We start from the raw sequence: 279,431 nt of genomic DNA, 5'->3' as shown, positions 1-279,431 counted from the left end.
ACAAGTGGATATACCACTCAAGCAGGAAGTCAACAATCCAGAGGAGGATTTCAGCAATTCCAAGGAAGAGGATCTTGGAATACAAGCTTTAGAGAAAGAGGTGGTAGAAACACCACCAGAGGAGGTAGAGGACAACAAGCATTCACTCCTAGAGGAAGAGGAGGCGGTTACAATAACCGTGACAAGAGGAATATCCAATGTTATAGTTGCAATCAATTTGGGCACTATAGCACTGAATGCAGAAGGAAAGCTCCGTTGGAGATACGTGAGCAAGCCAACTATGCAGAGAAGGATGACAGAGAAGAAGCTACATTTCTTGTCCAACAAGAACTTGGCGAGAAACAGGAGAATATGTGGTATCTAGATACTGGAGCCAGCAATCACATGTGCGGCTACCGAGAGTTATTTAGTGATCTAGATGAGACCAAGCAAGGTCTAGTTACTTTTGGAGATACCACAAAGGTTCCATTCAAAGGTAAAGGCAGCATCCCAATCAAGTTGAAGAACGGCGATTCCAGCTACATCGCCAATGTCTATTATGTCCCAGCCATAAAGCAGAACCTGATCAGCTTAGGTCAACTTTTGGAGAGAGGATATACTTTTTACTCGAAGAATTGTCATCTGACAATTAGAGACAACAATTGGAGATTAATGACCTATGTGAAAATGTCCAAGAATAGGATGTTTCCTTTGAACATCCAGTATGATGCAACAAGGTGTTTGAGTGCCATCACCAACAGTGAAGAATGGCTTTGGCACTTAAGGCTTGGACATCTGAATTTCACGAGCTTGAAGATGCTAGCAAGCAAGAAGATGGTCAGAGGTTTGCCTCACATTGATCATCCAGATGAAGTCTGTGAAAGTTGTGTCCTCAGCAAACATCATGGATCCAGTTTTGCCAAAGAAGTCAACTGGAAAGCAAAGAGGCCACTGGAGTTAGTACACACAGATGTGTGTGGCCCAATAACGCCTATGTCGACTGGACAAAATAGGTACTTCCTCACTTTTATTGATGATTTTAGTAGAAAGACGTGGATATACTTTCTGAAGAGGAAGTCAGAAGTATTCAATTGTTTTAAAGATTTTAAAGCAATTGTGGAGAAGCAAAGTGGCTACATGATCAGAACAGTGAGATCTGATCAAGGTGGAGAATATACAACAAATGACTTTGAAGCCTATTGTACACAACAAGGCATCAGACATCAGACAACACCAGCTTATACACCACAGCTGAATGGTGTAGCTGAAAGGAAGAATCGCACGATTCTTGACATGGCAAGAAGTCTGCTCAAAGCAAAGAAGTTGCCCAAGCAATACTGGGCTGAAGCTGTATCATGTGCAGTGTATCTACTGAATCGCTGCCCAACCAGAAGTTTGCAAGGAGTCATTCCAGAAGAAGCATGGAGTGGTCACAAACCAAGTGTTACTCATCTACGAGTATTTGGTTGTGTGGCATATGCAAAGATCCCAGATGCAAGAAGGAGAAAGCTCGATGATAAAAGCGAGAAATGCATCTTTGTCGGATATGGTGAAAGAAGGATGGGATACAAGCTGTATAATCCCATCACGAAGAAGGTGATTATGAGTAGAGATGTTATCTTTGAAGAAGATAAATCTTGGGAATGGAATGATGATCAAGAAGCAGTCAAATGGATCAACATTGATTTGATCCTTGAAGGTGAAGAAGTACCAACAGTACTTGTCGAAGAACCGATTGTGCCAGCAGCTGAACCACAAAGTCCGGTGATTATACCAGCAGCTGAACCACAAAGTCCGGTACACAGATTCCCTGTATTCAACAGGAGGAACACACCAGGAGCATCATCATCAACACCAGCAGCAGCATCCTCGTCAGAAGGACCAAGAAGGATGAGAAATCTTGACGAGTTGTACGATGCCACGCAAGTCATCGAAGATACAACTCTATTTTGTTTCTTTGCAGATAATGACCCACTTAGCTTCAACAAAGCTATCACAGAAGAGAAGATAGAAGCAATGGATAAAGAAATGCATGCCATTGAGAAGAATGATACCTGGAAGCTGACTTATCCACCAGAAAGCAAGAAAGCAATAGGTGTCAAATGGGTCTATAAGACAAAGAAGAATGCAAAAGAAGAAGTGCAAAAATACAAAGCCATTGAAGAGGGAAACATTTATCAGAATGAAGTTCATGCTTGGCATGACATCCCTCGATTGAGTTTAAAGGGGAGATTTGTTGTATTAAACTCAATCCATCTAGAAGGTCAAGGAAGGCAACCACCGGCCAGCCAGCCACCAGCTGTGACCGACCAGCCACCAGCCGCCTTCACACCATTGGCCGCCAGCCGTCTTCACACTTGAAGGTTGAATTATCTTGTTTTGAATTTGTGTATAAATAGCAAGCTGAGCTTATGCTATTATGTGTGGAGAGAATAGAGAGAAACACTAGAGAGAAAGAGAAAGGGTGTGTATTAAGCTTTTTGTGTTAATTAATTGTAAGCTTTTGTTCTTGAAATAAAACAGTGTGTTTTATCCCCTCTGAGTGTTTCAAAGCCACCACCAGTGGTTTCTCCCACCAACACGGTGAGGACTCTTTTAATGAACAAAATAGCTGGCCTTTCAGCTTTGATCCTCCCAGACGTGTACACAAGGTGTACCAAATACTGCAGGGAGTGGACTGGTGGTATTAGGTTTGGGCACTATCTCGTTCTTTAGAGGAGTAAATGGAAATGTTGGCTGCGTAGAAGGGGGAGCCAAACTGAGAAAAACCCAGGAAATCATTCTTTGCAACTACTACTGCTCTCTTGTGCTCAAACCATGTAATTTCACTATCTTGCCGGGAAAAAAATTCTCTCCACCAAAGAATTATTATGCAACCGAATATTATATACAGACAGCATTTTATAGCAAACTTAGCTACATTGATTTTTTAATGATTCATGTACTATAACCCAAGATATGATCATCATCACAAACTATAGAATAGTTTCAAAGAAAAGAAAGCACTCATATTGATGTCCAGACGTTACCAGATTTTGAATTTAGAGCTCTGCATAACGTTCAATAAAGAAATCATGAAAAGTAGGGAAGAATGCGATAGTGAAATTATACCTCCTGGCCAGCACTTCGGAGTGCCTGGAGTGGCTCCACACAATCTTGAACAGTAACCACCAATTTCTTTTTTTTGTTATCTCCCAAATCTAAATTTTGGCTGCTAATTCTCCAAACTGATGCTGCAGGAGATGTGAAGTTCTAGCCTGTGGGAAAAGTTGCAGTCAGTAGTTAAAATCCTTACACTTGAAAATTCATTTTATTTACTGTAGGATACCATGACACAGCATGGGGGGTGATCTATTCAAGCATAATCTGAAATATGGATACCAGCCAAACTAGATTGCCAGTTGCCGCTAATGCTCCTGCTGCCCCCTAAGAGTTGCATGTCACATACAAAGCACCCATGCACTATCAATAGCCAACATCAAAATTATTACAACCTGCAGCTGAATAAATCAGTCATTCAGGTTTTATTCAACCGACCGAGATTCTAACACTACACAGAATTTAGCATAAGCTGCGAACTCCTAGTAAATACTGCAGCAAAGCTCTGGTAGCATGTGTATCAACAATTACCAGGCAGACTTCATCATTCAAACATGTATTAATAGGGAATATAAAAACAAAAATGTCAGTATATAGGTTACTTATTTTATTACCAGGCAGAGTGTTAAGCTCCCGCAAGTTAAATCCAAAAGAAATTACTGTAATTGCCTGTTCAATGAAAAAGGAATGGCCAAACTCTCAAATTTCACAGAACAAAACGAGAATAAGAAACCTTTCATAGTAAACAAAACCTGTTGTAAATTTTTCAATTGCATGGAGTTTCACTCTTTCCTTCTCACTGTCATCATTCTCCACCATTAACTCAACTGAGTCTGCATTTCGCTCAAACCAGGTTTTATTTGCCTTCTCCTAGAAAAGCACATGCACACGCACCAGTTACAGAATGAAGCAGAAGTAGTGTTTTAGTGAACTGAAATTTTAATTTCCATTACAAATTATGTAGACAAAAATAAGGAGATTCCCTGATTCACATTGTCCAAGCAAACGATTTATATACCTGGGAATCCTTTCTTGTAATCTTGTCTATTTGACGTGCAAGAGCCAGCCGTCTCATCACCTCTGGCAAGTACGATTCTTCAAAAGGAAATCTCTGAAAACTTTCCTGCATAAACAGAGGAGATAATCCAAAAATTATTTGAGGCAATCCTTAAATACTGACCCTTTGTTAATAAAAACAAAGAGAGACAACCCTTCGGGCAATAATTCAATACTACAATCTAGGGCTTGCCGTGAAAAAAAGCAAGAATACTGAGTGCTGCCTTGATATAATTGATGCCAAATGGAAAAAATCTAATGTTTAACTTTCCAAAACCCTCAATCATAACTCTAAACCTTTCTATAAAGAATAGTTCAATATAAACTAAAGCATAATCTCTTACAATAATGTACTCAGAGTTGAAAAGATTGAAACTTTGCAAGAGCCACTACCCTTGAAAATGATTTGCACAAAGAAGCAAATTTTGATGTATCATTTGACGAGATAAGGGCAATGGTGCATCCATCAGTAAAAGCTCTCGCAGTCCTTCCACTTCGGTGAACATAAACCTAACAAAAAGATAAAATGAAATTTTAAACTGAGAAAGAAAAGAAAACAACAACTTTTTAAAAATGTAAATTAAAGCATCCCATTTTTTTTATTTTTTATTTTTTTAAAGCATCCCAATTTTTACCTCTGCTGAATGTGGAAGCTGATAGTGAACAACAGTTCGGACACCAGGAATGTCGAGGCCACTTGCAGCAACATCCGTGGCAACAAGAATAGCATGTTCATTTGAACGAAAATGGTCACCTGCCTGCATTAAACACAAGGGAGAAAGTGGTTGGTGTTGAAGAAAACACAAAACAATGCATGCTCCTGCCATACAAAATCACATATTTACTTATTCAATTATTTAGTTGACAACTGCACTCGTGCATAGCTATAAGCTCAGCACCAGATGCAAAATTCAAATCACAAAATGAATTATCACATTTTGAATAAAATAATTAAAAGGAAAAAAAATAAATCACTAACCTTCAAACGAGCTCGCTGCTGCATCTGAACATGAAGTTTCCACACATGGATGCTTAGAATTCGCAAAAGGGCAGAAATATGGCGCAAAGCTGCAATCGATGTGCAGACAACAATTGTGCGACCTTGTCCATGAACAGTCAATATATAATAGGTAAGCATCTTTATCTTCTTCCCTACATCTGCAGTCATTATACTAACATTTAGAAAGCAACTGCTGAAAAATGATAAAATTAAATTTTGGTAAAAACAAAAACATGAACATAACATATAATGTGAAAAACCAAAGGCAAAAGGTGCAATTGATACTTTCATTGACAGCTCTTGAAAGAATTACACAAGTTAATCAAGGTGAAGATCTACAGGTCAGAGTGAGCAAGAAGAGATCCAAACAATCTTATATAAAATCTGTTCCGTGTGCGCAATAAGGAAAAAAAGAATGCAAACAAATAAAGGATGCAGCCATTGAACTACAGCCCATGCTATTTCTCAGGACAAGCCAGATGACCGTGGAATAACATTTTGGCCATGCAAACCAGTCTACAGACATGAATTTGCAGACGTGCATGTATGTATGTTGGGAAGTTAGAGCATATATATCTATCAACATGGCCCACTCAATTGTAAAATATTTAGCGGTAAAATACATTTAGAAATCCGGAGAACAACCCCCCAAGTACATTGTCAGCTACTTAGGAATGATTCCTCGAGCTTATTTGCGACAATCGACACATTTGTCAGATCAATGATGGCAGAGTTAACACTCATTCCTGCTCGTTCAGAGAGCATTTCTATAGAATTCAGTCCATCAGCAGTTGATTGCTTTGATTTTAGTGAGCCACGCTTTAGCTTCTTGCGAAAATCAGCAGATAATGCTTTAGTTGCAGAAAAAACAGAAGTCTGTCTTTTCTTTCTTTGCATGTAGAAAGTGTCTCACAATTTTCTAAACTTTTAGACTGTCCTCCAATTGAATCACCGGCCTCGGGCAACATGTTAATAATAGACTGCAACTCACGAAAATGTTCATTTTTAATCATTCGATCCGCCTCATCTAGCACAAAGAAAGATAATGAAGGCAACTGCAAGAAGCAAAGAAAAGAGTCCAATAATGCTTTGAACAAGACAGTATGTCATATGAATGGGGTGCTCAAATGGAGGATTTGAGCTAGAGTACTTTTTGATGAAGTCACAAATACACATTGATAAGAAATGGATTAGGAATCTTGTATGTTCAGGTAAAAAAATTAATAAATTTACTTCATGAACATCATGCTGCTTTCTGGGGAATTAGCTGAGACAGGAGTCGGCACATTTAATTAACTTCATTAACAGAACTTCCTAAAATTCAATCCTGAGCAGAGCTAACTGGTGAATAAGATGGTGCTAGATATGGTGGTAGGCAATGGTGGCTGCAGTGGCAACAGTTTTTTAAGGTAGTTACAGAAGTGGCAAGCTGGAGGATGTCTTCAATATATATGCATGCCATTATGAGGCAATGGTGTCAGCATGAATATCAAGAGCAACGACAACGACAGTTGGGAAGCAATAGAGTTACAATGCTAGAAAGTTGATGTAGCTATGATGGTCAGTGCAATGCGGCTAGCAGCAAGTGAGAACTGGGGATGGTTGGGCATAACAGTGTAGCTGATCATAGCAGGGGTGAGTAGTGGTATGGAGTGTGTGGTCTCATCTAACTATCATTTGAGGTATCAGTGCAGGCAGCTCTGGATCAAGTCGATCACGTTATTGGCACTAGGAATGAAGAAGCTAACTAAATTTGCAGATTTGATTGAAATTCCACGTTAATTTAGAGGGTACAGGATGGTTGATATGAGCTAAACCACCATCCATGAGCTGAATTAGTAGTAAAGAATTAATTCAATCTCAAAATAAATTTAAATTATTAAATAAAAATTAAGATATTATTTATATTATTTTTTAAAAAAATTTATTTAGTTTGAAATTTATATAAGTTTATATTATTTTATATTTAATTTTTATCAAACAAATAAAAATGATAATATTTAAACTTATGATCGTTTAGTTATCAAGACTATGATATCGTATCAAAGAACTAATTCAATTCAAAAACTTTAGTTATTAGTTAAAATTTTAAAATATAATTTATGTTATTCTCTCACATCAATTCAAAAACCAATTCTTTATTTAAAATAATATATTTTATTTCAGTATATCAAAACAGTAAAAATATTAATTTAAAATAAAATAATTTTTTTTAATCTTTACAAAAGATTAATTTGAAGCGAAAACAAACAACCACTTGAAACAAATTAAATGTGATTGTGCCAATTTTGAGTTTTATTTCCTTGTTTTATCTAAATTTGGAAGATCCAAGTTTTAGACATTTAGCAATTATTTGGACAAAGACTAAAGAAGCACGAAGTGACGCCCTTTCTAACATCACGTCATATCTGTGATGTCTCCATTTTTGACCTATCAAACCCTACCATCACCCCTCCAATCTCATTGATACTTGTTGGTAGGACCCTCCAAATCCCCCCTTTAAAATTAAAAACTACAGCACTAATACAAGGTGTCATCGTCTGCCTGGAACCCTCCAAGGCTCCCACCCTCTCTGTCGGTCTCCTGCAGTATACAAAACCCCTTCCTGTTTCCTGCAGTCTTCTAGTTTTTTCTCCTTCCTCGAAAACTTCACTCTCTTTCTTCTCTCAGCAAACCTTAAGCCTTAAACTGTGGATCTTAATGTCGCACCTCCTGTTTCCAACTCACAAACTGAGTCAATCTAAACTGCACCGACAATCCTAGTAACTTCTTAACCTCCTGATATTCAAGAACCATGATTCCTTTATCAATTGCCAGTCGAAGTCCAGTTACGAAATTGTCTCCAGATAACCCAAAAATACAAATATCCTCTTCTACTAAGCTATCTCACTTGAAAGCAGTTCCATGCTCTTTTCACAGGAAAAACCCCAACACTATTTGCAACCCTGCAAAGTCCAAGACTCATCCTTTTGGCTCTGTATTAATAACCCCAGATCACGTTTCTCATAAGAAAGGCAAGATAAACCGGGGATACGAGGAAAGAAGAGATTCTGGCCATGTGGGTAGCCAACAGATGCTGGGTTTGTGTGGGTTTGGGTATTGGATGCAGGGGTTTAGGAGTTTTCCTTGGCTTGCTCTCAACTTCCATATGGCTCACAATCTCAACTTGCATCCATCACAATTGCAGCTTTTGCAAATCTCTGGTAACCTTCCCATGGTGGCCAAACCTCTTTATGGACTCCTCTCTGATGCTTTTTACATTGGAGGTGCTCATAGAGTACCTTATATTCTCATGGGAGGTTTGTTATCTTATATCTCCTCTGCTTTATCTAGTTTATGTTTTTCAGCGTTCATTGCTTCTGTTCAAATTGTTCTTAATTAATCATCTTGACTGGCATTCTTCAATTTTATGTTTTAAGCTTATTGTTGGATCCTATATATGTTTCTAAATCAGGCTGGATATGTGGTTAAATTTTCTTGGGCATGGATTCTGGCATTCTGTCCTTTGCTTGAAATCCCCACCTTTCCTTTTCCCCATGTAGCTATGCCTCAAGCTTCTTTTTGTCAATTTCCATTTCCATACCTCCTGTGCATGGACAATAAAAAGATGTGGAACCTTTAATTTATCAGACTAGTTATAATAGTTGCTGACTTTGGCCAGATCCTATCCTTTTGCTATCACCTGTAGTCTTTAATGAATACTAGAATTTGAAGGTGCATAGTATATGGTTTGTTTTTCTTAGATGTCTATTGTAAGTCATTGTAGGGAATTTCTTGAAGAACAAAAATAGGTAAAGATATGGCCATCACCAGAGATAAGGGAAAATTGAAAATTTGAAAACTCAATTCTAAATCTATTGTGATAGTGAGAGTAAGCTCGTCGTATCCTAAATAATTCTTACGAACTAATATATCTGGTTGATTGATCAAGTTTACAAAGGATGCTGACGGAAGTGAAATTCTCAGTCTTTTTGCAGGTGCTGGGTTGGGGGCCGCTGGCATTGATCCCTGTTGCACGGGAAGCCCTTCCGATTCTTATTTCATGCATTCTTATCAGTAATCTTGGCGCTTCAATCACAGAAGTAGCAAATGATGCTCTTGTCACAGAGTATGGCCAAAAAAACAGAATTGGAGGCCTCCAGTCTTATGCATTTATGGCTTTAGCTGTTGGTGGAATCCTAGGCAACTTGCTAGGTGGTTGTTTCTTACAAAAAACACCACCCCAAACCATGTTTCTTGTATTTTCAGTTCTTCTCTCTCTTCAACTAGCAACTTCATCAATAGTAAGAGAGAAATCGCTTGGTTTATTAGAACCATCAAATCACAACCTTGTGAAGACATCAATTTGGGAGAATACCAGAAAACAGCTAAGTGATCTTAAAACTGCATTAAACGAGGACAGCATCTCCCACCCTCTCACTTGGATCGTAGCTTCTATTGCTACAGTTCCGGTTCTCTCAGGTTCCATCTTTTGCTATCAAACACAGTGTCTGCATCTTGATCCTTCAATTATTGGAATGTCACGTGTAATTGGCCAGATTATGCTTCTTTCCATGACTGTACTCTATGACCGTTATTGGAAAGAAGTGCCTATGAGGAAATTAGTTGGTGCCGTTCAGTTTTTATATGCTTCTTCTCTTCTTCTGGACTTTGTTCTAGTGAGACAGATAAATCTTAAACTGGGAATTTCCAACGAGGTATTTGCTTGTTGTTTTTCGGGTTTATCTGAAATACTTGCTCAATTTAAGCTCCTTCCTTTTTCATTGCTATTGGCTAGTTTATGTCCTCAGGGTTGTGAAGGATCTCTTACCTCTTTCTTGGCATCTTCGTTGTGTTTATCATCAATTGTCAGTGGGTTCTTGGGTGTTGGGTTAGCTTCTCTGATTGGAATAACATCTGGTGATTACTCAAGCCTGCCAATGGGAATTTTGATACAGTTCTTTGCAGCATTATTGCCTTTAGGATGGATTCATCGTGTACCCATGTCCGAACCCATTGTTGAGAAAGAAAGAAAGCAAGGTATGAGTAAAAGAACACGGAAAAATAGAAGGGTTGGAAGAGTGTTGTTAGGCTCTATTTATGTTTACCGCCGGGAAAGAGAATCTGATTCACAGAGATAAACCAGCTAGCATAACGATAACATTTTCGTGGACAAAGAGGAGTCTAAGATCGGGACATTTGAATTGTCCAAGTCTCATGTCTTCGCACCCAAATTAAGCCCATTTCAGCCGCAGCTAAGATTAGAATGATCCTTTAATTGGTGCAAGTCCTCTGGCAAAGGTGATCCTTTGTTTAATTTCAAATGGATTATTGTTTCACAAATGTACACGCATCAGTTACCAGCTCCATTCAAGCAGGAAGTTTTCTTGATCATGGGATTTTGATATTCGATATGAAGATTTGCTTCTGATGTTTGTTGAAGTGTGTAGTTTAATTTCCAGAGGACTATTTCTGCTGCACATCAAGTTCAACTGGCAGCTTGAGGAATGGAGAACAAGCAGGAAGGCATTTAGATGATGTTTGTGACTGTTCCGTTCTATTTGTGGAAGCCTATATACCCAATGTTTAACTTTTGGTAGTGAACTAATGCTATGGCAACTATGGTTTGGGTTCTGCTTCGTGGTGCCGTTAATAAATTCCTGAATTAAGAAAGAAAAAAAAAATAGTTCGGGTGGAGGCTAGAGGGTTGAGTGTGCAGAGCAGAGGGGACAGTTGAGTAGAGAAACCAAAATTATGAACAAGAACTGGAATCATGAATTTACCTTGTATTATTCCATACATAGTTTTGTTGACTAATCCACGCTTCCGTAACATTTGGCAAAGTGAAGAAGTTTGAACATCAAGCATTGATATCACATGGTTACAATGGAAGCCACATGTAAGAACCATATGGAACGCTTGCAACCCTGTTTCCTGTTTCAGCTTATTGGCAAGTGTTTTGCGCTCCAACAATCTTGTTGCTAGATATTCAATTTTTTTATCTACAAAGATTAAAAAAAAAAAAAAAAAAAAAGTTGTAAATCCCAGCACTGTCAAACGATGCTTGCATGTATTGCTCCTGATAGTTATAGAATGTGACTCACTGCCCCGCCAATCAGTTCGGCAAGTCTTCAGATCTTGTCAATTATCTTCAAGGTTGGCTGCACTCCTTTTGTTTCAATTATTTAAATAAAATAAAAAAAGGCGAGCCGAAGCGGAACTAGAATGCTCTGTGTCCATACTATCAATCCACACAGCTTAACATGAAACAACTTGGCTAGTTTGAGAATACAAGCAAAATTCGCCTGCAAGAAAAAAATAATTAAGATTTGAGTAAATACCTAGAATTCATTCATCAGCAATGGTACGTCAAACTAAGACAATAAAAACTCTAGAAAGAAATACACAAACCTGAATGACAAATTTTTAGCAAACATGTCCAGAGGTATAGACAGCAGTCGAGTCTCAATCATTTGGTTAACGAATGCATATCTGTGCATATGGTTATGGCTTGCATAAGATATCCTCAATTGTCAAGGGAGACAGAAAACAGCATATCAATATTCAAGATATCAAATTTTCAAAATTATGAGGAACAGCAGCTCCATTCATCAACAATACGAGGTCATCCAGCAGTTGATGTATTGACTTGGAACAAGGATGCAGTTTATCAGCAGCATAGAAAGAATGAGTGGGCGTTATTAATGCTTATCCAACTGCACCCAGTAGTTTTTGTTAAGCACCTTTCTTTCATCATTGTTCTCACCTCAGATACTACATCCCATCTCCTGGAAGACGCATGTAAGTTTGAAAGTGAGACATAAGTCGGAGGGCTTTCAGGTTCGAACTGAATAAGGAACCTACAAGCCAGATCCTGCATCTCAGCTTTTCCATGGATTATGGAAGCACTAACAAGCACCCCCCAAACTCTTGGACTAGGTTCCATTGGCATGGATTTAATAAAATCTAAAGCTCAGCCAAGCTGGCCTGATCGGCCTATCATATTCACAACACAAGCACAAATCTCAACCGTTGGCTTAATCCTATATTCATTTATTGTAGATTTATAGATACGCAGGCCTTCATCTACCAATCCTGACCGGCCACAAGCAGAAAGAACCCCTACTATTGTTATCATGTCTGATTTATTCCCAAGATGAAGCATCTTGTTGTATACAAAGATAGCTTCCTCTCCCTTCCCCTGCAATCCATAGCCAGAAATCATTGAACTCCAAGATATTGGATCCCTGTGAAAAGAACCATGCTCAAAGACTTGTTTTGCATGATCCAAGCTCCCGCACTTGGAATAAGTGCCGATCAAAGCATTGCATAAGGAAACATCATCATTAAATTCCTTCTTGATGGCATATCCATGAATTTGTTTCACACCAATTAAACCAGAAACTGCGCTACAAGCAGGAAGAACACTCACAAGCGAAACCTTAATAAGTTCTACTTCATCCCTCACCTGAATTTCTTGAAAAAGAACCAGTCCTTCCTCTAGAGATCCATTCTTCACATAACCATTGATCATTGCTGTCCAAGTATAAACATTCCCACCCTTCATGCTATCAAATACCCTTCTACCTACATCAACTTTATTACACCTAGAATACATATCTATCAAGCAAGATCCCAAATGAAACTCCTAACCCAAAGCCAACTCGTTTCTCACTATAAACCCACGAAGCTCTCTCCCATAGTTCCTTTTCACCATATCCCCGTCACGCAAACTCAAAAGAGAAGAGACTGTGATTACATCAGGTTTTAACCCCTCGATTTGCATATCTTTAACAAAATCTGACATATCCTTATCAAAATTAAGGTCCCCTGAATCCGCATATCCCGATATAATTAACATTCCAAGCACCCACATTTCTTTCAGGCATTTCATCAAACAGTTTCAAACATTCGCCAAATTCCCCACATTTGCTATACATTGACATAAGAGAATTGGCGACTATAAAATCCAAAACAAACCCAATTTTAAAAATTTTCCCATGAATCAATTTCCCTGAATTCAAGTCACCAATCTCACCAAAAACCTTTGACATCGTTGCAAGTGTATAATCATCAAGCAAAACACCACGGCAACTTGATAAAACCAAGCAAAAGCTTCATTATAAACATGATTTTTCACACACCCATTAATCAATGAGGTCCATAGGTAAACACTCTTGATTTGGAGCGAGTTAAAAACGAGTTGGGACACCATATACAGCGCATGCAGAGACGAGTTCTGTGGCCAAAAAGGGGTGTTGAGTGAGACCAAGAGAGAGAACTCGAGCATGGCATTGTTGGGTGAGTTTGAGAGATTTGTGGGTAAGTGAGAGATGAAGTAAATCAAGGAGATCTTTAGCTGAAGAGACCAGAGTGACGAAATGGTCATAACGGGAGCTTCTGAGGCTAATTGCCTCCAATAATTCATTACAAAAACGTTTTCAAATTACAAAAACTAACGACTTAGAGAGTTTTCAACTTCTTGCATTACAATAACAACAAATCCAGCAGCTTATTTCTTGAAGGGTCTGTGATGGATTCCGAAACTAACTTCTCTCATATCTCAACTCCAATCTTCAATGGAGAAAATTACCAACTTTGGGCAGTACGAATGGAAACATATTTAGAAGCTATGGATTTATGGGAAGCTGTTGAAGAGGATTGCGAGATCCTACCACTGCCAAATAATCCAACCATGACTCAAATCAAGAGTCATAAGGAGAGAAAGACCAAGAAATCAAAAGCAAAAGCCACTCTTTTTGCTGCTGTTTCAACAACGATCTTCACCAGGATCATGTCCCTGAAGTCAGCTAAGGATGTCTGGGAATATTTGAAGGAAGAGTATGCAGGAGATGAGAAAATTCGTGGGATGCAAAGTCTCAATTTAATACGTGAATTTGAGCTGCAGAGGATGAAGGATTCTGAGACTATCAAGGAGTACTCAGACAGATTGTTGGGAATTGCAAACAGGGTGAAATTGCTGGGAACTTCATTCTTAGACTCAAGAATTGTTGAGAAAATTCTGGTCACAGTACCAGAAAAATATGAAGCTTCAATCACCACTCTGGAGAACACAAAAGATCTGTCAAGTATTACCTTGACAGAACTTTTGAATGCCTTACAAGCCCAAGAACAAAAAAGGCTTATGAGGCAAGATCATGTCATTGAAGGTGCTTGCAAGCCAAATTTCCAGATTCTGAAAGAAGGAAATTTGGCAGAAAACACCAAGTTGCAGCCAAACCCACCAGTCAAGGTCACGGTAAAGGAAAATTCATTAAAAGAAATTTTCCACCATGTCAACATTGCAACAAGATGGATCATCCACCATTCAAGTGCTGGAAGAGGCCTGATGCAAGGTGCAGCAAATGCAACCAGCTTGGGCACGAGGCAATCATCTGCAGAGTAAAAAATCAGAAACAAGAAGAGGATGCTCAAGTTGCAAATCAGGATGATGAAGACCAGATGTTTGTGGCAACATGCTTCTCAGTACAAACTACCTCAGATCATTGGCTAATCGACAGTGGTTGTACAAACCACATGACTTTTAATAAAAGTCTCTTCAGAAATCTGCAGCCAACAGATGTTGCAAAAGTCAGAATTGGAAATGGTGAATGCATTGAAGCTAAGGGAAAGGGAACAATTGCCATTACAACAAACTCAGGTACAAAAACAATAGCAGATGTTCTTTATGTACCTGATATTGATCAAAATTGGTGAGTGTGGGGCAATTGATTGAGAAAGGAATGAAGGTGATTTTTGAGAATCACACTTGCTGTATTTTTGATGCTGCTGGGCACAAAATACTTCAAGCTAAAATGAGAGGCAAAAGCTTCTCATTTGTTCCATTTGAAGGAAAGCATACTGCATTTCCAGTCACTCTTAGTGACACTGAACTATGGCACAAACGGTTGGCACACTGTCATCAAAAGAGGATGCTCACCATGAAGGTTCATGAAGCTGTTAGAGGTATACGATCATTCACTGATCTCAAATTAAACTGTAATGCTTGTCAATTTGGGAAGCAAAATAGAATGCCATTTCCACGATCAACTTGGCGAGCAACACACAAGCTCCAGTTAATTCATACGGATGTAGCTGGTCCCTTAAGCACACCATCACTGAATGGCAGCAGATACTATCTGCTATTTATTGATGATTACTCCCGTATGTGCTGGATATATTTCATGAAGTTCAAGTCAGAGGTGGCTGGCATCTTCTGGAAATTCAAGAAAAACGTGGAGAACCAAAGTGGCAGCAGCATTCAAGCCATACGGTCTGACAATGGCAAAGAGTATACCTCAGCCGAATTCAACCGTTACTGTGAATATGCTGGTATTGAACACCAGCTAACAACCCCCTATACTCCAGAACAGAATAGGGTAAGTGAAAGGCGTAATCGATATGTCATGGAGATGGTGAGAAGCATGATGCATGAGAAGAATCTACCCAAAATGCTGTGGGCAGAAGCTGCTAACACAGCAGTGTTCATCCAGAATCGACTTCCAACATCAGTGTTGACAGAAATGACACCCTTTGAGATGTGGTATAATTATAAGCCTTCCTTGCGTTTCCTCAAAATTTTTGGTTGTGTATGTTTTGTACATGTTCTATAGATTAAGAGGGATAAGCTTGACAAGAAAGCCATCAAAGGAATTTTTGTTGGCTATAGCACAATTTCTAAAGCCTACAAGGTTTATCATCCTCAAAATCAGAAAATTGCTATTACAAGGGATGTCACATTTCATGAAGATGCACAGTGGGAGTGGGTTGATTCACAGGAGAGCATGCTGATTAATAAACAAATTCAGCCCTTGCAAGATAAATTGATTGACTCCGAATCAATTGATGATGAACCAGTCAGGGGTACTCGATCAATTGAAGAAATTTATCAAAGGAGCAATGTTGCTGTGTGCGAACCTGACAACTATGAAGAAGCTCAACAAAATCCATCATGGCAGAAGGCAATGGAAGAAGAAATCTTCATGATCGAGAAGAACAAGACGTGGGAACTTGTTGACAGACCTGGAGACAAAAACATCATTGGCGTAAAATGGATTTTCAGAACCAAATTGAACGCTGACAGTTCAATCAACAAATTCAAAGCCAGGCTCGTTGTCAAGGGATATGCTCAAGTGTATGGGGTTGATTATTCAGACATATTTGCCCCAGTAGCAAGGATGGACACTATCCGATTGCTACTTGCTGTTGCAGCACACAGAAACTGGAAGGTGTTCCAGTTGGACGTCAAATCTGCCTTCTTGAATGGTGTTCTTCAAGAAGAAATTTATGTTGAACAACCTGCTGGATTTGTTGTTCAAGGCAAAGCTGACAAGGTGTATTTGTTGAAGAAGGCACTTTATGGATTAAAACAGGCACCAAGGGCCTAGTATGGAAGAATTGATGAGTACTTGACAGGTTTTGGTTTCCAGAGAAGCCCCTCTGAATCAACTCTCTATGTGAAAAAAATTGAAGGTGATGTTCTAATTGTGTCACTGTATGTTGATGACCTTCTTGTGACTGGGAGTAATTTGCAGCAAATCGAAAGGTTCAAGCAGGATATGATGCAAGCTTTCGAGATGAGTGATCTTGGGCTCATGAGTTTCTTTCTCGGTATGGAGATCAAGCAAGACAGAGGAGAAATTTTCATTGGACAAGAAAAATATGCAAAGGAAATTTTGAAGAAATTTCAAATGGAAAATTGCAAGCCAACTGCAACTCCAATGAATCAGAAGGACAAGTTCAGCAAGGATGATGGTACTGCCAAGGTAGATGAAGAGAGGTTCAGAAGCTTAATTGGTTGCTTGCTGTATTTAACAGCAACCAGACCTGACATATTATATGCAACCAATCTTCTTGCTCGTTTCATGCACTGTCCAAGCGAGTTGCACATGAGGGCAGCCAAAAGAGTTTTGAGATACATCAAAGGAACATGCAATTTTGGAGTCAAATTTTCACAGTGTCAAAAGCTGAAGTTGCATGGTTTCTCTGACAGTTCATTGGGGTGGATTTGTTGATGACATGAAAAGTACTTCGGGGTTTTGTTTCAATTTAGGATCAGCTGTGTTTTCATGGTCATCTAAGAAGCAAAGCATTGTCGCTCAATCAACTGCGGAGGCTGAGTTCATAGCTGCAACAGCAGTAGTCAATCAAGCACTATGAATTAAAAAATTGCTATGTGATTTACAGATGGAGGAGCAAGAAGCAACTGAAATTTCAGTTGACAATCAAGCAGCCATAGCAATTTCTCACAATCCAGTGTTCCACGGGAAAACCAAGCATTTCAACATCAAGCTATACTTTGTTCGTGATGTGCAGAAAAATGGTGATGTTGAATTGATTTATTGCAGAACCGAAGATCAATTGGCAGACTTGTTTACCAAAGCACTCCCTGCAAATCGGTTTGAATTTCTAACCAGGATGATTGGGGTTTGCAGCCCTTAATGCAAGGAGGAGTGTTGAAATTTATTGCCTTAAGTTGCTGACGTGTTGCTTGAAGACCAGTTCAGCTCACGTGTTGTTTTTATTTCTGCTAGAATAAAGGATTGAACAAGTCCTTAGGTGAATTGTTAGTAGTGGCGAAATGTAAGCCAAACGTGGCAGTAGTATTGCTTAATTTTAGTTTTTCTGTTTATTTTTTCTTCTATAAATCAGTGTAATTGATTGCTGTAAAAATATGCAATTATCCTTATCATTATCCAGTTTTCATGCAATAAACATCCCCTGTTCAAATTCAAATTTCTGGTGTTGATCTATAGTAACAAACAGTTACTGTAGAGATCAAAGTCTTTTATTTTTCTGCTTCTCGGTTCTTCACTTATTCTGCAAAAGTATTTTCACATTCCAAGTTGCTTCATGGATTAGAACCTTTCTGATTTAATAGATTGGAGCTAATCGAGATTGATTCTCACACAGTACCATATGCAAGACAGCCCTGTCCTTTTCTCTTCCTCGTCTAAATTAATTCTACGTTTCATCGAATCTTGGTCTAATATGGTCTAATAATCCATGTGATAAGTGGATTTAGATTTAGAAGGAGCTCGGGAAAATCATTTCCCATGAATATAAAAATTAAAGGTTAGAAAAAAAAGAATATAAAATATGATTAGAAAAAAAAAAAAGCAATCTCAATAAAAAAAACATTGAATCGAAAACTCCATGAACATTAAAATTAAAATGAAACAACAGTACCAGGTTCCAAAGCATAATTTTATGTTAGAAACATAGAAGACAAGGGAATGAGATAGCAAATCAGAAAGATGACATGTGGAATAAGTGTCACTGAGAGAGAATCTAGTTCCCATCTTGAAATGGAATGTGCATAAATTGATTAAATAAGATAAAACAATTGCATATATTATTAGAATCTCATGCTATTTGTCTTTATAGTTCTATCGTGTTTTTTTTATATTTTTTATTTAACCATTAAATTTAATCAAATAGATAGAAACAAAGAAAGCTTAATAAAATCATCATAAAAAGTGTAGGAGATTTGGTATCTTTGATAAGGGAGTGTAAAATGTATTTTAAAAATATTTTTTAATTAAAAATATATTAAAATAATATTTTTTTTAGATTTTATTATTATTGTTGTTGATAATAATAATAAAAAACATCTTAAAAAAACATTAATTTTATTATTTCTGGTGTAAAAATACTTTAAAAAATACATCTACACACAGAAACAAAGACTTCCTTTTGTGTAATCCTTAGATCCCATTTGGAAATACGGGTTAACCCATGTTTTTAAAAAATTCAAATTTTTTTTGCTAAAAATTAATTTTTTATATATTTTTTGGATAGTTTTAATGTGTTGATTTCAAAAATAATTTTTAAAAAATAAAAAAATATTATTTTAATATATTTTAATATAAAAAATATTTTAAAAAATTGTATCCTTGCCAAAATCAATTAGACATGGTGACTTAAACAGTAAAAGCAAAAACTTTAGAGGCTCTACAATAGGCATTGAGTCTTCTATTTGCTCTAATACGAAGTATATACCAGGATGTCACAAGGTGCTCTGAGAAGCACCCATTTTCTCCTCGTTTCAATGTAGATATATAGTCTCTTTTTAATGGGATAGGAAAGGAGGATTGAACTGTACGAAAACTAATCCAATAGCATGTGTGCGGTTCTAAAACCCAAAAAAAAAAATCATGATAATGATAATAATAGTGATTAATGAAGAAGTGAAGGTTGTATTTAAAGGAATTGTTCAGATAATTAAAGAGACTCCCTCTTTAATCAATAGGGTTCAAAAACTTTGGATTATACGATGAGGAATTATGTTAATTTCCATGTTCTTGAATTACCTGGTTCTGATATAGATGGTTTATCTTTGATCGAATGAAAGAGTTGATCAGCTAATTAATTTCCATACAAGAAAACTGGTCTACGGGTACCATCTTGTCACAGGATAAAGAAGAAGAAAGAAAAGGAGGGGGAGGGGGAGGCGGGGGAGGGGGAGAGTGAAAAGGTGAAGGATGGATAATTTGCGTTATCAAGGTTCCATATTCTTGTGAGAAGGTAATCGTACAGAGTAGTAATGAGCTCCAGATTAAGAGCCTTCTCATTTGATGATGGCTAGCTAAATACATAGTAACAGTTAAAATTAACACCAAGAGAAATGTAACAGTGCTTAGTGATCAGTTAACAAAAAGGTGCCACTAAATTTTGCATGCTAGCTTTGCTTGTTGCACATGCCACACCAAGATTGCCATGGAGATCATCCAAGTTCCACAAGCCATCCCAGAGTATATCCTCGTTCGAGGCCTCAGGCACTGATGCATTATTGACATTGAACATATTATATAGCAAGACATGCTCCTCAATTGTGTTGGGGTATATGGCATGAGGGGCCATTTCCTGCCTCATTTGAGGTGTACATGGCGCTTTATCTTCGTTTTCATCAAGTAAGGACACGATCTTTCTCATGTCCAATTGATTTATCTGCAGTGGTTGTTGATGTTGAGTTTGTTGCTGTTGTCGCTGCAGCTGCTGCTGCTGCTGTTGAAATTGCTGCCTCTTCAAGTGACGAGTTCTTGCCTTGTCAGAGTTATCTGGAGAGAGCTTGGCCTTCTTCTTGAAATGAGTCCTCCAGTAATTCTTGATCTCATTATCAGTTCTTCCTGGCAAGCTTCTCGCAATTGTGGACCACCTGAGTTTTTTTAAGAAATTGAATTAGCTATATATAAAGCTTTATTTAAAAATCTCAACGAAGACTATCGAAAAAATAAAAAATCAGCAAGGATGATGGGAGTTCAAGTTCTTACCTGTTCCCCCACCTAGCATGCAGCTCCACAATAATGCTCTCTTCATGGGGAGTTATCTGCCCCCTCTTCAGGTCTGGCCTCAAGTAATTCACCCACCTCAATCTGCAGCTCTTTCCATTCCTTTTCAGCCCTGCACAGCCAGCAAAAGACAGGGACATAAAATATCAGTCCTGACCAGGAGGAATACTATAGTCTACGGCAGCATTAGCAATAACAAGGTTGTAGGGAAACTCCATAAACGAATACTAATATTGACTAGGATAATTAATTAAGAAAATCCACATGCGACATTAATCAAGTAAAAACTGGGTTCCTTGCCACAGGGCGCGTGCACCATTTCAATCGTAACAATCTAACCGAGCTTAGCAATTTCCATGTATATCCAGATAAATCTCTAGCATGGTTAAATAGGCTAAGACACTGAGCCAGAGCTCAGTAGCTGAAGAAAAGGTTGTATGTAGAGATGAGTTAGATATACACCTGCAAGCCTGGCTACAGAGCTCCATCTTCCATCACCATGCAACCTGACATATTCAATAAGCAACCTGTCTTCTTCAGCAGTCCAAGGTCCTTTCCTCCAGCCCTCTTCGATCAGACCACCCCAGGCCAACTGCCCTGCCATCACTCCCCAAGACATGTATAAAGGGAGGAATTAAGGAAAAGACTTGTGTTTGTTAACGTGCAGGTAAAGTTTGTCTTCCAAATTCTGTGCATATGGGGCTAGTGTTTGTTGCGTATTTATATCTGATATTCCATCAGTCAGTTTAGGGTCACTGTCATATCATCCCTGTCCTTCTCCTCTCCTATAGTAAGTGTAGAGTTTGATTGCTATATCAGAATAAAAAATATCTGATATTTTTATATTTCTGCAACGAATTCATTTCCATAGCTTTTTATCCATTGTTCTGAAACATTAGTTAAAGTTAATGGGATCATGATTTGCTAAATCGATTCCATACCCTCTGATTGATGAGTGTTCGCAGAAGTGACATGCCAATCAAGTGGTTGTGATGTAAGGATCAAATCTTTCTATAGATTGGGAAATGCCTATGCCACTCATACCACTACTTGCGACACGCAAGGGCATCTGGGAAATCTAATTCAAAGAATGTCAAGACCTTGGGTGACATGTCCTAATAAGGATAGAATCCAATCAGATTAGGGTTCATTTTATGCTAAAGTGAGACAGAGAACTAGTAATCTCATGGACGTACGCCACGTATAGAATAGGGCCCATGCATTAAGACACTATACACATGTTTTACAGTACTGTCTTCCAACCATATTTAAATAAAAAATAAAAAAAAATAGCATTAAATTAATTTTTTTATTATATTAATGTTTCGTGTCAAAAATAAATTTTAAGAATATCAAATAGTCGGTATGATCAATAGCCCTTAAAGCATAATCTAGAAGTAGCAAATATTTAAAAATACATGGGTGGTGGGTTTTTTAACATGAAAATTACTCGTGCGCCAATAAGCTTTTACCAGCTGTTTGATTAGCATACTTATTAAGGAGATCGACACGATTAATCTTCATTAAAATGTTAATTAAATAGAATTGATGGATTCCATTTTGGGTGCTGGAGCCATTATAATATTGAAGCCATTGATGGTCTCGGTCACCTTGCGGACAGGTGTGTGTTTTGGAGAAGATGTTGGAAAGAAAATGTTCGGGGGTGGGTGGATGCATATTTTCAGTCTAGCAAAGAGACGAGAAGAGAGGGCACAAAACATGCTTGCGAGGCAACAAGTGCTAAACACGAGGAAACGCTCGAGCATTATATGTACAAAGAGACAGTAACAAAGATAGGGAGCAAATCTTGGACCAATCAAATTTCTAAATGCTAACATGGCTTCTTGCTCGTGTTAGGGAGAGAAGCATGGAGGTCGCTGAAAATCATATATAGAGACCGTGATAAGTAAAAGGAATTGATTAATTTTTGTTAAAAATATTTTTAAAAAATATATATTTTTTTAATTTTTTATGTACTTCAAAATAATTTTTTGTGTTTTCGGATCATTTAATATGCTAATATCAAAAATAATTTTTTAAAAATAAAAAATATTATTTTGATGCATTCCGAGTGAATAGAACTTTGAAAAGTAACTCTTACCGCATTTTCAATCATTAAGGTTGCGTTTATTTAATGAAAAATATTTTTTTAGAAAGTGGTTTTTATGAAAAATAAATTACTGAAAAATAAATTATTTTTGGATATTTGGTAGTGTCATGAAAAATAAGTTAAAAAATATTTTCCAGTATTAATTTGCCTATGTCATGGAAAATAAATTAAAAAATATTTTTTTAATGTTTTAATTGTTTTCCCAGGTTTATTAAGAGAAGATGACCAAATCTTATAGATAAAAAAGTTGAAGGGGGATAAAATTGAAAAAAAAAACCTAATTTTATAAATTATTTCAAATAAAATAAATAATAATCAAAATAATGAAGATCAAGTCTGACAAATAAAAAAGTTAAAAGATGATGAAATTATATAAGAGTTAAAAATTAAATCAAATTATAAGAGAAAAAATTCAAAAAAAAATATATAGCAATTAAAAATTAAAAACCAAGATTGATATAATCAATAATTAATAAGATATTTTTTATTTTTTCATAACTTTTAAAAAATATTTTTCGTCCAAAATAAAAAAATACATTCTTAAAAACCAAGTTAAATTTTTATTTGATCAACAAATATTTTATATTGATGAATTTTTGGAATATAAGTAAATATATTGAATCCACTTTTAATAAAAATAAAATAAACCGGAAAGTTATTTGCCATTCGCCATTAACCCATTACACAAGCTCATCATAAATGACGAACCATAGAGCAACGTGTGACTTCACCATTCCACTATTTTGGCAACTTCAAACTCGAATGAACCAGAAAATTAAACAACATTAAAATCGGGAAAAGACTACACGTGGCCATTTGCCTCTTATCTTGTTGCAGGCAACTCTATCGGCATCAAAACCCTTTTACACTTAATTAATCCAATAATTAGACACCGCTAATCCGTGTCCTGCACCGATTTTTTTAACTCAAAAGAGCTGTTCCCTCAGCATGCTTGTACTGCTTCAACTTTGTTTTACAGCTGAGCATTATTTATAAAATAAATAATATAAATTATATTTTATTATATTCTAGAATCTTATTTAATAATTTAAAATTTTAGATGACATAATTTTTTTAATATGATATTGAAATCTTAATTATTAATAGTATTAGAGTCTTAGTTATTAAAAAATTATGAGTTTAAATCTCACTATTAATATTTATTTAATAAAAATTTTGCTTCAAAAAATATATTAAAAATATATAAAAATTATATTCTTTAAATTTTAAATTAAAATAATTCTTTAAAAATTACAGATGTCAAACTACAACGATCTCTTGTGTTTCCTTGTTTTACACCTTCGGTGGGTGTCTTTTCAGAGTGATTAGGATGATAGAGTTTAGACTTTAGAGGATGCTGTGGGGTTTCAAGTACAAATTCCCTTTTGTCTTTACTTTCTTGGAAGGGAATTAACGTTGTCTCGTGCCCGTTACTTTCTAGAAGCTTATTAACGTTGTCTCGTGCCCGTTACTTTCTAGAAGCTTGATAAAGCATGGGATCACATTAAACAAGCTGGGCCAGATCAGGATATATATGGGAATTAGGGTGTGTTTTTTTAAAATATTAAGATAATGATTTTTATAATGTTTTTTTTAATAATTTTTATGTGATAATATCAAAAACAAATCTAAAAAAAATTAATATATTTTTTATGTGATAATATATTTTTTTTAGTGCAAGTATCACTCTCTACACACTCTACACACACGCACGCACACAGCATGAGATTGCCTGGTTCTATCTTGCAACAGTGGAGATCATAAATCTCAAGACAACTTTTATGTAATTTTGCTTCTGAATACAGAAACATGAAATTTATTTTAAGAAAAAGAAATAAAAAAAAACAATTAATTGTCATTTTTCCATATTGTTAATGATTTTACATTTTTATCAACAAATTAAGAAATTCCTAAATTACAAGTTCTTTTTTATGTTTCCAAATTAAATTTGAAAACAAAACCACAAATAAACATAATTGGCACGCACCAGTTTCTCTGACCGTCCAAGAAATGAATTGCAACCCACTTGCCTTTTGAGGACTCAACTCATTAATCTTTGCAAATTGGTATAGGAAACAAAGTAATAAACAGTGCCGAACAGATTACATCTCTTACCGGTCAAAACTCAAAAGTTAGAGAGTGTTTGAGAGCACGGTTTAATTATTTTTTTTTTAAATCTTGATTTATTTATTTTTTAAAATTAATTTTTTATATATATTTTTAAATTATTTTGATATTAAAATTGAATTAAAAATATTATTTTAATATATTTTTAAACAAAAAACACTATTTATCACTTTTTCAAACACCCACTTAATAGCTTACCATTGAATTTGATTGAATCAAGTAAATAGATGTATTTTTCCATTATTATTTTTATATGTTTTTAAATTATTTTGATGTTCTGATTTTAAAATTAAATTTTTAAAAAATAAATAAATTATTTTAATATATTTTTAAATAAAAAATAATATTTACTACTCTCTCAAACACCCGCTTAACAGCTTAGTATTGAATTTGATTGAATCAAGTAAAGTAAACAGATGTCTTTTTTTATTATTTTTTTTTCGAGTTTTCAATGTTTTGATAAGTTCTTGAAAGCCGAAGGCAAAGATCAGGTAGGTAAATTAGGATTTTTAGAACTATTTTGAACTGAAACTTGCTTAAAATCTTTCTCGGTGGCGTTGACTGTATCAATCAGGGAAGGTAAAAAGGAACAGATAAATTTAATAGACAATAAATATAAAACAAAGAGAGCTTTAATGGTGGCGGACAGAAACCAATCCAAATTTGAGTCAGATTAATTCTTAATCAAATTTGACCATACCTGTAAATGGCCACAAAAACATGGACGTAAAATGTTCTCCTCTTCTCCTCCGTCCTCTCCTTAGCATGGACTGTGGTGAAGAAGTCGTAGTCTCCTGGACAGATCTCTGTCCACTTGAAGGCATGCGTGATGACATAAGCTAATTGTGCACGAATGCTTGAGTTTTTTATAATGAATAATCTGCCTGATTGCCTCCCATAAAACGTTTGCACGATTGGGCTATGATTCTTAATTTTCTTTGCACCTTCGTAGAGGTAGGACTCACTCTCGAACTGCAGATCTTGCTTGTTTTCCTTGGCAATCCAGACATTTTCCACTCTTTTTTCTTTTATTTGATCTCTCGATAAAAATAAATAAATAAAATTCTTAACATGATCACTCATTATATTGTGATTTTCTGTTTTATCATATTGAAAATTAATTATAATTATTTTGTAGCTGTGCTAATTGTGAATGCTAAAGTATAATTATCAGTGACTAAAACTTCGTTTAAAAACACGATGTAAATCGTGTTTTTTAAAAATTCAAAAGAATTTTTTTAACTAAAAATTAATTTTTTATATGTTTTAAATCATTTTAATACGCTGATCTCAAAAATAATTTTTAAAAATAAAAAAAATATATCATTTTAATATATCTCAATAAAAATAAACACCCCATAATAACGTAAGACATCCCTTATTTTGTTATTTATTTTGTTATTTTAAAACATCAATCATACCCATAATAACGTAAGACATCACTAATTGTTTTTCATTTACGTTAATCACTTAAAAAACAGAAGTCCTCTATATTAATTATGAACTTCTTGTCAAACTACCTAGGAGGTCCTGGTGGAGCGGTTAGGCGCGCTCTCGTCGCTTACGAGGTCTGGGGTTCGACTCCTCTCTTTGTCTGCAGCTGGTCTCTTGGGGAGCCCTTGCCACCCGGGACGGGGATTAGTCTGGGCGAAGCCTGGGATACCCTGGTTCACCCCAAAAAAAAAACTTCTTGTCAAACACTCTCAGATCTCTCTAATCCTTGATCTCCTGGACAGTACTGCCGACTAATTTTAGCTGATGCCTCTTTTTACTTGAACAAGAATTATATCCTATCGCTGATCGCTGGCAAAGCACTAAAAAGCCTAAAAAAATCGTAAAGTCGGAATAATGAAGTGTTCTTTTTTCATGTCTATCCTCCCCTTCCCTAATTATGATTTAATTAATTGAATCCCTCTTTTATCTTTTCCTTTTAACATTAATTAATTTCTCAGCTCGATGCCCTACGGCCTTTCCAGGCGTGCTTTTTGACCCAGCTGGAGCATGAATGCCATGCTTGTCCACTGTTGGTCAACGGGTCAACTCCCTTATACAAGGCCAAGCTTGAAACACGATTTGGGTAGGCATACATATCTGTCTTCTTCTCTAGCTCTTATCCACCTTCATCTTCACCACCCTACCAAACATATATTGTCATTGAACAAGTCTCACATTGCTAAGGATTCTTTTCCTATGAATCACTCCTGTCATGTTTTAATCATCACGACCAGACCACGAATTACATATCAATGGAAAAACATTTACAAATATCTGTTTGTTTTCGTCTACTTTTTGTTTACTGAATTGGGAAAACAAAGAATCATCTTAAATAGAATTGTACGAGTAAGAGAGAATTTTAAGCATAATTTGTACAAAAAAAAACAATGAATATTACTGTGACAAAGTATAATTTCAATATTATCTTACCACCCCGTCAAATCATCTAAAACACCATCAAACAAGTATCAGATTATGATAATCCTAAGGGTGTAGCTCAACTGATTATATTCTAAATTTGCTCTATAGAGATCACTGGTTCGAGTTTCATAAACCTCATGATCACTAGAGGTTTACATAGTCGTTAACTTCAGGGCCCATGAAATTAGTCGAGATGCATGCAAACTGACCCGGACATCCACGTTAAAAAAAAAAAAGTATCAAATGATGATCACTATGGATTCTTTTGCTACGAATCACTTCTGCCATGAAAACATTTACAAATATCTGTTTGTTTTCGTATACTTTTTGTTTACTTGGGAAAACAAAGGATCAGCTTAAATAGAATTATACTATATAGCTACAGGAAATAGTAATTATAATACATTAAATGTGACGCAAATTCAAGAACACTAGCTGGATATTGAAGTCCAAACCCTAGGAACACGATTACTTAGACCTTTCCTTTTCACAACCTTTAGCTAGCTTCTGGTAAACAATGCTTTCAAACACTTTATTGTTATATAAAATATTGGAGAATTGATCCAACTTATATTGTGGTGTTTGATTCCAGAGTAGACTCGTGATTCCGACTTCAGCTCATGATTCTTCCGCAAGAAAATTGATTGTCTTGCAGGACCAGATCGCTAGACTGGATTATTAGAGTGATTAGGCAAGCAATAAAAGGGATTAAGCATGTCATCCTCTGGATGAACTCAACACCGGCCAATTGCTAGGTTGAGTTGTCTGCCAACAACCCTAGCTAGTCGTGAGTTTTTCTTTTTGATAATATATAGCCATTATAGTAATTTGAAAGCGGAAAGGGTTATAGTTGATCAAGTATTCAATGACATGGACAATTCTTGAAAAAGAGTGAGAGATTTAATTATGGATTTCTACTTATAAAGAGAATGACAAAGCGTGGGTGTTTTTTAAATTGTTTTTTCTATAAAAAATAAAAAATATATATTATTTTAATGTATTTTTAATCGAAAAATATTTTTTTAAAAAAATCTACACTACTAAATACACACTAAAATATATTCAAAAGAAGAAATGAAGTGATAAAGGATGGCTGATGTTTGACATGTAACCGACTTAAGATGAATTGTGATCTTAAATGAAACTATAAATACAATATTTTAAAATATTCAATAAATATTTTTTTATTTATGTCGACAAGCTTCATCTTCATTTTCATTTTGTACATAGAATTTTTTATTAAATAAAAATAATTTTCCTTCTATAAAGTATAATTAACAAATATATTTTATTAAGTTGTGATATTACACCATTGCTAAGTAATCTTCAGCTTAAACCGGCTCTGATTCGACAAAGAAAACACTTCAGAGTTGATGCCCAGATGGATTTAGCAGCTATGGACCCGGCATGAAAATTAGCATAATGATGCCAAAGGCCACCAAAACAAACAGGGATGGTAGCAAATGGAAAACGTAGGGATAAAGAGAATACAGTTGTTGAAATAGTTGTCAAAACCAGCTAATTTAAAGAAATATATCTTGATTTAATTGGATGAAACTAAAAATTTTGACTTTTTTAGTTTTTTTTATTATACTGAAGAAGAATAAACTCCTTATTTTTAGGTTGATTTTATAACTAATGATTTAGATATTTAATTGATTTAAATTTTAGATTAAATTCAAAAATTATAGCAACGCGTGTTATGTTTATTAAGGGTGTTTGGCCTCGAGTTTTGAAAAATTTTAATTTTTTTTCAAATTATTTTTTTGGTTTTTAGACTTGTTTTAATATGCTGATATTAAAAATAAATTTTATAAAATAATAAGAAAAAAATATTAATTTAATATACTTTTAAGTAAAAAATACTTCAAAAAGTAATTGTTATTAATATTCTAAACACCCCCTAAATGAATAATATGACAAACATGTTAAATAATATTTATTTAGCCTTATTTATTAAGGGTAGAATAATATTTTCAATTTTATCTATATATAATTCCTTTGTATTTAGGTTAACTTAAGCACTCATAATAAACAGATTATTAAAAATTCTAACCTCCTTCTATGTTTGATCTAAATTACTTTAACAAAACCAACTCACATTTTATAATTAAATTGCCAAAAATATATATATTAAAAATGAGCTATTAATTTATTTATTTTTTGAAAAAAAAAGGTGGAACTTTCTTCCAACAACATGATACCAAAAACATTGTGTTGGTTTCCAACTACACTCATAAATAAATTAGTGAGATATTTGGGTGATTATTATTCTTAAGAGTTCTTATGACACACACGTGTGCTGACTACTAGGCTACTAGCTATTAAATATTAAAATATAATCCAATTTCATGTCCCTATTTTTTATTTTACTTTAGTTGAATTTTTATATGTTTTAAAACTAGATAAATTATAAAAAATGTATGTGAATTATTCAAGATTTTACAATCGCATGATTTAATTTAATAAATATTCAAATTTATTCATTTATAAATAATTTAATAAAATATATTAAGGATTAAACAAGAAAAGCCGAAAACACTTGCGTTCTCTAATACCATAATTACAAGCCCAATCGAGAGAGAGCAGCCCAAATAATGAAATTGAGAGCGAGTTGGGCTCAAGTCTAGTTGTTTCATGGACTTGACCTGACCCGTTTAGCCCCATTTCGAAACCATGTGATCCGACCCGCTATTGCTTTGGCGTCGGCGGTGGTGGTAGCAGGGAAAGCTGCGTCCCCTTTGCATTCTCAATTTAAGCTTCTTGAATAATATCATATAGGCCTGCTCCTCCTCCGTCTACTACTGACAGGTAATCTTCTTTCTGCTTTCTCTCATTCATCCAGGGTTTCCTTTTTATTCACTGTTCGAGAAAAAACTTTGACAGTTGAGATATAGTTTTCAGTGTTAATCTTCAATATTTCATGTAACATGGACTGGCGTTTGGTGATTCTTGATTTTAGGGTTTCTATACTTGATTCTGTTTAGTTCTCTTTGTTTATGAATGTTTATTATTTATGAAGTATATTTGTTAAGATTTGTCGTGTCGTGAATGTGTTCTCCGTTTTTTGCTGGTGTCACTGAAGGAATAAAAATTATTAATCACTGCACTGATAAGGTTTCTGATGTGAACAATGTTAAGGTTGCTGGTTGTTGATGATATGGAACTAGATTGTCTGATTTTTCTTGAGTTCCTTGTTCTGAAATAGTGCATTTAGAATGTAGTTGTTAGCTACTGCCTATTTTCTTTGGTGTCAGGCCAGACTGATTATTATTTGTTCTTTGTGTTGTTTTAAATTTGATTCCAGGAGGAAATGGGCAAGAAAAAGCAAATTCTTTTCGGTGAATCAGATCCTGATATTGATCTTAAGTATCTTATTCATCAGCATTCTTTGTTGTTTGACAAGTTGATTAAACTCATCCCTGCTAAGTTCTATCTACCCACTGACGAGAAAGAGAAGCCATGGTTTCATGGCCTTAGTAAGGGTGCAAAAGCTTCAGCAAAGAAGGAGGCAAGGGAAAATATTAAGAAAGCAAGGAGGGAACGTCTTGATCCTGAGAAGTCTTCTACAACAACCCTTGATTTGTTGATGCAAAACTTGGAGAAGGAAAAATCAAACAGCGAGAGTGATGGTGAAGAAGTGGAGATTAATCCAATGGTGTCTGGTTTAGAAAATGATGACCAATCAGTCACGTATGAAGAACTCCGGCAACGACTTCATCGTAAAATTGAAGAGCTTCGAGGAGGTAGAGATTGTGGTAGCTCAGAGAGATCAAAGAAGAGGAGGGAGATGAAAGTGACTCTGCAAAAGAAACGCAAGAGGGAATCTGGGTCTGTAGAAAAGAGGCCTGGCATGAGTACTTCATTGGAAAGGGTGGAGAAGGATGCAGAAGAAGCTACAAAGGAGCTCAAGTTCAGTCATGTTAAAATGGGGAATGAAGAGGAACACGGGAAGAAGAAGAAGAGGAAGGTTTCAAAGTTAAAGGAGCTTGAAAAAGCAAAAGAATTGGAAGAAGCAAAGAAAGACCCAGATAAAGGGGGCCCAGTCTCAAAGAAGCATTCATGGAAAGCAGCAACAAGTAGAGCTGCAGGAATTAAAGTTCATGATGATCCAAAGCTTCTGAAACAGAGCTTAAAGAAGGATAGCAAGAAGCATCAAAAGAATACTGAGAAGTGGAAGGAAAGGGTTGAAACCCAGCTGAAAATGAAAGCTGAGAAACAGCAAAAAAGATCAAGGAATATAGCTGACAGAATTGAACAGAAGAAGATGCGGCGGATTGAGAAGAGAGAGAGAAAGCTCACGAGGCCAGGGTTTGAAGGTCGCAAGGAAGGTTATATCAATGAAGGCTTAACTTGAGGTGCCTCAACTCAAAAGTTTCTAATGTTGTGCTAGTCTCCTGCTCTTTTTCTGCCCCATTTTTTCCTTTTTTCTCTCATACTTTTTGTAGCATTGTTTCAAGCATGATTTCGTATCAAAATGAGCATTATTTTTCAAGGAATTTCTGTTCATAGAGTGCCCCCTGATCTCTGTCCCATTTTTCATGTGCTTCTGTGGTTCCTTCATTGAATATTGTTGGTATTGTAATGCCGAACGAAATCAACACAGAACCAAATTCACTAATTTTGATTCCAGTAGAAAAGATAACCAAAGAAAGAATTGACAAAGGGAAAGAAAACTGATATTTTATTACAGAAAATTAAATATTACAAAGAAAAGAAAACAAGTAGCCTCACACCACTCAAAAGAACCACTCTCATTTTGGAATCACACCAAAGACTATGAACTTCATTACCATCTACCCAATTCAGACATACATTCCACATTAAATAGAAATATATAATACAATTATTTACTAGATAATAACCAACTAAGATAAGAATAATGACAGTTACAATTAACTTTTCCTGCCACTTGGAATTATAAGATTATCTTTATTTATTCTTCAGTTATGGTTTGTAACTTCTTCCTTCTTGCCAACGTGTTCCATTGGAATTGTAGCTCTATAAAATATACTCCTTTACGAACTAGCTTGATTGCTGTCAAATATTCTGGACTGCTGTTTGCCTTGGTAGAGTGCTGCCACTTTGGTCTCCACAATTTGCATTAACTTTCTCACTCCCCAAGCAACTTGCCAAGGCAAGTAATGTTGAATATAATCGTGAAGTAATTTGAGGATTCAAACGTTAGACTTCTGGGGAAAATCCATGATAGGGAGCGGTTCCAAAATCAACTTTTTATTCTTGAATATCAACGAATAAGTGTTGTTAAATCCATCGTAACTCACCCTTCTGTCATACATCCATGGTCGACCTAGAAGCACATGACATACTGTCATGGGAAGTATATCACACCAAACCTCATCTTGAAAATGACCTCCCAAAGAAAATGATAATAAGCAACGATTTTGGACCATAACAGGATGTTTATCATGGATCCAACTAACGTTGTATTGACTAGGATGTTTTTCTTTCTGTAGGTTTAATTTCTCCACAGCTTCGGTGGAAATTACATTAAGGCCACTTCCGTTGTCAAGAATCATATTTAGTGCTTTGCCCTTGCATGCTACCTTGGTATGAAAAATATTTGTCCTTCTTCATTCCTCCTCTAATTGTGCTGTAGGAGTCGCCTGATTGGATAACATTCGGTGGACTACACACAAAGACAGTTCAGAAGCTTACAACCTTTCTTCTTCAAACTCTTCAATTTCTGCTTCCCCAATTTCTTGATCTCCAGTTGAGGACTCATGAATTGTTTTAGAATTCATTTCAGAAGCAAACATCACCTTTTTTTCTTTTGTAGGGCACACTGCTGCAAAGTGTCCAAAACCCTTACATTTGTAGCATTGTGGTCCGGATGTATAGGTACTGGTCGTACTCTGATCTCCATATGAAGGTGTATTTCTGACAACATTCTTGTTTCCCCCATCAGTGTTCTGTAAGGATATTGATTTGGAAGTTCCAGGCCACTCTCTTGACAATTTGCCTTTATCGATTGCTTGTTGTTTCTCCAATTGCAGAGCCAACTGGTACGCCTCATTTACAGAAAATAATTTGGCAATGAACATATTTCTTCTGATATCACTACGCAGACCTCTTAAATATCTAGCAAGAGTTTGTTGATCAGTTTCCATGACTTGACTTCTCACAGATAAATCATGGAACTTTTCGGTGTAATGGTCTACTGACATAGTCAGTCCTTGCATCCAACGAAGCATATCCTCATACACCAATTGCTCATAATTGGCCGGAAGGTATTTAGTCTCTAGACGAGCCTTCATCTCTACCCAATCTTGAATAGGAGGTTGGTGTGTGCGGCTCAGTTGTTCTTCAATATTTCCCCACCATGCACGTGCAGCCCCTTTTAATTTTAGTTTAACAAATCTGACCTTCCTATTTTCAGGTACTGAAAACCACTCAAAATAGTCTTATAAAGACACCAACCAATCCTGAAAAACATCAGGATCTTGTCTCCCAGTAAAATCAAACACGTCTACTCTTATTCCTCTAGAAAGTTCATCAAAGACCCTGCCATCTCTGTTTCTATAATCGCCCACATGTTCTCCTACTTCTTCCGCATCTATTGCTACATTGCCTCCTTGATTAACTCTGCCCCTTCTGTGATCAACATTATTACTCCTCTCTTCAATATGCTCCAGACGTCCAACAATAGTTCCCAAGGTACTGGTAACTAACTCCATTTGATGTTGCAACTGGTGTAACAAGGCTCATTTTGTAAAGGTGTTGGATGGGGGGGTTCTGTGGGGCTGTCTGGGGAATATTTTGTGGAAAAGGTATTGGTTGAGGAGAGTTCAACGGGTTCTGTGGGGTTGTTTGTTGTAAGGGATCAGTGTGTGGAAGTGTTTGTTGAGAGGGATGAGATTGGGAAGGACCAGGATCCCGTAATCCCTAATTGGGATTATATGAATTACCACTACGGGTTCCAGGTATGAGAGAACATAAATCGAAACCAGGCTCTGATATCAATTAATGCCAAACGAAATCAACACAGAACCAAATTCACTAATTTTGGTTCCAGTAGAAAAGATAACCAAAGAAAGAATTGACAAAGGGAAAGAAAACTGATATTTTATTGCAGAAAATTAAAGATTACAAAGAAAAGAAAACAAGTAGCCTCACACCACTCAAAAGAATCACTCTCATTTTGGAATCACACCAAAGACTATGAACTTCATTACCATCTACCCAATTCAGACATACATTCCACATTAAATAGAAATATATAATACAGTTATTTACTAGATAATAACCAACTAAGATAAGAACAATGATAGTTACAATTAACTTTTCCTGCCACTTGGAATTATAAGATTATCTTCATTTATTCTTCAGTTATGGTTTGTAACTTCTTCCTTCTTGCCAACGTGTTCCATTGGAATTGTAGATCCATAAAATATACTCCTTTACGAACTAGCTTAATTGCTGTTAAATATTCTGGACTTCTGTTTGCCTTGACTAGAGTGCTGCCACTTTGGTCTCCAGAATTTGCATCATATTGCTAGTATTTAGTCATAGCTTATATAACAAACACAGAAGGTTTGCCCCTGGAACAGAATGGAATGCGCAGAACAGAATGTAAAAAGAGGGTTAATTTAGCTAACCCAAATTATTTTGAGACTGAAGCTTGAATAAGTTGGCCAGTTTTGAGACCGAATGTTTAATTGCCATACTGGAAATCTGCCTTGCTGATACCTGATGACCGTCCTAGATAGAATGTTCTTTCAGCTGCGTATGTTCTTGTGTGTTCAATTGCTATGTACTTAGACTGTAATGCTGATGAGGAGAGGTAATTAAAATTAAAACTTGGGAGAGATTAGGGGAGAGGTAGACCAAAACCATTACAACAGTTAATAATGTTGGTTCAAAGTGGATTTAGTGGGGGTGGCTAATCTACAGAACCAACTGCAGTTGGTTTGTGATGGAGAGGCATTCATGGAGTTCTTTTCTTCTGATTAAGAGTCCCTGCTGTGGAAATGAAAACCAGAGACTATGCTACACACACCCGTTTAGTTAGTTCAAATTAAACCATAGTGCTGGCTGCCGGAACAGCACTGCCCTTATGTATAGGTTCACCAGTCCAGCCCCCACACCATAGCCAGTGTCACGATATCCCGGGCCATTCTGGCTGCTAAACATCCCGGCGTGAAGCATACTACCCTCAGTCTCCAACCTCTAGCCTCCTACGTTTATCTCCTTGCATGCAAACCTTTAAGCAAGAAATTGAAGAAAAAATATCAGTTGACTAATTTATTGGTCTCTACAAAGTAGATTTGTGTTAGGATGTCAAGTTAATTTACCCAAAAGCTAGGGCAGTGATGCCCCAAGCAACCAGCTGATCCTGCAGCAGCTAGACTATCATTCCTCCGTGGCCTGATGTGGGCGCCTCCTGACAATTTTGATACTATGCCAACAACAGAAGCTAATATTGCAAAGGTCAGAAAGAATCCTGTTGCTGCATTCCCTCCAAAACCTGGCAATTATTTTTTTGTTTAGCCAAAAAGATTTAATAACTACAACTAAGTACTAAGGAGCCTAGATTAAATTAACAGATGGTCAGGCTGATCAGAGATTAATAATGAAAAGAAAAGGTGAGAACAGCTGCCAACATGCTAACATGTTAAAAGAATAATATATAATCTTATCTAATAATTTAAATTTTAAAATTAGAATAATTTTTTAATATAATATCAAAATCTTAATAATCAAATAATTACAGATTTAATCTCACCACCACCCTCATTTTAAATAAAATTAATTACAAGTTAACATAAACACAAAATAAACAGAAGATGCACCTAAAAAATAGTAGAGAATTTCAATGATTTGAAGTATAGTTATTAAACCCGGCTCAGGGGTTGACCCGGCCAAGGAGTCGGGTCCCGGGTTTCATGGGTCAACCCGGATCAACCTGGAAAAATTTTAAAAAAAATTAAAATTTTAATATTTCATATGAAAAAATTAATGTAAATATAGGTTATACATATTGTAAATAATGAAATTTAAAAGAATATTTTAAAATGTTTTTTATCCCACATTAAAAAGATATTATGTTGAGCTTTTAAGTTGAAGTATTTAAACCAAAAAAGTTTTTTATCCCACATCGAAAAAACATAACTTTTTTCTTGAAAACATAGAGTATATATACTAATAGGTTTCAAATCCCACATTGAAAAAACATAACTTCTTTCATGGGAACATAGAGTATATGTACGAAAGAGCTTCAAATCCCATATTAAAAAGATATTTGTTATCCTTTTAAGTTGAAATATTTAAACCAAAATTTTTTTTATCCCACATTGAAAAAACATGATTTTTTTCAAGGGAACATAGAGTATATATACTAATGGGTTTCAAATCCCACATTGAAAAAACATAATTTTTTTCATGGAAACATAAAGTATATATACGAAAGGGCTTCAAATCCCACATTTAAAAGATATTATGTTATTCTTTTAAGTTGAAATATTTAAACCAAAAGGTTTTTTATCCCACATTAAAAAAAAACATGATTTTTTTCTTGGGAACATAGAGTATATATACTAAAGGGCTTCAAATCTCACATTGAAAATATATTATGTTATCCTTTTAAGTTGAAGTATTTAAACCAAAAGGTTTTTTATCTCATATTGAAAAAACATGATTTTTTTCTTGGGAACATAGAGTATATATAGTTATATACTAATGGGTTTCAAATCCCACATTTGAAAAAAAACAAAAACAAAAAAACAAAACTGGGTCTCGTCTAGGTTCGCCCGGGTCGCCTAGGTCATGGGTCGACCCGCCGGATCACCCGGGTTTGACCGAGCTGTTGCCCCAGCTGGTCTTTTAGTAAACCCGGACCGGTCCAGTCACTAGGTCGATCGAGTCCCGGGTCGACCCGCCGGGTGGGGCCGGGTTTAATAACACAGATTTGAAGAGTGCGTGCGCGCGTGTGAGAGAGAGACTTCTTGTCCAAAACAGTGAATATCCTTCACTTTTTGACAATGTTTGTCTAAGAAGTTGCGTCTGCGTTTTACTTAAAACGCACATGCAACAATGTTTGGTAACAAAAAAAATGTAGGTACTGTTCATGGGTCCCATGAAATTTTGCGTTTGAAACGCATGGAAAAGGAAAGCAGGTAGGAGCTGCTTCTTGCGGCTGCACCATGCTGCACTGTTCAATGAATAGTGCAGCATGACTCCACTATCGCACTATTCACTTTAGTGAACAGTTTTTTTTTTTTGAAAAACCAGTGCAGCTAATTGATTTCACTCGCATTGTTCACGTGGATATACGTGAACATTAATTTTTTTTTGTTTTTTTAAAAAATTAGTTTGAGGTGAATTAAATTTATTCGTACTGTAATCTTAATTTTATTCCTAATAATATTTTACCTAATTTTATTGCACGCTCAAAAAATCATGGAAACTGTAGTTCTTGTCGGATGAATTTTGTATGTAATGGAATTGTAGATAGTTTAATGGAACAATAAAAAAAATATTTATATAAAGTATGATTTATTTTATGATGTAATAGCAATAATTAAATCTACAATATTTAAATTAAAAACCATAAATATTAATATGTATTTTTTTAAAATTATTTTATGACCGCAATTTCAAAAACATTCTTAACCAAACACAATAAACTACTTTTTGTTCAATCTCAATTTCAACCAAAGTTTTAACAAAATATATATTTTTCCAAACCAACTTCAATTAAAAGTACTTTTTATAAAACAATTTTTTTCAAACCACAACCACAATGTTTTTCGGTATTTGACATTGTGGTTAGATCAAAATACTGTTTATCTAAAAATTTAATTTTTTAATGTTTTTAAATTATTTTAATATACTAATGTTAATAATAAATTTAAAAAAATATATATATTATTTTAATATATTTATAAATAAAAATATTTTCAAACTCAATTTCTATATGTATTCTCATTCAGTCATAAAATATTTTTTTCAATATTGTTTTCAATAACCTCCCAAAAACATTGATAAAATAATAAATAAGAGCTTGTTATTTATAATAAGTAGTTCGATCCAGTGACATATTATATGGATTCATCTATTTTTATGATTAAAATTTATTTTATATTTTAAAAAATAGTATATATAAAATAAAAAAATAAAAAATCTCAAGTTCAAAACTCATATTTATATAAAAAAATATCATAATAAAAATTGAAAAAGAATAAAATAAAATGAGTTATATTTTTCATTAATTTGATCATAGTAATAAATCTATTGAACTTTTATACATGGCTTTCGTAATTCATCAAAACCAGTATAATAAATTCATTTAATATAATAAATTTAACTGGGTTAATTATGTCTATGAGACATCGATGGGATTGATTGATAAAAAAGTACAATGATGATAAAAAAAACAAAAGTAATATATAACCACTTGATTATTGCCAAATATTGAAATAGTTAAATGATAAAGAATCAAGGTGCGCTTGTTTATTTCTTGAGAAATTACTTTTTAAATTTTTTTATTTATTTATTATTAGAAAAATAAATTAATAAAAAATATTTTCCAGTTAATGAACAATTCTTTTTAGTAAAAAAAAATTTAGCTTGGTTTCTAGAAAAGTGTTTTCCTTTTATTTTAGACGGAAAATACTTTCTAGAAGTTATGAAAAATTTAGAAATATCATATTATTTACTGATTATATCAAATTTGATATTCAAACTTTTGATTGCTATATATATTTTGTTTTGAATATTTATTTTTTAATTTCATCCCTTAGAATTTAATTTTTATATTAACTTTAGTCCTCATTTTTATTTTGCTTTTCCCTTATTATTTTTTAATTGAAATTTTTTATTTATCAAATTTGATTCTCATTCTTTTGATTGTTACTTATTTTATTTAAAATAATTTATAAAATATTAATTATTATTATTTTAATTTCTTCATCTTTCAATTTTTTATTTTTGAGATTTGATCTCTATTATTTTGATTATTATTTATTTTATTTTAGATAATTTATGAAATTATATTTTTTTTCAATTTCATTCTCGTTTAACTTTTTAATTTGTAAGATTTGTTCATCGTTATTTTAATAAACTTGAAAAAAAAATAAAATATTAACAAGTTATTTTACAGCTCATTTTTCATGACATAACCAAATACTGAAAAATATTTTCCAACTTATTTTTCATTACACTACCAAACATCGGAAAATAATTCACTTTTCTGGAATTCATTTAAAAAAATAAAATCCTTTCCGGTAAACAGATAAGAGATATATTATATTTCTAATTTTAATTTTATCACTTTATTTTCTAACTCAAATATAAATATATGATTGACTGAAAATTTCCAATTAATAGATTTTTTTATATAAATCTTGAGTTAACAAATTTTTTTAATATAATTTAGTTTTTGAAAATGATTACCTACCTGTCGGTCACATCTAGAAACATGTTATTGATATAAAATAAAATAAAATAAAACTTTTAAACACAATATAAAGAGTACATAGAATTTGAACTTTGTACAACACAAGCACTCTTAAGCCACTTCACATCACTGTATAATCATTTTTAATTACAAGATGTAAGTATTCATTTACTGAAATACATTTACCAGGTGCGATTTTTCAGTATTTATAAATTTGGTCACAGTAAACCTCTCTCTCTCTCTCTGTTTTTTTTTTACATATTTTCTTATAATCTCTTAACGTGGTAAAATAACCAATTTTATTTTTTCTATATTTCTCAATTTACTTTTATAAAATACAAACATCATCTTTCACAATACTAAAAATACATATTTAATGATCCAACATCTTGTTTTATAATTATAAATTAACATAAAATATTACCTAACATGATGTATTTATCTCAATCTAAATAATAACAAAATTATAAGAAAAAATACGATTAAAAATACAATTTAGAAGAACTCCAAGAAGTGTAGCTTAACTGGTCAGGAATTGAGTTTGCTCTTTAAAGATCATCAATTCGGGTATCATAAATCCAGAGTCACTAAAAATTTATATAATTATTAATTTTAAAAATTTAAAAAGTTAATTCTGTAAATTAAAATATATATCCACGATTAAAAATAAAAAATTAAGCTTGGCAAGAGTACAAGACTGCCAATTTCTAAATAAAAAATATTGTTTTTGGGGCCACAACCCCAACATGCACAGAAGCTGGAGAGTTTGTGGGAGCCAAGACCTCCACTTGCACCTCCCTTGTCTCCACGCTCCACTCATGCCAGTACGATTAACTTTTTTTTTTTTAATATAACTCGAGAGATGGTCTACTTTAGTGTCTTGATATCGAGATTGTTTTTTTTTAAAATGTATTAAAATAAAATATTTTTTATTTTAAAATTTATTTTTATATTAAAACATCATATTTAAAATAATAAAAAAATAAACAAAATTTCAAAAATCTTTAAAAGATTTGATTTTTTTTACTTCAAATTAAATATTTTTTATGTTTTTATATCGTTTTAATATTTTAATATTAAAAAATATATTTTTAAAAATAAAAATATTATTTTAATATAAAATAGTTTAAAAAATAACAGGAACTACAATAAATATGATCTTTATAAATAATAATAAAATAATTAATCATGATACTTTTATAAATTTCAACCTTTAATAGTTTTTGAAATCAATTATAATAGAATTTTTATAATATTTTCGAACCTTTTTACAGACTAAATTTGTTTATAAAAAAATGGTGACAAAATGTTGCTGTGCTCAAATGTCGGGAGTATCATGATACTTTTCTCTCAACATGTCTCTTCTAAAATAACTATGTAGTATGATTTTTAATTTATTTTTAAATAATTAATTAAAATATATATTTGTGTTTAATAAATTAATATTTATATTTTATTAGATAAAATATTCTGAGAAGAAATTCGGAGTACAAAAGAGTGAATAATATTTTGAATTATAGGAGATGGACATGGGTAATTTAAAAATAAACGGTTAAATATATTTTATTGGACAATATAGATATAAATTATCTCAGTATAAGTAGTGGGAAACTTTTTATTCGAGATGTAACAAAAATAGTGTATACATGTATTTGGTAATATGATACATGATATTTTTTAATTAAAATAATATATATTTTTTATTTTTTAATTAATCTTAATATAATCATATTAAAATTAAAATAGTTCATGTGAAAAATATTAATTTAATATTTTTATGTAAAAAATAATTTTAAAAGCATGTTCTAATAAAAAAACAAATATTCCTTACTTATTATATTTTAATTTTATACCATCAATTTGAATGGTTTTTCTTGTTTATAAAAAATACATAACTTGTAAAAAAAAATTAGTCTATTAAAAATAAAGTATGTTTAGTTGATCAATCTTTCAAAAGCATTTTAGTATGGGTTGTCAGAAATACGATAGAAATTATTTTTTAAGGTATCTTTTTATATGTAATTATATTAAAATAATATATATTTTTTAAAATTTATTTTTAGTACTAAAAATATTTTAAAACTAATTTTTTTAAAAAATTAAATTACTGCAATTTCAAACTGAGCAATTGATAGTTTGTTTGTCACTTTTTTTTTTTTTAAGATTAATGTTGGTGTTAGAGTTAGTTTGTGTATATCTCAATTAATTTTATGAATACTAAAATTAATAATTATATAAATTTTTAATAATTTTAAAGTTTAATTTTTAAAAAATAAATTTAAAATGTAACAATAAATTACATCTCACATGTTTTTGTGGGTTTTGTCTGTCACCTTTAATAATGACACGTTGGTCACCGTACCTATCTTATAATCAGATCTCACCATACACGTGTGCACGGAACTCAAACGAAATAAGAGAGAGCAAACGTCCGGCAAAACGTTGAGTTGTAACCCAAGCGCATCGAGGACAATTTTTGTCTGTACTGTCTAAACCAAGTCTAATTTTTTCGTTGCTCATTTCCTCCTTGCCACTGCCATGGCAGCAACTCCTTCAACTTGAAGCGCTTTCAACTCCCTCACTTGAATCCATGAAAAAACCCTAACGAAACCCCACTTTCCATGCTTTTAGACCCCCACTTTCTCTCTAAATATGGGTTCTTTGCTCCAAGACCTCAACCTTGTCCCCCCATCTCCATCCTCATCCTTAACCGCCGCCGCCGCCGCCGCCGCCGCATCCACCAGCTCCACCATCATAGCCACCGATGGGTCCACGACGGAGGCAGCCGCAGCTTTGTTAGTCCCAAAAGTCGAACCTAAACTTGAACCATTTGATGTTGAAACCCCAATTTACCAACCACAACAACCGCAAGACCCCACCAGCAGCTCCCAGGATCTCTTCTTTAGCAGTTCTACCCCAAATTGTTTCTCGAATTCCCAATTAACGCCTCCCCTCTCCCAGTCCACCTCCTCCGAGGACGACAATTCCAATAATCTCTATTCCGAATACAACCGAATCTCCGAGCTCTTTCGCACAGCTTTTGCCAAACGCCTGCAGGATCAATATGGCGACGTTTCAGTAGTTTCGGACCCCGATTCCCGCGCTATCGTCCCTGTTAAAGAAGGTGATAACAATGCCCTCTCATCTGTCGTGGTTTCCCAGCGGCCGAAGTACCAGAAGCGGTCTTCTGAGCTCGTGCGTGTAACAGACCTCGGACTCGAGGACCAGAGGTATTTTCGTGACTTGGTCCGCCGGACACGAATGATCTATGATTCCCTTCGGATTTTATCTGTCTTGGAGGAGGAGAAGCGACGGGGAGAACGCCTAGGACGGCGCGCGCGCGGAGATCTCCGTGCTGCCGCTACAATGAGGGATTGTGGGCTTTGGCTCAATCGGGACAAGCGGATTGTGGGGTCCATTCCTGGTGTTCAAATCGGGGATGTTTTCTTTTTTAGAATGGAACTGTGTGTTGTTGGATTGCACGGACAACCTCAGGCTGGAATTGATTATCTTCCTGCTAGCCAGAGCTCGAATAGGGAGCCTATTGCTACTAGCATTATTGTTTCAGGTGGTTATGAGGACGATGAGGATTCTGGAGATGTGATTATTTACACCGGACATGGCGGGCAGGACAGCTTGAACAAGCAATGTGAGCACCAGAAGCTGGAAGGTGGGAATTTGGCGATGGAGAGGAGTATGCATTATGGGATTGAGGTAAGAGTGATTAGAGGGATTAAACATGTAGGCAGTGTTAGTAGTAAGGTTTATGTCTATGATGGGTTGTATAAGATTCTTGATTGCTGGTTTGATGTTGGGAAATCAGGGTTTGGTGTTTATAAGTATAAGCTACTGAGGATAGATGGCCAACCAGAAATGGGTAGTTCGATCTTGAAGTTTGCGGAGACTTTGAGGACTAAGCCATTGAGTGTGAGGCCTAGAGGGTATTTAAGTCTTGATATTTCAAATAAGAAGGAGAACATGCCGGTTTTTTTGTTCAATGATATTGATAATGATCATGATCCTATGTGTTATCAGTATCTTGAACGCACCGTGTTTCCAGTCTTTGTTATTACTAATGGAAGCAATGGAACTGGATGTGATTGTGTTTCAGGATGCAGTGATGGTTGTTTTTGTGAGAGGAAGAACGGAGGTGAGTTTGCATATGATGATAATGGGTTTTTGTTGAGGGGGAAGCCAGTGGTATTTGAATGTGGGGTTTCTTGCAAGTGTCCGCCAACCTGTCGAAATAGGGTGACTCAAAGGGGACTGAGAAACAGATTGGAAGTGTTTAGGTCAATGGAAACTGGCTGGGGAGTTAGGTCGTTGGATTTGATCCATGCTGGTGCTTTTATATGCGAGTATGCAGGGGTTGTCATCACTAGAGAGCAAGCCCAGATTTTCACCATGAACGGTGGTGGGTTGGTTTATCCAAATAGGTTTTCTGCTAAATGGTCTGAATGGGGGGATTTGTCTCAGATCTATCCAAATTACATCCGTCCATCATATCCTGAGATTCCACCATTGGATTTTGCAATGGATGTGTCAAAAATGAGGAATGTTGCTTGTTATATGAGCCATAGTTCAACTCCAAACGTGCTGGTGCAGTTTGTGTTGTATGATCACAATAATTTGATGTTCCCTCACATCATGCTTTTTGCAATGGAGAATATCCCACCTTTAAGGGAGCTAAGCCTTGATTATGGGGTGGCTGATGAGTGGACGGGGAAGCTTGCTATCTGCAACTGATTAAACTTAAAGAGGATGTGCAACTTTTTTGTGTGTTATATCACCGTGTTCCGAGGACATGATGTGCTAAGGTAAATTTAATTATCTACTGTTTGCAGCTCTAGATCTACCCTGAACACATATTAGTGCATCTAATTTTGTTTGTGCATTGTTATAACAGGATATATTTTGTAGTTCTGGTAGTTTGCAGTATCAACTGTGTCAGCTGTTGGGTTAGTTTTTTTGTTCCTTTTGCAATTTGCTGATTCAAACGAGTTTGTGTTTATTGCGTGTCGTATTCCTTGCCTTACCACGCCATATTCTCGCGGATCTTTTGTTATGCATTTTCGTGTCTTTTCTTGCAGTTAGAACAACTCAAATCCTGTTCTTTTTTTTTCCCTCTCTTTCATTTAAAAGTTGTGTCAGCAATGATTAAATTAGTATCTCACTATTGCTATAAATAATCATACTGGCTTTTCTTTTATTAGGGTAAGCCTTCTTTGACGTTCATTCTAGGATGTCTTCATCTCATCAACTTTTGGTTTCTTGGAACCGAACATTGTTTCTTTTGCCCTTAATGTGTTTTTTTCCGGCAAAGCTAAGCTTACATACCACGTTTTCTATGTTTGGAGTAGTCTGCAGCATGGTCTCTGGATTCCATTTTTGTCAGTTGGGTATCTAAGTTCTAGATTTCATGTTCACTTTGGCACTTCAATGCATGTACATTAGAACCAATTCAACAGTGTCTTGCTACTTCAAAGATTATGCATGATGCTTTTCTCATACATCTTAATAGTTTGATTTTGATTTGTCTGGTGTTTCTCAATTGTTTCTGAGACCTGGTCTTAACCCTCCTTATCTTTTTGATACTGTTTCTTTGTGATTAATCTGTTTTCTTCTAAAACAGATACCATCAAGAAAACCTTAATGCCTTTTTAAACTTGTAGCTCTACTACTATATGCTTATGCCATATTCGCAATCGAAATTCTAGATAATGTTGGCTGAAATTCCACTCTTTCTTGTCAATAAGAAGAGTCTCAATTTCATTCAAATGCAATGATACTTCCTCTGAGCCATCTTGTCAACATGCTTCCTTGATCTTATGACAGGTTTAGTTAAACAAAACCTTATTAAAGCTTATCATCCCATATGTACTAATGGCTACATATGGGAATTTGCCATTTGTATGACTGATAACAATTGGACAAAACTTGATTGCTGTCAATGAAAAGTTGGACCATTGGAGGGCTGTGTAAATAATGAAAATTGAATGTTTGCAGCCTATTCAAAATTGACCAATCATTCAGTTTCTCTATAGCTTATTATTTTTTAGGCATCCCCTTTCCCTTTTAAGCATCTCTGCTTGCAATCCATTAAAGTTTAAATATACACGTACATCTCAGGGCCCATTTCTTATTTTGGCTTTCCATGTGTCCCTTAAAATAGTTATTAGCAAATGATAGTTATTGCTGCAGTATAGAATTTAGTATAATAGGACTTCTAAGCAACTTCCTATTCCATTTCTGTACAGCATCAAGATTTTATGGTTACAATAGCTTGTAACCTAACCAATGTGCAGAATCACGACTAAAAAATATGGAAAGAAGAAAATGATTGAGAAACACCAGAGAAGAAAATTCTGAAAGGATAGAATTAAATAAGATAACCATTCAGCTATGCATCTAAAGCAAGAAAAGGCAAAAAACATCCAACTAAATTGTTGCAGGGCTCAAAATGAAATCTTGTAGAAGAACTTGTGCTCTAACTCTATTAAATGAACACCCAAATACCTGTACAAGGAATTATGATGTATCAGTGCCGTTGTAGGTCATCAGTGACTGGTTTATTTATAAAATTATTACTAAAAAATAATAAAACTTATTAATGTGATTAGTGATGTCACTGATCTAAATTTTTGTGACAAGTGCTTTGCTGTCCTACTAATTATTTTACTAACTTCCATCTACTTATTTGTCATGTAATACATTTTTAATCTCTTAAATTGATAGCGGGAGCTATCAATTTTTGGGTTTGGGGGGCTTGTCAAGCATTGATTTCTATACATAAATACCTATATGCATGCTGCCTGGAGTGGCTGATGGAAATTCATTTCTTGAAGACATGTTGAGATATTTCCCCCGAGCTCTTAAATTTAATATTATTTTTGTCTAGAAAGTTTCAAATGGAAGAATATGGATTGGTGATCTTAGGTCACATTTCATTTAAGCGCAGCAACTTCTAAACTTTTATGAGTGTTCATGTGAGCAGTGTAAATACTGGCTGGCAACCTGCTTAACAGACTTAACACTGTTTTTTGCAATTTTAAGGGTTCATGTCAAATAATATCTAATGGGGAAATTATCTTGTCAGCTAAAAAAGATGAGCACTTGAGTTTTCAGAATAGTGCTGTTTTGTGAACATAATCTTGCAAGCATAATGGAGAAATTATATGTTGGCTTTGTTTTCGTCCTTTTATTTATTTATTTGGGGGGGGGGGTTGATTTATGATTATTCCTTTTCGAGGAATCTTTTGTAACTTTATGCTGTTTGGTGCTTGACTAGTCTGATAACATTGAGCTTGATTTTTCTATTTTTCCTTTTGGGGGCGAATATGGAACCTTAAGCTGCACAATGGGGTGGTTGTCCTGGTTATTGAAACACCTCAACCTCTATCCCAATGTGATGTAGTTTTCAGGTAATCTGGGATTTCAACCATTGGATGCAAACAGGGCTGAAAATGGTTTGGTTTTGAAGTTATTAGTGGCTTGGTTTATATAATAGCAGTGATGTCATGTTTCTGCAAAAGAATTAAATTGAATAGCATGCTCGGAAATGTGAGTGTTAATTTCTTATCAAATGCTAACTTTGTGCGATGCAGTTTAATTCTTTTGCAGCCTTCTTTTCTTCTTCTTTCTCATATCTCCCAATATGTATCATAAAAAAAGAAATATATGCTCATTTTCATTACCTTCCTGCAGGTGGGAGTCTGAAAATGGATCCTCCACGGTTTTGACAAACCAATGTCTTCAATTTTCTGGTTGTCATCTTTTTTTTCCTTGAGAGTTGATGTTACAGAGTACTGGATTACAAGTAACATCCACCTATCACCTGTGCTGGCATGGCCTTTCTGTGTTTTCCCCTTGATTTCATATTATTATGGCTTCGCAGGTGGTAAAAAGGTGAAACAAGATGTTGGAACTGACAATTTTCTCAGCTAAAATGTGGAGATGCTGCCATTACTGGCATTTTGACTCTGGTTGACTGGATCTCTAGGATGAAGTCTTGTACACTAATTCCTCGAGGCAAGTTGCATAGGATTTTGTAAGCTTGTTGCTTGTATGATGACTGAATGAACTTATTGTACCTTGTATATACAAAGTTCTAACTGTACAAGCTTGTAAAGAAAATCTTGTTGCATCAAAGATAGCCAACTAATTTATTCTTAATACCTTAGATTGTATTTCTTAGGGAAATTAGGAGTTGGATTTAAGTGCTGATTGGTAGCTAAGCACTAGATATTTCTGCACGTTGTGCTTGGTTGGCATTCCGCAGATACTCCCCTCAGGTGAAGAGTATATATACTGTTGTTTTGGGGTGAATTAGTTGAAATTCGTATTGGCACAGCACTGCAGCATGGAGTAGGTTCATATGTGCACATCTTTTGCACTGGGACAGCAATGGGGTAGGTTCGTATGTGCATATATTTGGAGCTTTGAAATGAACGTTGAAAACATGTTGTGCATTAGTTTATGTTTCCTGTGCCAGAGCTGTCTTGAAAGTAAACCAATACATATTACATGGTGGCAAAAAGCTGCCAAGGTATAGATACAACCTCACTGTCAACTGAAAGGTCTGTTGAAACTTTTTCGCATCCAGAATCACCTTCCACAGCATCACCTCATCTGTTATTTACGTAAATGAGAGAGCTGACATGTATCCCATCTCGCAGACAGAAACAGTAATTATAAAAAACATTGGTGAGAAAACTTATTGAAATTCACGTAATTCTAATATTATGTGCTTCCAGTTTTAAGTTGTTCTTTGGAAAGGTTAAATCCTTTCGCAGGACTTGATGATCTTCACCTCTACACACTATCACTAAAACAATGTTGTTCGTTGATAGCTGTTACCATTAGCGAGCAACTAACTTCGCCATCACAGAAGTGCTCGAGATTTGTGTAACATTCAGTTTTCTATATGTACATGTATGCAATTTTAAAGAGAGTTCATAGTAGAGTATGATTGATGCTTCGCAAATCCCCTTGAACACGCATTTCTTGAGGGGCGTCAAGCTTGGGAGTTCCCTATTCCATTTTTTCCCACAGCCCGCTGTCTGGCTCGTTCCATCTTCCGTTTACGCCATTCCTCTAAAGCTGAGTTAATATTCAACGTCATCAGGATCAACATGATAATTTAACCAACAACATTTACCTTAAGAACAAACGTACATGTGTCAAAACATAAAAGTTCCGAGGCACTGTATAAACAAACATATTATCTATCAATACTGTAAAAATTATGAACCCAGGGACATCAGGTGTCCTAGACCTAAAATTACAGAAATCATGTTACCTGAATATGTTTTGGAGAGAAGCATTTAAGTCATCAACTGACCAAACCATAACCAATGATACTGGGATAGTAGATTTTTTTTTTTTTTTTTTTTGGTGCAGCGAAGTGACCATTTCCATCTCACAGATATAAAGCTTTTTTGTATGGACTACTAAAAGCGGCTCCACAAAACATAAAGCTAAAAAAAGAAGCAGCGATTACCTTTAAAACTGGAAACATCATTAACTGAACGGATATCCTGTAATCTTTTAGAAAGATCAACTGCAGCAGTCTGCTTCATATCTTTGTGTTGGACTGTTTCAGGTTCTGCATAGGCTTCTTGTTCAATTTCTTTAATCTGCAAACACTGAAAGAATCAACTTCTATAGAGAACATATTCCAAACCATGAGTTCTCACAATTTCCCTCCTCATGCTTGTTTGATACACGATGACAACTGACAAGAGAGAGAGAGAGAGAATCCAATCTTGATGGGGAAAAAATGCATGCCAAATTTCAGACATATAATCTAATAGCCAAAATGGAAGTAAGAAAACATAAGTACAGGTAAAGCTTCATTTCCAAAATGTTCTTCAAGTGGTTCTGTGGGATTTTAATCGCTCATATAACAAGCATATTAAAATTTAAGAGTGAACACCATACTCTTTTTATAAGCTTCCATGGTTGCAAGGCAAGGCGCATCTCTTCAGACTCCTTGATGTAGCTGAGCTCAACTGCATTTTGAATTTTTGGACATTAGAAAGTCAAATAGAGTTTTCCGTTGCTCCATCAATGATGTAGAAAAAGTACAAGAATATATAGAATTCAGTGGCAATCAAGAAATACAACCATCAAGCTCAGAATTCATTCAAAACATTAACTTCCTAGACAATACAGACAGCGAGCTTAATACCTATCTCTTTATGCATGTTTTAAGAACTGTGACTTGAAACAAGTACATCTTTAAGTTATGTGGATATAATTTAATGCTAACTAACTTCCTTAAATATAGCAAAGCATTGACATTCACCGAAATAACACTGAAGAGTTTGTTTCCAATCTTAAAACAATATCATATAACTAAAAAAAATGTTGAAAGCATGCTGCGATAATCTTGTTTATATTGTGAGTCAGACTCTAGTCATTTACAAAATACTTTACAGTTGTTTCAAGCAAACAAAAAAAAGAAAAGAAAAGAAAATTTTTAACTTCAGATTCAATAGTAAAAACTAGAAAAAGGCAAGAATGGTAGCACGTTAAAGATCTAGAAGAAGACCAGAAAGAATGATAGAATGTAGTGGAAAATTTTGGGTTAATTTTACATTCCTATGGGTAGCAATCATGATTTTCTGAAACATTCTGCACTCAAACCATTATTTAATCAAAAGAAAAGGCCATCAGTGCAAGCAATATTCAAAGAATATTTTGTTGATTAGTTCAAGGTGCTAGGCAATACAGAAAGAGGATATAGTGGCAAAAATATTGAAAACATTCAAATCTCTGGGTTGTGTGGGGAGGAAAACTTTAAGTCCAAAATGAAATTATTGATAGACAATAATTCTGATCCTTCAAGATAAAAATAGGAAAAAGAAATATCAAAGATACCTCAAGCGAGTTGGTTGATTGAAAGCAACAGCTTCATTTCAAGATGTGCAACTTAAAGTCAGCTTCAACTTTTATTATATCCATGCCCTATTGGTGTAAAATATTGTACTTGCCTAGGAAACTACATGCAGGTTCATCTTAAAATATTCAAACTAGCTATAACATTCACAAAGCATCATGAAATAGAGAGTAATCGTGGTGTAGTTTTGTAATGGTTTACTTCTTCTGTTTATTTTATTTTTACATATAAACAACAAATTTTCCGCAAGAAGAGTGTTACGGGGCATCCTGAGGCTCAGTTTTCCAAAGAAATATGAAGCATATGAACTACTTGGTTGGTGAAAAATGGTGAAATTTCAGATAATAGCAGTCCATGTAACCCTGCAACAAAGTAGCAAGTCTTCATTATCACACTTCCCCCTCAGAATGGAGAAAAGTTGACAATTAACATCCAACATAGGAAAATTCAATTTGATACAGAAAGATGCCATAATAGAGTCTGTTTGATCAATATGTCATTATCACCTAATAATGCACTTAGAAAATATCCTTAGGGTCAATTCTCAACCAAAATGAGCAATGAACTGCATGTTACACCCTTTTTTCCGATACAAATTAAAAAAATTAGAAAACATCCTGAGCCTCAATTCTCAACTAAAATGATCATTGAACTGTTTATAACACCATCTTATCTAATACAGATTCTAAAAATTGTAATTTATGATAATATTCCTTAGACAGATAAAGCTAAAAGGGATCTATCCAAAAAGGGGAAGCAAAATAACCCGAGGCAATAAATCCTATTCCTACCATGGCACACAATTTTGAAAAGTGCTGGAACCTTAGGGTGCATTCAAACAGGAAGGATTCATCCAACATCCAAACTTCATCATATCAATTTTGAAGGAAAAGATTGGTTCTGGCAAAACCATCAGCTAAACTCATGCATATGCACGGGACTGGCAAGTTTGTCCGAAGTCTTGCTTGAACTACTGGATGTCAAAAGCAGATGCAAAGCTTCAATTGCAAGATGCAAATTGATGTATTACAAAAGAATCTTGGAAAATAGAAAATTCATGGATGGATCTAAACACTATCTCAGAATTTTTAAAAAAAAAACATCAAAGGATGAGTCCTGTCCCAGTGAAACAAGAGGGGATAAGGCATTCATATACTTGAAAGATTTCCCATTCAATTCGAAAGTCCTTGGCCATAAAATCCAAGACCCCACCCATGCTCTTAACAACCAACAAATAAGCCTATCCTCAACATACTAGCCATGCAATGGCACCAAACGGGTAGCATCGTAGCCACTTGTATACAACATAGCACAAAAGGGCCAACATTTTTTTCATCTGTAATTCAACCAAAACCCCTAAACAATTTTCCTTTGTACATTCACAAAATCCACGAGTTCCACATTTAAAACCCGAAATCTAACCCTTGACAAAATTGTGATACTGAATTCATCAATGAAATGAAGCATCAAAACACAGAGAGCACACGACTAAATGATTCTGTTTATTTGACTACAGATAAAAAAATAAAAAAAACCCCAACAATATAGAGCAGAATGGTAAGAATCCGCCAAGCTAATAACTTTCTACTCAATTTAAACATATACCGATTGTTTAAATAAACCAAAACATGAAAAAGCAACTACTATCGCAACAGAATCTTCAATTTTTTTTAGAGAGGGAGGGGAGGGGAGAGAGAGAGAGAGTTGCATGCCTGAATTGAAGCTGTCAGGTGCGAGTTTGTTGTTGCGGGTAGAGGGAGAAGAAAGAAAGCCCTTGAGCAAGAAAAGGACTGTGATTATATTCAACACCGTCATGACTATTGTTGCGTTCTTGAAGGACAGTCTGAGTCTCCATGAATGCTGTGTCTCCATCTTCTTCTTCTTCTTGACAATTGAGTGGTGAATGATCGATCGATGATGTTTTTTCTTTTCACAAGGAAAGTAGCAGGGCTTCTTCTCTTCCCTTTTCTTCTTCTTCTTCTTCTTCTTCTTCGGACAGGGCATTTGGGGCTCCTCCTTTGGACTCAAAATGGTAAAATAACTATCCCACCAGTTGACCGAATGTGACAGGTATTTTTACTTCGTCCACCTGTTATATTGGATAGGCTTTCAATTAGGCCCCTCCTCTATATCTTTTTTATGAAAGTTATTAAACTAGACTAACTTATTATTTTTTAAAATATTTTTTATTTAAAAATATATTAAAATAATATTTTTTATTTTAAATAAATTATTTTTAATATCAATATATCAAAATAATTTGAAAATATTAAAAAATATTAATTTATAATAAAAAAATAAATTATTTTAAAAAAAATTTAAAAACGCTTTTGAAATATAAAAACAAACGAGCCTAGGGCATTTGTTTACGTGGTAGTTGCCACGTTCAGATTGAACCATAAATTTTATGTGTTTGGTTACCTACAAACCACAATAATTAATTACAAGGATCCACAATAATTCGCGTTTGAATCACAGGCTAGGCAAAAGCAACTCTGACTTACTTTTATGAACTGTTAGCTGAACACAAAACGTGGCAAACCGTTTACACAATTACTTTAATTTTATCTTGTCGAAAATAACCCTATGTTCTTATCCTCTCATCATTCTTTCTTCATTGCTCTCTCCACTGTTCCTCCCTCTCATTCCAACAAACTTCACACACTCACTGTTGTTTATAGCCGATTGAGGAATAATTTCAACAGATCATTTAAATTGTTAAAAGACTATCTATTTCCAACTCAAATCCCCATTCTAAACTCAAGCCAAACCCCCAGATCTGCTACCTACTTCAAGTTTGTTCGCGGTGATGATGGTTCTTGAAAACCCAGAAATGGTTGAAGACACGCATAAATTGCGTTTATGATTTTCAAGGTATTTTCTTGGAAACTGATTTAAAAAACTTCATGTGACTCAGATTTCCAATATTCACAATAATCATACCCTTCTTCTTCTTCTTTTTCTAATTTGTTTCGTTCTATTTTGATTCAGGAACCAAAGATCTAACATCTGTTTCTTGGAAGGAACAACAAGCTCCTGATCTGTGTTGAGCCACATCCAACACTACAACACAAGCTCAAATTGATGATGATATTAAAGGTAATGTTCTTGATAATATATTTCAACATCTTCATGTAACTGAAATGCCCAATATCTGCAATTAACATTCCCATCTTCTTCCGATTACAATTTTGGTGTTCTGTTTTCTGTCAGGAACCTAAAAGGGCTGAATAATTTGTCTCCTAGAAAGCATAACAAACACCTGATCTCTGTTTCAGTAAATCCTACACTACAGGACTTAGTTTTTTTTTTCTTCAGGTTACATGTTTTCATGTTTAGATCTAACCAGGAAAAATTATATGAACCCTGTCCTTATGTATTTCTAATTGTCAAAGAACCATCTCAACCCAATGGCTTAAGCTGTTAGGTGAGGTCCCAGGATATGATTTATATTATTCTTTAACACACCCCCTCAAGTGAAAGCCTTTTGGGCTTGAAACTTGCACGGGCCCATAATACCATGTGCTTAATTTTTATCAAATAAATAGGGATGGTGAGATTCGAACTCGTGACCGCTTGGTCATTAAGGCTCTGATACCATGTCAAAGAACCATCTCAACCCAATAGCTTAAGCTGTTAGGTGAGGTCCCATGATATGATTTATATTATTCTCTAACATGTCAAAGAACCATCTCAACCCAATAGCTTAAGCTGTTAGGTGAGGTCCCAGGATATGATTTATATTATTCTCTAACATTAATGCACTGCTACTATAACTGTCAATATTTGCATTTTATAAGTTGAAATTGTTTAAAGGTATAGATTTTATTTTGTTCTAATATTATGAATTTTGTGCTGCTTTTATATGGGATCAATCAACATGTTATGAATAAATGAAGTTGATTATATGCTTAATGATTTGATTTCCTTATTCTGTAAATGTTTTTTCGAACCTTGAATGGGTTTCTTTTAGTTTCTTTTTTTATAAAATTGGTTCAGTTCCTCTAGAAAATTAACCTATTCATTGTATGTTAGAAAAAAGATTTTAACCGAGAACATGGAAGATTCTCAATCACAAGATAAGGCTTATTGGACTAAAGAGATGTTGAACACATTTTGTGACATTTGTATCAAAGCAATTGAGCATGGTATGCGACCAAACACACATCTCGACAAAGCTGGTTGGAAATATGTTATGAATTGCTTTAACGAGAAGATTGGCCATGCATTAACTGAAGCATAATTAAAAAATAAATGGGACGGAATAAAAAAAGATTGGAGAATATGGAAAAAATTGCTTTCCGAAACCAGAGTAGGCTGGAGTACTGAACTTGAAACAATTTTGGCAACTGACAAGTGGTGGAAATCTAAAATCAAGGTTTGTTTTTGAGTTACTATGTGTACAATTACTATTAACTATTTTATTGTTTGTTCTTACAATCATTACAATTCATTTACAACTTTATTTTTCTATGTTGTAGAAGATACGAGGAGCTAGAAAGTTTAGGCATTCTGGTATTGATCATGCATTGTGTTGTAAATATGATATCATGTTTACAAACATCATGGCTACTGGTCAGTATGTTTGGGCTCATCATAGGCTTTCAATTCTGATGATGATGGTGTAGGTGAAAGGAGAAAGAATGCATTTAATGAGGATATACATCTAGAGGAAGGTAGTGGTAATTCCGAGGAGGATACTTTACCAAATTTTATAGAGGATGTCAATACTATGGTTGTTGGTGTAAATTTTGCCAATAGTAGTAGTAGTCCTAGTAATAGTAGTGGGAAGAGAAAAAGTGTTCAACAATGTACACAAAATAGTGAAAAAAAGGGGTTCGGGAATTGGAGCGCAACTGTTTTCGAGTTTAGATTGATTAGTTGATAGTGTATCTACTAGGAGTGAATACGCATCAAGTGGATGGGATAAAAAAGGATGTAGCATAGAAGAGGTCATGAAGGAGTTTCACTCCATTGAGGAAGTTGTTTTCAGCAATGAGCTTTATTGTTTTACAATTGAGTTTTTCATGGTTAGAAACATAAGGGAAATATGGGCGGCAATTGGAGATAAGAAAAAAAAATTCAATGGCTGAAACTAATATTCGAGAGGAAATCAAGCGCAAAACCTTGATGTAAGTATAAATATGCGTTTATGTATTGTTATTGTATGTTAATGATCCATGAACATAATTTTTCTTTTGATCTGTCATGAACATATTTTGGTGTTGTGTTTTTTGACAGTTATAACAGCAAACCTTCGCTTTGATATGTTGATCTGCACGTCAAAGTTGATGCTATGTTGTTATAATATGATTAAGTTTTAAATGTAATGTTTGCTGCTAAGTATGACATTCAATGTATGGTATTAGTCATTGCTGTTTTTTTCAAATAATATTCTGTAATGTATACTATCTTGATGTATTGAATTTCTGTTGTATCTATTGGATAATGGTTCATGTCGGAGGCTGGAAAATTTGTTGGGAATGCTTCCTATTGGAAGCTATAATTGTAGGTGTTGAATGTGGTTTGAATGGTTGTTGACATTTGTTCTCTTTCTTGTTGCAATCTGGAATTGGATATTGGGAATTCAGTTTGAATGGTTGTTAATTAGTCATTGTTATTTTTTTCAAATAATGTTTTGTAATGTATAATATCTTGATGTATTGAATTTCTGTTGTATCTGTTGGATAATGGTCCTGTTGGAAGCTGGAAAATCTGTTGGGAATGCTTCCTATTAGAAGCTGTAATTGTAGGTGTTAAATGTGGTTTGAATGGTTGTTGACATTTGTTCTTTTTCTTGTTGCAATCTAGAATTGGATGTTGGGAATTCAGTTTGAATGATAGTTAATTAGTCATTGTTGTTTGATGTTGGAGTTTGGAATTGTAGGTGTAAAGTTGGTTTGAATTGTTGTTGAAGGTTTGCATAATCACATTGATATCCATGTCTTTGATAGCCTATTTAAAGAACAATAGCAATTACTGGCAGTGGTTTTTAGTTGCCAACATATATATTACTCTACACTTGAATTGCATGCTGTTGAGAAAGTAAGCTGTCGGTTTTGAAGTTAAATAATTTTCCTCATTTTATGTACAATTATTTTCCCATGTTCATTTTTGTTTTTGTATCCTCATTCCATCTCAATTAACGGAATTTGTAATTGATCTTAGATACCATAAGATATGTTCAATTAAAATCATTTATGTAATTAAAATGTCACATTGAACTATACCTATGTTGCACGTAATATTGTATTCATTAATTAATATAATTTTAGAAATGCTTTATAATTTTTCTCTAGGTTTAAGTTGATGTCACATATAAATTTAATATTCAAAACAGATTCCCCCGTCTAAATGAATTTATGGTAATTTCATGTATATGTCAATTTATTGTTTTGTAGATATGGATGCAGATTGGTTTAATGATTTATTTGATGACGAGTATGACAATGTTATGAATAATGTTGTTTAGTATGTTTCAAATGATTTTAGTGGTACAAGTACTTGTAGTGGTTTTGGATGCAGTAGCAGTGCTGATAATGGGAACAATACAGATGACAACAACGATGATAATGAAAATAAGCACGATGATGATGAGGAAGGCGATTTGTTTTGGCTTAGAGAGTGTGATCACAATAAACTATTATTATGCACGGCTGGAGCACTTGCTTTGTATTATAATAATTATATTTATAAGGAACCATGTATGATTTCATACAATACAAGAATGAGATGGTTGAATGAAATTTTAAATGGGCATTTGGTACGTTGTGTTAACATGTTTCAGATGGATGCAGACACATTACAGAGTTTATGTGTTGATTTGGAAACGTTGTACGGGCTAAAACAGTCTAGGAGGATGAGTGCTATTGAGAAGGTAGACATGTTTCTCTATACTTTAGCTCTAGGAGCTTCAAACAGGAAAGTTCAGGAGAGATTTCAATATTCTGGTTAAACCGCAAGTAGATATTTCAACGAAGTTCTCAGGTCGGTGTGTTTGTTAGTTGTTGAGTTAATCAAACTAGTAGATCCAGAATTCTCCACAACACCAATGAAAATCATAATGAATCCAAGATATATGCCACATTTCAAGGTGAAAAATAATTTTTCTAAGTTATTAAATAATGGAAAAGGTTGCGAAAATATTTTTACTACATTTCAATTGAATGGCAAACTATTTTTTTTTTATAGAATTGTATTAGAGCGATTAATGGAACACATGTATGTGTTTGTGTATCACAAGAAAATCAAATACCATTTATTGGAAGAAAATGTGTACCTACTCAAAATATAATGGCGACATGTAGCTTAGACATGCAATTTACATTTGTTTGGGCTGAGTGAGAAGGTAGTGCACACGATACAAGAATATTTCTTGAGGCGATTGACAATCCAAATATAAGATTTCTGAAGCCACCAGAAGGTATTGAGAAATCAAACATGGGGATGTTGTTAAATTTACATAATTTTATTTTTGGTCTGCAATAGGAATTAAGTTTTGAACGAAAATTATAATGTTGCAGGGAAGTATTATCTCGCTGATTCAGGATATCCAAATGAGTACGGTTACTTGGGGCCATATAGAGGTGATAGATATTATCCTCCAGAATTTCTTCGACGAGGACAACCACAAAGTCGAGAAGAAATATTCAACCGTGTTCATTCATCGCTACGATGTGTAATAGAATGTACTTTTGGAATTTGGAAGAAAATGTGGAGAATCTTGCAAAACATGCATGTCTTTCCTTACAAAACATGCATGTCTTTCCTTACAAAACACAAGTTCAAATTGTTGTCGCCTTAAGGGTACTGCATAACTACATTCGAAGGAAGTCGATTCAAGATGTTGCATTTAACGAGTTTGATTGCCATCTTGATTTTGTTCTTGATGATTTTTTAACCGATGTGCTTCCATAATCACACACATGTAGGCACCAGAGGGCTTCGCGTATGGATAATATTCGTGATGACATTGCAACAAGTTTGATGAGGCAATAATGTTCATTTTTTTTTAATAAAAATGAACAAATTTCTTTTTATGTCGATTATTGTTTGTACTAAATGTTATTTTTCCTATTTTAAAACATAATAAATTAATTTATGTTATTTTTAGTCATTTTATGTACAACATCAATCTTAACCACAATTTTAACCAAACATATTATGCCATGATTTTTGGTAAAAAAAAAATCAAACCATAATTTTAACCAAACACACATTTTATATGAACCAACCACAGCAAGAATGATTTTTTCAAAATTATTTTTTCCGAACCACAATCACAATAATTACCACAAAAACAAACACATTTTTAGATTGATATGAGTGAATTAACACCATATCATTTTAATTCTCTTTAAAAAAATCTAAAATAATATTATTTTTTAAAAAATGCTTCTTGTCAAAGTTCAAATCGAGTTTTGATAGGGTAAATCATGTAGCAGATTGAACTAGATAAATTATGGGTTGAATTTAAAAAAAAAACACTTGACTCATTCAAAAATTTATTTTCAGGTTGACTCACTGTGCCAAACCGGTTTAATAACCATGTTACTATTAGTAGTTAGTACCAAACTATGATTGTGTGTGGGTGCCAATCGTAACCCCTTACTTTGCCTTGGAGGGCGTGGGTCTTGATTGAGATTTTAATAGCCGAATTCTTATATTTGAAAAAAATTTTAAATTACTAGAATCGAATCGTGTAATTTGAAATGTTTAGAAATGAATTAAGATTTATTATTTGACTATATTACCCTTTCATTTAATTTGTGCGGATCAGCTAGAGTACATATTTTATGAACAAGGTAACGCACCCCTCTCCATCCCCAACGATGGATCTTCTCCAAAACTACCATAACGACGACGAATTAGACGAACATGGCCAAAACCCTAATTCCTCTCCAGATTCATCATCCCCTCCGCGCCTCCTCCCTTCCAAATCCGCCGCTCCCAAAGTGGACGACACCATGCTAGCCCTAACAGTAGCCAATCAGACCCTCTCTAAACCTATCGACCCCGTTCAGCACGCCGTCGCCTTCAACCCTACTTACGACCAGCTATGGGCTCCGGTTCTAGGCCCCGCCCATCCCTACGCCAAGGACGGAATTGCCCAGGGCATGCGCAACCACAAACTCGGCTTCGTCGAGAACGCTGCCATCGACTCCTTCGTCTTCGACGAGCAGTACAACACTTTCCACAAGTATGGCTACGCGGCGGACCCGTCCGCCTCTGCAGGTAATAATTATGTTGGTGATTTGGATACTTTAGAGAAAACTAATGGAATTTCTGTTTATAACATTCCGCAACATGAACAAAAGAAGCGAAAAATTGAGAAGAAAAGGGAAGTAACCGAGGAAGAGGGTGATGGAGATGATGTAATGGATAAGGAGGAGGTCGAGAATCCGGCCACGGATGCGTGGTTGATGAAGAATAGGAAGAGCCCTTGGGCCGGTAAAAAGGAGGGATTACAAACTGAGTTGTCTGAAGAGCAGCAAAAATATGCGGAGGAGCACGCGAGAAAGAAGGCGGAGAAAGCTGGCGGTGAGAAAGGTGAGGTTGTGGCTGATAAGACTACTTTTCATGGTAAAGAAGAGAGGGATTATCAAGGGAGGTCGTGGCTTGCGCCACCTAAAGATGCTAAAGCAAGTAATGATCATTGCTATATACCTAAGAGGTTGGTGCATACATGGAGTGGGCATACTAAAGGAGTCTCTGCTATAAGGTTTTTCCCTAAATATGGGCACTTGATACTTTCTGCGGGTATGGATACAAAGGTGAAGATATGGGATGTGTTTAATTCGGGCAAGTGTATGAGAACTTACATGGGTCATTCTAAGGCTGTTAGGGATATTTCATTTTGTAATGATGGCACTAAGTTTTTGACTGCTAGTTATGATAAGAATATTAAGTACTGGGATACAGAGACTGGCCAGGTTATCTCTACGTTTTCAACTGGGAAGATTCCGTATGTTGTTAAGCTCAATCCTGATGATGATAAGCAGAATATATTGTTGGCGGGCATGAGTGATAAGAAGATTGTGCAGTGGGATATGAACTCAGGGCAGATTACTCAGGAGTATGACCAGCATTTGGGGGCAGTGAATACCATCACTTTTGTGGATAATAATAGGAGATTTGTTACTTCAAGTGATGATAAATCACTCCGTGTATGGGAATTTGGGATCCCTGTTGTTATAAAGTACATCAGTGAGCCTCACATGCATTCTATGCCGGCGATCTCTCTTCATCCCAATTCGAATTGGCTTGCTGCGCAGAGTTTGGATAACCAGATCCTTATTTATAGTACCAGGGAAAGATTCCAGTTGAATAAGAAGAAGAGGTTCGCTGGGCACATTGTGGCTGGTTATGCTTGTCAAGTCAATTTCTCACCAGATGGACGATTTGTTATGTCAGGAGATGGTGAGGGTAAATGCTGGTTTTGGGACTGGAAGAGTTGTAAAGTTTTCAGGACCCTCAAATGTCACGAGGGAGTATGCATTGGGTGTGAGTGGCATCCACTAGAGCAAAGTAAAGTGGCAACTTGTGGCTGGGATGGCTTGATTAAATACTGGTAAGTAACATGTCTCGCACAAGTTTTACACTAAATAATTTTCATGTTTAATGATTATAGGCTAGTTTTTTGAGTCAATGTGCCTTGATGTCTTGTGTTGTTTTCAACCTGCACTGTGAATTCCACTGTCATGAGCTCCAACAGCAAGCATCCCTTTCCTTCAATGGCTCATTGGATTTTCGTATTCTTATTTCTGTTTTTCATTCTGCATTATATAATTTAAATCATCCTTTCTGTGCTTAAGGCTAGATTCGAAGTTTTCAAATTGAGGTTTACTGGAGGTAGAATTATTATGTGCATATAGAAAGATTGCCTGGATGTTCTCCTTATACCATTTATATTATTCGCCACTGCATTTTCCTTCTAAAAAATAAACTAGTTTAATGTTGTGAAGATACTCCATGTTTGGTGGATGCTTTAGCCATTTTCCAATTATGACAATGCTCTGTTAGACTAAATTGGGCATGAATTTGAAGTACCACAGCTTAATTTCTATTAGATTTGTTGCAGACATTTTCAATCATTTTAGCAGTGCTTAGATTTGACTGGCCAGTATCATGGAAGCTAATATTCATCTCTTGCTTCTGGCTGCAGGGACTAGTTGTTTTCAGATCTGACTAGGCACTTATATCAGTTGATCAACCCACTTCATACACCTTGCCAGAGAGAGACTGCACATATCCTGCTGAATAGATGAGTGGAAGAACAAAGTAGTTTCATCTATGCTGAAATTTACTTGTGGCAATTGGAGAGAATTGATTCAGTGCCTTTGGGGCCAACTCATCTCAACTCTTGCAAGTTAATCATTTTGTTACTGATGTAAAACCATAAATGTAATTTTCTTGAAAGCTCCTGAGATTTTTGGCAGTTTTACTTCTTTGTTGTATTCTACTACCCTTTCTTATTGCTTTGAGTATGGACAGTTGATAAACTGGTTTGATCCTATCTAGTTCAGGCATAAAGTGCATCCATATTGAGCACAATTGTGTTATGATTAGTGTATCAGTTCACTGTTTATTGATTGTATTTTTATCCTACCTGGTTTTGGCCGACATGAAGTTCAACCTTGACTAGGGTAGCCTTAATCTCGGAGTTAACTGCAAAATTCTGTGCTGGTCCTTGCAAAGAACCAAGTTTATTTTCTTTTGTCAATGGGACAAAGGATTAGTACAGTTGGTTATATACATTAGTGATGGTAAATGCTCTCGATAAGTTTTGACATGTTTCTCAATTCTACTCTTGATATAAACTTTTACATGCAATAACATGGGACTGGTTTATCTTGTAATTGATACTGGGAAAATGAGAGTTTTATCTCTTGACATCCAAAATCCAAAGGGCAATTAACTTTGACATAAAGTGATTTCAATAGATTGAGATTTGCTGCTACTCTAAACTTCAGAAGCTCTGACAGCAGTGAATGGTCCACGGTGGCAATCATACCTGAGCTATATCGTTGAGTTTAAAACTAGGCAATGCACCAAGGTCGTATTCTATACATCAATTTTCTATCTGTATATTTGGCATAGCTGTGAGCTTTTTCCATCAATTTTTAGAGCCATTTATGTTTTGCGGGACTATTGTTGCTTCTATGATGGATGATCCTGTAAACCTCCATAAATCTGTCGTGTTCTTTGTTCATGTAGAATATCGTTTAGTATGGAAAATCTTGATGCTGCAGGTTATCTTTCTAGCACCAGATGTCCACGAGCATGGAAACACTCCCTTCTGGCTTTGCACTCGAGGGCCAATATCTGTCCAGCCCGAGGAAACCTTATAGATAACATCTGTGATCGCATGTCACTGGTTGAATAGATCGGACTTCAGGAAAATAGAATGATATTAAGCCTCGCTTAGGAGCGCTTCCATTTTGCGTTGGCACCATACATATTCTCTTATGTGTTGGAAATTTGAAGGACATGTGAGCTTGCCAAGAAGTTTGAATAGGGGATTGCTACGGCGCCGGCACGGGCAAATGCCAACGTTTATCGTTAAAATATTGACTTGAATTGTGTTGTGCCGATGCCTGCATTTGAGACTTTCCCCAGTTCATGTGTAAGCAATTATCTGCCTTTATTTTGGGTCTCCAGGGAAAAGAACGAAGATAGCATGGTTAAATCTAATAGGTTTGAAGTATAGTTTTAAATCTCTACCAAGATAACTCCTATATGGGTTAGTTAACGCATTTTTTTTTAAAAAAAAAATCAAAACATTATTGTTTTGATTAAAAAAAAAGAAGTAAACATGTTATTAGGTTTTACTTGGAACAATCGGATTGGTAATTAATTCGGGTTTAATTTTTCTTTATTTTTTTTCAACTTAGACCGGTCTAGGCTTTAAACTGATTCAGGTTAGAAGTTAAAAAATTGTAACTTATGATAAAATAAAAATACCATTGTTTGGATATAAGTTGAAAGTAATCTATCCAAATATACTTATCATTTTCAGTCGGTTGTTAACAGTTCCTTTGTTGGCATAACGTCAGGTGTAGCTATCACTCACTTCTCTATTATTCTTCTCCTTATCTTTTCCTTCTGGTTCTTATTGCACCTGACTCTCATCCTCTGAACAATCAACCTGATTAAGAAGTTTAATTTGAATTTGATGATCGAAATGTATCTATGGAACTCTGAGCTGCAGAGTTCTGTGTAGGTATACTACAAAAAAATATTCCCCTTTCCTGGAGAGGCCATCTGACTCGTAGATTTAATAGCCTTGCTCAAATTGCAATGCAAGCAAGAACTAGAATGGACAACAACGTTTACAAAATATTTACCATGATCTTTCTGTTGTTATTTAAGTTTCATTGTTCCAGTCAGAAGGTGAAATTTTTCTCGCATCACCTTGAGCATGAACTGGACAACTTAATTGCGTAAACAGAGATGAGAAGAACTTACTAGAATGGGGGACAAACGGAGGAGAACAATGAGGAAAAGTAAGCTCAAGAATGAAACATGCTCTCAGATGGCAGTTTGTGCGTGGTGCCAATGCTTGTTAGCCATGAATGTGAAGATTTCTGATTCACACGAGTCAAAGTTCGGGACTGTCATTGATGGCCTCCCAAAGATGCATAAATTGCAGATTCTTTTACTAAAAAATGAGTGCATATTTTATTTGTTAAAACAATACCATATGAATATTCAAGTCATGTCAGTGGTATTCTCATTCATCATGCTTCAGTATGCTAACGCTGAGAATACATGGTTATTATAAAAATAAAAATGAATCTCAATCATGGCCAGTCATAAATGTAAAGCTGATTGGCCACTCCTCCAAGCTCAAACCAACACCTAGGTAGGACTTGAATCCGCTTCTTCTGATCCGTATAAAAGATGACGGTTCATATGCAGAATATTTTAGATTGCCATTGACAGTAAAATCAAATCAATGGAACAGCAGTGGCCCCAGGCCACCGTGTTTAGCGCATTCTCTGTCAACACCCAAGGAAGACAAGATTTATGATGGGATATAACTAGTGTGTGCTGTGTGAATTATGAAACAAGAAGCTCAAGGAGATGTCACCTGCGAAGTCTTTTAACTTGAGGCGTTCAGTTTCTGTTGAAGGATCTTGTTCAGAAGTCCTGGATTGGCCTTACCTTTTGATAATTTCATCACCTGCGAATGAATCAGCATTCAGAACTATCCCGATCCTCTAAAGCATAATCAGGAAAAATTTGCTTGAAGGCTCATCTCATAACCTGTTATGGTTTTTATACCTGGCCAGCAAAATAACCTTGTATCTTGGTTTTTCCAGCACGGTATTGTTCCAACTGATTTGGGTTCTCTGAAAGCACTTTATCTACCATCTTCTCAATTTCAGCAGGATCTACTATCTGTTATATTGAAACGTGTCAGAAACCCACCTATTTGACCTAAAAAATGTTCCTCTCATTCTGATCTACATACAACATTTATGCCATATTCAATCACTGAAATTACACCCATCTCAAACTTTTAAACGTGTTAGGAAACTGAACAGCAGATAAGGCTTGGGCTGGATTGGTAGATACCTCATCCAGTCTTTTCACCAACCACAGTAGCCATGCTCAATATCAAGCACATTGCTTTGACAAGCTAAGCTTCTAAGCTTCCCAACACCATGACCCCCAACACCATGACCAACTCATTAGAACATGGCCAGCTGAATGATACATTATTTGTTATCACCTTTTAATGGAAGTAAAGGTGGAAAGTTCAATAGTAAATTCAAGAAACTCAGCTTTTCCTCACGTTCCAAGTTCTTGACACCATGCTTGACCCAAAAGCCATGCAGCCGCGCTTCCAGTTAATTTATTTGTTTCTTCCGTTTGGCATGGCAAAGGCAATCACTTATTTTGTAGCTTATGTATGCATAAACTTAGGGCATCCACTTCTAAACTAAAAGTGAACATGTACTTAGACTGCTGAACACTCCCAGTTATTGCTGTGGACAATATATATGCTAGAGGGGCAAAGTGACAACTTGCCTGAACCAGATCTTTTTCTTCTATTAGTCCCTTAACAGTTCCACCTTTTTCTATGAGCTCAAACAGTATCTGCAAACAATAAATAGGGAATTCCCAAAAAATGAAGAATTATTAGTTGTGCCCATAGGAATAAAAATCTACCTCGTTTATTGCTCATTAGTACAGAGAAAATAATATAAAGGCTGCAGATTTGAACACTGTAACTCCTCTACAACATGAGGCTGCAGACATGATGAGCCTGTCTGTAATTGATGTACATCATGACACTTCAAATTTCAAGCCTGCATGTAATTCCTGTATAACATAATGCCGCAGGCTCATGTAACTCCTATATGAGGCTGCAGAGTTTTAAGCATTTCAATTATTTAGCTCTAATTATCTCTTGCAGAATTCTTGGATATACAGGTCAAAAACAAAGGGAAAGGGAAAAAAAGAAAAAAGAAAACTGAAATAAAAAGGTTAAATCTGCTTACATGCTAATGAGGCTTTTGTAATCCAACAAGAAAAAGAAGCAAAATCTTTAAACTGGTGAGGTTGGTAAATTATGTTTTATCCTTCTTGTTTAAAAAACTTAGAACAGCAAGTCATGAGAAATTTACTGAAAAATAAAAGGAGCTGTCTTGCAGCAAGCTGCAAAGTTAATAAAGGCTGAAATAACATTCATTCTTGCAAAATTAAAGCAACATATTATAGAGATCAGATTATTGGGTAATACATCCTGTTGCTTCAGAAAAAGAAAAGAAAAGAAAAGGATCCTGAAGAAGTTTGAATAAGAAGTAGCATTGGTAATGGAAACATTACCTCTTTCCCAATCTTCCCACTGATAGTCCCACCTTTAATAGAAGCTATAAGCTCAGCCAACTCCCGAGGGATAAGTTTAATGTCATTTATAGATACCTTTTCATTTTTCATATAGGCAGCAATATCCCCCATTATCCAGTTTGTAGCCAGCTTTACATCAGCACCCTTGGCAATTGTTGCATCAAAAAATTTTGCGACCTAAAAAATTCATTTGATGAAAGAAAATCCTACATAAGATCATTCCAGTGTGAAACCTTATACAAGAAATGCTATGGTTCAACAAACACATGAATTGAGAAATCAATAGTTATAATCCTTCAGGCTTCCTTTCAGTAAGACAAGAAAATTGCTCAAGGTGCAGCTTCAGAGGTTTGGAATTCAATAACCTGAAAATTAACTAGCATATCAAACCATACATCACTCTGTAGAAGCATGATGTGCTCTTGAAGCTTGCAACATTCTGTATGCGTGATTGCTAAATTTTGGCAAATACCACAAGCTTTCCACAACAAAGTTTTGAGGAAAAATTTCATTGTAACAAACAAGAGAGGAGATGAAGACAGCTTCAAATTGAGAATTCCCAGAACATGTAACCAAGGGCCGCTAATCCAAAGTATATCTTTTCTCAATACTTCTATACCACAGTTCTTGTAATGAAAGTAAATAATATGAATGCAGTGATTTATGTATTTGGTCCCAGACCAGTTGAAAAATAGATCCTAGAAAATACAAGAGGCATTCTGGACCGTGACAAGGGCTTACATTTATGTCATTTGCAAGGAAAAGAACATCCTGCATGCTTAGTCCCATGTTCTCATATCTCCGGCGCTTCATTTCAGGAAGTTCTGGCAAAGAATTCTGAATACTATTAACATATTCTTTTTTGAGAATAACTTCTGGAAGGTCTGGTTCTGGAAAATATCTATAATCAGAAAGCCCCTCCTTTTTCCTCATCGTAACTGTTTTCTAAACAGTGTAAAAGATGATATAAGTAACCATTAACTGACTGAGTGAACTACATCTACTTATTGCTCTAAAATGAGAGACAGCATCTAGTTTTAACCTGAGCACCTTCTTCCCAAAGCCGAGTTTCTTGTACAATTGAGTTACCTTGCCCTTGACTGTGCAGAAGCACTTGTCTTGAAATCTCAAAATCAATGGCCCTATTAACTGACGAAAATGAATTTAAATTCTTTATCTCAACCTGTCAACACAAAGTAAGAGAAAATAAATCAGCAGATAAATATTTTGAACCACAAATAAATCAGCAGATAAAATTTGCTAAAGAATGCATTTGACAATACATCTATCCTTTAGAATGAAATGACAATCACAAGAAATAAAATAAGATAGGAAGGGATGAATCTGCTAGTCAAGAGCATGACAAAAGAAATTTTCGCATTACCAAGATGGCTGAATATGTATTCACCTACTTCACAAGAATATGCCATGTCTATCATTATTCAGAATGACTGTAAGCACGTTATCAGTATAAGATTAAAACAACTCATAGCATTTCACTTATAGCTTTCTGAGTTCTGAAATAGTCCACATACTGAGATCATTTATTTAAGTTTCTTGAAAGCACAAGTTAAAATTACCTTTGTCCCGAACTCTGATTGTCCAATTGGTCGAATTGACACATTTACATCACAACGAAGTGAGCCTTCCTGCATATTACCATTACTAATTCCCAAGTAGCGGACCACCCTCTGCATTTCAGCTGCATACTCCGCAGCTTCAATACCATTTCTCATATCAGGTTCAGAAACAATCTCAAGCAAAGGCACCCCTGCTCTGTTCAAATCAACCTGCAAAAGATGAGAAAGAGTTGCCAGGTACCCTGTCATAACACAAGTTTAATCATCTAATCCTTAAGATTTAGAGGCAAAAATGTAATGAACTAATAATCCTCTTTCCCCATTATCCATAATAAACTAATGAACAAATCATGACAACAGCAGTACCAGGAACACTTGATATTGACATTGCATGCAATTAAAAATCAGGGATACTAGTATAAACAAAGGGAATAAATAATTTCCTGAGAAAAACTCCCATTTCCTGAATGAAGCAGCTTTCCAGCATCCTCTTCCATATGAACTCTTGTAATGCCAAACCGCCTATGCCCACCACCAAATTCCACCGGAAGATCCAAATCAACATAACCATTGCTTGCAATTGGTATATCAAACTGAGATATCTGGTAACCCTTTGGAAGGTCAGGGTAAAAATACTGTTTCCTATCAAACTTTGAGTTAAAAGACAGCTTGCAATTAAGTGCAAGACCTAATTTCACAGCAAACTCAATGACTTTGGAGTTCAAAACTGGTAAAGCACCTGGCAAACCCATGCAAACGGGGCAGATGCTAGTGTTTGGTTGAGCTCCATAGTTGTATGGACATCCACAAAAGGCTTTGGTCAAAGTGGATAGCTGGACATGGGTTTCTATACCAATGATTGCTTCATAGTCTTTTATACGTTTATCAATACCTTTGGTCTGAGTTTGAGGAGAAACTTTGGTTTGTGGGTTCTGCTGTTTTTCTTGTGTGGCTGTTTGAGTTTGTGTGGTGCTGCTGCTGCTGCTTTTCATTGTGCAATACAAGGCACCATTCTTTCTTCTAAACAATACACTTGGATACAACAATATCGGGTGGGTTTGGATGTTTCTAAACAGTGTGGAAGCCATAATTTTCTTGATTTTATTCTCCAACCTACCTGTAAAACATCAAATAGGTGGTAAGCAAAAGCTATTTAAGGAACACCAAAATGTGAAAGCAAGAAACAAACTAATACAAAAAAAAAAAAAACAAAAAAACAAAAAGCACAAAGCACAAAGCTTTGAACTGAAAATGAAGAGAAGGGCCAAAATTGACGAATACCCAGAAGATAAATCCATGATTAAACTCTGAAAATGAAAGCCGAAAGTTTTGTAAGAGGTGGGAGCGAAACTGTAAGTTCAAAAAAAAAAGGAGTGATTTTGAAAGGAGCCCATGAATTATTTTCTGCCAAAAAATACTGAAAACAAGTGAAGGAATGGAAAGAGAAATTAGTTGAAGGAGTGTAATAAACACGGAAAGACAAAACTTGAAGCAAAGAGGAATACAGGACAAATATTAATTACATGAGTGAATGCATAGCAGTACTAGCAGTGAAGGGACTAATGATTTCTTAATTAATCCATCACCTGTTTTCTTCAGTAGCAAAGTAACCCAACAACTTGAAGAAGAAGAGGTTTCTTGCTACGAAAGAAGAAACCAGCCTCCCAACAGCCATCCACTGCAACTCTAAAACCAATCTTCTGTATTTTAGATATTTTGAATCCACAAAGTTGTATTCAAATATAAAAAATACCAAACGCTAATAAACAAGTGGGCGTGCCGGAGTGGTTATCGGGCATGACTAGAAATCATGTGGGCTCTGCCCGCGCAGGTTCGAATCCTGCCGCTCACGTAATTTTATAGAGGAGAAGACCGCCCTTTAATTTTTTCAAAATATTCATTTTAGTACTCTTTAATTTTACAAGATCAAATCCATCTCTTTTTAGGTTTTTTGCCCCCTTGTCTTTCAATCCTTTCTTTCAAAGTAGTTATAAAATGAACTGCAGCCGACAGATGCTCCCTTTTGCCAGCAGGATCTGGTGGCATGTATCGACCAAGTCTCATATATTGCTGGAGTTCTAGAAACAAACTTAGCTTCCAGAATTAGCATGGAACATCAAAGCACTAAAATTCTCTCCATATTTAGCACATCTCCACAATGTCTTTAAGTTGTTGATCCACAAAATATGAGCAGACAACAGTTGGGTAGTTTTTGGATAAACACAAACCATGCACAAGGGCAATAGCATATTCGTAAAGCCCATTTTCTACTTCAAGTCGTCTAAACCCAATTGGCTGGTGTTGGTGGCCATTGGTGGTGATGGGAAGTGAGAATACTACACAATCAAGGGAATTAGTAATGCTGGCGGCAGACACAAGCCGCGAGTCGGCAGGTGCCCTTCAATATGCACTTTCCCGTACGTGTAGTTGTTGAGAATGATGAGCTAATACTCCTCCATGTCGAAAATTCATGTCCCAGGTGAATTTCTTGAAGCAATGAGGCAGGTATGCCAGATTACACACCCAAAAGTTCCTGTTCGCTTAGAAGGGACGCAGTTAATGGAGGAGGCCACAGACAAGGCGAATATTATCCTTAATAAAAGCAACCTTTTAGGAGTTGATCTTCTTAGTGTTGGCCAGCGACGAGGTTTCTCTACTGCAATATTAATAGGATGAGATTGACAAGCCATCTTCAAACTTTACATTACATTTCATACATATACAGCTTGCTGTATAATGCACATAAATACCTCATGTAAAAAAAGAATTCCCTTATCTGAATGAACTCTGTTAACAGACCATATTCACAGACCTCTCTAAATCTATTCTGAAGGGCTCAAAACTGCCAAATCCAATGCTAGCTAGAGTACAGAAATATAGGTGTGTTAGATTACGGTCCTCAAACAGTCCGGCCAAAAAAAAGAGGGACGGCCCTCAGCACGTCATTCAAAAAGGAAATCTGTGTAGCAATAAGACGACTGGTTCTGCTCCTCGACAAGATAATGAACATGTTGGGGAGAGATTGGGCAGGAGAGAGCTTATAACACGACCACAGACCAACTCATCAAGAACTTGCTCAGAAGATCCTATTAGAAACAGAAAATACCATTTTGAACTTGTTATTTAGATTATTTTTTTGGATATGAACTTCCTAACTATCTTTCTTTTTTATATCTGTTGCACTAGCAGGTATAATTAAGCTGTCAGGAGGTTCGGGGACAAAAGGGTTAGATACAGCAGGGTATTTGATTGAGAACAGCAAGTGCAATTGTGTTGCAGTTCAGAAACGTGGACAAAATGCAGGTTATGTCCTCAATACAAAAACCCGCAAGAATTCCTGGCTCCTAGCATGATTATCTTCATTCAATCTCACAAAATTACTTGAAAATCCAGCAAGCTTCATAGAAACAATCACTTCCGAGGTCAGCTTCCTCCAGAGTGTGATGGTAATTGATAGGAGTATAGAAATGCCTCTGTCAGTCAAGTCGATGGGAAAGACTCCATACCAATTGCTATCTCAACGTTCCGCCACTTTAGTCTCGCAATGTTTATGTCGCTTATAGATCAATTTCAGAACTTGAATTTGCTAATCTTTTCATTGTCAGATCGAGTAAAACTTTTGATTTTTCTTTCATTTTCTTGTTGTTTTGATCTCTTTGTACGTTCTCACAATTTCTAATCATGGATCTTCATTTCTAACGCTTCGAATGAATAGGAATTGTAAATATATCATATGCAAAGTTGCAAGTGAACGTGCGCAGAAGTTGTTTGGAGTTGTCACCTAGTTGTTTGGTTTAGAGTTGTTAAGAAATTTAAGACTGATTGTAGTTAGGAAAGATATTAACACCCCTAACGCATCCTACCTGAGATAAGCTGTTTTGTGGTTTGATGTGATTTAAAGGTTTTGATGGTTTTCTGATTGGTGATCTATCTGTAATTTAGAATTGAGATTTACTCATATGAATAAATCTAGTATTTAAAAATTCATTATGGACTCGTGTACCCAAATAAATTTTTAGGAATAATTTCTTCATGATTTGTGTATTACAGTGAAAAATACTCTCAATTAAAATTGGTAAACATTTAGAATAACTTTGAGAATTTTTTGGTCAACTCTGATATTTTAAATACCAGCCTCACTTGTAAGTCCAACATTTTATACCATGATTTTTAACCATTAATTCTTATAAATTAAAAAAAAATGGTGGTTTAGAAATATTTGCTAAATTCCCATGAATTTAATAAACTGTTAAATTCTAAAATGCATACAAATATATATTTTGAATTTTTATATGAAAATATTAAGCAATATGATTTTCTTTATATTTTTGAGAAACTTGATCGTATGCATATCTATAAAACATTTTTTTTTGTGTTTTTTTTAAAAGAGAATTTCTAGAGAAATTTTTGGAATTTTTTAAAATTTCAGCAAAAAACAAATACTTTGATATCATATCAATATCTTACAATATAAGTCTAAAGCCCCAATATGAAATATAAAATTAAGAAAAATATGTGAGAGGTCCACCAATAAATTAAAAATAATCCATGAATTTTTTGGAATTTTCCAAGGTTTTTTAAAGGTTTTGTTTGACTAAGCACTAAAGTAAAACTAATTAAAAAAACTAATGGAAAGGCATTAGGGAAAGACACCCTTGCCTTAAAGGTTGAGCTGATTGGGCCCAAGACTTAAGCCCAGCCCAGTATGCCTCAATTCTTCTTTTTAGTGGGCTGGACCTAGCCCATTCACATGGGCCATGCTGAGGGTCCAGTCCGTCCCTCTTTCATTTTGAAAGGAAGAAATCAGAGGCAGCAGGACATGAATTAATTCACGTCCTGCATGCCTCTCTTTCAAAGGAAAAGAAAACATGAAGCGCAAGTTACAGAGGAATGACGATTACCTGGCGCGGAGGAGGAAGCTACTTTGAATGGTGGATGGCTGCTGAAGATTACGACTGCGGAGAGAGTTGCTGCTCTTGCTGTTGCTTGCTCACGGTGTAGTGTAGCCTGTAGGGAAGGTTGCTGCTATTGGATACTATCATACTAGAGTTCACGGTTCCTTTACTGTCTGGTGCTGCTGCTGAGGATGTGGCTCTCGGTGGTGGCCTGCAGCGAATAAGATGACTCACGGCTGAGGTGGTGGTTCTTTTCTGAAAAGGGGAGAAAGTTGGTGCAAGGGATCCCTTCTTTTTGCATGGTATATTACTTGAGTTTCTAAGTGAGAGACAGCATATAGAAAAACGGTAAGAAGGCCTGAAGAAACCCTAGAAGAGGACTTGAACTCGCAAATCCTAACAACATAACTTAGCATTGAAAACTTCAGAGATACGTAGGTAGAAGATTGATGAATCTCCGCAAAAATAAAGTTCACCCAGAATTTTATCTGGGTAAATTTATTTTGCGGCCCCTCTGGTTTCATAAATTGTGGGCCACGTTTATAATCAGATAAGAATGTAGGATTTGAGATGGGATGGAGACTGGTAATTAATTATAGGGTCGTCTTTGGCATATTAGGCTGACTTTTCCATGAATACAAGTCATCTTCTCGCTTTACTTGGCAAGATGCGGCAACCAGCAAGAAAATCCTCAGAACTACTGTGCTAAGAAAGTTAAGGAAGAGCGAGGCATGAGGCCTTTCACTGATGAGGATTTTCATGAACAGTAGCAGCATACAGTTGCCTAAATCAATTAAATAAATAAATAAATATTATAGTAATTTATTAAAGTTATTTTACACCAAGACTAAGAACACTGTTCGCAATGATAAAATTACCGCTTAGCAATTAAACTATTAAACGGGGCATTAGGGCAAGAAGATGTTTTCAACAGGATATAATTGTGTTTTATAAATTATATAGAATTAGATTAGTTATTTTGTTTTTTTCTCACAGTAAAATTATTAATTTAACTTTAAAATAAAATAAAATAATATCTATTATTAAGGCTCCATGCCTTTTGGATTTTTTTTCTTACTTTCCTTTTCTTTGAATCCACAAAATGGATGAAAATTCAATTTTGGTTTTCAAACTATTTTTTTCTCTTTTATTTCATTTTTCTCAACCAATCAGAAATGTTTATGCTGCGCAATTTCAACCTTTGATTTCACGAAGTTAAAGTCATTAATCTATTTCTCAAATAGTTAGTGTCATGCATGACTACAGGGATCATGCATGGCCAATAATTAAAAAAAAAAGGTCTCGCGCAATCAACATTGAACCATAAGGGTTAATATGGCCACTTTCCAAAACTAGAGGGACCATTTTAGAACTTGAATTTACTCAATTTTATTCTGTCTGATTGGATGGGGCCCATCAAGAAACCGGACACATCAGTCATCAGAGCACAAGTCGCACTTGTATTTTACTTCTGCAGACTTCGGCGGCAAGTGTGATCTATAGCAACGACAGAACCAAACATAGCGCTACAACTCTACAAGTACTTGGGATTTTACCTTAAAAACATAGCAGCAGCATTCATCATCATAGATTGTCCGGTCATGGCTTCTTTTACTATTTCCCCTCCCTCCGCATCCTTCATCGCCAAGAAGGTTAGTACTTCTTATCACTATCTTTTTTTGCTTTTTAGCCACCGGTTTTTAATTTTCTGTTTTGGTTTTGATTACTATATATGCACTCAGCTTTGATTGTTTGTTTTTTTCTGCCGCGCAAGGATCTGGGCCTCTCTGCTTTTTCTTCTTCGTCATCATCACCACCCTTTTCCGCTCCCAAGTGCAAGAAATCAGTTTCAAAGAAGATTGTATCGGTCATGGCTCCTCAGCAATCAGAGCGCATGCCTGCCACCACTGGCTCGGTTAGCTTCTAATTTTATTTCGTTTCTGGCAATGAGTTCTTTGGTGCTGTCCTTTTCATTTTCCAGAATCGATGTGGAAGTGTTATCATGGGATGGGTTTATGTCGGTGAATTTGTAGGTGAAGACTGCAATGACAATGACAGAGAAGATCTTCGCTAGAGCGTCTGAGGAGCCCCAGGTGAGCCCAGGTGAGAATGTTTGGGTCAACGTTGATGTCCTGATGACCCATGATATTTCTGGCCCTGGTTCTATTGGGATATTCAAGAGAGAGTTTGGACCGGATGCTAAGGTATTCAATTGCTGTAGGCTACCCTCTTTTTTTTTTTTTTTTGCAAGTACTTCTTGGATTCTTTCTTTACTTTTATTTTTTTAATAGAGGGTACATGTGATATGGATACAAACGTGGCCAATCATCAAACGTGGCTAACATCTCCAGAATATGGGTACAAGAACGTGGGTTCATGCAGGGAGTTCACGACCAGAGTGTTGTCTCAGGAACGTGGGTTCATGCAGGATAATTCATGCATTACTGCAGAGTGGACAACGTGATCTGTAGTAATGGATTAGTGGTGTAATTAATTCCTTGTTAATTGTTTGTCATTCTGTTTTGTTAATTCTGTTTTCTTAAATTCCTGTTATGTATGGCTATAAATGCCAATTGGTAATTGAATAGAACTATGCAGAAAATTAATCCAATTATCACGATTCTCTCCCCTGTCTTCCTTCTTTCTCCTTAAATTAATTCTATTAGTGGTATTGGATACTCGCGGCAAGTCAAATGCGGAGTTTCGCAACGAAGTTAATGAAATCCTACTTCGACACGAGTCGAGTTTTGATCAAGTTAATGCTACACTTCAAGCAGTATTGACAGAGCTCCAAGCTCTTCGTACTACCCGCAACCTCAGTAGTAATTCACCTGAAATTAATCCCTTTGCTAATGAAGAGTCTTCACGACAACAACCAACTCACTCTCAACCAGCTAACCATCATCAACATCACAATCTCAAGTTATCCTTTCCAAAATTTGGTGGAGATGATCCTATCGGTTGGATTTACAAGGCAGAGCAATATTTCGAATTCCAAAACATTATGCCAAACCAGCAGGTTCAGTTAGCCTCTTTCCATCTAGAGGGCATTGCTTTACAGTGGCATAGATGGTTGACCAAGTTTCGCGGGCCGCTAACGTGGGAGGAGTTGACCAAGGCGATACAACAACGGTTCGGTCCAACAGACTATGAAGACCCATCAGAAGCTTTGACTCGTCTTAAACAAAACACAACGGTGGCAGCATACCAAGAAGCTTTTGAAAGACTCTCACATCAAGTTGATGGTCTGCCGGAAATTTTCTTAATTGGTTGTTTTATTGCAGGACTTCAGGATGAGATTCGTTTGGATGTTAAAATCAAACAACCTCATACCCTGGCAGAGACAATAGGAGTGGCGAGGTTGATTGAGGAACGAAATCAGTTGCACAAGAGAGCCCCTCTTCCAATAAGGGCAGGACCAATTCCAGTGATAACAAAAGCATCACTTAACCCCACAGCTGGAGTGTTGGGGCCACCACAAGGCCAAAGAATTAATTCAAGTTCATCAACACCTTTTCGCAGGATTACTAATCAAGAGGCCAGAGATCGTAGAGAGAAGGGCTTATGTTACTATTGCGACGAAAAGTTTGTTCCAGGACATCGTTGCCAACGTCCACAGTTGTTTATGATTTGGGACTCTCCTGACTCCTGCACTAACGAGATGGCTAACGACCAGTTAGAAGTGGAAAATGAAATCATTCCTGAGATTTCTTTCCATGCCATGACTGGAACCGATCATCCACAAACTGTGCGTGTCATAGGGCAGCTGAAGAATAAGAAGGTAATGTTGCTGGTAGATGGAGGCAGTACTCACAATTTCATTGATGAAGCTATTGTTTCTAAGTTTGGTTTGCCAGTGAACCGGGAGAAGAAATTTCAAGTTATGGTGGCTAATCGAGAGAAGATAGATTGTGTGGGGCAGTGTCGGGCACTCACCATCAACATTGAAGGTTATCCAGTCACTGCTGATTTTTACATCCTTCCTGTCGCAGCATGCCAACTCGTGCTTGGAGTGCAATGGCTGGAAACCCTTGGTCCTGTGGAGATGGACTATAAGAAGCTGACCATGTCTTTCACAGAAGATGGTGTATCTCATACTTTCCATGGAATCAAACCAACGAGCATCGCAGCCTTGACTGAAAAGGAACTTTATGGCTTGCAGGGTGTTGGTTTTTTCTTCCAAATAACACCAACTGCAAGCAATGTTCAGAAACCTTCTTATTCGCCTGACATGAGCTCACTTTTAGCTAAATATTCTTCAGTCTTTGCAGCCCCTACAGGATTACCACCCCCACGGACGCATGATCATCAAATTCCACTACAACCACAAACTGTGCCAGTAAGTGTCCGACCTTACAGATATCCTTATTATCAGAAAACTGAAATTGAGAAAATGGTGCAAGAGCTGCTACAGACTGGACTGATAAGACCAAGCAACAGTCCATTTTCCTCTCCTGTTTTGTTAGTGAAGAAACCGGATGGAGCATGGAGGTTCTGTGTAGATTACCGTGCTTTGAATGATATTACAATCAAAGATAAGTATCCTATTCCGGTGATTGATGAGTTATTAGATGAACTTCATGGATCAAAAATTTATTCGAAATTGGATCTGCGTTCCGGTTATCATCAAATCCGAGTACGCGAGGAAGATGTTCCTAAAACAGCTTTTCGCACTCACGAAGGTCATTACGAGTTTGTAGTGATGCCGTTTGGCCTCACCAATGCGCCAGCAACATTCCAAAGCCTCATGAATGAGCTTTTTCGCCCTCATCTTCGAAAATTCATCTTGGTGTTCTTTGACGATATTCTTGTATATTCAAAATCATGGGAAGAACACCTTATGCATTTGCAAACTGTACTTAATATATTGTCCACTAACTCCTTGTTTGCAAAGGCAGAGAAATGCTGTTTCGGAGTTTTACAGGTGGACTACCTGGGGCATCAAATTTCTGCACAAGGGGTATCAGTTGATCCCAAGAAAATTCAGGCGGTACTGGATTGGCCGAAACCAACAACTGTGAAAGGAATGCGTGGCTTCCTCGGGTTGGCTGGATATTATCGTAAATTTATACGTCACTTTGGTGGGATATCAGCTCCTCTAACACAGCTCTTGCATAAAGACAGCTTCCACTGGACAGCGGCAGCAGAACATGCCTTCAAACAACTCAAAGAGGCATTAACGACACCACCTGTTTTGCGCCTTCCTGATTTCACCCAACAATTTGTTGTGGAATGTGATGCAAGTGGAATTGGTCTGGGTGCCATTCTGACTCAGAATAATCAACCAGTGGCATATTTCAATGAGGCGTTAAAAGGGTCAGCCTTGGCATTATCCACCTATGAAAAGGAAATGCTAGCCATCGTCAAAGCTGTTAAGAAATGGCGTCCTTATTTGCTGGGGAAGACGTTTACTGTTCGCACAGATCAGAAGAGTCTTAAGTATTTGTTGGAACAAAGAATTACTACTCCTGCTCAGACACGATGGCTGCCAAAGTTGCTTGGTTATGATTACAAGATTGAATATAAACGTGGACTTGAAAATCAAGGTGCAGACTCCTTATCCCGTGTCGTGGAATTCCAATTTTTGTCTCTTTCTTTACCCTTGGCAGATTGGTGGTCCTTGCTGTAACATGAGGTCCTTGAAGATCCTTTTTTATCAAAAGTTACTGCAGCAGGGCTCTTCTTCACTCAATCAGTCCTTACAGCTGCGGGATGGTGTATGGTTTAAGAAAGGCAAGGTTTTCTTGAATCCTGTTTCTTCCTTCATTTCCAAGGTATTAGCCTATGGTCATTCATCTCCAGTCGGTGGCCATTTTGGATATCACAAGACTCTTGCTCGTATTAAACACAATTTCCTCTGGTCTGGCATGCGTGGGATGGTTAAAGACTACTTGAAAGAATGTGATGTCTGTCAAAGATTCAAGAACGATAGCATGAAACCGTCAGGCTTGCTTCAACCTTTGCCAATTCCTACCAGAATATGGACTGATATTTCAATGGATTTCATTGAAGGCTTGCCATCCTCTAACGGGTATTCTGTTATCATGGTTGTTGTCGACCGTTTGACAAAGTATGCTCATTTTGTAGCATTAAAACACCCTTTTTTCTGCTGCAACCGTGGCTAAAGCTTTTATCACCAATGTGGTTCGCCTGCATGGAATTCCAACGTCGATTGTTAGTGATCGTGACAAGATGTTTCTTAGTTCTTTTTGGCAGGCATTGTTCCAATTACAGGGTACTCAACTATGCATGAGCTCAAGTTATCACCCGCAATCCGATGGCCAAACTGAAGTAATGAACCGCACCTTGGAGCAATATCTTCGTTGCTTTACTGGTGATCAACCAAGAAAGTGGGTGGAATGGCTTTCATGGGCAGAATACAGTTACAACACTGCTACTCATTCGTCCACGAAATTAACCCCCTTTGAAGCTGTTTATGGAACTCCACCTCCAACCTTGTTGACGTATGTTCCAGGTACTTCTCGTATTCAAGCCGTGGATGAGTGTTTACGTGATCGCGATGCCATTTTAAAAGATTTAAGGCATAATCTTCAGCTGGCTCAGAATCGCATGAAGTGTCAAGCAGATCAACACAGGCGCGATATCTCATTTAATGTGGGGGATTATGTGTATTTGAAGTTGCAGCCTTACAGGCAGACTTCGGTGGCCTTACGCTTATCTCAGAAACTTTCTCCCCGTTTCTTTGGTCCCTATCAGATTATTGGCAAAATTGGTCCGGTTGCCTATAAATTGTCATTGCCCGCAGGCTCCCAAATCCATAATGTGTTCCATGTCAGTTTGCTGCGAAAGTATCACGGGTCAGGTATTCAGGCTTCCCCGCAGCTTCCCTTGCATTCTGATGCCTCTGCTTGTCTTCCAGAGCCTGAAGCAATCTTAGATCGCAGAACCATTCGTAAGGGAAATTATCGCCCCAAGTCTGAAATTCTAGTCAAATGGAAGAATGCTCCCTGCAGAAGATGCAACTTGGGAGAACGAGTGGCGTTTCAGTAAGTCTTATCCTTCCTTCATCCTTGTGGACAAGGATTCTTGAGCGGGTGGGAATGATATGGATACAAACGTGGCCAATCATCAAACGTGGCTAACATCTCCAGAATATGGGTACAAGAACGTGGGTTCATGCAGGGAGTTCACGACCAGAGTGTTGTCTCAGGAACGTGGGTTCATGCAAGGATAATTCATGCATTACTGCAGAGTGGACAACATGATCTGTAGTAATGGATTAGTGGTGTAATTAATTCCTTGTTAATTGTTTGTCATTCTGTTTTGTTAATTCTGTTTTCTTAAATTCCTGTTATGTATGGCTATAAATGCCAATTGGTAATTGAATAGAACTATGCAGAAAATTAATCCAATTATCACAATTCTCTCCCCTGTCTTCCTTCTTCCTTCTTTCTCTTTAAATTAATTCTATCAACATGAATGTGCTTTTGTCATATAAGTTTATTTTTTTAAACTTGGTCTAAATAATAAGTTAAGTTGAAAGGTTTTAATTTTTCCTGTCAATTTTATAATTTGTTTTCTTAATTTTATCTTTAATTTTTTTTATCGGTCAATCAGATTATTTTTAGAATGACCAAATCAATCGAGCTGCTTTAGAAAAACTCCTACATGTTTTAATTTTAAATAGTGTAAGAAGTTGGGTCGGAAGTATTTTTTATGTCAATTTGATCATTTTTTTCTCAATTTCATTCTCAAACTTTTTCTACCGGTTTGTTAAAATGTTTTTGGATCGATTAAGTTAATTGGACCATATCGGGACAAATCTTACACAATTTAATTTTAAATAGAGGCTAGGAAAAGAGTTGGATCAAAAGGTTTCAAGGTTGATATGACTGAGTTTAATAAAAATATCATATATTTTTCTATGACTTAAATATTTTTTGTTGTGTTCAAATTATTTTTTATCCGAACCTCAACGAAAGGCGGCCCTATAAACTAGTGAAATTATATGCTAAAAGGCACGAGGAAAATATTTTTCCCCACGTCATTGATCAACCAAAGACATCAATGTGGATTGCCACAATGATTTGTGTTTTTTTAATCCCTTTACTTTTTTTTTTAATCACACCCTTATATATTCAAATTGATGGTCAATTAAAACACATTTACTAAGGAATGACAAGATTTAAAAATAAGAGACTAAACTGAAATACATGGCAAAAAAAGAAGGTTTTTCTAAACTTGAGTCTAAACATACACTTTGGTCATTTGCTTTACAAACTATAAACTTTCAGTTCCTAACAATTTATAAAATTTAATTTTAATCTCAAATTTTATTTTTTTATTTCTGGTTTGAGAAAGGAGAGAGAAAGCAGCTAGATTACCGTGGTAGAGATTAAAAAAATTAAATAAAAAAAAAACCTAGGCACCTAGGCTGCTCCGGGTTCACGTGCCTAGGCTTTTTTTTAATAAAAAAAAAGTATTGCTTTTTTTTTTCTTCAAATTTCATCATTTAATATTTCGTCTTTCGGCTGTTCTAGAAAATACCTACCTGGCTTACTCTTTAAAAATCTCAGGTTTGGGACCGTGAAAAGGTTGTCGTTATACCAGACCACTATATATTCACTGAAGATAAGCTTGCCAATCGCAATGTGGATATATTGAGAGATTTCTGCAATGATCAAGATATAAAGTACTTCTATGATATTAAGGATCTTGGTAACTACAAGGTATGGTTCAATGTCAATGTGCTTAATTGAAAATTCTATGATATTAACTGATGATTTTTTTATCACTTCCATTTTCTGACATTGAATGGGCATATATTACTTGTGACTTTGCAGGCTAACCCCGACTACAAAGGTGTATGCCACGTTGCACTTGCCCAAGAAGGTCATTGCAGACCTGGAGAGGTGCAGTTTTTTACTCTCATTGAGCTGTCAAATTCATCATTTATATTCAAGAAAGCCAGTAATCATTCATTATGACCTTCAGGTACTGTTAGGAACAGATTCACATACATGTACTGCTGGAGCATTTGGCCAATTTGCAACTGGAATTGGAAACACTGATGCTGGTTTCGTATTAGGCACTGGGAAGCTCCTGCTCAAGGTCAGAAAAGTTGATCCTTTATGTTGCATCCTTATTTTCATGTTGAATAGGATGCATGGAATATCTGGTTTAGGTGCTTTCTTCAGATGAGATTTCTTTTTCTTTTTGGTCTCTGTTGGATAGCATAAAATCATCCATGATTTTAGAGACTGCTTTTGCAAAGCTTGTTCTACTTTTAGAATGAGGTTTGGTGACCTTGGATAGCATTTGCATCAAGGATTAATCTACGCGGGTTCAAGCTATTATTACTCGCTCAATTTGTTACAAACATATCCACCAATTTTGACCAGAAATTAGAATTTTCAAGATGTCTCTGCAGTCTGCCAAAACATGTAAGTTGCATCTTGTGAAGTTTCCAAATTTGTGCATGTGATGGTTCCAGAGTGGCCAGCTGGCAATCAGTACAATGAACTAGATTTAAATATGTAAAGAAACTAGGTTCTGAAAGGGTGATTTTTACCAACTTATATATACATCATGAATAACCTTATTTTTTCAACAGAGCGACATTTCTACAAATTTATGTTCTCAACTGGATTGAATTGATTGTGGTATTGCCAGCTTTATTTGCCTGTGATTTCCTACTTCTTAAATTTGCAGGTGCCCCCAACTCTGAAATTTGTAATGGATGGTGAAATGCCTGATTATTTGCTAGCAAAGGATTTGATTCTGCAAGTAAGTTTACTCGGGTCTGATGCATTTGTTTCCTTTAAGCTGCCACAAACACACTTAAGAATATTAACTTTCATTTTCTGTATCAATTGTGTGATGTTTATTGTCACTCTGCAGATTATTGGTGAAATATCTGTTGCCGGTGCCACATATAAATCGATGGAGTTTGCTGGCACAACTGTTGAAAGTTTAACTGTGAGTAACCTTTGTATCTATAGTCGAGCAGTATTTGGTCCTCCAGGCTCTACCTGTGCTAGTTAATTGCACTTCAATTTATTTCTTTTGATTTTTCTGATTGTCTGTCTTGGATATAGATGGAAGAGCGGATGACACTATGCAACATGGTTATTGAAGCTGGGGGGAAGAATGGTGTTGTCCCTCCTGACAGTACTACATTCAAGTACCTTGAGGTTTGCCTTGCTGATTTTTAGATGGACTTTGCAACATTGCTTAGGTTTTCTGTGTTTTTCATTATAGATGCTATTTTCTCTTGCATGATACAGAGCTCTTTTGCCTAGCAAGAGTTTATAATGTTTTCTTTTGTTGCTCACAGGATAAAACGTCCCTGCCCTATGAACCAGTTTATAGCGATGTGCAAGCAAGGTAGGTGTGTTTTAACTAAAATGGTTGCCAAGTAACTTTATTTTGTTTTTTGATGACTCTAAAATGGGATCTGTAAAAATAAATCAAAATGTTCACACGTACGGGGAAATGGTCATATATTAAAATCCTGTTCAGGTTTTGGATCAATTTTGCTATAATTAGGTTCAATCATTAACTGCAAAAGTCGAAAGTAATAAAATTTCCTAATTGGAGATTATAGATAACAAAAATCGTGGCATTGAACACTTGTAGACTGCCTTGGCATTTTGTTATTTTAAGGTTGTCTTTAGCCGTATCTTACTTCAGGTAGTAAGTACTATAATTTGGTCATCTGGAATCTTATACTGATCTGAAAAAACTCGAAGGTCAATTAACGTTGTTATTTTTCCCTTGGGACCATGATTTTAACTTTATTACTGTAATAGGCAGTCACTGCTAGAATATTGTTAAGTTGTTTCTATGTGTTGAGTTTGTTTTCATTTATAGTGATGACATATTTCTTTGGCTTCTAGATTTCTCACAGAGTATAGATTTGATGTCACAAAATTAGAGCCGTTGGTCGCAAAGGTGGGTGATTTATTTATGTTTGAGTTTTTAATCTCTTCCTTTTTAAGAAAAGAAATGTGCAGTGGGGGACCAAAACTTCTTTGGATTGATTCTCTTACAAAAGCTGCTGTTATCTTTTAGTTCTTGGAGATTGCTCTGTTTACCATTTAAGTAGTGGTGGTCCATATATTTTTGCAGCCTCATTCTCCTGACAATCGTGCTTTAGCAAGAGAATGTAAAGATGTCAAAATTGACAGAGTATACATTGGATCTTGTACTGGCGGAAAAACAGAAGACTTTATGGCTGCGGCCAAAGTTTTTCTAGCTTCTGTAAGTGCCATAATCTATTTTACTTATTTTTATTGATGTTATTGCTGCTAGACCGCTATTTCAATGCAGCTCGAAGTTAATAGAACATCAATCAAAGAAGAAAATTAGATGTTATTTTTATTATAATTTCAATTTGTTCTGGTAGGACTTCGACTTGTGTGGGCCTTTTTTTCCATGTTCAGTAGAAGTATAAATTGTATCATTTCCTTAGGTTGATATTGATTCATAAATTAGCTGGGTTAATTTGTACGGGTATTGGGTATCTTTATTAGGATTGTATTCATAAATCTGTGCTGTTCCTACTTTGATTATCTGGTAAGTTTGTTGAATGTAGAATCTTCTAGGAAGAGTCTTTTCTTGAGTTCTAAGTTAGCCACTAATGGCACATACGAATTTGTAGTCTTGATCATAGAAGACTAAGGAAACTTTGAGCCTATAAACAACCCTTCATGTACTGATTTCTAAAATCTAACCGATTTCAAGGGCTAGCAAGCTTTTCTCTGCCCTCCATCTACAAAAACTTGAACATATTCTTCCTCCATAGCATACTCATTGCTGGTCTGAATATCATTCTTCCTTCAAACTTATTTCTGCTTGCTAATTTGGATGTTCATCTATGGTTAACTGCGTCTGCAGCATGCTGATGTGCGCGGGAACAATTGATAGGAGTTAATAGTTATGCTCTTTTGATTTTAGGGTGGTGTGGCAGTTCTGTCTTTGTTGCAAATATTTGACTCTTTTTTACCCTGACATTTGGTTTCATCCCCTCTTCTTGGACTTAATTTATCCTTGGCTTTTCTCCAGGGTAAAAAGGTCAGAGTTCCCACATTCCTCGTCCCTGCTACCGGAAAGGTTTGCGATGCTGATTAACTATGTCTTTATATGTGGATTGATTGTAGAGACTTAGTTGTACATTTGATATGGCATATTCATATCCTAAAATCCACAGGTTTGGATGGACTTGTATACTCTCCCAGTACCAGGATCTGGAGGCAAGACTTGCTCCCAGATTTTTGAAGAAGCTGGTTGCGACACACCTGCAAATCCTACTTGTGGTGCCTGTATGGGAGGCCCCAGAGACACTTATGCACGCATGAATAAGCCTGTAGTAAGTCAATTTTCTTTACCTACTGGTATATCTTAGTAACACGCTGTTCCGCCTTCATAGAGTTTGTTTGTGGTTCCAGCTATAAGCCTTGGAACGCAGTGTGTGGTAGAATTGCATGAGCAGTTCCATGATCAAAATCTGGAATTCCTCTTGCTTCCAGGTTCTAATTACCTCAGTATCTAGTCCATCACCTCAGCCTCAAAATAAATGTGCTTTGTCTGTTCTAGTCCCATTTGTGGTGGCTACCATAATGGAGTTGCATTTTTTTCAACAGATCATACAAATTCTGAAAACATGAGGCTATGCTGGACCACGTTTATAATCAGAGAAGTATGTAGGATTTGAAATGGGATGGAGACTAGTAATTATAGGGTCGTCTTTGGCATATTAAGCTGACTTGGAAGAATATTATCTGATTACAACACTTGTAAACTCTCGAAAAAAAGCTCTATCTGGTTATTAGCTCGGGTAGGCGTTATTTGATTCCAAAGGAAATGCTGAAAGTAGCGTTGTTCCCTTCTCTTTCCCTCAAATCATCCTGAACTAGATTGTTGGGCTGTTCGATATATAAATCTAGTTGATGATTATTTGACCAGTCCACTAGAAATTACCCGTATGCATCATTAATAATTCTCTGCCATGTGTGCTTCTGCATTGTATGTTCACTGGGAAAAGATTAAGGGAGGCGTTAATGATGTTCAGATATTCTGTTAACTGCTGTGAGGGCTTCGTCGTTGCAGGTCTGTGTATCGACAACAAATAGGAACTTCCCTGGTCGGATGGGACACAAGGAAGGCCAGATATATCTTGCTTCTCCATACACGGCAGCAGCATCTGCTTTGACTGGTTTTGTTACTGATCCAAGAGAGTTCTTGCAGTAGGCTTTTTGATGTCATGTTACTTTGTGCATCAAATGTATTGTAACTTAATAGCAAGGGAGAATAAATATTCGGCCCTATTCCAGAGTCTGAATTTCTAGCATGTGCAGTCGTTACAATATCACACTTTTAACCATTTTGAAGAATTCCTGTGCAAGATTGTAGCACAGATGAGATATGTTGCTTACAACGGAACTTCACCCAACTTTACTTTGAGCAACTGTTGTGAGTATTTGTGAATAGCAAAGTAAAAGAGCTCCAAGATGATCCCTGAATAGCAGGCAAGGAGATGAGTAATAATCAGGGATAAGGCCGATGCACCAGGATGAAAATAGAATTGTGATGCAGAACAAAAAAATATTTGAAACCTAATAATAAATAAAAGAAGCAGCTAAGAAGAAGAAGCCAAAGAAAGATAAGAAAAAGCCAAGGAAGATAAGAATAGGGGTTGGAGAAGCCTGTAATTTTGCAAGTTTTTATTCAATTTATTAAAAAAAATTAATATTTAGAAAAGTAAAATATAAATACTAATCATTATTGAATATAAATATTAAAATTCTAACTAGAACAAGTAATTAGGCTTATAGCCCACTAAATAAAATATTCAATAATAATTAAATCAAACCCAACAAATAAAATCTAATTTATAAACTTCAATTAAAAATTTAAATAAATTAAATTAAAACATAAGTTAAAGTATAATCTCTTAATGATTTGGCATATCCTCCATTGTCTATGATCATACAAATGCTGAAACAATAACTTGGGTCTAGTATCCCCATCAATTCTTCTTGGGTTAGAAGAACTCGATCCCGTTGAGTATATGTTAAAGCAGCTCCGATAACGCTCCCAAATATAAGGATCAAGTTGTCTCTCTTATGATCCAAATATAGTCTGAATTTGGTCGTCTAGATTGAATTCCAGGAGGAAAAAAAAATATTCCCATAGGATTTGGATAGGTTCAAATATTGAATTTTTATTTTTCTTTATAATTCCAGTTAATACACAATGAAAAAAAAAATTAACTCCATATGAATATTAAGCGGAACTTATATATATAAAACAATTTAAATGTATATATAAAATCGGGTTTGGGTTGTAGACAAAGGGAAGACATATTCATTGCTCCCATCCGTTTTTGTCAACTAGAGGAAAATGCCCTTGTCTCTATCTGATTATCATTTTTACTGTCTCAGATTTGTATCCTACACTCATTCATTTCATGACCATGTTACAGGTTTGATGTTTTTTTCCTGCACTTCAGTGCAATTACCAGATGGTGGAGCAATCTGCACTGTGCTGTAAAAGTTGGCAAGAATGCATCATCTTGTTAATATACACAAGCACTCAATTTAAATGTCTCTGCTGTCAATGGACATACATCATTGTTACTTGACTCTCTTCCACCCATTAAGGCATTCCAAAGATTGCAGTGGAGCCATTAGTATTACTGGAAAGCTTTCCAGCTGAAGGGTTCCAAGACTTATTATTACTCATGTTTTGGTTGAGGCTTTCCATGTATGGCAAGGTTTGGGAGACAAGAAGTGAAAGAATAGACCTTAGATGGTGGATAAGTGATTTACATGCTCATGGCTGATTGAGAAAAGGTTAAAATGAGACCATCAGCCTTTTCCGTGAATACAAGTGATCTTTTCACTTTACTTTGCAAGATGTGGGAACCAGCAAGAAAATCCTCAGAACTGTGCAAAGAAAGTTAAGGAAGAGCTGCTAGGCATGAGGCCTTTCAATGATGAGGGTTTTCATGAACAGTAGCAGTATACAGTTGCCTAAATCAATTACTACTATAAAGAATGTCAGTATGCTAAAAATCAAAATGTAGTAATCTGCAGTCAAAATCAAAATGATTGCATAATCTTAGACACCAAGTTTGTCTTAATATCTCTTAACCCGGATTTCACTTATTGGCTTATATGCACTTGAACCCAGGTCCTTTCGTTATAATTATTTTCTGTTTTCTTTCAAAAAAGATGAAGAATAAAAAAGAAACAAATTACTCCATCAATTTGTTCCTGCCTAAAGTTTCTTATGGAATCATATGTTTCCCCTCAAACAAGAGAAGTTTAACCATGTTCCACGGTCATCTTCTGGTGAAGCACCAGTTGCAGCATTGTATTGGTTACATGAAAGTCAGACTTGCCAAAGGAAAAGACCAAATTTGCATCATGTATTTTGTTACCAGGAAAAATTCACCTCACTGATCAAGTAAAAAATATCATCTTTCTTTGACCATTGTCCTCTCTTGTCAACTTTCCATATTGATACACAATTCCAACCACTTACTCTTAGCCACCCTCTTAATTTCTGCCAAAACTGATACAGTTTGTACAAGGTAAGATTTAATGATCAGCCCATCAGGATAGAATCTCCAGGTGCAACTGCAAGATGATCACCTCATCGGTACATCATATGCCATAGTTTAGTTCATCTGGATTGTTGTGGCAAGCCAAAACTGGTTGTGGACAGACATCACATATCTGGAGCGTTGCTTGAAAGAAGATGACAAATCAGAGATATCATCTGTTACGTAATTGGAAAATCCATGAGAAGGGAATTTCTTTTGATGGTGGCCTCTGAACTATCAGAATTGCGTTTTCGATATTTAATGGTGTCGAAGGTTTAACCATTAAGTACCATAGTTGCACCATTATAAGAAGGTTAGAACAACTTGAAGAGTAGCGTTTTAGTGACGAGAAGATAGAATCAATCAAAGCAATTATGCCAAGCCGCAGGCATACAATCAATGGATTAAAGTATAAATATTTTAAAGACAGGGCCAACTGATACCATGAAAAATTTCAAGCTTCAAACCACACACTAAACTGAGTCCACTAGATTGCAGAGAACTCCACTCTAGATATCAAGTACTCCCATATTTACAGTATGAGAAGCAGTCAAGCGTTCGATGCCAGTATGGCAGCAGCACCATATAAGATGAAAAGAAAAGAAGCTAAACTGAATATCGCCTACAAAAACAAGCTAGAACCAGATACTGGTTCGACAAAAACATGGAAAAGCAGTAAAAAGAAGGAACAATCTTAGCCAAATATTCTGATTCATCAACTTCTCTACTTTTGTCTTTTGTTTTTAAGCAGTGAGTGTCTCCGTATCGCTGGAGCTCAAAATCCTGTGGCAGAAGTGACTAAACAGGCTTTATTCTTTGTTTCTCATTCCTATCCTGGAATCTTGGAGCTGCAATTAATTAAGAAGTTTTTGAGTGTTAAGAGAACCAAAAATAAGTGAGAAAACTAGCAAGCGGACACAGGACAGTTGATTGAAAATTTTGCATACCAAGTCCATTGGCCTCCGAGGTCCTCATGATCCTAAGCCTTTTTACTGAGTTGAGGAACATCCTGGAAAAACAATGAAAAGGAAACCATGAGAATTAGAAATTGAGTGCTTGAACTATGCAATGTTTCCCTATTTAGACAGGAAAAGGTAATGGAGGTTGCTCAAGAGCTCAACATTCTCTCCGTCAACCTGGTTAAACAACTGAGAACTGATGAGACCTAATACAATATACAGCAGATGGAATTTGGGTCCATCAGTGTGAAAACGATATGTTACAGATAATGTTATGGACACAGGAATAGTGCACATCACTAAGCTTAGTATGTTGTGTGAGGCAGGATTGGTAAGCCATCCGAGCAGATAGCTTATTTTCTGCTCCTCACTGATTGTCTCAATTGACAAGGTCGCCAAGAAACATTGACACATGCACACCTGCCTGTTCACCCACCCCACCACCTGCTCCTCTCATCTCTCCTACTTGGTAATGTGATTTTATTTTTAATGGAAGTTGCATACCCCCACGGAACATCTCCCACAAGCATCCAGTCTCCCTCTTTATCTTCATAAGTGAGTAGGAACTCGGACAATCCATCCAATAACTTGGAGGGCTTCGTTACTTGCCGCTTCTCGCCACCTGATATTTTATACACAAGCAGCAAGGTAGCATAAGGATATGTCAAAATAGCACAGTAAGATATATATACTGAAACATTAGTAACCAAACTAGTTTTCTTTTGTTTTTGAAGCAATCCAACTAGTAACATTCTGTACTGATTGTCATTTGCAATGGAAATTATACCAAGTTCATCACAAAGACTTTATCAGGAAGGGAATCTGTAATATTCATATAATTTGCATTGCAATTTAAGGAAATAAATCTGTGGTGGGAAATAAAAGATCAAATCCAAGATTCTGTCAGATTTTGAAATTAAAATAGAGAAAGAAAGGCCGCGGACTCACCAATGGAATTGATAGTTGTGGCGGACCTGAAAAACATTTCCTCCAATGCTTGAGCTAATGTCTCATAGCAAGCATGAGCATTCAAATCTACCTTCCTTCCAATTGGAATCCCATCCATATTCACCTTGACAAATCCAAGATGCCCCTTTTCATTACTAGGAGCACTGGTCTTGTTACCATTACAGATTTTCTTCTTCAAATTATCCTTAGATATATCCTTCTCACCAATTCCCTTGTCTTCTTCAGCTCTTGCAGCCTTTGCTTGGTTCACCAAGCTATTCATCCGATAAGCCCTTATAGGAGGCCACCCCACAACCTGACTGCTCCCAGAAAGCAAGTTGATATAATCAGAAAATCAAACCATCAAAGGAGAAATTAATGAATCAAGATGAGAAAAGATAAAGTTCGCACAGATAAATCACTTCCCTGTAAGAAGGCAAGATATACTAACAGAAACAAATTTCAAAATTTTCTTTCATGTCCCTGAACATAGATAAATTAAGGAAACGCTGGCAAATAAATGTTCAAGAAATTATCATCGATCAACAAACAAACGTATACAGGGGAAAACAAGGGATAATACAAAACATCAAGCTTTAATACTGCAAAATGAAGAATCAAACCGTTTATAGAACAACTTGCTTAACAAGATATAGAAGCAAGCAACGGAGAAAAGATAAGGTAGACTTGAAACTTTATGCATGTATGTCTAGTTCTATGATAAGGTGGTAAAAAAAAGAAGAATTGTTAATCATGCTTAGTTAATAAAGGAATCCAGAACCCCCTTCGGCCAGGAAACAAAAGGTACTTGCAGACATAACGACTACATATAATCACCAGGAAAGAAAATAGTAGCAAAATATTCAAATTTCTAACTGTTTCTAGTAACCGAACAAAGCAAATGAAAGAAATTTGAAGAATATTAACAAAAAATAAAGAATGGGGTCGCCACCTGCCAGCAGTAGGGGATCCACCCTCATGGGAGACAGAGTCAGCAGCTCTCTTAGTCCCAGAAACAGCACCAACAACGCAAGCAGAGGAAATAGAAGTGTTGTTGTTAGGCCTTTGAGGCTGGGAGACCACCGAAGGAAAGTCCTTGGCAGTCAAGATTCTGCCACGCTCACCCCGTGCATTTGCCTTACCCTTCCCTCCACCACCACCACCACGACCACCACTACCAAGACTCAGCCCCAGCTCCAGCTCAGCTTCCACTGGATATGAACTTGCCTCAGCCTCCACCACCTCCACTTTTGACATTGTGGAGTCATTTGTGGAGGCCCCGGAAGAGCCGCCGCCGCCGCCGCCGAGTGAACCAAGACCACCTGCCATCATAAAGATACAGTCTTTGTGCTCGTGGTTAAATAAGTTTTTTATGTTTTAGAACTAAGAAACCAGAGAGGGAGAGAATGCGTTCCGGTATAGGAGAGGAGAAAAATACTAGGATTACTAGTGGTCCAGGAATGAGGAGGGAAAGGAAGGGAAGGTAAGTTGTAGCTAGCTAGGGGAGGAAGGAAGGTGGTGGAGGGAGTGATGACTGTGGGACCCTTATGTCTGGTAGTGCGCCAGGCACTCTCAACACAGGTCCACAACACATACAGTCAATTTTTCTTGGCATGATCATCATGTCTCTTTAGAATCTGGTTTTCTCTGTAGGTACGCAAAATTAAATGAAAAATTCCCACCCAAAATATATATAAACACATTTGGATTAATTTTTAAAAAATATAAAAAAAAATATTAAGACTGTAGAAATTTTTTTAACCATTATTAAATTTGTTTAAGCAAGTCAATTTTAAAACCTTAATAACGGGTAAAAACACTGTTTAAGTTTTATAAAATTTAAAATAATAATTTTTAAAAAATATATTGAGATAGTAACAGATTTGATTGACAATAATTCCTCAACGACCTGAATCATGAACTGTATTGGGTTTCATGGCATTTTTTATAAAAAAATTTTACTTAATTATATAATAAAAATATATGCTTATAAAAATTAAGCAACAACCTAAAAATACACACTCATTTTAGACAGTAATAACCTTGTAGAGAACAAACAAAAATAAATCATAAGTATATTGGCCAACCAATCTAATATTAAAAGACGAAATTGAAAAAAAAATCAAATGACCAAAAAAAGCATATTTGATCGATGGTTAAACTTGTCAAACCAGTAAATCGTGTAACTCAAGCTATCACGTTAAACCTGTGAATCGAGTTATGGACTTCACTAGGATTGTAATATGTTTTTTTTCTAAACTACTTTTTATTTAACTATATGACAATAAAATAGACGATTATAAAATCAAACACCAATCCAATACTAGGATATTGTTTTTAGACCATGATAACATTATAAAAAGAGAAATGAAATCAATTATGAATCTGAATTCTCAATTAATCCAAAATCTAATGATGAAATAAAAAATAAAATAAACTCGTCAACCCCATTAACCAAATCAAACAACCAAATATGTGAACAGGTCCACGGACTTTATAAAATTTAATAATATGACTTTTCTCTTAAACTAATTTTTTTTAACTATAAGATAAAAAAAAAAATATGACAGAAAAAAAGAGTAAGGTTCACTTAATTTTTTTTTAAAAAAAAACATCCTACTAAACTTGTAAATTAAAGCAATTTAGGTTATCCGGACAAACTTATAAATCACTCTAAACTTGTAGAAAAGGAGAAAAAACTAAAAACACAAGGATTGAAGTTGAAATACAAAAAAAAAAAAAGACTTATACTTTTCTAGAAGAGAGAGAGAGAGAGAAGGGAAAAAAATGACCGCCAGCGACAAATCACCTATCATTCAGCACCACATGTCACGCCAATAAAAAAAGAACATGATAATGCTTAAAATTCTAATTTTTATGATCTTGGATGAATAAGTAATTTAACTATTTTTTTGTTTTTTTTTTAAAAAAAACAAATATATCATCTAATAGTTTTTTAATGACCAATAAATCATTAAAAAATATTGAAATGACCCTAATTCCACAATTTTTTTTTAAATCTAAATGGTAGAAAGGTAATTTTAATATAAGAATGCACAGTAATATATGTCTAGTATTATTATTATGGTGAAAAACCCACAACCTATATATTGTTAACATATAAACAACTTCCTAGACTCTCTAATTCCTTGTTTCATACTATGATTATTTTCTTGAAATGCGATGAAATTTCCTAGGTTTTTTTAATATATTCCAATACTTTGATAAAAGCCTTTTTCATGTTAAAAAAAAAATTATATGAAACTTTTTTTCTTCAAAAAAAACCTTGATTATTATGTATATAAAAATGATAGTTGAATTAAAAAAAAGAGAGGCAGAAACTGGAGAAAGAATATATGTAGAAAGGGACTGGAGAAAAAAAAAATTTCAATTTTTTTCAAATTTTTAAACTATGTTTCTTTTTAATTCTTGACAAGGGCTTTTTTATTTTATTTTATTTTGTATAAAAGGGAATATCTTGGTGTTTTTATCATGTCACTTCAAGGAAATTATTATAACTTATCCATTATTCTTTTAATAGTAAAAAACCTCAAAATGTGTCTTTTTAAAAGAGGCTGGAATATTATAAAAATAAAAATATTATCCACGATATCTACTTTTGTGGATTCATCAATTAATTAATAAAACAATATCTTTTTCCTTGTAGGAGCCGTCCTAAAAGTTCAGGATTGGTTCTTGAACATACCCTTTGTTCTGGAAAGAAATCTATTTTTGTTTATATATATATATATATATATATATATATATATATAAAATCACTAACTACGTAATTATTGCATCCGGCCATCTCATTCCCAATAGAATTTATAATAAACCACTTAGCAATTATATAATTACAACTCAAAAACTTGCAAAACACACCACCATTTTCAAAACCTAATAGAATTACAATCAAAATTGTTGTATAAAAACTATTTTTTTAATCCAAATAAGATAAAAACCTGTTATTTTTGTATTCAATAACCTTTTTGAAAAAAAAAATTATTTTTTTATTTTTTATTTTATTTCAAAATAATTATTTTTGTGTTTTTAGATCATTTTAATGTCAAAAATAATTTTTAAAAAATAAAAAAAATATTATTTTAATATATTTTCGAGTAATTTCTTTTAAAAAACCAACCGCTATCCCAACTTCAAATACAAGCACACCAGTAGAAAGAAATATATATAAAAAAAAACACGAAATCACATGCTAAGAACAACTAGATTTTTCTTTATATTTCTTCAAAGAACAGGGAGAGAGAGAATCTGGGCTGGATTGGGTTTCTGATTCGAGTAGAAAGGAGCATCTCATGCATGATCAAAACCAGGAAATGGGTAGCAAACTATGATGATTCTAATTAATTTGCAGTAAATATCATAATGCATGCATGCCTGCCTGAACAAGACTGATCAACTCGATGAGAATTCTTCAAAAAGTTGCAAATTTAGATGATGATAGTTAACAACTCGATCGAGCTTTGGTGTCAAAGCTAGCATGGGTTCAGGTCAAAAGTTTGAGGCAGCAAAAGCATAGACTATGCCTTCACCCTTCCTTTCTTCCTAGGTGTTGCCCACCATTTCAAGGACAAACGGCACAAACCCTTGTTTTCGAAAGCTGAGACCTAGAGAGATGCATCGGTAGTGGATGGCGGGGCTGCCCTCATAAAGGTGGAGATTAATAACAAGAAAAAAAATAACCAGATATTGCCACTGTCATCAACAGTGGATTTTATATCTCAAAGAAAATCACAACCTCATCCAATGTTGAAGAAGGATCTTCATATATATGAATATATAATTAAGAGTCTAAAAACGAAATTATATTCTTAAAACAAATAACCTTGATTAGTTTTTTATTATTATTAATATGGGTGTTCGGGTCAGCTTGCGCGCACCTTGACTAATCTTATGGGTCCTGAAATTAACGACTATGTAAGTTTCCAGTTGCTATCATAAGCTCTTACATGATTAATAAGCTTCCGGTTGCTATCATATTAACAATTATAAAACTCGAACCTGAAATTATTAAAAAACAAATCTTTTTATCTTAAGTTTTTATATGATTAGGAAGCTTTCAGTTACTATTATATTAACAATTATAAAATTCAAACTTGAAATTAAAGGAAAAAACAAATTTTTTTATCATAAGTTCTGATTAGTAAATTTATCGTAAACTCGAAATTATAAAATTTATTATATGACGGAGTAGCACAGCTGTAGCTAGGGGGCAGGCAATTAACTATGTGAAATGAATATTAATTAGGATTGCAAATCGGAAGGTTAGGCAAGGTAAGAGGTTGTCTGATACGAGAGACAAACCGACAAGGTGGGAGCCGATCCACGTGCCTCCAAGCTGCCAAAGAGCGCCACGTCAGTAGACAGGGTACGCGCCTAACCGGGGAACTTAGGAGGAGGTTCGGGGACCAGACCGCCCTCCTTTCTTTCTTTTAATTGCGTTTTTCTCGGTACCTTTTGTTACAAACTCTTAAAGAGGAGTGACATAACTACAAGTTAGTCCTTTATCTATATAAAATATTACGAATCAGTCTTAAGACTTTAAAATTTTACAAAGTCTTGCTTAAACCATCAATCATTTATAGTTTCATTATCAAGGTGTTCATATGAAATGATAAAAATCACTAACACCGGTATTATGACACAAATTAAATGCATGTAATCTTTTTCTTTTTTTTATTTTTAAACGTTGTATTACATTTTTTATAAATTACTATCATATCTGATGTACTTAATATAAATATAAAAGTTAATTAATTAACAAAAAAATAAAATAATCTTTTAATAATTTAACTTTAATCCTAACCCGACCGATTATTCCATCCTTTTTTATTAGTCTTTTGATGAACTATGATCAATTTAAAACAATGATTTAACTCTTTAACTCTAAAATTTTACTCTAATTGAAATAAATTTCAATTTGAAAAATCTCAAATCAATCCTTCAATTTTCTTCAATTTATACATTTATTAAAATATTTCTCAATCTAGTCTCCTCCCATTATAGTCACAAATTTTAACAAAATTAAGGATTAAGTTGAAAATACTTCTTAGTGGAGGAATCCAATTGAGAATGAATTGATAATTTGAAGACTAACATAGGTTTTTGCCTCATAATTTCGCAAGCAGTTTTTGGGATTCTTGCTTATAGATTGGTGGGGGGAGGACTGAGGAGGCCGAGGCGCGTGGGGTTTCAACAGAGGAGTGCCTCTCGTTGGAGCAGTAGCTAGCTGCGCGACCTAAACCTAGGCATTGGCCATTAAAATGAAGATTTGGTACGGAAGGTTGCTTTTTTAAATGGGACCCAGAAATGGTGGGAGAGGGGACAGTGTACCTCCAATATGAGACAACTTCCTGCCTTTTTATTTCTTTTTCAGGCCTACGTTTAGTTGCTTGCCATCATTTTTCTTTTGTTTTTTTTTCTCCACGCCTCCTCCCTCCCCAGTTCTTTTCGCCTGCCGCCGTTCCGCCTCCCCTTGCTCTCTCTCTCTTGCCTTGCCTTGACTCGCTTTTCAACTCTCTCGTAACATAAATATTATAATAATACAGTAGACCTCGTTCTTTATTTAAACCCTCTACCAGGCTCGTATTTTTCTTTTCGGTCCTTACTGTGCTTGTTTGAACTGCAGTATAAGTTCTAATTTTGTTTTTGGAAATATATAAAAATATTTTATATTTTTTTAAAATTTATTTTTAATATTAACACATCAAAATATTAAAAATTAATAATTTTAAAGAGAAAATTTAAATTTTAAACAACTAAAATGTCCTCTAAATTTTAACATGGATGGTAATTGAATTTATTTTCAGAATATTACAAGAAAAAAATCACAAGAAAGTTGATCGAAAGACATAACCTTCAAACCTGGCTTTATTATTATTATTTTCTTTTTTGAAGTGCTCGTGAATTAATAATTAAGATATAGTAGACAGTACCTAAAATTAACAATACAAGGCCTGGAGAAGACTCAAGCATTGCTGCCTACGAGAAGCCCATCCCAGAAACAATGCTAACACAGTGCCTTCGACGTTTGAGATTAGTGGGCTTAGGACATCCCTGTCATTTTAGAAAATTTCCATCATTATGCAGGCGTTAGCCTATAAATCTTAGGCTATTGAATATTTATCTAATCACTAATTTTATAATTTTAAAGAATTAATTGAGATGGATATAAACTGGTCCGGACACCTACAATTATAAAAAATAAAATAAAAATAATAATAGCCCGACAAAAAGGAAATTATGACTTTGTTTGGAATATATTTTGATTTTTTAAAAATAATTTTTAAGATATAGAAATACTGTAAAAACATTAAAATGATATTTTGTTAGATTTTTTTGATTATTTTTATATGACTAAGTACCTGTAAAAGGTTTCATTTGGTGAAGGTGGAGACTCTTCAATACTTAAATAAGTACCTTTTTAGAAAGAAAAAATACAATAAAATTCTAAAGAGATGCTCTGAAAATATACATGCAGTAGAGAGTGAAGATTGTGAACTTTTGTTCTGAAGATCTCATGGTGTATTTATAGCCTGTGAGTCTTTTCATTTTGTGAAGAGAAGCATTTAGAGTGTAATTTATTCTTATGATATTTTGAGTTGTATTTTATTAAAAAATAATACGATTGGATCAATATAAAATACTGAAGGATCCGCATAGAGTCTCGAAAAAATCTCTGGCGAGTGTTGGGTTCAGGCCTATTAGAAGTGAAAAATGAGTCTAGGTACACTGCTTGGACCCAAACATGTTGGTCTTAGGACGCGATCCTGAGCTCGAGCATGTTGGGCTCGAGCGTGGAAGCCCGAGTCCACAGGAGTGATGGGGTACACGCCCAGCACCAGGGGCATGTCATGCCCAACATAGGCTCAGGTTTCTTTCTTGAGCCCATGTTCTCTAGGGAGTTGGGCTCGGGTGTGGTGCTTTCCCTAGATTTTTTATTGTACTTTCTTGTTGGGTTTATTTTAGGGGATTTTTTTGGATCCATCACGAAATGATGAGATTCTTGTTTCAAATCACAGCTCCAGTCCTCTCTTGTCAACCCATTTCTGGGTTACTTAAATTTACTTCACAAGGAAACTCCATGGAATGTCCATTCTCTAAAATAGTAAAATGTTTCCAAGATAGCATATGTACTATAGTGGAGCTTGTGTGTGCGCGTGTATCCAAGCAACAATTTTCTCGACATAGAGAATCCTTATTGCGTTACTCCTTATCTTATCAGAAATGGAATCCACTGAAGAGCACTTTTTGCTGGCTGATGCAGAATCCTTAATTTGAAATCAAACAGTATCAGAAAGGAGCTTAAATTAATTACAAGAACTCGAGAATCAATGGATAAGATCAAAAGTTTTGTGCCCACATCGTTTGAACATAAATATCCTTACCTTACTTCTCTATTAATTTTTATTTCTGATATATGATTTTAAAACAATAGGGAATTATGATCCATAGAAAATAATAAAAAGCATGGTTCCTGCGCAAGAATGACGACGAGCACATACGGAGAAATGATATTTAGCTTAAGAATAAGAAGGATTCTAAGGCAATTGATCTTGGTATTTAAAAAGTGATGCTTGATTAACACTGAAGATAACAAAAACTCTTCAATCTAACAAGATTCAAAAGAAAATAATCGGAGAGCAAAGGTAAAGAGACAACATTCTTGGCCAGCAGAAGAAAATGTCTGAAAGCAAGGATTGTTAACTTCAGGAGTAGAATGTGACAAGATCTTCGTACAGTCAACATCAACATATCTGATAAAACTGATCTCCGAACTGTGCCATTGTACATAGATAATATCAAATTAGAGAGAGGCTATAGGGCAGACTCTTATGATACCTTAATTCTCATGACGCACTATAGCAAAAGGCTGTTAGTTTCCCGACTTTAACCGATCGAATAATCCGAATCACAGAGATAAACGATCCCATCAGTCACTGATCAGGTAAATTTAAACATTATACCTCAAATTATCCATGGAATAGCTTCGATTCCTCTTCCCATCTGTTTTCCTCCTGGGAGGGCCACCACATACAATTGAACACTCCAAACCACAAAATCTACCGAAGCAAGTAAACGTGCCATCATCATCAGCACTGTGCCTGCGGCTGTGTTGTTTAACAATTTTGCTTTCTTTAGAAGTGCTACTAGCAGGAAAACTTGAGATATCACTGGCATCGTAAACTGGCGGAAGCTCTGCTCTCCATCTTTCCAGTTTAGATTGAAGACCCTCCATGCTTCCATCCAAGCTCATTACTCCCATTATCTCACTCTCTATCTCTACGAATCGACGATTTTTCTTTCTTGTCATTACTGCCGCCACCTCTGATGGTGATGGGCCCAATTCTGAATCTGTTATAGCTGGCCTACTTATTAAATTTGCCTTTTTCGGAGTTGCATGCCTGAAGTTGTTGTACGGAGATGCAAGATCCAACCCTGGAAACTTCGGTAAAGGTTTCACAATGTTATCCAATTCGGTTGATTTGTCATCAGATCTTTCGTTTGTTAATGCTTCAGAGCTTAACGAGGCTTTTGCAAATGCCCCATTAAGCTCTGAATCACTAAGAACCAAATTATTATTTTGGTCTTTCTTGACAATCTCTGAGCCACTTATCATGTAACTGGCTTCTTTTCTCCAATTCTTGTTCTTCTTCTCCAATTCTGATCCGCTGACCATGGAACGAGCTTTTGTTCTCCCTCCATTCATCATCTTCGTATCCTCCGATTCTGAGCCACTAATCATGGAAGCACCCTTCCCTTTCATCACCATTTTTTCCTTTTCCATCACCATTGACCCAAACAAGGAACTTGAATCACTCTTCGTACGTCTTAATTCAGGTTTCGGAGGCCAAGGAAGCAAGAGGGGATTGGAACGGATGCCACTACTGCTAACATCAGAAGCATCTTTATGATGATTCACGTCCTCTTCCCCCATAAGCTGACGATAACCCACGGCCGAGCTAAGTTGTGAATACAATGGCATGCTTCGCATTGAGCTATCAAGAAGCGCCACACCAATGTTAAGAATCCCCTGGGGGCGTCCTGACGGTCGGCGGACCTGGAGAGCAACGAAGCGCATGCCTATCTGAAATTGGTTGTGATGGCGGGGATCAGGCGGGGGAATCAGGTTCCCAACAATCACGCGGACGGTGCCTACATGAATGTCACGGAACCAATGCAGGGCGTAGATTTCAATCATGACAGCAGAGGTGTCACCATGGAGGAACCTGTCATCCACGCGGAAAACAAATTTGTCATTCCAAGTGGGATTGTTGCGTCCCTCAGAGTCGATTCTTGTTGAAAGTTTCCGGTCAGGGTGGATCCATGCAACTGCATAGGTTTTCATCTTTCGTGAGACCTTGGCGAGATCTTGTGCAGAAATGACATTGAGTTCCAAGAGTTGAAAGGGTGACAAGATCACATGAGACATTGCAATGATAAAAAAAAAAAGGTTTGTTGTTACTGCTGTAAAGATTGTAATAGAGATTTAAAATGTCCTCCAGACAGTCGTCCAAGGAGAGGACGACGAAAGGAGGGCTGGCATCAAGGGAAGGAGATATCTCTGACGAAGAGGAAGCGGACCAGAGATCATAGAATGTATTGACCTGGACAACACAGGTTTGGGTGTTGGGAGAAAACAGACATCTCTTAAGGTTACGACTCAGGAAGCAGCAAAAATCACAAGGTTCATGAATGTATTGGCAGTTTGAAGAGACAAGGTTTGAAATGTTAGTTAGGTGGGATGAAGCTAAGTCCGATCAAGTCCTGAATTAGGTTTCTTCGGGTCAGACAACAATGGCTGGTTTCCAGTTTTTGGGGTGGGGAGATTGGCTCCTAATTTGCTGTAAAAAAATTTCCAATACAAAGTATCAATATTTAATTAGACTTGCTATAATTAGAGAACGTATCTGCTGTCATTGATGCCATTTTTATACATTTGTAAAAGCAACATGTCTGGATTTATTCTCCAAATAAAAAAAAAATCTGGATTTTTTTGTGCAAATTTATTTATTTATTATGTGAAGAACATTCTTAAAATTCCTATACCGAGTTCCTAAAATTTCTCTCTAAAATCGCTACCATGACCCGCTAATGTTTTCTAATAATGGTGGCTTCTCCTCCGTTAGCCAATCCTCTATATATTGCAGCTATAGATTCTCAGCATCAGTTTATTGACAAAGGTCCAAGAGAAATGTCATAGCCGTTGGTCCCTCTGGTGCCAACAGGCACATATAACCACCGTCGGATTGATCTTTGATAAAGAGGCATTGTGATTTGAAACACTGGCCAGCTTCAGCCCATTGTATCCCCATTGATTGGCCACCGTTGTGTTTATGTATTTGGATGGAGAAATGTTCTGTTGGCTCTCATTTTCCTGCCTATCAGTTTCTGTGATTAAGGTCTAATTCTTTCACATGAATGTTTGTGTCTCACACACTACATAATGCGCTCAAGAGCTGACCAAATTAAAGCATGTTGGGCTGATTTCAGTATCAAAATTTCGCAAGTTTTAATGTTTAATTCCCCTTCTACTAGTGTATCCGAGGAAACATTCTAGCTATTGGACATTTCTGACTCGAGACTATAAACTAAGGGATCTAATGAAAGAACCATATTCTTGGCCTGTTCTAAACTCAAAGTTCAGCTCAAAACCCAACTCAATTAATCTAGGTATTTAAAGAAAAGATTGCGATGGAATTTGCTTTTCTGTCTTCCTTTTTCTTTTTTTTTTAATTTTTTTTATTTTAGTGACGTACACCCATATGCACCAAGAAATCGGTTTTGAACTTATGGTTTTGGTTTCGGTTTCGAGAAGGGTTAAAGAACAAATAAGTATCTACCTTCTTATTGTTATTCTTAATTAGAGATTGATTGTAGAAGGTTTTAAGAAAAGTTAAGGTATTTATTATGATTTGATGATTGAATGATCTAAAAGTTATAATTGATATTTAAGGTGCTAGTCCTACTTAAAATCAGTTTGATATGTTATTTGGATTATGAGTTTTTGAAGAATAAAATGTTTATTTTTTGAGATCTGCAGATTTGAAAATTGATAGATCGGGATTCTAGAAATCCCGATCAACCGGTTGGCTTGTGATAGCGGTCGACCGGTCGACCCAACAGTAAAGTTTTATTGGATATGTTAGATTCGATCAGTTTAAGTTATGTTCAGGATCGATCAGATGAATCAGTTTGACTTTGTATTTATGTTTCGGTCTCTAAGCTTAGAGTTTTAATCTTTTATGTTATTTTGTTTCGAGTTGTTTTTGAGTGTCTTCCGTGTCTATTATAGGTTCTGTCGACGTTCCTCTTAACAATCTTCAGTAGTCTTCGGTTCTGCATCCGTTGTCTTTTGCTTTCGTTTTTCGAGTAAGTGAGATAATCTTTAATATACATTATGCATGTAATATAAATAAATATGTATATTGATTATATGATGAGTACAACTAGTTAATTTCTTGAATATTTATATATGTTGCTTTATTTTTCGAGTACTTATTCATTCTTGAATTTGCACTTGCATTCTGTTGAACTAAATTCCATTAGATATGATATACATTGTTTTGATAATTATGCGAGTATCTATTATGTCTTGATATCGATATACTTGTTGGTAACTCCATGCTAACGGATAATGGTTAATCTATGTGCATATAGTATTCTGTATACTTAACTAGTGAGAAAAACATCAGCCTGTAATGATCGATCCTCCCACAGTGATCACCTTCGGGTATCATCTGATCTCTAACATGTATTCAAATACTTTATGTTAATATGCTTAGAGCATCTCCAACCCATAAAGCTAAATTGAAGAGCCAAATTGATAAAATGGCTTTTTGAATAGTGTAAATATAGCTTTTTTGATTATATGCATTCCAATGGTAAAAAACTATTTAGAAAAGCCATTTATATTTTAATATATTTCATGTTAAATTAATTTTAATATAATTATATAACTAATTTAGATATTTTATATATAATATAATTATGATGTTATTAATTATATAATTAATATGAGTAATTTATAAAAGTAATATAAAATTAATGAAATAATATGAAAGTTAAAAGATATAATTTAAAATTAAACTTAAAATTTATCTATATGAATATTTTTAATTTTCAGTTTTATATATTACTGTTAAAAATTTAATTTTTTAAAAGTAAATTCAAATTCAAACTTTGAAAAAAACCGCCAATATTTTAAATTTTGATTTTCAAACTTTTTTTAAAAATATTCATGCTTTGAAAAAATGACCGCCACCATTTTAAATTTTAAATTTTCAAATTTTAAAAAAATAACTATCAACATTCTAACATTTCAAAATTTGAAAAAATAATCCATCTATAAATATTCTCATATACCTTAACATTTTTTCTCATCATTCCAATTTTTTTCTCTCTAATCAAAAACATATTTCATTAAAATTCATCATGAATCATTCTAATTTTAATTTTTATGATGCTTTTGATTTTGATGATGACACTCCTGTGTTCGCTTTTCAAGTTGCTACCGTTGTGGTTGCTGAAGAAGAATCGAATAATCAAGAGCGGAGAACAAGACATCGTGGCTCTATTCCTGATCACAATATTGTCAATCGTAATAGAAAGGAAGGTGAGTTAAGGTTATATAATGATTATTTTACAGAAAATCCTAAATTCACTGAAAGTCAATTTCAAAGAAGATTTAGAATGAGTTGTCGTCTTTTTCTTCGGATCGCAAATGCAGTGGAAGCTCATAATCCATATTTCAAACAAAGGACAAATGTTCTTGGTGTTCTTGGTTTATCTTGCCTTCAAAAGGTAACTGCAGCTCACAAAATACTTGCATATGGTATTCCTGCAGATCTTACTGATGAATATCTTCGAATTGGAGAAACCACTGCGATAGAAAGTCTTAGAGCTTTCGTCAAAGCAATCGTAGAAGTTTTTGGTGATTGGTATCTAAGGGTACCAAACGAGGCCGATATTTGTCGATTATTATCAATTGGAGAGCAGCGTGGATTTCCAGGGATGTTAGGGAGCATTGACTGTATGCATTGGAAATGAGAGAAATGCCCAATTGCATGGCATGAGATGTATACTGGTCATTGTCGTGAACCAACTATAATTCTAGAGGCGGTGGCTTCACAAAATCTTTGGATATGACATGCCTTTTTTGGAATGCTTTGATCAATAAATGATATTAATGTTCTTGATCGGTCACCTATCTTCGCTGCACTTGCTGAAGGTCGTACTGCTCCTGTCAATTATACAATTAATGGGCATGAATATACAATGGGATACTATTTAGCAGATGAGATTTATCCTAATTGGTCAACCTTTGTTAAGACAATCCCAAGACCATTAGGAGTAAAGAGAAAATATTTTGCAAGCAAGCAAGAGTCTACAAGAAAGGATGTGGAGCGGGCATTTGGGGTGTTCCAATCTCGTTTTGCAATTGTATGTGGACCTGTTCGATACTGGAATGAAGAAACGCTTGCATATATTATGAAAGCTTGCATAATAATACATAATATGATTATTGAGGGTGAAGGAGCAATGAACTTTGGATTTGACCATGAGCATGAAGTCAATTTCTTTATATCAGTGTCACATGGTGAAATACCAGAACTACATGATTTTCTTCAAACTCATAATCGAATTAGGGATAGAGCAACTAGCTCTCAACTACAAGAAGATTTGATCGAACATTTGTGGGAACAATATGGCAACGAGTAGAATCTTTAGATTTGAACTTCTTATGTTATCATAATTTTCAAGTTTTTTATGTTTTTTTTTTCATTATGGTTGTTATCTTTTAAGTTAATTAATCCTACTTATTATTGTTAAGTGTTAGAGGAACTTCAAAAAAGTATTATGAATTGATATCAATTTCATAACAATATATTTAAAATAACCAAGAATTTTCTACATATTTAATTAAAAATACATTACATTACAATAAATCAATCAAAGTTAATTAAAAATTAAAACCCCTCTTTTGCATAATTTCTAATTTTCTATTTTGAAAATACGCTGCAGAAATTGGATCCAAATTAGAAATATCAATTTTCATAATTTGTTCTTCTTTCTCAATCTTGTCAAATTCTTGTTTCTCTTGACTTTGTTGAATCATCATGGCTTGTTGCTCTAACATAATTTTCCTGTCTTATTTCTTCTGATCCTCAATTTCAACTAGAGTATCCCTGAATTGTTGTAAGAGATTTGTTACAGTTACCTCCCCAACTTTATCTTTTCCTTGTCTACGTTTAAGTCGTTTCTTTGCAGCCTTCTGACCGATTGGTCTATCTTGATAAATCAATGGTTCACTATCTTCTCCTAAACTAACAGAATCAGGGGTAGATGGAGTTGATGAAACTGGACTTGCATTGACATGACTTTTTTGTTTCTTGTTTGACCTTTGATGTTGACTTGCACGCTCAAATTGTCTTTTGGGTTCTTTTCTTAAGATAACCTAACAATGTTCTAGTTGAAATCGTTTGCCAACGCAAGAAGCATACATTTGTCGAGCATCATTAATCTGGTAAAAAAATAAATAAAATAAATAATGTTAAAATATGTGTTAAATAATTTAACATGAAAATGAATATTAAAATTACCCTTGATTCTTCGGTCATTCCACTTTGCTGATGATTTTCAATTTGAGTGACAAATCGAACAAATTTACCGACTTCTCTATTTATTTCTTGTCATCTACTTGAGATGCTTATTTGGGAACGATTAAACAAGTTTCCTCCATTCTCTACAAAGTAAGCATGTACGCGAGCCCATAATTGTTTTGTTTGTTGTTCAACTCCTGTAATTGGATCCTTGCTTGTATTTAACCGTGCAGAGACAAGTAAACAATCTTCTTCTGGTGAGAAGTTTTTACTTCTTTGTGATTTTTTTATTGTATTGACATTAAAATTCGAGTATGTTAAGTCATTAATTAATTGATTAGAATCACTTGGTTGAGAGAGAATATCTTCTGACTCGCTCATAAGAAAATTGGTAAAAGAGCTTGGAAAATTTGAATCCATCTATATTAAAAAAAAAAACTCAAGTTAAAACCTTATAAAATGGTGTAAAGGAAGCTCACATTCAATGTCTAGCAATTTTGTAGTTTCCATACATGTGAATTAATAATAAGAATTGCCTTCTACTTGTTCTTACATTAATCTAATCATACAATTAATCTAATCACTTGGTTTAGTTGCATTTTTAACAAGACAAAATATAATTGACCTCAAATTAAAATAGACAATCAAAAATAAATTTAAGATATGTCACTCCATGTTTTTATCAATATCAGATACCATCATTACTTCTTTTCAATTTTGTCAAAGATAACAATATAAATAAAAATTGTTTTTCTTAACCCAGATCAAAAACATAAAATAACAAAGAAATAAAAATCATTACAAATAGCAAATAAAAATCAACAGATGCAAAAAAATAAAAAAATAAAAAAGTCTTTAAGCAAACATACCTTTTGATTTCAGATAATTAACACAATCGATGTTATTAATTAACCCGCGAACAATTAATTCTTTTTTGCTAAATCAGAGAGAACGGTGAAATTTGCAGGTAAGTTTTTTTTTCCTTATGTTTTGCTTAAATGTTGTCTTCTTCCTTTGGTTGGTTCTGCTTTTAAATGGAAAAACATTAACGTTGGCCAACGGATACAAAATGAAGACGTTGGCCAACGGATATAAATCAACAGAGAAAAAAACGGTTGCCAACGTCTTCATTTGTCTTTTGCTACATTTGCTTTTTGCTACAGAAGAAGATAGAAATAGCTTTTACCGTACTCAACAGCTATTTTAACTGTGAGTTTAGCTACCCGGTTGGAGATGACATAAAAAAATAAAAAAGCTAAAAGTACAAGATTTTCCTTTTGGCTCTTCTTTTACCTTCTCGGTTGGAGATGCTCTTAGTATGCATATTTATATCAAGATATATCAATTTACAAACTATTAATATCTAAAATGTATGTTAAATGTTATTCCCTCACTAAATTGGTTGAACTCACTCCTCTATTTTTTTTTTAATCATTCTAGATTCTTAGTTTCTGTTAGCTTGGACTTTGTTGAGTGTTTTTGCTTCTTCAGTTTTAGTCAATACACCTTACTTGATCTGCAAGACTTTCTTTTTAGTTTTTGATTCAATATTTTAAACATTTTATTATTATATTAATTTAATTAAATCCGGGTTTTAAAAATATAACAAGGATTATGAGTTATTTGTTTTGTTATATTTGATAATGAGAATTTTTAAAGTATTAATATATATTCTGAGGCCTACGCTAGACTGTGTGTGTCCTTATAGCACCATTCCTGCATTGCCGACTATAGATCCTGGATTCGTGTCGCGACACCTAATAAGTTCGAAACCTGCGAAGGAAGTAAACGAGGGTGCTAGAAATCTGGGGTAGAGTATTCTCATTGGTGGCCCAAAGGCCTTTCAAACCAATATGTAATAAAAAAAAAATGAAGATTATGAACACACACCACAAGTTATTCTTAGTCAAATAAGAAACAGGTCGTGTGATATATATATAGCATGACATGTCGATCTGAGCTTTTGGAGGCTGGATCATTGCCCTCCATGCTCTCTTCTGTTGACACCTAACGGAGGCAGCCAGTGACTGCCACCTCTCAATAAAGTGCACGTGCCATCTAGAAAATCAAATGAAATTAAAATGCCTGGTCTGTCCGTCATGGGTGAGCGCGCAAGTTCCCATGCTCTGCTGCTGCCCCATCAATGAAGAAACCTCCATTCCATTGCTCTTGCTCGTATTACATATACCGCTCCACAGTTCACACCCCAAACACCCCCTCCTCTCTTTCAAGTCTCAACTCTCACGCATTCATGGATGTTGTTCACCGCAATAGCCTATAGGAGTGGAGAGAACTGAGGTGGTCATGTCTTTTGCCTATTCCCAGAAAGATAATCTGCACCATACCAAGATACAAGGTATGCTTTCTTCTCTTCTCTAATCCATATATATATATATATATGCCTTCATATTAGTTCAGGCAGTGTGTAAAGCCAAGAAAATCTTGGGATTCCTTTCAGGTTAAAATTTAAGGAAAACAGCAACAATTAAATCACAAGTGAAGTGAGTCGTCCTGCTACTATTTAACAAACTGGCCTTAAACGTGGGTTGTATCCTATAGATCCGTGGTGGCTTAGACACTTCTCACGAAAACCCTTGGCATTTATCATGTGAAGTCTTCCTGGCTACCTTTCATTGCTAATGGGTCTAAAAGTCTAAAGCACTCACATGCATCTTGCTAATTAACCACTATTCTACAACTGGAGCGATATCAACATAGAAATGCTACTCGTGACAACATTTATGGTCATCTATATGTTCTTAGTTAATTCAAATGAGTAGTTTCATTCTAATCCAAGATGTCTTCATTGTCCAAAAAGAATATTGAATTATAGGCGAAGAAGAGGGGAAAAAATAATTTTAGCACTAATATTGTTCTGCAAATTTGTTCATTGTTTTAGCATTGCTTAGATTCAATTAAAAAAATTGGTTAATATCTTAATTTGATGCGCAGAATGTTAATCTACCATCTCTGTAAGAAAGATGAAAGCCTCCCTTCTGTTTTTGGAAAATCAGAAGCTATTTCATGTTTGGCGTGGAGGTCGTCAACCCAAATGAAATGTTCATAATTTTTGTTTTTTGGTTTTATGGTCAATCTCGGGATAGATTTAACAATGCGAAATCCCTTTTTTCTATTTTTCAAAGAGGGGGGAAAACCCTTTACGTGTACAACAATTTTTAACTCTTGTTAAACTGATTTGTCCAAGGTCAAAGGCAAAAATGCTTCTGAGGAGCTCATCAACTTCTGCAGCTGGACCCTTGTTTTCACCCTTCTCGGACGGCCCTAATAGAGACTTTGACGCTGTTAACAACACCCACGACACCCACACCAACCACATCAAACACCAACCAGTGTTTCATGATCACAAACTATCATTTCCTCACGGTTTGCAGCACCTCAACTTGACACCATTATCAGGCCACAGCAGCTCATCTCCATTGTCTGAACTCGATCAAGAAAAGGGTAGTTCTCGAATTAACAGCCTTCGAAGAGCTTCGTCGGATAGTAATTTGGAAAGTTTTGTCTATACATCTTCTTGTGATCAAGAAGAATTTCGTAACTCAACTACTACATCAAAGAAATTTCAATATAGACATCACAAGAGAATGTTGCACTCTTCACCTTCTTTTTCGATATTTTACAAAAATGATGAACTAGAGGATGAAGGACACAATGGAACAGATGTGGGAAGAGAAGAAGAATTGATGAGAACTATTACAATTAGAGAAAACATAGAATCTATTGGTAGCGGGGACTTCAGTTTTGGAAAGACGAGCATGGGGTTAATAGAGGAGGAAGGAGAGAAGGAGCAGGAACAAGATTCAAACGGAATTGAGAATTTCGATATTGAAAGTAAGGGAACCGGCTAGTCCTCCCCTGTATCTTGCTGCTGGGCTTGGGATTGATGATATAGATCTCGGTGGTAATAGTGGTGGCGGTGGTGGTTTTCATTTAAGTTTTCCGAACTTTGATGAAGATGATGATGTGGAAGAGTATTATAAGAGGATGATTGATGAGAATCCTTTCCACCCTTTGCTCCTCTCAAACTATGCTCGGCTGTTGCAGGTAAGATTAGTTTTTTATCTTTTCTGACTCTACTCTAATTTTCACTTCATCATACCAATTTAAGATAACTCATGTCATGAAATTGATGCATTATGTTCTATCGATCCTACCTTGAGCCATCACCAGTTGTCCCCGTGCTTACCAGAAAAGCTGTCCAGTCTTTTGACCTCCTTATTGTAAAACATGGGATCTAGACTTTGAATGATCAGGTCCTATAATATTTGGGGTTTTTATGTTCAGATCTTTGTCAAGGTCTGCTTCCAGTCATGTTCATTAGGTTTGAATGTCTAAAGGAAATGTAATCTTGTTGGTGCTTCTGTGTCGATTTGGAGCAGATTGAAAGGTTGGCTTGGCTTGATAGCTGCTATTTTTATTTTTTTCAATTACCTGCTTCTGCTTCTGCTTATGCTTCTGCTAGTACTTTTTGTACTATTGTTTTATGCATAACTGTGGATCCCACGTTTTCTAAATGGCGTCACAATTAATCAAATACTGAAATTACTTTTAACTGGTAAGAATGCCCATCTATTTTTATTTTTTTTATTAAGGAAACGAAGCATTTTGACATAAAATAATCTCATTAAAGTAAGAATAGTGTTCGGACAGGCATTTTGTTGATAATAGTGTTTTTCTTCAGTATTGTAATTCCTCGAGCATTCTGAGAGTGGACCTTTATATTTTGTAGAGGCCATAAGAAAATGATTGGTTTTTCATTGTAAAGCTTCTCTTTTTAACAGTCCAAGGAAGACCTACATGGAGCTGAGGAATATTATCGTCTTGCAACACTGGCAGCTCCTGCAGACGGTGAAATTCTGATGCAGTATGCGAAACTGGAATGGGAGCTGAACCATGATCAAGATAGAGCATTAATTAACTTTGAGCGTGCAGTTCAGTCAGCCCCTCAAGACAGGTGAATATGAACTTGCTTTCTTCTAGCTCCTTTGCAAAGAGTTGCAAATCTAACTCCCATCAATAGTAGCATGTCTATTGTGTTGGAGTTACTTTTACAAAGTGCTTTTGCGCTACAAAGCACCAAATTGATGCATTTTGTGTGCTTTTGATATGGTGATGTGAGAAGCATCAACAAGCACCCCAGGCATCAATTTGATGATTTTTAGTGCAAAGGCTCTTTCAGCTGCAGTGCCACTTGATAAGAATCCTGCACGGACTTTGAAAATGATTGCACCTGAATTGTATTTGAGATGAATAAGCATAACTTTGCTTTCCATGTTTTCAGCAATGTTCTTGCAGCTTATGCCAGCTTTCTCTGGGAAATAGAAGACGATGGGGAAGGAAATACATTTCAACCAGAATTTATCCAGGTGCCACTTTCTCTTCCTGGTCATAAATTTGTGAATGCTTTATTGTATGGTTCCAACTAAGCTTGAAAACCAAGCCACCAACTAGGATTTTAAACTGTTGCAGCTTCCATCTGAGCATCATATTGATCTGGAAGACCATGCTGCATCTGATGCCAACAAGGATCGCGATGCTGAGGAGTTTTATAGAGCGATGGTGGAGGCAAATCCTTGCAACTCTTTGGTTCTAAGAAATTATGCTGAGTTTCTGTATCAGGTAAGATCTGTAAATTTATCTCTGTACTTCATCATAAGCTCATTCAGGTAGTATACTTGTAATAGTATACAAGAAGAATCTATAATTAATGTTTGAGCTTTGTAGTCATAACTGGAGATATTTCCATCAGACTCCATTATCTAGAGACTAGAGGTGAGGCATGGTGGAAGCAGAGATTTGTGGCACACTTTCAAAACTATTGTATGGGATATTTGTGAACTGATGCATCGAGACTGCTTAATTCTTTTAAACAGTTTGCATAGTTGGAGTGATCTTTTAAACAGTTTGAATAGTTGGAGTGATATTTTGCGAGCATGAAAAACTGTTTCAAACAAGTTAGGAAAGGTAACTTGGAAAATCTTTGTTTCTCAGGAGAGATATAATAGAGGATCAGTAGTTTGATAAGGGCATACGCAACTTAGGTTAAGGAGAATTTTCCATGACCATTGCATACAACAACAAAATGATCATCAATGAGGAAAGTCCATCTTATGATCTAAGGAATAGATCTTTCCGAAGGTTAAATTGGAGATGAATGTATAACTGCATAATTCACAATATGTCATCTGGAACACATTCCATTAAGGAGTAGGAGTTAGTAACCATCTGTTTTTCTGGGACACGTAATCCTGGATTGAAGGAGTCATTCACTATAGATGTAGCTTTAACATGGGAGTCAGAGATATAAAGTCATTCAATGCATCCATCTGTTACTTTGGCGCTTTTAGTAATTTGGACATTCGTATAGTCCCATCTCTAGGCTATCCTAGCAAAATTTATTGAATCCCATGATGGATGGAGTTGTCCTTCAACGGTCATTGCACTTCATCGTGAATCGAGCTGTTAGAAAACACTAGTTGGAAAGAATAATCAAATATGCATGCACAACATGTATTATGTCTCATAGACATGCAATTAAAGCAAGGATGCAACTACACGAGTTAAGGTGAAGACACGGCTTAGGATTTGGCACATCTTCAATTGTGGTAAAGACAGTCATTCTGTAAAAAGATACAACAGTTTGGTACAGGAAATCAAAAATCTGAAAAAATCTGCAAATGGTCAGAAATGTAAATCAACATGCTAACCAGATCTAAGGGACTTTTGTTTAGTTATATACATACAAGTCTTCTATTATCAGCTTTTTGCATACAAAATCAAGTAGTGTCTATGTAATCTCTAATGGAGTATCATAAATATATGTTTGACAATGACTGGGATGATTTTGCGATCGTTTTACGTATTTAGAGTGACTTCACATGTAAAATTGAAGGAGGCCGGCAGCGTGGTACGGTGATCACAGTGCAAATTCTTGCTTAGCTGCTTGTGGGAACAAGCTACACTGTGGACTAGAGTGTTTTGCACATTGTGCTTCTTTTACTATTTTGTTTACTTCTTTCATGTGGACGTCTAGATTGGAGTCTGTGAGTTGTCATTCTTCCTCCTTCATTCTTGCTATAACATTTGTTTTCAACCAACAGTCCAAGAGAGACCTTAAAGGGGCTGAGGAATACTTCTCCCGAGCCATAGTGGCTGATCCTGGTGATGGAGAAATCCTGTCGCAATATGCAAAATTGGTGTGGGAACTTTATCGTGACCATGATAAAGCCTTGTGTTACTTTAAACAATCAATTCAAGCAACTCCTGCTGACAGGTACACCCCTTTCTCCATGTTTTAGAATGTAGACGGCTTCCCATTTATTTGTGTTTACAAGATGGTCCTTCGGTGTTCAAAGTTCACGGTCTTTGGTTTGAAAATGTAAAAAGTTGATGCCGGACCTCCAGTTTCTTCTTCTTCCTTTTTTATTACTCTCTGCAAGTATATCTATAAAACGAACACTCACCTACAAGGAAGGGACTCCATAAGAAAGGGGAGATGGTATGGAGGAGTCTGAGTTTTAGAGATTGGACCGGCCACTCTTTTCCCTATAGCAAATTCTGTTTGGCAAAAGAATTTTTTGGTCTAGACGATTTGCATGATGGAAGATGCTTTGATTGTTTGATAGGAATGACAGCTAAATTATACATTCTAGGACCGACTGATTCTTGGCCTGACGTTTCATTCGTTCTTTCTTTTCAGCTATGTTCTCGCAGCTTATGCTAGTTTCCTATGGGAAACAGAGGAAAATGAAGAAGATAGCACGAGTCAGTTCGAGATGCCCAATCACAATGAAGGTGCAGTAGCTGCTGCCAATGCTCAAGTGCATCATAAATACTAGACCAGGACTATAGTTACGAATGCTTTATCAGAAGCAAAACAATAGGAATGCCATTAAGATATAAGCTCCAACTGAATAAACTAAAATGTTGTTAAAATTGAGAGAAATTGCAGCCAAATTAACAACACTTTCTGACGATTTTCCCATCTGCTCTATTCAGTTCCCAGCAGCCAAGAAAGATTTTTTCTGTTTATCGTAGCATACTCATAGCCTTGCCAAAACCATGACAAATTTCATACGGATCTTCTTTCTACTCATCAATCAGAAGTGGAAGATCAGGCAAACACAATAGACATGAAAGAGAAGAGAATCTCAGGTTGCCAAGTGATTGCAATAGTAAAATTAACTACTGTTTCCTTCCATTTCTTGGTGCTATCAGCATTGATCATCTTTTCTCAAATCTGCACCTTTTCCACCCTCCATCTTATGATTTTCTCCCTTCAGCTAAGCTTACACGTAATGCTCGTCCCTCCAGTTCCTATATAAGGAACACATGACCATTGATTAGCTGTTTTCCAAAAACAAATGCTGCAAGTAACACAGAGAGTATATACTGAGTAGAGGGAGGTAGATTATACCACTCCATTAAGAGATTGAAGGGCTGTTTCCAATTCTTCTTTTGTTGAGTAACATACAAAACCATAACCACGGGATTTTCCTGTCTCCCCGTCATATAGAACCCTTGCTCCAACAACGTTGCCATATTCTTGAAAGGCTTGTGTCAAACTTTCAGACGTTACTGACCAGGATAAATTTCCAATAAAAAGTTTGTATTCTGTTTCTGGATATAATGGTTCTTTAGGTTTAGGTTTATCTGCAAAGTTCACCCTTAAGATGCGGCCCATGTATTGCTGAAAAAAGAAAAAAAATTAAAGCTTGAGGTAAAATGACTCACTAATATATTAAAGTATTCACACACTCACAGAGGAGTTCTTACGCTTCCATCGAGATTTTCAATGACTGTCTCACAATCTTCAATGCTACTCATTGTCACGAATGCAAAACCTCTGCTTCTTCCAGTTTCTCTGTGATAGAGAACCTGCAGCCATGCTCATTGGTCAGTAAAAGAATAGCTCTCACAAAAAAGAAAAATTATAACAACAACAACAACAACAACAAGGGAAGTAAACAGTACTATAAATTCCATGACAGCAGTAACATTGCGATTAAGGCAAATTGTAAGGTAAAGAGAGAAGAGAAATCAATACTTAAGCACATGTTCTATCATATTCAGCAAGCATTTCGTTACCAACGGTCAAGTTACCATCAGTTATAGTTTAATCATCATTATCGTGAAAAAAATATGAAATCAGTAACAGCAAGAGAAGGGACTATCTTAATTTGGGTGTTCTGGAGTCTTGAAAACAAAGGAAAATGAATACTACAGTGCTTTATCGCATATTGAGGCGGGCTTCACTCTTTCACTTCCCAAAACCCCTTGAAGTAGTGAAAATTGGGAGTAAAACTTCTCTAGCAACAAGTGAGATCATCAGTTAAACAATAATGCACCTCCTTTTTTTTCTTTGGCAACAATTATGCATCTCCTCTCACATAGGTCCATGTTGAATAGCCTACTTGGTTACCAATCATCTTCGTATCCGTGTGAGTGTAGCATAACCAGGGAACCGTTGCCACAGTGCTAACATGTGGCTCCTCCTTCACTCCTACCATGGTTTTTTCCAGGACACTGAACCACGTTCCTGATTGATGGAGAGCTCGTGATGACGGTAAAAAGGGAATAATAGCAAACAAACCACCAATTCACCCATCCAACCTTCTCTAAGAGGCAACCTACAGCTGTGCGTTGAGATGATAAAAACTGAATTATCAGGCTTGTGCCATTCATCCAAGTTCAAGAAGCTCATATAGTTGCATTCAATCTATTAAATTTACCACTAAATGTTGCTCAACTGATCGCTAACACAGGAATTTCACTACTTTGATTGAATTGTCCCTTTACCCTACGTTTGAAGTTACCAGAACTTTCATTCATGGTATATTGATGCAGACATGCACCTAGATCACACGGCCAAAGCAAATTCAGGTTTCCATGTAGAATTTAAGCACATGCTATCTCTCAGTCCAAGTGATTTCGAGGGTGAATTTCTCAAGAAATTATGCTGCTAAATGAGCAGTTACCTATCTGAGGGATTTCAAGCTTCTTCTTCTTCTACTACTTTATGGAAGCAAACAAGCTTTATCACCTGATTAGGAAGTGAATTTTCAAGCTATTGCAGAGCCGTGTTTTAGGAAGTCAACAAGAAAGTTCATTTAGCAAAGTAATTTGGTTCTTGCATGTTTGATGAACACACTCCACTATAGACTTTGGCATCATAGGCAGCCTTGTTTATTCATGTCTTAATGGTAAATCTAGCCATAACTGCAGATCCTAATTAGTAAAGTAAAGAAAATCATCCTCCTCAAATATCATCATATATTGATGTTTAACATACCTCAACCATCTCTGGAGTACCATACTCTTGAATCATCCCAGCAAGCTGTGCGCTGTCAACATTATATGGCAAATTCCCAAAGTAAAGCTTGGTATTAACAGGGACCTGATCAGCTTCTCCTTCTGTTTCTCCTGAGGCCAGTTCCTCTTCTTCCACAGCAGGAGCAGTTGCGGGTGCCTCCTCTTGAGCAACATCAGCAGATGCTCTTGGCACCCTCCATGAGGCTGCAACTTGTGAAAGTGGTTCTATAACATAATTCGAGCGAGATAACGTGGCTAACATGATGCGAACTGGTGAGACTTTGAGGAGAGAGTGATCAAATGGGCAGTGCTTGACATGCATGCATTTGAGGGTGTGGATTGATGAGGGAGAGAAAGATGAGCCTACAGCTGCAGCAGCAGAGGCAGCCATGGTGCAAGAAATTGGCAAGAAAATTGGTGGTGATGGTGGTGGTTTTTTCAGTTATGGGAAGGGGTGGGATGACTTGAAGTAAGTGCTGATGGGGGAATGGAAGGAGGGTTAGGCTGTGCAAGCTGATGTGGGCAGATTGTGTCCAATGAGATGGGGTAAAGATATATCCGGGGAGATAAGGTGAGTTCAGTATGGATCAGACTCGGAGTTAGTAGTAACTATACTTGTGGCTCGCAATTCGAGGCCGACGGGTCAGATTATTTTTTTTTAACGTAAGAAAAAAGTTAAGAAAAAAAAAATCTGATATTCCAGTCACTATTAATAATTTAAATACTAAAAAAAGTAAAAAAATTGCATTTAAAAAATCTAATATTTAAAGGTGAAACTAAAAAAACAGAAACTAGCAAGAAAAAAACACTTAGTTAAACGAAGTTAACTCATAAATCTTGTGGTAATGAATATAAGTTTGAGATAATTTCATAGAAAAAAAAATATGAAAAACAAATCACTTGAAAGGAAAGAGAAAAAATACAAAGATCAATTTTCAATACATTAAATGTTAAATAATAAAATTTAAATACATAAAATTTAAAATAACAAAAGAAAAAATTGAAGTCAAGTCGCGTTAACTTTTAAAACCGGTGACTCTAGTCATGAATCCAAGACTAACCATATAAAAGTTAAACCGAAAAAATAAAAAAATTAAATGCAAAACTCTAAAAAAAGATTAAAATAACGTTAGCTTAAAAAAACTAAGCAAACCTGAATAAACCTTTTAAACTTGATCGAATTTCTAAAACTCGCAACCTTTTAAATTTTAGACCCAAGTTTAATAAAAAAAACTTAATTTCTAAGCAATTTAATTTTGAAAGATAAAATCATGAAAAAAATATCAATTTTAAAAACTTGCAAAAGTAAAAATAAATAACAATATAAAAATAGAGATAAAATTTGATAGAAAAACAATTCATAGAGAATGAAATTGTAAAAAATAAAATCTAAAAAATGATCTCAAATAAAATAAATAGCAATAAAAAGAATGAAGACCAAATCTGAAAGATAAAAAAAATGATAAAATTAAAAAAAATTGTAATTTTATGATGCAAGCATGTTTAAAATTTCTTTTTTAAAAAATATGACTCGGGGCATATATGTGACTGAGAAAAAGATATTGATATATGGACAAACCAAAAAATTAAAAAGGAAAATGACAAAAAATACACAAATAAAAAAAATCATATAAAAGAAGGATAAAAAACAAAACCTAATCACTAATTATATAAATTCTGAATGATGAAACTGAAAAAAAAAATATTAACTTAGGAAAGGGGAAAAAAAAACCCCAAGAAAACTCTAGTGAACCTTCTAAACCTAGACAAAGATCTCAAACTCGCAACTTATTAAATTCTAGACCTGGATTGCATCAAAAAACTCAATTTCTAACCAATTTAATATTGATTAGCCAAAGTAAATCCAACAAAGAATAACAATTAAAAAAACCCAAGAAAACTTGGGTCATTTTTAAAATCAATGAAAAATCTTAGAGAAAATAAATAAATAAAATAATTTAAAATTTTTATCTCAAATTAAATAAATAATAATTAAAAATGAGAACTAAATTCGAAAGAATAATAAAATAAAGGGGTGAAATAGAAAAGGAATTTTGACCTTATAAATTATTTAAAGAAATCATTTCAATTATTAAAGGAAGATATCGGGAAAAAAAATATAATTTAAAGAATTAACAAAAAAAACTAACAAAGAACAATAAACAAAAAGACTTGAGATATCCAAGTCACTTTAAAAACCAATAAAGAATTCTACAGAAAACAAGCTAAAAAAAGAAACTCAGTCTTCAATTGAATAAATACTGAAGGGTGAAATCGAAAAAAAAATAGTTTTGAGGGAGAAAAAAAACCAAATAGACTTGGACAAACATCTTAAACGCGGTTAAGTCTTAAAAACTTGCAACCCGTGAAATCCTGGATTCAAGTCTAATCAAGAAGTTTATTATTAACCAATTTAAAGATATAAATTTTTAAAACTTGTCAAAGTAAAAAAATTGACAATAAAAAAATATAAATTAAATTTGATACGAAGAAAACCAAATGAGGGTGAAATCGTAAAACAAAATTAATTTAAAAATGATTCCAAACAAAAAAAAACAGCAACCGAAAGAATAAAGACTAAATTTGAAAGATGAAAAAATTTAAGAGAGGTGATATTAAAAGGGCATACTAGTTTTATAAATTACTCAGGATAAAAAAATCATACTAAAAAAAGGATCAAATATGAAGAATCAACAAATTAAATGGTTGTTCTTGAATTTTTAATGGGTTGGCATAAAAATCTAGGTGGAGTGAGAGAGAGTAAGGGAGGAAAGAAATGGTCTTGGGTGTCAAACCATCATGAATCTTGGATTACACGTCGTCTCATCGGATCGGCAACGCGAAGACCTTTCAAACGCCACCCTGAAAGACTATATTTGGTTGCCAAACAACCTTATACGCACTGCCTAAACGGTGTGGGGATCATCCACACACGCCAACATGTTTTCTAATTATATTTAAAAATATGTCAATTATATATATAAAAAAAGCCCCTAAACATCCTTAAAATCTATAATAAAAAAAAATGTAAAATAATAAAAAAAGCCTTTGTGGAATGGCTAAGTTGATTTTATTTTTAAAAGCATCAAAATAATTATATTATTTTGAAAAAATTAAAAAGATAAAAAATTCATGAATAATAAGTTTCATACTTTGTTTTTATTCTAAAGTTAAATTTGTATTTTTACCATATGAAAAAAATAAAATAACCAATCTAACCATATATAATTTATAAAAAAACAATTATAACATAATGAATAAACTTAAATTGCCCCCATACCAAGTTCAAAAGTTTTTTGAGCAAGGAGCAATATCATTAAATCATATTAATACGAGTGTTAGGCTAAAGAGGTGTTCGGCTTCATGTTTCAACTGGAGTTTTTTTAGAGATTTTGAATTTTTTTTACTTAATTATTTTTTTGTATTTTTTTATTATTTTGATGTATTGATATTAAAAATAAATTTAAAAATATAAAATAAAATATTATTTTAATATATTTTCAAATAAAAAACATTTTAAAAGATAAATCCTTTTCCGGTCATCCACGTTCTGTTTTTTTTTGGATGATTCTTAACTTGCAAGTCTGAATTTGTTGGCGCCACAAATCACCATGGACTTTGGCTGGAGATTCATGCCTGCAACCGCCCCATGTACTGTTGAACATGTCCATCAATGATTGTTGCAGGCTGATCTTATTTTCTCTGGATTCCCCTGGACTACAAGCTCATAATATATGGATTTCTTCTTCTGGACAACAAACTGATAATGTAAAAATCCTATTACATGAAGATTGCCCTTCATGTGATTTCTGTTACAGCATAACAAAATTGCAACAGAGGTTGCCGTGCTCCCATGAGGAAACAAAAATGTCCTTGCGATTATCAACCCAGCTATAGATCCAGTGTGTATATTAAGCAATTAGATTCTCATAGAACGTGGTGTATCCGTTGGCAACCCTTTCTTTACTTTAACTTCACTCTTATTGTCATCTTATTGTCAGGAGTGCTCTTGGACTTTCTTGTATTTGTTGGGCTAGCATCAGTGATTCTACTGGGGACAACTTTACATAGTTCATGCCTATTTTGAATCAGCTTATTATTCTTCAAAGCTGAGGGCCTTGCCACTCTAGTCTTGTTGTTATTCCCGATCACTGCATCATTGTCTGGATACGAATTCGAAAATCGCTTGTTAGAAATCTTTGTGGCATCTAAGCAGATCGTGGCCATACACACACATGAATGGAAAGAAGTGCAGATAGCAGGCCAGTGCATAAATAGCAAAAAGAAGTGCATATGAACAATGTTATGCTGCGATGATTATCAGGGTGTCTGGCCTTTTGCTTCCCAGATAAACCAGGTTTAATTTGTTAAACCCTAACTCTAGCTACGCTGGGCCACTATGTTCCTACATGAACAAAGCGTCTAGTCTTATTCAATAATTTGATAACCTCAAATTTTAAAATATATGAAACAACGAGGGATATCATATATAGGATGAATATTAAAGCATAAACCAAAGGCATGCTTCATTACTATGGCTGTAGTTCCCACAGAAATATATCCATCTTTTTAGGCCACAAACATAGGGCAATGAAAGCTTACTTCCGTTCTCCAGCCCTAGACTAGGTTGAAGCTAGCTTCTTTTTAGTTAATTTTTTATGTTTATACTACGCTCTTCGCTGCGCATATTAGGGCATGATAGAGTACAAGGCATGGCTATAGTAGGCAGTCCATGGTACTTGAAGAGATAAATTTGGATTGAATGTTAAAAAAGGAAAGTGAAATTACCAGGACTAGATAAGACAGCACGCGGGCGTGGGATTGAACTGGCTCTGATATTTGGTTTATCCTCCTCATTAAAAATGTTTTTCTTCTCTGCTCCTGTGAAAGATCAATAGAGAGTTTATATGTAAGAACTGACAAATATCTCTGCTCAGATTCTAATTTGAATTTTGTGCCATGAATGCAATGAGCTAAACTTTAACCTTCAGAAACAGAGACTTTTGGCATGATCACACTCGGTACATAAGACTTCGGAATTCTTACTATGGGTGGTGGAGAATCATCTTGGTGCCCCTTCACTGCAAATAATAAAGGTCAGCAGGGGCATATGGACCAAATACCAATCAACAAACTGAAATGAAATTCGAAAGAAAAAGAAAATAGTCCTAATTTTCATCATTCAATTTGTCAGTGTTTATGTATCCCTAATTGAAACAAAGGAGAGCAGTTTCTCAGTTGTAGGCTCGTTGCCTGGTTTTCTATGTATTGTTTACTTTACATTCTGCAATTCTTTAGTGCAACACTGCGCCATCATATTCCTCAGGGTATAGTACTCCTTATCAAACATTAGGTAACCCTAATATTACATACAGTGAAGCAAAGATCCTCGCTCTTGTTAATGTAGAAACATTGCCGAACCACTGTGTTTTTTGTGTTTTCTCTCTTGTATAATATTCATCATTATTGCTGCAGGTTTCACAGCAAACAATAACACAGAAAGTTCCTCTGCATTTAAAAGTAGGACGTGCATGAACTTGGCAGAGCAAAAGTAAACCATGCTTTTTGGTCAACAAAGAAATTTCAACCATGCTAGCAACCAAGCAAACAGTTGAATTCTTGGCCATACTTTTTGAATTCTCTTTTGTCGGATAGAAAATAAATGTAACAGATAATATGAAAACGCAGATAACCAATTTTTTATGACAGCTAGCAGCAACAGAGGCGGTTTATCAAGCTCAGACTACTCATGAAGTAATAATCAAACTAATTCGAAAAAGAAAAGAAAAACGCCACAAAATTCAAAATAAAGAAAGAAAAAAAGGCTGATTGAGGAAAGATAAAGGGCGGGAAGTACCTGGAAAACAAGAATCCTGCAAACAAAGAAACTGGATATCCTTCAAGGAAAGCAAAGAACTCCAGCTGTGTGCAGGTTGATCATCTTGCCCATCTGTTCTCACCTTCACCTTTGGGTACACTTGAAACAAATTCCAAGAAAAAGAAAACCCATGTCAGAATACAAATAAAGTTTACGACTTTCTACAAAGAAATTCCAAAGATCAAAAACCCACTTTGAGTTTTTTGCAGTCAAATCACTTGCTATCCTGTTCTGGTGATGATGAAACTATGATGTAGTAGTTTATATAATGACAAGTGGAAGTAATCTTATTGCTGTGTTATGAAGCAAACCACAGAAACAGCTAAAGAAACAGAGCCTTTTGTGAGGTATGTGATCCAAGGTGAGAGTATTGAGTTGATGACTGGGTATGGATTTCAGAAACTGGAAGAGAAACGTCGATTGCCTTAAAAGTTGTGCCGTCTGCAGGGTAGAAGAAAGAAAATTAGAATTGGAAAGGCAGGGGAATGAATGGTCAGGTCAAAAACTCAAATGATGCATGCGTTAGGGAATGGTTGGGTGGGGCCTGCTAACCGCTTTCTTTTCTGTTTTCTGGCCATGTTTGACTTGCGAATCAGATACGCCACCTCCTCCTCCTCCTTTAGTGGAGGAACCTTCGTTTCTTTCATTTTCAACGCGTGCTTGTCCCATCCTTAGGTGGTCGGCGTGGCCTGGCCTCTCTTTTCATTTGTTAACATGATTAGGGAATGCTCCTTGAGGACAACGTGGACCTAATATCTCTAATTTCATGTTTTAAAATTGGCGGGTGTTGTCAGTTAAACTTCGATGTGTGACCGTGCGTGTCTTCCACTTGTTGGGGATTATTGCCATATTCGTCCCTCTCATAGTACCAAATATTCAATCGAGTCCCTGTATTTCAAACTTAGTTGATTGAGATAACTTGGATTCTGAACATGTATATGCCCGTTGGGATGGTAATTTCACCAATCCCGGTAAACACATAGCTGAATAAACCCAAATGAATAGAGAAAAAATTAGATCCTATTGGATATGGGTAAAACCCAAATAAAAAAAAAATTCATGTTTCAAGTTGGATGTAGATAATGATTTGATCGACTCAAATTAATCTAAAATAAATAAATAATTTAAAAATTTAAAAAAATTACATGTATATTAAGTTAATTATATACTAGATAGTTATAAATTATAATATTTAAATTCAGGTTTAAATTATCAATATACAATAAAAACTCATAAATTGATGGGTGAAGCTCAAGTTTGAGCATGGATAGTATAATATTTTATATGAAGGTATCCATTGCTATCCCTATTAATGTCCGCTAATACTTATTTATTTACTTTTTTGTAATAGTGAGTATTCAGGCTAATTTACACTCACCTCGACTAATTTTCTGAGATCCTGAAGTTAACAACTGTTAAGCTTTTAGTGATTTTGAGATTTATAGCACACGAACTAGTGATTTCTATAAAGCAAATTTAAAATTTAACCAGTTGAGTTATAGATTTCATTAATACTTATTTGACTTGACTTGTGATAAAATTTGTTCACTTTTATCTTAAAAACATTTTCAATCTCTTCAAGCCGATCCTATCTTCTTTTTTTCCCCTCTTCCAAGCACAATGCTTGAATTTGCTCCCGTAAAAAGGAACGAAACCTAGTAGTGACAGAAGAACTTTCTTAATCGCTTCTCCAGCCGAATAACATAAAGATTTTGCAAGTTAAACCTTGTACCCAGGGTTCTTGTTCTTGTTCTTTCTCTTTTCAATTCTCATTCTCTTTCTGATACCACTTACTGCCCTGCACGAAGTACCGTCTTTTCTCATGGACCGAGCTCCACAAAAATTGAGATAATATTTTAATTTTGAAGTCATCATTTCAAGGATCCAGTTTACAGGAGATGATATTTTAACTGTTTTCTGGGTAATTTTTTGCAGAGGGTGTTTATATTTGCAAGAGCCAGAGCAGTTGTTATTACCTGTGTTGCCACCGCAGTGTTATTATGATTTAATTTCTTAGATCGCAAGTCTAGGAATTGCCGAAGCTCTGTGTGTTGGGTAATGTTTCAAAAATTGAGGTTGGGAATTGAAGAATAGGGACAAAACGTATACTGAATGCCGTAAGTATAAATTTCATAACATTTTCTATTTGTTTTTATATTAGTAATTAAAAAGAAATAATTTATTTTTAAAAATTTATTTTGATTTCAGCATATTAAACAATCTGAAAATATAAAAAAATTATTTAAAATAAAAAAAATTATTTTTTTTCAAAAATACTTTTAAAATACAAAAATAAACGGGCTCTTGGACCAGGTCAATTATGGTTTATAGCTTGGTCGATTTATCATAATAAAAAATCAATTTATATGAATTAGTTGAATAAATAATATTAATTAAATAAAATATTTAGTAATTTAAATTGACGTGAATGATACATAATATATTTGATGATATTTATGAAAACATAAAATAATTAAGTATTTTATTTTTATCCAAACTTAAATAAATGAATTTTCATAAATCATTGGTTTATCTAAGTATGAAATTCAATAGTTGGGAATTGAAAAATAGGTACAAAACTTATACCGAATGCCATAAGTATAAATTTCATAACATTTTCTATTTTTTTATATTAGTAATTGAAAAGAAATAGTTTATTATTTATATATATTGCAAGTGTTGGAGTATGTTTGAAATTGTAATATTGGTTTTTTATTAAAAAAAATGTTTTTAACTTGAGAAAATATTAAAATAATATATTTTTTTATTTTTTAAAATTTATTTTGATATCAGCACATTAAAACAATATGAAAATATAAAAAAATAATTTGAAGCAAAGAAAAAAATTTAAATTTTTTTAAAACACTTTTGAAACACAAAAAAAATAAGCTCTTGGATCAGGTCAGTTATGGTTTATAGCTTGGTCAATTTATTATAATAAAAAATCAATCTATATGAATTAATTGAATTTTTTGAATCAATAATATTAATTAAATAAAATATTTAGTAATTTAAATTGACGTATATGATACATAATATATTTGATAATATTTATGAAAACATAAAATATTTAAGTATTTTATTTTTATCCAAAATTAAATAAATGAATTTTCATAAATCACTGCTTTATCCAAGTATGAAATTCAATATGTTGTATATTTATATTTTTAGCCGATAAGTTCATTTGGAGATTTAAATTAATTAAATCTAAATCAAGTTTGATAGCTAAGATTAAATGTTACTCTATTTTAAAATTTTATTCTCTTCAAGAATCAACCTAAACACACAAAAACAAAATCTTAATATTCAGGATTTTTTTTGAAAAATAACATATTTGCTAAAAGTTTTGGGAGAATAACACATGTTAAAAATGTATTTGAAAAATAACATAATTTGAACACAATTATGTTTTAAAAAATTATTTTTATACATAACTACTATTTAGAATAATGGTCGGGTTTCAGAATGTGTTTTTGTACATAGTCGCTATTTCAAGGATAGTTGTTTAGTAATGTTTCAAAACACATTTATTTTACAATTTAATTAACCTAAACAAAAATCAACTAAAATTTTTATGAAAACCCAATAGTTAAAATATGGAATTCAAGATCAAATTGCTAAGAGAAAAAAAAAAGAGAGACAAGGTGACATAACATGAGAGAAAAATGAGGGAATAAAAAAAAGGAAAGGAAGAATGGATCACTTGAGACACACTCAGCTTCGTTTTTGACACATCTAGTATTATTAAAAAGACATCGATGAGATAATTCTAACTACATCTTAGAAAGATCTCGTAATTAACCCTAATCTAAGCCTAAATAAAACCTTTAACAAGTTAAGATCACATTTGATAGTCTTTCAAAGTATAGTTCGAATTATTTTGTCAAGATTTTTTTAAATGTATTCGGTGTGTCGGAAAAGGAGCTCAGGTGTGTCTTCATAATCCTTTTTTTTTTTCATTAGAACTTAAATTTTATTTTTTGACCATTAGTTCTTCATAAAAATTTAGATTAACTTTTTAAAATATATTAATTAAATCCAGAGAAACATAATTTTTAAAACATTTGTTATTGTGTTCAACACTATTTTCAAAAGCAGTTGTGTTTTTTTTTTTAATATGCATTAATTCCCAAAACTTTTATCAAAATGAACTAGAATTCAAAAATACCCAGTTTGTATCCCTTCTCCTCTCATCTTGTGACTCCTTTACAAGCCCAAGCAACCAAACTGGTGTTATCCACGAACTATTTCAATCCAAAACAGAACATCGTTAACTTCATCCAAACACAAGAAAGTAGAAACCCACTTCTCCATGAGCTGGGGGTTTAAGGACCGGCCTGTTGACATTTCAGTGAGATTTTAGGGTTTAAGATTCGTTGAATTCAAGATCTAATTTTAGGGGTCATCGTCATCATCTATCTCTTTGTAGGATGATGTGGCACAGAGCTAGGCTGATCTCCACCCGGCGACTCTGCACAGCAACACGGCGTTGTATAGACGACGAAGGCGACTGGTTCTACTCGTCTGAATGGTGGGGCACGTGCACTGACGGCCACACCGTTTTGCGTTCACCTTCCGATAAAGGAAACGGCATCGTGTCCGTCCTTGCGTATCCCTCTTCTAGACCCGTCAGTATCTCTATCTCTCTTCGTCTGTAAAAAACTCAAGTCTCTTTATTTATCTTGTATTTTGTTTTTGTTTTTGCAGAGTGAGGTTGAGTGGCGAGAAACAGAGAAATGGCTTGAACGAAGGTATGCAGAGGAGATACATAAGAATAACCATAAAGGAGAAGTAGGGGGAGGTTTTAGTATAATTGGGTATCAATGGCGGACACTTCATTTTAATGATGAAACACGACAGAGTGCTGTTAAAGTAATGGCTGCTTACCATCGACAACAATCACAACCTTCAGCTGCAGGCTCTATATTCCTAATGCAGCAGCCCCATTGTCTTGCTGTTCCATGTATGTTTCCTTTACCTGCATTCACTAAATCCCATTGCTTCAGTGGTTTAGTATAGTGCTTCTCATATAATAGTCTGATGCCATTGCATCAAAATTATAAACCCACTAACAGAATCAGTGGTTTAAATAGTTGGACCGCTGCAATCGACTTTTCTTTAAAAGATAGGGACCCTATATTTGTTGACATGCTAGTCAAATGACTTGATCGACTCTAATTTTGAATCAATAATCTTACCTTAGTGGCTTTCTCATCCCAACATATTGGTTCTGTTATATTTCTTATGTTATTGATACATTAGTGAGAGAAGTAAGCATTTCTGATTTTTGTGTATAGGCAGATATTTTGGATTTCAAGCTGTTTTGAGGTTTCACTTCTATGTCTGCTGTTTTGCTAGTAACTAACTACCAGATGAAGGACTTTTATGATCTATTTATTTGTTTCTTCATTAGACGGAGAAATAGGGATGGTTTTGTGGTGTGGGCAAGTCTAGATGCAAGATGGACCCTGTTGATTGAAATCCTCTTTTGTTATTATGGATCATGGATTTGGAAATGTTTATTGTTTTGTGCTAATTAATATAGTTTTGATCATTATCACTTACTATGCCACTGCTTCTGAAACGAATGGATGATATAGGTTTTATTGTTTTTTTAAATGGTGAAGCTCCTTAGTAAGTAGTAAACATCTTGTATGATGTAGCAATAACTCCCTGAACTGGGGTAACACTTCTGTTTACGGTTTTCCAGGCAGTTCATATGCAGAATAGCATGCTTCTCATTTGGATTTTGATGGGGTGGGGGTGGGGGAAACTATAGTCTGAGGTTCGTAGTCATTGTAATTGAAGATTGTCCATAGCATGTTTTTCATTGTTTCCACACTGTTTGTTAAATTAAATGGTGTTTATATCATATTACTGCTGATGCTTTAAGCCTTGTAATTAGCCCAAAAGGCCCTTTTCTTTTTAGTTGGCTAATTTTTTATTTATCTTTATCATTGTGTAGATTTGAAGAGTATGGTATCAGCTGGGTTGGCCACTATAGCATCCTGCAATAATGACATTGTGGATGCTATATATGGAAAGACAACAATCCGCATTTTATGCATTGGTCATGGTGGTGGAAGCTTACCATTGTTTTTGGCTACAAAAATCCAAGGTAGGAGATTGCCATTTCCTTGGTGCATGCTTCTCTGCTGTGCCTTTTTTAATTCTGGTAGAAGCCTTTTCTGTCATGGTTATAATGAATCACAAGAGTACTTCTCAAAATCTCTTCCCTGACAGATATAACTATATGGTATGGATTCTCACAATATAACCAACACCTGTCTAGTTTGTCTTGCAGAATGCATTGCAGGAGTATTGTGCTTTTTCTTTGTGTCTGAGTGTGTAGTGTTTAGGAGAGTCAAAATATAGAAGGAACTTTTGAGAAGGTGATAATGGAAATGAATGATCAAGAAAGAAGATTTGAAGCACGTGAGAATGAAATCCCAGCCATCTCATAATCTAACATAGACGCTGAGTAGTGCAAGGACTTTTTTTCTTTTTTAACGAGGCAATGAAGGTGAAATGCCTATTTTTTAGTATGATCTACCGTGGATGTGCTTATGATTTTTCACCGCCTGGAGCTGAGACATGAAAACCCAATTGTCTCAAGCAAGTGAAATTAATGTTCCTGTAGCATTTATACTGCACACCTCTTTAAAATTGTGCCACTTTATTGCTGTTGTTGTTTCTAGAAGACTGTTAATTCAAGATATGATTGATTGTGAATCCAGTACGAATGTGACTGAAATTATGTTCTCTCTTCAGGTGCTGTTGTTGACATAGTTGAAATTGATCCCGTTGTTATCTCTGCTTCAATTCGAGCAATGGGTTTTCCATCTTTCTCGGTTATGACCTCATCAGGTCAGCGTGCCTTGCCAAAGCCTAATCCCATTGATGAAGTGCTGTGGAAAGGCATCCATGAGAGACTTTGCCTCTATGAGGCAGATGCTGAGAACTTTGTTCTTAACACCAGTAATACGTATGACATGATATTCATTGATGCATATGATGGTGATGATATCTTCCCTTGCCAGCTTTGGGACCCGGATTCCCCTTTTCTCAAAGCTCTCAGTAACAGGCTGCACCCTGGACATGGAACCGTTGTAGTGAACATCCATTCTGATTCGGAAGTTTTAAGCGCAGATCCATCCATTTCACATTATTACCAGCAACTTTTGCCAATGGGAAAGCATGTTTCGAAAGTTTGCCGAGCATACAAGAGCGTTCTCGCAGGAAACGGAGAGGAAGGTTCTGGTTTGGGATTCACTGTTGCAGTCCCATGGGTATACAATACATCTCTGGTTGTATGCAGAGGTTCTGGGATGAATACTAGGCACTGCAGCAGGGATTTCATTATGAATGCTATCGTATCTAAATCTCGTGAGGTTGAAAATGTTCTGAACTTACCGTTCTCATTTTCTCAGTACATAAACAGAGGTTTTACACTCGTTGATTAATCATCAAATGGTTTGACATCAACTTTTATTTTTGTGATATTCAACGGTGCACTCTACGAATTCTGTTTTTTTCTTTTTTTAAAAAAAAAATTGACACTAACCCCTCAACCCTCTAAACTGAGCTCACTTTACCGATGCAGTTTACCAGTGATGTAATATACTCGAAGAGTTTCTATTATTTTCTCGTTGTGTTAGTGGACTACATGTCAACTGTATAGGTCATCTTCCAGCCAAAATCCAAAACCCACGCATAAAACCCGTCCCTTGACTTGTTTATTTTAATGGGGTCTGAAACTGAAGGCAAGAAGCGATTTGAGTATGGAGGCAGGAGTGCTGGCTAGGGTGGATGGAAGCATGGTAAAGAAGCAAGGGCTGTTCATGGCGAAGAAGCCGGCAAAGAGCACGGGAAAGGCGCGTGGATAACAGGGACAACGTTCATTGTCTTGGTGCTCCCTCTCCTCATCGCCATGGATCGCGAGTACCAACTTAACGAGCTCGATTTGCCAGAACGGAGCCTCCTCGGTGTCCCCATCCACAACTGAACTCGACACTCTTTCTTATTATATTTTTTATCGGGTTTTTGTACAAGCTACGAATTATCACAAAAGTAGAACACTACTATTCAGAAATTCATGACACAAGTTAACATCCACAGCAATCCTCTCCCTCTCCACCTCTCTCTTTTGCCGGTAACACATTCACAGCAATCACATAAGCTGATAAGGTCTAATTTCAGCAACATCCTATCCATCACCAAAGCCATGTTTGCTTCCCTTTGATATGCATTATGAAGAACATGATAGGAACTGTCACCACCCGACAACACCTGGCCCAAGTGGGATTGCCGCCACTGCAAAAAAATAATAAAAATCTGTGCAGCTCACTTTTTCAAAGGCAGTTCTCCTCCATCCCTATCATAGGAAGGGGTTAAATTTCTTTTATTCAAATATTTTCTTACACCTGTTATAATCATATATAAAGTTAAAGTCAAGTATTTAAAATTTTCCACTTTTTTATTTTTTAGTTTAATGTGGGTGTCCGAGTCAGTTTGCGCACCTCGACTAAATTTTCCACTTTTAATAGATAATTTGATGGAGTGTATAATCAAATTTCAGAACTTAAATTTAAATCTTAAACCCTAGAAAAAACTAAATAAAGCATAAAACTTTAATGAAAAATAACTCATTAACTGTTATATAATAGCAAAACTCTACCTCGCCTGTATAAAAAGAAAAAAACAAATTGAAATTAACTAAAAAAAATAAGTTAAATATAAGATTTTTTTAATGTTTTTATCCATTTCAATATCGATACGCTGTTTATATTTTAAATAAATCATGCTTAGGGTTCATGGCTGCCCCTCCCGGTTGATGCACTAAAAATAATAATAAAATTTTGTAAAAATATTTTCCATATCTAATCCAAGGATTTTCTTGACGTGATTATAGTAATCTATTTTATAATTTCCATATAAAAATTGAGTTTTAAATCTTATATTATCTATCTAATTCATAAACACATCTACAAACATTACACGTTATAATTTAAATCTTAAACTTTTCCAGCTATGTAAAAAACTTAAAAATATATTAAATTTTTTTTTAAAAAAAATACTTTCAAAACAGAGCTATGAGTGCATACAATCCCTGTGACGCAATAATATCACCCAAGACAGAAAACAAAAGATGGGAAAAGAAAAGATGGTGGAGTGGCAGTGTGGCACCCACCTTTGATCCGGCGACATGTCAATGGACCTCAGCTGTTTGAGTGCCAACTGAATATTGGTGATTTGCCTGACAACTTGACCAGTCATTGATGGCCCTTCTTCTATTCTATGATAAGGTGTACACAACTGTCAAGCGGAATTCTGAGGGAAATGTCGTTTTTCATAGTACAAATCCATATTCTTTAGGGTCTGATTGGAAAAATGGGTATAAATCATGTTTTTTTTTAAATTTGAAATTTATTCTTTCACTTAAAATAATTTTTTATATATATATATTTTAAAATTATTTTGATGTGATAAGATTAAAAATAATTTTTAAAAAATAAAAAAAAATTATTTTAATACATTTCTAAGTAAAAAACACTTTGAATCATTATTATTATCACAATCTCAATCACACTGAATAGGAGGTTCATGTTGTCTGGTTAGACTATTTTACTGTTGTGAGATGATGATTAAATTATTAAACAAAATTTAAAACGCAATCACAATAATATTTTATCAATTTAATTCTCAAACTTTATTTCTCCTTAATTACATTTTTTTATACTCTTAATTTATCAAAACTTGTCAAGAAGGGTCAAAATTGAAAAAGAGAGGACCAAGACGTAACAAAAAAGAAGAAGAAAGGCGGCAAATTAAAAATTATAGCAAAAGATTCACTTTGATATTTTTTTATTTTTATTTTAAACTAGCTTTTTATCCCTCAATATTTCATTAGGTTTTCATCCTTGAATATTTTAAAATTTTAATCCAACTTTAATTTGAGGTTATATAAGATGTTGGTTAGGTGTATAAGATGTTTTACGAGTATTTTGAATTAAAAATAAATTAAAAATTAAAAATTTAGATTAAAAAAAAAAACAATACCTTTATTTTTCAGCTTGGTACGGAATCTGAGAAACAAGAAGCAAAGCATCGATTGACTTTATTTTTTCCAAAAAAAAATAAAAACAAAGACTCACACGCGAGGTTATCAGTTCCTTCAATGCATGAGAAAATAATTTTTAAGATATTATTTTGCTTTCCGTCCAAAGACAAGCCACGTGTTGCGTGTAACACAATCTAGTCATAGTTGATAATCATTCAGTGAATTTATTTTGTCAAAATCTTTAAAATGATACCGATAATATTGTAGTCAGAACTCATCCTTTCTTTTTCTCTCTCCTCAAGTACACAATTTGTGCCATTCAAATTAGTTCGAGGAAGAGCGTATGGGTGCCGACTATAAGCTCTTTTTACAGCTCGACACCTACCTCTTAAAGGGTAACTTTTATTTTCCTTGAAAAGCTCGAAAAATTTGCGATTCATCTGTTCTCCTACCTTCATTTTACAACCCTACAGGCTCCAAAACAAGCTTAGATATTGTTGCATTGAATAAAAAAATAGCATGTTTGTTGTCATGGAAAGACAGCTTGCTATACATATTCCGAGGTGCTAACAATGTATGATAATTGCATCTAGCTGTCTCCTCCAGCACTCTTTTGTAAGGACTTGGGAGAAGGACCACCACACTAGATTGTCTCTATTTTATCAGCAGTTTAGTTGATTGGTTCATGCGAAATCTTACAGGAGGAGTTATCACCATTTAATAATCACAACAAAACTGTTCGGCATCATGCAAGAAAATGATGGTGTTTTTGAGTTTCCATTTTTTGTAACCAACCCGAGGCTCTACATCAAATCGCCTACATCTTCTAGGCAATATCATAGCTAATCCAGGCCGAGAAAGAGATGAGAAGAGAAGAAATACATCTGTGAGGGTCATCAGCATGTTAGAGAAGGAGAAAAGGAAGGTAAGTGACTACTTTGTAAAAAGCATAAAGCAGAAGGGGATGGGGATGCATTGATCTGGAGAGGAGGGGGAAAGAGACAAACATCCACACGCTGTACAAAAAATAAAGGCCAAAACCCTTTAATTCAACTCTCCTCTGTCATCCATTCAAATTGACAAGCAATTCATTCTGCTATATGCTTTCACCTTTGTGAAACAACTTCAAGCCCTAGTTACTTCCAGTCCAAGATATACTGCCTTACCAGGCTGTGCCAACAGGCACACATTTGCCATTTCTATCCTATCTTTTCTTCATCAAAATTGGTCCACCACAAAACCCCATTTATACTATTGAAAGAAATGAAAATGTAGAAAGAATCCACCTCGAGGAAATATGATTGCTTGCCTCCTCTTTAAGTTCCATCTCTTTCTCTTAAAAATCTGCACAAGATAGTATACTCCAACCATATCAGCATTGAAAGGAAAAAAGAGATTATTACCAATGAAATGCAGAGTATTATCCTATCTCACATCATATTCATCAAAGTGCAAAAAAGCATACCATCATGTTTCTTCAGCAAACCTCTTGCAAACAATAAGCAAATGACCAAGAACCCAACACCAGCTGCCCCTCCTACTATAACGGCCACTGTCTTCCCTGTATTTTGCCCTGTCCCTACATCCATCACAAATCAACTTCTCTATTATATACATCTCCCAGGCCAATTAAAATAAACCACTTTCAAACACATTGATAAGATACCGGACAATCTTCACACAAGATAATCATATATTAATTCCAGTAGATAGAGACCCAATAATCTATTAAAAATGGACTTTTTTTAACAGTGGAGTGGGAAGAAAAGGGGAGAAAGATCCAGCAACCCTAACCATATACTGATTGCAATAGATTAAGAGACTCGACAATATATTGAAAAAAAAAAAAAACTTTTTTACAGGGAAATAGAACCGGTTAGGAAACAGGATGAATCAACAATCCAGTAAAGCAAACCATCACCAAAACGAGTATTACTTACTAACTAGATAAAAAGCAGAAAACTTCTCTCTAGATTTCCTAAAAATTCCATTTCAGTACTCAACCTGATGAAAATGAATTGGAAGACGAGGAAGAAGATGATGATCTCCTGGGCACCCCATTTGGATAATAACTGTAACTAATAAAGCATTTATGCAGATAGATTTGGCCTGAAATAGAGTTCCCACACTCAACTTGAGCTCTCTGAACAGCAGTTTTCACACACTCGCCACAATCTGAATCTCCAACATCACCCTCGCACTGCCCCAAAACATACATAGATTGGTAGTTGGTGGCGTAGAAGCCATGGCTACTAACCACACCATTTTGCATCACCGAAAAGGCAGTATCTCTTCTCTCTTCAAACCCACTTCCTGCCACATTTGTAGCCCCACAAGTCTTGTACAGCATTTCCATACCTGAAATTTGTGTGAAGCCAGCAACTTCATACAAAATGTAGCATCCATAAAGCTGGATTCTTGCAGCTATTGTTTTGCCACAGAGTTTGTCTGTTAAAACTGGAAGTTTGCTGACACAGTTGTAGCAGTCAGTATTACTAAGGTCTCCCCTGCATTGAAAGAGACCAGTTATGGTTGTTTGGCCAGTCCCGGTGGTGGTCTTAAAGAACTTGGTTTTGGTGGACTGGGAGACTAAAGAGCCAAAAAGGGCAGAGATGGCTTGTGAATAGACACCATTTGGATCTTGAAAAGCTTGCTTCGCACAACCCTTGTAGACCAAGGTGCTGTAATCAAGGGCAGACTGAGAAAGATTGACAGAGAGAAGACAGAGAAAGAAGAAGCAAGAAAAAGGTTTCAAGGGAAAACCCATTTGGGAAATGGCCGAAATGGATCAAATCATGACAGGTTTTGGAAGGAGGATTTGAGAAATGGGTTCTGACTAAAACAGAACAGTAGGAGGAAAATGAAGGAGTTGTGTTGGGTTCTGCCTGTGCTTTGAATTGCTCAAAAAAACTGTCTTTCGGGTTTTGGTTTTAGTTTTCTGGTGTTTGTGATTCACTTTACTTCTTTTTCTCTGTATATGTGCAGAGTCAGAGAGCTGGAGCGGTCTCTTTTCTCTCTCACCTCTCCCCACTACTAGTACACTGTCCAATACCAATAGAAGTTAAAAAAAGAAAAGCACTCACTCTACAATTTCATCGGAATGGTAAGCAGTAAGTACCAATCTTAAGTATTCTTTGTTGTCTTTGAAGAGAATGAGAACAAAATCGGTTTAAAACAAGATAATTATTTTTTAAAGGTGCAAGAAGCTACAAAATATTCTCTTCCATGAAAGGCGTGGAGGGCATGAATGTAAGTAAAGGGATCTGGGTTAGGAAAGGGCATGAAGTTTGACTGAGGAACATCATACACGAGCCAGGGTTTGGATTTTGAATGCAGCAGTAACTCATTTAATTTTCATGTGCTGGTCATGAGGATTGAATTGAAGTCCAAGTAACTGGTTGTTCTTTGAAAAAAGTGGAGGAGCCTGGCAAGAATTTATAACTTTCAAGGAAAGCATATGACAAAATCTAAGACAATTTTCGTATCATTAATTCTGGCCGAAAGCGATTGTTTTGTGATTTGCAACAGGGAATTTGTCATCAAACTATGAAATGTTGTAAAAGTAAACTTAGTTATATAAGAGAAAATCACCAAATAAAAATTTCAACACTTTATTTAATTAATTCAAATGACTCAAACAGTTTGCTTCAGCGTTAAAAATAATATACCAACCTAAACTCCTATTATATGTTTTTTATACGTTGACATTCAGTTTTCAACCACTATTATTAAATCTAAATTAATTTACTGGGTTAATTTAATACTCGATTAATTTATTTTTAGATGAATCAAGTAACGACTCAATTAAAAAAAATTAAAAAAAATGTTTCGACTAACTTAACTAACCCATGTAAACCTGGAATCGAGTTGAATAACTATATTTCCAACCCAGAATTGATGAATTATAAATATAGAAGCGGTATCTAATTTCCCCATATTGTGATTCATGAACTTTGTTTGGAAAACAAATTCTCCCACCTACCAATCAAAAACCTGTACGTTAAAGAGGAAGGGATAGCGGGAGGGGGGACCCGACAGAACCCACTGAGGACGAGGCGCTTTTGGACACAAACACATGTAAAGTTGTCCACGCATCCACACACACACCGCACCGTCTCTTTAGTTTTTCCTTTCCACCGACGAACTACTAAATTAATATTTCTTAATATATATATATATATATATATATATATATACCGTCCCTTCCATATGTTTATACTGTGATGAACAAACATCCTAAATCCCAGTAATATAAGTGTTTGTGTCTACAGGGCTTACAGCTGTGGCTTACTTTTCCATAATTGGGTGACCAGGAGGGCTGCGCAGGTGCAATCAGAGTTGGATAAATGACTCGCGTTCCTGGAAGCATCTACTGAAAAAACACAAGAATCGTAGGAGCAGACATTTTCGACTTTCTGAGATTTTATTTCTTCTTTATGATGATATATTCTTGCTGCTGCTTTGGGGGTTCACACATTCATCAAAATACCATACCTGATACGAGGCAGGCTATGGAAGCTTCTTAATTAGTTTGTGATCTCATTCTTTATTCTTTGGATCATGGAGCCCTCAATTTATCTGAAGTTTGAATCCTGAGGATCATGTCTGCAATTTCTGTGAATAAAGCATGAGAAATCTGCTGGTTGACGTTGTTTCCTCAAACACGTTTGCATGGCTGGCAAGTTAAGCTTGGGTGGCAAGGAACAACAGAGTAATTTTTAACAAATTTGAAAGATTATACACTTCAGTAAAGCACTATTGAGATGGAAAAGGGGGGATTTTGAAGGATGCTTGTCAACTTACCAGGGCAGCAGAGCTAAGGTCAGTCAATTAGCATGGCAGATGCGAACACAATTGAACTACTACATTTTACTACAGTGAATCAAATACAAATCTCAAAAGGTTATCCATATTCCATCCCTCAAAGATGAGCACTTAACAAGTATCAAGTGTCCCCCAAACACCTCACTGTGTAGATTAATGGTCTGGAAGTTCCAATGACAACATGAATACAAAATGACTGGCTGTAGTAGTAGCTCGAATTTAAGTTCTTCAAATCCCAGACAACCACCCTGCTCCATGTCTGGAAATTGCATAAAGTGTTGGCACCGCATAATTAAACAACTCAGTCTATTGTTTTGCTGCGCCAGCCCAGTAAAAGCTGTGGCAACAACTGCAGAAATCCATGAACTCAACTCTCCGAATCAGGCAACTTAAAGGTGCATCATGACTCCAATGGAGCTTCATCCCCAGGCAGGCCAAATACCCGGAGGTTGCGATCCATTGATCCCACAGCTATGTAATTGGCATCTGGACCAAATTTTAAGCAAGTTGCTCTTCCTGCAAACGAGTAGAATAATAGAGCATCTGTCAGTCCAACAAACATGGGAAGCAACATGTAATGATAGCAAGAGAAGGAGAAAAACCTGTTCCGGACAAATCAGGAAGAGTTTTGATACAATTCCAGTCTGCTTTAACACTGCCAACTTGGTAAACTCTGCGCAAGTACAAGAAACAAAATTAGACGATATAAATATAAGAGTTTACAGGATATTGCAGAAAACAAAATCATAATAGCTCTTCTGAAAAGGCTTCAAAGAATGTTCTTGCAACGAAGAAACAAATTTATTAGCATTATCAGAAAAACTTTATGCACAACCCAGAACATTTTGTTAAGTAAAAAGGCAGAGCTGTTATCCAACTTCAGACGGACAATTCTTAAAAATCCATTAAAAACTACTAGATATTTGAAGAGCCATAAGAGACAGCACCTTATATCTGATCCTGCAATTCCAAGGTAAGATCCACTGTGGTCGAATTCCACTGCCATAACAAAAAAAGGAACACCATTACATCTTCCTTCACAATAAAAAAAAAAAATTGCATATTGCAGTGGAACAAGATTGCCCAACCCGAGCACTAAAAAGGTCAACAACAGGCTTAAAAAATAAATAAAAAAGAGAAGAAAGAAAGAATTCCACATAGACGAGCTTTAAGTTTTTAAAACCACTTTACACAGTATTCATCATAGCAAGTATTACTTGTCAGGTAATGGAAAACAGGTTGACTAGGGCGGTACCATACAAAGTCATAGGAACTATTGCTGCAGCCACTAGCCATGAATTGCAACACATATAAATAAGGAAAAGCATAACCATAGCAATACACACCAGAGTTTGTAGGTGTATCAGAATCATATAGATTGAGTGTCCGGAAGTTTTTCAATTTCCGCAGATCCCACAGCTTAACACTATCATGGGCGGCAGTCTGTCCAGTACAAACATTAAATAAGATCATAGCATGTCAGATCATCCATCATTGCATGTTTTGTTCAGAAAAAAACATGATACTTACAGCCAGGAAATATCCATTTTCTGAGAAAGATATTGCTGTTACGGGCCCAACATGACCTTCGAATTTTGCAACATTGGCCTGCATATAAACAAAAAACAAAAGAAAAGTAAAACTTCAAATATTTTTAATTAAATCAACAAATGAAGGTTTTATTTGGTACATGTCTGCCTTCTACACGCTGCACTTTGAAAAGGTAATAAACACAACAATTACAATAGTGATTGTGTACCTGACTTTTTACATCCCAGATTTTAACAACTGCTTCTGAAGTGCCTGTTCCAAGGATGAGACCATCAGGATGAAAGGCAGCAGATGTATAGCCATCAGTTTTGGAAGTGTCAGCAACCTGCAAAATTGATCATTATATAGTTCATCCAGAAACAGATCCAACAGACACAAGGGAATTTTCATGTTAAAAATTGAAATAAAAACTATAAAGTTTAGAAAATTAACATGACTGAAACATTTAGAAACCTTGTCTGAAAGAGGAGATTTTAACGAAACTGAACTTTGTAATTGATAACTAGAGCCTGAAGAAAAATTTACCGCAATACAGAAGAAACTACTCCAGAGTCATACAATACAAAAACATACTCCACCATTCACTACCTATGTCTGATCTTAATTCCTTTTAAATATGCCTCTTTTTACATTTTGAACATGTAAAAATGCATCATAAAAAGAGAATAATGGGCATCTGAACATTAATTTATTGTTAAATTGTCAGCGTTAACAAGTATTATGGAAAACAAAAAAAAAATGAAATAGACCACAAGCATGTGATAGAAGGATTCAATTCTTTGAATTTAGATAAAATTGTTAATTGTTCCTGAACTTCATGGATTCTATCTGCAGGTCCATTATATTAAATGGAACACAATGACCAGTCATAAAAGTGAAAATCTCAGATCAGGAGATAAATTAATATATTTTGGCATTTAATTTGTCTTCAATCAATCTTCATACATAACTCACAAATCAGGAAAAAAATTGAAAAGGACTCCTGTGAATGTGTGCAAGACACACGTAAGAGCGCGCGCACAAAAAAACAGAGAGAGGGGGGGAGGACCTGAGTCATGCATAAACCAGAGGAGAGATCGTAGAAGCACCATGTATTGTCAAGAGAAGCAGTCACGAAGTAGTTATTCGTTGCATGAACAGTGACAGCTTGCACCTGACAGAATTTGTAAGCATACAAGTATTATATAATAAAAAAATGGCGAAGCAAAATATGGTGAAGCAATGGCACCACCTTGTAGGGAAAGCAGATGCTTTTCCTTAATTCAATTTGATTGGTCACAGAATGAACCCTTTGTAGGCATAAACTAGTTGTGACAATTTAATTCACAAGATGAAAACATTAAATGGATGAGTTATTTGTTTAACCACTGCTTTGCAATTTTCATTCGGTGTACAAGGCATGCATGAAATGCAGCACACGATGAATCTTGCTTGGGTCCATGGCCTCAAGCTTGCATATTAGAGAATTTCATTTGAGCTACCCTCAAATGTGGACATGTAAAGGGAAGAGACATGGAAAAAAGGAATTTATTTGATACTGGCCCGATTCCAAAGCTATCTAAAGTAAATCTAAAAAGGCCCCATTACCAAAAGTCATCTATCTTCCATTCTATTTAACATAAACCTAAGCATTGGACTTTATTAAAACAAGTATCCATCTAGAATATGCCTAGATTTATCAAAACAGAACCAATATTAGGAATTTATATCCACAAGATCAGGCTAACAATCAGCCACTGGTTATGAAACAAGATCAATGTGGTTTTGAAAGGTAATTACCTCCGCAGTATGATCCTTTAGGATATGTCTGCAATCATAGTTGCCATCTTCAGATCCTTGCCACACACGAATGGTCTGCAGCATTTTGAAAACAAATTAAATCCTTGATGAATGCCTAGGAACACTAAATTAAGAATGGTTACTTATGGATGAGATGATCCAACTGCCAGAAATTCAGTTCTTTAATGGGAGAAAAAGAAATTAGAAATGGAAAGGGTGACAGAAAAGAAAGCAATAGCTCGTCAAAAAAGTCCAGTTTCATCATAAGGTAAGCAAAAGGATTCACTATAGCTCCACATAGAACAAGTTTGAAGATCGCAATGGACATAGTTTCGCGATTTAATCCTTTACTAAATAAAATCCATAACCATGATGCCAGCAACCTTATTTGTAGGAGATCCAATTCCACACCAGCAATTGCTTCCACATCCACTACCTCTAAATGACACAAAATCACTGTTCAAGATAAAAATTCCTTCCCTAAAAAAGGGCATATTGCAATTACATTCCCATGGTCCAATCTGAACCCCTTTTTTCTTAAAGAAACCTCACAGTGCTTTCCTATAATTACAGACTGATGATTGCTGATGAGTTAATCCTACATAAAGAAGATTATATTGCAATACTTCTGGAAGTTCTGGCAAATGGCACCTTAACTCCAGTACTAGTTTTGAAAAGATCTAAATCCTTTCAGTTGAGGCTTAGAGATTATTCAAACAGATCAGTCCACCAGCTATCCTCCAAATACATCTTCATTTCTAAACTAGAGCGAACAAGAAATCACTCTTGTAGTAACTATTATCTCAATCAGTGGTCTTTTTTACTGCAGCAATATAAAAATCTTGTCGAAAGGTATCGGATTGTTAAGCTGGATTTAATGGTTAAATGTTAAGACCTTAAATACATGGTCAAGTTATCCCTTCCAACTTGTGCAAAGAATGAGAGAGAGCAACTGCAACAAATCAGCTCCTGAAAGATGATTATGACAGCCAACCTGGATGGTTTCAACTCTCTTCTACTCCCATTGTTTCAATTTTAATGCCTAGATCAATACATTTTAGAAACTGCATACTTTTGTTAATAGTTCTGTCGAATGCTTTTGTTTCTCATAAACAGCATGATTTTTTTAGGTTCTATAATTCATAGCCACAACTGACAGGTCAAAAAATACTTTGGGACACACCAAAGGAATGTTGGGACATAAACATGAGATGATGGGTAAGTTTCTATGTGAGTTTACCAAGCTGGGGGAGGGGCACAACAACAGTAAATAATAAGTTTTTTTAAGCCCACCAAATTGAACGGTGCTTACCTTATCTGCTGATCCAGTTAAGAAAAATTCACCCTCGGCTACAAATTTCACACTAGTAACCTACAGCAAAAATGATGTTACAAGCCATAAGTTTCACTCAATAGCATTGATGCAGCATGAAGCAGAAATAAATAAAGTAAGATAACAACCTTCTTTGAGTGACCACTGAGTGTAGATACAATCTGTCCTGATAGCCGATCAAAGACTACAGCAGTTGCATCAACCCCTCCAGTAGCAATGATATCCTGAAGACCAGAGAGAAAAGGTGCATCAATCGCCACAAATCATCAAGTGAGCAAAGCTATCTGGCCCATTAATTTTAGTTTTTCTCCCACAAGAGAGCTAAAAATTGTTGCAACTTTAGACAACATTTAGATGATATAAACTCGAAACAAGCTCCTGTCATCCACTCCCGACATAAGATACAAAGTGTTATGAGAAGAGCCAAACAAAGAAAATCCCATGTCTGATATCTTAATGAAGCAAAACCCTTAACATACTAAAGCATGAACACTGGCATGAGAAAACAGATGGGAGAGCCTTTTCTAGAAAACATGCATAAGCCACCTCCATAAAACCACTTTAATTTTTATATTTGCATGCTTTGATCTCCCGCTTTATGATTTAATTTATACCTTTCATCAGTCATTAAGATGCAGTTTTGGGAAATTTTTGCAACGTCATAGACTCATAATCAAATATGCTACAAGCAGCAATTTATGCAACATTATATTCAAGTACAAGACAAGAGCAGCACAATGCAGCAACTAAATTGAAAGTGGCCTAAATTTGACGTACAAGTGAATAGTCACACAAAGTGAGGACATTTTCCACAACATTCAGAATACAGAACAGTGCATGACTAAATGCAACTTGGAAACTATTTGCTTATTAAAATCTTCTAAACAAAACAAGAGCAGCACAAATGCGGTAACTAAATTGAAAGTGGCCTAAATTTGACGTACAAGTGAATAGTCACACAAAGTGAGGACAGTTTCCACAAAATTCAGAAAACAGAACAGTGCATGACTAAATGCAACTTGGAAACTATTTGCTTATAAAAATCTTCTAAACAAGCAAACCCGGCGAATATGTAAAATTCACCAACTGTATCAGTGTGTATAGATTTTCTTACCTTGGAATATTGGATATCAATAGATAAGATGCCCGGCTTGCTAGTTTTGTGAAGTGGATGGCTAGAAAGTTGGGTGTACCTCTCTAGAGCACCAATAGGAGCCAATGTTGGAGGAATCTAACAGTGAAAAGGGGAAGAGAAAGACAAGCATCAAATCAGTCAAGCAGCACATACAAAACAAGAGGCTGTAACTTCATTCATTCCTTATACTCTTTACTAAATCATGCAACGAGATATGATTTCCAAAACGATTCAACCAAAATAGAGTATCTAAATCCACAATCTACCAACAAAAATTAAGTAGTCCTACATTAACATGAATCAATACCTGCCGCTTTTTCCGCTGTTGTGAAAGAGTTGCATTACAGTCTGTAAGCTCTGTAATGATGCTAGCAGAAATTCCAGGTCGTACTCTCTTCCCAGGTTGACCCAAATCATCATCCTCGGCAGCTATGGTGATTCCAACATAACTTAAATACATATTGATAAGAAACTTTAGAAAAACTGAAAAACCAAAAAGGATAGAAGAGAAAAACCTCGTTTTCCATTGCTAAGAACTGAAGCATTTTCTGTAACAGCTTCTGATGCAGACATGGGTATCTGCCTCTCAGCTTGTGCAAGCAATGACCTTGCTTCATCTCTTTCTTTTTTAAGTCTTGCAATTACACGACAAGCAGCATCATGCTGCCAAAATAAGAAACAACACAACCAGAGTCCATGTACTGGATAAGTAAAGTATGCAAGTGCTAATATCAATAATCCAACCTACAATGTTTTTTCAACCAATGAAAAGAAAAAAAAAAAAAAGATAAAAGAGAAACTAGAACTAGCGTAAAAACTTTAGGATTGAGCCTATGAAAAAGCAAGAACATGGAAATTAGGATTGGACCAGTACGAAAGCTAATGTGGAGTATAAAAAAATTGAAAATAAAATTTCAAAATACAATTTAACTTCCAGGGTCTTAGATGATAACATTTATGCAAAATGTTGGGGGTGCAGCAATTTCAATAGTTCCAAATCCTTTGCAGAAAGGAGGCAGCTTCAAATTGGGAAGAATAAACAGACCATTCTACCACAACAATAGACCTCACTGAAATAGAGCCTTCATGTTAACAGGCAATGTTATAACTCTCTAGATCAGTAAAGAAAAAGGAAATTTCCATTTCGGTTGAAAGTCATATCAAAAGCCACCACTGGATCAGTAAGAACACTGATACATTGCTAATTTCACATACAACAAGGATTAAGGGTTCGTGATCATTGTGAAGATGAAACAATAATAAACCAAACGAGATTAAAATGAAGCCAAGTGAAAAAGTAAGCAACAATATTTTTAAACAACGCTCAAATAACAAAAATTAAATAATAGATGCAAAAAATACAAATCAGCATTTGCAGTTAAGATGATATACCAAACATGCCCTGTCAAAAGCACAGCATATTAGTAAGCATTTAATGATGAGGCTATTACCTGGTATAATGCATGACTTAGCTCTTGCCTTGCTGTATGTAATTGTTGCTCCAATGCAAAGTTGGACAACATTAGGCCATCCCATTCCTGCAATTAGATCAAGAAAGAATTTACAAACAAAATCAAATGAAAACATATTAGTAAAATAAGCTCAATTAAAGAGTGTAACTAAGCCACCATGATAATTAGCACTTGTTAATGAACAAATTAAAGGCACTAAAGGATTCCCTAGTGAAAAAATTTAGTCATCTAAGAATGGAGTAGATGAGGAAATTAAAACATTTCAAGGAGAACAAATATGGCAGTCGTACATGATTGAACTCTAGGGAAGCTTAAAATCTATACTGTAAAGGATAAAGAACATGACATTTGATAGAACCAGGAATGGAGGCTTATCAACGTCATAGCAATAATTTGAGGAGAACTAGATGGAGGCAAGCATCCCTCTCAAATATGTTACAAGTAAAACAGTTAATTATTTGAAGCCTTATAACTTGAAAAGTGAAGAAATACAGAGAAGAGTTTACAACTTTACAGTGACACCTATCTTAATGCCACACTATTATTATCATGTGAAGCTAGAAGTTAGAAAGTCAACAAAAAGGGTATCATATGGTTGATAAACATACATTCTGGAACATCCCAAGCATCCCAGGGATGCTAGCAGTCTGTACAGTTCTCGGCTTCACGATCTACAAGAAATCCAAAAAAAAACTAATCAAGTATAGAAAATGGTTGATGCTGCAACAGTGGGATATAAAGACTTCAATAACAATCAAAACAAAGAACTAGAAATAAACATACTTTGCCTGTTTTGACTGGAACAATATCATCCATGGTAAGTGGTTCCCCGGTAATTGGGCATTTTCCATATTCCTGATTAGAAAATAAACAACAATGCAAGCTTTATCAAGCGTAATACCAAGTTTCCTGAAAAGAAACTTTATAGATCAGTGCAGTTCAAAGTGAAGCTCAATTTTATAGATTCGGCAAACAAAAAACAGCCGTAGGCAACAAAAGCTACACCTCCCTCCCTCCTGTTATACAAGGAACTTGTTCTTGCACGTCCGAAAAGATTTGGAAAGACACGAAAATCCTAAATAAATCTTGGCTAGTTTTTTTGTCACCTCAGTGTTGCAAACCCTAACCTTTGCAATTTTTAATACTTCCTCGGTAATTACACAAAATAACCAACACAAGTAGCTTCAACAATTTCATTGATGACGCTGTTAGCCTATAACATCTCGCCCGTTTATTCAAGCATACAAAAAAAAATATCAAAATCTCTGTTGCTCTACCAATACTCTAAGAAGCCAAAAAGCAAAACCCTAAAGAGCTAGAAGCTAAAACCCTAGAATTTAAAAAACAAAACAAAAAAAGCAAAATATACCGATATGTGTCTCTCGATTAAGCGCTTCTCATATAAAAGCCCAGACTTCTTCGAAACGACGGGCTGTTCCGGAACCTCGCCGGATACTGTCCGGAAAAAAAACAGAGATCGATAAGAAACTACAGAAGATAAAAGAAAAACAAAGTTATCAAGAAAGCGAGAAACTTACTTGAGCAATGCATTGTGGACAGAGAGGTTAGGGTTTATCTGGCGACTGGCTAGAGCTACAGCTTAATTAAGTAAAATGAAAGATTATTAGGGGGAAAATTGAGCAGCAGCAGCAGCTGGAGCAAGAAAGAGGCAGGACTTTAATTGCTAGCTAGGGACTGTAATATCTGTTCTGTGTGTAGGGATAGAAGACCGACCGATCTAAGTGAAGGGGTTGGGTTTTTGGCCCATTAATGAGTTTCTCATGGCCCAATTTGTTTTTGTAACCCATTCACCATATGATGGCCGTATTTTTATTATTAAAATTTGATTTGAATTTTCTGAATTTTTTTTAAAATAATATTATTTTAGTTTTTTTAAATAAAAATCTTGAAACGAGACCAACTTTTTTTTAACTATAATTAACCTACCCAACCTGAAATAACTGGAGCCTTATAACAGGTTTTTGTAGTTATTTATTATTATTATTATTATTAATATGAATGTTCGAACCAGTTTATATATACCTTGATTAATTTTACAGTTTCTGAAGTTAACGATCATGTAAGTTTTCAATAACCCTGAGATTTATGGGATTCGAACTTATAATTTCTAAAAAACAAATTTAAAACCCGACTAGTTGAGTTGTATCTATCGGGATTGAGTAGTCACGTTTTTATTCATGTAGATTGTAGATAGAGACGCATATTTTATATGCCTATTCTTATAAATAGATAGGGCTTTACCCACGTCAGGATGAACATCTTTGGGAAACATGATGAATTTGTAATGTACATCTGAGAGATTCCAAAGTTATTCAGATTTCGATCGGTTCAATATTACTGATAAGCTAAAATATATCCCCCAACAAATTTGATCCTCTCTGTACATATAATAAAAATTACTGCTTGTAATTTGAATTTCAGAATCCTTAGAATTAATGTTTTAGTTCTGATTAGAACTTAAAGCAGAGGAAAAACAATATAGATAAGGAAACCTTGAATTAGATGCTAATCACTTGCCATGGCCTGCAAAGTTTTATATACCCTCCTCTCATCCTGTCACGAGTCATGGCTCTGCTTTGTGTGGAGGACCCAGTTCCCCACATGCCTGATATATACACAGTAGAATCTGCACTCTTAACTTTAGCTGCACCAAATCGAATTTCTTAAGATTTTATGCGATAACAGACATGATCCGTCAAGCAATTATAGCTGGGATCGCAGAAAGTTTAGGAAAGTGACAGAAATATGCTGAACAACTCCAAGTGATAAAGATCATGATCAGGTAAGCGTTAGTCTATCAGCACGAGGTGGTGGCCAATGAATGGATAGTTGAAGGAAGCTGGCTGTTTGTGGAATCCGTAGGAGAAACTGTTATATTCTGGGCGAAATCAGAAGCAAAATCAGTCTGGGAATCATCTTGAACATGCACTGTAATTCTCTTCTTCTGTATTTTAATCATGTTTTCAAGAAGAAATCTAGATACTGTGTAGTTATTTGTTCTTGTTTTTCCATCGTATCTTCATAAAACTTGTAATGAAATTTCAATCAATATAAAGATTTCATTCCATTTCTAGTTGCATCTGTTGATCTATAGATGTTTTTCTAATCTTGAAGTTATAGCACTTTAACTTCGATCCATCCATCTCAACAACTGGACAGAACTCCTTGGCGTGATATGAAACAGTATTTTAAATCTTGTGTGTCCGTTCTTTTATTCAGCTATAGCACTTGCTGAGGTTCCCATTTGGAATATTGGATAAAAGCAGCCGTGTGAAAAGTTGGTTTGTCGATAAATTTCCTTCCTTCTTCCGACCCCAACAATACAAGGAATATCATGTTTGATCTTTCAAGATGCAACGTGTGTTAATCGGAGTTGAGTAGAATAATAGTTTCCACTTTCCGATATAGAGTAAGAAGGATTTTCACTCTCCTGAAATTTCCACAGAACACGGTAAACACCTGCTTTACACTGCCAGGTGAGGGGGACATTGACGTCTCAAAACGAGTCAGGCAGGCGGAACCGCGAGCATGAGGCAGCCTGAAACGTTCTTTAATTGCTGCAAAGACAGACAGACGCGTCTTGCAACAAGGGGAGTCAGGGGATCCTGTGCTGTGTTTGGAAGGATTTGAACAGAAGTAGGTTGTGCAGAGAAACCTGGTATTTAGAGGATCTATTGATCATGGGTGCTTATGCAGTTGATCCGCCATGTGAACACGTTAAAGAAAGTTGATTTTGAGCTTCAACAGCCCATGAGGCCATGGCAGAACAAGAGCCTAGTTTTGAGCTCCAGCTCGATTCATGAGGTCAACCAAAGACCTCAGATTTCATTGCTGTCAATGTTCTCTTTTCTTAAATTACAATGTGAAATTTTAACATGATATTCTCGAAGCCCATGTATAACAGCATCAACAAGGTGAACACCGTTGCTGCCCTGTGCTGAAATGACAGCACACATGGGAGCAATAATCATATGAACTTGTATTGTCTATCATGTGCTCTATTATAAGGAAATTGAGCCAAAAAAGCAGGACGCCATGACGTGAAAGTTTCATCCAGGAAAATATTCGAGAATAATTTATTTTGGACCAAAAAGCAAACAAATTAAAATAGAAGATGTCCACCTCTCTTAACCATCATCTTCAATTGATTAAATCTTAGAGAAGTTACAATCAAATCCAAAAATTAAAATCATCCAAAAATTACACTAAAAATATCTTAATATTATATTTTTTTCAAAATAAATATAATTAAAAAAAAAAAACCTACCGCATGGGGTGAAAGTGTATGAGGCAAGGAGGAACCGGCAGGAAAATCAAAACAGAAGAAAGAGAGTAAAACTTGGTCAGCCCAATTTGGTGATTGACCGTATCAAGTGACGTATAATGACTCTGACCCCTCCCAAACCGAGCTGCACGTAGCCACGTCACCAGTATGCCACTTCACTAGGACTGCCACGTTTCACGACCCCATAGGGCGATAACCTAGGCAAGGCAAAAGAAGTAAAGAACTTGGGGTCAACCTTTTTTGTCGGGTTGACACAAAGACAAGTTGACTGGACAAACAACTCCCAGGACCTCCTATAAATTGTTAAATTGTAAGTAACTAACTATTTAGGACACCCCACACCCTCCTTGTTCCTAGCTAATCAGAAAAAAAAAAAACAAAAAAACAAACATCCTCTCCTTGTCTCTCGACATAGAAGTATTACTGCTAATAATTCACCTTCTCTCTCTTTTTCCCTGAACTTTTTTCTTTCTTTCTTGTTTTTAGTATTAATGGAGTATTGGGTTATGTTAATTTTAGTCGTAAAACATTTGAATTACTATATATTATCATCATCTTCTTCGTCTAAAAAGAGCCCTTCTCTAATGTTATCACTCGATGCTATTTGAGGGTGCGAGAAAGAAGTTAATTAAGGCTTAATTAATTCTCATATTAATTAGATTTTGAGGAATACAGCTAGCTTACAATATTAATTAGTCAAGAAATACAAACAATGTTGGAGGACATGATTCATCCACCGGAGCAGCTTCCTATTGTAAGTTTCTTTTCTTTATTTCTTTGTTTTTTTTTTTACCGTTTAATGCACGCACGCACGCATGCATGCATGCATGCATGCATATACATGTTAGCTCATTTTATGTGAACATTATTTGCAGATTTCTTTTAGATTGTGTGTAATGTTTGCTAGCTCGATCGATTTGATCATCTTTTCCTGTATCTTTTCTTGTTTCTCTTGAGGGTTGGTTAAATGTTTATGATCAGTTCTCAATCAAGTTGTTCTTTTATACAAGGGAAAGCTTTTTATAGAAAGAGATCATAACAGAGCTAGATCCAAACATCTCGTATTCGAAATGGAGCGAGATTGATCTTGCAGCAAATTAAGGGAGGTGGTCAACATATATATATTTAGCTTAGATCAGTCCTTTTGCACGATTAGATGCAATGTTCTTATTTAATTATGAATTAGAAATGTATTACTGCTATGGGAAAGAGATTACAGAAACATTTAGAATGAAGCAAAGTAGCTATCTCCTTTGGATTTCAATGATACAGAAGTGAAGCATAAGAGTACTTGCTTCAATGATAAGCGTATGGCCGCCGGCCACAAAATGATGCAAATTAACGCTGTCAATATTATCTTAAGGGCACCATCAGCCAAAGTAAGTATGAAGATCCTTACGTTAATGATAATCATAGGATATGTGAAATTAGTCGAGCTGCGTACATGCTGACCCGAACATCCACATTAATAAAATTAAAAGTATCAAGATCCTGACCATACATTAAAACAATTTCAGCCAATTTCTTTAGACCTTTATAGAATATGTGTACAAGGAATATCAAATCTGTTCTTCTTTTTGTCAGTTTAGATTGATGTAAGTTCCAAAGGACAGAACCTAGCTCACATGGACAGCATATTGGGTCTTCCTAGCTAATTGCCTTTCGATTCCGAATGTTTGTTTGAGCTCGGCTTCTGCTACATAACGAGTGAAAGAAACATACCATGAACACACTTCTTGTTAATGCTATGTGGTCTTTTTGCTAATCTTGGGTGTACTACTTCCCGCATATCACATGGTGCACAGATACACATCTCTTTCGACTTTATACGTAAATATCGACAACGATATTATTCTCCCATGGAGAATTTTTGTTTTTGATCAAATATAGAAACTAGATTGGAACGTGGTAACCGCACTTATATGAGCTAGACTAGGTGCTTGCCCACATGAATCCCTTACCCTCAGCACCCTCCTTCCACTCCATTCTGGTCCAAGGATACATATATAGCAAGGACAGAGAATTGGAACCCAATGCTTAGACACCCACCGTCCCCACTTTGCAGGGAGAATACATTTGAAAAAGTGAGAGCAGCTTAGAACCCGATATTATCATGAACTCTCATTCTATCATTGATGATTTAAATGCAGAAAATCAGCTTGATTAGGGAATTTTAGCCTTTTATGCTGCATGTCTTTATCATATCATGGCCTAAGCGATTTAGAGCGGAACCACGTTGCAAACAATGAAGAATCATTCTTGGCGTATGCCTAAAGGAAAGTCCAATCTGAATCATAGTAGTAAAACATCAAACTATAAGGTTTGCATAAGAAGATAAGTGCAGCTTATTAGTAGCCATGCGATGACTTGTGTTAATGATCTTGACACTGTTGCTTTACTATTTTACAGGATGATGTTTCGAGCCCCGTCAGTGACCAAATTTTGGAATTCTGTGACCCTGAATTCTTCCAAGAAACCCTGCAAAACTCAGAAGTCACTTCCAGCTCAAATTGTTGCTATGAGGAGAACTCTTCCTGTGCTAACAATCTTCCATTGCCACCAGATATCGACAAGTACAATAGCTACCAAGATAACAATGGTAATCATAACAGCGCAACCCCTATAACCACAACCACTGGCACCACAACAATTACAGCTGCCAATACTCACAACATCAATAGTAATCTGTCCATAATATTTGACTCCCAGGATGAGCTTGATAATGTACTCTCAGCTTCCATAGACTTTTCTCCATCTCCCACCTTGTCTGTCCCTCAATTTATCGCTACCCAGAATGACCATTTTGATTTCTCTTTAGTACAACCCCAACTCACATTAACAAATCTTGTATCTGCTGATGGTCTCTCCCAGTACCCTGCTGCCCCACTCACGGCACATCCATTGTCATCTGTTTTTGAAGAAGATTGCCTGTCCTCGGTGCCTTCTTATGTACCTTTGAACCCATCATCACCTTCTTGTTCGTTTCTTGGACCTGCAGTGGGTGCTTACATGCCTGCTGGAACTCTGAATGCCGCCTCATTATCCGCTGACAGTTCTGGTATGTTCGATGGTGGTATTATTATGGGTTCTGAATGGCAAACACTAGAATTGGATTTTCAGGGTGATAATGGTGGAATTTATTGTCCTGATTCCCTCCAGCATGTTCTTAACCCTCGTGATCTACAGGTACTGGCAATGCATACAGAATTATATCATTACCATTGTTAGTTAAGAATTTAAGGTAGGAAATTGAAGAACCTTTACCATTCTACAGAGAGCATATGCCAAGTGAGAAATGAGGGTTTTTTTATCTTGATAAACCAAGAGAGTTATTTTTCAGAATTGATTTTCAAAGCCAAACAATTAAACTTTTCAATAACTAAACCACCAGCTTGGAGAGTAGTGGCATTTCTTAGGCCCAAATAGCAGAGCATGTGTGCTTCAGATATGGTTTTCTTGAAGGAATTGACGTTGTATTTGTTTTCACTTATCTTTTTAATCTGTCTTTGTAAGGCACTTGGCAATGAAACTCCAAATTTGGTGGGGGGGCATGTGAGTTCTGCTCCCTTGACATCAGAGATTTCAAGTTTGGAAGATTCAACTTTCAAGGTGGGCAAACTTTCTGTTGAGCAAAGGAGGGAGAAAATCCATAGGTATATGAAGAAAAGGAATGAGAGGAATTTCAGCAAGAAAATTAAGGTATTATCTGTCTCCCACCTTCCCTCTCTGTAGAGATATCTAGCAAACCGGGTTGCAGCCCATATTTACATTGCCTACGCACCAAAACAGAACTATATATGAGATATCATGATCATATATGTATGCAAGGAAAGCTTTGCACTTGGCCTGAATGATTTGTGCGTGTGTTCTTTTTGTTTTCATCGCTAATGATTTGATCAAATTTGCAGTATGCCTGCCGCAAAACACTGGCAGACAGCCGGCCTCGAGTCAGAGGAAGGTTCGCAAAGAATGATGATTTTGGTGATATTCACAGGACTGTTTGCAGCCATCATGAAGATGATGAGGATGAAGAAGTGAGATTCTTGGTTATTTTTTTCTTTTCTTCTCATATCTAACAGAAAAGGTTTCTTGGTTAATCAATAACTGGTTTTTCCTTGCTTGCAATTCTTTTTCCTGCAGGCAGTAATGAAAGAAGAAGATGTGATTGATTCGGATATTTTTGCTCACATCAGTGGTGTGAACTCCTTCGAATGCAATTATTCTATCCAGTCCTGGATTAACTAGCTTACCCATCTCTACAATTTTGAAGGATCCTGTTTCAGTCAAGATGTTAACTTTCCAGGTTAAATCTATAATAAAAGAAATCCAATAATTGGGTGGTCCGTAGAATATCCTAGTGCGTCCAGGCATACATGAATGATTGTGTCAGGACTGTGTAGACACTTGAATAACAAGGTAGCTTATGTAGATAATATGTATCCCTACCCATCTCCAAGATCCAGCAGATCTGTTAAATGCTGTGGCATCTTATTGTGAGCAGTAGCTGAGCAAGTTTGTCAATGAAAGTTGTTTTTGTTTACTCATGTGTACGAGCAATTAGAAGTGCTCGATCCATTTACGGTTTACCTCGATTTATTTACTTGCAGAAATAAATACATCAATCGGGATTGATTTATAGCTACTGGACTGTATATTTTGCAGAGATTAAGAACCTGTTTGGTAACGATGTTGCGTTTGCGTTTTGTTTAAAACGCAGATGCAACTCGTTTGGTAACTAAAAAAACACATTTTACTGTGTATGGGTCCACGTTTTTTCGCGTCCGAGACGCAGGAAAAGAAGCAGCATTTTGCTGCTTTGTGGATACTGTTCACGCTAAATTTAATTAGCATGAACAGTGTAGCATACACTGTTCAAGAGTGAATTGCACTGTTCACACACCTTTTTTTTTTTTTTACATTTAAAAAAAAATTAGTTTTAGAGTAAATTAAATTCATTCGCACTATGATGTGAACAATATTTTTTTTCCTGAAAAACTAGTATATAGTGAATTAAATTCACTCGCACTATAATATCAATTTTATACCTGGTAATATTTTATCTAATTTTATTATACGCTCAAAATTTTATGAAAACTGTAGTTCTTATCGGATAAATTTTGTACGTAATGGAATTATAAATAGTTTAATGGAATAATAAAAAAATATTTTATATAAAGTATTATTTATTTCATGATGTAATAGGAGTAATTAATTCTACAATATTTAAATTTAAAACCATCAATATTAATATATATTTTTTAAAATTATTTTATAACCTTAATTTCAAAATAATTCTTAACCAAACACATTAAACTACTTTTTATTCAACCTCAATTTCAACCACAGTTTTAACCAAACACCTATTTTTTCAAACCAACCACAACTAAAAGTACTTTTTTAAAAATAATTTTTTTCAAACCACAACAGCCACCATAATACCAAATACACTCTAACTGTTTGAGTCTGACCTTCTCAACTTCTTTGATAGGAACCTTTCCTTGTAGTAAAATGTCAGGTCTGGCCATTGAAACCAGTGGAAAAGAAAAATAAAGAGCCCGACGAAGGCTGTCACTCCTCGGCAAATGCTTCAGGCCAAGCATTGGTAACATTAGAGCCTGGTCTGTTATTGTGTTTCGCTAGGCTCATCGATCATCTTTCTAGTTCTACAAGCCCAATATGTTTTGAATTATGGCAAAAATATTCCACCCAGTCCAATGACGGGTATTGGCCTGAAACCATGTCAAGATTTTGGTAGCTAACTGATATAATACCCTCCTATTCTATACTTTCTAGTCTGTCAATTTCAACCGTCAAATAACAATCTCATTTTAAAAATTTATAAAATAGTTTTATATCATAACACATCTTTTGAGGCCGGTCCACATTACTTTATACTTAATAAAAACAAAATGATAAAATTTAAACTCGTAACTTTTTAATCAATAAAATTAATACTATATCAAAAAATCATCTCAATCCAATAACCTTACTTGATTAAAATAAAATGATAAGATTTGAACTCGTAATCACTTAGTCAACAAAGCTAATATTATGTCCAAAAACCGTTATAACCCAATAACTTAAACTTAATTTTATCAAATATAATAAGAGTGGTGAGATTTGAATTCGTAATTTTATTACCAAGATTCTAATATCATATAAAAAATATTTTAACCAAAAAACTTGAATTTTTAGATAGAATTATAAAAATAATTTTAAATTATCCAATAACATCAAGCCACGATGATTTGGTCATACATTTTATAACAGTCTTAAACGTCCTGCTTTGGATTTCTCGGTTTAGCATGTGAATTATTGACCATGAACGCGACCCGGCTGATACTTTCCATGCAAAAAACAACTCCTTTGGTTTTAAAATTCCAAACACGCAGTGATCAAGAAACATACCACTTGGTGTCTTGGCCCTACCATATGTTCAACAAAGATTAACGTTGATGTTTGACAGAAACTAAGGTCATTGTCGCGGGTGTGTCGAGAGGTTGAAGCTCGAGTGTGCAAATTCGACTAGACCTCTGACAAAATGGACTAAACCTGCAAAAGGCTACGTGCCCATTGGCCATTAGATTGTAGACTTCAATCAGCATAGACTACAAAAGGGGGCTTTAATTTTTCTAGAGGTTGTTGCTGAGGCGGCTCCTAAAAGTATGCCGATGGAGAACCAGTTTTTCCCTTGGACCAGCATTATGAACTACTGTGCACGTGGAAAAAACAAAAACAAAAAAAAACTAGTGCTTTGAAATAATTAAAGGATTCAATTGGTCCCATCAAATAAAATTTTGAAAATTAGAATATTCAAATTCATGGGAAATGGGATTTTTTTTCATTATTTGGAGGACTATAACTAGGCATCAGAATCTCTACTTCTCTGGCGGCAATATGCTTATAGTCTTCGAAGGCAGTAACGCTATAACGAAACCGGTGAGTAAATGAATAGTTTATTTGAAAATACGGTAAAAAAATTTAAAAAAATATTATATATATTAAAATAATATTTTTTTTCTTGATATTATCATATCAAAATAATAAAAAATACTAAAAAATATTAATTTGAGGTATTTTTTTAAAAAATAAAAATCTTAAAAAATATGATCCAAACACACTCACATGCGTTGTCAAGAATTATATTAGATAGAACAACAAAGACATTTCAATTTCATACAACAAAAAAATCTTATTTGGGCTTTAAATTTACTCAACTGGTCAGATTTTAAGTTTGCTCTTCAATGATCATAAAGTTCAAGTCCTCTCAAGGTCACTGAAGACTTATATGATCGTTAATTTCAGGATCCGTGAAATTAGTCGAGGTACGCGTAAACTGAACCCTATATTAATTAAAAAAATACATAAAGAGATTTAAAAATCCCATGCATGACACATATTTTATTGGATGCCCAAGGCCAAATTCTCTGTCTATTCCTCATAAAATCAATAATTAAACATCGAAATCTTTTCTCTGCACAAGGCATGGAGGGGAGTTAGCATGAAAGATCCTTTCCAGGCCAAGTGGTGGTGCCAGTCTCCTTGTCACAACTCACAGCACATGATTACACCCACTGAATTTCAGCCTAGCTAGAGACCACCAGCCACTTCTGTCAATGGGGAATTTACCTTTTATCACATCACGTAGTTCCTCAAGATGATTTAGAAATAGAAATTAGACAATGCAGTGGAGATAATCGCACTCCTCATTATTTTAATCTCCTGTTTATATGACACAGCTCTCCATCAAAGACACGCCAGGCAGTATAATTGTTTGAGTAAATGAAAAGTTATGTTTTTTTATGGAGAATTATATTGATTGATTGATCGATTAAGAAAGAAAATATTTTTAAATCCAGGTGATAATGTCATTATAATTCTTTATGTATCCAAATTTAATTTTCTCTCAACTCTCTTTGTATTCCTAATATAATTTTACTATAATATATCCTAAAATTTATTATAAAGTATTAAAAAATAATATAAATTATATTTTAAAACATCAAATAACACATTAAATTTTTAAATTAAAATAAATTTTTCATATGATATCAAAAAATCAATAAATAAATAGTTACGAGTTTAAATTTTACCGAAAAAAGATCATGATTTCAAAATTTTTACATGGGGCATTTGAGTTTAAAAGATGGCCAAATACAATAAAAAGATTGGATAATTCAACACCTTCATGGAGTAACACGACTGAGTACGACTGAGTTATCTTGTCAACTGCTAACGTTAATTCCTTGACCATCTAACTACTAATAACTGTGGTTTGCATGTTGTTGGCAGTGTTTGGAAACACGGTTCAATCTGCGTTTCTATAAAATTTAAAATTTTTGTTTTTATTAAAATTTAATATGGTTTGTATGTTTTAGATCGTTTTGATCTGCTGATATCAAAAATAATTTTTAAAAAATAAAAAAAATCATTGGCATGTATTTTAGCACGAAAAATTATTTAAAAAGCACCTACAATTACACTGCCAAACACGTTTCTTATCCATGAAGAATCTAGTGGTAGTGATGAAGAAGTCATGAGCTGAAATAGCCTCTCATCTTGTGATCGATTCAGTTCCAATCAAGCAATACAACTCTCTTGCTACGTAGCTGTTAACGTTAATGAGGTGCAATGTCGTTTTCAATTGAATTGATGTTTTTTTCAAAATAAATTGAAAATATAAAAAAAAATTCAATTTTTTAATAATCATGGTTGACCAAATACCAAATGAAATCTAAATGATTAAGAGGGTGTTTGAAAATATGATAGTGATTGTTTTTTAAAATATTAATTAATATATTTTTTATTTTTTATATCAAATTAAATTTTAATAATAATAAAAAAGTTTAAAACTCATTAGCGTGAGCTAGAGGTTAAATAACAACATATACTAAATAAAAAATGCACGCCACCCAAGCGTGAAATAAGCGTGTAAGAAGAACACGAGCACAATAAAACCAACATCCCCTGCAATAGAATCGTTCACAATGGCAACAGAAACAGTCAAACAGAATATGAGTGAGGCATGTTAGCCCTACAAGACGGAGGAGCATCTACTTTTGCCTCACCTCTCTCTCTCTCTCACGTGAGTTGAAATTCTCCGCGAATCATCAAATCCTACAAAGAAAAGAAAAATCAATGGAGAAATAAAAAACAAAAAGAAAAATGGCATATTTCTCCTCTAATCTCATGCTGCTGACCTCTATGCCATGTGGTGTGTGGCCCCCATGGTGGAATCAGGAATGGGATGGGATATAGTGGGAAAGTACTGTAGCTATCATGGGTACCAGCTCATTTTTTATTTTCTTCCTTCTCTCCTCTTGCCATAATCAGCACAAGAGGTCCTTATCCAGGGTCTGGCATCGTGTTCTGTAACTCTGCATAAATAAAATGGCCTAAAAAAATATTGCAAACGAAGAGAAAAACAAATTGGGTCCTACATTAGAATTTTGCAAACACGATAAGAAAATAAGAAAATAAAAAAATTGGGTCCTACACGTAACCATGGATTTTGGGGTGACTCACTGAAAATTCAACGAGAAACGTGGCTTACATCCACATTTCAATGTTAAGCTCTCCCACTACCTTGATTCGGTTAAGTTTCTCATCTCTCTCTCGGAACACTTAGGGACACATGTTTTGTTTCTTTTTGGCTAAAGAGAGACATATTATGCTTAGAACCTTGTGTGAGGATCATTTGTGAAGTCATTTCTCCCCCTTCTTTGGTGTGTTCTTTACGTGTTTCTTTGTCTGCTTGTTCATTTTGAAGATAAGCCTAAAAATGGAAGTTCTTGGCTTTCTTGGAAATCAGAGTGTGATTTATGTGGGTTTTGGTTCTTGGATCCATTTCTTCTGGTAAGCAGCAAAAGTTGGTATCTTGCTTGATATTCCTTTTTCTTTTTCTTTTTAATTACTATATATATATACACGCGCGACTATTTAAAGTTTGCTACTTTTTTTGGATGTTTGTTTTTCTGTTTACGCATTTCTTTTAAGTTGCTACGTTGTAGGCTGGATTTGTGATTTTGATTCTTAATTGGGTTCTGGGTTTGTTTCTTGGAAAGGTGGTGCAAGAAGGGAGATATTAGTTTTCTTTCATGGTCATTGTGATTTCCTTTCAAGCATTTTTAGACTTTCTTTCTGTACTAAAATTTGGAGTGAGGTGAATTTAGAAGGAAACAAATAAAAGGTGTCTGTTTGGCTGAGAAGAGTGTTGTTGAATTGAAGTGAGGTAGTTAGATTCATAGGGCTGGCCTTGTGTTTTGCAATTACACCTTTTTGTTGAATTTGGGTCAACCCCGTGATTTTTCTTGAACACGTATGTGATTTGTGAACTCCTTCTTCCTCTCTCTATCACTCTGTGGGATTCAGTTTCAGTTTATTTTATGTAACATCCACGGAAGAGGCACCTTGCTCGTTCCTTTTCTCCTTGTAATTCTTACTCTTACTCTTCCTCTTTATTTCTTTATTTTTTTATGCAATTCCCATTTGCAAGTTGCAATCTTGTTTTTCTATTTCTCTAAGAATCAATATCACACTCATAGAGTCCTAAAGAAATTGTATTGTTTGCTATTATAACTCTGATATTGATAGTTATATTGACATTGTTAATTGTCACAAGACGTCTTTGTATTGCCTCAATTTCCTGTTTGAGGTGAGAAACAAAGTTAAGTAACATCAAGAAAGGAAAGCCCTATGATATTGGTATTGTGGCAGAAAAGTGAAAGCTTCAAGATTTACTCAATTACAAGCAATATATTCGAGCCAACATGGATGCCTGCGGTTTGCCTCTTTCTATGTGCTTTCCCTATCAGTTTTTTCACCACCACTAATGATTTTGAATTTTTACCTTTTGTTTTCTTTTTTCCTAATTGTTTTGATTTTTTCGGAGATCCTGATTTGAAATGTACGAGTATTAGCTTTCTTCTCATGCATGCTTCTTTTTGCAGTATACTGATGCTAGCTGTTCAAATTGCTTTTCAGATTCCTTTGGGATATGACCTTGGCAATAAGAGGCTTATATGATTCTGGAGCTTTCAAGTTTATATCGATTAGTTGGTGACAGATGATTGAAAACAAAGTTGTCTGCCATTGGTTTGCTTTGTTAGATTAGAGGCTCAAGATGGATGATACATCTGCCAATGCTCAGAAGGATGGCCAGGGTAAAGAGGATTCATTGCATAGCTTGAACCATGGAAGAGAATTATCTGGTGACAATGAGCCGGACTGTTCCCAATCAAAATCGGAGAGGGTGATGAGAAGGGTATATTCACATCACTATCTGCATTTAAAAGTTAAGCAATTGCAACGCAGTAAAAGTTGCATCAAAGATTCATTCCTTAGAGGCATTCATGTCTTAGACAATTGGATTCCAAAGCATATAACAACAATCGATGAGAAATATCTTCGTCGTTGCCTGGAATTTATACATGCCAGCACTTCTCAGTCGGCTCCATGCAATGCCTCTATGCACTTGGATTGGGGAAACATGGGTTTTTTCTCTGATGGCCTGAATATAGCTAAAACTGGGAGTGAAAATACATATGGTTTGGCCAGGTTTGATTTTGACTGTCCATTAGCTGGGACTGGGAATGTGGTCATTAGCCCAGCGGAACAGTGGATTGTTGGTTCGATCATGGGTAGCAAGAGCATGGTGAATATACTAAAGAGTCCTTTATTGCTCCGGTATGGTTCATATGACGGTGATGCCAATTTTGAGAAAGTGAGTTCCAGCGAGGTTAAAGGACCAATATGTTTTAATTTGATGAACTCTCCTAGTGGATTACGTAGTTATTCACCACACAAGCTTGATAAAGAAGCACAAATTCCTGGAAGCCATAAATTTGGATCAGAGACTTTGCACAAAAGGCTTATTTCTATGTCGAGCTCAAACTCTACATGTTCTGATCAGTCTTCTTCTTCTCCGTCTGCTTCTGTTACTCAGGGGACCCTCCAATGCACATGGAAGGGTGGAAACCCACATTTTGTCTTCTCCATAGACAATCAGAAGTTGGTCTATGTGGCTAACTTGTATAATGTTGATTCAGCAGATGATAAGGCTCTGGAGTATGTGTATTTATTCCATTCAAGAAAAGGTTCCCAAAAGGAACATATGAATCATGATAAAGAGTCGCACCTTGTAGGTAAGATGAAGGTGTCAACTTCTTTTGCTCTTTGCCCAAAAAATTCAAGAATCACGCAGAGAGAATTTGTTTTATTCGGTTATGAAAATTACGTGGGAGAGTGGCAAAGTTCAAGCCATGACCTCAGGAAGAACAAGGGATTGTCAAGCAGGGTGGCAGAAGTGTTCAGGACCAGTAACTCATCCAAGAGGAGAACTAACTCCAGATTTGGTGGATCCGGTGCCATACTGGAGAATTCTTCTTGGGAGCCATTTCAAGAGAGAGATAACAACATCGATGCACTTGGTGGCACCAATCTTTTAGAAAATCATCTTCCACCAAATCTTGAATTGGCTGCCATTTTGGTGAAAGATCATCTCCCTGAAAAGCGTCAGGAGAAGGCTGGAGGTTGGGGCTTGAATTTTCTCAAGAAAATGGCTGTAACACAAGCAGAAGATGTGAAATCCTCAGTGCTCCCTGCCTGTTGTGCCCAAGATAGTGGTGATTGCTCAACAAGCATTGATATTCTCATTCCAGCTGGTCTTCACGGAGGTCCAAGGACCAGAAATGGTGGTCCTTCTAGTCTTATTGATAGGTGGATATCAGGTGGACACTGTGACTGTGGTGGCTGGGACCTAGGCTGTCCATTAACAGTACTTAAAAGCAGATCAGCCCACAAAGAGTTTTCATCTCAAGCAGATACGCAAGGGGAGTGCAAGTTAGTTGATTTATTCATAGAGGTGAGCCACATTCTGTAAAAGCTTTATCCATAATATTTAAGGTGTCCGTTGCTAGTGGTGTCTCGATGGATATAAGCCAAAGCAACTGATAGAATTTGCTCCTTTTTTTTTATAAATCATTTTTGTTTCAAAATTTGTTTAGTTTCTTTGTTTCTTCTCCTCAATTTGTGGATTCTTTTATAAGTATTAATCTAAGCATGACCCTACTCTAATTTTTCAGGGTTCAGAGAATGGTGCCCCCCCCATGAGTATGGTGAATGTCCATGATGGCTTGTATTTTGTGCACTTTCAGTCAACATTGTCAGCTCTGCAGTCCTTCTCAATTGCAGTAGCATTTATCCATACCCAAAAAGTCCCAGTCTCCAACCAAAATATGTACAGGAGTTGACATAGAAAGATTTGTGGTTCAGCTTGATCTAGTTGTAACTCCCCTACTGTATCACAGCACTTTGTAAGTCAAAATTTAAGTAATTTATACATGAAGTAGGTTGTTCATTTTTGAAGTCTTTTGTTTTGATAGAATGTTTAGGATCATAATGTTCTTGCTGGTGATTGGGATTGGTTATCCTTTGACTTTCGGTCAAGAAACTCATGTAACCTCTATTCTATGATTGATTGTACAATTATTTTTTATGAAAAGACATATTTTTTTATGAAAAAATAATTTCATAAGGGCAATTATTTCTGGTGATTCGGATTGGTGTATTTGGCTATTACATGCACTTCTCTAGGGTATATGGTGGCATGTGCTTTGTAAATAGCTTAACTCATGGTGCTCCACAAGAGCGCAAATTAAGCGGTTAAATTTATTAATTTTCAAGTGGAAATAACTGAGATCCTTTTGTAGCTCATGATGATTCATGTTACTGCATGGTTCCCAATCATGAACTGAAACCTGTCGGTTATACGAATTGAAGACTTCTTGCATTTGTAGGTAATGTGAACTCCAACTGTTGCTATCTGCACTGGTGATTTTTTTATTAGAGTCTTTCTCTTCTGAATCATATGCTATACACCCATTAAATCTATGGTCCTAAAGAGCCAATTGGTTTTTCTGGGTATAAGCACAACTCCATTTGTACTCGCAAACTAAAATGCGATATTGCAGTTTCCGGTTAGCTTTGTTGTATTTACTGTTTATTTACGTAGTGTTATAGTGCTAACATACAAGTGTACATTTGTCCTTTTCATACTCCTTTTAAAAAAATTCATTCTCTAACTCTTTACATTTTAAGCAGTGAGTGTTGAACAATAACATGTTTAGCATGCAGTAATTCATCCTGTAGGCGTGTGATCACATTCAGGAGTTAATTTCTGTAAAAAAAATAGATATAGATTGTAAAGCTCAATTTCACATTTCCTGGTAAAATCATGATATGGGATTCCACAAGCAAACCTGCATGTTTCTATTTTAGGTTATGCTTCTCTCATTGCTAAGTATGAGCAGCTCATTCTAATGCCCATGTTGTTTTGTTGAACTAGGAAAGTTGAGTTGCGACTTTAACTTTCCTATATATGTGTTGTGTGCGTTTATGATATTGTCATTCTAATGCCCATGTTGTTTTGGGCCAACTGGGAAAGTACTGTTGCAACTTTAACTTTCCTATTTATATGTAGTGCATGCCATGCTGTTGTTTTATCTTCAACCAGGCTCTGATTTTATACAGCCTTAGGTTGGCTTGGCCTGGCCAGTTATGCTCCAAAGGTTCAATAAGTCAAGGTAAGCTTAGACCCTTCCAGCCTTTTTCTTTCTTTCATTTCTTTTGCAGGTTTTTTTTTAATAAAAAAATTGGTACTATTAAGTCTAGTCTATGGAATCAAAAGATAATTCATCGAATATGATGGAATATGTGAAATGCAGCATCCTTTGCCTTAGATGTTTCCAGAGCAAACTTAAGGAGTTGATGGCTGGACTGATCTCAAAAGCTCGCATGACGTGGTACATGGTTAAAGCCTAAAGATTTTATTTCACCCATTTAATTATCTTCTATGAATATATCTATGCATTGTATTTTTTTTCTTTCTCTGAACAATCATGGCAGTGTATCTCCTCTGTGCATTATTTTTATTGTTTCTTTGTGGATGCAAGTGAGACTTGTTTCTCTGCTTCTATAATCTGGCAGGTGAATTTTTGATACATTCCGTGGTTCTTCAGTGCGTCAAGTTGAATTTATCGGTTTGTCCACTAAAGAACTGGGTAAGTTCTTACTTTTCTTGACCGTAATATATGTGGTTGAAATATAATAAATCCCGCTATGTATTAATCAAGGAAGAGATGTGTCTAGCAACTATTTTCCCTGGCACACCCCTTATAATGGACGACAGTAATATGCTGTGTCTTTTAGCATTGCAAGCAACTCTCCTGACTTTTTCATCTTCCCTTGGTAGCTTCTGTAAACGTAGGCAGCACTCAGAACCAGGAAAGAAAGTAGCCGGACAGGAGTAGGTAGGGGATTTAATTTGGAGCAACTTATTCATTAATTAATCACTCTATCTGTTATACCTGGACATGATTTGACTCCTTAAATTTCTTTTTTTTTCATTTGTTACATTCACTATATATTATAAATGGTGCGCAGAATATTATGATATATGAACGCTTGAGTTCAAGTGAATACTAACTGGAACAATGGAACTGTTTGAGGTATTTGTTATGGTTGCTGAATCCTTTCTTCCGTACTGGTCACCTTTAGTTACCTGTCATGTATATTGCGTAGTTGGGTAGCAATGCTTTGTATTCAACCAAACATGAGGATGTTATAGGTAGCATGGATTTTCTGCCAGACGTATTATAGAGAACTTTCTCTAGGTTGTCTTTAACTCTTGTCCTTTGGGACAGTTTTTATTCTGGTGCACGGGAGATTACATTGCAAATCTTCATGATCAAGGCAGGCACCTTCTTGTCAGTTATTGAAACATGGAAAACAAGCTTATCGTGATCAGGGCATCTTCCTCCCATTAAATACGCTCTAGATTCGATCATTCCGCTTGCATAGCAAGTCCTTGCCCCTGCATCTGACAGGCAAAATGTACGCGTCTTTCCAGGATCATGATTTGATTGTCTCAAGTTAACAATGTTATCGAGACCATAAAAGAGGTTCCGTTCATCGGTTGATTGAATGCTGGGCCTGCCTGTCAAGGCATGCTCTGTAAAGATTATCTAATTTGACGAGGAGAATGCTTGGATCTTGAAATAGCACAGGAGGGTTACATTACAGTGAGAAAGGACGGTCTCGTAGCATGTAAGCTTGTCAATTTCTCCTCCCTGCTTTCTTTCTCACAAAATTTCATTTTTCACGTCAACTAGACCATAACTTCTATACCAGTCTCGAAAGTTTTAAAATTTCTAGGGGAATTACCGAAATGGCTCGGTTATCTGGGTCTAAATTCAAGCAGACAAGGAACTCCTGTTCTTAAAAAAATCAGTTGCATCATCTCCTCCCATGGTGGTGATTTTTGTTTTAGGTTGTTTTACTTGTGTTGAAGAATCAAAAGGAAGTTAATGACCCTACTTTTGGAAAGATAGGAGCATGAGCCTCGCCCGAGCTATGTCTGTGGAGCTATTTTCAGAAGCTTTACATGAATCAAGAGCATGGAAAATCATGAAAACGAACTAGAGCACTACCTGGTTTACCATTTAACGGAGTTTCCCTTGCATATACTTAGTGTATTTAAGAAAATTTAATAATCTTTTTTTTTAATATTGACTTGAAAAAAAAGTCTCTTACATCAATAAATTGACCCTTTAGATTACTTGTAGTGTTTACATTACAATTAATTTATCATGTGAAAAAAAAAAACAATTGGTCTTCAAATTTCTTATCTTTCAACAATCCTTCAAAACCCAGTATTTATTTTTTATATTAGCATATCAATATAATAAAAAAATATTAAATTGATATTTTTTTAATATAAATATTTTTTTAAAAAGAATTAAAATAAAAGTTTTTGCATTTGGTTCTCAATGTTGAATCATTAAATTTGGATAGGCATAAATTTAATTTTTTTTTAATGATTAAAGATGAATTTTACTTTTCCATCCCCATCTCATGTTTATTGGATTCGTGAGAAATAATCTTTTCTCTATAAAACTTGGGGCAAGTTCAAAAATTCCTCATTAACACAGTGAGAAAAACCAACATTAAATTGATATAAATACTAAATTTCAATATAACTATGAAACATTAATTAAATATGAATAAAAATAAGATAGATCAATTTTTTTTAAAAAAAATACTTCAACGGATAAATTTCTCAAGAGGTATATTTAACGAAAAACTAATAATAATGATGGTGTGAGGTTGAGTTTTTCACATAACCGGAGGTAATGTTCCTTATAGCTTCTTTTTTTTTTTTTTTTTTTTTTTTATAGAAAACACTAGAAGGTTCAACGTGTATTGTTCACTCTCTCATATTTTATTATAGACTCATTATTTTTTTTCTTTGATTTTATTTATTCAATTTTACGTGTATGTCTATTTCTACTATCATTTGATTAAATAAAAAATATTTATAAACAAAGTCATTGAATAGAATATGGTGAATGAACCATGTTGCAAGATAAAATATCTTGATCTACATCTGTCTCTTGACTTTTTCAAATATGTTTTTAGTTATCATTAATGAGTTTTTTTTTAGTTCTTGATACATATAATTTTTTATTTATTTAATTAGATACGTGTATAAGCTTCTCAATTAACATTTAATTTTTTTTATGTAAAAAAGTGTCAAAAAAAACATGTGTTAAATTTTTTTGTTGAAAAAAAAAATATGAAATCTGGAGAAATACAAGTCAAATAGCTAGCTGAGATATATTTTATATATATTCAATGAGATCAGATTTAGTGCAAGTTTATAAGTTTAATAGTTATATTTCAAAGTATTTTCGCTTGAAAATGTATTAATATAATATTTTTTTTTATTTTTTTAAAATTTATTTTTAACATTAATATATTAAAACAATTAATTTTTTTTTTTTTAACGCATGAACCTCAATATTAAACACTGCCTTATAGTCGGATAGAAACTGGGAGGGGTAGTTTTGGCATCGCAGGAAGAGTGGCTTTAAAAGGGAGCCAGGCCCAGGATTTTGAATAGGGCCCGGGTCTCTGAATCGGGTCTGTATTTCTATTCACGATTTGACGAGGCCCCTCTTTTATTTACTAGCAAGGACATAACCGGAAATATGAAAGCCCGTATACAAAAACCCTAAATCTGAAAGCCGTCTATATAAAGTCCCCAAACCCTAACCTCCCTCTCCGATTTCCCTTCAGCAGTCGAAGATGTCGAAGCGAGGTCAGTTCTCTATCGTCCCCTTACTCTCTCTACTTTTATTTTTCTCTCTGAATTCCTAGGAAATGACACAAAACAGAGCACATTCATCACAGATCTCTTGCTTTGTTTCTGCTAACAGTCAAAATCATCACAGATCTCTTGTTTTGTTTATCATAATAGTTAGATCCTTAACACTTTTGTTCTTGTTGTTGTTGGTGGTGGGTTGAATGAAAATACAGGACGTGGGGGATCAGCTGGTAACAAGTTCAGGATGTCACTGGGTCTGCCAGTGGCAGCAACAGTGAACTGTGCTGATAACACTGGTGCTAAGAACCTTTACATCATATCCGTGAAGGGAATTAAGGGTCGCTTGAACCGCTTGCCTTCTGCTTGCGTTGGTGATATGGTAATGGCCACTGTCAAGAAGGGGAAGCCTGATCTCAGGAAGAAGGTTATGCCTGCTGTCATTGTTAGGCAGCGTAAGCCTTGGCGCCGAAAGGATGGTGTTTTCATGTATTTTGAAGGTCGGTCTCTTCCCCTCTTTTATTCTAATATAGTGTCTTGCTATTTCATTCTCTTTGATATTGCTCTTATTTTTCATTCATTGTGTTCTATTTTATCCTTTTTTAACTGGTTAATTATTATTAGTTTATAATTTGAAAATTTTATATAGAACATTCGATTCAGAGCTATTTTTGTAATAAATAAACGCATGTAGATTCTCATGTCTGTTTAAACAGGATTTGGAAACGAGCGTCATGATGCATGCTTATCTCCTTTCTGGGTTTGTGTGCGTTTAATGATATGACGCTACCTGTGCCCAGCTATATTGAACTTGATCGAATATTTATCGAGCGTGAACTCTCTTATGTAGAATTACACTTTTCGCAATTAGATATACTCTTTCATGGAAGCTCTCTATTTGAACTGTTTCATACAATGTCTATGCCTGAAGTGGTGTTTGAATGGTTTATCACTGGTGATGTGGTGTTGAGATTTTTTTATTACAGTTTTTCTTCACCTTCCCTACCCAGCAAGATTGTATTTACTCACCTTACCCCAATCTGGATGGTGATTTTGTGTTATCATCCCTGTCAAGTATGGGCCATGCATATTATCTTTAGTTTAGTTAGAGGTATCTCTGTATTGCTTTGGGATATTGTTTGTTACTTAATTATTCAAACAACTTGATCATATTTGTACCAATAGATGAATTCATTGCTGTCATAGCATAAATCATTCGGTGGTTTTGGTAGGCTAACATGACATGTTACCAGGCATATGTCAGGTATCCTCCTAAATATAATGGTTGATACAGTTACTTGTCTGATAAATTGACTGTGTCCCTCGTTACAGATTTGCTGAGTCTTTTAATTTGCATATCTGCTCCATTTGGACCCAACATTTATACATTTGAAAATGATTTTTTTCTTTGATGTTGCAACAATTCCACTCTAATCGATAGTCATTAGGAATATCTGCATCATGTTTGGTTATGTATCTATTTTGTTGGGGGGGTGGGGATTTTCTGATTGCACCAGATTGTAAAAGTAAAATTTAACCTTATCACAACGATGCTATTTGATATCTAAAGTATGCTATTTTTATGGCCGTTTTCTCAAAGGATTTTAAAAAATAATTTGTTTGTTCCTGAATCAGAAGCTTTTTTTTTTGGCAGATAATGCTGGTGTCATTGTGAACCCCAAAGGAGAAATGAAAGGTACACAGCTAATACTTGTATGCAACCCTTAGTTTTTTACTTAACATCTGGGTCCAAGGCAGCCACCATTCTTCTAGGGCTTTGAGATGTACAATTCTGCTTGCATTGTTTCTTTCTTGTTCACATATCCCTTTGCTGTTTCTTTCAGGTTCAGCAATTACCGGTCCAATTGGAAAGGAGTGTGCTGATCTTTGGCCTAGGATTGCAAGTGCAGCTAATGCTATCGTTTAAGAGCTTTAATTTGCCTGTTCCTTTTCTTTGGGAATCATACTGTCGTTAAGTCCTATGTGTTTTTGTAGGGTTAAATTTAGTTGTGTTTTCGATATTTTGACTAAATTTTGTTTGGAGCTTTATATGCAGTAATGAACTTTATGGATTTTGTGCAAGAAAGTTATAATTTTGGTGTTGATTTCAAGTTTTCTGGCAGCTTTTCATCTAAATTTCGATCCCTATAAAAAAAGCTCAATCCTTCGTGTCATCTGTATCTGCAGTCTCTGATAGATTGATTCATGGGCCGTGCTCTCTCAGTTGCCATTGTCAAACAGTAGCGCATGTAATTTTTATTAAAATAATGAAATTAAAAAGTAAAATCAGATTCAAATTTGTTACTTTTCATCAAACAATCGATTTACAATTATTTTTCTAATTTACGCCGAAATTTAAAAACATACCGTTTTACGTTGTAAATTTTACACTATTTTCCAACTAAGAATATTAAAAGATATATAATACACTGTTCTTCATTGTTTTTAGCAATGTAACACATTGGATTATTTTTTAAGTTTTCATATTTAATAAATGTCATAATTTATTATTTATTATTGTAAGCCTAATATAAAATGTTATTCCTTTTTTACAAGTCAAGCACAATTGTTTTTATAATTTTTAATTTGAGTGAAATAAAAGTAGTATTAATATTGTTTTATATATATATGTGTGTGTGTGTGTGTGTGTGTGTGTGTGTGTGTATTAGTTGTGTTCTTGATGTTCTTTTAATAAATACAATTTTTAATTTTTCACTTAAAAAAAAAGAAAATGGAGAAAACACTTGGAGATGAGAAGTAGTTTTATGTTGGTAAACACGCACTTTGTTTTCCTATCGATTGAAATATCAATTTTCTTTAATTTGGGGCATCTTGGCGCAAAAGGTGCCTCCCTTGCTAGTGAATCCTTCTCAATCTCCCTAGCCACTAGTTTCTCGTTTCTGCTGTGTCCTGTACCTTTTTAACCTTTTTCTTTCTTTTTATCTGATCATGTGCTTGCTTTCTACTTCTCTTTCTATGTAAATTGAGCTAGCTAGCGAGCTAGGCAAGGCAAGCGAGGCGGGGTGGCAGCCATGCAGAGATAGCTGCTCGCTTTGCTTCGAACTTTGCCGTGGCAAGCTCTAGCAAAACTGAGCAAGTATTTATGAATTTCTGATACTTTTTCTTCCTTCTCTTTCCAGATAATCTAATTAAATTAAACACTGCTAAAACGTGAAACTGTTACAGGTCCTGTAGTGTGATGGTAAAAGGTTTGAGATCTGTATAACAGGTTTCGAGTTTGACTAGGGGCGTGCATCTCTTGTAAGAGCCTGAGACAACCAGGGTTTTACTCGCTCACCTGAGCTCATAAAATGCGCTTTCCGGGAGATGGAGTTTCCTTAAATCCAAAAAAAAAATGAAACTGTTACAAGCAAAATAGTCGTGTGTCCATTAGAGACGTTACCGACTACTAGTTTGCTTGGGGAAACCATTCCTTTTTTTTATTCCTTTCAAAATATGTAATTTTTTTATATAAAATAAAAAAAAATTAAGTTTAATAACTTCTATGTAACCCAGGATTTATGTAGGGTTGATCTCTTAATAGAGGTTTAAAAATTATGGTTATAACACCGTCATGAAAAATGTTTTTTATTAAAAAATAATTTGTTTTTCAAATTAATTTTTTTAATATTTTTAGATTGTTTGATGGGGTAATATAAAAAATAAAAAATATATTATTTTATTATAATTTTACATAAAAAAATGCTTTAAAAAAATCTGTTGTTAGATATAGGAATGTTAAAAATAAATTTTAAAAAATAAAAAAAATATTATTTTAATATATTTCTAAATAAAAAATAATTACAATATCAATATAAAACTAGGTATTTATACTATAATAGTTGTTTTAACTTTTAATTGTTTTTTTTTTTACAAGCATTGCTGCTATTTTTTTTTGAAAAATAATTTTGATATTCTAGAAGTACCCACTGGAGACACATGTACCAAAAACAAATTCATATAATTTTTATTTGTACTTTTATATATATCATTCTTATTTATTTAAATCACGTAAATAATATCAATTTTAATATAATTATAAATTAATATATGTGACTGGGTTTAACTTAAATAGACAGAGTTGTGGATACTGGGTTAGCGTTATTTCCTCCGATCAGTTACAAAAGAAGAAGGTATCCTAACAACCTGGGCTTAGCAAAAACTTCAAAAAGCCCACTTTTCCAATAAAAAAGGCCTAATATAAGGGCAATTATTACAAACCAGGAGAGATACCCTCCGTTCGTTCGGCGTTGCAGTTGCAGGAAAAAAATCTCACCAGGAGCAGAAAAATCATTAGTAATGGCGGCAAATGAAGCTGGTATTGAAGTAACTGCACCGACAACAGGAGAGCTGGTGACCGAGCAGCCGCAGCCGCAGCCGCAGCCGCAGCCGCATAAACTTGAGAGGAAGTGGACCTTTTGGTTCGACAATCAATCCAAACAAGGCGCCGCCTGGGGCACTTGTCTCCGCAAGGTCTACTCCTTCGACACCGTCGAAGAATTCTGGTGGCACGTATTTCCTTTATCCATATTCTCTTTCATTTTTTCTATATCTATTGCTAGATCTTTATTTAATTGATTGAGATTTTTCATTATTTTAATTTTTATTTAGGGTTTTGCTTAATGATTAATTATATAATTTTTTTTTGTTGCAGTTTGTATGAACAGGTATTTAAGCCAAGCAAGCTGCCTGGAAATGCTGATTTCCATTTATTTAAAGATGGGATTGAACCCAAATGGGAAGATCCAGTGTGTGCTAGTGGAGGCAAGTGGTCTGTTACTTCTAGCAGAAAGGCCGACTTGGATACCATGTGGCTTGAAACTGTAATCATCTTGCCTCGCACTCTTTAATTTTTGTGGTCTGGGCACCTTTGTTTTTAATAGTAGCATGATTTTTTATTTTTAATAAATGATTGGACAGTTGATGGCTTTGATTGGGGAGCAATTTGATGAACCTGATGATATTTGTGGCGTGGTTGCAAGCGTGCGTCAGAGGCAGGATAAACTTGCTTTGTGGACTAAAGCTGCTGCCAATGAGGCTGCCCAGGTTCTCTCTCTCTCTCTCTCTCTCAGATTGACGTATATAATTGGCACCTTTGAATTTAGATAACATTTTTTCCAATATTTCAATGCTTTATATTGTCCCTTAAGCACCAGCTCCATGCACAGAACCTGCTCTTAGACATCATATGCATTTCATTGAAAGGTGTGCTTGGCTTTCTTTGCCTACAGTGAATGGAAATTTCTTCCGCATTCTCTGGTTTATATATCGAGGCTTTTTTCTTTTTTGGTGTCCCATGTTTCAGAGACTGGGAAGAGAAACATGCAATTATATGTCTGAGACTAAATACTGATTCGCTTAAAATTTTAAATAATTAGAGTTTGCATGTAAACGGGGGGATCTTGATGACTATATATATGGTTTCTTGCATTAACAAATATTGATGGATGGTTTACTCGGCAATGGCTGATTTTATAATGGCTAATTATGTAAGTAGACAATGGGCGACTAGCAGCTCAGGATTGTTTCTTTGTTTCTGTATCTGTGTAATGGTTTACCTGGAGAACACATACTGCACACTGTTTATCTGAAGCACACAAGCTGTTTGTCATTGCTAATTTCTGTCATTCATCTCTGCATATAATCTGACGAAGAATTCTGAGTAATTACAAGGAGTTGAATGCTGTTCCTGAGAGTGCAGTAATGCTTGGTTGATATAGTTAAGCATGCCGATGATTAGAATTTATTCTCCCAAAAAACATGTGCTTAGATTGCTGACTTTCATTTGAGTCTGACACTTTCTTTCACCTTTTATCTCTTATGTATTCATTATGTATATGTGTGTTTTCTGGTAGATTATAATTTAGGTTTATATGGCGAGCTGAAGGTTCCAGTAAAGCTATTTAATTAGGTAGTGTTTGGATGGCAGTTTGGCAATACACAACAATTTTAGCAAAAAACTGTTTTTCTGCTTAACAATTATCAGAACCTCCTTCCCCACTCCTTTATTTTCTGTGGTCTTTTCAAAATGTCAAATTTTCCCAAGTGATTTCCAGAGCTTTTCCTTGCTTGTGGGAAGGGATACTGTGCCATTACGAATGCAGTCTCATGTTCTTGCATGTTGACATGCATTTGCTATCCACCTTATCTAATGACAGCTAGTTGACACACTGATTCAACGATTTTCTTCTGATGCTTTAGCCTAGATGAAATAGCTATGGATCTGTTACCGCTTAGCTCAATGACAGCAAGTTGGAATCTTGGCTTTTTTATTGTCAAAACAAGTTTCCATGTTTACATCTCTTTTATTTTGAACATCACACAATGTTCAAATTGAAACTTCTCATTGGGATTTAATACACTGGTTCATTAAGTTCTACTGGAAACCAGTTCCCACTGACATGCTGTTCTTTGCCTTGTTTGTGTCACTTGTTGTCTCCCTAAATGCTTCATGTTTATCAGTTATTGTTTCCCTCGTTTGCTTGGAAGTTTAGGAGCCCTTCACACCACTCCCTTTTGCACTCCGGTATAATGTGGTTCTGACATTTGAATTTTGCTACGTAGATGAGCATTGGCAGGAAGTGGAAGGAGATCATTGACGTCAATGACAAGATCACCTACAGCTTCCATGTAATCTTCGTTTCCTGGTAGTTTCGGGTTTTAATAAAAATTACTTCTTAAATCTTACTATTTTGGTAATTGCAGGATGATTCCAAAAGGGAAAGAAATGCCAAAAGCCGATACAATGTGTAAGCACTCCATGACTGTCGTGCGATGTGCAGTGTGGTTTTGTTAGCATGTTTCCACACCAAGAAGTGAAATGTATTTTTGATATGACAAATCCTTAATGGATGGTATCATGATGATGCTCCTTTAATTTTGGTGTTGGACAAGATTGAGCTTGTGAGAGTATTGTATTATACACTTACCAGCAATCTGTACTGTTGAGAGATATTGTTGTGCCCAATATACATGGCAGAAGAAACACCACTTTTACAGTTCCAATCATTTTTGTACTTGGGTTTTGCTATTCCATAAAGAGATTTAGTTTTTGAATCCATGATGTCTGTATCGCTTATGAGCGTACCAACTGCAGCAGCATAATGGGTGCCCGGATTTTCAAGAAAAGAAAAAAAGAAATTCCTTGTGATCGGTGGTTGTGTAACCTTGAAGGGAAGGCCGCTGGGAACTGCGAGGTGCTTGATCTAAAACGTGCCAGTGTATCACTTTGTTTTTGCTTCACATGCCCCCTCTAAGCTAGCAAGAAATGGCAGCATGGCTAGCTTTTAAGTTGTTTGAATGATAATTTAGACCACTCTAACTAGCACGACTTGCTATGAAGATGTCTCGTGAAAACTGTCAATTAAGGACATGCATAAAACATAATTTGCATGTTGAAGAAAGCTCATCTTGGTCTTAATTTTATACTCTACTGTTTTCGTTTTTAAGATTACTCTATTATTGGTTCAGCGCCAGGATTCATTGGAGGCCATGTGAGCAATTCAAGCAGTAGCTAGCCCCCTCCCCCCCGGAAGTCCAAAGTCACACTAGCAATGTATAAATTTTTATGAAGCTTTAATAATCTAAAGACAATATTACAGGTAAAGCGAAGAGTGAAGTAGGAATACAGCGTCGTTAACATGGTGATTCCAGGGGACCCAGATGAAGAGAGTATTTACATCTGAAAATCCTCAGATGAGCAGCGGACTAGAAAAGCGTGTTACACGAAGAAAAGAGGAGAAATCGTTTCCTTTTTCAAGCAAGGAATCCAAGTCTTTCCCCATTCTTCTTGGCCAACCTAATCAGTCCTTGCCTTTGTTTTGGATCTGCTCCTATTGATCTGCAGAATTCGGTAATCACCTGCTCACAAAGCCATTTGACATATTACATATTAGTTATGCAATTTGATTAAATTGTTCGGGATCGATATTCTAAGGGTATTACAAGGATAAATTATTAGTAATCTTGTTATAAAAGGCCAATATGTGGCCAAAAAAAAAAAAAAAAAATTGGAAAAAAGCTACCAACACCACAATTCATAACTAGTGAAATTAAATCTGGTGATAGAGACAAGAACTATACCTGTGAGTGCAAGGCAATTGCTTTGCCTCTTAGCTGATTGAACCTTTTCTTGCCAATTGCTTGACGCGTGATAACAACAATAGGGGCAAAAACACCCTTTCCTTCATTAACGTTCTTCATCATGGGAGGCAATTTCACTGGCTTCCCAACTCTTACATGGTTTGGCACTGACTTGATCAACATGGCATAGTCTTCACCAACGATTGAAGCACCCCAACTTCCCTTAAATGAAGTCCCAAAACCTCCCTGAAACCCAGTTGCAGAAATCGAAGTAGCCATCGAAAAATACTGCTGCTAAACGCTCCAAGTTCTCTCTAGCTCTTGCTATTCTCTTTGATATTTAGATGGTGTGTTTCTTTTGCTCTACAAGAAAACTTGTGATGTATGTGTTTTCTAGGTCTTTGCAGAGGGAGGATATTTTTCGGTTTAAAATACGAGAGCCTTTGGTTTATAATTGGAGGATGGTGGGAGAGAAATGGCTTCATGGAGCATTAAGAACCACACATGCTTGGTAGCTTGGATTTTTCTGTAGACCTCCGAACAAACACACATGAGAAAGCCTGTTATTACTAGCGGTCCAAATTTTTAGAGGAGAAAATCATGACCTAGAATTTTAGTGTCTCTTTCCTTGGGATCGGGCCCTCACTCATTCTACCATTTTTTCACACGTAAAAGCTTCGATGGCATAATTCTGAACGTTCAGTTTATTATGATGGAAAAAAAGAGTTGGCCGTATTTGACCAAAAGACTATTGAAATCGGGGTAGGAAACTCCAATTGCACTTCCCTTTCCTCAGTTCTTGGATGCCACACACCGCAGGCTGCATGTGAAGAACATGCTTGTGCTGTATTTTTCTTTTTCCAAACCCTTTCTTCTGCCGGCTCCAGACTGATTTCTCGGTTGTTCCCATTTAAATTGGTTTATTTACAAGAATTTTGTTCTTGCATTCTTCTCCTAGATAATATACACTGAGAATTATAGTTTATTTTCTAGATTTTATTGCGCATGTAATAGTTTACATCTTAGATTATTCTATAGCTTAGTTTATTTTAAATTCATCAAAAATATAAATTATAATTTCCGATTCCAACAAGTGTACGAACAACTAAATTATAGAATCATCAAAATAATTTTCTCTAATATATATGAAAAACAAACACCAGTATTTTTGGATGGAGTGATTTTTATGGATTATCAAACTAGATGTGGAAAAGTTAGGTTGATTTTTTATTTTTATTTTTGTAATAAAAAAAGAATACAATTTTCACATTGGACGAAAAATTGAATGAACCAAGAAAAGAAAAAAAAATATTGGTTAGGTTGTTTAAAACAAGTTTGAAAATCTCTCAACTGTGCATGCTATTTTAGTAGTGTTCTTCAAACATAAATCACATATAATATCAGAAGGGAAGCATTTTCTTTTCGAAACTGAGCCTTCGATCATTCTTTAATGAAAATATTTTCATCAAAGTTTCACATCCATAGTTTTATAATTTTTCTAAGTTTTATGGATATTAATTGGTGCTTTATATTGTTTCTTTCAGTCAATGGTAAAATTTATTTCTTGATTAGTTTTGTATGTCAAAAAGATTTAATTTTTATATGAACTTGATGCATTTAAATGAATCCCAAATCCTCACATACTCAATTGTTCTATCAAAAAAAAAAAAAAAAAAAACCCACAGAAGATCACTTTATAACAGTGATCCCACAGGTCCTTGGCCTCTTCATTAACACTTCATTGGCTGCCAAGAACAGACGGCTGTGTAATGGCTGGCTTAGCAGTTTGTGGACTTACTGTAACCATCATCTCTCCCGCAGAAGAGCTAAAGCAAGATCTCACTCTATCGTCTTCCAGGTCAATCTTTGCGAGCCCTAATTAACATTCTGGTTATACTGCATTACTTCTGTTGCTGGTTTCCCTGACTAGCAGCCCTGTCAAGGAAGTGACAATTCTTGGAATCGAGGGCTTCTCTGAGCTGCACAAATATTGCAGGTAGACTGGACCTTCGCTGAAATGGGCTATGTAATTGACCTGTTCATTACAGAAACAGCTTGAGTTCTACGACATGCTCAGGCATGGTTGTTCCGAAGACCTTCTCTAGCCCTACACTGACTTTTATTATGAAGAATAATCCATCTTCGGTCCTTGCTAGCCTGTTTGACATGTTAGATTGTTTTCATATACCACGGCCAAATGAATATACTTTACAGCATAAATGTTCCAGATTTTTTTGGGTTTAATGTCAAATTTAAGTAATTTTTTCAAAATATAATTGCTAATTTTCTCTTAATTTTGATTTTAACTTTAATACTCCTAGAAATAATAGATTTCTATCCTTCTTGTGGTCTAGCTTAACCATCAAATTCTTTTTTTTTAGATTTTATATTGTTACATAAAAAAATACTAAAAAATTATTAATTTAATATTTTTAAATAAAAAATATTTATTACAGTTCAAGCATATTTAATATTATATTTGGAGCTGTGTTTGAATGTATTTTAAGAATATGTTTAACTTGTAAAAAGATATTAAATTAATATTTTTTTTAGTATTTTTTATAATTTTAATATGTTAATATTAAAAATTAAAAAAAATCTAAAAAAAATATTTTAAAACAAAAAATATTTTTAAAAAACTTTTATATTACATTATCAAAAATACACTTCCAAATACTCTTATGAAATTTCTTTTTCTTTTTCTTTTTGCCCAAAGTTTCCTCCATGAGCTTTCCTGCATCAAGATTGTTTAACTTTTAATTCGATCAAAAATAGAATATTCATACATGATCTAACAAATTTATAAAAATATCCAGTTAAGACAATCCCACAAGTTGAAGTGACCACATGACATCTTCCCCCCATTGAAAACTGGCCTTGGAAGAACAAGTTGGAACGCGTCGTGTCTGAACATTTCTCCAAACCTTAAAAGAATCAAACAGAGACCAGAACATACAACAGAAGCTAAAAACCAGAAGAGGAGAAAGAAATGGCATCTCTCGTAACCCATCTGTGTGCCAGTCTTTTCCTTCTCCCTATTGGCCTACGACGTCTCTTCTGCTCCTCTTCTCTTTACCTCAAGAACACATCTCTTTTTAGATCCAAAACATGGTACCTCTCTGATCCCAAATGGATTAATCTTGATTTATATGCTCTCACTGTAGCCCTCCCAATTGCTTCTTTCTCTCTAATCTTTCTTTTCTTCTCTATTAGCACGGGTCATATAACTTACCGTTTCTCGTTCTTGCATCAATCATTGCTTCTATTTCTCTACTGGGTTTTGGCAATTCTGTTTGTTCTACGCGATAACATTGACCTTTTAGTCATTCTTGATAATTTCTTGTTTGTGTTTGGTGGGATTTTGTTTTTTGTAGAGTATTCTTTTATTGGTGAGGGCACTTCTGGTCTTGTTGGTGAGGCTGTTTATGGTTTGTGTGGTAATCTGAGTCTTGTTTGTGGACTTTGTTGTTTGTATTTGGCTATTAGGCCTGGTGCATTTTTTGCCGAGTATTGTTTGTGTTGTGGGTTGGTTTTGAAAGGGACTTGGTTTTTGCAAGCTGGGTTGTGTTTATATACTGATGTTTTTGGTTTGAAAGGGTGTCATAAGATTGAGATTTTGCCAGGAAGTGGAAATGTTGAGTTGAAGTGTGATCTTGAGGAAGATGGATTGAGGGGGGTGGCATTGGTGAATTTGTTGTTTGTTGGGCATGCAATTATTGTCTTTCTTGTGAGTTTGGGGATGCTTGCATTGTTGTCAAGTAATACGAATTTGAGGCATGGTGAAGCAAGTGGTCCTTTGTTGGCAGGGCTTGAATCTGAGAGTGCTTTGATGCGGGCGCTTCCTGAATTTGAGGTGGAATGAAGTGTATTTTTTTTTTCTAATTTCCCATGTATTTACGATACAAAATTTTAGTGTTTAATTGAATTTAAATCGATTGTTTGTCTATACATATAAGGCAACGGTGTTCTTTTCCTGATATGCTTTTGTTGTTTATGCACAGAAATGGTTTACTAGGTCGTCCTTTTAATTTTGAATTACCTTTGATCAGTGAATGATTATGGTTAAGCTTTTTATTTATCGTTTTCGTTTAATGAGCAGTGCTGGCAAAACAATCAAAACTTATGGAACTAATTAAGGTGGTTTGACTTGCTTTCATATCTATGTATTTGATGAGAGGCCATAACATAATCATGTGAACAGCCACATACAGGTGCAATTTTGTAGGAAAATAAAAGCTCTGTTCAAATGAAATGTCATATCTTTTTAGCTAATCATCATGCTAATATTTTACAACAGAATCGGCTGGCATTTTTTTCTTTCCTTTTTGTTTAGCAGGAGATGCTTCTAAAGTCAAGTTCCTCTTTTTTATCTTGCAACTAGGTACCGTAAAAAAATGTATTTTGTAATCTAATACGTACACAGATGGACTGCCAAACATTGAAGCAATTTGAGCTCGTTTATTTGCATTCTGTATCCAAAAGTTAAAATGAAGGTTGATGCAAGACCAATTGCATACAGGATGGATTTTTAACATGTTACAATTTGCTGATATAATTATTGGAAACAGTCTCAAAATCATATGGGATATAGAAAAGGCCTTGATTCTTATAATTGCCTTACTGACATGTGCTTCCAAAGATTAGGTATCGAGAGGCCAAAACTTGGAAATGGTTGCTGCGGTTGCCTGTTGGCATCGATAACATTTTCTGCCTACTCCAATGGGCAGGAGCAGGCACAGGATTTAGATATTAAAGGGCCAAAAAGAATGTATGTATGTATTTGAGAGGGGCTTCAATATCTGTTTCTGCCTGTGAGTAAAGGCTTATTGCTTTGTTATTTGGTAAGCACCAAGTAGATATTTTGGAAACAGTTGCTGGGGTTGTCTATTGGCATTGGTTTTAAACATCTGTGGCATAATGAGGGCCTCCAAATTGAAGGAGGCTTTTGTGTTCCTCCCAAATTCATTGCTTCATATTGTTGTTATGAATGATGACATTTGAGTAATTCTCATTATTCAACTGGATGATAATGGTCACTGGTTCTTTAGACCTCTGAAGTCATCAAAGTGTTTAAAGTTCAACATTTTATACCACAAGCTTATTTTAGTCATCAAAGTTTATTTTGATATTTTCTTTCATTTGATTGTAAATACCCGCAAGCTTCAGAATATTTCCAGTTCTGCTGTGAATAATTAAGATTTCATCCCACTAACAGCATGTAAAGTAGCAAAACAAAGAATATTTCAATGGAATTTAGGATTCAAGGCAGGAATATCGTGGATTTTTTTTTACTATCATTCAAGTTGAAGAAATTGCTATTTTTGTGGATAAAATGCACAAAGTGGAGCTTGTTACTTTGTGATTTTTATTTCTTCGATGAGTTTGGAGCCAATTAGAAGTTCTTTAGAATTTTTCAGATTTTGAACATGGTAAAATTTAAGGACCTCTATGGTGTGAATTCACAGATGGATCATGGCCTTTATCAATTCATGTATTTTTACTGTTGAACTTAGGTGCTATTGTTTTGCTGGATAGCTTCTCTCCTTTTCCCATTCTCGCATTCCTCTTCCTCACAAACACTAATCTTTGAGTATCATGGAACCTTTATTTAATTTATTTGTTGTAGAAAGCTGAAGTCTTTGTCCCCCTTCCAGGTTTTTCTATCAAAGTGCAAAGAAATGGAATGTGACTATCCTTTCAGTGATCTACTTGCAAGATGCTTTATAAAAAAAGGTTGTAGGAGCATGAGATGGATCCAGTGTTTATAAGAGGAAGATGTGATACAGGAGCAACATCTAAGTAGTATGTATGTTTAGTACTGTAGCACGCTACTGAAGGAAGACTTCTCTAAATGTGCCCTGGATAAAAGAAGAAAAGAGTCAGACAATAGTTGTGATTTAAATCAAGATATTTCTGGTATCCTGTATGCAGCGTTGCATGACTTGTCTAAGATAACTTTTTTACCTTGAATGATGAATTTTTCTCTCACGTTCTGATATCTTTTTTTGCTAACAAACGAGCACTTTCTATCTGTTGATACTTTTGTTTGTCATCTTCTCCCTCACAGACACACACACACACACACTCAAGCATATGCATGCTTGTGTGTGCACGCACTTTTTACCTTTTGTAGTTTAGTTTTCATCCACATTTATCTGTAACGCACAAGTCAAATTGGCAATTATGTTATCACTTTGAGAATTCTCAGCAGCAAATGATGTTGTTGGCTTTTGACCAATAAATATACCAGATGCTTGTCTACTGGTTCAGTATTTTGATGTTCTGTGAAGTCTTCAATTGATGATCTCCAGAAGGAAACCTTGGAGATTTCTTCCTCTCGTTTACTAAAATCAGATTGATGGAACTGTTGCCACTACATCCTCTGGGAACATATTGAGGTTTTTATTTTAAAAAAAATTATCGGTAGTTCTTGGTTGTTTACTTTCCTTGTTAAAATTTTCGATGTTTCGGTTTTCATTTATATTTATATACCTATTCCTCAACTATCATTCTGCTTATCTGTTTGGTTTGTTTTCCGCTTTCATGATTTTTCCTATCCATTTTGCTAACCAGGCGTGTTCCACTTCAGAAAAGGGAAGCAAGTAGAAAAGCATTAGGGCCTTGTAAGATATATTTAAGCTGAGTTTGCAATCTAAGATTACTTGAAGAAATTTGGATGACCAACATTTTTCCGTTTTTATCAAGGTGGAGGTATGGCTGACTAAGAAAAAAATAGAGGGAAGGTTGTTGAGGAGGTCCTTTATAGCATGCGTCTCTAGATATGCTGGTAAGGTAGAGTAATTGTACTAGAGTAGAAGGGATGAGAGTATTAATATGGATGTTAGGATGCGTAAATACACTATTAAAGTCTGGATAAGAAATGAGTACATAATCTGGATGGTGGGGGTGACTCCTGTTGAAGGGAACTTAAAGAGAAACTAGGATCTTCTCACATCCAACATCAAATCTGAATGAACTGATGAGGAATGTGATCACATTGAAGTATTAAGATGGAATAAGGAGGTTGATGGAAAAAATGTCACGGGCTAAAGTAAAAAACAAAAATGATTTAGTATCATAACAGTTTACAAAGAGCCTGACCTAAAATATTTCTGGATGGAAATCCATGGAAAGGAACCCAAATAGTTTAAGATTGAGGGTTATATGAGTCGAGACAATAATAAATAAATCGAAAATGACTTGAGTTGAAGTTGCAAGGAGAAAAAACAAGAAATGGATTTTATTTTTGAATTTCTTATATATATTGTAGCTTTAAACAGACTGGAGTGAAGAAAAAGGACTCAGTATTCTTTAAGGGGCACCACATATAAGAAATCTTAACTAGCATCTTTTAAGTGGCTATAGCAGAAACATATATCAGTAGCTTCAGTTCTTTTGGTGATCTAGGTAGGGTATCTTACGGGATTCATTTGCAATGTCAATGCTCTAATGTTGTTCTAGTTGGGGCACTAGTAAGCTGAAGAGAAATTCAACTACAAAGGTGCATCTGATGGAAATTCATGGTGCTACAGCCCTGCAAAGCAGATTTTGCTACCTACGTAATGATAATTACCTTTCCTTCTTGCAGGTGTCTTCTTAGAAGGTTTGATGAAGAGGGTATGCTTATCAGGAAGGAGTTAGGTACCGAAACTTTAACAAGTAATAAAAACTAGAATTGTGTGAAACCATAGTACATATCTGCTGGCAATTATAGATTCAAGTTTACTATCCAGAGAAATAATGTTTCAACTGTTAATCTTTTCTGTGTACACGGTTCGGCAAAACAAGGAAAATATACAAGGGGCTTGGTTGCTGGACTTTCAGAAAAACAATGTCAGTGCAGAAAATTTCTAGTAAGTTTCTCTGACCTCTTGATTTAGTTTAATACGTAAATAGGATTTTGAAGTCTAGTTATACACATTAAAATAACTGTCACATTACAGGAGGTTGCACAAGCTTAACTAATCTTGCTTTTCTTTTTCCTGTTTGTGTATGATTAAGTGATACAAACTGCAGAATTCCCATTACAGTGGTGTTGTTAATAAGATTAGATTCATTTAACGATAGACCTGATGGCTCTTGAGTTTGCTTTATTGCCATTGTCACAATCTTAGTATATTAGAGTAACATGCAGCTTTGATGTACTTCTACTAGACAAACGCAAGCTAATATTCATGGATAGAAGTTCACATAAGGCACAAAAGTACATCTCATAACTTCAAATAAGAATATATAACCTGGAGTTTACATCACTCTAGCTTAGTATATCGCAGTGGAGAAGAGAACTTTGGGATTGTCAACCATCGTCTATGAAAACGCCGAAATCCATGAATTTTAATCCGAAAATGAATTTGCATGATCTTCCTGGTTAAATCACGACATCTTCTCTTAAAGTTTTTTGGTTTTGATAATCCGACCAATTTTCCAACATACCGACATTCTGCATGTGCTGGAACACAAACAAAACATGAATGTAAACCAAAAGTAAATGAATATTTATTTGTCACTTCTTTCTTAACTCATTCACTTGTCGTCATTCTGCTGATGAGACTGTTGAGCAACAAATTATCGTTTTATAAGACATTCTTATTTTAGTATTTCTCTAATTGCCATATAGATGATGGAATGACTTGTGGGTTAGTTAAGAGTTTCTCAGCCCTGAATCCATCAAAACATAAGAGACATCATCTGGTGCCTCTATGTGAAGCAAAATTGAACTTGCCCTTGTGCTTTTCTTTAATTTTGTCTGTAATAACATAAATGACCTGAAAACTTTACCTTTAAACTTTTTAACATCTTCATTTTCTTCCAATTTTTCCTTGTGCAGAACCTGCAAGTTGCAGTAAGAAAATTAGTCTCACTGTCCTCTTGTTGAGGGCTAATGTATTATAGACTCGTGATTGCTTTTCTTGCAATGTGGAGTTGCTAGGACGGATCCAAAATTACCGTTTGGAGTGCAGGGGAAGAAAAACAAAAATCAAAATGCAAAACAGTTAATTTTTCAATGGCAAGAAAGGAAAACTGTAATGCTCTTTGGTTATCAATCTTATGTTTAGGGTTTTTGCTCAGCACCTCAACCAAACTTTCCAGACGCTTTTGCATCCTTCTTTGTATGAAACCTCTGGTGCCCTATTGGAGAAAATCTTGTCAGCAAAGTATGAACTCCAGTGCTCAGCACCCTCACGCCCAAAGAACCTCAATTAGAAAATAAAGAAAAGAAAAAAACCTTGATAGAAAATATTACCTTCACGTGTTTTTTCACATAGGCATAGAAGTTCAATAGACTCCATACTGTTTTGTCTAGTTTTTTACCTTCAACATGGCGTGAAGAAATATCTGGCAATATGGAAGCAAATACGTCAACTTAAACATGCTCAACCTTTTCTTGTATGTTGTGAACCATGTCTAAGAGGGGGAGGATAACAAATGCTATTATTAATATCCAAATGAAAATTTTCAAAATCAATGAATTTAGTGCCTGTATATTGTGTATCAAAGTTATAGCTAGTTTGTCAAGCAATTTTCTTATTTTCACTGATAATCATTGCAGAACGATGGAAATGTTGTTTAAACCACTCTATTCGTGGTTTCGTCTTCAGTTATGAGCAAGGGAATACCAAAAGTGACAAACCCTCCATTGGTGCTTAAATCTTCTAAAGGTTCTCCTCTCAGTTCTGGCGGAGGAATGGGTGACCAGGTGCATGGTGGTGCTTTGGCCCATTTTTCTGAACTACCCACATCCATGAGTTCCTATTGCAAAAGGAAAAGGGGAAAGGCTAATGAAGATGCCGTGTTTTTTAAAGAACAACAAGAAGAGAATTCAGGACCAAACCAAAAATCAGATGAGTCTCCGATGTTTAGTGTTTTGCGAACCTGAAAGAAGGCTGTTGCTATAATCACATCTGAGTGCTCTTTAAAACGCATTGGGAATACTGCTGTGATTTTTTGTGGCTGTCAAGCAAAAAATATTATTTCAATTTAGCAGCCTGTACTCGAATATGAAGTCTCATATTGTCCCCCAGGGATTGAAACCTTAATTAGAAGAAGATGATGATTGCCTGAGTGGTATTACCTGTCTGATGACATAGAAGGGCTCTCTTGGGTGATAAACAAGTTTAATTGGCTTATTCATTCCTTGGGATGTGTCCTGGGAATTGACATTTCTCAACATTTCTTTCAGCTGGGAACATAGTATAACTGCTTGCACTGAGGAAATTTGCGTAATCACTTTGTAAGGGTCTGGAAAGGAACATTTGTATCAGCATGATTATGAAGTGCAGAAATTTCACAGCATGGTATGAAAATGGACAAAAAAATAAACATTTCCTATCAAGATTTTCTTCGTTATCCTTTCATTCCTTACAAAATGCTTGGATAAGGAAGATCATGATGTTATTATTTTCATGCTCCAAATCTTGAAGATTACACAGGCTTCAATTACAAGTCATTCAGCATAAAATTTCTTTTTCACTAGTTCTAATTAGTTTTAGGATCTTGAGTTGAATGCTTTGTCTACATTTAGTAGAAGTCCTTTTTTCAAATATTTTGTTCAGCTCTTATTATTATTTCAGCTCTCCACCTAAACAGATGGTACTATTTTCTGAGTTGTTGACTCTTTTCAGGAGTATTATCAGCTGATCTCTTTATTTCCTGCTCTCAGTGTCACAGAAAACTTGGTATGGATGTCTTCAAATCTGAGATTGTGGACGGTGGAACTGGCAGAAGCAGGAAACCTGTTATTTAAGAGGACAGCTAACTAAGTACTACAGTGATCTGGTACTGTAGTTGATCAAAGATTCAAAATGTCAGGTTTAAAATGTCTAGTTTGGGTGGTTGAACTTTTCTTTGTACTGTTAATTTGTCTTTGCTGTAACACCTGAACTCAGGTTTACTGCATGGAGTTCTTGTATCTCTTGTTTGTGTAAAGAATTTACACAACTTTCTTCTCGTTCAAGCTTTCTTTCTTCTTTTGTAGACTGATAGTTTGAATCTATGTTCTCTGTATATTCCGTACTGATTTTATAATATATTGAAAACCACTCTCTATTTTTAGGTGAATAGAAGGAATAACATGCTTAAATTCAAGACAGCACTAGTATGTGCCACAAAGTACCAATAAGCTCTTGTTTTTTTATATATAATTATTGTTATCGCGATGATTTGGAGAAGTAGCAAACCTTTTCCACGTGGAATCTTTGCAAGATTTAGCTTTAGGGTAAGCTGATATCCTTCTTTTGCAGGTTCAACAATCTCCACAGCATCCGAGCAAACTTGCTTTACCATCTGCGTAGTGTACGATGACAAACCACATGATAGCAGGGCTCCCTGGGACAGTAGTGGAGTTGATAATGACAGGTAGTTATTTTGTGGATCAGCTGCAGAAGACTGTGAACATTACAGGATGATTACCAGAATAATTCTCAACATTTTGTTGAAAGCCTATATATGTCAGGATAGCTCAAATTGACAGATAGTAGGCATGTCCTTTTTTAGCATGCACACAGCCATTAATCTCAATTATTTCCACAACTGCAGATTTCCAGATGCTGAGTCATTCCAACTGTTGGTGTTGACATAAGTTATCTGTAATTATCATGCTAAGAGTGCAATAGACTAACCTGAACATGGTATTCCACGCACCCGAATTCATACAAGTGATGATCAATCTCCACAGGCTTCTCAGCACTATCATGAAAGGAAGAGAATCAATTTTCATCATCGTTTTTGTTGATCATCCATGCAACTTGAGATGCATGTTTGCTTACTTGGAATGTGAAGGAGAAGAAAGCAATTTCAAAACTGACCAGAGCAATGAAAGCCTACTATTTTCAAGGTTAGCATTTTGTTAGTTTCCTTTTCCTTTCCTCGACTACTAGAGCTTGAATATCTAGAATTGCATCCACAGAACATTTTCTATTTCTATATGAAATATACTGATGAGATAGTTCTGTAGAGGCAGAGACTTGTTACATGGAGTCGATGAGACACCTTTGCAGAACTTATCATACATTTATTTCTTAATTTCCTGCTTTTTATTTCGGGTAAGCCAATGATAAATCATGTTGTATGCAGAAGTTACCTTTAAACAAAGAAATTCAATCATCTCGGATATGATAAATGAGGATTAGCAACAAGTAAAATTCTACCTTGAGAATCTTGATGGATCAAAAGTGCTTACTGGTATAACTTGAGCAGGATCTCCTTGAGTGCAGGGGACACCCTCTCAAAGCATGCCATGTTGAAGAATCCTCTATCAAGTTTTAACTCGCATGGTGGTGGAAATGAACTGAGATATAGAACTTCAAATCCACAGGTTTTGTCTATATCTATGAACTTCGAGTAGAAAGCAAGTTGAAATCTTGCAATCATTGTGAGCAACCCATGAAGCAAGTACCTACCGTTATTTCCCTCTCATCTCTCCATCTTTCTGCTTTGTCACTCTGTTGTTTGTAAAGTACGCTAAATCGATCACCTGCCAACATCCTCCTACTGTAAACTTCTGTTTGATTTTCCTATACTAGTGCCTATACTGTGAGTACATTTTTTTTTTTTAAATGTTATTTAAATATCGCAAGTGCATTTTAAAAATAAAAAAAAATCAATTATTGGGTTATAGATCCAGGTTTTATTTTAATTAGATGATAAAAAAATAAACAACAATAATAAACAATTATGATAACTTGGAAAAAAAAACTTTTTTTAAAAAGAAAAAAATAATGTAGTTTAATTTTCAACTGATTAAATATGAAAAGAAAAAATAGATAAATAAGGGACATGAAAAAATTAACTCGGGTTAGCATAACAAACATATAACCTGGATAATAAGAGACAAGTTAACCCGGGTTAATTCATCAAACTCGTGGTCTAGGTCATAAGATCGAGATAACCTGATAAAAACTAAATCAAAGAAAACCACAAAGTTTATTTTATAAAAAAAAAACAATGTCAAACGATGAAATTAAAAAATAAAATAAGTAAAAATAAAAAATGTTAACCTGCGTTGATTTTTCAAACTCATGACCCGAGTCATTGGATCAAAAAAATATACATGGACAAACTGTGAAGTCCAATCCTCAATCAATCAAATGTTGAAGAGTAAATTCGGGAAAAAAATTCAACAAAAAATAGCAATTAAAAGAATGAAGATAAAAAATAAAAATAAAAAAAATTAGAGGATAACAACGAATTTTTCATTTAAGGTTGAAATTGAAAAGAAAAATCATTGTAACAAAAGGACAAAAAAATCAAATGGATGAGAATCAAATTGAAAAAATAATATATCATTAATTTGAAATAAAAAAAATTGTACAAAAATATTAAGAAAAAAAAGTAAAAGTAAAAAAATAAAGATCAAATTGAAAAAATAATATATCACAAATAGGGATTGAAGGATGAGATCGAAAAAAAAAACTTTTATAAAAGAGTCACAAACAAAATTAAAAATCAAAAGAATAATAATCGAAGTTGAAATATCAATAACTAAGAGGACAACTCAAAAATTTTGAATGATCAATACAATTCATGAGAGTATAAATATAAAAAAGAGGACAAAAAGCTTCGTCAGCAACAATTCATCCCGCCATCATCACTCACCACCCCACTAAGAAAAAAACATCATGAAGATTCCAACGAAACAGTTGAAGGGCATTTGTGGCCACTAAGAGATGCCACACATGTCGCCAGAATGTCGTGAACACCTTCCACATGTGGGCATATGTGTTGCATGTATCATCTATTTTTTTTATTTTGATAATATTTTTTTTTATTAAAATATCAAGCTATCTTTGACTAACTTAGTGATAACAATATATATATCCCGTTGAAAAGATGAAAAAACACCCGGATGCAAGATTTAAAAAAGTCGATTTTAAGGCCAATTGAGTTATTTTATTATATTAAAAAAAAACCGAATAGTGAAATATATGTAGATGTAAAATGGATATCCTTTCAATAATTATTGTTTTTTTAATGTTTCCTCGTTGTTCTTTTCCTTTTCTTCTGAACCGTGAATGCTCTCTATTTTTTTAATGTTTCCTCATCATTTTTTCTTATACGTAAAACAATTAAAAACAAAACAAATAGAGAGCGAATCTTCCAAAAAAAACATAAGAAAAAAAAGGAAAGTAAAGAACCTCTCTCATGAAAATCAAAACACAAACAACACTGAAAAATAATATAAATAATATGTTAAAAGTACGGTAATTTTTATTTTTAAATACTTTTCAAAAATATATTTATCTTAAAAAATATTAAATTGAAAAATATATTGCATTGCGATAAAAGACACACATTAAATCTAGAATCTAATTAAAGAAGACTTTAATTCATAATATACGAGATTATACAAGATAAGCATTCTGTATTAAATTTAGTTTAAAAAATAAAATTTATTGAAAATTATTGGATGAATCTTATTCATCATTAGGATAAATCAATAAATGTTTTACATATAATTAAATTTAATTGTATCATTTTATGATTGGTGCATTATTAATTATTTTAATAAAATGGTGGTATTAAATGTGATAAGATTTATATTATAAATATTATTAACTAAATTGATGGTTACTGATTTATATAAATTTTATTTATTAATCTGTAATTTTATAAAGATCATCAACTAAATTGTTTTATCTATTAATTTATCGAAGCCAAAACACAACAACACAATTGGAAACGGTCGTGAAGGGCAGAAGGCCACTAGTATCAGAATGATCATCAAAACCAAAGCACCCCCCACCGAAATTGTCTCCACTTCAGGCATCACCAAGACCCTTGACTAATCACAATATCCCACGTGGATAACTATATCATAACGAGATTTAACTAACGTACACCATCAACCACTTCATGGTCCGGTCGCCCATGTCAATCACTGACAGCCGTCGTATCTCCTCTCCTTTCCACTCTTCAAAAAATAATAACAGACCAATAGTAGTAATAATTAAGGGTAAAAAAAAACATAAAAGGGTCTTGAGGAGTCTTGTCTAATTTATATAGGAGAGCAAACAAGAATTACTATGTCTTGGGTTCCTCAAAAAAATCAATCTTGGGTTTTTTATTTTTTTTGATTAAAAATTTAAATTAAATGGTTTCATTTTCTCTCTTGTTTGATTTACTTCTTAGAACGATTAATCTTATTTTCTCTGTCTTATTGTTCGTTTCCTTTTTCACACGGCTAACTATCAATTAGCTTAACAAAGCTCTTTTCTTTTCAAAGCTCCAGTCTTTCTGTCGCTTTCTTGGGAAAGCAATGTTATGTCCTCCTCCTGCTCCTCTCCATGACTCCTCCTTTTTATCCCTTCTCTTTTAGATTTCTTGATAATATATATTTTCTTAACCCAATTCAGAGCTTGATCGTGTAAGAAATGAGCGTTGACCTTTTATCTTGATCAAAACAGCCTTAACCACGCAAAAAGTTTGTATTTTGGGGTTAGGGTTTGTTAATTCTTGATGTTTAGAAATCTGGGTTGGTGTTATTTATGTTAAATGTCATTTTGATTGTTAGAATTGGTTTTTGATAGCATTGTTTGTGCTTTTTTTGGGTTGTGGTGTAAATTCGTAATAGTCAATGGAAAAGGATGTTGGTAAGGATGCTAATGGATCAAAAAACGAGCCTTTGATGATGACTTTAGACTCTCCAGATGTTGAGGAGGATGTTGAAGAGAATGGAGAAGATTATAGTGAGTTCAAGGCTTTGTTGCCTCCTAGGAAAGGTGGGATGTCAAGAAGTCCAAACAAAGTCAGGAGAAAAGTTCAGTGGAATGATAATAACGGGAATAAGCTTGTGGAGATTTTAGAATTCGAACCCAGGTAATTTCATAATTTTTGGCTGAGTTTTGGCATTTTTTACTGTTCTAGCTTTGCTTTTGTTGTTATCTGATATTTGATTCACAAGTTGAGTTATGAGTTTTTCAATTTTGGAAACTAGTTGTGACTTAATCATCAAAAAGAAAAGTTGCTGGACTAGTGCATTTATGGGCGTATGATCTGGCAATGCTTGATCATCTATGAGCAGATAAGCTTCAGATTAATTGATAGATGCTGGGTGAAATTATCCTGGCGGTTTTTAAGTTATTTCCAAGCATTTTGATGACTTGTTTTGGATTTGAGTTTTTAGACTTTTCCTCAATTTGAGGAGAAGTGTATCTGTATGAAGTATGAACATTAGGCAAGTTCCACGCATACCATGCAAGTATTTCTGGAACGAACTCTATTTAAGGAACAGGCTGGAGTGAGTCAAGTTGTTGTGGTATGAGCAGAGCTTGACCCTCTCGAGTCTGTATTCCTTTTTTGATTCTTGGGCACTCCCATTTACCGAACATAACAAATTACTTTGTATTTAGTTTGGAAGCCTTATGACATAAGTTACCACTTATAAAGCCAATTTTTTTGTAATCTTTGAACAGCTACTCCTGTTGTGTTTTGCAATGGATATATCGCTTAAGTTCTTGCCTATCTCTTCTACATCTAGAATCAAAAGGACATGCCCGTTCAACATCATCTAACAATAACAATGGGACCTAATTATCTAGAACACTTGGAGCAAATGATATGCTATCAACTTTATTAGCAATGAGGAGGAATGAATATTATCATTATAATGTTGGAAACTTCAAACAAAAATGATTAAACCACTATGAAACCTAGATTTTTATTTAAGCCGCTTGTGCTTAATTTTTATCGATTGATCTGTTTGCCATCTGGTGTTTAACATCATTCAACCTTCAGGTTCATTTACTGTCATTTTAGTTTGATTGAACGTTAAGTGACCTCTGTTTCTCATGAAGGAAGTGGTTTGTGCTAAGAACGTTACTGTTATTTCGACTACAGTTATGATAAGATAAAGTAATTATCAAAAAAGGGAGAAATAAAGATTACACTGAAGTTTTAGCTATTGATAAGAGCAGTTGATTTTTTCCGTTGGCTTTCATTTATGTTGTGGATCTTGTTAGTAATCTAGTATCAGACTTTCCTTTCCCTCTGTCTAGTATCCTTGCAAGGTTCCATTAGGAAACAATTTTCTCATAAGATGACACATTATTCATTCTTCTTTTTTCTTTTCTTAGTACCATTAGCAAGTTTCTCTCCATTGCTTCCCACAAAAAGAAGGTGGCTAATAGTAGTTTTCTGGTGGGTTTTGATAAGACCCCTTTGTTTCAGCTGATTCAGTGCAGTTCGAGTGTGGATTTAGAAATCTACACTTTGGTCTTTGTCAACCACTCTGATTTGGTGGATGATTCAACCTGTCCCTAGCATCTCATTTAGTATTGTCAAGTATTATCTGGTGCAAGTCTTGCTGATTCATGTTACGATATCCTCTTCGGATGTTCCGGATGTTTAATTGATGTTCAAAAGGTAGCCATTATTGCAATATGCCTCCCTAAAATTGAGGATGAGACTTATAAGAAGGATCCGAGTAAAATGAAAGTCAAGATAAGAAAAGAATCTAAAAAAAAAAAAAAACTAAAGTCATTTATTCCTCTGGAACAAGAACCCGTTGCTTCTATCTGTAGGAAAACCCTGTTGTAATGGTAATGTCTCAATTGTTGCATCATTTGGAACTTCTCAAATCGACCTGCTCTGTACTGTGGTTTTGATATGGGTGGAAGGAACTGGTGTTATGATCAAAACATCTGTAGATAACACATATTTTAACCGTCCAATTATTTTAATGAACCGGTGAAACACTCAACTGATTAAATCTGCGTCAGTTCCAAGCATTAGGTGACTTTTTGAGCTCTTCAAATATACTTTGTTGCCTTTATGAATCACAATTAATTGAAAAAATTAAACACCAACGTGTGTCCACAATAAACTCTTTAGCCTGTGATGTTATTTATCTGAGCATTGACTATCTTCTGTTCATAGATCTAATGTTAGTTGACCATTATTGTATCCCTCAATCTCCAGTTTTCCTTTGTGGCTGCAGTGATGTTGGTGATTCTGATGAAGAGGATGGTAAAGATTATTGCTCATGTACAATAATGTAGATATCATCAGTACATCGATTTGTAGATTTCTGCTGGATAAGCTAGTAGGGTATTCACTCCAGCCACAGCATGATAATTGTGTGAAAGGATTGGTTTTCAACTTCTTGTTGTAGGTGAGGCACCTTGCCATCCTTGTCAACATTTTGGCGCTGCTTGCCGAAGGGAAATTTAAGGAGGGATTTTGGTGGTTTCTTTTGTGGTGAGTTCTCAAACAAGCAGCTTTGAATTGGTGGATCTTTTCCTGGGAAATAGAACAGACAGAAATAAAGATGATCTAGCTCACATGAGATGTCATAGGATATCAATTAAAACTGAACATTTTTGCTTTTTGACATATGATTGTGTATAAGAGATGAATAACACTCTGACGATTAAAGTTACATTTACTTCACTCTCGTGACCACTCCATTATTCCTAATCCTATCATGCCACCTATGTTTTTGCATACTGCTGCATGTTTACAGGATCAAGTTTCCTGTGATGAACCTAGTGATCATGCATGATGTATGTAATGTGTAGGGATGAGTGGCACTTGTGGTGCTCGATCTATTCCCTTTTAGGTTTCGAGTGTGTTCATGCATGATGTATGTAATGTGTAGGGATGAGTGGCACTTGTGGTGCTCGATCTATTCCCTTTTAGGTTTCGAGTGTGTTTTGCGTTGGGTCAGTTTTTGTAGTTATATTTTAAAAATATAAGTTTAAAAAAAACACTTTTAATTGTGATATTTTTTAAAAATATATTTTTAATTAAAATTGTTGTGAGATAAATTTTTGTATGCAAAATAAAAAAAAATAGATACATATGTTATTTTAATTTCTATTAAAATAAGGTTTGAAAAGCAATTGTTTGTGGGACTTGGTGCAAAAAACAGAAGTTATTTGGTTTTGAGATTTTTTTTTCTTTTTGTTGTTTAGAAAGAAAAACAAAAGCTATCACAAAATAACACACATGGGATGTTTTATAAATTCATGTTAAAAATAAAACAAATAATTATTTTAATATATATTTAATTAAAAAAACTTTTAAAAATATATGTACAACACGAACTAACAACAAGTTCGGCAGAACTCGTCAAGATTAATTCTTGATATAGAATTGTTTGCGCAAACCGAAACATTGGGATCTTGTAGATTAATATAGGATTATCCTCGACTTGAACAGTTCTTGAAAGACATGTTTGTCCATTTTGCCAGTATTGGAAGACATGTTTCATCGTAAGAACCATTACAGACCACCACTTTTTGTCTTCTACTACAAACAACACTGGAAAGTATTTGACATGTGCCTCCCTGACCTCTGTATGTCTATGGATTGACTTGGAAGGTAATCCTCCAGACTCTGATATACTTTAATGATTGTGAAAGTGAGAAACTGAGAATGGTGATATTTGAAATTGAGCTGTTCAGCTAGTACTGATTCTAAGACAAACAGTAAACTGAAAAAAAGAGGAAAATAAAATAATGATGTCGAGGAACAAGACAGTTAAAGCTCACCTTCTTTACACTCAAAACAACACCAAGAAGTGGATCAAAAATCAGAAACAGAGACACGATCACATCATCCCAAATTGTTCCAACACTTGCCCAGTATAGGCTACAGAAAATAACAAGAGCAACCCCCCTGCTGCGTTTCCATGGACAGATTCATCCCAACCTCATGAGAACAACCTCTTCTGCTTTCTCGCCTGAGGTAGATTTCCAGGAAATTGGTCTCTAGCTTGGATCCATGTGTTTTTCTTTTTTCTTTTTTTTCTTTTTTTTGAATTTATCACTACCTTGAAGAGTAAAAAAAATGGAATTTTCTTAGCAGGTCTCCGAGGTGGCAATGTCTGAAATGTGCGTATCTTCTTTATTTCTCCATGGATATGTACTGTCAAACAAGCTTTTCTTTGATGGATTGGTCTCAACATCATTGGATGCAGTTTTCTTCTGGTAAGAATCAGGAGGAACTACCCAGTTTGAGAGGCTAGCATCAACTGCAATTTCTTGCATGAGAGCTGTGGAGTGACTGATATTCGAGAGTGAACTAAGGGGTGGGTGTTGCTCAGATGCTACATTTTCTTTCCTCTGTTGCTTTGGTGGTTGTGTTCCCTTTGCCTTCACTGCTTTCCATTGACTGAGATTTTCCACTGGTTTCAGCACAGAATGAACATATTGGCGCGATCTCAATCCTCCCTCATTTGAATCACCGAGGGGCTTTAGATTTTCAGTTGTCCCCTCGTCTCCCAACTTTGTCGAAGAATTTCTTTTCTGTGAGCTCACAGATAAGGAGCTGAATTGTCCAAATAACTCCTTTTGATTTACTCTCAATTCATCTATATCGCAGCCATTGTTATCATCATCCTCATCTTCTTCGTCGAATTCTTCTTCTTCATCATCCAAATCACTTTCTTCACGTGGTATTTCATACTCTTCATCATAACTGTCAACGCAGTTTCTATATCTATAATTTGATGGATAAGATGCCATTTTGAACGCGGATGAATCCCCTTCAGATATAGAAGAAGATTGCCTTTCTTTTGCTGCAACTTTGTCAGTCTCTTCCTCATCACTTTCCCAGTAATCATTTCTGCACTCCTCTTTTGGAATTGGCTCATAAGTCTTGACATTCAAATTGAAGCTCACCTTCTTTCTAACCTTATAGTTCAATGACTCCTTAGGTCTTTTGCTGTCAAAAAAAAAAAAAAAAACACACACTCACCAAAGAAACCAATCTTGACCGAGCACAAAATAAATACAAAAAGAGAGACCCAAAGCACTGAAAAATACAACAGAAAATTAAATGATTGGAGAATATGGGAAAAATTGAGTTACAGGGACTGATGAATTAATGAGGGACCTGAGTTCAGCCTTAGAGGTTATGGAATTCCCTGCTGTGCCAAAATCTGTAGAAACAGAATCTAGAGGTTCATACCTACCAAGTTTCTGCTACATCAAAAATAAAAAGATGGTAATATGTTTTAATGTTAAAAAAAAAACGGTAATTAAAGAAAAGAAAATTGAAAAGAAGAAAGCATACTTGGTCTCTAGAAGCCGGTTTTCTACGCTTTCTCCTAGAAGACAAGCAGAAACAGCCAAGAAAGCATCCCATCAGTTTGAGAGAAACCTCAAAGGATTCGACGATGTTGTTAATGGTGAGATGGAAATTGGCTAAAAGTAAAGAGAGAGAAGGAGAAGGAGAAGGAGGCTGTCAAGTGGATTTGTAAACCATTTCGTGCTCCAACGGGTTTTGAAAATAGGAACGTTGGCCTTCAATGATTGTAGTTTAGAAGTGGTGGTGGTGGGTCGGGACTAGGTGGACCATGGGCGCGTGAACTGTATGGCTTTACCAATTTTTATTATTATTATTATTTAATTGATATATCCCGCTATATATACCTTAACTAATCTTTACAAACTTTAAAATTAATAATAAAATAAATTTCTAGTTAACCATTACAAAATTCAAACGATTATTAAAAAAAAAAACTTTTAATTCCTAACTATTACAGCTAGATGTATTACTATATAGTTTGGATGTTTGCATGGCTTTACCATTAACAATATTTAAGGAGAGCCTGAGGCAAGGAACAGATGAAAGCGATGAAACTACTTTTGTCTTCGCCTAGCGCGCGGTACAACCATCTTTCTTTCCTTTTTTTTTTCTTTCTTTTTTTTTTTATTTTGATTTCTTTTATTTTAAATTAATATTTTTATATTTTTATTTGCTAATATAAAAAATTAATTTTAAAAAATTAAAAAATTAATTTTAATATATTTTCAAGCAGAAAAATACCTTTTTATTTATTATTATTATTATTAATTAATTAAGTCTTTGTGTGATTAATTTAGTGATTTATGGTAAAACTCATTCATTAATCACTATAACTACTAAGATTATCAAGTCCCAAGAAAAAAAAAATTAGCTAGTAGAGTTGTTCATATTATTTTTCCAACTTTTACATCTTCAATCAATAGTTAAATTTATATATTAACCTTCAAGATTTAAACTTTTCAATCTTGTCCCGTTATTCCACTTTCTGCAATTCTTTACATGAAGTACCTATAGTAGCATTTATTAAACCCAATTTATTTTGATGGGTTGGCTTAGAAATTCATAAACTATAACCTAGATAAGAAATTTATAATTGAACCGTCTGTCAATTTAGTCAAACTCACATCAATTATCAAAGTGAAATATATAAATAAAAATTTATTTTGACTGAAAAATGAAAAAAAAATCTAACTTTTGAGTCAATTTGAAGACGTGTGGATTGATCCTATAAGGTAGTAATTTGTAGGAAAGACAATATAGATAGGATTTGATATATATATATATATAAATCTAAAATTATTATCTACGTACTTGACTCATAAACCAACGGGTATAGATTTTTAATTAAGTTTTAAGTATTCATAACCCAACAACTATATAAATTAGAAGCAAATTGGATTGCCGGTTCGCGTGACACCGCGAGTTCTGTCAAATTTTTTCTAATAAAAAAAAGTTTAGAAAATGGTTATATTTTCAAAGAAGTGAGAAAAATTTGATGATTAGGTTAAACATTAATTAATTTGATGATATAATTAAAAAAAAACAACAACAACAACATATAAATTAAAAAAAAATATTGTCTTGATGAAAGTTGAGTTAACAAGTGAAACTTGTGGTTTGACACATGAGATCGTGATGACCCATATAAAGATGGTATCAGCAAAAATCATAATAAAGGACTTGAAAAAAAAAAACTAAGTTAACCCAGTCCATTCTTTCAAACCCATGACTAAAAGAGTTAACAAAATCCCGATCAATAAAATACTGAGGGATAAAATAAAAAAATAAAGTTTCGATATAAAAGAATTAAAACAAAAATAAATAGTAATAAAAAAATATGGACCAGATTTAGCATGAAATAAAATGAATTAAAATATTGAGGGAAGTAATTGAAAAAATAATTTAATTAAGAGAATAATTAAAAAAATCAAAATCAAAAGAATAGTGACTAAATCTGAAAGACGAAAAAATCAAAGGGGGATTGAATTGGAAGAAAAATTCAATTGTATGGATAATCTAAAATAAAAAATATACATATATATAAACCAGATCTAAAAGACAAATAAATCAGAGGGCTGTTTCGAAAACATGTAGATGTTGGCTATGGAATTGAGGAGAAGAGAAGAAAAACAAAAGAAAAAAAAAGATCATCGGTGCAAAACCTAACATATTTTTGCCATATATGTCGTCCATGAATGGAGACGACGCAGTGAGAATTAAATGTTGTTGTGTAAGTTGGAGTTTGGCCGTTACACGGAGTTGTACTAAAATATTATTTAATCTAAATCGTTAGATTAAATAATATTTTATTTATATAAAAAATACTAAAATTCCCTTGTTTAAACTCTATAATTACAAAAGAAAAAAAAACAAAATGAAAAGACAAAAACATCTTTTAACCCAAGACAAAGACGATCCTGATTCAAAGCATTGTTAAACCCTAATAAATCAATAGTTAAACCAGTAGTATTCCTTTTAGTTTTGTTTTTAATAACAAGCTTGAACTGAGGCCTTAATCAACAATTTTACATCAAAACTAGAAAAAATTGTTGCTGCTTAGTTGCCGTCGGTGGGTCTGCTGTAGGCTACAGAAGAGAGTGAGACAAGTCATAGGAAACGAAGTGTCAATTGGAAGGACAAAGTGGTGATTGGTTATATATATATATATATATATATATATTCAAATTATTAATGTATTTTGGGTCGAGGTTTGAGTAGCTTGGAATGCATCGAATCAATTATTTTTTTAATATAAAAAAATTATTCAAGCATTAGATTTAGATAATGAAATTAAAATAAATTTATAAAAAATAAATTAAAATGATTACGAAGCCTCACTTTTAATTATCTAATATTAAAGGTTGAAATCAAGAAAAAAAATACATGAGATCAATATATAATCTAACATAAAAAAAAATTATGAATCATAATTCTTAAAACAACCTAATATTAAAGGATAAAATTGAAAAAAAATTTAAATTTTTGAATTGTAAAACTAGAAAAAAAAACACGAAATACTATTTCAATAAATAATATTTTGTTGGCATGGCTAAAATGATTTAGCCCTACCATTTAGTGTTTTGTTAATAATATTTAACCTAAAATTCTATATTTTGCTTTCAAGTTTTACCCAAATGTAATTAGATTAAAAATTATTTATCCATTCAAATCGAGTAAAAACTAGTATCACCGGGTTGAGATAAAATTTTCATTTTTAATGACTCAAAATAAACTTGACAACAATACCCCAAACATAACCATTTTCCCTCTATCACATTATTGTTGGGTGCTCACTCTTCTACTAGACATCTCAAAAACCTAATTTAAATTTTGAATTTCTCCTTATTCTGTCTAGACTTAGATAATTAGTTTCATAATAACATCTAAAAAGAATATGAATATCCTATTTTTCACCTTACATGTTCTTTCTTTGGCCTGGATTAACGTCTAAAAAACACCAAAATCATGTTTTCACTTTACATGATTCAGATTTTTTCTGCATGCTTTAATTATCATTTAAATTCTGGACTTGTTCTTACTTTGTTCAATTAAAAAATAGCCGCTAAAATCTATCATTTACCTGCTCAATTCTATAATTGAATTTGAAAAATATCAAAATCCTATTATTCCAAAATTAGACTCAAACTCACATTTTCTAAAGAAAATATAAAATTATAAAAGTAACTATATAATAGTTGGTCCAGTGGTAAGATCTTGAGATCAAGGGGTTTGCTCCCCTTGTGGTCTTAAGTTCGAGTCATGTGGTTGCTAATATGATGACCACTAAAGGTTTACATGATCGTTAACTTCAGAGTTCGTAGGGTTAGTCGAGGTGCGCGCAAAGTAGCCCGGACATCCACGTTAATAATAAAAATAATAATAAATAAAACTATAAAAGCCTTGAAACTCTTATTTTAATTTTAGAAGTTTCCCTTATTTGTAATTTTTTTTTTGTTGAACTTATAACTAAAATTCGAGAATTATAATTGAAACCATGAAAACCCTATATCAACACTAATTTTGTGAATTAATAGTACTTGTTACATGCATTCTTTCTTATAATTTATATTTGTCTTTATCCTGGGATTTGTTTTTTTTTTAAAGAAAATTACATCCATTATTTTCATAACCTATTTATTTATTTATTTTATTTATCTAATTTTATTTTATTTGGTCCTTATTCCGATGAGCTCAAATATTTTATTGCTAGAATTTATTAATTTGTATTTTCGAGACTCAATTGTATTTAAAAATTTAAAATTTACTCGTAAATATAGTTTTGTAGAGGTTCTCCTAATGGCCCGCAGCAACGAGTGGTAACATGATGTATTAAATTGCAAAAAACGACAAGGTTACACGTCCAAAACAAAAACAAACCACCACACCAAGTCACAACCGTCCATACGAATGAAAACAAATCTGGACCCTCCAAATCGCATAACCTCACATTATCATACTTCCCTCCCTCTCCCCAGCCCCCTCTCCCTATAACCATAAAACTTCTCCCTCAAAAAGTCGCCACCATAACCAAACCCTCAAAAAAAAAATAATTTCACCAAAAATGCTCAGAGCCCTCCAAAATTAAAAATCCGAAAAAACCCTAGTTCAGAGAGAGAGAGAGAGAGAGAGAGGGAGGGAGGGAGGGGGAGGGGCTCATCTATAGCTATATCTACATATCTAAATAATAGTGCAGGCAATGGATTCAGATCAGGGAAAGCTATTTATTGGAGGGATTTCATGGGAGACGTCAGAGGAGAAGCTCGGGGAATATTTTACGCAATACGGCGACGTTTTGCAGACTGTCGTTATGAAAGATAAGACCACTGGTAGGCCTAGAGGCTTTGGCTTTGTCGTTTTTGCAGACCCTTCCGTTCTCGATAGGGTTCTTCAAGATACGCACACTATTGATGGTAGAACGGTGAGTTAAAGCTTTTATTCTTTATTATTGTTTACTCTTTAAGGCTTTTTTTGTGCTTTTTCGGCAATGTTTTTTCTTTCTTCTCGGGTTTGATTTTATCTGGTTCTTGGTTGTATTGAGATATAGTTATTGCAATTTTGGAGTGTGATATTAGGGTTCTTAAGCTCCTGGTTTATGGTAACAATTTTATTGGGTACGGTGTTACTGGCCGTTGGTTTCAGATTGATTTTGAATTAATTTAGTTGTATCTGCGAATGGGTTTTTGATACACTGGCTGCTTTTGAGTTGCTCAATTGAGTCAATTAAAGGAAATAGAAAATAAAAAAAACAGCTGCGGAGATCATCTTATAACGATTCCGCCTCTAAGGTTGTATTCCGTGTGACAAGAAACAGAGAAACCGACTCCCGTGAATTGTTGAATTGGAAGCTATAGAAAGGCCCTTTTGGTTTTTGAACACACTGTGTCTTCTTTGAATCAGTTTCACTTATCGAATTTGCACTAGTTTTATGTGCCTTTTAATGCAGTAGAGCTTGATGTGTCTTATGATAAATTATAGAAATGTTAATCAACGACAATAAGCCTATTTCCATACATGATCCCATCTCTGGATTGGTGTTCTCGCATGATAATTTTTTTTCAGGCGAGTTAAACCTCCAGACTCCTCTGCAGTTCAGGCACTGGTAGTGAGTCCATGTGATATATTGCAGTGGTATTCCACGGGGTGGGTATGTGCCTTTTAATGCTGTTGAATAGGACATGCAAATCAAAATTGCACATATTTAGCTAATTCACTGAATAAATCAATATATTACTACAGCTTCTTGTTATTAGGTAGCTTTTCAGTGAGTACAGATTGTTTGAAGTGGTGTTATTTGTGCTTGTGGTTACTTGTTTCTAATTGCTCAACTATAGAGGTTTGTCAAAGAAGCTATTCATCTTTATTTAGTGGGGTTCAAATTTTATTTTTGTATTACACTGTACCAGGATTTGACAAGCTAGCGCACCAGGTATACTGATTTATGTGAACAGTTTTGTGTTGAGATTGTGACCTTATGTTGATGTCGAGATTGTGACACCAACCCAAGTATCCTTAAAGATTGGCTCTTTGACAAATCAATTTGTCTTATAACATGAGTTTATGCATATAGACTACACCTTTGTGAGAGTTGTTTATTTCTTTAGTGATTACTAGGCTTGTCATACATGAAGAATTTACTTATACAAGTTTTAGAGGACTGTAATCAGATAACATATCTTGGGAATTCTGCATGATGAACGAGTTTCCTGCTTTCAATTTGTATTCCTGCCTTCCAACCAGTTGCTTTGGTTATCAGGTTGAGGCAAAGAGGGCATTATCAAGAGAGGAGCAGCAAACGAATGCCAGGGCTGGAAACTTGAATCCTGCTAGAAACACCAGCAGTGGTGGAAATATTCGGACCAAAAAGATATTTGTTGGAGGATTGCCTCCTACTCTAACTGACGATGGGTTTCGCCAGTATTTTGAAGCCTTTGGCCTTGTAACTGATGTAGTAATAATGTACGACCAGAGCACCCAGCGACCTCGTGGATTTGGTTTTATTTCCTTTGATTCTGAAGATGCAGTTGACCGGGTGTTACAGAGAACATTCCACGATTTGAATGGTAAGCAAGTTGAAGTAAAACGAGCTCTTCCTAAAGAGGCCAATCCTGGTGGGGGTGGCCGCTCTATGGGTGGCAGTTACCAGAGCTACGGTGCATCTGGTGGCAACACAAACTCATATGATGGTCGAATGGATTCAAGTAGGTACATGCAGCCTCAAGGCACTGGAGGTGGTTTTCCTCCTTATGGGTCATCTGGCTATAATGCAGCTGGATATGGATATGGTCCTGCCAGTAATGGTGTTGGTTATGGTGGCTATAGCAGCTATACTGGAGCTGGTGCTGGTTATGGGGGACCTGCGGGTGCGGTCTATGGGAATCCTAATGTTCCAAATCCTGGCTATGCAAGCGGTCCTCCTGGGGCACCCAGAAGTTCATGGAACAGTCAAGGTTCATCTGGCTATGGTGCTATGGGTTATGGGAGTGCTGCTTCTTGGGGTGCTTCAAATGCTAGTGCTGGCAGTGGTCCTGGTTCAGCGTCTGCTGGTCAATCTCCTGGTGGGGCCACTGGGTATGGGAGTCAAGGTTATGGGTACGGTAGTTATGGTGGAAATGATGGATCTTATGTGAATCCAGTTGGGTATGGTGCTGTTGGAGGACGTTCTGGGGGCACTTCAAACAGTAATGCTGGTGGTCCTGGCGGGGCAGAACTACAGGGTAGCGGCGGCGGCTACATGGGGAGTGGATATGGTGATGCAAATGGAAATTCTGGGTATGGAAATGCATCATGGAGATCAGAGCAACCACAAACTTCTGGAAATTATGGGGGTCCTCAAGCAAATGGTCCTGGTGGTTATGGTGGCGGTTATGGTGGTTCTCAGGCCCGACAAGCCCAACAACAGTGATTGTGAACACCTTAGCTGCCTACCAGGTCTTCATCTCTGTTTGTGAGCAAGCATGTCCAGCTGTTCTCATGAGGTTCTCTGAAGATTTCTTGCTCCCAGCACCAGGGGAGTGGCTCAAATTGGATGATGCACTTTGGGAATGGTTGGGTTGCTTAAATCCCAGTAGTTTGCACTATCTGTTTTGCTAGTCTTTAATAATTAGTTCAAGGCGTGCTAGATGCCCTTCTTATTTAATGTTTGCTTATTGAGTGTAGTTCTTAATTCAGCGTGCTTACAATCATCTGCTAGCTGCTCTGCAACTTTTCGGCTCTCTATCCTAGTGTTTAATCTACTGCGCATATAATATCTGTGTGTTGTTTGGTTTCAGCTGTATTATTTTATTGTGTCTTTAATATTGGGCACCTTTTGATCTGTTTTTGACTGGGAACAAGATGCTAGAAGCGAATTCTAGAACTTGATATGCTTGCTTTAACTTGACAAGTAGGCTTACAGAGATTGAATTGAGAGTTTTTAACTGATAGCAGTGGAGCTATAAGCACTTCGTAAATGGATAGCTTCGTAAATGGATAGCGTTAGTCGTAGTGGTAGTTGACACTTTGAAGATGACATAATCATTTCCCCCCTGTATTTGCCCTTGTGTTGTACAGGAGGAGATGCTCGAGTTCTAAGGTGAGGTCAAAGGGTCCACTCATGGCTGAACCCGAGCTTCCTAGTGGGGGTTTGTTCAGCATGGAAGTGTGAAGAGGACTTGTCAGTTGGATTTGTGATTAACCCAAGAAAAGCTTTTCCGGCTAGCAATGCCAACACTGCCACATGTTTTTTTTGCAGATTCTTGGCATTTGAAGTCGTAAATTTCTCAATCATTCTGGTTTCTTGTGGACTGATGGATTTGTTAGACAGGGAGCTTGCGGTATGTTGACTTAATTAGTTAGCTGTGTTACATGGCAAGTTCCTATTACCTAATTGTTTAGGCCACATAGTTATGCGCTGGACTAGATAATGTGTCATTCCAATTGCTTAGAGCACCAGATAAGTTATCAATCGAAAACTTTAGTTGATCTTGGAATGTCGTTGATGGCGTAATTACATTTTATGTCAACTTATCTTTTGTGGGATACAGGATAAATATGCAAATGGTGTTGCTTGTCTAATTTAATGCATTTTTCTACTACTGATAACGAGTCTTGTGATGTTTTAATCTCTCATTCAAGAGTTGCCACGACCCATGATTTTCTTCTCCAATGGTTGGATGTCCCTGTCTGTTTTATAATTAGGTGGAAAATTCCCTGTTTGATTCCAAAATTTGTATTATGGGGCTGGATACTCCCCTTTGAGTCTGCCTTTTCTGAGCTGTATTGCGTCTGTCTATCGGTTGGTTAGAAAAATGTTGGTCAGGCGTTTCTAATTGGGCATGGCGCATGATTTACACTATATTTGCTAATACGTAGCGGGTTGGATGCTGTGCCCCTTAAGTTTTACAGCTCAACTATTAGCAACATGTACATTTCGAGTTGAATGTGCTGAAGTGATAGCAAAACGGTGGGTTAGTGATTCTGTAAAGTGCGAGGACATTAAGAACATGGTCATTGCCCTCTTTTTTTTTTTTTTTTTTGCTACCCTTTGTGCTTGCGTTTCCAGCCTTGATGTCCAATATTTTATTGTGGATGGACAAAATCTTCATAGATACCTAGTGGTTTGTGTTCCTAGAAAGTAAATACCATGTTTTCCTGTCTTATGAGAAAGCAGTTTACTTTCCATTTCATACAGAATCCGAATTCTCCGTGCCGTGAATTTGAAACCACGTCTTCCTGCAATTTTACAACTCATGATTGTCTTGAATTTTTTATCACAATGATGCGAAACCAGTGCCCCAATCTCTTAGTTGTAATGTCTTAATTTTCCATTATATCCCTCGTGTTTTGAAACAAGCTTCTATGACTCTAGTCTGGATCATCACCATTGTTAATGACCCTTCTGTTACATTTTCGTGTGGCGGATCATTTGGCTGCCATTTTTGTTTGTTGAGATGCTCTTCCCAACAAGAAAAATTATCTCTAGTTGATGATCAGAAACACAAAAAAGAAAATCCTCCCACCATAGTTTGCGAAGAACTGAAAATTTATGCAATTGCTCTTTACCTCTTGTTCTCCAAGAAATGTTTTCTCCAGATTCTCATGGTGCGCTGGAAAAGACTTCCTAACTATTACATTTTTTTTTGCATGATGGTCCCTGGCCACTATGAGCTAGAGGATCCATTGATTGTAAATTGAATCTGATAATGGTATTTTGGTATGAACATGAAATTTTTTAGAACAGAAAAACAATGTTATATTTTGAACATTAAAGGGTTTTATCAAATTTTTATATTTATATTCAGAAAACGTTTGGAAACGCCGGCCAACTCGCGTTTTTAAAAAATTTAATTTGTTTTTGCTAAAAATTAATTTTTTTTTTATTTTTTGGATCGTTTTGATGCAATGATCTCAAAAATAATTTTTAAAAAATAAAAAAATATTATTTTGATGCATTTCGGAATGAAAAACAACCGCAACTACACTTCAAAATAAACCTCAATCTCAAAATAATAACAAAAATTCTTCAGTCACTAGGATTCATAATTAATAGATGAGAAATTGCGTGATGTTGCAGGCCAGCACCAATCAGCAATCATGCATTAATCATCATATATCCTGAACAGTAATTCTGCTAGTTGTCAAGACAAGCTAGCCTGTTGAAATGTATTTGGCAAGGATAGAACCCATCATCCTGAATGGCATTATTATTAAAAAATGAAGTAAATGGAGCAACTGTAGAACTTACTTTCAAGGGAGATCTTTGAATTTGGCTGCAAGATTCAATTAGCAGCAAATAATGTACTTTTAGCTCTCTGACAACAAATGATCGAAGTTAACTAAATAAAGAAAAACAGGAGAACGAAGAAATCAATACTTGGACTGGCTTCAGTGTGATGGTGCTATCTTCCTTCACAGAAAAGAATCAATACGCTGAAGGGAAACTTTTGTATGGATTGCTTAGTGCAACAACATTGCCAGGACGTGAAAATACAACCTACATTACAGAGGAAATCAAATTTTCTTCGCTTGTAAGCTGAAGGGACAGAATTTTAATAGAGCCATATGTAGTTTCGGATTAAACAAATCATGACATAAACACATCATCAGCACGTAGCTACTATCAACTATATATTCTGCGAGTAGTCACGTCATAAATATTACCGAGTTTTTACTGATCACACTCGAATTTTCTAATACAAGCTAAGCATATATTTTGATTTGTCTCCATGATTTTAGAACAAACATCCATTTTTCTGTATGTTGATAGGCATGTTCCAAAGAAGTTTAATGAGAAGTTGATTGATATTTACAAAAATCATATTATAGCTTTGAATAACAATATTGCAATCTTGAGATTTACCTGGTAATTTCCAAGTGTATGTGTCTTGAAACCAGCTGCACAATAGTCAAAATAATACTCCCATGTTCGGATGAACTTCTCATTGAATCCCAGGGCAAGAATTTTTCTACAGAGAAAATCAATGCACCAGCATAAATAGCCTGTTTAATTCTAAAAATTATAGTTATTCTACAACCAGCCACTGAGATTATCAGTGGGAAAAAAAGGAGATGAAAATAAACAGAACGAACGATATAGATTTCAGAAACTTCTGGTGAGAATTATTGCAAATGCAATAGTCTGATCAAACAGGTAGTGGCGAGCAAACGCTAATTTTGATTCTGCACAAACTTTAGATGCATCCTACTACATGAACGTGTCTGTAAGGGAATCTATTCATCATACTGAAAATCAATTAAACTACTAAATTACCAGAATGAATGGCATGTGACTTGTAGCAGATTCTCAATAATTATTGGTCTGAAGGATTCTCTAATAATGCAACTAAGAATTTTTTACATTACAATCACATAGAATATTTTTCATTTTCTGAAAATAGGAAAAGCAATTCATTATTTCTTAAAGCCAACTATCTTCTTTTCTTTGGCACACGGATCAGGATCATGTCAAGCATTATTCATGCTAACTCTGTTGTAATTAAAGATTACTGCCTAGCAGCCAATTCGAAAATGTAATATGATCAACACAGTGTAAGAAATATTCCTTAAAATGGTTCATATATCACGTCATGTTTTTAAATTAATACTATATATAATTATATATTTTATTTTGTATAAGATTCATCAGTGATAATTGAAGGCGTAAAAGTGGTAGGCTAGGCATATCCATGATGGATGGAGACGCAAAAATTAGGTTAAAAAGGGCTCCTAATCAAGCCATATAAATATTATGAAAAAACTTGTGTCTTCCATCAACATATAAAAAACCTAAAGTTTGGCATAAACTAGAAGGTTCTTTCTTCCTGGCAGAACATGGTGAAGCTGACACCAGAAGTTGCAAAATAATCTGAAAAATTCTGAAGTGACTTTTACCTCTGCTTCTCCAGGAAATTCTTTCTCCAATATTTAAGTGTTTGATAGTAATGAATTCCAATATTTTCCACATGCTCCACGCTGTGCAAACACAAACTTAAGTTCATTGTGCAGAAAAGTAATTTGAAGAAAGAACAATGGCATCAGCAGTAAAATTCAGCTAAAACTGACGGCTCTTACCACAGTCTCGATGAGGTGGCCATGGCTGATGTTATTCTTGTTAATGAAGGCAAGCATCCACCAGGAAAAATATATTCCTTAATAAAATCTGAGCTTTGCCTATACTCATCATATCTTTCTTCTGGTATTGATATGAACTACAAAAAAATGTTTGGAAACAGTCAGCTCCCTCAGTGTTAAGTAAAATGTAGAATAATGTGCATGGCCCAAACTGCTAAAGAACCTGACAATTAAGCACTAACTTCTACCATCGCTCCCATTACCTTACAATTCAAAGGGGAAGAAATAAGCAAAAAAATATAAAAATTCCAATATTTTCATTACCTGTAGGACAAGAAGCCCATTTTCTGCTAATACTGATTCGCAGCAGCCAAAAAACTCTTCCATGTATTCATGGCCGACGGCTTCTATCATTTCACTGGACAAGTGAAAGATGAGGGCCATTAAAGTGATAGTATTAGTTCAACATTCTAAGATCAGAAAGTAATATTTCGGTGAGAGAACTCACCAGGATATTATTCTGTCGTATTTGTGGGTCTTGGGCAATTGGCGATAGTCGCAGAGGTGAAATGCTATACGGTCCTGGTAACATGGTTCATGTTAAAAACAAGTTACTTGATTTCAGAAACAACCATGTTATGCTTCAGTACAAAGCAAAAGAAATCCACTCTAGAAAACCTTGTCTCCATGACTGGGTTTTTATTTGTTTTTAATGAGACATTGCCAACTTTTTCCTTGCTTACTTGCTATATAATACAATCTCTAATTATGTTTGAAAGCTTTAACATCCATATGCATGTGAAAACTGCAAAAGGCAAAAGGGCCACTGGCCAAAGAATAGAAAAAAGCAGGAAAATCAGGGCGATATCAGAATTGCAATTGTCCTTCAAATTTCCAGTTCATACCTGGAGGCCAGCTTCCTTCACTTTCATTTCTGCATATTTTAGCTGTTCTTCAGATAGAGTGATGCCAGTGTATTTACATCCAGTTCGTTGGACAGCTTCAATGGCCAAGGTTCCCCAGCCACAACCAATCTCAAGAATTTCATGATCTTTACTGATTCTAGCCTAGATTGTTCAGGTGTAAGAACATAAAAGTTGACATGAGTATCAAGCAAACTCGGTCAAATTGTAAAAAATTAGCTAAGTGATAGGCTCACCTTTTCGATTAGAAGGGATATTTTTCTCATTTGAGCGTCTTTCAAATCCTCGTCTTCTGTCTTTAAACAAAACACACAAAAATGAACATATCATCAGATAAACATATCATGCCAGGGATTAGATTATTTTTTTTCATGCATTATTTTAAATGAAATAAAAAATAGGCAGGGATTCCAACCTTAAATACTCCACAGGAGTACGTCATTGTTTCATCCAAGAACAGTGCGAAAAGCTCATTACTCTGAAGATGCAGCCAGAAAGGGATGTGAGCTTCTAGTATCACAAATAATTACACTTTTGACAACAAAAAAGTTCCAAGACCACAACAGAAGTAATTATCTGGACAAATAATGAAATCAACAACCTCTCACAATACTACGATACGGGAAAAAAACTAACGAGGTCACTAATTTAGAAGTTTGAAACTGTAACACCGTGAATATTATTAGAGAGTAAAAGCAGCACTATCTCTTTGTTCCTTCAACAAGGTTCAAAATGAATCTTAGAAACTAAGACTTTTGACAATGCTTCCATGTTACACATCCTGCTTAATACGAATGCTTTGGCAAGTCCATTGCATTGCATGTTCACATATATAAGATCACAAAGAATCTTAGAAGTTATTCATTAGCTTTTCTTTTTATTTGAATATTTTCATTAGCTTTTCTCCCTCTTCTTTTTAGATATCACCAAAATACACTGATGAATTGAGGAATTGGCTTAAAGGCATAGTGAGAATGACAATGAAAGAAATGTTAGGCCTACTGATGCGGAACAATGAGCAAAAAGAAGTCTTCCAACCAAAGAGTGACAGGCTAGACCATTCTATGTCGTCTCCATCCATATACTCGTGTAATCTGCAGTATGGGTCTGATGTCCCCACCACCTACACCCTAAAAGGCTATATTTTTAGCTAGATCTGACAATTTAATATGGTATAGAACTAAAACCATCTTAATGAAATGGTTTGGTGTTCAAATCTTGGCACCCTCATCTTCATTTCAAAAATTAAATAGTTTTTCCATAAGCTTGCTAGCAGCCGTGGTCTATTTTCTTTTCCTTCCATTACGCATACAAGTAAGGACATTATAAAAATAATTCAACATGGCATAGAAAGAGATGTTTAAACATAATGTAAGGCCACTGGGAAAACTGAATTTTTTTGAATCAGTGCCAGTTTAACAATCTCATACCAGGTCATAATGACGAGAGATATTTCTGCGAGCTTGAGTAAGAGTATTTTGCCTTGATATATGCTGAATGAAAAATTTTGCAGATGCAATACCGGCTGTGAATAATAATGGTGTCCACCAGCCCCTGAAACCAACAGGGTGAGAATACTTCATGAAACAAAGTAACAAGAATATCAATCTCTTGTAATATCATATTTTCAGAGCTACTAGTCATAGCATACCTTTTCTTGTTCAGTTTTGATGCAGATTTATTAGCATCTCTATTTACAATGAGAATCTGCAATACAAATTAGTAAAGAAAGTTCTTTGAAATTCAATCCACAAGAGATAGCTTAGATCAGTTATCTCACCATGAAAAGGTTTAGAAGGCCTTCATCTTTGTTAACAAAGGAAAAATCACCATTGATATATGCATCTGCGAGGCCTAAATCAGCCTGTGTCATTATCTGAGAAAAATTTCTTGAGCACATTAGTTGCAGTAACAATTTTGAATTAGGCTTTTAAATTATTCTAAATAAAAAAAAAACTTCTGTTTGTAGCATATCAATTCAGTTCAGTTTTTTCCTCTTGATTATTTTGAACTCAAGGTGGAATGTGACTTGCTTGGAAGTGAACTACAATGGCGTGCATACCTTCCAGTAAAACTGGGGATTGTGAACCTTCAAAACAGTTTTCAGTGAACATTTTTTTGAAGTTCCCTCAAAGGAGAAAACTGTGCCTCCTTCCTCCAGCAAACTGTCAAATCACCATATATTGATTGAAAAAGAGAGAGGATAATCTAGTATGGACTGTCAATATCAATAAGATTCAAGACGAAAAAAACAAGCTTATAGAAGAAATGAGAATAAAGTTAAAAGATTTGGACAAATGACAAAGATAGCAATGTTGCGACAGGAGATTATGCAATGAAAAGTGGTGTTAGATTGGTAGACAATAGAGGAGGTAAAACTGCAGAAAGCCCACATTATGCATGCCTGATTTCGTAACATCAAAATGCCAGAAAGAAAACACAATAAAAAGGGATAGCAATTATTTTTGCAAGTGAACTCACATTAAACAGCCAGTGGAGATATAATGTCCAAGAAATCTAGTAACAAAAAGGCGTGCCCCAGTTTCTAACATAGAAGGTGCCATATGTTTTGGATTGCTCAGAATGGCACAGCTGTTTCCAAGCAAACCGTGTGCAGCAACCATGCCTGACTGCAAAGTGTAATAGAAACACAGAATTTCATTTTCTTTTATCGGAACCAATACAAAGAAATGTTATATCTAACTTGTCAGTGGCAGAACACCAACTTCATGAGTTCATGAAAAGAAGATATGAATGAGCTTAGTGGGTTCATGAAAAGAAGAGAACAACTTATCAGTGCATGATTCCTTTGTGCCCTAGAACTAGAAACATTTTATAGCTTCCCAGCAAAAAGACACGTGGAAACTGACCAAAAATAGAACACAAAGGAATTTTCTTTTCACTACAAACATAGGGGTCAAAATAGAGGTTGTCTCTACTAATATTAAGCAGCTTAAGAGGCACCTATCCCTACCTTTAGTCCATCTTCATGGAAGCCATAACCTGAAAATACAACACGGAATGCTCTGTTGATCAGCAAGTATCAAAATAGTCCAGGCACCTAAAATCTGAAAAGTGGCAATATCTCTGAAGGCTGAGCAATAACAATAATAATAAAAAAAAGAACTATCATGGAAACTTAAAGAGGAACTTGTCCCCTGCTTGTGTTGAAAAACATGAAAAAATAAAGTGCAGTACATATGCTCATCTTCCCACATCAAATAAGAAACTGGCATGAGAAGTTTGTAAAAAAATTAATGTTAGCAGAACCTCTCGTAGTTGATTAAAGAATTTTCGAAATTATCTAAGGTTGTCAATAATTGTCATAGTCTTCAACAGTCTATATTATACCCAAACAGTGTTTAATTTCTCTCTCTCTCTCTTTTTTTTTTTTTATCTGGATTGCCCTAAATGAAATCATGGTGGGCATTATGAATGCAGCTTGCAAGGAAAAAAAAAAAAAAAAAACTACAGAGCATCCAAAAATGTATCAGAATAAGCAAACATTGTATCTATTCTAGTGTCCTTTCTTCTTTACAAACGAAAGACTTACCCTGGTATGCTCCACAAAACCAAATTCTCCTCTTGCCTTGAATATGATCAAGCTCAAGCGAAGCTTTTGTTGCAGCTACAGATGGAACAGGATGGCCAGTTGACCACTTGACCAAGGTATGATCTGGTGCATGATCTGGATTGAGTGTCACAAGAAAAGGTAGGCCTGTTTCATCAATATTCTGCATAAAAATACAATATTTAAACAATAGAATTAGATAGAGGGATATTGGGCTTATTACTTATTCTTTTGAAAGTTGACAGATAAATTCTGAGACTCAATTACAAACAAACCTGAAGCACATTCAGCCAATATGTCAGGCAGACTTTATTGTCAGTACTTCCTAAGAAATTCCATGCACTCCATGCTGCTGAGTTTTGGGGCATAAACTTTTTATCACGGTGAAGGAAAATATCGCTGCCAATAGAAATAGTAGAATGATTGCAAATCTTGAGCGAATGAACTAAACGAGTTTACAGTTACATCAACTTTTCAACAGTTTGTTTTTGTTAAACTTCTCAAAAGAAGGACTACCAAAGGACTGCCGATAGAAATAGTCCTGACATTATAATTCTTGCACAGGTTCATTGGAAAGGATGCTGCAAATTTTTAAGCTTCAAAAATTTATGGCAATTTGATAAATGAAGGGAAAAAAAATTCTCTTTTATTTGGTTCAAACCTTCAACTGTCAGAAAGTGGTATCTCAAACTTGATAAGTAATTGTCCTGTAAAGTGTGGTGCAAATGTACTTAATTGCCCAAAGTTGAAGCTGATGATGTTTAGTCCTACAAAGATGTTCAGCTACGGCAGAAAAATAAATGAAAAGTGGAAGAAAATAAAAATAATTACCTATACATATATTGGAAAGCACCAAGTATTCTCGTCTCATCAAATGTCGCTTGCTTTCCTAATAATGCCAGAGCATCTGGGGCATGGACAGCCATTATGCACCCACTGTACATTTCTAGCAAGCCATCTCTACAGAGAACTGCGCAACCTGCTAAAATACTTCTCATGTTACCATTAGAATTACCCGAGCTAAGTATTATTCATCAATCATCAAGAAATTTTCTGTAGATTATTTTCCTTTTTTCTTATTAACTTTATTCAAGTTTTTCTTTGCTTTTGCAGAAGTTGTAGATTTCAATGAACTTCTGATTTTAAAACACGTCACATCTTCAAACATAATCATCGTCAACTCTTATGTTATACAGCATTTACTGCCTCAAATTTCCTAGTATATTAATGTTACAGCTTACCTTCGTCTGTAGTTGAAACAGCCTGTATCTCACAACCGGTTCTTATCTGGCAACCCCAACTTTCCAGCTTTTCTCTGACCTGATTGTTTTACCACGTTGAACTAAATTAAACACAAGAAGAGTGCCGTTTCAGCTCAAAACTAAAGACATTAATTAAAACAACGACTATTCAGATAATGTTAAGAAAGAAATATGATGTAGTCCTGTGAAAGCAACAAGTGAGCACCTTGTCGACATAAGAATGTGATCGCCGTGTGACAGTGAGCCACTGAGGCCGACCAAAGACCTGCAGAGTACCAAGGCATAATCAATGAAAAATCTAATATATCTGTTTGCCTAGAACTCCAATAGCAGACAAAAGCAGATGGTTTGCTTATGTAATGCCAAAGGACCTTTGTTCAATGTTGCATATAGAAATGGCTAAATGGCAAAGATGAGCGATTCTCTTTAACAATGTGTGCACATATCAGCATCATGTATTGGTTGAGTATATGCATTCTACTTATTTCAGAAAACAAACAACACTTACCTCAAGTAAATGATGATTACGGCAAAATGAAAGTACAGAGAAAGCTGAAAAGCTCATGACTCCTTCTGAAGGGCAGGACCATATAGAACCACATACGGGAATCTAAAATATGCAACGTTATTGGTGTCATGAAGTAAGTAAGGCGACCAAAAGTAGAACCTAATTAGAAGGTTGAAAAAATAGGACAGGATATATGTTCTAGAGATCTCACAAGATAAGCCTTCTGAAATAATTCAGAGTAACCTCGTGACTTGACAAATTTCCCTAAGGTCTCATTCCTATCAACATCTGGATTGTTCTCAAGCATCTCAAGATAACTGCAGCAGAAAAGAAAAGAAAATTAGTTGCCATTCCCATTCGGAAGACATTAAAATTACAGCGAGTTGTTAATTAGCGCCTTAAAAGGCTAGTTCATGAACAAAATCAAATTCTCAAGTCAGAGCTCATGAAACCACAAACTGCCTGCGTCCTATATGCCCATACAACAAATAACACTAGAAGATTAAAAGATAAGTCCTAGAAGGTATTTGCCATGATTCCTGCCAAATGCATGTTCAGCTAAGCCTTGAATGATGAACTCAAGGCCATGGGGCATGTTTTTGCACCATAGAATCAAATTGATTGCTTCTTTTGCTAATGTCAGGTTTGCATTAGAAAGAAAAACTTGAAGGTACAATAACATGTGAGGCAAAATTAATTAAATGGAATGGCTACTGCACATCCTAAATCCTTATTAACAAAACACCGCGTAAGTTTGATGTCAGCAGCTAATGTTCAGCTCCAAAATACAAGAAACACATGCGGTATAAGTTTAATGTCCTAATGCACATCGTACAAATTATCTGAAAAGAGAATGGCTCACCTGAGCACATCATCCTTAAACTTGATAATTTCTCGAAGCATTTTCCAAAAGTACGGATTTAACATATTCTTCTTCTGTGCAAACAAACCTGACAGCCCATTTCTGCTACCCCATTCACAACCCTGGCCTTCGTCTAAGCTCACTGAGAATGACATATCCGATAACTCCATATCTATTCCAAGGCTCTCGAAGAACTCCATCATATTTGGATATGTTACCTGTTTATGATGCCGATACTCTCCAAGTCAATTAACCCTACTCATTGAGTGTAACAAAAACTACTACATTGCTTACATAAAAAATAAACGTTCTACAATTGTCATAAGCTATCAGGCCAAATCAATAATCTTTGGTTACATAGGACCACATAGTAACTTTAAGAAACAATATCAAGTATGATGCATGTGAGTAAACTAGTTTTTGCTCACACTTGAACCACTAAACCACTAAAATTGGTAAAAGCTATCAGCCATTGCTATAGACGGTGGGCACGCTTTCTTACAATATCTGCAGGCAATTTGGAAACCAGAGCAGTAGATCACTAGCAATTCAAGATAAACCAGAGACCAGTGTAGTTAATTTTCTCCATAAATAGATAAAAATGAGCTTGTAACAGTCATCTTCATACCAATCATGTCTTTCAACTTATTAATTTTATTTTAGCTTTATGTTTTATTTTCACTTTACTTGCAGCTTTATTCGCTTATTTTTCTTTACTCCATGTTATCAACCTCATAACGTTGTTAGATTTCTCTATCTAAAGTCCATACTAGTTTTCTTAGTTTTAAGATCAAAAGTCTTACTCATCTCTCTGTTTTATCCTTAAAATCCATCAGCTTAACAGGCAGTAGTTGACTCCTCATAAATTTACATAAAAATTGAATTGGCATGTTAGGCGGGACAGTTGCCATGCTATTATGATTCGATCCATGTACACTTGAGTTTTGTCTTCAATTATCAAACCATCCAGAATTTCTTGTCCACCTTGGCACTTTTACCCATTCCCCTCGAAACCTTGGGAGACATGGTGCAAGCCTTAAGCTTAGCCAAGCACATTAACTTTTTGAAGGTTCAAACAATCAACTTTTATGCAGACAACAACAATGGCAAGGGAAAGTTCAAGGTATGTCCTGTATCTAGACTATTCATCAAATGCCATGAATTTGATATTTCAATGCAATATGGTTAATGTCCATCACTCCCTTCAAAACATGCAAGAGTAAAATCAGACACCGGCAACTTGTGCCAGTTGACCGAACAGGATTCGTATTTGGTGAACAAAATTAATTATGGAAACCCATTTAAATTTTCGGATGAATTTTAATTAACAGTTTCGAAAGTTTATCTTGAATAAGTTCTTTTCTACTTATTTTTTTCAGTATCTTCTTATGAAGCAATGACCAATCATCTCCCAAAAAAATGTCATGGACACTTAAACTTGTCTATTTATTTTTATTTTTTTTTGACGTCGTGAACTAGGTATTTACGTAAAAAAATTAAGCCATAAGCAAATAATTCATATATGCTAGTGAATTCTTTCCATCAAGAACAAAATAACTAATCGAAATATTTACGAGGCTACCTTATTGGAATATTAATCAATCCATACCTAACATGATTGATAAAAATAATAGAAATAAATAAATTATAAGTAGAAGTCACAGAAAAGAACCTCTCCAATTGAAAATATGTATCTATTTGTCTGTATCTAATTTTCGTTTTTTATTCCCCCTCCCCCCTCAAAAAAAAAAAATATATATATATATATATACACAAGTACCAATAATGATTGGATTCATGTATTTCCATTTTTAACGTGATAATCACGAGAACATTCATCAATCCATACCTTAGCAACAAGGGGAAGAGAGATCAGAGAGAGAGAGAGAGAGTTTTAAAGAAGAAAGAAAAATAGATTAGAAGATGTGACTGACCCGATTGAAGACCATGAAGCCGAGGTCTAAATCAACACCATCGAAGCTGACAGTCTTGGCATGGCCGCCTAAGTAATCCTCTTTCTCGTATAGCACAACCTCAACTCCAGCTTTCGCAAGAACATAAGCTGAAACGAGTCCACTAATCCCAGCACCAACCACTGCTACTCTCATTTTTGACGTTACTCTATTCCTGCATTGGTTACATTTTCACAAATCTTTGAAGTCTCGAAAGAAAAGGATATCGAAGAGATTTCAAGAAGCTTGATAATATCTGTACAACTCGTGAATAAATAAACATACACAGATTTTATCAAATAACAAACTGTGATTATTTATTGAACAACCACGATACAGAGAGTATTTGCCCAAAATATTCCCATGTATACAAAATCAGAAGTAAACATTCACCTGTGATGGCAAATTTTGCTGGATTACATTATCTCTCTTGATATAGCAATGAGTATATATCTCCTCCAAGCTTGGATTAGAACTAAAGCCACCGTTGGTTCCCATAGTTCGTCTTTTTTTCATGGCCAGTAATATTGCTCTAGTCTTATAGTCGCACACACAAAGCATACACTAGAGAAGGAGAGAGCAGTAATGAGAGAAGAGTGATCGTGCTTAATTACCTCTGCAAAATGTTATCAGGATGTGTGAGTATGGTCTGAACTCTGAACCAACAATTGGCCTTCCCGTGAAAGCTAGTATAGCTTCACGTTCCACCTACCGCAACTCTCAAAAGCTTCTCTGCCTTCAAGCCAGAGACGTCTAAGCAGATAAGTCTGGCTAAAGTAGGGTCACTCTCTCTCTCTCTCACTCCCCTTCGATGAATGTGGCAGAAGAGTTAACTGGATAAGCGACTATTGCGTTTCGATACAGTTACTGAAAAGTCTTCAGCTGTAAATACATAATTTCAAATCCTTAAAACCTTATTTGAAAAGATAGCGTAGTTTTCAGTTTCCCATCGTTTTAGGCTTGGCTCACGTACGTGGTAACAAACTCCTTGCTGATTAAAATGTTCCTTTTTTAAAAAATATATTAAAATTATTTTTTATATTAACATATTAAAAAGAATTTATTCACATGGAGAGGACACGTCTTTTTTCACTGAAAGTTGTTCCTTGAAGCACGAGAGACCTTAACACGGAAAGGAAAAGGACAATTACAATGAATCCTGTCAATATACATCATAAATTACTATAAAATTTGTCTCGTAAATTCAAGCATGTTTCCAGGCAAGCCGTGTTTGAATTGTTTTTTATTTAAATATTTTTTAAAATTTTTAAGATTTTTTTGTAAAATCAATATATCAAACAATTCAAAAACACTAAAATATAATTTTATATAAAAAATAATTAAATTTTAGATAAATAATATTTTATCCGCAGTATTAATTAAATACACAATCTTGCACATCATGAATATTTTTTTAAAAACTATATGTTTACATTTGAAGAGTGTGTCGTAATTATATTCATAAATAAGTGGATATCAATTACTATATATTTTGTTTCGGATCTAAGTAATTTTATATAATAAAAAATTAACATAATTTCAACAATATAATCAAGAGATAACTATCAAAAATATATTCTCCTTCCAGGAGGATGTAATATCATTTTATATAATTTTCTAAAATAACAAATTAAATCATCCCTCTGGTCTTAAAAACGAATTGAATAGTCCTTTTAATATTAAAAACTAATTGAGCAGTCATTAGCCATTCTTATTAAAAGTATTTTGTTCTTAGAAACTCCTTCTTTTCTCACAAATATTTCCATATAATCGATTTTTTTTCTTTTCCTCTTCTACCTCTTAGAACATAAAAAAAAAATAGAACGAAGTGAAAAGGAGCATGAAATGGATAAAAGGGTTAAGTTATAAATACATTTAAAATATAAGGATTAAATATATATTTTGCAAAACTAAGAGTTGACTATTATAAACCCAAGCTATAATTAGTTTTTTTAATTAAAAAAACAACCACGTTTCGAAACCTTTCCTTTTGTAGAAAATAAAAAGGCAGTTGTGCGGTGCGCCTGTGCCTGTCCTTCATTTTGTACGCCCCACAATGGACCACGTGGTCGTCAATCCAGTCGCAAGGAAGCAGCGAGAACTTGTGGATCTCTGGCAGTCTTGGGGAATCTGACAGTGCATATCTTGGCTGCAAGTTGTCGTATCTTCTGACGATTCTGAGAAAGTTTTTCCACCACTGCCTTTTGGCCTCAGCTTGGCGAGCCAAGGATGATGTCCTTGTCGTCCGGGGAGAAGTAAGAAGATAGAGGGGGGAAAAACAACTGTACAGTAAGCAAATTCGAGGACAAACAGGTGACGATTTGAAGAAGGGGCAGCCGGCGATTTCAGTTTACCATTTTGATTATAAAGGTGCGAAACGCAGTAACTTATGGCTGTTGATACAGCGGTAAAGATTTTTTTAAGAATAATTTTTATTTAAAAATATATTAAAATAATATTTTTTTTAAATTTATTTTTAACATCAAAACAATTAAAACACTAATTTTTTAATTTAAATTATAAAAAAATTAAAAAATAAAAAATATAATTGAATCATAATACTAATACAATACAAAGGAGTATATTTTATTATTGTCATTGAGTAAAATCATTGAGATACTAAACAAACATTAATATTTTTTTCATTCATATTTTAGTATTATAGTAGATAGATAGATATATAATACTTAAAATTCAAAATATTAATATCAAAAGCGGATAATAAAACAAACGATGAATTCATAAAATTTAAAAGAAAACAATTCTTAGAATAAATAAATGCATAATTATGAAAAAGATACGAGAAACAGTTGATAATAAATCAAAAGATAGATTCACCAAATTAAAAAAATATATGTTATGTACAATGCATAGATATTTAATGAGTGATACAACTAGGATATCTTTTTTAAAATATTATTTACTTGAAAATCATCAAAATATTTTTATTTTTTATATCAACAAATTAAAATTTTATGGATTAGATAATATTTTATATATGACGAGTCAGATAAGAATATCATCCTAATTAAATATAATATTTCAATATTCTAAATTAATCGGTATTGATTTAAATTTATATTAGATAACAATAGTTAATATTATTTTTATTATTACTTAATTTCTGGCTACAACTTTATGTTAAATTAAACCCGTAAATCCAGTAGTAATTTTTCAATATTATATATTATCCGATAGTTTGAACGGCAAAGTCTACTAGCTATAGACTACCCTAAGAACAATCTCTATAACAAGGAAAATTGGGAGTGCCCTCACAAACAGAGGATTCGACAGCATTTGCACGAGACCGGATGACTGAACGAAGGCACAGGCACGCTGAACCCTTTAGTATTATTGTACAACTGTGTTAAAAGTTATATTGTGAATTTTTTTTTAATATATTAAAATAATATTTTTTTTATTTTTATTTTTGATATTATTATATTAAAATAATTTAAAAACACTAAAAAAATTAATTTTTTTAAAATAGATTTTAGACACACAACATTTTTTCTGTATTATCAAAGAACCATCTCAATCTAAAAGTTTAAAGCTTAAACTAGTATGTGAAGTACTAAGATATAATTTATATTATTCTTTAACACATCACTCGAGTGAAATTTTTTTGAAATTGAAACTTGTATATGCTTACAATACCTTATGCTTAATTTTTATCAAATAAATATGGATGATGAGATTTAAACTCGTGACTATTTGGTTATTAAGATTATGATATCATGTTAAAAATTATCTCAATATAAAAACTTAAACCATCAAATAAGATTTCTAAATATAATTTATATTATTTTTTTATTTAGATACGCATTTAAAACTGTATTTTCCAAATCAGGCTGGGCCCTTCCCTAAAAGGCCATGCATGCCGAATAAGCCATGCAACCAGAGCAACCAGAGTAAAGAGACAAGTTTAAACCCTTGATTATGTTTGACAGTGTGGTAGCGGTTGCTTTTCAAATAACTTTTCATGCCGAAATGTATGTAAATAATGTTTTTTTTATTTTTTAAAAATAATTTTTGACATCAACACATCAAAACGATCCAAAACATACAAATCATATTAAATTTTAATAAAAAAAATTAAATTTTTTAGAAATACGATGCAACCGCCTTCCCAAACGGTTTCTAAAATAAAATTAATGATGAACCTGGAGGACATGCAGGCCCTGCATTAAAAAAGAAACTGAATTATATAATTTTCAGAAGCAATAATTCAATGGATATTGGGGTAATCTATAGTTTAAAACCGTAGTAAGAAATAAGACCAGATCGAAATGATCAAAGGTCTTTCAGTTCCAAATGGATCAAGAAGACATTCAAATATCCAAAATGAAAACCTGACTGAAGGGTCCTGCTGGAAGCAAGTTCTGTACGTAATTCTTGAAGAACGGCAGAAATAAGTGCCCTAATTGGCCAATGTAGGACTCTTTACCCCTTCCTTGCTTGCCTGTAAACACTTTACAACGATCAGAAGGTTTTGTTTTAACCAACTGATCATACACACACGTATAAAAGAAAACAGAAGTAAAATTAGGGTTAGAAAATACTACGTACTTATAAGCTATGCGCTACATGCATGCTATATATAATTAAAATATTTAAATATAAAACAATAATTTAAAACTGATTTTTTATATATAAAAAAAAAGCATGTCAAACAGGAATGTATAAAAATTGTGCCAGAACAAAATATGAGGCGTCGAGGAAAGAAAAATTACAATGACATGCAAGTTTATTACAAAGCAGAAAGACAGGAGAAGGGATTTTCTAATATTTGCTAAGACACACCTGTTCACCACCATAAGCTTTCCTAGCTTTCCTCGCACAACATTAATAATTTGGTTCTCCCTTAGCCATCAGCTGTTTTTTCGTCTCCCTCTTAGCACAAAATCGCTGTCTTAACAAACGAAAACCACCACACAAAACTCTCATGCAACTACGATATTTCTGCATGTCTCCTGATCTTCTCAATCTCTCTCTCTCTTTATTTGGAGAATGCCCTCCTCCTTTCTCTGCCTTCTTTCTCCTGACGGATATCCCAGACGTCATTGCCAATATATTTGATGGAAAAAGATAGCCGCTGTCATTCCTTCTCTGGTACCCTAACCACCATCTCCATTGACCCCGCAGACACTGATCTCTCTTGGCCTTTTGGAGACCTTAAAGGTCTTAATAAGGATGACATCCGTGAGACTGCCTATGAGGTCTTCTTCACCGCCTGCCGCTCCTCCCCTGGCTTCGGAGGAGGCCGCAATGCAATCAACTTTTATTCCAACCACCATCACCAACATCATGATGGGGATGGAGCAGCAGGAACAGGCTCACCGACTGCACGGATGGGCGGTGGCCCGGTGGTGGTCATGTCTCCAACGAGTCGGATAAAGCGAGCTCTGGGGCTGAAGATGCTGAAGAAGTCCCCTACAAGGAGGATGTCCGCAGTGGGAAGCAGCGGAGCCGGGACGGCACCAGTGTCACCTAGCGGTCCTCTACAACATGGAGGGACAAGTCCTGCCCTGGGGTTTGCCACGGTTCCGGTTACAGGGAGGCCTCGGAGGCCGCTGACATCTGCGGAGATAATGAGGGCGCAGATGAGAGTGACGGAGCATAGTGATAATCGGTTGAGGAAGACGCTCATGAGGACTCTTGTTGGCCAAGTACGTATTGCTACTGTATGTATTTCGAAATTTATTATTCACAACACATTTTAATAGGCGAGTAAATTGATCTGTTTTTGCCTTGTTTTTGTTCAAGATTGTCATTACATTTTCTGCATGCGTGAATGGGTTTACACTATTTTCTTGTTTGTTTTTTATGATTTTGTGCTCCGTTTTTTCTTATTAATTTGATTTTGGATGCATCATAATTTTCGTTTTGAATTCATGATCAATTCATGACTTGTTGTCCTCTTCACCTTCACAGATGGGCAGGCGAGCAGAGACAATAATCCTTCCATTGGAGCTCCTCCGCCACCTAAAACCATCAGAATTTAATGACAGTCAAGAGTACCATCTCTGGCAAAGGCGTCAGCTCAAGATCCTGGAGGCTGGTCTCCTCCTGCACCCTTCAATCCCGCTTGATAAATCAAATTCTTATGCTATGCGTCTCCGTGAAATTATCCATGCCAGCGAGACCAAACCTATTGACACAGGAAAAAATTCTGACACCATGAGAACCTTATGCAACAGTGTTGTTTCCTTGTCTTGGCGAAGTGCCAACGGTACCCCAACCGATGTATGCCATTGGGCTGATGGATTTCCACTCAACATTCACATATACATTTCTCTTCTTCAATCAATATTTGATTTCAGGGATGAGACATTAGTCCTTGATGAGGTTGACGAGCTTGTTGAGTTAATAAAGAAGACATGGTCTGCACTAGGAATCAATAGACCTATACACAATTTGTGCTTTGCTTGGGTGCTTTTCCAGCAATACGTTCTTACTTCACAAGTAGAGCCGGATCTTCTTTATGCGACCCATGCTATGTTATCGACGGAGGTGGCTAATGATGCAAAGAAGCCAGACCGAGAGGCTATGTATGTGAAGCTTTTGTCTTCTATGTTGGCTTCAATGCAAGGGTGGGCAGAGAGGAGATTGCTTCACTACCATGACTATTTCCAGAGGGGAGATGTTTTCCTAATTGAGAATCTTTTGCCGTTAGCATTATCAGCATCGAAAATTTTGGGCGAGGATGTTACTATCACAGAAGGGGCTGGGAAAGATAAAGGAGACACACAGATAGTTGATTCATCTGGGGATCGTGTGGATCATTACATTCGAGCTTCTGTAAAGAAGGCATTTGCAAAGGTTTCTATTTCCTTCTGTCGCCTCTTTGCTTAATTATCAGTTTCAAGATTTACTGTTTCTGTACAGCGATGTCTCTCATGTTCATTCTTGTTTGTCGATTGCAGATAATAGAAACCGGAAGTTATAAGAGCACAAGTCTGCAAGTGAAAGATGAAGCAAGCGAGGCTCTCCTGCAGTTAGCTAAAGAAGTTAAGGATTTGGCCTTGAGAGAAAGGGAGAGTTTTAGCCCCATTCTGAAGAAATGGAACCCGATTGTAGCTAGCGTTGCTGCTGTAACGCTACATCAGTGCTATGGAGCAGTTTTGAAGCAATATATTGCAGGGATTTCCACCCTCAATAATGAGACCGTTGCAGTACTGCAGAGTGCTGGAAAACTTGAAAAGTTCTTGGTTCAAATGTTGGTTGAAGACTCTGCAGACTGTGAAGATGGAGGTAAAACAATCGTACGAGAGATGATTCCATATGAAGTTGACTCGGTCATATTGAAGCTTATGAAACAATGGTTCGTAGAGAGGTTGGACAGAGCGAAAGATTGTCTTAGCCGAGCCAAAGATTCTGAAGTGAGTTTCTTTAATTTGTTTGCTGAAATGAAATACAGCATTTAAGCTTATCTGGGATAAGATATATATATATATATATATATTAAAAGGTTTTGGAGAATGAAATGTTGCAATAAATGTTACAGACATGGAATCCGAAGTCCAAACTCGAGCCATATGCGACATCAGCTGCGGAGTTGATGAAAATAGCCAAGGAAGCTGTGAATGATTTCTTTGAAATTCCTGTTGGAATTACTGATGATCTGATTTATGATCTAGCAGAAGGTTTTGATAATATCTTCAAAGATTACACCAACCTGGTAGCAGCTTGTGGTAAGAAAGTAACACCTTCTTTATTCTTAATATTCTCATACGTTTTTCTGCTTGGAATTGTATCTTTGGAAGTGATTTTTATCTGTGGAAGTAATTGCTCGGAAGAAATAGGGACTTGTTCAAGCAACTTACTGATGACTACAGGACATTTGACAGTCAGCAAAAGTTCTTTGGTGGATGTTCTATTCTGCAGCATATTATAGTAGATGCATGGCTTTTCAGAAAAAAAAGAGCAGGACTGGATAGTAATTCTATCTTAGTTATCCTTTCTTCAGTCAGAGGAGATGAACATGCATCACTGAAGGCTATCGAAAATACAAATATACTACGTTCTAATTGCTTATCTGGCTTCAACTAAGCTGCTATTTTCTTTGATATGCTTGCAGGATCAAAACAGAGCTATGTCCCTACACTCCCTCCTCTAACCAGGTGCAACCGCGACTCGAAGTTCCTTAAACTGTGGAAGAAAGCTGCTCCATGCTCTATCAACACAGAAGATACGCACCAATTTGGTGTAAGTGATGCTCACCATCCTCGGCCATCAACAAGCCGCGGAACACAAAGACTCTACATACGGCTCAACACTTTGCACTATCTTCTCACTCACCTCCACTCTCTAGAAAAGAACCTTGCTCTTGCCCCAAGAACCACTCCATCCCGTGGTTATCATCGCAGGCATCGCATCAATTCCTCTTCCTACTTTGAACTAGCCCTTGCTTCCATTCAAACTGCCTGTCAACATGTATCAGAAGTTGCTGCTTATCGTCTGATATTCCTCGACTCGAATTCTGTTTTTTATGATAGTCTCTATGTTGCTGATGTAGAAAATTCAAGGATCAGACATGCATTGAGAATTATCAAACAGAACCTTTCTCTGTTGACAGCAATTCTAATTGACCGGGCCCAACCTTTGGCAATGAGAGAAGTCATGAAGGCCTCTTTTGAGGCCTTTCTCACGGTTTTGCTTGCTGGTGGCTGCAGCCGGGTATTTTATCGATCTGATTATCCCATGATCGAGGAAGACTTTGCCAACTTAAAGCGCACATTTTGCACATGTGGTGAAGGATTGATGAATGAGGAGGCAGTGGAAAAGGAGGCTGAGATTGTTGAAGGGGTGATAGCATTGATGGATGATAGTACAGAGAAACTAATGGAAGATTTCAGTATCCTGGCTTGTGAAGCAAGTGGTATAGGAGTTGTGGGTTCAGGTCACAATCTACCAATGCCACCAACAACAGGAAGATGGAATAGGGCAGATCCAAACACAATACTAAGGGTGTTATGCCACAGAAATGATAAAGCAGCAAATCACTTCCTGAAAAAAGCTTTCCAATTAGCAAAGAGAAGATAAAAGAAAATGATGGTTTTGATCTCTTGAACATTTCAGGCAAAGGATGCTACAGTTTTTGATGCTTTAATCTAATATTGACTTCTAGCCATGAAACCAAAACAGATAATTTAAATTGGAAATGCCAGGGAGCTCATTGTAATTGGATTTGGTTAAGTTAAAATTCCATATCAAGATCTTCTTGGAGCTTGAGATAGTTTGTTTCTTTAAAAAAATTTGCCGCAGGAACTGCTAGTACATGTGTGATGGAGAAAAACTTTAATAATTAGGGAGGGTGCAAATATTCTCTCCCTTTTTTCCCAACATTTTTTCCCATTTGTTTTTTCATATTTTAACCTGATTTGTTGTACCTGAGCTATGAAATTAGAGAGAGAGAGAGAAAAGCAAAGATCTTCTCAAATGTTTGAGAATAAATTCACATTTTAGCTGGTAGACTTTCTCTGTAATTCCTCATTGAATTCGGCTTTTCATAGTAACCACATTTTTCGATTCGACCCAGTTGTGCCTTGTGTTAGCAAAGCACCAAGAGAAACTTCTGCTGTGTGTGAGAAGTTCAGTACTAACTTCACTTAACATTTCTGCAAAATTGCTCTTAATTTCACAGTGCTTTCCAAGAAACTTTTAACTTCCAGACAAGTTATATCACAAAATGCAATTCCTTTATGGGATGAGATTTTCTTAATTGTGTTGTTGCTGAAGATAAACACTCTCAAGTTTATCAACATTAACTGCCGTTTTCTTTCAATATATCGTTTATGTGACAGCTTTTTTTCCCTCGAAGGGTGAAGAAAATGCAGCATACACGTACTAACCACCATTTCTCCCGACTGATTCAACTCCGAAGTAGGCTATCGAGTGAGGTAGCTTCTATTCAATGGTCATCAACTTGAAAGTTGAAACCTATTCTCTGATTTAAGCTTTGATTTCTATATAAGATTTTCTTCTGCACATCTCATTCATGTGAAGAAACTTGGTTAGGTTCCGTCAATGTCATCCCTTTCAATTCTTCAGCCAGTACTTCCATTGAATCTGAAACTTCAGCCTTATACACATACAACCTATTCACAATCAAGAAGAAAATGAAGTTCAAGAAGTTGAGTATCGCGAAGAAGGCATAATAATAGTCCAGGTGAGAAGCATTTAGGTTATTCAAAATCCACCCTCGGTGACCATGCTTCTTGGTGATATCAGAAACTGTGGAAAGAAGGAAACTACTAAGGAAGTTTCCAATTCCAAGACTGGTTGTTGAATAAGAAGTGCCAAGACTTTTCATGCTTTCAGGTGCCTGGTCATAGAAGAACTCGAGCTTGGCCACCTCTAAAAATGCATCAGCCACTCCCATGAGCACAAATTGAGGAAGCAAAATGAATATCGTCAAAGGGATTTGACCTCCATTCTCAACCAAGCCATGTTCTCTGGCCACACTTAATCTGTGCCTTTCAATCAGTGATGCAGCTATCATGATTATAATGTGAAAAACAAGGCCTATTCCCATTCTCTGAAGAAGAGTGATCCCCCTGGGATTCTTTGTCCATCTACGAGCAATACTAACAAAGAACCTGTCATATAGCACAACACAAACAAGCATTGATAGTGTCACAAATCCAACTAAGCTTGCTGGTGGGATTTTGAAGCTGCCAATGTTTCTATCAAGAGTAGTGCCTTGCTTGACAAAAAGAGTATTTATCTGAGCAATCATCGTGCTTGGGACGAATGTGGCAATCAGTATCGGAATCATTCTCAACATCTGTTTAGTCTCCTCTACTTGAGTAACTGAGCAAAGCATCCATGGGTCAGTTCGACCTGTTTTCACAGCAGCTTTAGTGAGGAACCTGCATACATGTTGCCCAAGTTTAGAGTACCACTAGGCCAGGCCAGTTATATAAATGAGTACCCTTATATTTAAGCTACTGCTGGAAGAGAAAAAAATGCAGACGCACTGCAACTAATGCAAACCTCAAGGTTGGTGTGGAATCAATCCTGAACTTCCCCCCCTTAGCATATTCTTCCAAGTCGAGCTCATAGAGTTCCTTAGGGTCGCTAGGGACTGAAACCTTCGATTTCCGCAGGGCTGCCACTATGACCTTAGCCATCCTTGTAAATGGGCTTCCTGTTGGCAGCCTGTGCCTATAATATGGTGTGCCAGCTAAGAATATAGCCACCGATATCAAAAGCCCAAGTGTTGGAAGCCCATACCCTAATGCCCAACCTACATTGTCTTGTATGTACACAAGTACAGTGTTAGCAAAGAGTGTTCCAAAGAAGATGCTGAACATCCACCAATTGAAGAAGGATAGCTTATGAGCCTTCTCCTTAGGATGGAAATCATCAAATTGGTCAGCACCGATGGTCGAGATGTTCGGCTTTGTGCCGCCAGTTCCAACAGCTAGCGTGTAGAGGGCGCCAAAGAACACTGCTAATTGCATTGTGGAGGCCTTTCTACAGTTGTCCGAATTGGCATCCTTGCAGGGAGGTGGTCTTAGAGCAGGAAGGGAAACTGATAGTGTTAGTAGAGACATCCCCTGTCATCATGTCAAAGGTATTAATTAAAACTTTATCTTCATCAAAAATCACTTTCGACAGTTGTTCGTGCTGACATGCATTTCTTGGTTATTAAACTCAATCTAGTAAATATGACTAGGTTCAAGACTCAAGATAAAAAAATTAAAGAGATATCATTTAAAAAGAAAAGAAAAATGAAACAAGGTTCTAACAAGATTACAGATTGACCCCTGAGATCATCTAGGTCATCACAGGGCTAACACCGACCAAATCGCTTCAGCCACCTACTATCCGAATATAATCCACAAATCACGTTGTCTTACCTTCTTAGGTATGGCTTCTATCCTATGCAATAATTAATATATGGCAGTGTTTTCTTTGGGTGATAATTCAATGCCAAGTTGATTCTTTGGGTGATAAATCAATGCCAAGTTGACTTAAAGGTGCGTGCATGGCTTTTTCTGAGACAGACATGGGACCAGACAAAGTTCAAGTTGGAATATTGAAACCAAGGTTCCATATAATTCAAAGCTTTAATACCTCACAGCAAATGGTTTTTCTTACATCGAACACGACATCTTCCTAATTCTGCCTTATAAAACAGAGACTAGGTGGTCAAACTTTTACCTGCTGTAATCCCACTAGTTGGAAATAATTAGATCATATCATATCCAATTTTAGCCACACGAGTAAGAATTTAATCATAACTATTCCTTGTTTGACTTTGTGAACAAGCACACAGAGCAAGCAATCAAAGCAATACTGTGCAGCTCATGACATCTTGGTCGATAAATTCTCACCAAACAACATGCTTGATGATGTGAAATGATTAAGAAAAATATAAACCTAATCTATCAGGTATTGCACAAAATGTATCAGATGAGTCCAGCTTATCATTAACCCAATTATAAATGTTTTTCGGGCCCACTTTTCGTGTGAAAAGACACTGCTAAATGGGACGTCTGAAACGTATGGTTCACTGAGCTTCTCATCTTCCCGACGAGATGCAATGCATGCGTAAAAGAGAGAGATGAAGCGCCTGCATACATACCAAAAGATAGATAACAGATGCGGTGAGGAAGGTCCAGTACCGACCAAGGTGAGCGTCGGCAACATAAGCACCCAAGATAGGAGTCATCCAAATGGTGCCAACCCAATTCGTAACATTATTGGACGACCTCACTGTGCCTTCATGGAGCTTCTTGGTCAAGTACACTACAAGATTGCTTGATATCCCATAGTATGCCATACGTTCGAAAACCTCATACACTGCACAGCACGTTACAGTACACAATCAGGCTGCAGCTCTGTGAAACATATATATATATATATGGGTCCGTGAAGACCTTAAAGTTCAGAGTACGGATAATTAAAGCATGATTCTACTAGCAAATGATAATTTTGTTTTTGTTTGAAGAGATGATAAATATTACTCCACTTGATAATTACAAATAAGAACATTATTGAATAGATTAGTCGGATTTCTTGAGAACTTTTTTTGTAACCAAAAGAAGAACAGTAATTAATTGCATTTTAAAGAAGGAAGTTAGTAATTTCCTTTATAGTACTGTTAAATATTTGTGTTCCATTTAATTATTTTCCCTGGCCGGCAACATTCCCGACTTAATTATTAAATGGTACTGATTCTTCTAGCAAAGTTAGCAAAGATTCCATTCTTGATCATATAAAATTTTACACATGCAGATTTAACGTTTAGTCATTATTTTTCTGGTCTTATAGATGAACCCTAAATAGTACGGAGGTAGGATTACGGAATAAGTTTTTTTAAAATATATATATATATATATATATATATATATATATATATATATATATATATATTTGAAAATATATAGTATTTAATATTAGGATAGAATTATTTTGTAAAGTATTAACACCACGGGTTTAAAAAAAAATCAAAGATGCTTTTTCCCCTCTGTGTTTTCTTCTGTACATTTAATATAATGAGTACAGTATTCACCAACCGAAAATTAAAGGTGATAAATTATACCTTTCGAGGTAGGAATATTTGGGAAAAGGATGTTGTTAATTATAAGTATCTGTGCAGTTAACTTGAGGGGTTGGGACTCATGGTTGTGTTTCCTTGCTAATTGCATGATTCCTCAAACTAGGTATTTAATAAGAAATAATTTTTTTTATTATAGATTTTCTAATTTATTATAGTATGAATAGATTGCCTAGCTAGTTTTTATGAATCTTATAGTCTTAATATGAATAGTTTATTTTTAACTAAATCAGAGAAATAAATTTAATTTTAATTAATATGTAATTAAAGAGAGTACCTAAAAATAATAACAACTACAACACTTTAAAAAAGGCATGCATGCTCCTAGGCTGGTGGCTATTAGCGCAGCATTCAATTTGTGGCCTACGATTGTTGGTTCTGGTTTATCTTCAACATCTTCCTAAATAATTGCTAATATTTTTTTAAAAAAATCAATTCTAGCTCAACTAGAACTTACAAAGTAGCTGAGAGATATTTCTTGCTACAGCTCCCCAAGATCAATCTCAAAATCTTTCTTGACTTCTGCATTTCTATTTGTTTAATTTCTGTAGTCGCTAAACATTTCAAAATTCCTCAGCGTAGATTGGAGAAGACGGAAAACCAGGAAAAACAAGACACGGAGGAGACAAACATTGGCCAAAATCAATGAGTTTTAGACAGATCATATGTGATCATATGTAATCATTATCTATCCTTAGGCCCATGTAAATTAATCATCTGATATGTTCATAAATGCGAAACAAATTGACATCAAAGAAAAGGAGACCTTGACAGTGAGCTAGAAATTATATTAATGAAGAGTAACATGCCAAGTATCAAGAAGTCATTGGAGGGTCAGACTATCTTTTCCATGGCATGCACGAGGGGCTGGGCTTAAAGTGACGAGGAAAGAAAAGAAAAAAACAGAAGAAGAAGAGTTCGAGCCACCTGGAGCTTCCAGGAGCGTAGCTCAAAACAGCAAATGTCCTGATTAAAACATTTGCAGACTAGTTGGCTGGTGTGTAACCAACGTTAGGACTCACTAATGAACATCTTGTCCTATAAAATTGGAAAATTAATACCCTTTGAGAGATCAGAGAGAGGAGGGAGAGGGAGGGAGTAGAGAAGATGAATTACCAACAACAAAGGAGCAAGCTCTCCATCCGCCTCTCTTGGATCTAAGAACAGGATTTCCTTTGAGATCCACAGTCCCATCTTGTGTGCACTCATCAAGCCCGTTTTCCATAGCCAGCTCTTCGGCCTAATAAAGTTCGACAACTTTCTTTTTTTTCGAGCTTAATTATGCTAGTTCTAGCAGCCACCACTATATAATGGAGTGTCCATCTGATAAAAACCCTCTTAAACCCTTAATTTACCATCATGCCATTTTTTAATTCTTTTCATTGATTTTATTATTATTGCAAAACGCTTACTAGATCCATCACCCGTGTTCCATCTCCTTAATAAAATGACAGCCATGTCCTCACAGTAATTTCTTCTTTGCTTTATTCGTGCATAGTTTCCAGTAGAGTTATTTATACCCGACCCATCATTATGATTAGCTTGCTACGGTGTGTCCCTATCTTTAGAGTATGTATGGCGATCCCAACCGATCAGAATATCCAATCAGGATCGTGTAAAGTTTCTAGGTAAGAGATTGAGTTTTAGATAATGTATGGACCATGCTTTACCCCACTCAAAACTGATCCAAAATAAATAAATAATCTTAAATTTTAAAAAATTATATATATACTAAGCTAATTGTATACTAATTACCGTAAATTATAGCATTTAGGTTCGGATTTTCGGTTCAAGTTATAGACACCCGATGGGTACTCAAAACCTAATCGGGTAGGGTTTGGGTATCAAAAATCCATATCCAGTAGGATTTGAGTCGGGTCTGGATAGGTACTTTGGGTCTCAGTTCACGTATGAATGATACTGATGAGATTGAGTTTATCCCATGGGCTTATGAGCGAAGCTGGTATCTGGGGATATTTGGTTAATCTTCTAATTTTGGCAATCCGATCCATCCGTCCTTGGCGAGGTGGTTGGTGGATCATGTTTAATACCAGCAAAATATTTTTTTTATGTATTTGAGGATTCTCTGATAATTAAATGAGTATTATTTGAGAGAGAAAAAACAGTCATAATTTAGAAGAAAAGCCTTAAAATACACATGCTATTTTTTTATAGGGAAAAACTAAATCCTTTATAAAGGATACCCCCTCTTTTATAGCCCCTTCCGCCCTTTTTATTGAAGAGAAGAGTTAAAATATCTACAAAATATCTCTGACGTTTCAGGATAAAATATCAATGACTTATCAGGATAAAATATCTCTGACTTGTCAAGATAAAATACCTCTCACGTTAAAAAAAATAGTTTATTGGACCTATATATGTCTAGACTCAACGCTTGGCTGAGCCTAGAGATGATGGGTTATTACCCTCTCTTTGATCATTCTTTTGAAGGGAAGATCAAACCAAAAAAATGAATGTTGATCCATCAATAGGCCCCTAAATCTTTAGGTTTTATACGCAAAGATTTTGAAGAGTCTTTGTTTGCAACAAATGAGACCCTTTTTACCTTCCCTGTAAGATCTTACGTACCCCACATAAGACTGTTAGGATCTTCAAACCCAAGTGTCTTGTCCTTATTAGGAGGAGGTGTCTCTCGAGAAATAAAATAGTGGTTGGCTTTCAATGTAGTAATTGAATGGATTTTTTTAAATATGTGATGACATGAAAGGTTATTTATCCTACAATGAGAATGAAAACTTTGTTTCTTTATAACCCTAACGTTCCTGCTTATGACTTCTCTTTTACTTTTACTTTCTATGATTTTTTGAAAATTTTCTCCTGTAACAAAACCCCAAATCATCTCTTCTCCAATTCAAGAAAGACCCACTTCAGACATTTCCCTTTTCTAAAAACTTTTTGCCTTTCATTCAAATAAAACAAATGGACCACATGAACATCATATCCACCTCTAAAAAAAAAATGCTCTTGTCCCCGATGAGAAGTTCATGTTCTAACTAAAGCTTGAAAGAAGTAGTAGGGGACAAGGATCTATCAGAATGGATTGTAGAACAAGAAAGGGTGCTATATTAACATCATTCTCTAGTGTGGAAAGGAGAAAACCTTATCGTAGAAGTCTCTCTCCTTCCTCTACCAAAGATACCCAGGAAATGAGGTTTTATAGGAGTTCCTCTCCTATCCCAGTTTGACACATTCATAAGGGAGAAAAGCTTCCTTAAACTCTTAAGAACAACATCTCTAACAGCGTAAGTGTTATGGATGTAGAATTTGTGGTCCACTACCAATCTGGAGAGTATGTGGCGTAAATGCTCGACCTTACTGAGCGTATTAGTAAGCAAACCCTGGGCTCCACTCGAGGTTATTTTAAAATTATCATCCTCATTTGTATGTATTTGATGGGGCAATCCTTCCCTCTTCAAGGGTTCGCAAGGAAAGTGTTCAATTACTGTCAGCTGGGTCTAGACCAGCTACACCTCAATGGATGGACAATCTTGTCCTCATTTGAAAATTTTTGTAGGATCATTAGCCTTAAGCCTACTGTCAACAATTTCAGAAGTTGTTATCAATTTATTGCTGGCACCGATGATGACAATGACATGTGGTGGTTCTTCACCTTCGCCAACATAAACAATGGTGCCATAAAGAACACGTTGGTTGGGAAGCCAATGCATGTCAAGAAGTTGAGGGGGAGATGGTTAGTTGTAAGATTTATTGGGACACTTAATCCCAGAAAAGGACTAAAACCCATCTAAAATTGTTCCCATTACTGAAGGGCCTCTCATAAAGTAAATAGCAAGCCTCGTCAGAGCTCAAATAAGGAGAAGAATTATGTTGTGCTAGAGTCAACTTCAACTATGTATAAAGCTAATAAAATAGTCCATGGATATTACCAAGTTGTTTTACAAGTTAGGTTGATGGTCCTTTTTCTTTTGCCTTGCTTCTAGCCTTAGTTTTGTTTTATCTTTGTAAATAACTGAAAGAGAAGGAAAAGCTTCAGCAAGGCTTGTTGGCGAGAGTTTACCCTAGGGTCTCTATCTCCTGTAGTTGGTGGAGGCAGAGGTGGAAAGGTGATGGGGTATGTTAGTAAACTCTTCGCTCCCGACAGTTCTGTCTCTAAGAGGATAATGGTGAGAGCCATAACCCTTGTAAAATTTGGGGGACATGATTTTCTCTCAGCCAGGAAAAAGGTAAAGCAAACTCCTTCTATTATGATTGTAAGTGTCGTCATTCATTTTAAGAGGAAGAAAGTCTTTACTCCGATGACAACTCATGCTCCAGCCCCACTAATAAAGGCTCATACGATGATATTTTCTCTAGCTCGGCTTACTAGGGAAGTAGCAGCTGGACTTCCACTAAAGCTAGCCCTAAAGAGTTCATGGATGTCTTTGCCCAGATGGTTCTTGGTCGTTCTCCATTTGATTTTCATATCTTGGCAGAAGAAGAAAGGAATCTCATGAAGGCTCTGGTTGGAGAAAAAACAAGCTTCGAGAAGGCTGGTCTCGAGATGGTAAGAATGCTGAAGAGGGTCATCACCATCTCATCAGACATCTTCGCAATGTTTGATGAAAGGTTCCACCTTCATCTGGCTTTAATTGGCTAAATGGTTTTTAATGTTAGGATTTTTCCTGATTTTTTATATGCAATTCATTTATCTTAATATTTATTTTCACGAGTCTAAAATCCTTGTGTAGAAATCTAATCTGGGTCCAATGCCAACACTTGGTAAAACATTTTTGGGTCCAACATCTATACTTAGTTAAGAATTTCTAGGTTCAATGCTTATACTTAGTAAGATATTTTTGGCGTTGGGCGGCAAATCATTTAAACTTAACAGTGTTTAGGGGGGTCTTACCTTCTTGGAATATAGAAGAGGTGTAATTTACAAGCGTCCTCTTATTAGCTCAAATGTATCCATTATGGATTGTTAAGAAGCCTTCAGGTGGGTAGTTACATTAAGAAGCTTCAAATTTAATCTACAGATGAGCTTACAGCTATTGTTCCTAGGATGACAAAGCGTCTTCGCTGAGGTAAGGTTTATCCCATCCTTGGAGAATTGTGTGATTGCAACAAATAAACCATGGGGGAGACTATATTTGTCCCTATTGCTGAGGCAGTGTCCATCTTATCCCTTGAGAGATGTGCGATCGCACTAGAGAGACCATGTTAATCCCTTCCAAGGTAAACTGTGTCGTAACACTAAGAAGACGTTCATTCCTTTCAAAGTAAGTGTGTTATCATACTAGGAAGAGTAAATTCATCTTATCCTTGAAAGGTTGAGAGGTTTGTACTCTAGAGAGGCCGTATTTGTCCTTGTTGCTGAGGTAGTATCCATCTTATCTTTGGAGAGCTGTGTAATCGTACTAGAGAGATCGTATCAATCCATTCTAGGGTAAACTGTGTTGAGTTCCTCCATCATGATTTATAATAATAGCAAGTGATGCAGACAAAAACGTTATGAGATGTCTTTGTTTCAAATAACAAACCCCCCATCACTTCTTATAATGAGTTTCAAATCTGAAATAACTAAAATGAATTTCAAAGTACTTTACATTGTTAGAAAGCTTATATATGGACCAATGATAATGTATGGTTTAATCCCATATTGTCTTTCAATGATACCCTTCTCTTAATTAAGTTATCATATTTTCATATTAATCAATATGTGCTCACATTCAAAAATCATGAGAATTAAGATAATTGCATTGATTTGCACAACGAGGGATAGCATTAAAATACAAAATATTGACATTCAATATAATTAAGAAAGTATTAAGATATAAATAATAGCTTAATATAATGTGAGTTTGTATAAATTTTAAGTTCAAATAGTCTTTACTTGATAGTGTATGTTAAATAATTATATAAATTATATTTTGAAACCTCATCTAAAAATTTAAAATATTAAATGAGATTTCAATATATGATTTATATAATTATCTAACAACGAGTTAATTTTATTTAGATAGAACATTATAATTATCAAAATTAAATATTTTTATTAAATTTATATTTTAAATTAAAATGAATCATGGGATGAAAAAACTTCAGAAATTAAAAAAAAAAAATGTTCATTTGAAGAAAAAAAAAACCTGTACCATCGAAATTGAAGAAACACCCAACAATGCTGGTGGCAATGACTAGTTTGTACTGTGGAGTTTTGTTTTCTATGGCAATGAATATAACGCAAAAGATTCCTTTTCCTTTACATTTCTAATAAGCAAAAGGCTGTCTCACTATTTTTTTCAACTGTTCATTCTCCAAAAAGAATTACAATTATTAAATAAAAAAGTACACCCACACACACAGACAACACTATACAAATTCAGTATTTTGTTTTCTTAAGTTATAGAAGTAAATTGATTTCTTATTGTTGTTGTTTTGTTTTGATTTGATTTGAGAAGTGACGAGTCCGAATTCATCAAGGTTTAAGCCACCTGCCTTAACCTAGTTAACCTGCTACAGGAACGACAAGCCAATAAACGACATAGGAGCTTCAACTTAGTCGAGAGTTTAGGACATTTCCTTTACACTCTTGTAGTAAAAGAGAAGGGAACAAAAGTCTTAGGTTTCTACCCTTCATCGACGACTAAGTAATGTAATTGACTCTCGAATTTCAGGATTGGAAACCTCTTTTTTCTTCATTTGGAGTCCTTGTAGACTTAAACAGTACTCTTTTGACTTACAAATAAAAAAATCATTTTGTGTTCTCACTTAATTTCCAGTCGTCAATCTTGTTGTCGTCTCAAACCTGATCTCCAGTTCATCCACAATATCAACATTAAGGATCCCAAGAAATTGACAAAACAACAATCTTCGTTCACACCTTCAATTCATCTCTGTTGAAAATTAATCCTATCATCCATTCTATTTAGTCTATTACTTGACCTTGAGAGTAAGTAATTCCTTACCTAGGTAGTAACCTGCAACAATTTCTAATTAAAAAAGAAAGAAGAAGAAAACTCCTTTATATATATATATATATATATATATATAAAACAGATGGTTGAAAGAGAGTTGAGAAAGAAACTCTAAATCAACCTGTATAGTACTGAAATCTATAAAAAAAAAAACAAATAAAATAGCTTTGAAAGAATATATATAATTGACCAGCAGTTTTTTTTTCCTCTTGAAATAGAGGGAATTAGAGGAATAAGGGCTATCTTCTATGGATTATAATTTCACCCGACCTATTTAGTATAATATGATATGTTTGAATGGGATTTTTTCTGGTTGGATTAGAAGCGTATAAAATCCAGTATAGTTTGACTAGAGTTAGATGCTGAGGCGGGTGAAGGATTCGTCCCCTTGGGTTCCACTCGCTTTTTTAACTCGTTTTTATTTTATGAAATTATAATTTTATTTTATAATATAGTATATGAATTTTTATGATTTCACACATGAATTTAAAGTTTAGACTTTATTTTATAGTTTTATACTCCATGAATGAAAATATAGTTTGTTTTTTTAAGTTCAGATTTATTTTAAATTGGGTAGGTGAAGAAATTAAATCCTACATTCAACCTGATTTGATGGAGATGGGAATATATTTAAATATCCATGATCATATAGTAAAATTTGATTCCAACCTGATGGCTTGTAATTCCTAAATATCCTAGCTCTTCACTCTATTCTCTCTGGGTTCGGTCAACCGTGTGTTTGCGGCTCTTCTCTAGTTGGCCTGAGTAGGACCCATTCTCCATTACTTTGTTGCTATAATTCCTGAAGAAATACTAATATTATGATACAACTAGGCTAGCTCCTCGTTATAAAGTGTGGGCGTAATGCTTGCGTTTTCCATAGCTCTGCCGTCTATCTTTTCTCATGAAATCCTAAATTTTAAACGGTCAAACCTTCCATGAGGACGAGTTTAAAATCGGACAGTGACAATATAAAATATTTATGGTTTGTATTGTGAAAATAGCAAAATCATTATCTTTAATTATGTTTAGGATTCCTGTGTTAGAGCGTAATTTAAATCATATCTTGATAACTCATCTAATAACTTAATTTTTATTATAATATCAGAGTTTTTATGATGATGAAGTGGTCATGAGTTTAAATCTAATCATCCTTACTTATTTCATAAAAAATTAAACACAAGGTAGTATAGGTCTATACAAGTTTCAAGCTTAAAAAACTTTTACTTGAGGAAGTGTATTAGAAAATAATATAGATCATATCTTAAAATCTTATATAATAACTTAAATTATTAGATTAAAATGATTATTTAAGAGGCTCCGGCCATCTCACAAAACCTTGACTAATCTTAGCACTATCCACACCATCTTCGATGAGCACTTCCCTTCTAGTTAAATTGGACAAATTCACCATCTACCAATGAGGAAGAAGAGTATATAGATTCTCTAATGTATCGAACCTCAAAAAGAATGAGAAATCTTTGTTTTATCGAAAACGAGAAAGGAGGGAATTAGAATAAAGGGTTGGAATTCTCGCTAGAAGAAAATTGACTTCCATGCATTCATATTTGACGTTTTGCTCTATGACTATAGGAATATCTTACCAAACTTCTAGATGAACTAGTAGACAATTGCCGTCAAATTAAGGCACTGCAGAAAGGACATTTAGGTCACAATCCCTCTTGGTTACGTTGTTATTAAGTCACATTAAACTTAAACATATTAGTATTTAATTATACATACATTCATGTTTCACGGAAGATTCACACAATAAAATGATAATTTTACTCTTATAAAACAAAATCAAATAATTTAAGCTCTTAAAAACAAAACTCACCTAACTTGTCTCTAAGAACTTTATCGGAATTTCATTTTAATTTGAAAATTAAAATGCTTAGATTATCCTTGAAATATAATTTTCTTAGGCTTAAGTCTAAGGTTTTTTTGTTATTTAATCTTGATTTTTTTTTATCATTATCAAATAAAAGTAAGAGAAATTCAGTACTTTTAAAATGTAAAATATTACTAAAAAAATAAAAAATTATTGGCACATGTGTGATATATGCTAGTGTGTGGAAGGGTCAACGCTTTTCGAGTGGCGGGTGCGACGCCTCTCGACAACCAAAAATAACCAACCTCCATGTCAATTGAAGTGTTGAGTGGCAACGAATCCTATGGAGCGGTGCACGTATGGTGGTTCGTGGTGGTTCGGCTACGATTGAATTCTCCCTCTTTTCTCTCTTTTTTTATCGAGAATCACACTAGATTAGCTGAAATCAAAAGTTGTCCTCTAATTGTTTTTTATTTCAATTATAGTCCTTATTTTTTTATTGTTTTTTATTTTTTTAATCCTTTTTTTGATTGATTTTGTTTTTCAATTTCACCCTTTAGCATTTAATTCTATTTGATTTTTATATCAAATTTGATTCTCATGCTTTTAATTATCATTTCGAGAAAGATTATAGAAAAGAGAAAAAAAATAGAGACAGAAAGAAAAATTTAGCCCGCCAATCTAGTTGCTTGGGCTCGGTCCAAGTAACCTGGGCACGGGTTACATGGGCTTGGCCCAGAAACTCTCTTACGAGCTACGTATATTTATTTTTTATTCTTGTATTATCATGTTGTTTTATCTTTCACCTCAATTTCTAAATGCTTGCAAATTAGAGTACATCTTTGGACCTCAGGCTCTCGAACAAAATTTGAGAGAAAGGGAGAGAGGTGCTGAACATTTTCCTCTTATTTTTTTATAGAAAAAATGCTGTCCATTTTGGTGAATTACTGTGAGTGAGCTCTTCAATCTCTCCTGATTCTGAGCTGTTAATGATGGCCCTGGTTGTGTAAAACATGTATTAACTTAAACCATTTTGCAGGTATTAGGTTGTTTCATTCACGACAAATTTCAATGTTCTGAGCTCCTCTTCCTCTCCATTCTTTGAACTCAAGAAGCATCCCTACTGTAATTAACATTTATAACTGTATACTGATCTCCACTTTATTACTTCGAAAATGCAGTGAGTTGACGTGACATGTGATTTGTGAAAATACTCCATAAAGAGTCTTCTCATCAAAGAGGAATCTTACAGCATGAATATATATATATATATATAAGGAGAGCCGGAATTGCTTTATCATCGGATTTTAAGCACGTTCCCTTTAACGATCTTCTAGAATTTATTTTCAAAATAATATACCAATTCCCTTGTGGAAGGATTGGCAGGGCATCTTCTACCAAATCGTTTCAGGTATATTGGAGGTAGCTAGCTAGCTTGCCTGCCTGCCTGCCTATATAGCATGCGCAACTTGGTTTCCTTCTCGCTTTACATGAACAGCAGAGAAAGAAGAAAAGTATCTAGCTGATTAAGACTCGGTATTCTCCAGTGAATACAGATAGCTACTGATCATAGGGTTAGAAATTCCTTTACAAACTCAAAAGTTGAAAAGTTTAGGTGGATGAAATGGCACGTTATATATATATACAAAGCTAAAGTAAGTTGTGATTGGGCAGAAATCTTTACAGATTATTAGTTGACTGACTTGGTATTTCATCACACGTTGAGATCAATAGCATAACCTTGCGTCAAACATGCAGCTTGTGCCCAATATTTGCGATCGTAGAAATTTCTGTGCCTGTGATTAATGAAGTGCGTTGGTAGATTTCTTGAACTCTTGCTGAGTTGTAATGCTCTAGTACATAAGCTTCCAGGACAAGAATGGGTTCATCGAATGGTGGGCAATGAAGAAATTATGCACGATAGAGACTCTTAACAAATTTCATGAACCCTAAAAAGAAAACGAAAAAGAAAACTTTAATTTTCATATTATCTTTAGAATATTCCAATGAATTGCCTTTCCATTTAGTGTTTTTTTTCCTTTTCTTACAGAATATTTCAAATTATACAGTGTTGTGCATGGCGCTTCTCTAAAGTTCCTCAAAACTTTAAGTCGTGATAATTTGATTTGATATATGGCCCAGGGCGTCATCAAATCCATGTAAAACTGTGATGCCTTCGTTTTGTGTCCAGAGACAACGTTAGAAGGACTCGATCTGGAACCAAGATTTTGGTCGGTGGGATAAGAACGTATGAATAGCAAAATAATACAAAATTTCTTTCTTAAAAAATAAAAATAGAAATCGAGAGCAACACCTTCGAAAGACCCACATAATTTGTCAATTCCTCTACTCAAATTGCAATTAAAAGCCTTCAAATCCTCGTCAATATATGTCATAGACAGCTATAAACAAACAGAGGGAAGAAAAGGAACTTTCGAACACAAACAAATAAATTAATTGATGAGAGAAGGTAAACATTATTTCGTTAGTTTGTACATTAGAGCTAGTATTTCTAACATTTACACTTTAAAATATTTTCTAAATTCTTCTATCAATATAGGAAAGCGCATTACCCTCTTACCTTATTTTGAGAAAACAACAAAAATTGAAATTTATAGAAAATTACTTAGAATAAAAAAAATTAATTTGACGAGGAAATTAAACCATGCTGATGCACGTTTCAGAGGTGACCGCATTTCTTGTCATGCTCCGTTACAGACAACGTAGAATCTACCTCGTTTCAGAAGTTTCCACCAACTTGCTTGGTAGTGTAAGAGATGAGCATTGCTCATTCATGTCTAAAATACATTCACACACGTAAGCCTCTCTTGACAAGAACGTGCAGTGAAGAAGGAAAAGAGATGAAGAAAATGGGGACCAAACAAATTTGCTAATTTGAATGGTATTTGTGAAAATGATTGTTTAACGTAAACTCGATGGTTTTGAATTTTCAACTCACTTAAATTGTATTTCAAAAATATTTTTGAAAAAATTTAATTTAATTTTTATTTTTATTTTTTTAAATTAATTTATTTTTGATTTTCAGATCGTTTTAATGTTATGATATTAAAAATAATTTTTAAAATATAAAAAATATTATTTATTTTAATATATTTTTAAATAAAAAATATTTTAAAAAATAATCATTATCTAAACACCTCATTAACATTTCATTCATTATTCAAGTCCATGGATAATAATTAAATTAATCATCTGATAGAGGGAAAGTTAGATCGAGACAGATAAAAAAAAAAAAAAAAGCTAATTAAAAGAAAAGGTTTGAATAAAATAAAATAATTATTTTATTGATATGATATTCTCGGGATAATGTTCATACTCTCAACTTTGAAAATATGACAAAGGTTCACACGTATGACATCAACAATCAATTCATCTTTTCCATTCAAATACATGGTGATGGGAAAAAGTTTTATCGTTGTAGAAGTTGGTTTTCAAATTAAAAATATATTAAAATAATATGTTTTTTATATAGTTTTTAATTTATAATATTAGTATATTAAAACAATAAAAAAATACTAAAAATATTAATTTTAAAATTTTAAAAAAAATCAAAAATTTAAAAAAGTTCAGCTTAACCACATTCTCATATTTAGGAGTATGGTTGCGGTTACTTTTCAAAGTGCTTTTACTCGGAAATGTATTAAAATAATATTTTTTTATTTTTAAAAAATTATTTTTGACATCAGCGCATCAAAATGATCTAAAAACACCAAAAAAATATTAATTTAAACCAAAAAAAATAAAAAAAAATTTAATTTTTTTCAAAAATACTTTTGAAACGCAAAAATAAACAGGATATTTATTGCGCAAAAAAAACTGATACATGTAAATGGTGACATTTATATATGTTTAAAGAACTATATTTACTATATTTGAGAGTAGTTATATACCATAAAAATAATCGCTAAATTTAGTTAAAAATCATATAAACACACCGCAACCTTTTAGACGGCTACTCTCTATGTAACACAAATTGAGTTATTGTGGTTCATATCCATGTGTGTTTTATAGTTAATGATCTCTCAAAATTCAATATATTTAGAAATAGCGTTTGAGTATTTAAAAATTGAATAATCACATATTTACATTAGTATTTCATTCAATGGGACCAGAAGAGCAAAGAATTAATGATATAAGTCTTGGTTCCCACAAAAAAAAATATTTTTTTTATAGGGTTTAGGGATTCTCCAATAATTAAATTAGTAATTTTATAATAAAGAATTGTAATAAATAAAGAAAAGAACAATAAACTCTACACATTTGCTCTTAATTTTTGTGTAATAAATGCTTTAAGAATGTATGATAAGAGAATAAAGATCGTGAATCTTTTTACCTGGATGGTTCAATATATATTTATAGCTCTTGTACTTTGAGTTTTGTTGTTTTGCTTAGAAGGCCAAAAGCCTTTTCCTCTTGAATATTTTAATAAAAAAATTAAAAGTTTCTTACTTCAATATTAATGTTGATAGGAATTACCCTTAATTACACATCATTATTGCTGATGAACAAATAGTAGAGTTATAGAAAACTTTTATACCGTATTCATACACAACATTTAATATTAATATAGACAACCCTATCATAACATTAATATTGATTAAAATATAATATATTCTTAAAAGATTTTTATACACTTAAGAGATATAAGAGAATGATTATCATAAGGTCTGGTATTTTATCAGACTCACATGCATTTGGACCTCGTGTGAATTCGAGAGATTTGAGTTTGATATCTTGCCAAAACCACATGCACTTAGACTTCGCGGGCAACTGGGCTAAAAAAGAGTTGTGTTTAGCATATTGTCAGACCCATAAGTAATTGAGCTCAACATGAAGCCAAGTCCAAAGGATTGAGTTTAACATCTTACTAGATTTACAAGCATTTAAGCTTATTATTTAATTGAATTTAAAGATATTGAGTCTAATATTTTATTAAACCTATAAGTATTTGAACTCGACATGTAACTAGAAACAAGAATGTTAGGTCTAGAAATGAAACTAGACTAACGTAACCTGTTCTTATTATTCTATTAAACATCTGCATGTTAGATAATCACTATCTTTGACCTTTCTATTCATTGATGTTTTTAAACTAATAAGTTGTGTGTAAAATATATCGCGCAATAGTATAAGATCGTGGCTCTCCTTCTTAGGAAATAAAGTATCGCCGGTCCTGCCAAGCAAGAAAGAAAGAAAAAGAAGAATAAACGTGGAAGGGTAAACAATCATCAAGTTTCACGAAATTATTTGTGGCACCTGGTAGTTTCATAGCTCCATATGGATGTCAGATTAGATATAAAATGCTTGGTTGCTGATATGATAGTCACTGGAGGCTTACATGATCGTTAACTTCAGGGCTCGTGGGATTAGTCGAGGTGTGCGTAAGCTGGCTCGGCATCCACGTTAAACTAAAAAAAAAAAGATATAAAATGCTGCTGGAATCTAGTGGATCGATCTGACAGTTTTTTTATTAAAAAAATAATTTTTTTAAAAAAAATTAAGTTTAAATTTTTAAATTAGTTTTTTAAAAACTCATTAATTTTCTTAAATGCATGTGTAAGAAATATATTTTTAAAATTGTTCAAAAAAATAATTTATCTCAAAACCCTTTATTATTTAATAAAAAAAATACAATGCTTTAATCTGATCTCATTCTCGTAATTAACAAATTTAAATAGTGACAAAGCTCATCCACACCACATCATTAACCAATTTGATACCGTGCTTGTTGGATTTATTTATTTCATTGACAGCTATGAACCTATCGTCAAGACAAAAAAGAATAAAAAATATACGTAACTTGTAGATATTAAATAATGCTATACATATTAAATAATTTCCTATAAAGAATAGTCATAATTAATAAATAAGTAAAAATAAACATTCATCTCAACCGATAAAAAAAAAAGTAGAAAAACTACATCCAATTTGAATGAAAATGATATTTTTACAGTGGAAAAACAGTGAATAAATACTATTTTTGAAAGTTCCAAGTGTTATAAAATCGACATATAATCATTGAACCAAGCTCTCATGGTTAGGCATCAGGTGTGTATGTCAAGGGCTGGTACTCTTTAATCTAATTCAGTGTTATTAAATTTTTCATGACTCGATTTATTAATCCGGTCTTAATATTTAAATTAGATCTTAAATTAAAATATATAAAAATTAATTTAGTATAATTTGATTAATAAAATAAATTTAATATCTTTTATCTTTTAGATAATTTTATTAAATATTTTTTTTTAATTTCAATGCTAACTTAACTATGAGTTTAATTACATTAATTTAACTAGATTTATTCAATTTGATTAATTTTTTACCAAAATCAATTAGAGACAACTATAACACATGAAATTATACCTTATTAAATCAAATAATTTATTATTATTATTATTATCTTAATTTTAAGAAAAATCAACATTATTCTAAAATAAAAAATAAAAAAAGAAAGAGAAGAAGAATCAACATATTAACAAATAAAGTATCCAAAAGAATTTTAACAGACACCAACCCAAATCCTCTGGACCCAAAGCCTAGCCCAAGATTCTCTAACTCAAAGTCCTCCAGGCCCAAAGCTAAAATTTCCCATCCATCTTAATAAATAGCCCCCCAAAACCCCTCAGCTGCAGTGGTAAGCTCCAAAACCCTAATTTCATCAAAATGACCCCAACCCTAGCTCGCTCCCTCACCACCCGCCATCTTAATCTCTGCGTCCTCCTCCCCAAACGCCTCCTCTCCACCATCTCAATAACCCATCTTCCCTCACCTCCCACTCTTCTCTGCGGCCAATCTTTACCCTCACTCTCTCACAATCTCCAATCTATCAACAAAACCACTAACCCCGCCGCCCGTTTCACTTCCATTCGATGCCGGGTTAACCGAGCCGGCAACTCGGGCTACTCGCCCTTGAACTCGGGGTCAAACTTCAGTGACCGGCCACCCAATGAGATGGCCCCACTTTTCCCTGGTTGTGATTATGAGCACTGGCTTATTGTTATGGATAAGCCTGGCGGTGAGGGTGCCACTAAGCAGCAAATGATTGATTGTTATATTGAAACTTTAGCCAAAGTTGTTGGCAGGTAAAATGGACTTTGCGGGTCTCGTTCTTTTAATTGAAAGTTTCGATATTTGTCGGTTTCTTGACTGCTAAACGTTTTTTGTGTTGTATCTTTTGTTTTTAGTGAGGAGGAAGCAAAGACGAAGATTTATAATGTTTCCTGTGAGAGGTATTTTGGATTTGGATGCGAGATTGATGAGGAAACCTCTAACAAGCTTGAAGGTCTGTTCAGATGTTAAGTCATTGCAATTCAAGAAATGGATTTACAATGTCTTTCCTCGTGATTATTGATTTTTATTTTCTTTGTTAACAGGTTTGCCTGGTGTTCTCTTTGTCCTCCCGGATTCATATGTTGACCCCGAATACAAAGACTATGGTGGTAAGACTTTGCACTTCCTTATAAGAGCGCAACTATTTTTCTTTAGTTTTGGAGTTGGTTAAGATAGCTCTCTATGTGTGGGTGTGCGTGATTTTGACAAAGGTGTACTGCTTGAAGTTTATAGGAAGAAACAATGGTGATGGTATAATTTGATTTACTTCAATGCAGTCCATCTTGGCAAAGCTAAAGAGTCTTATGGGCAATGCTTAGCTTTGAATGCTAATGGACTAAAATCAATTTGTTCTCTCTAGACTGTTCTGTGCTTTATATTCAATGGAGATGCGGATCAGTGGAGATGAAACATGATTGCTACAGCATTGCTAAGTGTTTAAAGATGAACTGTGTGGTTATTTCCTTGGTGAATGTATTTATAGGGTTGATTGTAACTTTTCGTTTATGGCTTGCTGTTATTTCTATCTTAGTCCATCTTGGCAAAGCTAAAAGCCACAGATGGGCAATGTTTAGCTTTGAATGCTAATGGACTAAAATCAATTTGTTCTCTCTAGACTGTTCTGTGCTTTATATTCAATGGAGATGCGGATCAGTGGAGATGAAACATGATTGCTACAGCATTGCTAAGTGTTTAAAGATGAACTGTGTGGTTATTTCCTTGGTGAATGTATTTTTAGGGTTGATTGTAACTTTTTGTTTATGGCTTGCTGTTATTTCTATCTTAGTCCATCTTGGCAAAGCTAAAAGCCTCAGATGGGCAATGTTTAGCTTTGAATGCTAATGGACTAAAATCAATTTGTTCTCTCTAGACTGTTCTGTGCTTTATATTCAATGGAGATGCGGATCAGTGGAGATGAAACATGATTGCTACAGCATTGCTAATTGTTTAAAGATGAACTGTGTAGTTATTTCCTTGGTGAATGTATTTATAGGGTTGATTGTAACTTTTCGTTTATGGCTTGCTGTTATTTCTATCTTAGTCCATCTTGGCAAAGCTAAAAGCCTCAGATGGGCAATGTCTAGTTTTGAATGCTAATGGACTCACATCAATCTACTCTCATGACCTGTTCTGTCCACCTTATACTCAATGGTGGTTCAGAATCATTGGAGATAATACATAAAATGTACTGCTTTCAAAAACTCCTTTTGGTGTCTTGACATTATTCATTTTACATGATATAAGCACCTTAATCTTTGTTCAGGTTATCTTTTTTTAATAGTTATGTGCTTGCTCTATCTCAGTCCATCTTGGCAAAGCTAAAAGCCTCAAATGGGCAATGTCTAGCTTTGAATGCTAATGGACTGACATCAATCTAAACTCATTACCTGTTCTGTTCTTCTTGTACTAATTGGAGGCGCAGAATCATTGGAGATGATACAGAATTGTATTGCTTTTGTAAAATTTCTCTTGGAGTCCTGACATAATTCAGGACACGCCTTGCATAAGCCACCTAAATCTTTGGTTAGTTTGTAATATTGGAAAATTGAAATGCTAGTTTCTGATTGTAAGGTCAGGTTAGAATCTTCTCTGTTTTAGCAAAAGGATTTCTTTTGTTTAAATTTGCTGGTTGAGCCTGCATTCAATCTGTTTCAATATAGCTCTAGAAACTAGACTTGGCCTGGATCAAGATTCCAGATTTAATTCAGAATTTTGGAGGCTCAATTTCCTTTCCATTAACACGCCATGCTCAATTAACAAATGCCTTACTTTAACTGTAATCACTGGCTCTGTTGCTTCACCTTGATGGTGAAGAGCAATTCTCATGCCACCACTGTGAAGTTTAGAGGTGCTTATCATGTTACTGTTTCATGGCTTTCTTTTTTGGCAGCTGAGTTGTTCGTGAATGGTGAGATAGTTCAGAGGCCACCTGAAAGACAGAGAAGGGTGGAACCTCAGCCGCAGAGAGCTAATGACAGACCAAGATATAATGACAGAACCCGATATGTGCGACGCAGAGAAAATATGCGGTGAACCACTGCATGGGGAAGCTTACTGTATAGTTTCTGCAATTGGGAGCTTGTCCTGCATGGTTACTCGTGTTTCTGCTTAACAGTTGAACTATGGATATTCTATGTTATAATTTGTACACCTCTTGAGATGTCTGATGAATGTAAAATCTGCTGTTCTCGTAATTTCCTCGTCTGCTCCTTCTAGATCTGGCTGCTCAGATGATACAGAATAATGTTTGTTGGTCACTCGCATGGAGAGGTGGTTAACGATATAATTTTGCATGCACATGTATAATGGTTGATTCGGTGAATTGTGATGACAAAATTTCCTGTGCCAGTCGGTGTCTACATAACGAGGGTGTGGATATTTTCCCAAGTAAATAGGGGTAATTTTCCTTGATAAGCAATTGGGGATGGGGACAGGAAAGCTAGAACTTAATATATACTAGATATTAACTATAATTAAAACTGATCAGTGCTACTGAAAGATTTTATTGTAAACTGCCAAACAGGGTGTGGTTGGGCTGTAGAGCAAGGGTGCCAGCCTAGAGGCAAGTCCTCTGGGACTGCTGTCCCTTGGCGCTCGGGGCAGCCCAAGAAGGCATGTGGTGCTTTGGCTGTCACGCTCATAGGCAGGTCACCCAAGCGCCATGTGGTGCTTGCTTTTCTTTAATAGTATTGAGATGCTTATATTTTTAGTATAATTGTATTAAAAATATTTTTTTAAATATAATTAATATTTAGAGTATTAATGGTACAAATATTATTGTTTGTTTTGTTGATATTATTTTTTTAGTATAATTAATATTAAAAGAATTATTATATTATTTCTTAATATATTTTTAGTATAATCGATAGTGTTGGTATTAAAAATATTATTATTTTTTTAGTCTAATTAATAGTATTGATCTCAAAACTATTATTATTTGTTCTATTAATATTATTTTTTAATATAATTAATAGTATTAGTCTCTAAAATATTATTATATTTGATGTTATAAATAATATTATTTTTATAATAATTCATATTATTGCTACTAAAAATATTATTATTTGTATTATAAATATTATTATTTTCATTAAAATTTCTAAGAGTACAAATATTATTATCATCATTAATAAATTGTAAAAAACTGTTATTATTATGAAAAAAATCACGTTGGGACATGTGGCGCTTGGGTTCCCTCATGAGGGCGGACAACCCAAGTGCGACGTGGCGCTTGGCCTGCTTCCTCTGCGCTACAGTCCAAGCGTCAGTTGGCGCTTGGCTTGGGCACTGTCAGGCATGGTCCAAGGCTAGCGTTGGGCCTGACAGGGCAGAACCCAAAATAGCATTGGGTCCTGGCCGCTGGCAAACTAAGCGCTGCCACCCCCACAGGCAGGCCGTCCAAGCGCCGTGTGGCGCTTGATTTCCTTTCTCTTGGGTGCAGGCCAAGCACCACGTGGTGCTTGAGCTGCCTATACTTTTAGTATAATTGTATTAAAAATATTTTTTTTAGTATAATTAATGTTTAGAGTATTAATGGTAAAAATATTATTGTTTTGTTTTGGTGATATTATTTTTTTAGTATAATTAATATTAAAATAATTATTATATTATTTCTTAATATATTTTTTTAGTATAATTGATAGTGTTGGTATTAAAAATATTATTATTTTTTTAGTCTAATTAATAGTATTGGTCTCTAAAATAGTATTATATTTGGTGTTATAAAGAATATTATTTTTATAATAATTCACATTATTGCTATTAAAAATGTTATTATTTGTATTATAAGTATTATTATCATCATTAATAAATTTTAAAAAACTGCTATTACTATGAAAAAAACCACGTTGGGACACACGACGCTTGGGTTCCCTCCTAAGGGCGAACAACCGAAGCGCCACGTGGCGCTTGGCCTGCTTCCTCTTCGCTGTAGTCCAAGCCCCAGGTGGCGCTTTGACTTGAATACTGCCAGGCATGACCTAAGGCTAGCATTGGATTTAGCAGGGTAGGACTCAAAATAGCATTGGGTGTTGGCCGCGGGAACACCACGCCACGCCAGCAGCGTGGCACCACTTGGCGCTTGGTCTGCTTCCTCTTGAGTGCAGCCCAAGCGCCACGTGGTGCGTCGACTGCCTACACTTTGGTATAATTAATTTTTAGAGTATTAATAGTAACAATATTATTGTTTGTTTTGTTGATATTAGTTTTTCTTAATATATTTTTTTGGTATTGATGATGTTGGTGTTAAAAATATTATTATTATTTTAGTCTAATTAATAGTGATGATCTCAAAACTATTATTATTTGTTCTCTTAATATTATTTTTTTGGTATAATTAATATTAAAATTATTATTATAGTTTTTCTTAATATATTTTTTTTAGTATAATTAATAGTATTAATCTCAAAAATATTATTATTTTTGGAGTTATAAATAATATTAATACTAAAAATATTATGATTTGTATTATAAATATTATTATTTTCAGTAAAATTTACAAGAGTATATTTTAGTGTAATTAATATTATTAATAAAATAATTGATGAATTTGAAAGAAAATATTATATCATTTATTAATTTTACTAAATGCATTGTAATAATAATTTTATCAAATTACACTTAATTTTACATTTATTTTCATTTACAAATTACATACAAATTATTAGTTGCATGACCCAAAAATAAACTTGGGTTCTGCCATGTACACGACCCAAATAACCTTGGGTCCTGGATAGCCTGGCCCAAGACGAACTCCAGGCTTGGCAGGACCCAAAATAGCCTTGGGTCATGGCCGCAGAAGAACCCAACTATGCTTGGACCTAGCTTGGCAGAACCCGAATAGGCTTGGGTTCTGCTCCCAATTTTTTTTGGAAGTTAAAGGTGAGCCCGCGACGTAGCGCTGGCTATCTAACTAGTGTTTATCTATTATAAAAGGGATTTGTATATTTCGGTAAAAAATATTCTTAATGAATTTTAAAGTAAATTATAAAAACTTTCTAGTTAACTTATGATATTTAAATATCAGTTTATTAATATTAATTATTAATTTTTAGAGAAAAAATCATTTTATAAACTTATTTGTAAATTTTAAAAAAAAATACAAATTATTTTTCTAAAACAACGCCAATTTTTTTTTATGAATAAAATGCATTATTTTTGAAAATCAAAATCAAACTAAAAAAAAACACAAAAATTCAATTTTTTTAATTAAAACGAATCAAACCCATAAAAAGAAAGAACATGAAGACACCAAAGAATATTTAACCTGAAGTGTGAACACACAAAAAAGATTAGTGGTTTTGTGAAATGGGTATCACAACCATCAATAACTGAGTTAACCAGTTTTGAGACTTCGTTGGAGCAACTCCTACGTCATTGTCATTAAAGACCACCTAATCTTGGTTGAGGGGGTGTACAACTTTCATTTGGATATAATCTTACTCAATTTTGAGATACATAGTTTCACATTCATTCGTTTGAAAGTGGCAACCCGATCAATCTAAAATCTGAAAATGCAGTGATGACTGATCGGAAACAAGATGTTGAGTTTGTTGAAGAAAATGGAATGTAAATGTTTGATAGGAGTAGCTGATATTTGCAAACGAAGTGTTTTTTAGTTGAATGGTGGTGATTACAACCCTAAAGATGGTTAGAAATGTCACTTTCATCCTCCTGAAAGTACCTACTCGATCAACCAAAACTGTAGAAAATAAAGCTAAACAATGGTTAAACGACGTGTTGTTTAAGTTAAACCCTAGAAATTAGGGTTTTTAATTTAGGATTTGACAAATTTCATTCCAATTATTTTTAATTGCACCCGTAATTACCTTCAAACTCTTAATTTTATGTAATTTCACCATGTTGAACTCAATCATTAGCCTCGAAATTTAGCACAATTTTCATCTTGATCATTGGTTTCTGATTTGTGCACTTCGACCCTTAATTGACCATCAAATGTTCAAGTTATTCAATTTAGCCTCTGATTTGGTCAATTTCAACCTCTACAATCATACACCTTTTTTCAGTTTGGTTATTTGTTTCGAATTTCTTCAATTAAGTTCCTAATTATCCATCAAACTTCAATATTTTTGCAATTAAGCCCTTGATATGACCAAATTAACTTTTTAAAATTGCAATTCGATCCCCAAACTGTAATTTCTTCCAATTAAAACCTAAATTGACTTTAAAAATCATTTTTTCTTGCAATTAAGTCCTCAATAAAATTAATTGAGCCTTTCAAAATTCTTTGTGAGTCCTTACCTATCCAAATTTATATTTTTTTTACCCCAAATAAAAATATTTTCACCAAATAGACCCTTTGTTAATCATAATTGGATTGCTAATTTTGTCAATCTTATAAATTTTGATCCTTCAACTTTTTCACTTTTCATTTTGATCTTTCATCACCAGCTTGAGCAATTTTCTAGGCTTTTTTCATATATATCTTCTTATTTTTTTTTATTTTTTATAGAATAAAAAATAAGTAACAACAAGCGTTAGTTTGATGAAACAAATTCTAAAAGAAGGAACATCAGAGAATTTATTTACCAAAAGTCATGGAAGGCGACAGCAATGGTGAAAATAAACCAGCAAGTGATGCCATGGAAGAGTAGCCATGCCAGCCAGGTCAGGTTGGCGGTGGTATGGTTGTTCAAGACTTAGTATGCAACTATGCAAGAGTTTATCTGACTCTCAAGAACCAGCTCAAGATGAATTTGGAGGAGGTCGGAGAAAACAAAGCGATGGCTGAAGAAAAGCTAAATCTGGAGGATTGAGGAAGTCAGTAGAGATGTTGAAAAAACTTATCTGAATGATAGTATGAGAACAGGACCAAATTCTATTGAGAAGGGTGATGGTAAGGAACAGGATTGTAATCTTGGACGCATTTTGGAGCGAGACTGTGTTTTTGTCGAGTTCAGAAGAACAGAAGCCTCATGCATGGCAGGACATTGTTTACATGGGAAGGTTATTTGATGACGGTGTTGTAGTGGTGGAATATGTTCCTTTTGATATTTACTTGGCCAGATTCCGAAAATGATTGCTCGTTTTAGTAATTTCCATGAACTAATTGGGAAAACCACCTGCATGCAGATCTGGATTACCGAATCCTCTGTTCATGCCTGATAAAATAACCCTACCGTTTAACATGTCAGAGCAGTATTGAAATTGTCTACTATTAACTTTTGCCTATATGACATGTAGGAGAACGTCTTTTTTGGAATGTAATGGAAGCTTGCTAATGCCGAAATCATATTAACTGGTTGAAGCTTGGATTTTCAGGGATCTGGTTGGTCTGAACTCGTTGCCGAGACTTTTTTTAGGAGCCACTTTCGTTAGCTTTGAACAATTTGGTAAATTTTTTGGGTGAAAATATGAAATAAGATTACATTGGAAAAGGGCGGGGCAAAGCAACATCCACTTCCATCGCATCTTGATAAAGCAAAAGTCTCGAATTAACCCAGTTTCTTTGAAGAAGAAAAGCTAAAATTCCGATCACAAACAACTTTATCACCGTCACAAATACAAATTCAGTATAGGCTGCCCACATTTTAACAACAGCCCAGCTTAGCAGAAAAACCCTACACGATTCATGGCAATTGGTTACAGGTTCTTATTTCTTTAAAATCAAAAATAAAAACAAACAAGGTTTATATATATATGTTATTGCTTCTGTTTTGAACCAAAAACAGAAACCTTGATCGATATCAAAGTTCAGACTTTATATTGCTCAATAAAGTTGTTTAAGTAGATAGAATGAGAGCTGGGACCGTAACTAAACGGTTCATGCTGGCTTCAACGAGAGGACTACATGCGAAGAAGAAAGAGAACTGTACTTGAAGTGTTGAGCAACATAAAGACATGTTTTCCGATCACGAGTTTATCCTTCAAAAATTTGTGGTGAAAGACTACGGTGTCTGTATAATGAACGTTACACCCATAAATAAATAAACACACTGCTCCCGCTCTGTTTTGTTCTGGAATCTGGAGGGAGGTCTGGAGCTGGGGCAAAGGTTGAAACGAAAGGGTTTGGATATATAATAAAATACGGATCCTGATACACAAAATCAGAGTGGCGCAGCGGAAGCGTGGTGGGCCCATAACCCACAGGTCCCAGGATCGAAACCTGGCTCTGATAAGAGAAAGGCTTCCAAAACACTCAGTCATTTTTTCCATGCAATAGCATATCTTTTTATGACAATTATATATCAAAGATTATATATATACGAACATTATATTTATAAAACATTTCAAACCATTTTTACAAAACAACCCTTCAAAATACAAATTATTTATTTTGAATCATTCATTTTATTTGAAGTTCGAGTAAAAATTAATAATAATAATATTAATAATAATACTTATGAATCTATTTTAATAAAAGTATTATTAAGATAAATTATTTGTTTTGAACCATTCATTCTATAAAGTTTGGAGATTGAGTAAAAGATAATAACAATAATGTTAATAATAATACCTATGAATCTATTTTAATACAAGATACGCTATTGAGCCATAGGCCGTGGAAAAACCAACTCAATGGAACAAGCTATATGATCCCCAACCCAACTATAAAACAATCCTTCAATATACAAATTATTTGTTTTGAATCATTCATTGTATAAAGCTTGGAGGTTGAATAAAAGATAATGATAATAATGTTAATGATAATACATATGAATCTATTTTAATACAAGACGTACTATTGGGCCACATGCCTTGGAAAAACCAGCCCAATGGAGCAAGCTATACAATCCACAACCCAACTACAAAAGAACCCTTAAAATACAAACTATTAGTTTTGAATCATTCATTTTATAAAGTTTGGAGATTGATTAAAAGATAATGATAATAATGGTAATAATAATACTTATGAATCTATTTTAATACATGACGCACTATTAAGCCACAAAAGAATCCTTAAAATACAAACTATTAGTTTTGAATCATTCATTTTATAAAGCTTAGAGATTGAGTAAAAGATAATGATAATAATGGTAATAATAATACTTATGAATCTATTTTAATACATGACGCACTATTAAGCCACAAAAGAATCCTTAAAATACAAATTATTAGTTTTGAATCATTCATTTTATAAAGCTTGGAGATTGAGTAAAAGATAATGATAATAATGGTAATAATAATACTTATAAATCTATTTTAATACATGACGCATTATTAAGCCACAGGCCTTGGAAAAACTAGCCCAATGGAGCACGCTATATAATCCCCAACCCAACTACATTACGACCCTTCAAAATACAAATTATTTGTTTTGAATTATTCATTTTATAGAGTTTGGAGGTTGAGTAAAAGATAATAATAATAATGTTAATGATAATACCTATGAATCTATTTTAATACAAAACGCACTATTGGGCCACATGTCTTGGGAAAACCAGCCCAATGGAGTAGGCTATATAATCCCCAACCCAACTATAAAAGAATCCTTTAAAATACAAATTATTTATTTTGAATCATTCAGTTTATAAAGTTTGGAGATTGAGTAAAAAATAATAATAATAATAATATTAATGATAATACCTATAAATCTATTTTAATACAGGGCATATTATTAAACTATATATCTTGAAAAAACTAGCTTAATAAAGCAGGCTATATGATCTCTAACCCAACCCAAGTCAATACACACACCCCCATCAAAATAAGGGGCCGCAAATACAATAGCAGCTCCTGCTTCACATGTTATCCGTTTCTGCCAATTCGAGAGGCAAAAGCACATAACAAGTAAGAAGCCAAACAAGTAAGAAAATTCTTAACTCGTTAGTTTTGGGTTTGTTTTTTTATAATAATGATTAATTTAAGTTTTTTTATAACTATTTGAAGTTTACATAATCATTAATTTTAAAATTTATTAAATTATTACATAAACTGATCTAATCATTAATATTAATAAAAAAAAACAAAAGAAAAGAAAAAGAACACAATAGCTACAGCAGCTGTAGGGGGAGGAGTGTTGCTTGGAAACAATACACGCTTCCTCAAGACACGGCAGTTCTCCATTTCGAAGCCTAGTCCGGTTTCGGTTTCAGAGATAGGATTTCTTACTTCCCAATTGGGTGGCATCAGGATTTCCTACAACCCACCAAAACCACTCACTGCTCCTTTCACTCCCGCTATCCAACCTCTCGTCGCACGTAAAATCTTCTCCCTTTCTCTTGTTTTCCTTCGGTCTGGATTAATCAAAGTTTTGGACTGTGATTTTTTTTTTTTTTGGATCAAGTATCATTGCCGCACAACATTTGGTAGAAAAGCCCGGCGTTGCTAATTATTGGATTTACTTGCCTCGGTTTCTTAGTAACATCTTGTTTTGGGGATCTAGGTATTGCATCTGTCTTGACATGCTAGTGTCTGTCTGATACGACGCAGAGATAATCCTTGCTTATTGATTTTTGTTCATAATGTACATGGGAGTGAGTTGGTGCTTACTATGATCCTTAACAAATTTTGTTGGCGTTGTTAGAGTTGTTTAGAATTTGATTCATTGTGTAATTTGAACCATCTTTTTGAAGGTAGAATTTGCCCCTTTACCGGGAAGAAAGCCAACAGGGCCAACAAAGTTTCCTTTTCAAACCACAAGACCAAGAAGTTGCAGTTTGTCAACTTGCAGTACAAGAGGGTGTGGTGGGAAGCTGGCAAGCGCTATGTCAAGCTGCGATTGTCAACCAAAGCGTTAAAGACTAAACAGAAGAACGGACTGGATGCTGTTGCTAAGAAGGCTGGCATAGATCTTCGCAAAGAGTGATAAATTGGTCATATGTTTTTGTTTTGGCGTATTTGGTTTTCTGTTACTTTTTATATTCATTCCCTGTTCTGATGAAGTTCTTCCCGAATCAATGATATCTTCATCTTTACATCTCACAAGCTGGTAATTACTCTTTGTTCATGTGCTCTTTAAGTCCATGGCTTTTTATCCAAACCTGTATTGATTCCACAATCAGGAAATTGCGGAATAGTTTCATTAGGGTGTGATGTATTGTTGTGCTGCCTATCTGTAAGCAATTGCACTATACCATATGCTATGGCGCAAGTAACTTCGGAAGGTAGCTTCTGTATGTTGGTAGGAGGTTTGATGCCATGATGTTGGATCCTCGCATGCCCTTGTATTATTTTGTTTGCTGACTACGCATTATCCTAGTTGTAGATTATAATGGCACTGCAAAGTGTTGTGTTTGAAATTTTCGGATAAGGTTTTCAAATTTCAGGCTAGATTCTCCTTCTTCTTCTTGATTTCCAGTGCTGAAGCGTTTTGCCTCATTTGGAGTGGATGGATCAATGACTGCACAGGTTTGAAAAACAATGGAACGTAGGTGTGAGTGCACAGATTTCTTGCAACATTGTGAACCGGATATCAATATCCAATCAATGTGATCTGGAATCACCGAGCCATGGTTGGATGTCTTTTCTGGTCATGACTGAATGTCACGTTCAGATGACCAAATCCACTCGTGTGCTTCTGTTCCATTCCCATGCAGGCAGCGGCATGGAGAAGTTACCCTGTCCAGAAAGGAGCACCAGGAGCTAAAAACGGAGGAACCCTGATAAAGAAATGGATAAGGAGAATAAAACGAAAATTTGCTCGTATCCCAAGGTGCTTGAACTTGAGGATCAGTTTCCTTCTAGCGCGTTTCTCATGCCAACATTACATCCTATCAAATGTAATAGTTTGCAAGAGCATATGTGCATGACCTTCTACTTAGACTATTCATCAGTACATAGCTGACAGGGTATCAAAAGTGAACTCATTCCGAGTATTTGATGCCTCAAGCATTGCACGAGCAGTTCCATGATTGCAAAATTGCAGCACCAAAGCTAATGTTTTTTATGGGTTAATTATAGAACACACTGTTCACAGCTGATCGAATGCACAGTTTCAGAGTTTGAAACTTCTTCGCTTTTGCAGGGAGTCACTTCTTTAACAAATAGCAACGCTATATTGTTTTATTTCAATTCTATTGGAGTATATTTTTCCGAAGGAAAGAAAACTCTCCGGGTTTCGTTTTTGCCTATCTTGCAAGCAATTAGTATCATCATCAACAGCCAAAAAAAGAACCTGAATTTTACATCCTATGTTTTTCATTGATGTAAAGAAACCTGATTAACCTATCATTTCAGCTTTCACGGTTCATTTATAACATGTATCAAGTTCTCTCGGCCATGCCTGCAAAAAATAGAAAATCCAGCGGCCAATTTCAGGAAAGACAAGAAACAATACTGTTATTTCAGAATCCGGTAAACAACCAAAACAGGTTAAGAACTTGTCCACAGCCGTTATAAGTTATCCAACACAGAACAGGATCGCCAGAAAAGAAAAAAAATCCAACAAAGAAATAAAGCTCACCCTTTCAAGACGTGGCTTTCTTTTGCAGATTCAAATCGTCAGCAGAGTTATAATCAGCAATGAGCCGGTACATGAATGAGGGGTTATGTCCTCCTCTGCAGCATAAAGAATGACCAGAACTTAAAAAACCAGATAAAAAGATGTAGCTGTACACCAGACAGTCCAGTTAAATTTTTGGAATTTTGTTTCATAATGATGATAATTGGAAACAGAGAAGCTATTTGCCCAAGAAAAATAAGAACAAGTCTTATGTGCCTGTAACAAGAAGACTGACAAGCTCTGGTGGCACATAATCAAATGCAGGATTGACAACATTAAGTAGAGGAGTGCCACTGCCACAACTGAAGTCCATGCAATCTAAGAATTCTCCGAATTGCAGGACTTCTGATGGACATCTCATTTCATTTAGCAAGGCTGCTGGATTTTGCGGATAGAATGGACACAATTGTCATACAAAAAAGAGAGGGTAATCAACAAAAGCATTCATAAGAATCGAGAATTTACAGGACAGTTTTGAGCATGATCGTACATATACACATTGGATCGATTGTCTCAACTACTTGGTTTTGCAGAATTCATCATATGTGATTTTGTATGGATTGTTATCTTTTAAACTGTTCCATGTAAAGACTGCAGGCTTCTCTTCTATAAAGCGAGAAGTTTTGGGATGTTAGAAATTTTTTTCAAATTTTAGATGCTTTAGCAAATCATGGAAAACTAGTGGAAAATATCTAAAGAATATCAGATATTCTATCCAATAGGATTCAGATGTTAGCATACCTTATGAGTACCAGCAACCACGAAAAATGGAACAGCATGCTTCCGGGCAGCAAGAGCAACCATGTTCAACCAAACAGGACCTGTGACGCCACCACTGGCCATCACGGCATGAACTCCAACTACAACCTTTATCATAATTCCCAAGTTTAGGAAACCAATTACATCCATAAAGAATTTTAAAAATATTCTTTTCCCCATGTTTCCTTAATCGTTTCTGTTAAAGATTGCTTCAGGACTGCCATAAGTCCACGTTACCTTCCTGTTATATTAGTTTCAGTTTTTTATGATTTATTGCTATTAGTTAGCATTTCAGTTTTTTCTTTTACTATATATCTGAAAAGATGTCTATCAAATAAGATATGCAATCAATTATCCTCACCCTGCAACACATTAGTATTCTTATTCTTGCAGTCTTTTGATTTATTTCTTTACTTGAAAACTATCAGTTTCAATTTGGTGTCTTTCCCTTTTTTTTAAGGAAAAACTTCATTAATTTGTGAGCACAATTTACAGTATAATTATTTATGGCACGCCCTTATTTTCTGTATGCAAAGAAAATGTCCACTTCGTGTGTTTAGAAAAGAAAAATGTTCATTGAAATCTAAATAAAAATAAAAATTATGAGTTCATAGATTCGAACTCCTTTTTGTTCACGAGGGGAGGTCTGAAAGACCTTGAATCACATGATAGGCGGAAAACTTGCTTTCTCAGAAGAATCTATTAGGTCAACAACTGCTAGTATAATTCCACCTGAATCGTCAGGTATCTGATGTAATTCGATCCAGTTGGATTGGATTCTTCCATTTCTGGTGACCAGAGAAGTATGTCGGCATAATAACTAAAAAGAATTTGCTTGGAGAAAAGAATTTCCACCTGAATTTTTTCTGCTCACCAATTTCATGATCCCCCGAGTACAAACTCAATATGTTTTCTCTTGAATTGAATCCCTCGAGTCCAGAAACATGTCTCATAAATATAATTACCCCCTTCCATTACTATAAGGTGGATTAATTTGAAGTTAAATATTAAAAGAAAGAATGGGGATTAAAACTTGCTAGAAAAACAAATAAAATTAACTTTTACATTACATCATTCAACTAGAGTAAGTCAAACAAGTATTTTTGAGTAATAATACACATCTACATACATATGGGCTTACGGAGCAAAATGTGCTTCAAGATCAGGTCGTAATCTGAAGGACTCAACTGGCGCAGAATCTTCCAGAAACGCTGCAGCCTCAAAGCATTCGACAGCCTCAAGTGCTGATGCACTGACATCAGCCTTGTAGAGTAGTCCAAGGTTGTACCATGCAGAATGGTTTGTTTTGTCAAGTCGAATAGCATCAGTGAGAAAGCTTCTGATAATTGGTATTGACTGACTGCCTAGTCGTCTGAGGATACAGGCAGTGGATACCAAGCTTGGGACATGGTTGGGTTCCACATCTAATGCTGCCCTGAATGCTTTCAGAGCTTCTTGATGCAAGCCCTTTGCTTCATAGAGTAAACCTAACATAATCACCAGTTCTTTTGTTAATATTTTAATGTATTAGAAAGATCTGGCAGAACATTAAATTACATTTTGCTGCAGAACTGACTTGTCTATAAGCAACTTGTTTTAATTTGGTACCCTAAACCTAAAAAATCTATACATGAAAAATGACATAATATGCCAGGAAGCAACATAGACGACTGAAATTGAACTTTCAATATGATTTTTCCACATTACAGAACAATTCCATAGTTTTAAGCAATCTTACGTTTTGGAGCCATTTCCTAACATTATTCATTCCACAGGCTTACCAGACATTGATAAGCCTAGCTTCAATTGTTTTGGCGTACAAGGATGAAGGTGGTATGTCGGTAACTTTATATACTTTCCAAATAAGAAATGGACTTCTAAGAAAGGTTCTAGGAACTATTCTGGTCGCAGTTGAAGTGTTTAAGTTGCAGTTAAGAGACGCAGCTTTTAACATGTGCTTATTAGCTTTTGACATAAGACTTTGGGTTGAGAGGAGCTAATAAGCAGAAAAGGGATCAAATCTTGCACATAAACTAGACAGCCTATATATTATATGTAGCTGCAGCCTGTATATCAAAGACATGATGAAGGTGGGAGTGCATCATTTATGAACATCTAATCACCTGTTGAGTGCCATCTTGAAGCAGAATATGGACTGATAATCTTGGATTTTGAAAGACAGGCCTCAGCATCCCGCCACTTTGACAAACTTGTGTACAAATTAGCCAGATCATGCCATGTTTCCATTTCCAAACTCCGATCACTGTTTCTCCGATTCTGCAAAATTATATATATGTAAAAAACATTAAAAAAAAAAATTGAGAAGCATATTTGTGCCATTCAATACTACTATTTTTGCCTCAGCACAGACTTCACTGGGTTCAAACCCAAACTCCAGTTGTTTTCACCTCTCAAGGCAACGACAGAACCCAAAAGCTTTTCAAATTCATACAGTACTTTGGGATGAGAATAGCTCTCCGTAGAGAGTTGATGAGGATTTCGTTATTTACTAGACAAAAATTTCAAGAAATATTTCCCATGAAAACTTCCTAAAACGTGAGAAGTCTTAACTCTCACCTCAAAGTTGAAAAACATAAATTTAGTTGCAAGCACTGCTCACGATACCATAATCTATTTCTAGAATCACAATCTAAATAATCATAGATTACTTTTGGGAAATTTTACAAATTTTAATATAGAATAAAGAAACATTTTCGTTGACATTCAAAGACACTTTTGTATTTCGAAGGCTGTAAATATTTATATTTTTGCGAATTACAAATAATTACAAAAAATATGAAGCAAAAAGTTCTTATTCTCCAATTTAAATTTATTTTCTTCATTGGAAAAGATCAAACTATGTTCCTGGTGATATTACATTCAAACAACTATATGATGGATTCCAGTGAATTAACACTTAGGGAATGCTAAATTTCAAGAAAGCACTTCATGAGAGTTAAAAAATTAAAATCATATCAGCAAATGAGCGAACCCTTGTCTTCATTAAAATAATTTCCTGATGCATATCCAATTGAGAAGAAAATAAATTGTATATTCTTTCGAAACATTATGCTCAAAGATTAAGACATGCTCCCATTTCTTTAATGCTGCTGACTTTTCTGCTTAGTAAGAAATTTACAATTTAAACGTCCTAACATATGTTTTTTCACAGTGTCACCATAATAGGCATGATGGGTATGTAAATCAATCGTACCTTTGGCAGCTTCTTGCCAGAACCTGAGCTTTTAGTTCGAACTTGGACAATAGCAAGCAGATAAATGTAGGTATCTATTGCATTCTGTAATTTCCCCTGTGCAATTTGGAGTTTAGCTTTTGTCCGCAACAGCTCTCCTTGATCCCACTTCCCAGTTTGATCTAGAGCAGCATTAATTACATTCTCTGCATCAACAAACTGTTTTTGAGCTGACAATATTCGCGCCATAAGGATATAACTTCTAACATTAGACCCAGCCTCAAGTTTTAAAAGCTGCTTTGCATGGTAAAGGGCAGTATCCAACTTTCTCTGCTCAGCATTTTCTAGACTGAGATGGAATATGATAGACGGGTCTCTTTCTCTCATTATTGTTTCAGCACTTTCCAGCACCTCAAGCGCTTCAGTTTGTTTAGAAATTCTCTCTGTATCAGAAGCAACTGATCTGGATTGAGTTGACAGTAAAATACCCTGTAAGCAGTTTGCAACACTTGCCATCTGGTCGCATCTTCCACGCAATTTAGAGAGCGCTTTGCAAGCATAAGTTATCCCTTCGTCCACACAAATCATATTCGTTGCACAAATTTTTGAAGCTAATAATAATTCCAAAACACAGTCTGGGTTCTCTCTGTTATTCAGCAAATTCCTCAAAAGATTCAAAGCAATCATTTGCTCACCCTCTCCATGGTAACAGAGAGCAAGAATGCTATATCTTTCTCTCCTTTCCATGATCCCTGGAAGCAACTCTTCCACCTGATGGGCCAATGCTCTCTGTTCCCCTGAAACAGATAGTGCAAAAGAAAGGTGGTACATGATTGTCGGGTCCCACTCAATCTTTTTTGCGGCAAATTTTCTTAATAGAAGCAACAACAGAAGAATAGCCTCTTCTATATTGTTTCTTGGTACAAAAGATCCATCCACCTGTGAACGGAGATTAGGAGGGCTTGCATCACAACCGCTATACAACAGAAAAACAGCAAATTCCTTTTCTAACTTAGCTGTGGTCTCCATATTCAGATTCCAATTATATAGGAGAGCCCTCCGATATGACAAGATAGCTTCTTGGAGAGACCCAGCAAGTTTCCATAACTCAGGAAGCAATTCAACAGCTTTGTTTAGAATATCCTGTAGCTTCCAATCTGCAGAAACACTTTCTGGTATGCCTTCTGGTAATGCAGACTCAAGAGTGTCCAAAATCACTTTGCATGACTGAGCAGCTTCTGCAAACATAGGCAGGAAGGAAAGTTAGCCATAAAGAAAAAATAATATATACATCACATTCAGCCATCTAGAATCCTTTCATCTCATATTTTCAGCATTTGCATCTGTGCGTGCATGTGTTCATGATATAAGAACATCTAAACATACATACATTAAATAGCTTGCTGCATACAAAATAACCCATAGAGAAAACTTAGGTACAATAGTTGTAAGAACCAAGCAACATGACTCCTTGATATGTTCAATTTTTTTTCTTAAAACAAGCAAAAGTGCCTCTATAATTATTTATTTTTTATATTTGGACCCATTCAAGACTTGAGATATCCAAGCAAACTACATTAAGAGAAGCTTGCTGCCCACTGACAGTCCTGCTACTGCAGGGTCTTACAAACCAGTGGCTCTCCAAAATCAAACCACAGCATTTGGATCCCAAAGTTTCATTGCACTAAACTAGAAAATATTAAATGGAAAACGAAAATAAGGTCAGAATATACCTTCAAACCGTCCCAGACCGTGCAATGATTTTACTTTGAGATAAATAGCTTCAAGAAGTAAACTAATAGCATGCATCGACATGGGTGGCGCAGCATCACTTTGAGAACGGCGTCGGTTTTGTTCACATCTTCTAGAAAGGGAGACTTTAATCTTAGAAGTCACAGAAGCAATGTCGATTCCTTCAAACACATGAAGTGCTCCTTCTATATTTCCTTTTTGATACTCGAGCCTTCCCAATAATGCTCTTGCTTCCTATAAAATTAGATGGCGTCTTAGCCTCATGAAGTATTGTGAGGTTACATTAAAAAATTCAACAAAAATACCAATTTCAATGATGAGGAAATGCAGTAAGGTGTGTCAAATAAAACAGAAACAAAGCGTCAAATCTTATAAATGAGCCCAAAGAAAAATGCAAGCCGCAGGTGAGTGCTTCAAATACACTTTCCCTTTCTTCTCTTCTAATACTTTAATTCGATATTTTTTTCTTATTGATGCATCCATTAGTTTGACCTTGAATGGGATCAGACCATCTCAAATAACATCACGAGTTTAACATTATATGCTTCATCTCAAATTACACACGCACGCACGCACACCCACAATGCTGCCCCCAAATGGTTATGCTGTGGTTTCATTCACTGCAAAATGGAAGTTTTTTTGGTCACCCTAACATATCAAGGCATCCCCATTATCCACACCTAAAAGGTGGATAACAGCTAAATCCTGTATATAGATATAGTTCATTGCATAGCTTTTTTCAATGTCTTCTTCACAGATTTAATATGAAAATTTAAACAGTTTATCAAGTCTATTGGCATTAAATTCTGGCAGAGCAAAAAAAAACGATAACAAAGCCTTATTTCTTTACCTCATAGTTGAGATAACCACTCTCACGAAGGGATGACTCTGCTTCTTCAATGTTGCTATTCTCGATCTTTATATCTGCCTCAGCAGCTCGTGATGAATAACTGGCCGAATAGTCCCGAGTTGCCAAGGACTCTGAAGAAGAAGCCATGTCATCTAATCTTAGCTGCTCCCCGGAACGTATACACTTCATCATCTTCCACAATCTCCCTCTGATGCCAAGTCCCCGCCTTTTTATCCAATTCTTAAGTCTCATAACGTTTCATTACCCTTGATATTGTTCCAAAACAGAATCAAAAGCAAAACACACAAAAATCAGAACTCCTTGAGAAACTTAAACAACAAAAAAATAACCATGCTCTAATTGCCTGCCATGTATTCTATGATCATGAACAACATGGAAGAACCTGAACCTGTGAACTCTCAAATATATTGAACCAATACGTTTTTCTTAACAAACATATGAAACCTACATTGCCATCCTAATCAACCATGACTTAAAAGTCTTATTATCGCTTAACACATTTCAAGCCCTTGAAACCACAAAACTGAGAATTCGAGCATCCAAATTATCACTTGAAATGCAAAACCAGCCAATAAATTTGAATTCTTCTTCACCAAAGCCCACCACATAAATAAACCACCCAGGCCTCAGCACCCTACAGGCTAAAGAAAAGTAGAAAGGGAGTAGAAAGCTCAAAAACAAGAAAAGTCCAGCTAAACCACCCAGATGACTTATTTGCAACAGAAAATCAACCACAGAACATGATTGTAATGGAAGGTAAAGTGGGGGAAGTAAAATAAACCCTTTACCATATAGACAAAGAAAACAGCTGGGATCAAAATAACCATCCAAAAGAAAGTACCTTTCATGGCAAAAAAGTATTGACTGAGCCCACAACACATCAAGACTTTCACGGTACATCTCCGCAATTCAAGAATCCAAAGCTTCTTTCTTTCCCCCTTTCTATTTTATTAACCGTCCTTTTCCTTCCCTGTCAAGTGTGGACTTCAATTTCCTTGAAGTTAATTTATCTTGAGAGCTATTTCCAGTGTAGTTGTTGAAGTTTCAAACAGTACAAGGAAGCATGAATGAGCAGAGTCTATTTCAAAGGTGTGAACAGAGGGAAGTTTTTGGATCATAATTACACATTTATTAATTAATTAAAGTATGCATTAATGTTATCAAAAAATATACTTTATTGCACAGCTCATGCTATTGGTGAAAGAAATGGACATGGGACCCAGTTTGAAATCTACCCTTCACACTCTGGTCAACTGCAGTGCTGCCCCCCCACAATAATTCCTCTCTCTCACGCACAACTTTTCTTTGCTGTATTTTTCTTGCAGTGGCAGATACTTCAGGCAACTGGCAAGGCCATCAAGCCTTTTAGGAAGTAGGAACAAAGACAAAATAAGCTTTTTTAGACTTAAGGCTAAGCCAAGCGGCTGTGCTCTGGTGAGTGGGTATGTTTTTATTACTCTGTTTTCTAGTGCTAGCTGTCTCATGAATGCGATACTCTTGAGATTCAAGGATTAAAAAGGAAAGAGAGAAGATCAACCCAAGACACTGAAATAATTAGGTTTTTTATGGTTCCTGTAAAGCACTTTATGTTTTTTTAATCATTTTATTGAAGCATGCAGGCCAGACGCATGGTTCTTTACTGTCTTTTTTTTTTCCTTGTTTTTTTTTACAGTCCGAGAAAAATTTACAAAATTCGTATATTTTTTTAATTTTAACATGGTTTTTAAATATTATTATAAATTTTTATTTAAATTTTAATAATTTTACTTAATTATTATATATTTTAAAAAATATTTATATTTTCATTGCTTATAATATAAACATACTATTTTAAGATTGTTAGTTAACTTGTCTTAATAATTATAAAATATTTTTAAATAAAATAAAAACATTGATTTTCTTTAAAAATATTATCTTGACCAGATAATCAAGAGATACATTAATAAAAAAAATTATATTGACAAAGAAAACATTTCAACATAAATATATTTTTTGGTTTAATAATAATGATAAAGAGTTTTTCAAAAATTATATATTTTTTAATTAAAAAAAAAAAAACTAATTCTCCTGCAACACGGCTAGAAAATACAAGCCAGTTATACACTAACCTTGCATTTACAACTCGACAATTAAACTATTTATTATACATAAAATAAAAACAACTACATAAGCAAAATGGTTTTCAAGAAAATAATAATTGAAATGTCATTATTTTTTTCTCCTTTTATTCTAACAAACAAATTCATGTTCTTCTGTTGATATATAACTTGATTCTTAAAATAAATAAAAAAATTACTAAATTCATATACTTTATTCTAACAAACACTAACCCTTGACGTATGGTTCTTCCTCTCCATGCAACAACTATTTGGTTGTCTGTAAGCTGCACAATTCATTCTTAGCTCTAAAAGTAAAGTCAGCCTTGTTTTTGCGTGGATCAAACTTGGTAAGCGTACGTAGTAATCCAGTAGTGATGATGGTTTAAAGTGTTTTTTGTTTAGAAATATATTAAAATAATTTTTTATTTTAAAAAAGTATTTTTAATATCAGCATATCAAAACGATTTAAAAACATTTTAAAAAATCATTTTAAATAAAAAAAATTTAAAATTTAAGGGAATGCGTTTTGTACCGTGTTCCCAAACACATCCTAAATAAGAGACCTTAACCCACCATGATAGGATTGTTATAGGATTCAACTCGATCGGTCCAAACTTTGAGTTGCGAGATAGATAGATTTACACAAATTAGCTCAAATTTTAATAAGAAAAGGAAATTTTTATTGATCCATCAAGAGAAAGATCCTAAGTTAACATGTTAGGGATATTTATGAAAATGTATAATAGTCATCTTGGATATCATACAATTTTTTATCGACAAACAAGAATTTCACTGACTTGTCTAAAAAAAATATCCAGTCGACATTGCTAGGTCAATTCATGAAATTGTATGATACCCATCTTGGATAACAAGGCCCAGTATTCATTAGCATATCATTATGATGATCTGATGCCAACCAAGGCCCATTATATGATGATCTGATGCCAACCAAGGCCCATTATGTATTTGTGCAGCCATCATTAATTAGCCCAAATTTAAAATGTTTTCATTTACTTTACCCCTGAATGAAGGAAAGGTACAAAGACGAATGTTTAGGTCCATTACAATGACTGGAGGCCCAATCTATGCTGCCAAAATTGCTAATAAACATATATATCAAGAAAACAGTCCCCTCAAAAAGAGAAAAACTAAATAAAAGTATAATAAAAAAAAATTATATAAAAAAACTAACTCGCTGTAACATAAACATAAGCCTCAATGTTTATTATAAGTGATTTTATATATATATATTAATTCGAATTAAAAACTCATTTGTTTTTATATTTTAACAAAAATATAATGTTTTTATTTTTTTTAATTTAAATTAATTTTATTTATGTTTTCATATCATTCTATGTATTGTGTACTGATATCAAAAATAATTTTTTAAAAAAATAATTAAAAATATTTTAAAAAACAACCGTTATTACAATAACAAATAAGTTATTAGTGATGAAATAGATATCGGAAATGTTCCACTGCTATTACTGGAGACTTCTCCTGAAATCATTGACATTACTATTTTTATATTAAAGGGATGTTTAGAAATATGATAGTGGTTGTATTTTTATAGTGTTTTTTTTTAATATATCAAAATAATATTTTTTAATTTTAAAAAAATTATTTTTAACATTAGCATATCAAAACAATTTAAGAATATCAAAAAAATTAATTTAAAGTAAAAAAATAAAAAAAATATTTTAAAAAAAATATACTTTTAAAACGCAAAATTAAATTAAATAGAATATAAGGCATGCTGAGAGGCCAATTTTTCAAAGGCAGAGACCACTATGATTATTTATGAATGGCGTATAGACGCAAAGCTTTCCATTTGGTAGGACATTCCTTGACTCGGGTAGCTCTAACTCCTCTCTTTGATGGAATTGCTATTATTATTAAATAAAAAGAGGACCCATTTTGATAATGACTCAGCTTCATCTCATGTGTAGCTTAGCCGTAGCTCAGAATTATAATTTATAAGTTCAGATTCGAGTTAAAGAGAAAGCAAGAGCATAAAGGCGTGCAAAATCCTTGGTAGAAATTAAGTATAATAAATAAAACACATGAACGGAGTAACAACGTTTAGTAATTAAGAAATCAATTATTATGATGACGATACAATAAAAATACTAGACAAATTGCATAGTTAATATATTTTTATAGAGGTCTCTCTTTTTTTTCTTTATATGAGATTGCATGCATGCAACGTATAAAGTTTAGTGGTGTCCGATTCCACCGCCTCCACCGCCTCCAAACCCACCCCCACCACCAAACCCACCTCCGCTGCCACCTCCTCCCCCAAAGCCACCGCCAGAACCACCTCCTATTCCTCCTCCAACACCTCCACCTTTTCCAAACCCACCACCAATCCCACCACCAGATCCACCTCCAAAACCACCACCACCACCTACTCCTCCACCTTTCCCAATACCTCCACCAATCCCACCCCCTTTTCCAATCCCACCACCAATGCCACCGCCCTTCCCAATCCCACCGCCAACTCCCCCTCCCTCACCAATTCCACCTCCTAATCCCCCACCTTTGCCAATTCCACCACCCACTCCACCACCTTTCCCAATTCCGCCTCCAAGTCCACCACCTTTCCCAATACCTCCACCAATCCCACCTCCTTTTCCAATCCCACCACCAGTGCCACCGCCCTTTCCAATCCCTCCACCTAGACCTCCTCCTTTCCCAATCCCACCACCAATGCCACCGCCCTTTCCAATCCCTCCACCTAGACCTCCTCCTTTCCCAATCCCACCGCCAACTCCCCCTCCCTTACCACCTCCACCTCCTAATCCCCCACCTTTGCCAATTCCACCACCTAATCCTCCACCTTTCCCAATGCCGCCTCCAAGTCCACCACCTTTCCCAATACCTCCACCAATCCCACCTCCTTTCCCAATCCCACCACCAATGCCACCGCCCTTTCCAATCCCTCCACCTAGACCTCCTCCTTTCCCAATCCCACCGCCAACTCCCCCTCCCTTACCAATTCCACCTCCTAATCCCCCACCTTTGCCAATTCCACCACCTATTCCTCCACCTTTCCCAATGCCACCTCCAAGTCCACCACCTTTCCCAATGCCGCCTCCAAGTCCACCACCTTTCCCAATTCCACCACCCTTGCCAATCCCACCCCCTAGGCCACCACCCTTGCCAATCCCACCACCAAGGCCACCACCCTTTCCTATCCCACCCCCTAGGCCACCACCCTTGCCGATCCCACCACCAGCACCACCGCCTAACCCACCGCCACCTCCAGCACCACCGCCTAACCCGCCGCCACCTCCAGCACCACCCCCAAATCCGCCGCCTCCACCGGCTCCGCCACCAAAGCCCCCGCCTCCACCTGCTCCACCCCCAAATCCGCCGCCTCCACCAGCTCCGCCACCAAACCCGCCACCTGCACCACCTCCTCCGCCAAAACCACCACCAAATCCTCCACCCTTTTCAATACCTAGGAACTTCTCGTCCTCATTTCTAACAGCCACTACATCTCTAGCAAGCACACTCACTACTAGCACATTAAGACAGAGCAAGGATAACAAAGCACCTTCCCTTGTAAAACGTACCATTTTGTTTGTGATTTTAATTAGGAGGGCGAGGCCGATCGTTGATGAGAAATTGATGGATGTGAGCGAGGGTCTTATAGCCCTCAACAATTTGATTCTGCATTAAATTGTTTCAACAACTAACTGTTCGCCGCATTAAACTCATAAATACTCCCTTAATAATAAACACGCGTTTGGTGCAGCTGTAAGATGACAAGACTCTCGTTCTCGAAAGTATGCCGTCAAACAATAGCATGCATTATCGTGCTCCTTTTTCTGCTTTGTACTTGTTGCGTCTCATCAACAAGATATACCTAACCATGGATTAGCACGACATATTATTTTTTTAAAGTGAAATGCATTTTTAAAACACTTTGTTGGCACAATCATGTAATTGCTTCCAATATTTAGTCAATGAAACTTTGTCACCGTTTGGTATTGTCTTTGTAATTGTGTTTTATTAAATTTTGAATTTTTTTTTTGTTAAAATTAAGTGTGGTTTGTATTTTTTGAATCGTTTTGATGTGCTGATGTAAAAAATGATTTTTAAAAAATGAAAAAATATCATTGACATGTATTTCAGCACGAAAAACTATTTAAAAAACAACCGCTACCACACTGCCAATTTGTGTTGCAATCGGATGATCAAACCTTTTGTGCTGTCAAAAAAACAAAAAAGGAAATCAAAAGCCAAAAAAAACAATCTTTAAGCTCCGAATCATGTGCTTGGTAGATGAAATATTTATTGCTTGCTTTAAAAAGCTCTTTAATTTTCAATCACATTCAATTCCAATTAAAGAAACAATTAATAAATACAGCTAACAAATTATCCAATTTTTCGTATTATATGCCAGCTAGGTACGTGGAAATGTCCCCACATTCATGTGCATGCCGATCATATATTTATTACGAGCACGTACTCCTACTCTATATAAATATTAAGATCTTATTCTGGTTTCTATACTTTATTATTCCCTAAATGCGCTTGATTAATTGTATTTTAAAGTTTATAATATAACACAATCTTTTTAAATGACATGACAGTGTGACACGTGTAACTTATTCCTGGTCGTCGGGTTCTTATCTACGAAAGAGGATCCAATCCGAGTGCTGTTAAATGTGCGCCTCCTTTTAATTAGGTTCAAGGCACGTAAGACTCGTGACGAATGGATTTTTCCAAGAATTTTAAAATAATCATCTGCCTCTACGACTTCTATGCCCCGTTTTTTTCCATGAAAATACTTTTTTAAAAATATATATTTTTTAATGATTGGTAACCTTCAACAAAGTTGATTAAGGGTAAATTAAAGAAAAAAATGGTATTAAATAAAAAAAGTGTTTCCTTTTATTTCTTTGAAAAACATTTCACAAAACCTTTTTTTTTAAAAAAAAAGGTGAAATGACGAAATATTTTCTCATTTTTTAATTTGTTTTTCACGAAATAGTCTATAAAATTAGATTTTTTTAATTTTATCCTCCTTTAGTATTTTTATCTGTCAGATTTAATCTATTTTTTTATTTGTTTTATTTCAAATAATTTATAAAATTAAATTTTTTTAATTTCATCTTCCTTCAATTTTTTTTTATTTTTCAAATTTGATCCCATCTCTTTTAATAAACTTGAAAAAAAATACTAAAAACTGTTTTTTAACTCAATTTTAATGACAGTACCAAATATAAAAATATAATTTATTTTTAAAAAATTTATTTTCTATAAAAATTACTTTTAAAAAAATTATTTTCCCATAAACAAGCAACCAAAGCATTGAAATACTGGGAGTAGCAGCCCAAATTTGAGCACAATTTTATGAATGATTTCAGTTCAAACTCAATGCCAAAATTTGGGCTAATGGTGGATTGTTTCAGCTTGGATGATATCCCATGCCACCTCAATCAAGATTCCAAAGGGCAGCTCTCGTTCAGAATTAACAAAACCCAACCCAAATTTTAATGCTGGGTAAATTTTATTATTCCTCTTGATTTATGGTTGCCTGGAAAATGTTAACGTGGTCCCTTAAATTGATTTTTTTACTGAGTTTTTTTCAAGGCACTAAACACGTAATAAATGTTCCATTTTCTTTATGAAAAATATCACACTACTCGTGACATAAAATATGAGCATTAAAAATACTTCAGAGCTGACCTTCTTGAAAAGAACTTGAGGTTAGAGGTTCGCATCCTATGCCTCCCATTCGCAAACAGAGCTTCACCAGGGAATCCCTGTGGTCCCTTCATTTGCATCGAGTAGGGGAATATTTTTAGTTCTGTTTAGTTTTTATTAAAAAAAATAACCAAACTGAAATTTTATTTTTTGAAAAAAAAACCGAAATCAAGTCAAACCGACCGGTTTCGGTTCGGTTCGGGTTTTATAGGAAAAAACCGGTTCAAACCGGTTTGGCTCGGTTTTTTCGGTTTCGGTTCGGTTCGGTTTTTTTAGTTTTTTGCTTATGAAACCAAAACCGAACCGAACCGGCCTGTTTTTTCAAAAATTTAATCGATTTAATTAGTTTTTTTTTTATTATTTTTTTTTTGATTTAATCAGATTTTTAGTTTTTTTACTCACCCCTAGCATCGAGTTAAATGACCTGCCGTGGAAATATATATTCCACACACACACAGAGAAAAAAACACACACACACACACATATATATATATATATATATATATATATATATATATATATATATATATATATAAAGAGAGAGAGAGAGAGAGAGAGAGAGAGAGTATTATTTTAAAAATTAAATGTACATGAATTGTGAAAAGATAGCATAACTTTCTACAAATTTTGGATCAAAACTTAGTTAAGTGTTTTTTTTTTAGTCATGCCCAAAATTCAATGATCACAGGATGCAAAATTAAAAAATGTATAGACTTTTGGATTTAAAATTTAATATAATATTACAATCTATATATATTAAATTTATCCAATAAATTGATAAGTGATTTTAATGTGCAAAAGCCTAAGAAAAAGGCTTTAATCGGCTTCAATAAATATCATGAAAAAATGTTTTTTATCGATAGTCTTCGTTCGTTCGCTTCACCCGCCACAGCACATCTTATATAATTTCTATAATATATTTTTTAGGTAATTTTACCTTGCTATTTTTTCTTATCATATTTTATCTTTATTTTTTATTGTTATTTTTTTATTAGGTATTTGATTTGAATTTGAACTTCTTGATTAAATCTATTTTGAAATTTTATAAGTTACAGTTTGAAAAATTAACTCAGTTTAAGAGCGTTAACTAAAGATTACTTTGATTTTTTTTATCATTCTTTTAAACTAATATTTTTTTTTAATTTTATCTTTCAATATTTATTTTATCAAAGATTAAGATTTGTGTTTTTTTATATACCTTTTACATCCTTTTTTTCATGTGGTTGGGTTAGCAGGGGTCTTTTTATTTTTGATTCTTTGTTAAATATATTTTCTTAAAATATTTTTTTTTAATTAAATAAAATTGATTGGTCGAATATAAACATAGACTTACTTTATTATATTTTGTTAGGTGTATTGTTCTAGCAAACTATGTGGTTTTTTTTCTAGATCGACTTTTACCTTTATCTTTTTACAGTGAAATTTGAATATTTTTTATTTTTTTACAATAAATCAAGATCAGTTGTTTAATTAGTTTCACAAATCACACATTATCATACCTTCAATGCCAACAAAATTCTCTTCTTTCTTCATCTCCCAATAAGAAGCCTATGTGAGCCTGTCGAAAAACCACGGCGGGAAAGAAAGGGTCCACTTGCACTGAAAAAAAAAAGCAGAAATCTTTCGGGCAAGGGCACCACCAAACCCAGCTACAAGCCCAGAAGTTAATGCCTGCAGAGACACCCGTGATTGACAGAGTCAAACTAACCACAATCTAAGAACATAAAAGAAAGTCAAGAATTTCATGGAAGCAAGAGCACATCGATCTAGAAGGAAACAACCTCTGTCCGATGAGGGTTAACTTGGAGTTGAATTAAATATGCTTATCTGGTAACCATTTAGGTGGTGGTCCAGTGATAAAAATTTAGAATCAAGAGGTTTGTTCCCTCTGTGGTCTCAGGTTCGAGCCCTGTAGTTGCTCATATGATAACCACTGGAGGCTTACATGGTCGTTAACTTCATGGCTTGTGGTATTAGTCGAGGTACGCGCAAACTGGTCCGAACACCCACGTTAAACTAACCAAAATATATATATATATATATATATATATATATATATATATATATATATATATATATATATATATGCTTCTCTGGCGACGTCAGACATGATGTTTGTCAAATTAATCTCTCTTGGATATTGCCGACAGGTTGGCTAGTGATATTTACAGGCAATCGGAACGTAAATGGAGTCAGAGGGGAACGTGGACTATCCGTTCATTATATTTTAAACATTTTCTCTATAAAATAACGACAAGGAAGGGTTTTGGTTCAACCATAAAAAAAATCAAAGAATACTATGCAGGAGGTGCCTTTTCCAGAAGAAAACCAACCAGAATTTGCGGCTACTTTGGCTTCTTAGCAATATTTGTTTTTTAAATATAGGTGAAAGAGCATTTTTTTTTAAAAATATTGATAAAAAAAATTATACATGTCACAATTAAAAAATACAATATTAATAATTTATTACTATTCAAAATCATGATATTTTTTTTTAAATTATGAAATGGCATGGATATGAGAAGAAAGGAGAGAAAAAAAAATATTGGATACCCATTAAAACTTTAATTACAACACAAACAATATAATAAGAAAAAGATTTTGATAATAAAAATCCAGCGATATAAAAAAAAATCATCAACGTTCACATGACTGTGTAACACTTGCAGCTCAAAGTTGATGAGTGACTTACTTGACTTTGACAACAAGTGTGTCCCACTCGATTTTTTTATATTTTTTTATTTATTTTCAGTATCTAAATATTATTTTTTGTTCAAAAAATAATCTAGTCCTGTGACGAAGCGCGGAGTGACGAAGCGCGGACATGAAGGTCAATATCTCCTAAACTACTAGGTCAATCTCATACGAATTGTTCTTTACCTTTTTATTATAAATATGTGTTAGGTATTGTGATGCAGAGTGTTTTTTAAAAATATTTTTTTAAAAAAAATATATTAAAATAATTTTTTAAGATTTTTTTATTTTTTATATCAGCACATTAAAATTATTGAAAAACTCTAAAAAATATATCAATTTGATATATTTTTTTCTATCAAACGCGCCCAAAACTGTAATGTGACATAATGTCTAATAATGAATTGGAAAAACAATTATTTTGATATTTATCATTTTTTTCAAAGAATTAGAGAATTAGAAAGAAAAAAAAAAGAGTTTTCAAAAACAACTTTCCTTTTCAATTAGTAAAACATTTTTTTATATTTCTTAAAATATTCTTAAAAAATAGAAAATATTCCACAACTAAACATAATCAAACAACCAAACATGCTAGTCTTGCCTCTTCCTAGTGTCTTAACCCTACAAACGAAGCCCAACTAGAAATTCGCTGGGTTAATTCCAGTAGACACTCCGATTAACATGCTTTCCCTTGATCGCTCGATGGGCCGGTTGAGGAATCTAGGCGGCGGCCCAAATAATTAGCCTTTTCACGGCTGATTGCGGGGAGTCGGTTCCCTATCTTTCCCTTCGTGTATGCTCGAGATTGCTAGTTTATGATAATTTTTAAAAGTATTTTTTATTTATAAATATATTAAAATAATTTTTTAATAGTAATTGAAGCCACCGAGATGTGGCATTTCTTTTCACTTGTTAGATAAAAGAGATTGATGTAACTCCTTTGGTTTGATTTCATTTACCGTCTTCTATATCTGCTGCAATTATGTATAATGAAAACAAAAGATAAAAAGGAGGAGGAAATCTATAGGCATTCATTTCTTTTTTAACAATGCATTTGATTGAACACTACTCTTTGTCTTCGAGGCTTTTCTTTGATTTTTGTCACGAGCTTATTCTAATAGATTTGATGATTTTAATGATGTTTATCCATTTCTCTCTTAATTTTTTTTATTAACATGGATATTCGGGTCAATTTATACATACCTCAACTAATCTTATAGATCCTAAAATTAACAACAATGTATATTTATTTTAGTTTTGATGCATGTGTGCTTAAACAAATTGAATTAAAGAGACCCGTCCTAAGAATTAAATGGACTTCTTTGGTATGTAAGCTATAAAGTTATTTCATGCACTAAGATTTTAAATTGAATCAAAGGACTCCTAATGGTTCGTTTTATGAACCTTCCAAATGTTAAAATCCCACTAAATCCTAGAACTAATTAAAACCATTAAATAAAGTTCCAAAAAATCATATTAATATACTCTGGGGCGAAGCAAGTGCGCGCGCATCCTCCATTAAACAAGAGTAGTGCCGTCTATGTTGTCCGAGCAACCTAATTAAACAAAGAATTAATGGTGTTACCAATGGAAAGTTACCTAATTAGCATGTGAGAAACGAGATTAATTAGCCTTGCATTCAGATGGATAAGGATTTTAGATAAATTATATTATTCTTCTATAGAAGAAATAGATAAACACGAAGGAGATGGGTGAAAGGCACGGACCAAACAGCAATCCACGTTTAAACAACTGTAATCAAGAGAAGATTAATTGCTCCTCTTTGGCCTGTTCCTCGTATTTTGAAATTTTTTTTTTTGTTAGAAATTGTTATTTTTGTTTTTATATAGTTCTGATGTGTTGAAATCAAAAATAATTTTTTAAAAAATATTATTTTAATATATTTCTAAACAAAAAAATATTTTAAAACATAATTATTATTATAATTTCAAACACATCCTAAAAATAATCGATTTAGGCTCTTGATAGCTAAATTGATGCGGCCATCTTTACGATGAAGATAAAGAAAAGGTTCCAATGGCGTGAACATGAGCATGCTAAATATTCCTATTGTTCTACGAATACAATTTGTACTGAAATTTGCATCTAACCCACTTCCCCTTTCGATTTAAGCACGCTGGCCAGATCAGAATCCATTTGACTAGCACTTACCATATCCATGCACCCTGCCCTTCGTGAATACAACAATTACTGGATTATATATGGACTCGAAAAGTGACCCTGTTTTTCTAAAACAATTCCTATTTAAGCACTAAACCAAACCACAAAAATGTAATTAAACGAAGGAGAAGTACTAGAAGATAAAATTAGATCTTATCACCCCCCAACAAATCTTAAAACCCTCAGCAACATATAATTTCTTATTGCCACGACCATCAGCCAGACCGAGCGCTTATAGACAATTAAATTGCTTGGAGAAGACTAGAAAAAATGATATTTATAAGAGTCCCTCAAAAGGTAAGTCACGTCATTGCAATAACTATTTACAGAGCCGGTACTTCAAACATACTCCTCGTAGCTATTACTTGGATGGACATCAGTTACCCTATCCGTCATTCAATGCTAAATTCCTCAGGATCCCAAGAGTCAAATAGACATGGTACTAAGAGACAGTTAACGAAAATGTCTCGTAGATTCTAAGACATCCTCTCAAGTTTGACCTAACGTGCCATCCAATTTCTGAGCCAACCGTCATATACAGCCCTTAAAAGGCTATGTAACAGTATCCCAGGAATTTTATTTTTGGGCTGCATGCCCCGAGTTATGGGCAATCTTTTAAGGCTAAAGACCCTTGAATATGTTTTCTTCACCAAAAAGGGCCTCCCATATACAGTCCACTGATCTAATAAAATGTGGGGACTTGTCTCGGTGGGGGAACGCAAAAGGGACGCCATGTTCCACCGTCATGAAACACTCAAAGGGAGAAACTACCGGCAAATATGGCACCGCAGTTTATTTTTTTTCTTCAGCAAATCCCACTAGAACCAGTGCATTTGTCCCTTGTACTGTACAGAACAACTCCTCAACAGTGCTCATCGGATCTCATGGAGCCCCTCAATTCTTAGTTGGCAAACTGAGAGTATATTCTGGCAAAGAATCAATCCACGTGTTTTAAACGCGCCGAAAGAGCCACTGGTTGAAACTTAATGTTTGACACTTAATTAGTGTTTTATTAGGAGTTTGAAACTTATTCAATCTAATTAAATTATAAAAATCAAGAATAAATAATTGTAAATATGTGATTTAAAATTATTATTAAAGCCTCATCCAATTAAATTCTTTGACAAGCGTTATACCTCATATATAGTAAACAAGGAATGATTCCACTTCGCAAGGCCATTAATGGACATGTGAGTCAGAGATATA

General features: G+C 35.0%; 32 protein-coding genes, 2 long non-coding RNA genes, 3 other non-coding genes and 3 pseudogenes across 84 annotated transcripts; 22 read left to right on the top strand and 18 right to left on the bottom strand.

Moving 5' to 3' along the window:
* Positions 1-3,701: 3,701 nt before the first annotated feature.
* Positions 3,702-7,930, bottom strand: LOC7480902 (DEAD-box ATP-dependent RNA helicase 13-like; annotated as a pseudogene).
* Positions 7,650-10,502, top strand: LOC7494759 (probable folate-biopterin transporter 8, chloroplastic). 3 transcript variants are annotated; one of them, XM_024607828.2, is made up of 3 exons: positions 7,650-8,433; positions 9,101-9,831; positions 9,925-10,502. In XM_024607828.2, exons 1-3 carry the CDS (start codon positions 7,929-7,931, stop codon positions 10,252-10,254), a joined length of 1,566 nt encoding a protein of 521 aa, XP_024463596.1. In that variant the 5' UTR covers positions 7,650-7,928; the 3' UTR covers positions 10,255-10,502. The 3 variants fall into 3 exon arrangements, with proteins under 3 accessions (XP_024463596.1, XP_002312615.2, XP_024463597.1); XM_002312579.4 differs by having other exon boundaries at positions 7,652-8,433; positions 9,101-10,502; XM_024607829.2 differs by having other exon boundaries at positions 8,383-8,433; positions 9,112-10,502.
* A 511-nt stretch (positions 10,503-11,013) lies between these two features.
* LOC112328515 (pentatricopeptide repeat-containing protein At3g12770-like) lies at positions 11,014-13,554 on the bottom strand (annotated as a pseudogene).
* A 6,028-nt stretch (positions 13,555-19,582) lies between these two features.
* LOC7480900 (transcription factor MYB2) lies at positions 19,583-21,114 on the bottom strand. The gene is made up of 3 exons (XM_002311664.4): positions 20,866-21,114; positions 20,386-20,515; positions 19,583-20,270 (listed from the first exon to the last, which is right to left on the bottom strand). The coding sequence occupies exons 1-3, from the start codon at positions 21,020-21,022 to the stop codon at positions 19,763-19,765; spliced, it is 795 nt and encodes a 264-aa protein (XP_002311700.1). The 5' UTR covers positions 21,023-21,114; the 3' UTR covers positions 19,583-19,762.
* Positions 21,115-29,685: 8,571 nt separating this feature from the next.
* LOC7494757 (uncharacterized) lies at positions 29,686-31,554 on the top strand. Its single transcript, XM_002312577.4, has 2 exons — positions 29,686-29,866; positions 30,363-31,554. The coding sequence occupies exon 2, from the start codon at positions 30,369-30,371 to the stop codon at positions 31,410-31,412; it is 1,044 nt and encodes a 347-aa protein (XP_002312613.1). The 5' UTR covers positions 29,686-29,866; positions 30,363-30,368; the 3' UTR covers positions 31,413-31,554.
* A 10,355-nt stretch (positions 31,555-41,909) lies between these two features.
* On the top strand, positions 41,910-47,645 carry LOC7480897 (histone-lysine N-methyltransferase family member SUVH9). 3 transcript variants are annotated; one of them, XM_052454907.1, is made up of 3 exons: positions 41,910-44,290; positions 44,380-44,431; positions 47,178-47,645. In XM_052454907.1, exon 1 carries the CDS (start codon positions 42,126-42,128, stop codon positions 44,217-44,219), a length of 2,094 nt encoding a protein of 697 aa, XP_052310867.1. In that variant the 5' UTR covers positions 41,910-42,125; the 3' UTR covers positions 44,220-44,290; positions 44,380-44,431; positions 47,178-47,645. The 3 variants fall into 3 exon arrangements, with proteins under 3 accessions (XP_052310867.1, XP_052310868.1, XP_052310866.1); XM_052454908.1 differs by lacking the exon at positions 44,380-44,431 and having other exon boundaries at positions 47,368-47,645; XM_052454906.1 differs by lacking the exon at positions 44,380-44,431 and having other exon boundaries at positions 41,911-44,290.
* A 541-nt stretch (positions 47,646-48,186) lies between these two features.
* LOC18101618 (uncharacterized) lies at positions 48,187-52,445 on the bottom strand. The gene is made up of 4 exons (XM_052454909.1): positions 52,086-52,445; positions 49,413-49,483; positions 48,973-49,108; positions 48,187-48,572 (listed from the first exon to the last, which is right to left on the bottom strand). Exons 1-4 carry the CDS (start codon positions 52,375-52,377, stop codon positions 48,487-48,489), a joined length of 585 nt encoding a protein of 194 aa, XP_052310869.1. The 5' UTR covers positions 52,378-52,445; the 3' UTR covers positions 48,187-48,486.
* A 508-nt stretch (positions 52,446-52,953) lies between these two features.
* Positions 52,954-58,416, top strand: LOC127905688 (uncharacterized). Its single transcript, XR_008059983.1, has 2 exons — positions 52,954-53,247; positions 57,897-58,416. It is a non-coding gene; the product is annotated as an uncharacterized LOC127905688 (long non-coding RNA).
* A 737-nt stretch (positions 58,417-59,153) lies between these two features.
* Positions 59,154-61,934, top strand: LOC7494756 (uncharacterized). 2 transcript variants are annotated; one of them, XM_024607369.2, is made up of 2 exons: positions 59,154-60,947; positions 61,545-61,934. In XM_024607369.2, exon 1 carries the CDS (start codon positions 59,169-59,171, stop codon positions 60,945-60,947), a length of 1,779 nt encoding a protein of 592 aa, XP_024463137.1. In that variant the 5' UTR covers positions 59,154-59,168; the 3' UTR covers positions 61,545-61,934. The 2 variants fall into 2 exon arrangements, with proteins under 2 accessions (XP_024463137.1, XP_002312609.2); XM_002312573.4 differs by having other exon boundaries at positions 59,158-60,943; positions 61,538-61,934.
* Positions 61,935-64,076: 2,142 nt separating this feature from the next.
* Positions 64,077-69,512, bottom strand: LOC7480895 (glutamyl-tRNA(Gln) amidotransferase subunit B, chloroplastic/mitochondrial). Of its 5 annotated transcripts, XM_052455425.1 has the most exons (11): positions 69,093-69,161; positions 68,258-68,928; positions 67,812-68,024; positions 67,274-67,414; positions 66,973-67,176; positions 66,211-66,408; positions 65,406-65,478; positions 64,660-64,772; positions 64,466-64,558; positions 64,357-64,373; positions 64,077-64,324 (listed from the first exon to the last, which is right to left on the bottom strand). In XM_052455425.1, the coding sequence occupies exons 2-9, from the start codon at positions 68,897-68,899 to the stop codon at positions 64,478-64,480; spliced, it is 1,665 nt and encodes a 554-aa protein (XP_052311385.1). In that variant the 5' UTR covers positions 68,900-68,928; positions 69,093-69,161; the 3' UTR covers positions 64,077-64,324; positions 64,357-64,373; positions 64,466-64,477. The 5 variants fall into 5 exon arrangements, with proteins under 5 accessions (XP_052311385.1, XP_052311383.1, XP_052311384.1 ...); XM_052455423.1 differs by lacking the exon at positions 69,093-69,161 and adding an exon at positions 69,398-69,512 and having other exon boundaries at positions 64,077-64,373; XM_052455424.1 differs by lacking the exon at positions 69,093-69,161 and adding an exon at positions 69,335-69,356 and having other exon boundaries at positions 64,077-64,373.
* Positions 69,513-69,581: 69 nt separating this feature from the next.
* TRNAS-AGA (transfer RNA serine (anticodon AGA)) lies at positions 69,582-69,663 on the top strand. The gene has a single exon. It is a non-coding gene; the product is annotated as a tRNA-Ser (tRNA).
* Positions 69,664-70,070: 407 nt separating this feature from the next.
* On the top strand, positions 70,071-71,420 carry LOC7480894 (uncharacterized; annotated as a pseudogene).
* Positions 71,421-88,729: 17,309 nt separating this feature from the next.
* On the bottom strand, positions 88,730-91,728 carry LOC7494754 (auxin-responsive protein IAA13). Of its 2 annotated transcripts, none has more exons than XM_024605935.2 (5): positions 91,137-91,709; positions 90,185-90,504; positions 89,741-89,858; positions 89,225-89,286; positions 88,730-89,125 (listed from the first exon to the last, which is right to left on the bottom strand). In XM_024605935.2, the coding sequence occupies exons 1-5, from the start codon at positions 91,514-91,516 to the stop codon at positions 89,076-89,078; spliced, it is 930 nt and encodes a 309-aa protein (XP_024461703.2). In that variant the 5' UTR covers positions 91,517-91,709; the 3' UTR covers positions 88,730-89,075. The 2 variants fall into 2 exon arrangements, 1 of the variants encoding a protein (XP_024461703.2); XR_002983041.2 differs by having other exon boundaries at positions 88,948-89,125; positions 89,657-89,858; positions 91,137-91,728.
* A 7,012-nt stretch (positions 91,729-98,740) lies between these two features.
* LOC7480893 (uncharacterized) lies at positions 98,741-101,164 on the bottom strand. Its single transcript, XM_002311661.4, has one exon. The coding sequence runs from the start codon at positions 100,632-100,634 to the stop codon at positions 99,156-99,158; it is 1,479 nt and encodes a 492-aa protein (XP_002311697.3). The 5' UTR covers positions 100,635-101,164; the 3' UTR covers positions 98,741-99,155.
* Positions 101,165-101,309: 145 nt separating this feature from the next.
* Positions 101,310-104,923, top strand: LOC112327996 (uncharacterized). The gene is made up of 3 exons (XM_052455149.1): positions 101,310-101,385; positions 103,710-104,211; positions 104,425-104,923. Exons 1-3 carry the CDS (start codon positions 101,310-101,312, stop codon positions 104,921-104,923), a joined length of 1,077 nt encoding a protein of 358 aa, XP_052311109.1.
* A 2,833-nt stretch (positions 104,924-107,756) lies between these two features.
* LOC7494753 (uncharacterized) lies at positions 107,757-113,809 on the top strand. Its single transcript, XR_008059946.1, has 7 exons — positions 107,757-108,160; positions 109,010-109,869; positions 110,607-110,779; positions 111,107-111,191; positions 111,295-111,444; positions 112,926-113,098; positions 113,525-113,809. It is a non-coding gene; the product is annotated as an uncharacterized LOC7494753 (transcript).
* On the bottom strand, positions 113,687-116,672 carry LOC7480891 (31 kDa ribonucleoprotein, chloroplastic). Its single transcript, XM_002311660.4, has 4 exons — positions 116,117-116,672; positions 114,601-114,702; positions 114,242-114,514; positions 113,687-114,141 (listed from the first exon to the last, which is right to left on the bottom strand). The coding sequence occupies exons 1-4, from the start codon at positions 116,525-116,527 to the stop codon at positions 114,088-114,090; spliced, it is 840 nt and encodes a 279-aa protein (XP_002311696.1). The 5' UTR covers positions 116,528-116,672; the 3' UTR covers positions 113,687-114,087.
* Positions 116,673-119,598: 2,926 nt separating this feature from the next.
* Positions 119,599-122,698, bottom strand: LOC18101613 (uncharacterized). The gene is made up of 5 exons (XM_024606682.2): positions 122,208-122,698; positions 121,994-122,113; positions 121,122-121,217; positions 120,925-121,017; positions 119,599-120,299 (listed from the first exon to the last, which is right to left on the bottom strand). Coding segments are annotated over exons 1-5 (510 nt in total). The 5' UTR covers positions 122,209-122,698; the 3' UTR covers positions 119,599-120,099.
* Positions 122,699-126,184: 3,486 nt separating this feature from the next.
* LOC7480890 (uncharacterized) lies at positions 126,185-129,516 on the top strand. Its single transcript, XM_002312568.4, has 4 exons — positions 126,185-126,642; positions 126,722-126,977; positions 127,980-128,132; positions 128,786-129,516. The coding sequence occupies exons 1-4, from the start codon at positions 126,445-126,447 to the stop codon at positions 129,475-129,477; spliced, it is 1,299 nt and encodes a 432-aa protein (XP_002312604.4). The 5' UTR covers positions 126,185-126,444; the 3' UTR covers positions 129,478-129,516.
* A 3,575-nt stretch (positions 129,517-133,091) lies between these two features.
* On the bottom strand, positions 133,092-135,484 carry LOC7480736 (plasmodesmata-located protein 2). The gene is made up of 3 exons (XM_002311659.4): positions 134,079-135,484; positions 133,540-133,653; positions 133,092-133,418 (listed from the first exon to the last, which is right to left on the bottom strand). Exons 1-3 carry the CDS (start codon positions 134,839-134,841, stop codon positions 133,411-133,413), a joined length of 885 nt encoding a protein of 294 aa, XP_002311695.1. The 5' UTR covers positions 134,842-135,484; the 3' UTR covers positions 133,092-133,410.
* A 1,433-nt stretch (positions 135,485-136,917) lies between these two features.
* LOC7480889 (pre-mRNA-processing factor 19 homolog 2) lies at positions 136,918-145,878 on the bottom strand. The gene is made up of 18 exons (XM_002311658.4): positions 145,707-145,878; positions 145,538-145,623; positions 144,952-145,023; positions 144,777-144,839; positions 144,148-144,234; positions 143,212-143,359; positions 143,004-143,125; positions 142,676-142,792; positions 141,690-141,785; positions 141,541-141,600; positions 140,229-140,303; positions 139,498-139,602; positions 138,658-138,774; positions 138,429-138,506; positions 138,245-138,341; positions 137,846-137,897; positions 137,501-137,571; positions 136,918-137,414 (listed from the first exon to the last, which is right to left on the bottom strand). The coding sequence occupies exons 1-18, from the start codon at positions 145,717-145,719 to the stop codon at positions 137,299-137,301; spliced, it is 1,575 nt and encodes a 524-aa protein (XP_002311694.1). The 5' UTR covers positions 145,720-145,878; the 3' UTR covers positions 136,918-137,298.
* Positions 145,879-148,815: 2,937 nt separating this feature from the next.
* On the top strand, positions 148,816-153,014 carry LOC7480888 (uncharacterized). 2 transcript variants are annotated; one of them, XM_024606960.2, is made up of 5 exons: positions 148,816-149,228; positions 150,884-151,660; positions 151,988-152,173; positions 152,383-152,508; positions 152,615-153,014. In XM_024606960.2, the coding sequence occupies exons 1-5, from the start codon at positions 149,187-149,189 to the stop codon at positions 152,717-152,719; spliced, it is 1,236 nt and encodes a 411-aa protein (XP_024462728.2). In that variant the 5' UTR covers positions 148,816-149,186; the 3' UTR covers positions 152,720-153,014. The 2 variants fall into 2 exon arrangements, with proteins under 2 accessions (XP_024462728.2, XP_002312602.4); XM_002312566.4 differs by lacking the exon at positions 148,816-149,228 and adding an exon at positions 150,516-150,794.
* A 4,850-nt stretch (positions 153,015-157,864) lies between these two features.
* On the top strand, positions 157,865-162,000 carry LOC7480886 (uncharacterized). Of its 4 annotated transcripts, none has more exons than XM_024607189.2 (3): positions 157,865-158,068; positions 159,458-161,336; positions 161,557-162,000. In XM_024607189.2, exons 2-3 carry the CDS (start codon positions 159,597-159,599, stop codon positions 161,722-161,724), a joined length of 1,908 nt encoding a protein of 635 aa, XP_024462957.1. In that variant the 5' UTR covers positions 157,865-158,068; positions 159,458-159,596; the 3' UTR covers positions 161,725-162,000. The 4 variants fall into 4 exon arrangements, with proteins under 4 accessions (XP_024462957.1, XP_024462954.1, XP_024462955.1 ...); XM_024607186.2 differs by having other exon boundaries at positions 157,865-158,329; XM_024607187.2 differs by lacking the exon at positions 157,865-158,068 and adding an exon at positions 158,933-159,256.
* A 278-nt stretch (positions 162,001-162,278) lies between these two features.
* On the top strand, positions 162,279-164,602 carry LOC112328468 (uncharacterized). The gene is made up of 2 exons (XR_002983369.2): positions 162,279-163,056; positions 163,198-164,602. It is a non-coding gene; the product is annotated as an uncharacterized LOC112328468 (long non-coding RNA).
* A 1,870-nt stretch (positions 164,603-166,472) lies between these two features.
* Positions 166,473-168,745, top strand: LOC7480885 (60S ribosomal protein L23). The gene is made up of 4 exons (XM_002312563.4): positions 166,473-166,631; positions 166,850-167,134; positions 168,289-168,330; positions 168,479-168,745. Exons 1-4 carry the CDS (start codon positions 166,619-166,621, stop codon positions 168,559-168,561), a joined length of 423 nt encoding a protein of 140 aa, XP_002312599.1. The 5' UTR covers positions 166,473-166,618; the 3' UTR covers positions 168,562-168,745.
* A 2,047-nt stretch (positions 168,746-170,792) lies between these two features.
* On the top strand, positions 170,793-173,639 carry LOC7494750 (eukaryotic translation initiation factor). The gene is made up of 5 exons (XM_002312562.4): positions 170,793-171,142; positions 171,289-171,457; positions 171,555-171,680; positions 173,199-173,264; positions 173,340-173,639. The coding sequence occupies exons 1-5, from the start codon at positions 170,934-170,936 to the stop codon at positions 173,385-173,387; spliced, it is 618 nt and encodes a 205-aa protein (XP_002312598.4). The 5' UTR covers positions 170,793-170,933; the 3' UTR covers positions 173,388-173,639.
* Positions 173,640-174,188: 549 nt separating this feature from the next.
* LOC7480884 (protein PROTON GRADIENT REGULATION 5, chloroplastic) lies at positions 174,189-175,192 on the bottom strand. Its single transcript, XM_002311657.4, has 2 exons — positions 174,717-175,192; positions 174,189-174,494 (listed from the first exon to the last, which is right to left on the bottom strand). The coding sequence occupies exons 1-2, from the start codon at positions 174,993-174,995 to the stop codon at positions 174,390-174,392; spliced, it is 384 nt and encodes a 127-aa protein (XP_002311693.1). The 5' UTR covers positions 174,996-175,192; the 3' UTR covers positions 174,189-174,389.
* Positions 175,193-177,401: 2,209 nt separating this feature from the next.
* LOC7494749 (uncharacterized) lies at positions 177,402-187,264 on the top strand. Of its 13 annotated transcripts, none has more exons than XR_008059931.1 (9): positions 177,436-178,569; positions 180,371-181,114; positions 182,305-182,357; positions 182,505-182,569; positions 184,267-185,011; positions 185,377-185,520; positions 185,957-186,071; positions 186,252-186,549; positions 186,789-187,264. XR_008059931.1 is itself a non-coding variant. In XM_052455255.1 (1 exon), exon 1 carries the CDS (start codon positions 177,706-177,708, stop codon positions 178,576-178,578), a length of 873 nt encoding a protein of 290 aa, XP_052311215.1. In that variant the 5' UTR covers positions 177,444-177,705; the 3' UTR covers positions 178,579-178,693. The 13 variants fall into 13 exon arrangements, 1 of the variants encoding a protein (XP_052311215.1); XR_008059932.1 differs by having other exon boundaries at positions 182,305-182,375; XR_008059926.1 differs by having other exon boundaries at positions 182,305-182,569.
* Positions 182,816-187,085, bottom strand: LOC7473474 (actin-related protein 2/3 complex subunit 2B). Of its 2 annotated transcripts, none has more exons than XM_024607517.2 (10): positions 186,895-187,085; positions 186,335-186,401; positions 185,894-186,101; positions 184,789-184,955; positions 184,590-184,667; positions 184,334-184,466; positions 183,961-184,052; positions 183,789-183,845; positions 183,495-183,546; positions 182,816-183,165 (listed from the first exon to the last, which is right to left on the bottom strand). In XM_024607517.2, exons 1-10 carry the CDS (start codon positions 187,083-187,085, stop codon positions 182,966-182,968), a joined length of 1,245 nt encoding a protein of 414 aa, XP_024463285.1. In that variant the 3' UTR covers positions 182,816-182,965. The 2 variants fall into 2 exon arrangements, with proteins under 2 accessions (XP_024463285.1, XP_024463286.1); XM_024607518.2 differs by having other exon boundaries at positions 185,894-186,041.
* Positions 187,265-189,570: 2,306 nt separating the features above from the next.
* LOC7494748 (uncharacterized) lies at positions 189,571-193,100 on the top strand. 2 transcript variants are annotated; one of them, XM_052455286.1, is made up of 2 exons: positions 189,571-190,529; positions 192,823-193,100. In XM_052455286.1, the coding sequence occupies exons 1-2, from the start codon at positions 190,288-190,290 to the stop codon at positions 192,824-192,826; spliced, it is 246 nt and encodes an 81-aa protein (XP_052311246.1). In that variant the 5' UTR covers positions 189,571-190,287; the 3' UTR covers positions 192,827-193,100. The 2 variants fall into 2 exon arrangements, with proteins under 2 accessions (XP_052311246.1, XP_052311245.1); XM_052455285.1 differs by having other exon boundaries at positions 189,588-190,529; positions 192,649-193,100.
* A 974-nt stretch (positions 193,101-194,074) lies between these two features.
* LOC7473473 (uncharacterized) lies at positions 194,075-195,963 on the bottom strand. Of its 2 annotated transcripts, none has more exons than XM_024607451.2 (3): positions 195,729-195,963; positions 195,549-195,637; positions 194,075-195,377 (listed from the first exon to the last, which is right to left on the bottom strand). In XM_024607451.2, exons 1-3 carry the CDS (start codon positions 195,798-195,800, stop codon positions 194,513-194,515), a joined length of 1,026 nt encoding a protein of 341 aa, XP_024463219.1. In that variant the 5' UTR covers positions 195,801-195,963; the 3' UTR covers positions 194,075-194,512. The 2 variants fall into 2 exon arrangements, with proteins under 2 accessions (XP_024463219.1, XP_002311691.1); XM_002311655.4 differs by having other exon boundaries at positions 195,549-195,634; positions 195,729-195,962.
* Positions 195,964-200,220: 4,257 nt separating this feature from the next.
* Positions 200,221-204,211, top strand: LOC7494747 (heterogeneous nuclear ribonucleoprotein 1). Of its 2 annotated transcripts, XR_002983329.2 has the most exons (3): positions 200,221-200,661; positions 201,997-203,287; positions 203,793-204,211. XR_002983329.2 is itself a non-coding variant. In XM_024606965.2 (2 exons), the coding sequence occupies exons 1-2, from the start codon at positions 200,440-200,442 to the stop codon at positions 203,143-203,145; spliced, it is 1,371 nt and encodes a 456-aa protein (XP_024462733.2). In that variant the 5' UTR covers positions 200,221-200,439; the 3' UTR covers positions 203,146-203,511. The 2 variants fall into 2 exon arrangements, 1 of the variants encoding a protein (XP_024462733.2); XM_024606965.2 differs by lacking the exon at positions 203,793-204,211 and having other exon boundaries at positions 201,997-203,511.
* Positions 204,212-205,682: 1,471 nt separating this feature from the next.
* On the bottom strand, positions 205,683-217,762 carry LOC7473472 (sphingolipid C9-methyltransferase 2). 9 transcript variants are annotated; one of them, XR_002983164.2, is made up of 27 exons: positions 217,484-217,762; positions 216,852-217,044; positions 214,918-215,135; positions 214,267-214,372; positions 214,056-214,157; positions 213,753-213,812; positions 213,527-213,605; positions 213,117-213,267; positions 212,561-212,684; positions 212,268-212,448; positions 211,689-211,717; positions 211,196-211,344; positions 210,777-210,879; positions 210,495-210,590; positions 210,366-210,421; positions 210,145-210,268; positions 209,130-209,192; positions 208,951-209,010; positions 208,697-208,858; positions 208,300-208,373; positions 208,116-208,209; positions 207,792-207,928; positions 207,612-207,692; positions 206,581-206,686; positions 206,095-206,214; positions 205,966-205,990; positions 205,683-205,873 (listed from the first exon to the last, which is right to left on the bottom strand). XR_002983164.2 is itself a non-coding variant. In XM_024606357.2 (26 exons), exons 2-25 carry the CDS (start codon positions 217,023-217,025, stop codon positions 206,143-206,145), a joined length of 2,601 nt encoding a protein of 866 aa, XP_024462125.2. In that variant the 5' UTR covers positions 217,026-217,044; positions 217,484-217,762; the 3' UTR covers positions 205,683-205,990; positions 206,095-206,142. The 9 variants fall into 9 exon arrangements, 5 of the variants coding, with proteins under 5 accessions (XP_024462125.2, XP_024462127.2, XP_024462126.2 ...); XR_002983165.2 differs by having other exon boundaries at positions 205,683-205,835; XR_008060004.1 differs by having other exon boundaries at positions 205,966-206,214.
* Positions 217,763-221,785: 4,023 nt separating this feature from the next.
* LOC7494746 (protein unc-13 homolog) lies at positions 221,786-226,403 on the top strand. Of its 2 annotated transcripts, none has more exons than XM_024607668.2 (5): positions 221,786-222,553; positions 222,804-223,691; positions 223,796-224,251; positions 224,377-224,563; positions 224,950-226,403. In XM_024607668.2, exons 1-5 carry the CDS (start codon positions 221,948-221,950, stop codon positions 225,912-225,914), a joined length of 3,102 nt encoding a protein of 1,033 aa, XP_024463436.1. In that variant the 5' UTR covers positions 221,786-221,947; the 3' UTR covers positions 225,915-226,403. The 2 variants fall into 2 exon arrangements, with proteins under 2 accessions (XP_024463436.1, XP_002312593.1); XM_002312557.3 differs by having other exon boundaries at positions 221,787-222,538.
* Positions 226,404-226,548: 145 nt separating this feature from the next.
* LOC7473471 (protein NRT1/ PTR FAMILY 5.2) lies at positions 226,549-231,733 on the bottom strand. The gene is made up of 4 exons (XM_002311653.4): positions 231,556-231,733; positions 229,465-229,682; positions 227,868-228,433; positions 226,549-227,743 (listed from the first exon to the last, which is right to left on the bottom strand). Exons 1-4 carry the CDS (start codon positions 231,662-231,664, stop codon positions 226,864-226,866), a joined length of 1,773 nt encoding a protein of 590 aa, XP_002311689.2. The 5' UTR covers positions 231,665-231,733; the 3' UTR covers positions 226,549-226,863.
* Positions 231,734-245,846: 14,113 nt separating this feature from the next.
* Positions 245,847-248,750, top strand: LOC7473469 (multiple organellar RNA editing factor 2, chloroplastic). Its single transcript, XM_002312555.4, has 4 exons — positions 245,847-246,308; positions 246,411-246,508; positions 246,600-246,665; positions 248,447-248,750. The coding sequence occupies exons 1-4, from the start codon at positions 245,890-245,892 to the stop codon at positions 248,587-248,589; spliced, it is 726 nt and encodes a 241-aa protein (XP_002312591.2). The 5' UTR covers positions 245,847-245,889; the 3' UTR covers positions 248,590-248,750.
* Positions 248,751-248,883: 133 nt separating this feature from the next.
* Positions 248,884-257,787, top strand: LOC7494745 (50S ribosomal protein L28, chloroplastic-like). Its single transcript, XM_052455148.1, has 4 exons — positions 248,884-248,953; positions 249,080-249,199; positions 256,488-256,715; positions 257,091-257,787. The coding sequence occupies exons 1-4, from the start codon at positions 248,884-248,886 to the stop codon at positions 257,321-257,323; spliced, it is 651 nt and encodes a 216-aa protein (XP_052311108.1). The 3' UTR covers positions 257,324-257,787.
* TRNAM-CAU (transfer RNA methionine (anticodon CAU)) lies at positions 254,621-254,692 on the top strand. The gene has a single exon. It is a non-coding gene; the product is annotated as a tRNA-Met (tRNA).
* A 2,963-nt stretch (positions 257,788-260,750) lies between the features above and the next one.
* LOC7494743 (protein NPGR2) lies at positions 260,751-266,676 on the bottom strand. Of its 2 annotated transcripts, none has more exons than XM_002311651.4 (6): positions 266,375-266,676; positions 265,513-265,778; positions 264,644-264,896; positions 262,932-264,148; positions 261,841-261,994; positions 260,751-261,204 (listed from the first exon to the last, which is right to left on the bottom strand). In XM_002311651.4, the coding sequence occupies exons 2-6, from the start codon at positions 265,762-265,764 to the stop codon at positions 260,855-260,857; spliced, it is 2,226 nt and encodes a 741-aa protein (XP_002311687.3). In that variant the 5' UTR covers positions 265,765-265,778; positions 266,375-266,676; the 3' UTR covers positions 260,751-260,854. The 2 variants fall into 2 exon arrangements, with proteins under 2 accessions (XP_002311687.3, XP_024463318.2); XM_024607550.2 differs by lacking the exon at positions 266,375-266,676 and adding an exon at positions 265,982-266,305.
* Positions 266,677-269,663: 2,987 nt separating this feature from the next.
* On the bottom strand, positions 269,664-271,327 carry LOC127905661 (glycine-rich cell wall structural protein). 8 transcript variants are annotated; one of them, XM_052455246.1, is made up of 2 exons: positions 270,187-271,327; positions 269,664-270,156 (listed from the first exon to the last, which is right to left on the bottom strand). In XM_052455246.1, the coding sequence occupies exons 1-2, from the start codon at positions 271,211-271,213 to the stop codon at positions 269,849-269,851; spliced, it is 1,335 nt and encodes a 444-aa protein (XP_052311206.1). In that variant the 5' UTR covers positions 271,214-271,327; the 3' UTR covers positions 269,664-269,848. The 8 variants fall into 8 exon arrangements, with proteins under 8 accessions (XP_052311206.1, XP_052311207.1, XP_052311208.1 ...); XM_052455247.1 differs by having other exon boundaries at positions 269,664-270,315; positions 270,376-271,327; XM_052455248.1 differs by having other exon boundaries at positions 269,664-270,381; positions 270,472-271,326.
* Positions 271,328-279,431: the final 8,104 nt, after the last annotated feature.

The sequence above is a fragment of the Populus trichocarpa genome, chromosome 8 (genome assembly GCF_000002775.5).
Source record: "Populus trichocarpa isolate Nisqually-1 chromosome 8, P.trichocarpa_v4.1, whole genome shotgun sequence".
NCBI lineage: Eukaryota > Viridiplantae > Streptophyta > Magnoliopsida > Malpighiales > Salicaceae > Populus > Populus trichocarpa.
The sequence above is the reverse complement of the archived record's forward strand: the minus strand, read 5'-3'. Positions and strand labels throughout refer to the sequence as shown.

What these genes read in the sequence shown, in the direction of transcription:
- LOC18101618 (XM_052454909.1), bottom strand. Translation starts at nt 52,377, where the DNA reads ATGCCCTGTCCGAAGAAGAAGAAGAAGAAGAAGAAGAAAAGGGAAGAG. An exon ending in CATGGAAGCTTATAAAAAGA is followed by an intron (nt 49,109 to 49,412) that starts GTATGGTGTTCA and finishes CAGTGTTTGCAG; the next exon opens with ATTAAAGAAATTGAACAAGA. An exon ending in TGATGTTTCCAGTTTTAAAG is followed by an intron (nt 48,573 to 48,972) that starts GTAATCGCTGCT and finishes ATATTAACTCAG; the next exon opens with CTTTAGAGGAATGGCGTAAA.
- LOC7480890 (XM_002312568.4), top strand. Translation starts at nt 126,445, where the DNA reads ATGATGTGGCACAGAGCTAGGCTGATCTCCACCCGGCGACTCTGCACA. An exon ending in CGTATCCCTCTTCTAGACCC is followed by an intron (nt 126,643 to 126,721) that starts GTCAGTATCTCT and finishes TTGTTTTTGCAG; the next exon opens with AGTGAGGTTGAGTGGCGAGA. An exon ending in TTTGGCTACAAAAATCCAAG is followed by an intron (nt 128,133 to 128,785) that starts GTAGGAGATTGC and finishes TTCTCTCTTCAG; the next exon opens with GTGCTGTTGTTGACATAGTT.
- LOC7494749 (XM_052455255.1), top strand. Translation starts at nt 177,706, where the DNA reads ATGGCATCTCTCGTAACCCATCTGTGTGCCAGTCTTTTCCTTCTCCCT.
- LOC7494746 (XM_024607668.2), top strand. Translation starts at nt 221,948, where the DNA reads ATGGAAAAAGATAGCCGCTGTCATTCCTTCTCTGGTACCCTAACCACC. An exon ending in TAAAGAAGGCATTTGCAAAG is followed by an intron (nt 223,692 to 223,795) that starts GTTTCTATTTCC and finishes TGTCGATTGCAG; the next exon opens with ATAATAGAAACCGGAAGTTA. An exon ending in GCCGAGCCAAAGATTCTGAA is followed by an intron (nt 224,252 to 224,376) that starts GTGAGTTTCTTT and finishes TAAATGTTACAG; the next exon opens with ACATGGAATCCGAAGTCCAA.
- LOC7480884 (XM_002311657.4), bottom strand. Translation starts at nt 174,995, where the DNA reads ATGGCTACTTCGATTTCTGCAACTGGGTTTCAGGGAGGTTTTGGGACT. An exon ending in CAATTGCCTTGCACTCACAG is followed by an intron (nt 174,495 to 174,716) that starts GTATAGTTCTTG and finishes CTTTGTGAGCAG; the next exon opens with GTGATTACCGAATTCTGCAG.
- LOC7494756 (XM_002312573.4), top strand. Translation starts at nt 59,169, where the DNA reads ATGAACAAGGTAACGCACCCCTCTCCATCCCCAACGATGGATCTTCTC.
- LOC7494748 (XM_052455285.1), top strand. Translation starts at nt 190,288, where the DNA reads ATGGAAAAGGATGTTGGTAAGGATGCTAATGGATCAAAAAACGAGCCT. An exon ending in ATTTTAGAATTCGAACCCAG is followed by an intron (nt 190,530 to 192,648) that starts GTAATTTCATAA and finishes TTGTGGCTGCAG; the next exon opens with TGATGTTGGTGATTCTGATG.
- LOC7494743 (XM_002311651.4), bottom strand. Translation starts at nt 265,764, where the DNA reads ATGAGACTTAAGAATTGGATAAAAAGGCGGGGACTTGGCATCAGAGGG. An exon ending in CGGTCTGGGACGGTTTGAAG is followed by an intron (nt 264,149 to 264,643) that starts GTATATTCTGAC and finishes CTATGTTTGCAG; the next exon opens with AAGCTGCTCAGTCATGCAAA. An exon ending in TTCAAGATGGCACTCAACAG is followed by an intron (nt 261,205 to 261,840) that starts GTGATTAGATGT and finishes TGATTATGTTAG; the next exon opens with GTTTACTCTATGAAGCAAAG.
- LOC7473473 (XM_024607451.2), bottom strand. Translation starts at nt 195,800, where the DNA reads ATGGGATGCTTTCTTGGCTGTTTCTGCTTGTCTTCTAGGAGAAAGCGT. An exon ending in AACCGGCTTCTAGAGACCAA is followed by an intron (nt 195,638 to 195,728) that starts GTATGCTTTCTT and finishes TTTTTGATGTAG; the next exon opens with CAGAAACTTGGTAGGTATGA. An exon ending in ACCTCTAAGGCTGAACTCAG is followed by an intron (nt 195,378 to 195,548) that starts GTCCCTCATTAA and finishes TTTTTTTGACAG; the next exon opens with CAAAAGACCTAAGGAGTCAT.
- LOC7494745 (XM_052455148.1), top strand. Translation starts at nt 248,884, where the DNA reads ATGACAAAATTTCCTGTGCCAGTCGGTGTCTACATAACGAGGGTGTGG. An exon ending in ATTTTCCCAAGTAAATAGGG is followed by an intron (nt 248,954 to 249,079) that starts GTAATTTTCCTT and finishes ACTGCCAAACAG; the next exon opens with GGTGTGGTTGGGCTGTAGAG. An exon ending in TTTGGCTGTCACGCTCATAG is followed by an intron (nt 249,200 to 256,487) that starts GCAGGTCACCCA and finishes AAAAAACAAAAG; the next exon opens with AAAAGAAAAAGAACACAATA.
- LOC7480889 (XM_002311658.4), bottom strand. An exon ending in TAATCGAGAGACACATATCG is followed by an intron (nt 145,024 to 145,537) that starts GTATATTTTGCT and finishes TTTTCTAATCAG; the next exon opens with GAATATGGAAAATGCCCAAT. An exon ending in TGATACACCTACAAACTCTG is followed by an intron (nt 137,898 to 138,244) that starts GTGTGTATTGCT and finishes TTGTTATGGCAG; the next exon opens with TGGAATTCGACCACAGTGGA.
- LOC7480893 (XM_002311661.4), bottom strand. Translation starts at nt 100,634, where the DNA reads ATGTCTCATGTGATCTTGTCACCCTTTCAACTCTTGGAACTCAATGTC.
- LOC7473472 (XM_024606357.2), bottom strand. Translation starts at nt 217,025, where the DNA reads ATGAGAGTAGCAGTGGTTGGTGCTGGGATTAGTGGACTCGTTTCAGCT. An exon ending in GTAATCATCATTTACTTGAG is followed by an intron (nt 213,813 to 214,055) that starts GTAAGTGTTGTT and finishes GGTACTCTGCAG; the next exon opens with GTCTTTGGTCGGCCTCAGTG. An exon ending in TCCATGAAGATGGACTAAAG is followed by an intron (nt 211,345 to 211,688) that starts GTAGGGATAGGT and finishes TACACTTTGCAG; the next exon opens with TCAGGCATGGTTGCTGCACA.
- LOC7480891 (XM_002311660.4), bottom strand. Translation starts at nt 116,527, where the DNA reads ATGGCTGCCTCTGCTGCTGCAGCTGTAGGCTCATCTTTCTCTCCCTCA. An exon ending in GTACTCCAGAGATGGTTGAG is followed by an intron (nt 114,703 to 116,116) that starts GTATGTTAAACA and finishes GCATGGCTGCAG; the next exon opens with GTTCTCTATCACAGAGAAAC. An exon ending in TTGAAAATCTCGATGGAAGC is followed by an intron (nt 114,515 to 114,600) that starts GTAAGAACTCCT and finishes TTCTTTTTTCAG; the next exon opens with CAATACATGGGCCGCATCTT.
- LOC112327996 (XM_052455149.1), top strand. Translation starts at nt 101,310, where the DNA reads ATGGTGGCTTCTCCTCCGTTAGCCAATCCTCTATATATTGCAGCTATA. An exon ending in GCATCAGTTTATTGACAAAG is followed by an intron (nt 101,386 to 103,709) that starts GTCCAAGAGAAA and finishes TCGCTTTTCAAG; the next exon opens with TTGCTACCGTTGTGGTTGCT. An exon ending in GGAGAGCAGCGTGGATTTCC is followed by an intron (nt 104,212 to 104,424) that starts AGGGATGTTAGG and finishes CTTCGCTGCACT; the next exon opens with TGCTGAAGGTCGTACTGCTC.
- LOC7494754 (XM_024605935.2), bottom strand. Translation starts at nt 91,516, where the DNA reads ATGATGGCAGGTGGTCTTGGTTCACTCGGCGGCGGCGGCGGCGGCTCT. An exon ending in GGATCCCCTACTGCTGGCAG is followed by an intron (nt 90,505 to 91,136) that starts GTGGCGACCCCA and finishes TTCTGGGAGCAG; the next exon opens with TCAGGTTGTGGGGTGGCCTC. An exon ending in GTGGGAGATGTTCCGTGGGG is followed by an intron (nt 89,287 to 89,740) that starts GTATGCAACTTC and finishes TTGTTTTTCCAG; the next exon opens with GATGTTCCTCAACTCAGTAA.
- LOC7494747 (XM_024606965.2), top strand. Translation starts at nt 200,440, where the DNA reads ATGGATTCAGATCAGGGAAAGCTATTTATTGGAGGGATTTCATGGGAG. An exon ending in ACACTATTGATGGTAGAACG is followed by an intron (nt 200,662 to 201,996) that starts GTGAGTTAAAGC and finishes TTTGGTTATCAG; the next exon opens with GTTGAGGCAAAGAGGGCATT.
- LOC7494757 (XM_002312577.4), top strand. Translation starts at nt 30,369, where the DNA reads ATGGGCAAGAAAAAGCAAATTCTTTTCGGTGAATCAGATCCTGATATT.
- LOC7494759 (XM_002312579.4), top strand. Translation starts at nt 7,929, where the DNA reads ATGATTCCTTTATCAATTGCCAGTCGAAGTCCAGTTACGAAATTGTCT. An exon ending in ACCTTATATTCTCATGGGAG is followed by an intron (nt 8,434 to 9,100) that starts GTTTGTTATCTT and finishes TGAAATTCTCAG; the next exon opens with TCTTTTTGCAGGTGCTGGGT.
- LOC7480888 (XM_002312566.4), top strand. Translation starts at nt 150,720, where the DNA reads ATGAAGAATCATTCTTGGCGTATGCCTAAAGGAAAGTCCAATCTGAAT. An exon ending in GTAAAACATCAAACTATAAG is followed by an intron (nt 150,795 to 150,883) that starts GTTTGCATAAGA and finishes ACTATTTTACAG; the next exon opens with GATGATGTTTCGAGCCCCGT. An exon ending in ATTTCAGCAAGAAAATTAAG is followed by an intron (nt 152,174 to 152,382) that starts GTATTATCTGTC and finishes TCAAATTTGCAG; the next exon opens with TATGCCTGCCGCAAAACACT.
- LOC127905661 (XM_052455245.1), bottom strand. Translation starts at nt 271,213, where the DNA reads ATGGTACGTTTTACAAGGGAAGGTGCTTTGTTATCCTTGCTCTGTCTT.
- LOC7480885 (XM_002312563.4), top strand. An exon ending in TGTTTTCATGTATTTTGAAG is followed by an intron (nt 167,135 to 168,288) that starts GTCGGTCTCTTC and finishes TTTTTTTGGCAG; the next exon opens with ATAATGCTGGTGTCATTGTG. An exon ending in CCCCAAAGGAGAAATGAAAG is followed by an intron (nt 168,331 to 168,478) that starts GTACACAGCTAA and finishes TGTTTCTTTCAG; the next exon opens with GTTCAGCAATTACCGGTCCA.
- LOC7473471 (XM_002311653.4), bottom strand. Translation starts at nt 231,664, where the DNA reads ATGGAAAACGGGCTTGATGAGTGCACACAAGATGGGACTGTGGATCTC. An exon ending in AGCTTGCTCCTTTGTTGTTG is followed by an intron (nt 229,683 to 231,555) that starts GTAATTCATCTT and finishes CGTGCTGTGCAG; the next exon opens with TGTATGAGGTTTTCGAACGT. An exon ending in CATCTGTTATCTATCTTTTG is followed by an intron (nt 228,434 to 229,464) that starts GTATGTATGCAG and finishes ACATGATGACAG; the next exon opens with GGGATGTCTCTACTAACACT.
- LOC7480895 (XM_052455426.1), bottom strand. Translation starts at nt 68,899, where the DNA reads ATGGCTTCCACACTGTTTAGAAACATCCAAACCCACCCGATATTGTTG. An exon ending in GCTTCATTCAGGAAATGGGA is followed by an intron (nt 68,054 to 68,265) that starts GTTTTTCTCAGG and finishes GTGTTATGACAG; the next exon opens with GGTACCTGGCAACTCTTTCT. An exon ending in AAAAGATCTGGTTCAGGCAA is followed by an intron (nt 64,773 to 65,405) that starts GTTGTCACTTTG and finishes TATAACAGATAG; the next exon opens with TAGATCCTGCTGAAATTGAG.
- LOC7473469 (XM_002312555.4), top strand. Translation starts at nt 245,890, where the DNA reads ATGACCCCAACCCTAGCTCGCTCCCTCACCACCCGCCATCTTAATCTC. An exon ending in TTAGCCAAAGTTGTTGGCAG is followed by an intron (nt 246,309 to 246,410) that starts GTAAAATGGACT and finishes TTTTGTTTTTAG; the next exon opens with TGAGGAGGAAGCAAAGACGA. An exon ending in CGAATACAAAGACTATGGTG is followed by an intron (nt 246,666 to 248,446) that starts GTAAGACTTTGC and finishes CTTTTTTGGCAG; the next exon opens with CTGAGTTGTTCGTGAATGGT.
- LOC7480897 (XM_052454908.1), top strand. Translation starts at nt 42,126, where the DNA reads ATGGGTTCTTTGCTCCAAGACCTCAACCTTGTCCCCCCATCTCCATCC.
- LOC18101613 (XM_024606682.2), bottom strand. An exon ending in AAAAGTCTCTGTTTCTGAAG is followed by an intron (nt 121,018 to 121,121) that starts GTTAAAGTTTAG and finishes GATCTTTCACAG; the next exon opens with GAGCAGAGAAGAAAAACATT. An exon ending in TGCTGTCTTATCTAGTCCTG is followed by an intron (nt 120,300 to 120,924) that starts GTAATTTCACTT and finishes ATTCGTATCCAG; the next exon opens with ACAATGATGCAGTGATCGGG.
- LOC7480886 (XM_024607189.2), top strand. Translation starts at nt 159,597, where the DNA reads ATGGATGATACATCTGCCAATGCTCAGAAGGATGGCCAGGGTAAAGAG. An exon ending in TAGTTGATTTATTCATAGAG is followed by an intron (nt 161,337 to 161,556) that starts GTGAGCCACATT and finishes CTAATTTTTCAG; the next exon opens with GGTTCAGAGAATGGTGCCCC.
- LOC7473474 (XM_024607517.2), bottom strand. Translation starts at nt 187,085, where the DNA reads ATGATTGCAAGATTTCAACTTGCTTTCTACTCGAAGTTCATAGATATA. An exon ending in CCTTCTATGTCATCAGACAG is followed by an intron (nt 184,668 to 184,788) that starts GTAATACCACTC and finishes TTTGCTTGACAG; the next exon opens with CCACAAAAAATCACAGCAGT. An exon ending in TGGAGGGTTTGTCACTTTTG is followed by an intron (nt 184,053 to 184,333) that starts GTATTCCCTTGC and finishes CCATATTGCCAG; the next exon opens with ATATTTCTTCACGCCATGTT.
- LOC7480900 (XM_002311664.4), bottom strand. Translation starts at nt 21,022, where the DNA reads ATGTCTTGGGGAGTGATGGCAGGGCAGTTGGCCTGGGGTGGTCTGATC. An exon ending in CTCTGTAGCCAGGCTTGCAG is followed by an intron (nt 20,516 to 20,865) that starts GTGTATATCTAA and finishes CTGGCTGTGCAG; the next exon opens with GGCTGAAAAGGAATGGAAAG. An exon ending in CATGCTAGGTGGGGGAACAG is followed by an intron (nt 20,271 to 20,385) that starts GTAAGAACTTGA and finishes AAAAAAACTCAG; the next exon opens with GTGGTCCACAATTGCGAGAA.
- LOC7494750 (XM_002312562.4), top strand. Translation starts at nt 170,934, where the DNA reads ATGGCGGCAAATGAAGCTGGTATTGAAGTAACTGCACCGACAACAGGA. An exon ending in ACCGTCGAAGAATTCTGGTG is followed by an intron (nt 171,143 to 171,288) that starts GCACGTATTTCC and finishes TTTTTGTTGCAG; the next exon opens with TTTGTATGAACAGGTATTTA. An exon ending in ATACCATGTGGCTTGAAACT is followed by an intron (nt 171,458 to 171,554) that starts GTAATCATCTTG and finishes ATGATTGGACAG; the next exon opens with TTGATGGCTTTGATTGGGGA.
- LOC7480736 (XM_002311659.4), bottom strand. Translation starts at nt 134,841, where the DNA reads ATGGGTTTTCCCTTGAAACCTTTTTCTTGCTTCTTCTTTCTCTGTCTT. An exon ending in TTCCAATTCATTTTCATCAG is followed by an intron (nt 133,654 to 134,078) that starts GTTGAGTACTGA and finishes TGATGGATGTAG; the next exon opens with GGACAGGGCAAAATACAGGG.